Source organism: Marmota monax, unplaced genomic scaffold (genome assembly GCF_021218885.2).
Source record: "Marmota monax isolate L192 unplaced genomic scaffold, Marmota_monax_Labrador192_F-V1.1 WCK01_AAM20220418_F8-fsc00019, whole genome shotgun sequence".
NCBI lineage: Eukaryota > Metazoa > Chordata > Mammalia > Rodentia > Sciuridae > Marmota > Marmota monax.
The window spans coordinates 8,278,457-8,543,874 of record NW_026695242.1 but is presented as its reverse complement, the minus strand read 5'-3'; the positions used below and the strand labels follow the sequence as shown (position 1 = coordinate 8,543,874).

The window sequence follows — 265,418 nt, the reverse complement described above, 5'->3', positions numbered from 1 at the left end:
GAAAAGCAAAACACACAAGGTTTCTGCTTTCATGGAAGCGATAACCTAGGGAAAGGCTAATGATAAACATCACCCCCCAAAACAATTTCTTGTACCACCATTTGCAGTCAAGACTGCAGGCAAACAGGTGTCCATCAACAGATGAATGGATTAAGAAAATGTGATAGAGGGCTGGGGCTGGGGCTCCGAGGCAGAGTGCTTGCCTCACACATGTGAGGCACTGGGTTCGATCCTCAGCTACATACGTACATACATACATACATACATACATAAATGTATTGTGTCCATCTACAACTAGAAAAAGAATATTTAAAAATAGAAGGGTTGGGGATGTGGCTCAAGCGGTAGCGCGCTCACCTGGCATGCGTGCGGCTCGGGTTCGATCCTCAGCACCACATACAAACAAAGATGTTGTGTCCGCCAAAAACTGGAAAATAAATATTAAAATTGTCTCTCTCTCTCTCTCTCTCTCTAAAAAATTAAAAAAATATATTTAAAAAAATAAAAATAGAAAATGTGATATATATGTGTGTGTGTATATATATATATATATATATATATATAGAGAGAGAGAGAGAGAGAGAGAGAGAGAGAGAGAGAGTTTTATTCAGCCATAAATAAAAATGAAAGTATGTAATTTACAGGAAAATGGGTGGAACTAGAGACCATCATGTTAAGGGAAAATAAGTCAAACAGAAGGTCCAAGGGTCATATGCTTTCTCTCCTATGCTGGAGCTAGAGAGGAAAAAAAGGAAAGGAAAGGTGGGGGCAGATCTCATGAAAATCAAAGGGACATCAGCAGAGGAAAGGGAGCAAGAGGTGGGAGGCAGGGAGGGAGGGGGACATGCTGGAGAATGGTATTGGCCAAATTCTCTTGTTACGCGGTGTGCATATATATATAACAACCAATCCCATCATTATGTACAGCTATAAGGCACCAATAAAAATGGGGAGAACAACGACTGGAAGCAAAAAAATGGTGCAGAGATCTCTCTTGTAAAATGGGGAGTTAGTTCTGGGCAAAGAGTAGGGAAGTGGGGGATCTCAGAGAAAGAGACAGACCCTTATTAGATGGAGACCCCAACTTATCAGCGTAACTAGTCATGCTTATTTCTTTGGTTAAGTGAACAAAACTTCCCATGGCGGCTTGTATCAGAACATGAACATAATCAACGTAAATGTCACCAGACTCAAAGACCTATGCAATGTGCCCACTTAGGACTTAGGACTGCTTAACCCCCAAAAGACTTAGGACTTAGGACTGCTTAACCCCCAAAAGACTTTCCAAATCCCAAATATCAAATGATTGACATGGGATTTGATTTTCACAACAACTTGCCTGGAATCCAGCACTTTTCTTCCAAGAAAAATCCCATTTATAGTGAGAATTCAATCCTATGTGCTTCACTCTTCTCCGAGAGGCCAGGGTCCTCTGCACCCTGCCTGTGGGGTATGTATACTTTGTTGTCCTTTAACAAATCTTTGCTTGTGCCTTGCTTTTGATGCATCCTGAAATTCTTTTCAGCCATGTGAGTCAAGAACCTGCTTGGGGGGCTGGGGTTGTGGCTCAGTGGTAGAGCACTTGCCTTTCAAGTGTGAGGTGCTGGGTTCGATCCTCAGCACCACATAAAAATAAAGAAATAAAAATAGTGTGACCATCTACAACTAAAAAAATATTTTTAAAAAAATTAAAAAAAAAATTTAAAAAGAACCTGCTTGGGCCAAGTTGAGGTCCTATTGCCCCCAAGAGGGACCACTTCAGACCCCGGTCTGGTGACACGATCACTAATGTGAAGTGTTTTAGGGTGATACCAGGCACAGGGCAACTGGTTACAGTATTATACATGTTTTATATGTCAGATGAGCTCGTCTAAGGCCACACAATTTTTTTTCACTTTTTTTGGATATATGTGACAGTAGAGTTTTAATTGTTGGTTTTGGATATACATGAGAAGTAGAGTGTGTTTGACATATTAAACATACATGGAGTATAACTTATTCTAATTTGGCTCCCATTCTTGTGGTTGTACATGATGTGAAGTTTCACTGGTTGTGTATCCATATATGAACATAAGAAAATTATGTCTAATTCATTCTACTGTCTTTCTTATTCCCATTCCCCTTCCCTTCCTCTGATTCCCCTTTGTCTAATCCAATAAACTTCTATTCTCCCCTCCCCGCTTTATTGTGTGTTAGCATCCGCATATCAGAGAGAACAATCTGCCTTGTTTTTTGGGGAGTGGCTTATTTCACTTACCATGATAACCTGCAGATCCACCCATTGATTGGCAAATGTCATAATTTCATTCTTCAGTATGGCTGAGTAATATTCCAATGTGTATATATACTACAATTTCTTTATCCATTCATCTGTTGAAGGGCATCTAGGTTGGTTCCATAGCTTAGCTAATGTGAATTAAGCTGCTATAAACATTGATGTGGCTGGGTCACTGTAGTATACAGATTTTAAGTCCTTTGTGTATATATCAAGGAATGGGATAGCTGGGTCAAATGGTGGTTCCATTCCAAATTTTCTGAGGAAACTCCATACTGCTTTCCAGAGTGGTTGTACCAATTTACAGTCCCACCAGCAATGTAAGAGTGTACCTTTTCCTCCACATCCTCAAGGCCACACAATTCTTTGGCAACCTCCTCAATGCTCAATGATAGCCCAACACTCACACACACACACACACACACACACACACACACAGTCTTTCTGCCTGTCCTCTCTCTCTCTCTCTCTCTCTCTCTCTCTCTCTCTGGCACTGGAGATTGAACCCACAGATGCTTTACCACTGAGCTACATCCCCAGCCCTTTTAAAAATTTTATTTTGAGACAGGTTCTTTCTAAATTATCGAGACTAGCCTTAAACATATGATCTGTCTGCTTCAGCCTTGCGAATTTCTGGGATAACAGGTGTGCAACACTGTGCCTGCTCTAACGGTCTTTTGAATACTACCCTCACCTTCCCAGTTTTCACTGACAGTCACACAGAGGTAACCATTCCTGTATCTTTACTACAAACAGTGGTCCAAGACCTTCATATCCTGTACTCCTGATATAGGGAGTGAAGTGTTTAATTCCCTCTAGGAGATGCTGGTGCCTGGAATCATCTCTGTTTGGGAAGGAGGTTGGTCATCCCACCAGCAACGGGTTCTCACAGGCCCAGCCTGCATCCTCCAGTTCTCTGGAATCCTGCCTCTCTTCCTTTACTGGTTATACCTGCCTTCTTCTCTAAGCCCCTGGAGCTACACAGAAACCAACAGCAAAGTATGAGTGTGGAGAGCCATAGGCCCTGCCTGTTCTAACGCTGTCCAGTGGTCCAGTGGGGAGTTATCAGGAAGCCACTGGCTGGACATGGGGGTCCACTGGGTACAGTGAATTTTGCCTTTGTCCTGGGCTTTGCTAATTTTCAAAAAGTTTTTTGTTTGTTTGTTTGGTACTGGGGATTGAACTCAGGGGTGCTTTGCCACTGAGCCACATCCCCAGCATCCCCGGCCTTTTTTATTTTCAGACAGGGTCTCCCAAATTGCTGAGGCTGGTCTTAAACTTGCAATCCTCCTGCTCCAGCCTCCCAAGTCGCTGGGAGGACAGGCTGCACCATCATACCCAGTCCAAAGATTTTTCATCTCCTTTTTCTTTCCTTAAACTCTGAGGAAAATAGTGTTACAAACTGTGGTCAAAGTGCAGGTTTTTAACTGTGACACTAAGACAACAAGGACATCTCAGGCCAACTTTTTAGGGAAGAGACCTCACTTGGCTGACTGTGTGTTACCAGTGTCTGGCACTGACCCCAGCATCTGGTTCCCTGGGCAATCACTAATGTTTGCTAAATGAATGATTTTTTTAAATTAATATTTTAATTTAATTTTGATTTACATGTCATGAAATTTACCCTTTCAATATACAGTCATGAGCTGGGTGCAGTGGCTCATGCCTATAATCCCAATGGCTCTGGAGGCTGAGGCAAGAGGATTGAGAGCTCAAAGTTAGCCTCAGCAACTTAGAGAGGCCCTACACAACTCAGTGAGACCCTGTCTCTAAATAAAATATAAAAAGGGCTGGGGGTGCATGTATTCAATCCCAGGTACTAAAAAACAAAACACAACAAAAAACAGCATACATAATCATGGTGGTAAGGTTGCACAACCATCATCACTATTTAATCCCAGAGCATTTTCATCATCCCCAAAGAAATCCCATATCCATTAGCAGGCACCCCCATCCTCCCTGGCCTCAGCCCCTGACAACCAGAATGATTCATTTCTATTGAAACAGTCTATCCTGCACTCTTAGAAAAATAATAGCTAATATTTATTGACACAAATGAAGTACTTTGAATTCCTTTTCAAGTTCATCTTTCACATGGTTCTTGCAAGACATGTCTTATTAATTTCTATTTTACACATAAGGAAATAGAGGCCCCCACAGGCTAAGAAACATAGACAAAGTCACTCAGCTAGTAAAGCAGAGCAGCTGAGATTTGAACAATATAGGTGGCAACTGTGACCCGAAAGCCAGGAAATCCTCTGGCAGGGTAGCACCCTAAGAGAGCTGGAGGTCACTGAGCGGGCAAAACAGTCTCAATTGTGGCATAAGGTGAGCATGGGAAATTTCCTGAGTACAGCCCAATAACATGTGACACAGAGAATAGAGACTCTCAGGCCTTCCCTGGGTCTGGCTAGGTTACACAGGAAGCACTCAAAAGCACAGCAGGAAGGTAAAGACAGAAGAGAGCAGAGGGAGGTGGAAGGGGGAAGAAGTTGCACTTGGGCATGGCACGTCGGAGCTGGTATGGCCCGTCCCTAAGGATCTGCTCAAACCATGAAAATCAACAAGTTGTCCTCTTTGCCACCCAACATCTTATTGGCATACAAAAGACACCCTCTCCAGGAGAGGGGACAGGGTCTCATGCAATCCCTTTTGTGCCCTTTCCGAGGCAGTTCATGACACACCTCTCTGCCCATCAAGTAATGCCCAAAGCTTTGGAATTGAAAATCAGGGGTTGGGCCTAACCAAGGACCTGTGTCTTTGAATTTCTTGGTGCTAGGGGTTTTAGGAAGGCTTGGTGGTTTGGATACCGAAACACTGGCAATTCCAGTCCACAGAACTTTGATGACTGGTGGGGACAGCAGGCAAATTATCTGACATCAACAGAATCTAAAAGGAGGAAGAGGTGTTTATCTAACCCCCAGGAAGCCTGGGCCTGAGGACCTTTCTGACAGACAAGGGGCTGTATTGTTCTTCCCCAGGTCACAGGACCAGGATCAACTCAGGAGCCTGGGAAGAAGCAGTAACCCTACTTAGGAAAGAGGCAACCATCAATTCTGAAGAGCTTGGTAAACATTCTCCTTTTCTGTCTGAAGTTCCAACCGAATTGGTAAGACTCAAAGGATAGAGAGGCCCCATTTCTGCTCCCCCCAACATTTAGTTGGGTATAATGCTCCCAGCTGGGAAAAGACTGTATTAGAGTAGATTCTGCTGCTATGACAAATAGACCCCAAAATGGTACAGGAGTGCATTTCCTGCTGGAGCATCAGTTCTTGGCCAGTAGACTGGTGAATGAGGCTGCTTCCTATACAGTCATCCAGGGACCAGACTAAAAGAGGTTCTATTCACTGCAATATGTAGCTTCCAAGTCTCTTTCAGGTGTTTCCTTCATTCCCACCAAGAGGAGGGGGTCATTGCTTAGAGAAGTCCAGGCAGAAGTTTCTTGTAGGCCAGACTATAATGCTTCACTACCTGCTCCCTAGATCCAGGAGTTGGAATTCAGAGACATGCCTATCTGTGAAGGTGGCCATGAAATGCAGGCTAGTATACTCCCGAGGAGAAAAGAAAATGGACTTTGCTAACATCTATGTCTGTCTCTGTGGCCTGGGTCTTAGGCCTCTCTAGGCTTCTTCCTATGACTCTGCTTGTCACTTCTCAGCCCATTGGAGGCTCCCACTTTGCCCCTGTCTCTTAACCACTGTTGACCCTGGCCCTTTGTGGCACCTACTCCTGCAGTATCACCTCCACTCCCCAGCTTCATCTGTAGTCCAGTCAGGCCTATCCTAAATGGACCCACCCTGCCACAGCTCCATCAGAAGGCACAGCCCCAGATGCAGCAAGGTGTGGGCCCAATTAGCTCTTTGTTCCACTGGGCATTTGTGTGGGAAATTTGAGAGGCTTCCTGCCCTCTTCCTATTGAAGTAAAAATGTCACTGGGCAAGCATCAGGCATGGCAGCCCAGGCCTGAGATCTCAGTGACTTCAGAGGCTGAGGCAGAAAGTTTAAGGCCAACCTGGGCAACTTAGCAAAAATAAAAAGGGCCAGGGCTGCAGCTCAGTGGTAGAGTGCCCCTGGGTTCATCCCCAGTGCCAGAAAGAAAGAAAAATCACTGGGCAGGCTTGGGTGGAGCAGCTAGGGTGGCCCCTGCAAGGACAGAATTAAAACAGGGAGCCTGGGACAGCACGGAGAGGTCAGGTAAGGAGATGGCCATGTGCTGGTAGTGGAGCAAACAAGTCAACATAGTGAGAACAAGTGAGAACTGAAGCTATTTGTGTGAGCTCATGGCGTACCACAGAGAGAAAGCAATAGAGATAAACAGATGTCAAGAGGGCCCAGGAGCAGCAATGTTTCTAAGTGCCATTTTCCACTAGAAGAATCCTGGAGAAATGGCTGATTCTAAGAAAAGGACAAAGAGGCCTAGACCATTTTGTCATGAAGGACGTTCTGGAATAATGATGGGGAGATGCCACTTGAAGGCAGGCCCGCTAGCCAGATCCAGAGCAATATGGACACCAAAATAAATGACATTTTAACCCACCCAATAAAATATGAATCCATAAGTCCACACAGATACAGAGAGAAGGGAAAACTCTGACAACAGAATGCCACCTCCTGTGTGTAGGAGGAATGACAATACAAAGTTACCACTTGGCAACCAGTTCAGTTACTCAACCAGCAAACAGAATAGGTACAACACCTAACAGGTAAAGGTGGAATAAGGAACAGTAGATTTACATAGTCCCAAAGTACCTCTGCACAAATTTTGGGGTAGGTACTAGGAATTGAACACAGGACTTCATGCATGCTAGGCAAGTGCTCTACCCCTGAGCTCATCACCTGCTCTTTTCATATTATTTTGAGACAGAGTCTCACTAAGTCACCCAGACTGGCCTTGAGCTTGTGATCCTCCTGCTTCAGCCTCCCGAGTTGCTGGGATAACCGGCCTGCACCTCTGTGTCTGGCTCAAATTATTATTCTTTATTACCCAGGAGAAATGAGAACTTTACAAAGGAGAAAGTTGTAGTCAACATTAGTATCATCTGTAATCGGATAAATAAACATTGTGTGCTACTCCAGAGGACACGCAATGAGAAGACGTCACTTCTGTGACTACCCTGCCAAAGATGCTTGGACAAACCTAAGTGAGGAGACAGTCCATGAAATGACAGTCCTGTTGTCTTCAGAAAGTCAAGGGCATGAAGTTCAAGTAGAGCCTGAGGAGCTGTTCCGATTCAAGAGAGAACAGAAAAGTGGCATGTGGGTGCAATCCGTGACCCCAAGTTAGATCTTTTTGTTACAAAGAACACCACTGGGGCACGTTTGAAATCGAGTGGGGTCTCTGGGGGAAGGATATTTAGGAATTCTTGTGAATTTTCTGTGTGCTTAAAATTATTTCAAAAAATATGTGTGTATATATGTATGTATGTATATATATGTATATAAATGTTACATATATTATATATACATATGTTTGGGGGGTACTGGGAATTGAACCTGGAATCATTTTTCCCAGTAAAATCTCTTTATTCTTACAGATCAATGACTGTTGGCAGAGATACATTGAAACACAGAATGTCTATATGATTAAAATATTCTTTCTTCCCATTGACACAGTTGGCAGTTTTGAAAGAATGACAGGATACATATTTTTATCAACATAAAAAAATCAACTTTTAACAATAAATATTCAGAGATGGCTTGGAGTTGACTGTCATGGGTTTGCAGTTGGGTGTATTTCATGAAGCAGGGATCCTTTCTCTTCTCTTCCCCCAACCAACAGGCAGGTAGAGGACCTGATGGAGAACTCTAGGACCCCAAGACCCAACATCAGAGCCACAGGAGGGAAGGAAGCAGAGCCCCTCCATCTTACTGCACAGGAGCCAAGCTTCCCTTCTTGGTCAGACACTACTTTGATCTTGACTTGAACAATAAACTCTTAAGCCCTGAGATGGAGGGCACTTCCTCCTCACTATCTAACTCATCTGCTCCTCAGCACCCTGCATTCTCAGACCTCTACTTGAGGTCTCAGAACCCTGAACTTGTCATCACCTCATTGTTGTCCCAGCCAGAAATCCAGGCACCACTGGACCTTCCTCCCTCTGGGACTCAGCCCTCCATCTGGCCATTTCAGCCTCTTGTGGAACTCAATCCTCCCATGCCCACCGTCCTGCCTGTCAACTTCTCTCTCACCAAGGCCATCATAACTGGTCCTGGGGCCTCAGCCTTTCTCCTTTCCAATTTGGGAGCACTCCCAGAACAAGGGCGTGGTTGCACATTTCCTTCTCCCACTTCCCGCTGTTCTTGGCTAGAACACTGTCCCCATTTCTAGTCCACTTGGTACACTCTGAACTCTCGTTTCACAGAACAGCACCTGAGTCACCTTGATGAAGCCCCTCTCTGGTCCCCGGACATATTCTCGCACGGCCAGCTGCTCTGCGCATTGCACTCTGGGCCAACACACCAGTCTCCCAGGAACAGACTGAGTGCCTTGGCCCCATATGCTCTGGAATAGATCCTCCCTCCCACCCCCAGGAAGGCCAGACCTCAGACCCAGCTTCCTGCTTCCCCTGACCTACTGTAGGACTTCTCATGCTGACCTCACCCCCTGGGCTCGTTCCCACTCTGTAAAGGCAAGAACCACCATGACGGTAGTCTTCTGCAGTTGCCCAGAGTCCACTAAATATTAGAAGCAAGATACTCCCAAGGCACTCTTCCTGCCTAGATAAGCCCCCTAGCCATCTCCAAAATGGCACTCAACCTGCAAATGAAAATCATTTTTTGCAGAGGTGCAGGGGTTTACTGGATATTGAACCCAGAGGCACTTTACCACTATGCTACATCTCTCGTCCTGTTGAGACAGGGTCTCCTAAAGTTGCTTAGGGCCTCACTAAGTTGCTAAAGCTAGCTTTGAACTTGCAGTCCTCCTGCCTCACCCTCCCAACAAAAATTATTTCTTGAGAGCCCTGGGCACACAGTGCACAGTGTCAACTCACAGTTGGTCTTAGCTCCTGCAAGTTGCTGTGGCTTCCTTGGAACTCCTACCCAGCCTGGAGCCCAGCCCAGACCTCTGCATAACCCAGGAATTTTCTAAATAGCTGCTGCCAGGGGCTGGGGATGTGGCTCAAGCGGTAATGTGCTTGCCTGGCATGCGCGGGGCGCTGGATTCGATCCTCAGCACCACATAAAAATAAAGATGCTGTGTCCACCAAAAACTAAAAAATAAATATTAAAAAATTCTTTCTTAAAAAAAAAAAAAAAAATAGCTGCTGCCAGGCCAAGACCACTACCCTCTAGGACCCACAAGCCCCAGACAGCACTGACTGGGACATGACTAGTAACCAGAGACAGTCTGGCAGGAGACTCCTGTGAGATGAAACCCTGCCAAGAAAACAGCATAGAGAGGGGGCATTCTTTACCGGGTGCTTGTCTACTTCTGATTGAACTCTTAGGAAAAAGAGTCGGCTATAGAGAAGTAGTAGATTGTGTTTATTCCCAAGTCCCAGCCACATATTCAACCCCCAAGATCCCTGAGACCCAGGATGTGGGCTGGAAAATGAAGGCACTGCATGAGTGAAGACCCAGGTGTCCTGGCCAGGGACCTGACTGCCCATAGGTGTGGCAGAGCAGGGACACACTGTACCCCAACCCTTTGTCTCTGGCCTTCAGAGTAGGCCCTGTGTGCTAAGGTCTTTTGAGCAAGCCCAGAGTCCTTTGCCAGCCCCGACATGGGGAGACCAGGAGTCAGCAGGACTTCCGAGCAGCACCCGACTACCAGGACCGGAGTTCTGTGTAGCTGGCTCGAATCCCCAGGAGGGAAAAAACATGATTGAGTCTAGTGCTGGAGAAGTAGGGGGGTCAAGAAAGCACCCCAAAACAGGCTGCCAACTCTGAGGCCCATGGGACTGGAGTCCTGGAGCTGGGTGGGCCTTGGATCCTAAGGTGGCCACAACCTCAACATCACTTCTATGGCATAAAACAGTCACTCTTCTTCTGCGGGGAGAGGGGATGACACAGCCTCAGAGCTTGCTCCTAGGGGTCTCGGGCAGGGGCCGCTGCAGCCTCCACACCACGCTGACTGACTCAGCAGCGCGGTTCAGGTCATGGAAGCCCCCCAGGTCGCCAGTCTGAATGTACCGCTGCAGGGCTGGCTGAAGCACCGTGATGGGAATGCTGAAGTTCAGGTGGGGGTAGGTGGCCCCTGTGTTATTGTCCCGGGTGTTGCTAGCGACAATGCCTGTTGAGGAGTCAGAAAACAAAGAGGATATGAGCTAGGGGTAGCCCAACCAGACGTGGGAGGAGGATCATCTCTATTCTGGAACCTCCAGGTCCTGGGGGAGCTCAAAACTTCCATCATAACAGATGCCACCGAGTTTCCTGTAATAAGGCAGCTGTACCTCACACCCCACCGCTAACCACAACCCTGCTCTAACACACTGTGTATTTCACTTATCCGGTCCTCCCTCTCTCCCAGTGGCCATGAAGGTGGCTCTTGAGTGCTTCATTCATGAAGTCTCCTCAGGGCCGAGAAGAGTTCCTGGCAGAGCAGGCCCTCAACAAACACTTGCTGAATGATGAATAGACAAGTCAGACCCACAGACACATTTTGGTTGGCCTGCTGTGTATTTTTTTTTTAACCTTTATTTTTTATTTTTATGTGGTGCTGAGGATCGAACCCAGCCCCCCACATGTGCCAGTCAAGCGCGCTACCGCAGAGCCACAACCCTAGCCCTGTATTTTTTTTTAAAAGACAATTTCACACAGAGAAGCCTTGTCCAAATAGTTCCTGTATGCCTCTTACCCAGCTTTCCCCTATGTGATAACTTACTTTATCATAAAATGTTTATGGAAATTAGGAGATTAACTTTGCTAGACAGGCACAGTGGTGCATGCCCATAATCCCAGCAACTCAGGAGGTTGAGGCAGGAGGATTACAAATTCAAATTCAACCTCGGCAATATAGTGAGGCCTTGTCTCAAAAAAGAAAAAAAAAAAACTGGGGATATGGCGCAGTGGTTAAGTCCCTCTGGGTTTAATCCCAGATACAAAAAAAAAAAAAAAAGAAAAAAAATTAACTTTGCTTCTATACTAAAATGAAGAACTCCTTTGGATTTCACTCATTTTCTACTAATGGTCCTCCTTCTGTTCCAGGATCTCACATTGCTTTAGTTGTTACATCTTCCAAAATCTCTGACAATTTGGGCTGATTCCTCAGCTTTTCCTTCTTTCATGGCCTTGACACTTTGAAGAGTATAAGACAGTTATTTTGTACAATGGGCCTAAATTTATCCCAGGGTCAATGGGATTTACATTATTGGGAAGAATCCCAAAGAAGTGACCTGTCTGTGTTATTAGGAGGTGGCTGATGTCTATTATAGTACTGTTTGTCCTTTGTATGACCATGAACCCACACAAGGCAGCGCTCTACCATTGAGCTACTTCCCCAGCCTGTATAGTGGTACTTTTGGTGTTGACCTTGACCACTGGCTAAGCTAGTATCTGCCAGGCCTCTCCACTGAAGAGAGGATTCCACCTTTATAAATTCTAAATATTTGAGGAGCTATTCTGAGGCTATGCAAATACTCTGCCCACTACTTTCGACATCTGTCCATTTAGCTCTTGTCTGCAACTGCTGCTGTGGTGTCTTCTGAATCCCTGTTTTCCTCATTTCGTCTCTACATTAATTAATTAGAATTCTGTAGGGAAGAGCTGCTGCTTGTCTCCATTTCTAACTTCTGTGGTTCTCTTTGTGTCAATGTGGACTCACAGATGTTCAGTCTTTTCTTTGGGTTATAATGTGACACTACAGATATTTGTTGGCTGTTTGAGTTGTTCAATGGGAGCTCCAGGGTTGGTCCTGTCCTGTCAGCACTTGACATGCCCCATCATTCTTCTTATTAGGACTTCCTTTTTTGGGATAAGACACTCCTATCTTGGTTTTTCCCTGCTCCCGCCCTGGGATCATCCAGTTCTTGGTTCCTTTTGTTAAGGAATAGTATTTAGAAACCAAGGTCTGGGTTCCAAAAGCGCAAATGGAGTGAAAGTGTCCCTGTCCCTCTTGGTGGACAGAGTAGGAGATACAGACTGTGCAAGGGGAGTGGAGGGGACTAACTTATGCACACAAATCTGAATTTTATTTCTTCATTCACCTATTTGTATATATGGCTTAAAAAAGCAACCAGGATGTGAGGAAACATGGAGAAAAGTTGTGACTCTTATTACAAATAAATGACCACAATGAAGGAGAGAAACTGAGCTAAGTACCTTTGGAAAGCACTGTTCTGACTGACACTGTAAGGTCAAAGACAAAAACAATTGCACATGAACACACAACACTGTACTAGCTGAAACTGGTGCTCACCCCTGTGAGGTTTTTAGGAATTCTAAAGCTGTTTATACACGAGAGTTGAACAAACAAGTAAAAATACTGTAGATAGAAAAAGTAAGGTTACTCACTATAAGAGAAAAAAGTTAGAAATAATGAAAAGCAGTGCTGGGCGCTGTGGGGCACGCCTGTAATCCCAGCAGCTCAGGAGGCTGAGACACGGGGACCACAAGTTCAAAGCCAGCCTCAGCAATTTAGCAAGGACCTAAGCAACTTAGTGAGACCCTGTCTCTAAATTAAAAAAAATAAAAAGGGCTGAGGGTGTGGCTCAGTGACAAGTGCACCTGGGGCCAATTCCAGGTACCAAAAAAGAAAAAAAAAAAAAAAGTAGAACTAATAAAGGCTAGTAATAAACAAGTAGTGCTATACACAGAATCCTAGCAGTTTCTGACTTACAGTGCTTCTCTCTCCCTCTTTTTAAATAGCTAAATGGATTTTAAAAAACAACAACAACCTGATATTACCAAAATTTTAAAAACAGAAGATTAAACAATCCAAATTTTTAAAAAAGTTCAGATGGGCATGGTGGCTTATACCTGTAATCCCAGCAGCTTGGGAGGCTGAGACAGGAGGATTGCAAGTTGAAAGCCAGCGTCAGCAAATTAGTGAGGCCCTAAGCAACTTAGCAACACTCTGTCTCAAAAATAAAATTAAAACTAAAAAGGGCTGGAGAAGTGGCTCCATGGTTAAGTGTCCCTGGGTTCGATCCCTGGTACTAAAAAAAAAAAAAAAAAAAAAAATTCCCAGCTTCTTGTTAAATACTATCAGGCCACAATCTGCTGCAGCTGAGCAGAGTTAATCCTAATTGACCCCTGACCTCACCCCTCCATTTCCTCTAGTCACTCATTTATTCACTTTACCTGCCTAGGAACCATAGGCTTGAGACTGACTTACCTAAGGTCACACAGCAGAGTAGTGGCAGAGAACGGATCAAGGTCCAGATCTCTTCCCTTCCAGCTCAGCCTACCTCCCTCTCCACCTTCAAAGGCAGAATAGCCTGAAAACTCGGTTGAACTAACTGTGGGCATAACGCCCACCATCTTCCCAGGCAGAGGGTCCTCCCAGGGCTGGACACAGAACATTCACAGGGCAGGACTGAGGCTCTGGCAAGGGGAAGGGTGAGAGGGGGCCAAGGAGCTGGTTACCCAGGAGGTCCCCTGAATGGGTGGAAAACAGGGGTCCCCCACTAGAGCCACCGTGCACAGCACACGTGGTCTGCAGCATCACTGGTGTGTCGTCCACCTGCACCACAGCTGACAGGATGCCTGAGGTCATCGAGGGTCCACAGGTTTGGCCAAAGACACCGAAGCCCACCACACTGACAGCATCCCCTGCAAGGGAGGGAAGGAGGGATGAAGCAGGGGAGGACTCACTCCCAACACATCCCCACCCTCTCCAAAGGTCCTGACTGTCTCTGCCCCTTGAGTTTCTGCTCAGATACTCCCATGCCAAGGAGCCTTCTTTCCCAGGTCCCCACTGCAGGAAGAACAGCCAGTCACATTTGGGGTTCTTTTTTTTCCTTTGGACCAGGGATTGAACTCAGGGGCACTCGACCACTGAGCCACATCCCCAGTCCTATTTTGTATTTTATTTAGAGACAGGGTCTCACTGAGTTGCTTAGTGCCTGGCAGTTCCTGAGGCTGGCTTTGAACTCAGAATCTTCTGTCTCAGCCTCCCAAGCCTCTGGGATTACAGACGTGCACCACGGAACCGGCTTTGCGGTTCTTTTCATGTATCTAGGTGCTCAATAAATGTCTGTGGAATTAATATTCATCATCTCCTGGGATTAAAAAGTCTCCTGGGAAAAGAAATAGTGATGAGGGCTATAAAGTAGCCACCACCTTCCTCCCCAAGTGTTTTGAAGGTACAGGGCAGAGCCTAGGGTTAGATGCTTTATAGGCACATCTCAAACAGTCTTCACCACACCCAAGATAAGGTGCATGGATCCCATTCTGCAGATGTGGTGACCCAGGCAGAGGACAGTTTAGCAGTCTGTCCAAGGACAGCAGTGGCAGAGGAGAAGATGATCCAGAGCATCTGTCCTCTTCATCACTATATCACACGGTCTCCATGAAATGGGACATCTCCCACCATGTGGCAGCATCTCGGAGCCATTTACCTAATCATGCCATGGGAGCCCTCCTCTGACCAGCCTGAATGCATTAGGAGCCCCCAAAACCCAGCCCCCCAACACTACACTGCTGCAGAGCCTGGGGGTAGGGCCACGCCTTACCCTTCACAGGGTACACCAGCTGCCCCCAGCACCTGGGGCATTCTGGAACAGCCTCCAACAAGAACCTCACAGTGCCACCCTGACTCATTACCTCTGCAGGCAGGGGAAGGGAGCTGCCACCTGGTGTGGCATGGCTAGTCAACCCTGACTCTCCTACCTGAGGTCCAGCCCAGACCAGAGGGCCTGCCTTCAGGTACCCTTTGTCCTTTACCTTCGTGGAAGTGCTCAGTTGGCACAGGCATAGGGACACCTTCTAGGTCCTCCTCCAGGTTCAACACTGCTATGTCATAGGGAGATGTCTCCTGGGTGGCAAACACCACATGTCCCCAGATGGCCACACTCCTGGGAGCAAGGGAAACAAGTGACAGGCTAGTTTTGCACTGGGGAGAAAGCAAGATGAGAGTGACAGCAAAATTCATGGACTTGGGAGTCAGAAGATCTGGGTCAGTCCTGAACTTAACCAGCCAGGCAGCTCTGGGTATGTCACTTAACCAAACATGCTTTACAAACAATAGAACACTTGTATGCAAAGTTTCCTGTTCCTTGCCATGATAATGAACACCTGATACCTGCTGAGCACCACATGCCAGGCCTGGTACTGATGTCCTGTGGACATCATTTCACTTAGTCCTCTGTGACCCTGTGAATTAGGCACTGATACAATCTCCATTCTTATTTTTCATTTTTGGTACTGGGGCTTGACATTGTCTATTTTATATGGTATAACTGAAACCCAGAGGTTGAGTGACATTCCCAGGGTCACATGACAAGTAGTAGGAGTTGGGCAAACAAATGGGAACAGTTCTTCATTGCCTCCTTATGGGTTCATATATTATTGGGTGGCATGATAGATGGCATGATGGGCTTCTAGCCCGCTTAGTGCTTGTTTATATACATGCTAGTGCTTCCAGAGCACACTGAGTGCCAGTCTCTGGCCCAAGAATTTACATGTAAGCTCACTTAGAGGGGGCAGGGTGAAGCTTACACACATTTAGTGACTTGCCCAACACCGCACAGGGACATCCTGCTACGTACTGAAGGGGTATTTTCCTACAAACCCCGTGGTTTTCTTAGGAACAAGAATAGAGGGGTGAGGAGTTGGGGGTCATCACCAGGAAAACCTCACCATCAGCTTTCCCTGTAAAATCATGGTTGTCTAAAATCATGGCTGTCTGGTCAGCCACCCATGGGGCCCTCTGTGGCAAAGCTGGGCTGGGTTAGCCACACTGGGCTAACCTTGGGAATTCAAAAGATATTTAAAAAGGCTTGCAAGGTAAGGCCAGGCATTAACATCAAGGTGCTATACTGCTTAACTTTGGCCTGGATTAAGCACCTGGGGCTACAACAGAAACAGAAAAACCAAGCCTGGAAGCCAAGGCTCTGGCCCAGGGAGGACAAGGCTACTTTTGGCTACACAAGGAACTAGTGACTATCTGAAGTCAGCCCAGCTGCCCACCAGGATCATCTAAAAATTGTTCACAAAGTTATCCATCTGCCTGGGCCTCAACCCTTCATTTACTTAGGTAGAACTATACATTTGTAACTTTCACCCAGAGAGGCAGCCACTGCTAAATGGCAAGAGATAATTAAGATTAGAAGGTCTATCTCATCACCCCTAGAGGGCAATGTTCTGGGTCCCTGAAATGTCAACAATAGGGAATGGGATCAAAGGGCTTAGTGAGAGGTGTGAGGTCCAGGGCTAGGAGACAAGAAATTCAGACTGTGAAAAGGAGCTCAAAAATGTCCAGTTCTGTATGTAGGGAACGGCCCCACAGCTCCCAATTCCAAATCTGCTTGTATCTTGGCATCCTGACCAAGTTCTAATCAGGCCCTGCCTATCAAGAATGAGGGGGAGTCACAGGCATCTACTCCCACTACATCCCCAAAGCACCAACATAAGACCAGCAGAAAGGCCCCCACAATCCTCCATGTGGAAGGTCTGGGTCCACACCTGAAACCTGGTGAGGAGCAAAGAAGGACAGTCCTGAGGCCCTTACTTGGGGGTGACAGAATGCACCAGGACTCTGGCCGCCTCCCGAGGGGCCACGTGCCGGCAGGTCACCACGAGGCGAGACGCCACAGCCACTCCTGAGCCCCACACGGTGCCGCACTCCACCAGCACGGCTGCGGCTGCCCACGGGGGTCCCGGGTCTCGAAGGGACAGGCCCCGCGGGACGCCCACCTCGGGCGGCAGGAGATCTGCCAGGGCAGCGACGTCGGGCTGGAGGTGGGCGAGCGCTGCGCGGGCGACGCGAAGAAGCGGAGCTGCGGCGCAGAGCAGAGTGAGGCCTACCCACTCGCGGGCCTTCCAGCAGAGTGGCGCCGCCACCAGTGCCACCAGCGATCCTCCGGGTCGCGCAGCGAAAACGCCACCGCCCTCAGTGCCTGGCAGACAGCGAGCGTCGGTAAGCAGCAGCGGGCCGGCCACGTTGCTGAGCACACCGCGGCTCAGCGTGTTGAGGAAGATGTCTGGGCAAAAAGCCCCGAACGGGGAGCCGCAAGCCAGCAGCTGTGCGCCCTTGGGCACAATCCCGAGAGGCGCTACGGTCACCGCGGGCCCGACCTCCTCCTCCGCCTCCTGGCCGGGCTGCACCCGCAGCAGCGCGAACCAGCCCAACGCTCGCAGCTGATCCTCCTCCTCTTCCTCTGACACCTCATCGTCTGGCGCGGCGCTCGCGAAGCGCCACTGCTCTGCCGCCTCGCCTCCGAAGAGGCGCACGAAGTGGGCCCGAAAGGCTGGGCAGCTTAGCAGCAGCAGTAACTCGGCCCTGCGCGGCGGTTGCAGGGGTCGTCCGCGGGGCCGCGCGGCCAGGCCGGGTTCGAGGCCCGAGCATTGCGGCGTGCACAGTCCGGGACGACCCGGCTCGGCGCGGCCGGCGGGACTCGTGGCCGTTGGTCCCCATTGTACGTGAAGGCGCAGGTCGTCACTACAACTGTCGCCGGGCAGGGTGGTGGTGCCGGCCGCGGTCAGGACCCCGCTACCAGCCCGCAGGAAGGGGGTGAAGATTCCCCCGTGGCACAACACCAGGCCCGGGTTGCAGCTCAGGATTACCCCGCTGCAGCTCCAAGAGCCCGCTTCCGGCTGTCCGGCCCTGGAAGCGCTCACCACGCAGCCCGCCTGCTCGGCCGCCTTCATGGAGGGCCCCCACTGCCGCCCCATGGTTCCTTGGACTGGACTTCCAAGGTTTCCCCAAGAACAAGCCAAAATGCAAGATAGGACCCGGACCCGCCAAGCCAGGGGAATTCGACTCAGCGCTACACACAACTGTGAGCTAGAGGCGAAAGCACTGACTCAGGTCTTCCTCGTCAAGCCCGATTGGCTAAGCCCCAACTGGCCCGACCCGATTGGCTGGGCATGGGGCCGAAGTCTGATTGGCTGTGTATCTCCTTTCCCCGCCCTCTTTGGATTATCCAATTTGTGGGATTTCTAAACAGCCATCCCACTAGACCAGCCCCAGGAAAGAGTGACAGGCGTGCGTCACCGGGATTTGTGGTGAGATGGCTTGAGGGATCCGCCCTCCGACCCTAATTTTTGGTAAATAGAAATGAGCACTTAAGTAGCTACACATGCCTATGCCTTTAGAGGCCAGATGCAGATGATCCTTAGTCTCTGACCCGGGATAATGCGCCCAATTTACTAGGTATTTTGAAAATGCTGTTATTTTTGTATTTTGAAATTTTTAAAGTAAACCTTAAACCGGGAGCGGTGGCACAAGCCTGTAATCCCAACGACTCGGGAGGCTAAGCAGGGGTATGTAAGTTCGAGGACAGCCTCAGCGATTTAGCAAGACCCCTGCCTCAAAATTAAAAAATAAAAATAACAAGGAATGTAGATCAGTGCTAAAATTCTCTGGGTTCAATCCTCAGTACAAAAAAAAAAAAAAAAAGTAAACCCTAAGCAATCCACCAGGGGGCACAGAATTCACAAAATTACTCCTAGGACCTTTTGTTGCTAAAGTGCCAACTTGACAAATCTCATGGAAACTGGATTTGCTCTAAATTAAATTGTCCTTTAAACTATGATAATAGTTTATAATATTAGCTAAAAGTCAAAATTTTTCATCATGCAATTCTATATTTTGCAGTATGCACATTTGACATAATAACATAACCACCACTCAGGATTTATGTAGGCCAGCTAATCTTTTTTTTCCTGAAAAAAAGCAAAAATGGAAATAGTTCAAGTTTTGCTGGCCATATCTTTGTCACAAATACTCAACTCTGCAATTGTATCACACAAAAGCCAAAGGAACCATGGTGGCTGTGTTCTAATAAAACTTTATAAATTTTGCAGTGTATAGTATAGCACACCTGTAATCCAGCTGCTAAGGAGACTGAGGTGGGAGGATTGCAAATTCCAGGTCAGCCTCCCCAGTTTACAAAGACTCTGTCTCAAAAAAAATAAAAAGGGCTAGGGATACAGCTCAGTGGTAAAGTACCCCTGAGTTTAATCCCCAGAACTATATACACACCAAAAAACAAAAATTACAAAATTTGAATTTCATTATTTTCATGTTTCACAAAATAGCATTCTTAATTTTTTTCAACCATAAAGTGTAAAAGTCTTTATTAGCCCAGAGGCCATACAAACACAGCCAGCAGGACAGATTTGTCCCTCAAACAGTAGTTTGCCATTTCTAATCTAGGTTAACATAAAACTTCCCTACTTTTCCAAAGAAGTATCTTGAGAATAGGCAGCCCTGGGAGGACTTCGTGATACTCCAAAGCAGTCACCACAAGCTACACATTTTATGAAGTCTTCTTTATCACTGTGTCACTAAAATGTTAATCTTTAGCAAGATTACTAGTACACATCTAAGTCAGCAATAATGAAAAAAGTTACTATATAAATTACATAAACTTTTTGCATAACTTCTTTGAATAAAATTAATGCTGCTTGGTGTATTCGCAGCACAACACATAATAATGCTTTCAATGTTCCTGGTGACACAAATCAGTTTGAAGAAAGGATTGACCGTGGTATATGAGGCAGATCTGAAATTAAGCAGCCTTCCCACACCAGGCACAGTCTTCTTTTGGTTTTATGACACAGAAGATAGCTTGTTCACAGCAAAATCTCCCCTAATTCAACTTCTGAGCAATTAAGACTTTCTCTCTAGAGTCCAGTGATTCTCCCCTAATGACGCTCAAGCCTCTGGCATGAACTGTTATGCGTCAGGATTTTTTGTTTCTGTGTACAGAAGTCCCAAGTCACAGCCAGCAGTAGCCAAGGTGAGACCCACTGAGTGCTAGGCTCATCTTTGATCTTCATGCTGTACTCTGCCTCAAACAAAACAATCCCATTTCCCCATAGAACCCATGTCATCCTTTCATATCAGTAGGAACGAAAGGACATTTCCAGTGGTTTAAGTCTCAGTTGTAAAGAACCTGTTTCATTTTATTTCCCATTCTATTTGTCCTGATTTTATTTTGGAATCTCTTTTGTAGTTTTCTAAAAGCAAGGCTTCTGACAAAGTCCACTAAATGCCCAAGGAGTCCTTCCCCTTATTTGACAAGGGTATCATTCAACTGATTCTCTTCAAGTCGTATAAAATGAGTTAAATAGAGCTAAAATGGATGCTTCCCTGCCAGCTTGTAAGTAAGATTTTGCTTACACATCTACCATCCCTCTCCTGTTGCAGAAATGACAACAACCCTGGGTCTACAAGACACTTCAAGGTTCCCAAACAGTACTAAAGTTCTTCTACCAGCCCAGCCTTGTTTATTTCTTTCTGAAAACAAAATTCAAGATTCTTACACCCACCCTAAATGTTTCTTCCTCTATGAAGGGAAGAACTCTGCTTTTCCTCCCCCAAACAGATGATTATATGCTCAAACAGAATAAATCAATGAAAAAAAAAAAAAAAAAAAAAGAGAATAAAAAAAGAAAGAAAAAGAAATAGCAAGGTTGTTTTAACTTTTTATTAAAATGCTTAGGATACAGATTGACTTTCTTTTGTAAATGAATGTTTTACTTTTCCTGAAGTAGGACATATATGCACTCTGATAAAACAGAATGAAAGGTCTCAGCTTGTGGGAGTTCCTGTACAAGGCTCTGCTCATCTGTCTGGAGCTGAGCTCCTCCAGTAGCTTTCTCAGCTATTGTATGATAAGAACAGTGTTCTGTGGGGCAAGAAATCAATGGGTGCTGCTTGACTTTTCAACGCCCTCTTCCTCCAGTGGCCAAAATAAACCACTTTCACAAAGAACTGTCTTATGTAGAGACCACAGTTTTCTAGCTTACTACAAACTGATTAGGGACAAACGAGGTGAGAATGGAGAAACAGAAAAGAAAACTAACACTGAAGCCTCATGTCTTTGATAGAAAATTATGGACAACCTTTAAGCCAAAGGAAATAAAAAGTATGCAAGTTATCTATCTATAACTAGTTCATTTGCTGTTAGCTAGATTTGTTCACTTAAGGCTTTGACCCCTTTCCAAACCAACAATTTTGTCTTAATCCAGCTATGCTTGCTATAAACACAACGTATGAACCTCCCAGACATACTTTATGGAGCCTCTGCATTTGGGACCTGGCAGTGGAAAAGAATGCTTTCCCAACAATAAGGTACTGAAGACCCAAGAATGAGAAAGCAACTAAAGAATGATCCTGTCCCACCCCAGGAGTGTATTATCCATAGTCTCCCTACCCTCCCATTAAAGTCAGAATCTAGTGAACTGAGTTCAATCTTTTGCAAAAAAGTATCATCATCACAATTTTCAATTTTGAAGAAACTATCTTCAATCTTTTATTAAAGAAATGAATATAGATACCTCCCACCTTAAGATGATTTCCTATCATCTTTCACCACACTAGAATATAGGTTAAGATCATGAAAATCCAATTTTACACGTGGCACTATGAAAATGGAATGCTATAAAAACAATGCCCATTGCCCTCATGGGGATGCTGATGCTTTCATACTGATGTCAGCCACAGGAAGAGCTCTGTAGGATGTTCCTGGGTTGGTGTTTTTCCCCAGCTTATTTTTGGAACAACAAAAAGCAATTTCATACCAAAAAGACTGGAAAAGCTGCAGATAATAACCTTTACTTTAAACACCAACAAAATAGGTAACTGATGAGAAGATGTAAGAAAGAGAATTCATGAACAAGAGAAATCAAATTCTGCAACTGTTTTTTAAAAATTTTAAAGCCCACTGAGAAATCTTTCCTAGATTCACACAAGTGCTGTAATACCAGATGTCTAAGTCCTCAACTCACAGAATTAAGAGCCCTTAAGCTGTTAATTTTGTCCTGTGTCCTTCTATTCAGAATAATTCCCCCCTTAGAATCTCTGCAAAAGTAACTCAGACACCCCTGCAGTATGTGACTATATGAGAGATGTTTCGACTCTTTCTTGAAGCGAAATTCAGTTTTTTTTAACTGAAAATAAGAAAAGATACTACAGAGAGCAATGAAATTTCACAATAGTATTAAAGCAAAGATTGGCTGAAATTCGTAACTTTATAAGTAAAAATAATATAATAATAACCCACTCTATAATTAACTCCTCCACAGTGAACAATCTGTTACCCACTCTGTGATGAGGAATGACTCCAGCTGACCACAGTGGAAACCTGCCACAACCATAAGGCCAAGTTTCTGACCTTTTTTTAATTCTCCATGGACAAGCTGATGCCACCTCCTACAAGGCAGCTACAGAGACAAGGGAGCTTAGGGGAGCTTCTCTCACCAACCTGCCACCTCAGCAGGAGTAAGTTCACTCTCCTGAACTCTGGCCTCCAATGTGTAACTGTTCATAATTTTATGAAGTATCTAAATGTCATTCACTAATTAAAAAAAAAAAGAATAGAAAACTCTGGACCAAGGAAATTGTGAACTCAAAAAGTCAAGAGGGATACCAATTACATTAACAACACTTTCTTTAAAAAATAGAATCACTTTCTTTTGAAATCAACCACAGTGGTGAGACGTGTTTTTCTTCTCAGGTGTCCTGTGATGGCACACAGCCTTACCCGGCAAATCCTGCCAGCTTCCAAGTCCGGGGATACTGACCTGCACCAGCACATGGGGCAGCGTTACCTCACAACAGTATGGAGAAGAGCACATGTCACCACTGGGCATAAGAGTTGACAAAGACTCTTGGCTTCTCAACGCCAGACATGGTTGGAGAGCTTTCCTTGTTCTATTAGAAAAGTTCATGAGGAAGCTGTGAATAGGATCAGTCCAGAGGAGTAAAACTCTTTTATTTTCACTGTCCAAACATCAGTCAATATACTGGGAGAGCCAGCGGAAACCCTCGCCGTAGCCTTGCCTCTTGAGCACACTGCACATAAACACTTCCATGGGGCGGGCATTCAGTTCCTTCAGAGTCACATTTCCCTAAGGGAGGCAAAGCCAAGAAAGGGCAGTTAGCATCTCTGTGGTGGAAAAGCTTGAAAGGGTGATCACTAAAGTCTGTTACTCAGTTCTTTAAATGCATATCTAAGTGGGTATTAATTACAGAAATGTGGTTGAGGCCATCTAGATGACTTCCCTAGGGCCTCTTGCTTTCAGGATATAATAAGTAGCATAGTTCTATTGCCAGCCATTCTCTCTCTCTCTCTGTCAAGAGCATTTGCTTTGAACACTTAACATTCATCTAGAAAGTCATGGCAGCAACCAAGAAACAGCCACTGGGAGTCATGGAACCAGCATGTATTCTGATGGACAAGAGAGGTCCGGGACTGATTAGAAGTCCCACTGAGAATAATCAAGTGCTTTGATTCCAATGCTTGGAATGTGATATAAACGACTGCTTCTCTTCAAAACCTGAAATCTCCAGCCCTGAAAACAACAATAAAAAAAAACCCAAAACCCCACTTTCTGGCTAAGAAGTGTTCTTTTAAAAGATTGCTTTTCTACTAATTCTCCAAATTCCTAAGGAATAAAGTATCAGAAGGTTTAAAAAGGGGCTGCGGACACAACTCAGTGGTATAGTGCTTGCCTAGCATGTGTGAGGCCCTGGGTTTGATTGCAAGCACCACACATAAAAAGAGAGGTTTAATAACATGCCTCTGCCTTTAGTGAGCTTACACAATTACTTACACTAAAAGAAATCCTAAGCCTTTAAACTTTTGAAAGGAGACTCCAGAGTGCCAAACATCAGTGTTTCAGATGTCGTGAATGTCCTTTCTAGGCCTCCTAAAGACTTTTTTCTCTTACCTTTCCTGTGGTCTGTCCATAAAGCCCAAATATCTCGCGAAGTTTTTCTTCACTGATTGCATCTGTTCTGTCAATTTTGTTTCCCAAGATAAGGATTGGCACATTGGATATTGTTTCATCAGTCATTAAAGCCTAAAGACAGGGTTAAAAAAAAAAAAAAAAAAAGCTAAGTGAGGGACCAGATAGTGAAAACTTTGGGACTTCTACTGATCTTATAAGGCATTATATGCAAAGTGAAAAATCTGAACATCTCTATATCTGAATAAAGACTCATCATAACAGTTGGTAAAAAATCCTCTAACTACCTCAAAACAATTCCAACTTAAAGTTGTCTATTTATGAGACAGAAGAACCGCCCCAACCTTAACTTTTAGCTAGTTGGCTTAGCCACAAACCATCTTCAGATGGTCCTGCCTATTTGCATAGTCCAGAAGAATGAATGCTGTGGCTACATAGCCTCAGAGATGACCACAGGAACTACCCAAGTTATGAGTATCCAGTATGTGCAAAGCCCCATCTTGAACACAGCAAGAGATGCAGAATGAAGGATTAGAGAAGACACCCCAGTCCATATTCTATGTCCATATTTATGTTAAGAAAACTAAATAGTAACACAATGTAGTAGACTGTCACAATGAATGGGGACAAACTAGTAACAGTAAAACAAGTTCACGGAAATAAACAATTTGGGCCTAGCAAAACTGGGCTCTAAAGGAAAGGCAGGACTAACACAAGTGCAAAGAAGGAAAAACATAAGCAACCGCTTTGGAGTAGGATAAGAACTGAGGAAGCTACATGAAGTATTGCCTGGTGCAATTAAAGCATTTATACTGATATGCAGCAACAAAGTAAGGATAACCCACGTTATGGTGCCATTCTGAAAAGTTAGCTGCACTAGATCTACAGACCACAGACCAAAAATGTATACACATAGGACAGTGAATTTACAAATAGTATCTATCTGTGGTGCTCATGTAAGAGATGATAATATCTGCAAAGTAGCAAATTTAACGAATTGTGCAGGAGACATTTTAGAGAAGTTAAGTGAATTCTAAATGACAGAACAGACAAAAAAGGAGTTAAAGTCTGTGGAACAGATTTCAAGACTGGGCATCTAAGTGTTAATTGATGGGAAAGCTTGGAAAGAAAGAAAGAGTTGAAGCAATAGGGGAATATGCTCTGACCATTTTGAATTCCAGGAAGTGTTAAGACAAAATCAGAGTAAGGATGCTACTTTATCATGTAAATACTGATAAAGTGCTTAAAATGTGTCCAGTGCTGGGCTGGGGATGTGGCTCAAGCGGTAACGCGCTCGCCTGGCATGCGCGGGGGGCTGGGTTCAATCCTCAGCACCACATAAGAAAAATAATAAAATAAAGATGTTGTGTTCACTGAAAACTAAAAAATAAATATTAAAAAATAAAAAATGTGTCCAGTGCTTTGCTGGGGCAAAACAATAAGAAATAAGACAAAGTCTGTTTTAGTTAGTTTTTGCATCATTGTGACCAAAATACCAGAAAGAACAAATTAGAGGAGAAAAAGTTTATTTGGGACTCATGGTTTGAGGTCTCAATCGACAGATGCAGTCACTACTCTGGACCAGGGGTGAGGCAGCACACTGTGGGGGAAGGGCCCAGTGGAGGAAAGCTGTTCATGAGTAGGGTCAGGAAGCAGAGAGAGGGAAGAAGGGAAGGAGCCAAAGGGGAGATGTACCCTTCCAGACCCACCTCCTCTAGCCACACACCACCTGCCTAGTTACCACCCAGTCAGTCCACTCAAAATAGGTTGGACTGATGAGGTTACAGCTCTTACTATCCAATCATTTCACCTCTGAACATTCCTACACTAATACAGGAGCTTTGGGAGGTGCACCTAATAGCCAAATCATAACAAAATCCCCACATATAAGTTTATAGTCTTGGGGGACAATAGACATGCAGCTACGGAGAGACAATTTGGTCTGAGAAGTCAGTGATGGCTTCTCAGAAGTGGTCATACCTGAAATATGAGATCTCTCAAAGGACATTTTAAAATTTAATAGCAAAAGGGAGGCAGGCTGGATACTACAGTGACACAGCCACATCAATGTTCATAGCAGTACAATTCACAATAGCCAAACTGTGGAACCAACCTAGTTGCCCTTCAATAGATAAATGGATGAAGAAACTGTGGAGGGCTGGAGTTGTGGCTCAATGGTAGAGTGCTCGTCTAGCACGTGTGAGGCCCTGGGTTCGATCCTCAGCACCACATAAAAATAAAGATATTATGTCCAACTACAACTAAAAAAAAAAAAGCAAAATATTTTAAAAAAAAAAGAAACTGTGATACACACACACACACACACACGAATATTACTCAGCAAAAAAAGAATAAAATTATGGCATTTGCAGGTAAATGGATATAGTCAGAGAATATCATGCTAAGTGAAGTAAGTCAATCCCCCAAAACCAAAGGCCAAATGTTTTCTCTGATAAGTGGATGCTAATCCATAATGTGGTGGGAGGTGGATGGGATGAGTGGAGGAACTTTGGATGCGGCAAAGGGGGAGGAGGAGAGGGGACATGGGGATAGGAAAGATGGTGGAATGAGACAGACATCATTACCCTAGGTACATGTATGATTGCACAAATGTTGTGACTATTCTTTGGGTACAACCAGAGAAGAAAAAATTGTGCTCTATTTGTATACACTCAATCAAAGAGCATTCTGCTATCATGTATAACTGATTAGAACAAATAAATATATCATTTTAAAAAAGGAAGGCAGGCTGGGAATAGGGAGGGAGGAGGGATAGGTGAGGAAGCTAAGTGGGGAATGGCTACTTATGCATATCCAAGGAAGGACAAGTTGTTCTCTGTTTGGAATGTAGTTTAAGGTAGGCAGTAGGAAAAAAAGGAAGATAAAGAAGAAAAATAAAAACAGAGTGAGAATCATGAAAGATCATATGTTATGCAAAAGATTTATAGATTTTATCATGAAAGTGATACAAAAACCAAGCAGGGCAATGCCAAATCCAAGATAGTTTCCTCTAGCAATATAGTGCCTGGCAGAACGATGGAAGAATCTACAATAATTCAAAGGTTTCTGGACTGCTTATCTAGGAAACAGGAGGGGAAGATGAATAGCTTCCTCCTTTGAGAAAGCAGGATCAGTAGGTGGAATTATCCAGCAGGAAGCAATTATGCATGAGGCTGGGGTTCAGAAGAGGTCTGGATGAGAGAAGTCCATCTGGAGGTCATTGACATGTGGATGGGAGATGAAGGAATGGGGAATAGATGAAAGTAGCCTGAGAGAAAGTAGAGACTCTGGGGAACACCCACATTCAAAGGCTAAGCAAAGGAACAAGTACTTATGCAAAAACTGAGAAGTATAAGCTAGAGAGACAGCATCAAAATCAAGAGTGTAAAGGGGAGTTTAGAGAAATAAAAAATGGCCAATGCCAACAAGTTAAGTAAGGTGAAGACTGTCCTGTAGGCAATTCCACAAGACCAGAGCTGGGAATTATCAAGCCAAGAAAATGCAATGTTAGCCAGGCCCAGTGGCACACGTCTATAATCCCAGCAACTCAGGAGGTTAAGTGAAGTCAATCCCCCAAAACCAAAGGCCAAATGTTTTCTCTGATAAGTGGATGATAATCCATAATGGGGTGGGAGGTGGATGAGATGAGTGGAGGAACTTTGGAGTGGAGGCATGACAACTGCAAGACTGAGGCCAGCCTCAGCAACTTATGGAGACCCTGTGTCAAAATAAAAAAGGGTTGGGAATATAGCTCAGTGGTTAAGTGTTCCTGGGTTTAATCCCCAGTACCAAAAATAAAATAAAATAAAAACAATGGACAAAGGAGAAAACCTGCAGTGAGTCCTTGATAGTACTGAAGGATGCATGTGACCAAAAGACTGAAGATTGAGAACAGACTATTAAGATCTAGCAAGTCATTCAGTGGGAGGGCACATAGGCACAACCTGAGAAGGCAGATTTAAAAATATAGCTGGGTACAGTGGTGCACACCTGTAATCCCAGTGGCTCAGGAGGCTGACGCAGGAGAATAACAAGTTCAAAGCCAGCCTCAGCAAGTTAGCAAGGCACGAAGCAACTTAGCAAGATCCTATCTCTAAATAAAATAGAAAAAAGGGTTGGGGATGTGGCTCAGTGGTTAAGTGCCCTTGGGTTCAATCCTCAGTATCATAGATAGATAGATAGATAGATAGATAGATAGATAGCTGGTGTCTTTTTTGGGGTTTCAAGATACCAATATTACATAAAGACTGATACATGAAATGTAAGGCTATTAACTATGCTGGGACAACAGGCATAAACTGAGCAGTACCCTGAGCAAATTGGGCCAAAAAGTCACTGTATAATATAAAGCAGAAAAATCATTTAACTTGAAGCTGAGGTTCCCCAAGACATTGAAAAACAATACCTTGGGATTTTTTTTTTTTATACCAGAGACTGAACCTAGGGGTGCTTTACTACTAAGCTACATCCCCAGCTCTTTTTATTTTTTATTTTGAGACAGAGTCTCACTAAGTTGCAAGTAGCTAAGGCTAGCTTTGAACTTGCAATCCTCCTGGTCTCATTCTCCTGGCCACTGGGATGGCTTCCACCACTACACTGGCACATCTTCGTTTTTGAAACATATTTTTTTGTGTGTGGTGCTAGAATTGAATCCAGTGCCTCACGCATGCTCGGCAAGCCCTCGATCACTGAGCCACAACCCCAGCCCATTATGACTTGGACTTTCATTGTGTAAACTGGAATGATTAAATATTGGCACTATTGAGCTATATTCTTTAGAACATAGGCCAAAAAAGGAGGGGGGGGGGGAAACATACATTAAGCTCAATTTTGGATTCCATGAGGCGAGAATGATCTGCACAGTCCACCAGAAAGACAATCCCATTAATTGCTGGAAGATAATTTTTCCAAACCCGACGAGCTAGAAGACAAAATTTGTAGTTGCATCAAAAAACATATACTTTGATAAGGAATAACCTAAATGATCTATAAAATGAGCAAATCTTAGGCAGTTTCAGTAACATTAGACTTCTCCCTGTGGATTCTCTAAGTCCTGGGCTGTATTAAGTCAGAACAGAGGATGCAAACTGATGGTCTGTAAGCTGAACCTGTTTTTCTAAATTTGCAAATCAGAGCTTCTGTCTTCCTTGAAAAACAGTAATATCTGGCAAACCATGTCTATTTACCTAAATGCCCATCATCAGCTAGAACTAAACAAATGATGGCTTTCTTAAACTTTGAATGAGGCTTGATTTCTTCAGTTTGCCAAAGTCTCCATTGTTCCTATTGTCTTATGCTCAATTAATTTGACTCACTTAAATGACCTGTCTTGTCTATGGAGTCAATTTTGTTTGCAACCTCTGAGTTAAAACATGAGTGTAGGGGCTGAGGTTGTGGCTCAGTGGTAGAGTGCTTACCTAGCACGTTAAAGGACCTGGGTTCGATCCTTAGCACCACATAAAAATAAATAAAAGTATTGTGTCCAACTGCAACTAAAAAATAAATATAAAAAAAATAAAATAAAAATATGAGTGTAGTACCTGTCCATGTAACTATTTATTTTGGTACCAGGAATGGAACTCAGGGGTACTTTACCACTGAGCCACATCCCCAGCACTTTTTATCTTTTATTTTGAAACAGAGTCTGGCTAAGTTGCTTAGGGCCCCATTAAGTTGCTAAGGCTGACCTCAAACTTGCAATCCTCTTGTCTCAGCCTCTCAAGTAGCTGGGATTACTGGAATGCACCACCATGCCCAGCTTGTCCATGTAACTTTTTCTAATGCCTTACTAACTAGAATGTGGGTCTGCTGACATCTACTCAGGTCTCAGGGGCACTCACTCAGTCTCCCAAGTCAGTCCTTATAAGTGTTTTTTGATTGTTGTTTTATAAAAAGAAGTGAGAAAGGCTGGGAAGAAGGCCTTTAATTACATTATATTTCTCAGCCATTCATGTCTAGTCCTTGAATGGCATGAACAACAAAGTGTCTCTATATCAAAGGATTAATAACAATTACTTGGATACCTCTGAATGTGGGGCAGGGAGAGACTGGAACTGTCACTTTGACTTTCTATATTGCTATACTATTTTGTTACATTGAGTCTGCACTACTTTTAGAAGTTAAAAGTTTTGTTTTTCTTATAATTTTATGTATATTTTTTGTCATTGTTTTTTAATTCTAGGATTGAACCTAGGGCCTTATACATGCTATATAAATAATCTACCACTAAGCCACACCCCCAGCTCAAAAGTTGAAATCTATGCAAATAAAAAAAGGAAACTCCAGATGTGTAATGTTTTAGTAACTTCTATAAAATGGTGGCTTCGACTATGAAAAGGTGCCTCCATTAAACTTTCCTCATTCTGTTAAACAAAACGATGTACACCAACAAGTTTCCCTTCCCTTCTTACTTTAACAAAACATGAAAGTGAAATTTATCACACCAAATAATCTACTATTCCCAGTTCAAGTATCTAAAGACATCTGGTGTCTATTTCTTCAGCACTCTCCAGATGGTCTAGGTTGTCTTATCTGGCTCTGAATTTAAATATATAAAGCGTTACAAAGTCTTTTTGGAAGGAGAAAAGATACCAAATGCCCAGTGTTTTATGTGATTGTGACCATAATATATGTAGGATTATTCAAGATATAAATATTAAATGAGTAAAATTAATATAATATTCTAATGAACCCACCAATTATAAAATTATTAGGCTAGATAATTAAAAACTACCAATATTCTATTTTAACTGTTTTTTAAACTATATTAGATTTTCTTAATTATTTATTATTATTATTTTTTAGTTGTAGATGGACACAATACCTTTATTTGATTTGATTTATTTTTATGTGGTGCAGGGGATTGAACCCAGTGCCTCATGCATGCCAGGCAAGCGCTTTACCTCTCAGCCACAATCCTGGCCCCGCTAAATTAGATTTAACCTAATAAAATGCTCCCAAAACAGATTTCTCAACTCAATAACGATTGAGTAAATCTTACAGAATGTCAGTGGTTTCTTTTCCCTACCTTCTCAGAATATTTATTCCCTCACTTAAATGTTTTACTCCTATGCCTAGAGTCTTGCCAAATGTAAACTCACTACCCAAGAGATAAAGATGCCCATTTTGTAGATCTCAAAAATACATGAGACACCTGATGGGAAACTGTGAACCAAAAAGACATAGCCTGAATAAGGAAAAAAGACTCAAAAGAGAAAAGCAAAAAAATTGGAAAAAACAGTTCCAACTGTCCCAAATGGGTAGAGCATATGAAATATCAGTTTAAATCAGAATGGTCACAAGTAGTCACTGTATTATGTTGACAACTTTTGACAAGTTTAAAATTACTTATGAATAAAAGAGACTTGACAACTGAATACAATCTGTGATATTGTACTGGTCTATTCAAGAGGAACAAATGCTAAAAATGGAGATTACTGGGACAACATACAAAAAAGGAATATATGAGACAGATTAAAAAAATTAAAATCTTACATTTTACAACTACAATGATTATGTAAAGGAATATTCTTTTTCTTTAGTAAAAGGCATGAAAGTGCTAGGGAGTAAAGGAGCATGATGTATTCACAAACTGTTTAGAAAAATATAAATTTTTTTTTGAGAGAATTTTAATATTTATTTTTTAGTTTTCGGCAGACACAACATCTTTGTTTTGTATGTGGTGCTAAGGATTGAACCCAGGCCGCACGCATGCCAGGCGAGCGCGCTACCGCTTGAGCCACATCCCCAGCCCGAAAAATATAAATTTTAATGTTACTAGAGAGACTAATAAATCTGGACAAAAGTTATAAATGTATAGAATGTCCTGTATCATTTATGCAATTTTTGACAAGTTTGAAATTACTTAAAAATAGTAAGTAGATAAAAAAAAGTCAATGAAGTAGTAAGACTGCAATCCTAAAAATGGGCACAGTGGTACCTGCCTGTAATCCCAGAGACTCAGGAGGGTGAGGCAGCAGGACTGCAAATTTAAGGCCAGCCTCAGCAACTTAGCAAGACCTCATCTCAAAAAATAAAAACTGATTGGGGATGTAGATAAGTGGTAGAGCACCCTGGGTTCAATCCCCAGTACCACACATAAAAAATAAAGTAAATAAATGAATATAAAATAAAAGTCATTCCAATCATAAATGCAAGCAATTTAAAAGGTAAAAATGACACACTATTTGGGGAGCGTGGGGTGAGTACACAATGAACCATAAGTTAATGCCATGCCTTCATTAAGTCTCTTACCTTGCTCATGCCCACCAAGATCAAAAGTTGTAAAAGTCATTCCAGCAATTGTCAGCTCTTCTGATGCTGAAAAATTGTCAAGAGGAAATAAATAAACTTTTCCATCCAAAGGTCCAACTATTAATACTGTAAGCCAATACTAATGCAAAAACCTAATAAAGCTTTCACCTTGTGAAGAAAAAGATACAAAAATGAAAACTTTCTTAAAGAGAGTCAAAAGTTTACTTTCTAAAGGTCAAAAGTTTACTTTTCTCCAAGATGTGTTGTTTCATAGGAGATACGGGAGATGTGTCCCATTTTAGAACAAGAGAGAAGAGACAGTGACAATGTTCCAGAAGTTTAGATCTATGATTATTTGACCTTTTGTATGTACTAAAGGTTACTTCAAAGTAAGCTGGCTTCTGGGGCCTCATTTAATAAAAGAATAACATTAATTGGAGATTCACCCCTCCAATCTTGACATTGACCTTCTAAGGTCAAAAGAGCACCTGGTATTTTCAAACATACTTGGATGTAGTGTTGGAACATGTTGGCCCAATCTGTCATCTTTGAGCATGTGAAGAAGAGTGGTTTTGCCTGCATTGTCCAAACCCAAGAATACAAGTTTTCCAGATTTCTTGTAGAGTCCTAAAAGAGAACATAAATTTTTAATGTAAATTCTCTCCCTATATACCAAAGGCTGCTTATATTTAAATTGCTGGAGGAAATGCAGTGTGAAACCTGTAATATATTTAATATTTAAAGAAAATGGCTTTACCTAGGAACTGGAGCACACTGCTGAAGCCATTGTAGATCCACTCAAAGATGAAAGACATTATTAACGCTTACTACCTGTATAAAATATGAAAGTAGCAAACATTAACTTTTTAAATACCAGTATAGTTCTGGAGAAGTTAACTCTTATTCCCTGGCTCAGATGCATGTTCAGAGTCTCATGTTTTCTGGCCTAAGAAAGAAGATTAACTAATCTCCTTTACCCTTAAGACAAGGATTTTGAACATTGAAGGGAAGCTTCTAGGATCCTTGCATCTGCACGAATTCATTGTTTCCTAATAGCTATCAACCTAGGATACTCAGAATTATTAGTTAATGACATACGTTCCTCTTTTATTGTGTGACTCACTCCTCCAGGCAGCCGCAGCTCATTCACATTCCTTAGATACCACCAAGGTCTACCACTTAACAACACCTGTAGGAAATCAGTCTCATTAATAACCTGGATCAAATGGACACATAGATATGTGGAAAATCAGAAGAAAAGCATATTAACCTGTCTGTGCACAGCTCTAAAAAACAAAGCCAAAATTGTACTGGCTAACTTAATTTGTCCTGGTCCATTTACAACCTCTTTATCCCTACTGGGGATCGAAACCAGGGCCTTAAGCAAGCTAGGCCCTGTGCTCTAACACCAAGCTATATCTCCAGGCCTTTCTTAAATTTTAAGACAAGGGTCTCATTAAGTTGCTCAGGCCTGCTTAAGCCTACTGTGGATTACAGGTATACACCACTGAACCTAGCTAAATATTATCTCTTCTTTAATAAAATTTGTCTAATCCCTTTTGCAAATGTTTCAACTTATAAAAAGAAAAGACATACTATTTTATAGAAACAAAAAGGAATAGCATAATACTTTCAAATATAAATAATCAAGTTCAAACCCATTTTATAAATTCTTATTTTCTTTAAGTAAGAAAATTCACTCATAAGCAAGGTGAAGCGGCACACCCCTGTAATCCTAGTACTGGAGAGACTGAGGCAAGAGAATCGAAAATTCAAGGCCAGCTGCAGCAATTTAGCAAAACCCTGTCTCAAAATAAAAAGGATTGGAGGCCGGGTGCAATGGTGCATACCTGTAATCCCAGCAGTTGGGAGACTGAGGCAGTTGGATCACAAGTTCAAAGCCAGCTTCAGCAAAAACAAGGCACTAAGCAACTCAGTGAGCTATGAAGCTATATATCATTGACCAAATTTTGAGTGAGACCCTGTCTCTAAATAAAATAAAATAAAGGGCTGGGGATGTGGCTCAGTGGTAAAGTACCCCTAGATTCAATCCCCAGTGCCAGAAACAAACAAACAAGCAACAACAACAACAACAAAAAAAAACCCAACAACTCATTCAGAATACAGTAGTAGCTTTCTAAGCAAGTACATATATTAATTAGCACTAATTAATATAATGAGCAAGTATATATTTTAATTAAACAAGTACAAATATTAACTAAGCAAGTACATATATTAATTAGTAATTAATTAACTTAGTTTCCCACAGGCCTAGACAAAACAATGACCCTAAGCTACTAACAGGTCTAAACACATTGGTAACAGGATCTCTGAGTGAAGTTAACATGGAAGGGATCTAGAGACATTGGTGAGTGTAAGGTGTGTGAGAGCATTTTCTGGTTACAGTAAGTATTTGCCTCAATATCTCAGATTTAGGGCAGGAAAAAAAAAAAAGACCCTCATCCATCAACAAAAATATCTGTACACAAGACTTTACATGGGATCAACTATAATCAAACAAAAAACTTTCATGAATAGTAATGGGTAAGAAGGTTACACACAAAATATTCTTTTCTGTTGCCCAAGCTGGCTTTGAACTCCTGGGCTCAAGCCATCCTCGTGCCTCAGCCTCTCTAGCAGCTGGGACGGCAGGTGCACTCCACACATAGGCTGCACCTATATGCTTCAAAGAATGCTAGACGGAGAGGAAGCTGAAAAATGCAGACGGTATGTTTTTTCTTTTTCATTCAATTACTGGATTTCTGTCAGGGTTGGGTATTGACCTATAAACTTTAGAGCTTCCTTAACACTTTTCACAGCTCTTACCACAGAGGGACAAATAAAGCATGGAAATTTGGGTGGAGGTACAGATTGAGGGGAAAGGTTTTATGAAAATAAATTAAATGAAAGCTTTTTTCCTCCCTTTTCTGTAACATTCAATTTTATTTTGGTAGAAAGACCATATTTGGCATGTTAAATAACACTTTTGTTTAGAAACTTAGTCTACACTTTAAGTCCAATAACTTAAATGCACTTACAGGCTGGGCATGATGGCACACTTGTAATCCCAGTGACTCGGGAGGCTGAGGCAGGAGGATTGCAATTTTGAGAGCAGCCTCATGAACTTAGGGAGGCCTGAGCAACTTAGTGAGACCCTGTCTCAAAAAATAAAAAGGGCTGGGGAGTAACTCAGTGGTTAAGTGCCCCTGGGTTCAATCCCCAGTACCAAAAATAAAACAATGCATATACAAAACTCCCATGCTAAGTTTCTTTTACTACAGGCAAGCAAAAGGACAATGTGCCTTTCTGTATAGTCTCCTCAAAGCAGATACCCTTCCCTATTTTTCCTCAATCTATTGCTTGGAGAAGCACAATTCACATTTATTTATTATTTATTTCGCTGGGATTACAGTAGTGTGCCATCATGCCTGGCACAACTCATCTTTAGAGAGTGCCCTTCAATAAGTTACTCCCTGACCATCACTCCTTTACAACACATCTCTATTAATTTGTACTACACTGGTTTGCAGTCAATACTTTATAGATTCTCCCCCACTGCTCCCCCCTCCAAGTACTGGGGATTGAACTCAAGAGCTTTGTGCACACTAAGCAAGTGCTCTCCAACTGAGCTACATCCCAAACCCCTAGATTCTTTTACCACAACATTTTCAAAGTACTCCCAACCGGGCTGAGTAGTTATAGCTCATTGGTAGAGCGCTTGCCTACCATGTGTGAAGCACTGGGTTCAATCCTCAACACCATGTAAAAATAAATAAGTAAAGGTATTGTGTCCATCTATTTAAAAAAAAAAAAAGTAGTAGTACCCCCAACCAGTGAATTCTGCAAAGGTGATGAGGGGAAAACCTCACACTTCAAGGAATTTTTCACAGTACTTGAACTACTATGATTTTCCAATTTATTTTCCTTTGACATCACTGCTTAATGGGCGCAGTATGGCATGCCTATAATTCCTGCTACCCACAAGTCTGATACAGGAGGATGGCAAGTTTGAAGTCAGCCTAGGCTTAGTGAGACCCCGTCTTAAAATAAAAAATCAAAAGGGCCGAGGATGTAGTTCAGTGGTACTGTGCTAGCCTGGCATGTGCAAGGCCCTGGGGTCTACTTCCAGCACTGCAAACACTAAACAAAATTATCTATGGAGAGTGAAGAAACTTCAGGTGATGTTTAAAAAAACAAACAAACAAACAACAACAACCAAAAAAACCCTCCAATTTTTTACTGGACCCTAAGGATTGGGTTCCACTGCTACCCAAAGTTAAACAAATGGCCTTGATGTCTCCTCCATCCTTGAATTCTCAGAATTTATACCAACTCAGTCATTTTAGAGATTAGAGAGACACCTCATTTCATCCCTACACCAACTCACAAGCAGGGCTTATTAGCCTCATTTAACAAGATGAAGATGCTGACACTCCTAAATTAGCTGCCTTGTTCAAGACTACTTAGCTGAAAATCTCACAGTTCCAGGACCTCACACACATTAGGCAAGCACTCTACCACTGAGCTACATTCCCAGCCCTTTTTATTTTTTATTTTGAGACAGAGTCTCCCTAAGTTGCCAAAGCTGGCCTTGAACTTGCAATCCTCCTGTCAGTCTCCTGCATAGCTGGGATTACAGGCATGGCCACCATGTTTGGTTTTATTATTTCTGAGACAGGATCCTGCTAACTTTCCCAGGCTAGGCTTGAACTTCTGATCCTCTTGCCTCAGCCTCTGGAGTAGCTGGAATTAGAGCCACCCAGCTTAAACCCTCCTTTCATAACACCAAAGCCAAAGCCCTTTCTGTTAATATTACATAAAATTCAGATCCAAATCACAAAATTTATTTAAAAACTTCCTTAACCCATCTACTACATAGATCATAATCTTTTAAGTCTTCTTTATAATTCATCACACTTTTTGGATGGTATTTTAATAATTAGTATTTATTTCCTTTACTATCACATTATGGCAAGTAAGAGTATTCTAAAATTTAAGGGTTCTAAAGACATCAAAAATACTGCTGCACCTAAAACAAAGACTTGCAAAGTTAAGTTCTGATTCAAATAAGTACCGAAAGGAGAAACACCAAACAGATTATAACTCATTTTTTAAAATTCTGCATCATTTCCTATACACACTCAGAACAACTTTGAGAGACTATTCCAAACAGATCTGGGGTTTTAGCTAGGAAACCACTTGGCTGAAGGAGTAAATGTCAGCCCATGGCAAATCTCCCTAAACCTTCTGTCTACACCTAAGCAAAAGGACTCAGGGTAAAGACAAAGAAGAGGACCAAGAGAGAATATTTATAGAGGCAATTTGGTGCGACCCTTACGATTCTGACCCCCTCAGCTAGAATCGTAAAGAAAATAGAAATCTGTGCCGAACGCACATGAAGAAATTTTTCCGTGCACCAAAGAGGGGGAAAGAGGGAGGCGGAAGGAGAAAACACGGGGTTTGACACACGACATCAGATGACAACAGAGAGCTGACGTGGGGAGGAGCCCTGAACTAGGAGCCTGTAGACCTGGTTCAAGCGCTCACAGTTGCCAGCTGCGGGGACTTGCCAGGCCTCAGTCCCCGAGTCCGTACAAAATAAGGATGATCAAAAGCTCCCAACCGCCTCACCGAGGACTGAGGCACCTCCAAGATAGGAGACACGGAGCCGTTTCCTAAATTGGGGAGCACAGTACACACTAGGAAACTGTTATCCAGCCCGGCAACTGCAAGACCCCGAGAAGAATGCAAGTGAACTCAAGAGCCCGGAGGTCGGCAAGGGACAGAGCAGACCCGACCGAGTCGGCCCGTCCCCGCCCAGAAGCAGCCCGGTGGCCCCAAAGAACCGCCTGCGTGTCACTTCCCCCCCCCCCAACCCTGCCGAGGCCGGCCTCCGCCCCGACCCCCTTCGCGGCCCACCCCAGCTCTCTGGGCCCCGACTGCCTTCTCCGTTACCACCCCCTGACTTACAGCCCGAGGGGCTCCTCCGAAGGCGGCAAGCGGCTGGGACCCTCCCTCAGAACACACAGACCAGCACCACCCGGGACCGCCAGCTACTCACCGGATACACGTCATACCCCTCCCCCGGAGTTTCCGGGAGCGGCCTTGCCCCCGCCCCTAGCGTCACGCTCTCTTCCCAGGTACCGCCCTACCAGCGACTCTCGCAGCTGAGGGGCGGGCCTAAGGCGTGACGTGCGCGGTCGAGGGCGGTCCCCACCTAGGCTCCACCTACTCTTGTGTAGCCAGCAGGCTGCGCGAGACGTGGCAGCACCTGGCTTCGCAGGCTGTGGTGGGATCCTCGAGTCCAGCGGCTGTCTTGCTCGTTCTGCTCCCCGGTTTCCTTTTCTTCGGTGCTCCTAGATGCACCGATAAGATCAAAAAGGGCAGACGACGGGTGGGTAGACAGGTTCTGCAAACAAAAGTTGACCTTAGGACCGGCGACCTCAGGTGGTTGCCATCAGTCTTTTGCTTTTGTGTTATCCAGCCCCCAAACTGATCTCCCAGGAAGGAAGTGATCCACACACGGTTAGCGGTATTCCAATAGGGAGCCTTTATTACCGGGGCTCGCTCCACAGCGAAGGAGAGTGACCCCCTACCGGAGTTAGGGTCGGGTTTAAAAAGGAAAAAAAATCGCAAAGCTCAGTATGGATGGCATCTCTCTTTTGTCCTATCAGCTCTCGCCAAGCAAGCAAGCAACCTACTCACAGAAACAGAATTTGCGGTTAGTCAGGAATTTTTGCAGGTGCGCAAAGGGTCCTAGTTTCCCCTTTTTAAGGGTCCTAATTCCTCCTTAGGTGGAAATTCCCTTCTGGTGGTTATTCTAGGAATTAATGCCATCTTTCTCTCTTTGGTGCTGGGGATCGAATCCAGGGCCTTTTGCATGCAAGCCAAGCACTCTACCAACTGAGCTATATTGCCAGCCCCATCTTGTCTCTTTATACAAACTGGAGCTAGGTTTGCTATCACACTTTAAGTTACATTTTCCCTGTCGTGGCAAAGCCTGTTGAGTGAAAGAGCTAGTATCTGTTCAACACTTACGCTCCCAGCAGTCCGCTGGGTACTTGGAGGCTTCATCTCATTTTACCCTCCTTACGATTTTCTGAGGCAGATACCATTATCAGCCCCATTGTACAAATGAGAACCGAAATTCAGATTAGCCAAGTAACCAAACTTAAATTCAAATGATAAAAAATAGCAAAGGAACATGTTGCCCCACTATACTTTGCTTCACATACATTTTCCTCATTTGATTCTGATGACAACCCTGTGAGATTGGTATTAGTACCCATTTTGCAGATAAAACTAGAATGGAAAGATGATACTCTGGGATAGGAAGATTTCGGTATCATAAAGATGTTAATTCTTAAGTAAAATTATAAATTTTATATATATTATGCCAAAGTCTGGCTGGGCACAATTCAGGAGCCACTTGTCAAGCAGAAACGAACTTTATTTTTAGAACACACATGCCACACCACACAAGCTCTTCAGAAATTCCCTCAGAGCCCAACTGCCACCACCAGGTTCCCACAAGCCTCTCAACCTCCCCCACTCCTCCTGCTCTTGAGGCCGATTGGCTGGGTCATGTGGGCGGAGCCAAAAAAAAGTCCCCCAATGAGCAGCTCCATGGTCTGAAAGGGCAGGGAAACAGCCCAATGATCATCACTGCAGAGGAGCCAATCAGTTGGCAGCTAGAAGTTTGCTGCGGCCGCTGTTAGCCAATCATCAGCTGGCAGCTGGAAGTTTGCTGGGGCCCCTTAGGCTGTGGCTCTCAACAATATTATAAATTTAACATAATCCCAGTAAAAGTACTAGTAGAATTAATAGGTGTGTGTGTGTGTGTGTGTGTGTGTCTAAACTACCCTGTTTCTAAAGTTCATATGGGAAAATAAATAAGGCTCTGGAAAACAGCTAGGAAGAAGCAGCTACCACTATCAGATATTACAGCATTATAGATCTAAGTGTGGTGGTACACTCCTTTAATCCCAGCAACTCTGAAGGCTAAGACAGGAGAATTAGTATTTCAAGACCAGCCTCAGCAACTTAGCGAGACCCTCTTTAAAAATAAAAAATAAAAGGGAGTGTAGCTCAGTGGTAGAGGGCCTGTGGATTCAATCCTTAGTACCAAAACAAACAACAACAACAGGAAAAAAAACATAGCCAGGCTTGGTGGTTCACGCTTGTAATCCCAGCAACTCAGAAGGCCAAGTCAAATTCCAGGCCAGCCTCAGCAATTTAGAGAGGCCCTAAGCTGGGGATATGACTCAGTGGTTAAGCACCCCTGGGCTCCATCCTCAGTACCAAGAAGACGACGACGAAGAAAAATATGTGATATATATACATATATATCTCCTCCATAATTATTTAAAACAGGTACAAGCCAGTTGAAGTGGCACATGCCTGCAATTCAGCCACTTGGAGAACTGAGACAGGAGGATCACAAGTTCTAGGCCAGCCTGGGCAACTTAGTGAGATCCTGTCTCAAAAATAAAAAAGGGGCTGGGGAAGCAGTTCAGTGGTAGAATGCTTGCCTAGCATCAGCAAGGCCCTGGGGTCAGTCCCCAGAACAACAAAACAAAGGAACTGATGCCAAAGCAATGAGACAGAACAAAGTACAGAAATAGATCCAAATGTACTTGGAGAAATAAAGTGGCCGATGGCACTCTAGCAACCACATCTCCAACCCTAGTGCACCACTTCTCCCCTCCCTTCATCCTGTGGGTCTTGGGTATTGAGTTTAAATCTTGCCCAGACAACAAAAAGGTCCAGGCCATGTTTTGTCCAAACCAGAGGACTGTGCCCATGGGGCTTACAATTGCAACGTGCACAACCTGGATGCATAGGTATATAGCCCTGGATTAAATCCCCAGTGTGCAAAAAAAGAACAAAAATAAAAAAACTTGAGTAGTCAAAAATCCAAGTTGCATCCATAAATGACATAATACACCAAGTAAGTTCCAGGTGATTTACATATGTTTGGGTAATAGAGTATGTACTTAGTATGCCCAAGGCACTAGATAAAATCATCATCACCAGAAAAGGTTTGTATATTTTAAATGACACTAGAAAAGTACTTGCAAAATAGAAGAAAGCATGGATTCCTTATTATCTTGAAATGAGGATGACCTTTCCAACTGTGATTGAAAATTCTGAAGCAATTAAAGGAAAGATTGACAAATTCAGCTGCATAAAAATAAAAGGCTGAAAATGACCAAAAATAATAAGGGCACTCTAAGGGCAAATAAGTTGAGAAAAATATTTACAAGTGAAAAATATGCATGAAAAAGACTAACAATATAAGCTCCAACTAATGGTCTCACCAAAATATGACCTGATTACTGGGGGGATTGGGGAGACAGAAAGTACATATACATGGAGAGAAGGGATGCATATCATTGAGTTACATTTTCATATTCTAAAGTTGTTAGAAAATAGGTATTTTCCAAATCTGAAAAAGCCAATTAGTAACTAAATAAGCATGCTATGCAAAGATATATAGGTAAGTTTAAAAAAATTCATTAAGAGAGTTAATGCGATTGTCTCCAGGGAACATAAAATTAGGCAGGAGTGTTGGGGTGGGCTTGGATATTTTTATATCAAGATTTGGAGTACCATTTGCCTCTTTATGTGTTTGTGTAACTTAACTAAATTAAAATAATAAGTAACAAAAAACAAAGACTAATAATGGAAAAATAGGAAAAGAATAGGAAAGGAAATACAAATGGCTCTTACACTTAGTAAAATAATAACATACTGTAAGCTGAGCACAAAGTGGTGCATGCCTATAATCCCGGCCACCTGGGAGACTGAGGCTGGAGGATCACAAGCTAAAGGCCAGCCTCAGCAATTTAGAGAGACCCTGTGTTTCAAAAAATGAAAAGGGTTTGGGGACTTGCTCAGTGGTAGAGCCCCCTAGGTTCTATTCCCAGTACTGCCAAAAACAACAACAACAAACTATAGAATATAGATAAACACTTTATATAGAGGACATATACGTATATAGGTAAAAGAGCTATTATAGAATATATGTCTTGAAAAATGTGTATCTCTGTATCTGTTTATATATGGATATAGATATAGTTGTTCCCTCAGTGTCCATGGAGGATTGGTTCCAGGACACCTCTCAGATACCAAAATCCAGAGATGCTTAATCCTTTATATAAAATGGCATAGCATTTGTTTATAACTTCTGTATGCCTGTTTTGAAAAAAAAAGGGGAAGGATCAAATCCAGACCCTTGTGCATGATGGGCAAGTGCTCTAGCACTGAACTCTTTGCTGCCTCCTGTATGCTTGAAATCACCTCTACAAATACAAAATAAACGCTGTGCATACAATTATTTTGTTTTGCTTTCATGGTGCTGGAGATTGAACCAAAGGCCTCCCGCACGTCAGGCATGTGCTCTACCACTAAACTTGTGTCTCCAGCCCTGTGTATATAATTGTTTAGGGAATGACAGGAAAAAAAATCTCTGAATGCCCCATAAAGATGCAATTTCCCCCCAATTGTTTTCCATCCACTGCTGTTGAATTCTTCTGACAGCTATTTGCATAGGGGAAGACACTAAGTAAGGTTTGTTTACAGATTCCTCTGGTACCATCTTTGAGTTGATAAGCGTTATTTGCTTATATTGGTATGATGGAAAGCACATTTCTCAAAGGAATTTTAGGGCTTGCTGCAAGTGGGAGCTGTTAAAGGGCAGTTCAGATGGTCATTTCTGTAACTCCTATTTCTCAAGTGTCTTCAGCTCTGATTGGTATGCCAAAATGACCTATCTTGGGGTGGCATGTTCTGATTTCTTTCATTACTGTTTATAGGGATGTATAGGTAATGCCATTTTTTGGAAAAATAGTTCTAGAGACAAGCTGGGTTTGAATCCCAGCTCTTCCACTTACTAGCATAACAAGGACTTAGAAGCTGCTTTTGCTAACAACACTGACTCTTTACTTGGGCCTGCAGATAGGGGTAACTAACTGCAGATGGTGGTTACCCCCAGTGAGGTAACTAAAAACAGGATAAAGCTTGGCATTTCTGCCTTCATTTTGTATCTGTCTTCTTTATTACCTTAAACTTTGGGTCAGATTCTTGCTTAGCTTTGCACACAGACATGTTAATCATTTAAGAAGTGTTAATCTAAAGCTGGCAATCCTACCCCAAGGTAGAGTAACTAAAGCATTTGCCGGATTTTCAGGGACATCATAGTCAACTAATTGTCAACTGTCAGCTTTTACAAAATCTTGTTCCAGACCACCAAATGGTGCCTAAATGACCACGTGTCATTGCCCCACACCTGAAGGACTAACACCATCTTGCTTTTCTAACTGGTAATGTTCTCTTGAGTCACTCTCTCCTGCAGTCACTAGGATTCCAGGAACAACAGGCCTTATCAATAAACATTTTGTGATGAGTCCAAACTACCCCGGGGGCAACAGCAACTTTCTTATAGCTACTGACAAAGCTCTAAGTGGCCAATCCTGAGATAATGATCAACCAGACCAGTTTGACCAAACCTGCTTGACTATGCATGCTTGTGGCTCCCCTTTCCTATATTATCTGGAAGTTCATATCAGTATCCCTAAAGAAAGGGCTGAAGACACCTGATCCCCTTTGTCTTTTCTACAGCTATATTGAATAAATTCTTTTCCTGCCTTTCACCATTATTTCTTCCATTTAATTTCTGGGGTGAGTGGCTGGACCTGAGTGTTGGACTCCTGGAAGTCAGGCCTCATCTAGCTAGGACTCTGGTCATCTGACATTAGCTGTCAAATTTGCAGTAATTTATTGAACTTTATAATACATAGAAAGGATAATAAGACATTGACTTTTTGATAGTGTCCCCTGACTGGCTCTATTGTATAGTAGGTACTCAGTGAAGTTTAATTATTAATCAAGTGAATGTTTTGTTTTTCTTTCCTTCTTTCTTTCTTTCTTTGGAACTGGGGATTGAACCCAGTGGTGCTTTACCACTGAGCTGGGCTACATCCTCAGTCCTTTATACATAGACACACACACACACACACACACACATGGACTGGGGATTTTATTTATTTATTTTTTGCCAGTGCTGGAGATTGAACCCAAGGCCTTGTGCATGAGAAGCAAGCACTCTACCAACTGAGCTATATACCCAGCCCCCAGTCCTTTATATTTTATTGGTACTAAGGATTGAACCTAGGGGCACTACATCCCCAACCCTAGTCTCAAACTTGCCATCCTCCTTCCTTAGCCTTCTAGGTCGATGGGACTTACCACTGTGCACCAGTGCATCCAGTGTGGATTTTTTTTTTTTTTTTTTTTTTTTGCATCAGGGATTGAACCCAGGGGCACTGAACCACTGAGCCATATTATTTTTATTATTTAATTTTGAGACAGAATCTCACTAAATTGCTTAGAGCCTCTCTAAATTGCTGAGGCAGCCTTTGAGCTTGTGATCCTCCTGCCTCAACCTCCTAAATTGCAGGGATTACAGGTATGCACCAACAAATCTGGCACTGAATGGTTTTTATGGAGATTAAGATTACATAATTTGGGCTGGGGTTGTAGCTCAGTGGCAGAGCCCACTTGCCTGGCACCTATGAGGCACTGGGTTTGATCCTCAACACCACATAAAAATAAATTAATAAAGTTATATAAAAAATTACATAATTTTAGGGGCTGGGGATGTATCTCAGTTGGTGGAGTACTTGCCTCAAATGCACAAAGCCCTGGGTTCAATCCCCAGAACCACACACACACAAAAAAAAAAGATTACATAATTTTAGTTTCTAGAACACATTCAATAAATATCAAGTGTTACCATCAATATCTTTTTCAGCCTGAGATTCCTTCCTTCTTGTATATATTTGTGTGGGCTCTTCAGCTTCTTTATGTTATTGTTCAAGACCCAGGTCAAGCAAAACCTCTATAAACAGCCTTTTCCAGGTGGTTCTTCCCCACATTTGCAGGTCTGATTCCTTTCTCCCATTACAACACTTCTAAAGTTCATGGTAATAATTTTTTTTTATAATAGCTTTATTGAGATATTATTCATATACTATAAAACTCACCCATTTAAAATATATAATCCAGTGATTTTTAGTATATTCACAAGATTGTGCAACTGCAACTACAATTGGTTAAGAATATTTTCACCGTCCTCTCAAAACACCCATTAGAACTTGGTATAGTATAATCCCAGATACTCAAGAGGCTGAGGCAAGAGGATCACAAGTTTCAGGCCAGCTTCTGCAACTTAGTGAGACCCTGACTATCTAGAAATTAAAAAAATAAAAGGGGTTGGGGATGTAGCTCAATGGTTGAGTGCCCCTGGGTTCAACTCCTGGTACTAGAAGAAAGAAAAAAACAGTCACTCCAAATCTATAGAGACAAAAAGTAGCAAGTAGTGTTTGCCAAAAGCTTAGTCAGGAGGCCATGTCAGAGCTTTCCAGAAGGCAGTTCAGCACATATCATAATCTTTGTAAAGGTACATACTCATCCACCTGCAGTCCACCCCTAGGGATTTATCCTCAGGGAAAAGGGTTAGATATATATTCTGATTTTTTTTTAAAGTTGTTCATTTATTTCAGCATTATTTAAAGTCAGAGAAAACTAGAAATAAACCAAAAGGCAAATCATAGGAGATTGGTTAAATAAACTGTTACATATCTTCATTATATGACTGAGTCATTTTATTTAGTATTAAATATTTTTATAAAAGAATAAAAGTTCCCATGTTAAGTTAAAATACCAGGTTACAGGTCGGGGGTTGTGGCTCAGAGGTAAGGCGCTCACCTAGCATGTGTGAGGCGCTGGGTTTGGACCTCAGCACCACATAAAAATAAATAAATAAATAAAGGTACTGTGTCCAACTTTAAAAAAAAAAAAAAACAGGTTACAAAGCTGCAACTGAGTTTCTCACTTTTGTTTCATAACTTTACATACCCAAGCGCGCACGTGTATGGACACCTGTCGATTCTCGTTATCTGCAGTCGTTGTGTTCAATCTAGTCACCCCAAATGCTGGATCTGCTTCCTTTCTCTGTTGCTTTGGAAAGGAAATCTGCTCAAAAAGAAGGCAGCTCTCTCTGGTTCTGCGCTTCCCCACTCGTATCTTCTCAGGAGATCTCTTCATGGGTGCTTCTTGAAGAGACTGGCAGGTATCCTGCAGTTGAGGACAAGACCTGAGCACTAGACTTGACTCTGAGGTGCCCTCCAAAACCTGAGGGCTCTGTCCACTTCCAATACCTTCCAACCACTGCCTTTAGCATTCTGTCACTGCAGACACTCCTGAGGAAGGGAAGAGGCAAAGCCAAGTGACCATAGCACACCATCATATGGAGGTTACACCTCAGGCCCCAACTTGCTAGGACACATCCTCTGGGAGAAGCTATGAACATATCCTGACACAGCAAAGAGTCACACCAGTCTTTGTGTTCTGCAATTCAAAATTCATGCAAATGTGGCTGGGCGTGATGGCTCAGGCCTGTAATCCCAGGAACTCTGGAGGCTGAAGCCGGAGGATCACAAGTCTGAGGCTAGCCTCACCAACTTAGTGTGAGACTCTGTCTCAAAATCAAAAATACATGTATGAAGATACAAAGGATGTGACTGTACTTCATGTACAATGTACAGATACGAAAAATTGTTCTCTATATGTGTAATATGAATTGTAATGCATTCTATTGTCATATATATAAAACAAATTAAAATTAAAAGTAAAAAATGATATTTAAAAAAAAAAAGATCTAATGGAAAACAAAAGGGATAGGAAGCATCTAAAACCACTTGTGATGGTGATGTGGATATACCAATATGGTTTAAGTTTATGTCTTCCCCAAGGCAATGAGCCTCTGCAGATGTTGTGGGAACCAACTGCCTACAGTATTTGAAACACAAATCATTAACTTGTTACCAGTTTACATTGGAAGTCAGAATATAAAACAGTTTAAATATGTTAACTCAGATGCAGTCAAGCTTTTTCTATGTTCATTTGAACTACTGATGTCAGTACAAAATTCACAAATTTCTTATGCCTTGGAGGGTTGCTTTGTTCTCTTAAGAATACACCACTATGTCTGAATATGTTCTCCAGATATTTCTACAATTCAACAATTTGATAGACATGTTCACAGTGAGAAAAAATATAAATTCAATCTAAAAAACAAGGAATGAGGAATCTTATTGATAGAACCTGATATGATTTCATTGTTCAACTAATTACTTTTTTATTATAAACAATGTGCTAAACATCTTTTTTAAATATTTATTATTTTTTAGTTTAGTTAGACACATTATCTTTATTTCATTATTATGTGGTGCTGAGGATTGAACCCAGGGCCTCACATGTGCTAGGTGAGTGCTCTACCACTGAGCCACAATCCCAGCCCCTGTGCTAAACATTTCTAATGCTCCACTAAGGTTGAAGCGATTCAGCTCATTCAGGCCTAAAAAAAAAATCAAAAATATAGAGGGCTGGGATATGGCTTAGGGGTAAAGTGCTCCTGGGTTCAATCCTCTGAATTAGAAAAAAAAAAAAAGTCGTGCAAATGTGGTGCTGGGGATTAAACCCAGGGCCTTGTGCATTCGTGGCAGGCACTCTACCAGCCATGGAACATGGGTCAAGTCTTAATTATCAGTCTCCCAACCTTGTCCACTTGTCCCTTTCAGATCCTGTTCCCTGGACTATATAAAAATCAGACATGACATCTTTCTTGTTAAAATATATGATCAAGGAGCCAACTACCTCAGTATACACAATGAGGAAACTCAAGCCCAGAGAGGTGAGAGGATCTGCTCAATGTCACAAGGGGCCGAGCCTGGACAGAACTCTTCCAACTCTTCCAACTCCAATAGTCTAGTGGCACAGCCATGAGACAGCAGCCACAAACAGCAATTTGCCCAGAAATGGCACATCTTCCCCTTTAAAATTCATGAAAACTGGCATTCAGAGCCATAATACATGTGTGTCATATAGCCTTTGCAGAACCTTGTAATTATTCCCTTCCTGGTGAAGTTGAAGCCCCAGGGCTTTGTCTGTGTCTGCTCTGTGGTTTTAGTATCCCTTGGCACAGGCTGTGTCCCACATAGAAAGCCACACATCACTCCATGTTGACACCCATGTAGAACTGCTAAATGCTACCAGCTCTGCCATCCTAAGGAGCACAATGAAGTCCTGTTTGAAAAGCCATTCCAGAGCAATCAAAAGGCACTCACTGAACTCCTACCATGGACGGTACTGTGCAGGACAACAGGGGTCAAAAGGTCACAGTGACATAGCCTCAGCATGTGAAGAGCTGAGTCGACTAGGTGGAGCCTAGAGGAGAGACAAGGGGTACCAGGACAGTAGGATGGCCTTGAGGACATGGGTGCAGCAGCAAGGAGCCACATGTCACAATGGAATGTGCATGCTATGAAAAAGAACGACAAAGCTGCTTTGGGACAGAGGCATGGCAGGCTGGGGATGGGGAGGCCTTCCGGGTCACCTAGGCCAAGCCTCACAGGGTAGGTGTGGAAATGGTGGGGGTTTTTCCAGTACCCAGAATTGGACTTTTCCCCAGCACTTTACCACTGAGCTTCATCCCCAGCCCTTTTCAGTTTTTGAGACAGGGCTTGCTAAATTGCTCTCAGTGACCTAGAGTTTGCAAACCTCTTGCCTCAGCCTCCTGAGTAGCTGGGATTACAGGTGTGCATCACTGCCAGGCAAGGTGTGAAAACTATGACGAAGATGACCCAGCTAGTAAGCCTCTTTAGATGACCTCCGGAAACTAAACCAGTGCCATGGGGCTTGCCAGGTAAACAGAGAGAGGCAGACTGATGTGTCACCAAGGCAGTGCTGTAGGGCTGGGTTGTTGTCACTCTCATTTGCATTCCCAGCTGGTAGGCCAGGGCCAGGCCCAAACTAGGTGCTTAGAGACCTCAGCAGGCCACTTGGGCTTCTGCCCCCCATCCAAGGCCATAGAACATGTGGCACCATGTAGCCGAGTAAAATCAGATAAGTGAAGCCCATAAAGCCTATAGTACGAAGCCTGACACCCAAGAAGTGCTCGATAATGAGAGCTGTTCTTGCTGTTGCTGTGAGCAGGCCATTGCTGATTTATCTCATGCTGATTAGAGGAAAACCTGACAAGAAATCTTTGGCCCATTTCTGGCATTTCTGACTAGATCAGAAACTTGAAACTCCAGGGCATGTATTAGAACTTTGGGGAACTGGCTGAAAAGTAGACTTCAGGGCCAGGCACAGTGATGCATGGCTGTAATTCCAGATACTGGGGAGGTCGAGGCAGAAGGATAGCAAGTTCAAGGCCAGCTTTAGCAAAGTGGCAAGACCCTGTCTCTAAATTAGAAATTATAAAGGTTGAAGTTGAAGTTCAGTGATAAGGCACTTCTGGGTTCACCCCTCCAGGACCAAAAAATAAAATAGGTTTCAGAACCTGGCCCCTCCCAGTTTTAATCAGACCTAATTGTTGTTTTTAAACAAATCTCTTAAAGTTGTTCAGGGACCACTTGGAGAGAAGCTGCCATGAGCTGGGAACCTGCTATATTAGTATTCTCTAATTTTGATTTTCTTTAATGAATTTTACAAACAAAATATGCATGTTTTTAGAAAAACAATTCAAAGTAAAAGGAAACTCCCTGGCGCCCATCTCTTTCCCTAATTCTACAACCCCATTCCCAAGAAATAATCATTGTTAACTATGGTCTTAGGATTTGTCCCCAGAAATTGTCTGTGTCCTCACAAGCATATGCACTGATGTAGCTCTTTTCCCTAGTGCTCCCTTGGTGTAAAAAACAACAACAAAAACAAGATTATATGAAAGCGAAGATTGGCAAACATTGTTTTCTTCTTTTATGTGCCTCAGACAGGGGGTGGAGGTATTGGGGATTGAACCCAGGGCCACGCACATGCTAGGCAAATGCTCTACAACTGAGCTTTGAATAGATATCTAGGGAGTAGAGATCTCTCGCTAAATTGTCCAGGCTGCCCTCGAACTTGCCATCCTCTTGTGCAGCCGAATTAAAGGCATATGTCACCATGGCTGATGGCAAATATTTTCTGTAAAGGATCAAATAGCAAATATTCTCAGCTTTTGGGCCATATGGTTTCTATGCCACAGTTAGGAAATGAATGGACGTGGCAATGCTCCAGTAAAATTTTATTTATAAAACAAAACAAAGGGCTGGGGATGTGGCTCAAGTGGTAGCGCGCTCACCTGGCATGTGTGCGGCCTGGGTTCGATCCACAGCACCACATACAAGCAAAGATGTTGTGTCCGCCAAGAACTAAAAAAAAATAATAATAATAAATATTAAAAAAATTCTCTCCCAAAAAAAAAAGTTTCGGGTGTTTTTTTTTTTTTTTTTTGGCAGTAATGGGGGTTGAACCCTAGGACTCATGAGCACTAGGCAAATGCTCTGCCACTGAGATGCATCTCTAGTGCTTTGATTTTGAGATAGGGTCTCGCTAAGTTGCCCAGGCCGGCCTTGAACTTGCCATCCTTCTGCCTCAGTCACCCAGGTAGCTGGATTACAGATATGGACCATGGTACCTAGATTGAATTTAAAATTTTGATAGATGGTGCCAAATGGTTCAAGCTTTTTGTCATTCTCATTACTTAATATTGTTTCTAGTGAGCATTTTCTGTTAAAGTTTTAGAAATAACTAAAGGAAAGATCATAAAGACCAACAGGCAGCAATGAATCACAGTAATGGATTCTGTAAGCACAAAATTCCCTGACCTTAACAAATTCAGGGAAGCCATTTATTGTTCTTCGAAGATTTGGGCGCCATGGGGACTCATTTTCTGGATGCGAAAATGGCCATCGGGGCTGGAGATGTGGCTCAAGTGGTAGCTGGCTCGCCTGGCATGGGCGGGGCACCACATAAAAATCCTCAGCACCACATAAAAATAAAATAAAGATATTGTGTCCACCTAAAACTAAAAAATAAATATTAAAAAAAAAAAGGAAAGAAAATGGCCATCGGTTACAGAGGGGATTTTGGTTTTATAGGGTACTGATAGGGTGGTTTCATCATTGGAACTTGTGGGTATGCCGTTCAGATAGTAATGTAGGTTACGACTTTTAACTAGGGAGGGCAGCTGTAAAAAGGTTGAAACTCATTGTTATTTGGAGAGATAGGAGTCCAGATTGTGAGGGATGGGCATTTCTTTTTCTGGAATTTATCCTCTCCCAGAATTTCCAAATTCGCCTCCTTCCTTCAGGGCCCATTGTTATCAGGAAAGGATTTACTTATTGGAAGGTCAGTGCTTGGCTAGTTTCTCTTCCCTCCTCCCGAGCTGCACTGTCTCTCAGCTTATCTTTGAGGGCTGTTTTGTAGGATTATTATTTTCCATAACTCTTCAGATTCAACTCTGAAATATGCTTCCAACATGAAACAATCTGCACTGTATTTTTTTTTTTTTTAAACTGGGGGTTGAACCTAGGGGTGCTTAATACCAGCCACATCCCCAGCCCTTTTTTGTATTTTATTTAGAGTGAAAGACCCACGGATTCCCTGTCCAAGAAAGACGCACGAGGCACTGGCTGCAAACGCAAGAGGTTTATTCAGACACAGACGCCTGTGGGTGCTCAGCGAAACCTCAGCCGGAGCTTTGGTGAACTGGCACACCGGGCGTTGGAGTACAGGTTTTTTATAGGGTCAAGGGGCAGGTTTCGCGCGCGCGGTGAGCAACAGGTTTCTTATTGGTGATTTTGAACCCAACATACAGGTTACCTAAAGGGTAAAGTTATTTTTCATTTTATGTTCCTGGAATTACACCATATGACAGTTACATATGAGCACTCTGATTTTTCTATTCCTGCTTATTAGCCCCTGTTTAGTCAGGCATGCCCTGGAATCTATTCTTCTGCTCTTTCCCAACCATCCTGTTTTTTTTTTTTTTTTCCTTTTAATCGGTTACACTTAACTGATTTCAAAAACACTTCTGGTGCCTGCGCAGGTTTGTGACATGGCCTGGTTATTCTGTAACTAAGCCTCGGGGTTACTGGGCTAGGGTCTTTCAAGAGACAGGGTCCAAGTTGCTCAAGGCCTCACTAAATTGCTGAGGCTGGCTTTGGATCCTCCTGCCTCAGCCTCCCCAACTGCTAGGATTACAGGTGTGTACCAAGGCGCCCAGCTGTACTACATTCTTGTCAATGTAAATTCCATTCTGCCCAGAGAATCCCAGAACGCAGCAGGATCAGCTTTTTCTAAATGTAAAGAAGGATGTGCAAAAGCAGTTTAGGCCCTTACAGAGCCAGTGTGCTTAAAGACAGGACATTGTTGCAAATTGAGCTGGAGCCTTTGCAGGCCTGAGCTCAGTGATGATGGAATAAATATTCAATTTTCCATTTAGAGTTCCTAATAAATCCTTTACACACTGGGCCAATGCTTTGGGTTTCCTAATCTGAAAAAAATGCACTGATCACATTTGGTGTTGTTGAAATTACAACTAGCTCTTGCTGAGCATCTATTAGGACACAGGCAGTGAGGGAGGTCCTTCATACATTCCCTCCAGCACTGGGATGGTGGCATCATTGTTGTACAGATGAGAAAACTAAGGCTCAGATAGGTTGTCTGGTCTGCTAAATACAGTCATGCTGCACCAAAATTGCAAATCCCTGGCAGAAAACCATTACAGTAATGAAATCTCTATTTCCCGTGATGTGGCAATCTACTTTTTCCTAAGAAATAATTCCAAAGGAACCAGAATATTAGAAATAGAAATAACATAAAAGGAATGACAGCAGGATAGGCAGTGGCACATAACTGTAATCCTAGTGGCTCAGGAGGCTTAGGCAGGAGGATCATTGAGTTGAAAGCCAGCCTGAGCAACTTAGCAAGGTCCTAAGCAACTTAGTGAGAACTTGTTTCAAAATTAAAAGGGGAAAAAGGTCTGTGGAATGTGGCTCAGTGGTCAAGTGCCCCTGGGTTCAATCCCTGGTACAAAAAAAAAAAAAAAAAATGGGTGAGGGTTGGGGAATGAGAGAGACCAAGCTTGATGGTGCATACCCCAGTGACTTAGGAGGCTGAGGCAGGAGGATTGCAAGTTCCAGATCAGGCTGGACAATTCAGCAGACCCTGTATAAAAATAAAAAAGACTAGTGATGTAGCTCAGTGGTAAAGCACATCTGGGTTCAATCCCCAGTACCTAAACAAATAACCGAGCCTATAGACCTGTGGAACAAAAGAGCCAACATTCCTATCATGGAGTCCCAGATAGAGAAGAGAGTTGGGCAGAAAAAAAAATGATCAAGAAATGGCAAAAAAAAAAAAAAATAAAAAAATAAAAAAGCTTGGTGGAAGACACAAATCTACAAGATCCCAGATGAAATGTACTAACATTTCAATAATTACTTCAATGTAAATGCTGCATATACACCAAAAGACAGATTGGTCAGACGCAGTGCACACTCCTGAAACCCTAGCTACTCATGAGGATAAGGCAGGATTCCAAGGTCCAACCAGCCTCAGCAAGTTAGTGAGACCCTGTCTCAAGATACAAAAAAATAAAAAGGGCCACAATTTAGTTCAGTAAAAGTGCTCCAGGCTCAATCCCCAGAACCTACCCCCATACATGCCTATTACTGAATAATATGCTGCTCATAAAAAACTTACTTCAAATTCAACATAGGTAGGTTGAAAGTAAAAGAACAGACTATATACCTTGCAAACATTCATTTTCTAAAAAGAACTACATTAATAGCTGATCAAGTAGCCTGTGGAGTGAAAAAAAGGACTAGAGATAAGAGACATTATGTAAGGATAGCTCGGTCGGTCAGTCCACCAGAAAGATGTCAAAAACCAGAGACCAGAAACAAAAACTGGTAGGAGTAATAAACAAATTCAGTTACAATTTGGGACTTCCATACCTCCCATTCAGCAACCGATGAAACTAGAGATCTAAATAGCAGTAGAAAACACTTTTTTTTTTGCTATGCTAGTAATCAAATGCCAGGGCCTCACACATACTAGCCAAGTGCTCTGCCACTGAGTTACACTCCCAGTTTCTCAATACACTTTTATTTTAAACCACTGGGAGTTGAATCCAGGGGTGCTTTACCACTGAACCAAATCCCCAGCACTTTTTTTTTTTTGGTGTGCATGGAGAGGGGAAGAGATTGAACTCAGGGGCACTCAACTATTTTGCATTTTATTAGAGACAGGGTCTGAGTTACTTAGCACCTTGCTATTGCTAAGGCTGGCTTTGAACTCGCAATCCTCCTGCCTAAGCCCCCCCTAAGTGCTGGGATTACAGGCATTTGCCACTGTGCCTGGCTTTTATTTTTTATTTTGAGACTTGTCTCACTTAGGGCCTCATTAAACTGCTGAGGCTTGCTTTGAACTTGCAATCCTCCTGCCTCAGCTTCCAAAGTTGCTGGCATTACAGGGGTGTGGTACACGGTGCCAGACTTCAATAAATATTTTTAAAGTGCCCATGGAACATTTCCCAAGATGACTAAAACAACCTCAATAAACTGCATGCAGTGAGTAGGACATACCTATAATCCTAGTCTGGTAGGCTGGGGCATAAAAATTGCAGGTCTGGGGCCAGCCTCAGCAAGTTAGAAAGACCCTGTCTCAATATAAAAAACAAAAACGGCTGGTAGAGCACTGGGGGTTCATTCAATCCCCCACACCACACATGCACACTGAAGATAACAAATTTAAAAGACGAAGTCAGAATGTTCTTTGACCATTATAGAACCAAGCCAGAAATTAGTAATAGAAATGCATTAGATACTCAAATATAAAAACTAAAATTGATTTAAAGGCTTAATGCAATGCCTACTTAAAATTTCAGTGAAGGCAGGCATAATGGCACATGCCTGTAATTCCAGTGACGCTAGAAGCTGAGGCACGAGGATTCCAAGTTTAAGGCCAGCCTCAGTAATTTAGCAAGAGTCTAAGCAGTTCAGTGAGACCCTGTCTCAAAATAAGACAGGTGTGGTGGTGTATACCTCTAATCCCAGCAACTCAGAAGGCTGAGGCAGGAGGATCACTAGTTCAAAGCCAGCCTCAGTAACTTAGCAAGACCCTGTCTCCAAATAAAATATAAAATGGCTGGGGATGTGGCTCAGTGGTTAAGCGCCCCTGGGTTCAATCTCTGGTACCAAAAAAAAATTTTTTTAAATTTATTCTGATTAGTTATATATGACAGCAGAATGAATTACAATTCATATTACACATATAGAGCACAATTTATTATATCTCTGTACACATAGTAGTTAACACCATTCGTGTCTTCATACATATACTTAGGACTGGTACCAAAAATCTTAAAGTCCAAGTGAAGCTGGGCATGGTGGTGCATGCCTGTAACCTCAGCAACTTGGAGGCTGAAGCAGGATTCAAAGTTTCATGGTCACCCTCAGCAACTTTTCGAGACACTCTGCAATACCCTGTCTCCAAATAAAAAATAAAAAGACTGGGGGTGTAGTTCAGTGGTTAAGTGCTCTGGGTTCAATCTCCAATACCAAATTTAAAAAAAAAAAAAATCCCAGCATTTTTTTTTAATAGGCACAGACAATAGACATAGCAAAATTTACTCTGAAAAGCCATAGCCCTTGAATAAATAATCTTCATAAGAAATTCAGTTAAGTGGAAAGAATTTAATACTACTTCAATATTAAAAGCTTGTCAACTAATCAAGAGAATGTGATATTGGCAAAGGGAAAGACATAGATCGGTGGAAGAAAAGACTCGGAAACAGGTCCATGCAAATATGTTCAACTGCTATTTGATAAAAGTGCCAACCAATTCAACAAAAACACCTTTGAACACATGGTGCTGGAGCAACTGGACTTCCGTAGGAATAGACTCAAAATGGACTGTAGACTCAAATGTAAAACTTCAGAAACAAACATAGGAGCTCGGCAAAAAGTTCTTAGACTTGATGCCCAAATCGCAATCAGTAAAAGGAAAATTTGTTAAGTTGGGCTTTATCAAAATCAAAAGATTGGGCTGGGGTTGCGGTTACTCAGTGGTAGAGTGTTTGCCTAGCATGCACGAGGCACTGGGTTGGATCCTCAGCACCACATAAATATAAAGATATTGTGTCCACCTAAAACTTAAGAATATTTTTTAAAAAAGATTTTGGCTTGTGAAAACTTGTGTGACGAGAATGAATAAACAAGATATAGAAAATATTTGCAAACCACACATCAAAACTGAACAGAAAGAATATACAATCTAACTAAAAAGTGGATAGAAGATAGGAACAGACTTTTCACTGAAGATATACAGATAGCCTAAAATAAGCACATGAAAGATCGTCAACATCATTAGTCAGAGAAATGCAAATTAAAATTAGTGACACATCATTATACACCCAATAGAATGGCTAAGATAAATAGTGACAAATCAAATGTTGGCAAGGATGTGCAGAAACCAAATTACTCATACAGTGCTACTGGGAATGTAAAATGGTATAGCTACCCTGAAAAACAATTTCATAGCTTCTTATAAGACTAAACATGAGCCAGGCGTGGCAGCACATGCCTATAACTCCAGTGACTCAGGAGGTTGAAGCAGGAGGATCATAGTTTCAGGCTAACCACAGCAACTTAGCAAGACCCTGTCTCAAAATAAAAAAAAATAAAAGGGCTGGGAATGTAGCTTAGAGGTAAAGCATTCCTGGGTTCAATCCCCAGTACTCGGGGGCATGGGAAGCCAGGAATTAGGTAACAGAGTACAGCATCAAGACCAACATAAGCACAAGGAATTTCATTGTCAGGTTCCCAAAAATGAGCACTCACTCATTATCTAATAATCACAAATCACAAAATTTCAGGGCTGGGGTTGTGGCTCAGAGGAACAGTGCTCACCTAGCATGCATGAGGAACGGGGTTTGATCCTCAGTACCACATAAAAATAAAACAAAGATTAAAAAAAAAAAAAAAGTCACACAATTCAATTATAAGGTCATTGACAGAAAACAAACACCAAAAAGTAACCACGCCTGTTTGTGACAACATTGACTTCAGAATAAAATGAAAACATCTTGAACCAAGTTTCAGCAAAATAATTTTATTTTCTAACACATGGTAAACATACACATCCAATATGTGTTCATCTTGCCCATCTCTTCACAAATGACTTCCAACCACAACTGCTTTGACATTTATGCATGTACTAAAGTTATCTTACTTGAAATACGAAAAATGCTTTTGGATAGGTAACATTCTGATAGGTAACATTCTGAATATATTAGACTGGTCACAGAAGAATTTGCTTTAATTAGATGAGTTCTATAAATTTAAAGCTTTGAAAAGCTACTACTTTTGCATCTAATAGTTCCAGATGAGTAGGATGCAGCAGTATCAGCTTATATTCCAGAGAAATCCCATCAGTTTTTCTGGTGATGGAACCACTTATCCACTGTATTCAGAGAAAAGAAAAACAGATCAGAATTGCTACTGAGAATCAAAATTACACACAATATACAACAATACTATACTTGCTTTAATGGATCCCACTACAGATTATCTCAACATAAATATAGTGATCTTCCTGTCTCAGCCTCCTCAGCCACTGGGATTATAGGAGTGCGCTACCATACCAAACCTAGGCTTCCTTACTTTTTTTTTTTTGAAGTTTTTTTTTGTTGTTGTTGTTGTAAATGGACACAACACAATGCCTTTATTTTTATGTGATGCTGAGGATCGAACTCGGGTCCCGCCCGAGCTAGGCGAGTGCTCTACCACTAAGCCACAATCCCAGCCGCAGGCTTCCTTACTCTTGATGTTAATTGTACAATGTGATTCTCAAATTTGTTTTGAAGTGGCAGAACCATTTTCTTAACAGAAAAAATAGGTTCCTAAGAGCTAAACAGGGAGAGAACCATTTTCTAGACGAAGCAGCCCGTGACCAGATGGGAACGTGGAGCCCAACCAACTCAAGGTCCCTCCCACATTGCCCATGAGGCATCTACATGGATCTCAGAGGAACACTGGGTCACATAATGCCAAGTGAAGTAAACAAGGCACAGAAAACACAAATACAGCATGATCTCATTTATGTGTAGGATCTAAAAAAAGTTGAGTTCATAGAAGCTCAGAGTAGAATGGTGGTTGCCAAGGGCCAGAGAGTGGGAGAGGGAGGATAGGGAAAGGGAGATGTTGATCCAAGGGTACAAAGTCGCAGCTAGACAGGAGGAATAAGGTAGGGATGTGCTGCACAGAATGGCAGCTGTACTACATAATGGCCCTTCCTTCCTTACATGCTAGGGATTAAACTCAGGGCCTTGAGCAGGTTAAGATCTACACTAAGCTACAGCCCCAACCCCACTGTACACTAAAAATAGATCAAACAGTATATTTTAAATGTTTTCACCCTATGAAAAAAAGTATAAGGTGACAGACTTAAGCATGATCTAATCATCCTATATTATAACATCAAAACATCATTCTGTGCTCCATATATACATGTCAGTGAAAAATAAAATATATAATTTTACATACATATACCCAATTTTTAATGATTCTACTGAAATGTAGAGCTTACCATCTGTTGGTATTGTGCAGGCAGATTCACATGGTGGTGGTAACTAAAATAAATATTAAAATGCATTAACGGGGGGAAACAACTAAAAGTATACTGCAAAATTTGAAAGAATCTTGATAAAAGGTTACCCTAATTTTTAGGTTCTAAAAATAGTTGATAATATACAGGAATAGTGCAAGTTTTACTCTTCTGCTAAGAGATACTAACATATTCAAGACTCTTGACTTTTAAAATAAAGAATAAAATATTTTATGCATATAGAATAATTTTATATATACACACACATATAAAACGTAAGCAGTGTTGGAAAAGTCAAGTTATAATAATTGATCAATGGGTTTTCCATTCCAGTTTTTCTTATTTATCTCAATGTTGTCAGGATTCATAGTAAACATGTAACAGGCTCATATTGTTGTCCCTTTTCCCTATGCTGCAAGTCAGCTAAGTCAGAGTTCCATTACTTATTGACCATGTGAGGAAAGTGCTCTACCCCCGAGCTATATCTCCAGCCCTTTTTATTTTTATTTTGAGGAAAAGTCCAACAAATTGCCTAGATTGGCCTGGAACTTGCCATCCTCCTGCCTCATATGCTACTATACCTGGCGGTTTGCCTTTTTATTAAATACTGTGATAATAATTGAAGAATTTTTTAAGTCTAAACCACAAAATTAAAAATAATACAAAAACAAAATGACTGTTTTGATGGTTGGTTTATTATCTCCCATGACATTCTTTTCTAGTATTACAATCTGCAGTGGTACCTAAAATTAAGTAACTTCCTCAGTCCTTGCCAAAATGAAGACAAGTAAATCCATATTGGTTCTCTTGTGAAAAACGGCTTATGACAGGTAACAGGCACTTGGGTTACCGGGCACATTCTGCAGTCATTTTGATTTTTATGAATTATACTACTTTGCTGCCTGTCCAACTTACAGTTCAGTAGGATCATTCCTCAGCTTCTCCCCTTGGTCAAATATTTACCTGTGTTTATTTCTCATTTCAAGACTTCACACAATATAGGAGGTACTCAAATTATCTGTGAAAGAAGCACTTTTTTCCCCCTATTTGGCAACATATCCTTTATCACTCATCTTTTTTTAATTTTTTTTTTTTTTTTTTTTTTGTAATTGTAGATGGACAGCATGCTTTTATTTTATTTATTTTATCTATTTTTATGTGGTGCTGAGGATTGAACCCAGGGCCTTGCACCTGCTAGGTGAGCACTCTACCACTGAGCAACAACCCAGCTCCCATCCTCTTTTTAAAGAGGACTTTTACATACAGCATCCACAATGGCTTTGGCAGCATCAGGATCACACTTGAAGGGGCTCTCAGACACTGTTGTATTCATGCTATGAATAAAACAAAAGTAGTCAGAAGACAAAATAACAACAACAAAAAATCCTCTTAAAAGAGTTAAAAAATAAAAGTTGAAGATTTAGACCTTATGACATTCAAGTTTGGTTGGTTGAAAGCTCTCACCTATATTAAACACTCTAATTATTTTGTCAAGGTGAATTTTTCTTGTGGTTAATTTTACTCAAATATCTATAGTTCAGATTTAACAATCTGAGACTGGATACTTTCAGTTCTCACTGAAATAGCTGAGAAATACCAACTGAAACGAGAAACTTCTTTCCTAGTTGAAGAAAATGAAACAAAAATGTACCCCTGTTCCTATAAGGGCTTATGGGACATCTGAAACAAGACACTCCTGGTAAGAGTAATACCTGAACTCTACATTTCTGAAAAATAACTCATTAAAAATCTTTATAAAGTTCATAAGCTTTGATAGAGAAATTTCCACTCTGAGGGCCCAATACAAGACTGAATCTCTAAAGATGTTCCCATACTGTGAATGGTGAACCAGTGAAAAACTGGAAGTAACCAAAATGTCCACCAATAAGGGATAATGAAAAATGGTTTAACCACAAGATAGAATATTATACAGAAACAGAATGTTACACCATATTATAATGGGAAAATGCTTATAGTATGGTGTTAAATTTAAAAAGCATAAAATTAATTGTGCATGCAATATAATTATAACTATTTTTAAAAGTATTATGTACTTATATAAAGGACTAGGGGAAAACCCCTCCAAATATTAAAAGAGGTATCTGGAAAGTGTGATTCTGGGTGATTTAAAAAACAAAACAAAACAAAAAAATAAACCCCAAAAAACCACGGTCTTTTTGCTTATCTATAAATTCTTTTTATAGCATTAATACAACATAATGTGTGCATAACAAAAAATATTAAAATGAGAAATGAAATATCTGCAATTACCTGTTACCACTGATCTAAATTCCCAGTCCTTTTTATTTTGAGACAGGGTCTCACTAAGTTGCTTAGGGCCTTAATAACTGAGGCTGGCCCTGAACTTGTAATCCTCCTGCCTCAGCCTCCAGAGGTGCTGAAATTACAGGCGTGCACCACCAAACCCTGACTGTTCATTTTCACATAAATGTGTTAACTTTTCTCGGATTTTCCTCTGTTTGTGGAATTATAATATTTTCAGTTTATAGGATATTATCCTGATATAGAAGATTCTTAGGAGAATTATTTTTATACAGTAGGATTTTCTTATCCTGATATAGAAGATTCTTAGGAGAATTATTTTTATACAGTAGGATTTTCTTACACTTAAAGAAAAATCTAAGGCCACATCTATAAGATACATTCACTGTGGTACTACAAAAAAAAAAAAAAAAAATCATGCATTTAACTACATTTTAAACAATGAATAAGACTATATCCTCTTATAAACAAACTATTCCTCTACCTTTTCCCCTTCATCTTTTTTCCTATAAATAGCTTATTATTGAAGTTAATAAGTTAAGGAATCAGGCCTTTGTTATGTATTGTTTAAAAAGATAAGAAAGTGGTAAACGTCTTCTGATACATAAAAAATAATACCATTTGTAAAACTTTTTCTTTTTTTAAGAATTTCTTTAATATTTATTTTTTGGTTGTAGCTGGACCCAATACCTTTATTTGTTTATTTTTATGTGGTGCTGAGGATTGAACCCAGGGCCTTGCACGTGCTAGGCAGGTGCTCTACTGCTGAGCCACAACCCCAGCCCAGAAATTTTTAATAATAAATTTTTTCTTTTTTTTTTAAATATTTATTGTTTTAGTTTTAAGTGAACACAATATCTTTATTTTATTTTTACATGGTGCTGAGAATCGAACCCAGTGCCTCATGCATGCTAGGCGAGCATGCTACCACTTGAGCCACATCCCCAGCCCTAATAATAAATTTTTCTATCTGGAATTAAATACTGATGGTAAGACAGGGGTTGTAAATTCAAATGCTGGCAGACAGAATCCAATTAAGAGTATAAAATAGGCTGGATGTAAGAAAATTGGTGCTGGGATGTTGTCCACAGAACATACACCAAGCACCTGCCTAGTTATAGCATATTTTAAAAATAAAACACCTGGATCACGATGGTGGTTGCCAGTATGCATGCTTGATTTAAGGATTATAAGGAGATAGAAATCTAGTCTTCTTTTCTTCCTTAATAGCCAGTTGGTTCAAAATCATTAATTCAAAAAATATATTTAACATATTTTTTAATCTTTATTTATTTTTATATGGTGCTGAGGATTGAACCCAGTGCTTCACACATGCAAGGCAAGTGCTCTTCCACTCAGTCATAACCACAGCCTTCAAAATATATTCTGTATTATGAACTGTAAACAACATGAACCTACTATTATAATTAACACTCCTTTACACCTCTACTACCTTTGTTTTTTCTTTTTCCTGAATTTTCCTGGTTATTCTCACATGTAAATTGTTTCTAGATGAAATTGAATGTCATTCTTTTTCCCCGCTTTGGGTACCAGGGATTGAACTCAGGGGCACTCAACCACTGAGCCCCATCCCCAGCCCTATTTTTGTATTTTATTTAGAGACAGGGGCTCACTGAGTTGCTTAGTGCCTTGCCATTGCTGAGGCTGGCTTTGAACACACGATCATCCTGTCTCAGCCTCCTAAGCCGTGGGGATTACAGGTGTGTGACACTGTGCCCAGCTCAAACAGTTTATCTTTCTATTTAACATCTTGTATGTTCCTCAACAGAATCTTAAAGTTTCCCTTTCTTGGGTCTTAAAGATTTACTATTTAATCTTGGTATTTTTTTAAATTTGTGCATGGAGTGGGGTGGCGGTAGGGAGTGGGTATTAAGGATTAAATCCAGGGGTACTCTTACCACTGAGCGACTACATACATCTCTAGTTCTTTTTAGTTTTTATTTTGAGACAGCGTCTCACCAAGTAAATTGTTAAGGCTGCCCTTGAACTTAGGTTCCTCTTGCCTTTGCCTCCCAAGTACCTGGGATTACTAGTGTGCCCAACCATGTCTGGCCATTCCTCCCCCCACCCAAAGGTTTTCTGGATATACAATATCATCTGCAACACTTGCTCTGCCCTTTCCAATATTCCTACACCTCATTCCATTATCTATTTCATTGATTAGTATTTTCAGAACAATAGGTAAGTGATCACAGTGGGTAGCCTCTTGAGGAAGTCCACTGTACTGTTAAGAACGCAGGTTTGGGGGACAGACAAGAGTATGAATTCTTGCTCTGACACTTATTCTGAAGTGACTGTGATTATATTATATTTAATTACCCCACACCCGGTACAGGCTCAGCAGATATTAACTGCTTCATAAACATTAGCTACTATTAGTGTTGATAAATTTGGTGTACACGGTAGACGCTGGTGTAGTTGTGATGCACCTTAAGTTTTTATATCAGAGGATATTAACCCTGCACTCATCTTTATCTTTTATATTCTGAATGCCCTGATGCCAGCAGCCTTTCCCATATACCCTCACACAGCTCTGACCTCACTGTCCTCTTTATGTTTTAGATTGTACTTGTTCAGAGTGTCCGAATTCACTTGAGCACTGACAAAACTAGTTCTTTACCAAGTGAATGTAATAGCACAGTGTCTTACGGTTACTGAAACCTTGGGCACAAACTGGCTTGCTCTGTATTGAACATGCAGAAGAGGGGAACACTTACCAACTGATTCCTTTTCCATCCGTTTTCTTAGTCACTAATGCTTTCCAATAGTCATGAGTACTTTTAATAATATCAACTGCAAAGTCCTATAATTTAAAGAGAGATGTATTAGTTACAGTGTAGAAGTGGTTTTTTTTTTTTTTTCCGTTACCATATGTCCATGCATAATTGTCACGGATTTTGTCAAATTCAGTAAAGAAGTGGGGTGCGACCATTATAAGATGAAGTTTTTTTTTTTTTCCATAATTAGGGATTTAAGCCAGGATTGCTTAACCATTGAGCCACATCCCCAGTCCCTTTTACTTTTTATTTTGAGACAGGATCTCACTAAGCTGCTGAGGGCCTGCTAGGTTACCAAGGCTGGCCTTGAAGTTGTAATCCTCCTATCTTAGTCTCTCAAGTCACTGGGATTAGAGGCGTATGCCATCACGCCCAGCATGATGTGAAGTTTTTATTTTAAAAAATCATGCTGACACTATTTAAAAATTGTTTATTACTAAGAAATATGATAGACATTTCCCAAACCCTGATACTTTATTTTGAATCAGTTCTTGTGTTAAAAAATAAAGAGAACATTTAAACAAAGGTTAATAAGACACAAAGACTGTCTAAGTCTTTAGTCTTTTAATTTTTAAATGAGAATTATATGATTAAATTATAAGTCTCAATACAAACAGGCCTAAAACTACAGTTATGAATGACATATCACCTTATCTTTAAATTCAGCATTGAAAGCAAATTCATTTTCTGGTTTTCCATCAGGAACCTTGTACCTTCTAAACCAGTCCACAGTAGCTTCTAGGTAGCCGGGTTTCAGCCGTTTGACATCATTTATATCTATAGAGTATAAGGAATTTGCAAGATGCATTATTATTTATGCATTCAACAAAAACATCAAATATTTACATTGACAGACCTCCCATTATGTTTTAGAGGGCAGTTCTTTACTTCGTCACACTATAAGATACTTGGGGCTCATCTTTTCATTTCCTGCTGTAGTCATAGAATCTGCCATTTCTCCCAGGATCTTAGATCCTCTTCATTGTAGAATCTGGGTGCCAGTGGAGCTCATCATCACTGAAAAGTTCTCCTAAGCCCTCCCAGCTGATAAAGAAACAGATATGTGTATACAAAGTCATGTACATACATATATTTAAAAACGTTTCTTTTGGTACTGGGGATTGAACCCAGGGGTGCTTTACCACTGAGCTACATCCCCAGACCTTTTTATTTTTTGAGACGGGGTCTCACCAAGTTGCTGAGATTGGCCTTGACCTTGCAAACTTCCTGCCTCAGTCACTAGAGTCACTGCAACTGCAGGTGTGCACCACTGCACTATGCTCTAAAAGTTATTTCTCTATGTCTCCATCTGTTTTTACATTGGGATAAATTTGGGTTCATACTGGTATCTCCAACTCTAGCCACATCTCCTTGCTTATCTATAACCTCCCACTGCAACAGGGAGAAGCCTGGCTCACCATCTTCCATCCATTTATTTAATTGCTCAGATCCAGTATTTGTTTAGTGTCTAGGCCTGTGAAGCAGCGATCCAACAGAAACAACTTTACCAACTGCAGTCCGATGCTATGTGCAGTTCTTTCTGCCTTTGGTCTTACTAATTTCACTCATCCCTAAAGCAACTAAGGTCAGGGAGGTTCTTTCATACATTTGTAATACAGTAAGATTCTTTCGATATAATCTACATTTCATCCTGGAATTGACCTTGTAAATGATTCTTTTATACTGTATATTAGATAATCTATTCTGTAAAACAAACAATAAAATCACAAGCTTGGTAGCTTAAAATAACGTTTATTATCTAACAGTCCTGTGGGTCGGAAGTTCCACAGTGCCACTAGGTGTCAGCAAGGCTGTGTGACTTTTTTTAATATCTTTATTTTATTTGTTTATTGTATGTGGTAATGCCTCACACATGCTAGGCAAGCACTCTACCACTAAGCCACAACTCGGCCCAGCTGTGCACCCTTCTAAGGACTCTGGGAGAGAATCTGTTTCCTTGCATTTATCAGCTGTCATAGACTGCCCCCTCCTCACCTCCAGCATTTTCAAGCCAGCAATGTGGCACCTCCCTGAGCTTTCTCTTGCTATCACATTGCTCTGTCAACACAGCTGGGAAAGGACGTGTGTGATGGATTAGGCCCACTTGGATACTTACTCCAGGATACATCCCCCATCCCAGGTCCTTAATGTTAATCGTGTCAGAAAGCCCACTGGCCACAGGTGACATCTTCCCAGGTTTCAGGGTTAAGAGTTGGGCATTTCTAGAGGGGGCGTTATTCTGCCACTATGAAAATCTACGGGTTAGGCAAATGCACATTATCATGTATCCACCATACAGGGCCATACAAAATAATTTTACTGCTGTGGTAGACAGACACCCATCTCTCAATTCCCAGTCTGTGAAAGTGCTGTTTCATAGCAAGGGGGGAAAATGGAGCAGATGGAATTAAGGTTGTTCATCATCTGACCTTAACACTGGGGTATTATCCCTGGTCATCTGGGTGGGTCTGACGTAATCACAGAGGTCCTTACACATAAAGAAGGAAGATGAGTCAGAGGAGCTGTGACAAGGAACTCAAGTTTGCAGTGAGAAAAAAATGGATCTTCCTCAAGGGTCCGCAGAGGAACACAGCCCTGCTGACACTTCTCCAGTGAGACCCATTTTATAAGACTAATTAAATAACCAGATAAACGGTTAGAAGTAGAAGCAAGGTTAATTACTGATACATACTACACACGTGAATGAGCTAGAAAATGGACAGTGAGTGAAAGCAGCTAGACACAAAAGGCTGCATGTTATACAAGTCTGTTTTTCCACGCCTATGGAAAAATTAACTCAAAATAAATCAAAGACTACAATGTAAAAGCTAAATTTATAAACTCATGGAAGAAAATATAAGCTCAAACCTTTATGACCTTGGATCAGGCAATGGTTTCTTAGACACAACATCAAAAACACAAGAAAAGGGCTGGGGTTGTGGCTCTGTGATAGAGTACTCGCCTAACACATACGAGGCACTGGGTTCGATCCTCAGCACCACATAAAAATAAACAGATGATTAAAAGGAAAAACTGGACTTCCATCAAAATTTAAAACTCGAGTACCTCAAAGTATACTGTTAAGAAAATGAAAGGACCAGCCACAGAACGAGAAACAGTACCACTGTTTTGATTAAAAACATGATCACACAAAAACACATATAGGATCATGGCATTGTTTATAATCACTAGAACCCAAATGTCTACACCTGGTGGACACAAACAAAATGTTAATATCCACACAATGGAACAAAATTCAGCCATAAAAAGGAGTGAGTACTGATTCAGGCAACATGAAAGAACCTAGAAAACATGAAGTGAAAGCAGCCAGACGAGAATGCGTGCCATACAGGCCCATGTGCATGAAACCTCTAGAGACAAAAGTAGACCTAGTGGTTGTTAGGACCTGGGAGAAGGAGGGGAAAGGAAGTAAACTGACCTCGTGGTGGTGGTTGCACAACCTAGTGAATGTGTTAAATACCAATGAATTGTACACTTAAAAATGTTAAGATCAGGGGATGAGGTTGTGGCTCAGTGGTAGAGCACTCGCCTAGCATGAGTGAGGTGCTGGGTTCAATCCTCAGCACCACATAAAAATAAAAACAAATAAAAATAAAGGTATTGTGTCCAACTACAACTAAGAAAATATTAAAAAAAAAAAAAAAAACGATAAAATCAGTCAGGTATGTAGTCAATGCTTGTAATCCCAGCAACTCCAAAAGCTGAAGCAGGAGGATGGCAAATTTGAGGCCAGTCTCAGCAATTCAGCAAAATCCTATCTCAAAAAAAAATGAGGTTGGAAATGTAGCTCAGAGGTAGAGCACTGTTGGGTTCAATCTCCAATACTCACCTCCTAACACACAAAAAGATAATGTCAACAATACAGAATGTCATTTTAGGGCAAAGGAAATTATCTGGAATTAGACAGTGGTGATGATCACACAACTTACTAAATACATTAAAAGAAAATCCAATAAACCCAAACAGATTTTTTTTCTTTCACAGAACAAAAGAGAAGCTTACTTTTTAGTTAATTGTCCCAAGTTCAGTTGTACAAATAACAATGCTTTGTTCCTCCATTCTTTAACAATGTGGAGTCAGGGGTTTACAATTCCAATTATAATTATGGGTAAAGTTTGGTCTTGCCTAAGAAAGTTAGAAAGACTTAATTTTCTTACCATTATAATTCGCTGCATCAGGATCATCCACGTTAATGGCAATGACTTTCCAGTCAGTTTCTCCTTCATCAATCATAGCCAATATGCCCAGAACTTTCACCCTGATTATTTCACCTCTTGCACATACCTGAGGGGCAATAATCACGGTCAGGACAGAATTACAGAATGGAAGTTTGAACAAAGTTTTACTTGGGAGTAATAGGAAATAAGAAAGGTGTCAAATTTCTGCAAATTTACTTGAAGATTGTTCCTTGAAGTAAACTTTTAGAATTATTTATTTAAGTACTAGGAATTAAAGCCAGAGGTACTTTACCACAGAACTACATCCCTAGCCATCTTAATTTTTACTTTGAGACAGGGTCTTGCTAAGTTGTTAAGGCTGGTCTTGAACTTGTGATCCTCCTGTCTCAGCCTCCCGAGTTGCTGGGATTATAGGTGTGCACCACCTTCTCCAGCTTGAAGCAAGTTTTTAAAAGACATAAATGCTTTATCAGTCTTATTAAGGTTGAAAACAAGACCTATAAGTCCTGTTCTCTTATAGGTCAGAAGAAAATCAGTAACATAATTCAGGATAATTAATAATACTTTTCATATTGTCTTTGTGCTGAAGAATAAGTTCACCATAATTTGTTTCAGAAACAATTTTCCTTTTTTTGAGACAGGGTCTTGCTATGTGTTTCCAGGCTGGCCTTGAATTTGTGATCCTCCTGCCTCAGCCTCCTTTGTAGCTAGGATTACATGCATGTATCATTGCAGCAGACTTAGACTTTTTGAAGTAGTGGGGTTTGAACCAAGGGCCTCTTACATGCTAGGCAAGTCTCTACCACCGAGCTATTTCCCCTTTTGAAAAAAATTTTGAGATAGGGTCTTGCTAAGTTGCCAAGGCTGGTCTTGAACCTGTGATTTTTCCTGCCTTTGCCTTCAGAATTGCTGGGATTACAGGCATGTAACACTACATTTAGCTTCAGATACATCTCTTAATGTGCTTTACTAAGACTGAGGCAGGAGGATCACAAGTCCGAGGTCAGCCTCAGCAATTTAGCAAGGCCCTAGGCAACTTGGCAAGCCCATCTCAAAACACAAAATAAAAGGCAGGGAATGTAGCTCAGTGGTGAAGGACCCCATTTTCAATCTCCAGTACCAATTTAAAAAAAGAAAGAAAGAAGTAACTTTATCAGAATTTTAGAGCAACCCTACTTAATAGAAGAATCACTATCATAAGCTTATGTGGTCCATTTGGCTGGAGTCATTTCACCGATTTCTTCAAATCATTAGGTTCAGTTTGCTTCTGAGATAAAATGTGCCTCTTGGTGCCCTTCACCTATTGGCTAGCTGTCCATCTCCCAGGACACTGCAGAATATCCCCTTCTTCTACATGTACGTTCAGTCATATACACATAAATACACATTTTTTTCCAGATTAGGTTTAAATGTACAAATGGCAATGTATAAATGCTTGGAAGGAAAGAGAAACCAAGCCAAAGAGACATCACTATTTCACTAATAGTCATATACTGTATTCACAATATTTTTTAAAGCATGAATTTTGATATATTTCATTAATTTCATCTTAACACAGTAGAATAAAATGTCCAATTTCATTACCTTGCTTCCAATTTCACAAACATCAATTGGGTCATTGTCACCACAACAGCCAGTATGTTTATCACTGTGTCCTGGGTCTTCCCAAGTCTAAAAAACAAGGATTAGGGCATATCATTCTTGTATATGTTGCTGACAAAGTGGATTCCGTTGACATTAACACATAACACCCCATAACTCTTTCTGCAAAAACACGCATCTTCAACTATTTTTTGCTCATTTTTAAAATTCTTTATTCACTTTAAGCATCTAAATAAGACACTAAGACACTAAAACAGATGTGGGTAGGCAGCAATATGAAAATAGAAATGATACTTTCTTATGTTAAAAGCATCATTGCTGACCAGGAACCACAACTAAAAAGTTTCATCAGGATTTTCTGAAGCTTAAATTCCTGGCTTGCTTTCCTTGCTAAAAGGCAAGCCAGGACCCTTGCAGAGCACCACACAAAAGAACTGAAACCTGTGCTTGTCAGGAAGTTAGGTTTGAAATGCAACTGCTGTTTTTCTTTTCTTCCTCTATCAGAGCATATTTATGACTTGGATTTGTTTGCCTATTCAGCTGACGTGAAAGCAAAAAGATAAAAATGAAGAGGGATAAATAAAGAAGACCATATCCAACAAAGCATTTCAGCAATGTTTTCCTAAAGGCACCACACTTAAATGCTAACACTAAATAAACTGAAGTACAAGGTAAGGCACTCTAGTTAGGGCAGACAAATTTGTGATTACCCAATAAGCTAGATGAGTTTGACTTATGTTCTTCCTAGTAACTTAAAATTGTTTTACAGTAGATTTCATTTAATAGACTTAATGGTGAATAGAAACAAATCACTTATCAAGAGGAAAAACTAAACTGAACAGTTAGTAAGTGCCACAGCATTAGCCTAGCTAACCAGAATTAAATAAATGTTGTTTACTCATAACAGACTCATAATAGTGATTCTTCATTCAAATATCAAATAAGAATCTGCTGCGTACTGGCATTTTGGTAGAGATAAATTAGTAAACGATGCAAAATATACCCTTCTAGAAGGGCTAACTGCTTAAGAAAACAGGACTCCCATCATTACTTTACCACAAAGAGCTTGACCCAAAGGAGGAATTGGGACCCTAAACCTAAAAGTCAATGGCTATGAGAACTGCATGTGAGGTACTATATGCTTTATCTCTGCCAATAACTTCAGGAACTGAATATTATTAATGTCTCAGGGAGAAAGAAAAGGAAATAAGTCCAGAACCAAAAATCAGTGCTTTTAACCACCATCTTATGTTCTCTCTTTACTAGTTGTAGACTTGGGCTGGGGATACAGCTCAGTGGTAGAGTGTCTGCCTTGTACGCGTGAGGCCTCGAGTTTGATCCTCAGCAACATTCCCCTCAAAAAAGAAGTCTCTATTAGTAGACATGCCACTTAATCTGGAAAGAAAGAATGCATATACCTTATAACCAGTCCATTAAAAAAAAACAAGATATTTTGGAAAAGAATAAACTTTCAAATCTGAGTTTAAATGTTGTATTTAAATTTCAGCTAATTATGAAAAAAGGGCTTTTAAGGAAGTATTAAAATGTATTAATTACCCCTAAGTTTTTTAAGTCTACATTTTCTGAAGGTGTTTAATATATATAACTAACCACTTAAGTTAATTTTTAGTAAGTTAAAAGAGTATATTTTCAGGAAGTACATGCAAACATACCTGAGGGATGGCACCATAGTTCCAGATATACCCCTTGTAGGGGAACAAATTCGCAACATAACGGAGTTTCCCTTTTTTCACATCTTGCTTAATTGGGTTTAAAGGGTCCTTTGTAGCAATCTGAAAGATTCAAATAGATATCTGAGGAAATGAATTATGGCATGTTGTCTCCTAATTCCACTTTTAACAATTAATTTTATCCCTAACATTTTTATAATTTGGACTAACATGTTTTCGCAATTAGCCCTTAAGTGGAAAGCTTAATTAGGCAATTATCAATTACTAATTCTAGACAGAAACAACTAAAATTAGCTGGAAACACTTGAAAAAAATACCAAGATTTTTATTAAAAGGGCAAAACAAATGTAATCCAATTTCATCTTTCCTTTAAAGCATTTTAAATTATTAAAATATCTGAGTGTGCTGGGAGCAGTGCACATGCCTGGAATCCCCATGGCTCAGGAGGCTGAGTCAGGAGGATCTCAAGTTCAAAGTAAGTCTCAGCAACTTAGCAAGACCCTGTATTAAATACAAAAAATAAAAAGGGCTGGATACATGGCTCAGTGGTTAAGTGCCCTTGAGTTCAATACACACTGGTACCAAAAAAAAAAAAAGGTATGAATGTATATTACATGCAAAACATGTTCAAAAAATTCAACAATAACAAAAAGGCAACCATGTTAGGAGTCATCAGAAGAAATTAACAAAATGCAACAGAAATTCCAGTGAGATTACTTGTAGCTGGGATGGCTAAAGAGGAGTCAAGGAAGAATTTAAGAGTAAGAGGAGGAAGTTGGTGTGGAGGCACATATCTGTAATTCTACCAATTGGAAGGCTGAGGCAGAAGACTATGGATTCAAGACCAGCCTGGGCAACTCGGTGAGACCCTGTCTCAAAATGAAAAAGAAAAAGTGCTGAGGGTACAGCTTCATGGAGAGTACCCCAGGTTCATTCCTTAGTACCAGAAAAAAGAATATAAGAAAAAAGAAAGTTTGAGAACATCAGAAGCAAAGGTGTGGGGAAGGAAAGTCTGGAGCATATTTACAAATAGTAAATGGCTAAGTTTAGTGTGAGCACAGAGAAGAGTACAGATGTTTCACTCTTAATAATACCTAATATCCTAATAATATCTAATATCTAATATCCTAAGTCTGATATTGAAGGTGAAACGTTACCTCCATTTTTGCATTAGACCAGCGTGGAACTTCAACAACCATGTGAAAGATATCCTGGAAAAACAAAGCAAAGATAAGATGACCACAGGAGCTACTTTGTCTCTTATTACCGGAAGCATGTGTGTTTCTTCCAAAGTTAAATTGTTAGTCTGAGGTCAATTTTAGCAACTTAGTAAGACCCTATCTTTAAAAAAAAAAAAAAGATGGGGGATGAGAGAACATCCCTGGACTTAATCCCCAGTACAGGGTGGGAGAGAGAAACCCCTAAATCAGCCTAATTACTTGATCATACTTTAACAAAATTATACGGCTAGATTACCTACATTATTCTCCAAATTTGACTGCTTTTCAAAATCAAGGTTTGGCATTGAAGAAAAACATATTCCAAAAATGTCAGGCAAACACAGTAGTATTGTAATTAGCTAAGAGCCTTAAGTTGTGTGTGTATGTATTTACTGCCCCCCCCCCCGCTTAAATTGTTTACTGTAAAGTAGATGATTTTGGGGAGCATGCATACTTTTTCATCTCATTTTGCATACCAAGTTAAATATGGACTTGGCAGAGGCTGGGGTTGTAACTCAGTGGTAGAGCGTTTGCCTAGCCCATGTGAGGCACTGGGTTCGATTCTTAGCACCACATATAAATAAATAAAATAAAGGTCCATTGATAACTAAAAAAAGATATTATTTAGAAAACCAATGGCAAGTCCATATTTTTTGTTTAACTAAAACCGAGCTTTAAACAGACTATTTACTTTATTACAGGTGGACACAATATCTTTATTTCATTTTTATGTGGTGTGAGTGCCTCAAGTATGCTAGGCAAACACTCTACCACTTAGCCAGAACCCCAGCCCCAGACTATGATTTATAAAATTTGCAATTTTTTTTTTAGTTGTAGAGGGACATATAATATTTTTATTATTTTTTTATGTGATGTTGAGGATCAAACTAGTGCCTCACATATGCTAGGCAAGCTCTGCCACTGAGCTATAGCCCCGGCCTCCAGACAATGATTTTTACCAAGGAATAAAACTTGTAGTGAGTTTTTCTGTTTGCAGCCCCTAGAAGGACACAGATGAAGCTTAATCTGCAATCATTCTTTTATCAAAATTGTATCTTTAAACTGGGTGTGGTGGTGCACACCTGTAATCCCGGCAACTTGGGAGGCTGAGCAGGAGAACCATGAGTTCAAGATCACCTCTGCAATTTTGTGTAGACTATCTCAAGATCAAAAATGAAATAGGCTGGAGATGTAGCTCAATGGTAGAGCACCCCTGGGTTCAATTCCGAGTACTCCCCAACCCCCCACAAACATCTACCTTTAAGGGACTGGGGATGTAGCTCAGCAGTATAACACTTGCCTAGCATGTGGAAGGCCCTGGGTTCAATTCCCAGCCCCACCAAAGGGAAAAAGAAAATGAAAATTAGAGCTGAGTGATAGACCTAGCTATTCATATAAGAGTGAGCTAAGAGGATCTCATTTGTACCCCAGAGTTTGAGACCAATTTGGGCAACATGGTGATATTCCACTAAAAATAAATAAATAGGGCTGGCACTGTAGCTCAGTGGTAGCCCAACGTCTTGCATGCATGAGAACCTGGGCTCAACCTATGAATGAATAAAATGAAATGAAAATTACTTACACAACTTTTTAGAAATACCCCTCTGCTATTTTGCATGAAAAGACAAGGCTGATAAACTTTCAGGGAATAAGTCAAAGGTATCAAGTCAGAAATCACTTTGCTGTTGTTTTTAAACAAGCAGAAAAGCTACACATTGTGTACATTCTGCCAAGCCTCCTGATGCCTATGGAATACCATATAAAGCCAGTAAAATAGAGATTTCACTTAAATCTGGGACTGAATGAACCACTCTTTTCCTATATCCCTATTAAGTAATAACTAGATGGTTTAGAAAATGTAACAATTGTTCATGGGTAGGAAGCCTCAGGACCAACCTCTGGTTAAATTTCACTTTGTCCACTGTAAGTTTTCAAGAACTATATTTATCTAGTATCACGTCTTAGCTATGAAAAGGAAAGATCTGTAAACTATGTCAGGGATTTAAAAGTTTTCATGAGCAATATCTTAAAGATTCACAAGGGGGAGCTATTACCACATGAAAGTTCAACTAAGTAGCGGTTATTTTTTTATTTTTGTTTTTTGATACTGAGTATTGAACCCAGGAGTGCTGCATCCCTCATGACTTGTGATCTGTTTACAACACTAGATCTAAAGCCTAGTGAACATGACACACTATATCATAGATTTATACAAGTAGCTGAAATAAGCATTTTCAAGTTGACTCATGATTTATTTCTCTAGAAAACTTCAAACAGAAATCAAGTAAAGGCCAGACCTGAAAAGAAACACAAATATCACCCTCTGATCCCACCACTCTCATTTTTTTTAAGTACTTTTTTACTTGTCAATGTACCTTTATTTTACTTATTTATATGTGGTGCTGAGACTTGAACCCAGTGCCTCACACATGCTGGGCAAGCACTCTATCACTGAGTGACAACCCCCAGCCCCCCACCACTCATTTTTTAATGTTTTCAGTAAAAGTAAGACAGTGGTGGTTGTAGAAAGAATATTTTTCTAAAACCATCTAGAGATTCGATATAAAGAAGCTAATACCAAATGAGTAGCTTTATACTTTTTTTGAATTTCAGATGTACAAAATCCCTATCAGAGAGCTCACATAGGGGCTGGGCCTGTAGATAAGTGGTAGAGTGCTTGCCTAGTATGTGTGAGGCACTGGGTTCAAATCTCCATACGGGATATAAATAAATAAAACAAAGGTTCATCAACAATTAAAAAAGAGTTCACATAGGTAATAAGGAAATGATCCAGCCCCATAATGGTTTTGAAAAGGTGCATCAGGTTTTGCATCATTTCAAGAATATTTTACCTTATTCAGTGATCACTGAGCAACAATGGCTCTTAACAGTGACTTTTCAGTTTAGGCATCAAAGTTGGTTTTATGATTATAGAAGGATATTCTCTCCAGTTGTTAAAAATAAATGGATTCCTAAATTATTTAATTGACAAATGACAGTCTATTTTAGAAGCTAATGGAAAGAAATATGATGAACAAAGTTTATACTATTGTGCCCTATTTAGAATTGTAACAGCAACTGAAAACATGTCAACCCCCGCCCCCCCCACACACACACACACAAATTTTTTGCTCAAAGATCGTGTTAACAGGGCTGGGATTGTGGCTCAACGGTAGAGCGCTCACCTAGCTCGTGCGAGGCCCTGGGTTCGATCCTCAGCACCACATAAAAATATATAAAATAAAGATAATGTGTCCAACTAGAAAACAAAAAGATCGTGTCAACAGTCCAGAGGAAGATGATTTAACCTATTGAAAAAAAAAAAAAACCCCACATACATACACAAGACTTTCAGTAATACTGGCCAAGTACCCTTATCCAAAATGCTTGGGACCAAAAGCATTTGATTTCAGGTTTTGGGATTCTGGAACAGTTACATAGACTCTACTAGTTGAGTATCCCTAATCCAATTCCATTGCTCTGAACATGAAACATTTTGAGCATTCAAAGTTTCAGATTCTGGGCTGGGATTGTGGCTCAGTGGCAGAGCTTTTGCCTCTCATGTGTGAGACACTGGGTTTGATTCTCAGCACCACATAAAAATAAAATCAATAAATAAAGGTCCATCAACAACTAAAAAAAAAAAAAAAGTTTCAGATGCTCAACCTGAACTTTGTTATTGTGCAATTACAAAGATTTCTTGCTTATGGCAGTCAAACAACCCTGATAGTTAGAAATACACCCTGCCATGTGTACCAACACAGAGTGGTAACTTAATCCTCCAAGTCTTAACTAAGAATAAACACCTACTTTTCCCCTTCAGATAACTTCAGAATTACTAAATTTTGAAAACAGATATTCTAACGGTAATTTATTTTCTCCCTCTTGCTTGATTTTTTTTTAATAAAAAGAGCCTACATTTCTAGTTATCAACATTTTTATCATTTGCAATGACTAACTAGAACCTTTCCCAAGAAAAATGCACAACTGCCCCAAAACTGCAGAAAATAAAAGTTTCTAAAACATCAACCTATTTGATTAGAAGCTTGACCTTTTTGGAGGGGAATAAGAGACAGTTCCATATTTACATAAACTACTGTATGTTCCCAACAAGTTTAGGAAAAACAAAGATGCTACATAGTCAGAACTAGTTTTTAACATGAACATTTAAGGTCCATGGACTAGGAAAACACCACACTTCTAAAATTATAATATCAAGTCATGATATATGAGCACTTTGTATCTTTATCTACTCAGTGTTCATATTATTTACCATGTCCTGGGATTTTTAAATTCCTGGTATCTTAGAAGTTCTTAGAAGATATTCCTGAGCCACAGGTACATGTGTATGTGTGTGTATGTATATATATGTGTATATATATATATATATATTTTTTTTTTTTAATTTTTTAGTTGTCAATGAACCTTTATTTTATTTATGTATATGAGGTGCTGAGAATTGAACCAGTGCCTTCCATATGCTAGGCAAGCGCTCTACCACTGAGCCACAACCCCCGTCTCAGGTACTTTTATATATGATCCCCAAACAAAGGTAGAGCAAAGGGAGTTCGTACAAAAAATATATATATATCCAGCGACTCCTTGCCTTCACCTACTCTACCCACTACATTTGGACATAAAACACCTGAGTCATAACAACTTCCAGGCCTGGCTAACTTGACAACCTAATGGCATAACCAAACTGGATGTTACCCACATTGAAAGATCCTGATATGCAGTACAATATACAAGCCTTTGGACATTTTTCTTTAGTGGAGTTATGTTAAAGGTACATCTTACTGTTAGTGACATTCCCTCATTACCTCAAAGACTTACCATACTAGAGATAAAGATTATGACCATACACGCAAAAATATATCACATAAACTTAATCACATTGGAATTGGAGAGGAAAGAAAGAAAAAGGAAAGGAGAAAGGAAACTTTTGGGGGTAGGTAATAATCCAAAATTAACCCATATTGCCCACACCTATGTTTGTGTTTTCAACAACTTCCCTGAAAACAAAAGAGCTTCGTCCAGCTTCTCAAGGAGGAATCAGAAGCAACAAGGTCCTTAGGTTCTGGACAACTGCAGAAATCCAGAGCTCACACGTCTGAGCCAGCACAGGGTGGCAGAGGGTAGAGACTTCCTGAGTAACCATACCACAGATACAAGCCACCCCATTCAAGACTTCAGTGTCACAGGGTAACTGAGTAAAGATGTTTTGTACAACACCAAAAGGTCATCTCAGTTTCCTATCTTGGAATATTTGAAGCAGCAATAAGAGCAGGTACTATGACTTCTATGATCATTCTGTTCTTGGCTAGAACACTGTCTAATTATTTATGAACACCAAAAATCAATTATGTGTAAAGTGGTTTCCTTTCTGAGCTCACCTGCATGCAAAGGTACCTCTTCATTATTCACAATGGTCGGAGTCGTTACCATGAAGTTCTTTACGTAGGATGTAAATACTATTATTCAACAAATGGATAGGTCAAACCAACCAAATGAGACCAATTCAAGAGGTGGGGAGGAATCAGTAATTCATCAGCTCTCAGGAAATCAGATGCAACAAACCGAGTTTCTGAATAGATAAAATTTTGAGTCTTCTACAGGAAAACACATGCCAATTAGAGGTCCCTCCTGTATAACTATGGCACATAACTGTCTTGGGGCTCTGTGCTCTATTGTTTCCAACTGGGGCCTAGTTCAGGCAGGCTCCTCTGAAGCAACACACGAAATGGATTTTCTGCCAGTGCCTAAGTGTCAACAGGGAACTTAGGCAAACTTCCTGCCAGAAGAACAGTACAATATATTTGTCTATTCCTAAGAGTCAAGCCCAGAAAACAGTAAGACTGAGCATACACAGGGAAAAAATTTCATCTATTATTCTACACATGCATCACAATGTGACATTCACATGTAGTATGGATCAACACTAAGCCAAGGAAGGTCAGTAGCCTATGTGGCTTTTATAACTCAAACTCCTTCTTGAAGAAAAAAAGGAAATATGAAATGTATAAAACCAGATATATGTCCTGTGTCAAGTTCCTGGACACAGTACAAACTCCTCCGGCTGCAAAGGAGGCTAAAAACAAAAAAAAACCTGGGTTTTTTGGTGTGTGTGTGTGTGTGTGTGTGTGTGTTGCTGGGGATTGAACCCAGTGCCTTAAGCATACAAGGCAAGCACTCTACAAACTGAGCTATATCCCCAGCACTCCCCGCTTTTTAACATAACTAAAATTGTGAAAATATGCACTGAGGATACAGCTCAGTGGTAATCACTTGCCTAGAATGTGTAAGTAAGGCCCTGGGTTCTATCCCTAACCCCACAAAAACAAAAAAGTCACTGGTTAATCCTACTACCCAAGGATTATAAACTTTTTTTTTTAATATTTATTTTTTAGTTGTACACAACACCTTTATTTTGTTCATTTTTATGTGGTGCTGAGGATCGAACCCAGGGCCTCACACGTGCTAGATGAGCGCTCTACCACTGAGCCACAACCCCAGCCCTAAAGTTTTTAATATATATCTAGTTGTAAATATTTTTCCTAGAAAAGTAAAGATTCTTATTAATTTATGGTAAACATACCAATCTACTAAATCTCCAGCTCATTGGGTACATATAAGAACAGATCACTAGTGAGGCATGGTGGTGCACACCTATAATCCCAGAGACTCACGAGGCCGAGGCAGGAGGATTTTTAGTTCAAAGCCAGCCTCTGCAACTTAGTGAGGTGTTAAACTCAGTGAGACCCTGTCTCTAAAATAAAATATATAAAAAAGGGCTGGGGATGTGGCTCAGTGGTTAAGTGCTTCTGGGTTCAATTCCTGGTACCAAAATAAAAAAACAAACATTATAGTCAAGATTTTGTGCTAGAGTAATGAAGTACTAAGATTTTAGTTCTAAACACACAAAGACCAATGCGATTTTTTTATTTAATAAAGCACCCTAAAAAATTCTGCCTCTATTCCGCTAACCTTTCCCAACATGTAGTTGCTTCTTTAACTGAATAATCTGGTTTTAAGTCTGATTTCTTGCCAGGCACGGTGGCACACACTTGTGATCCCAGATATTTGGAAGGCTGAAACCTCAGGAGGCTCAGAAGTTCAAGGTCAACCTGAACAAGTTAGTGAAACTTTGTGTCAAAAATGAAATCAGAGCTGGGGCTGTAGCTTACTGGTAGAGTGCTTGCCTAGAGTGTGTAAGGCACCAGGTTTGATCCTCAGAACCACTTACAAATAAATAAATTAATTAAATAAAGGCACTCTACCCATCTACAACTACAAAAAAGATTTTAAAAAAGAAAAAGAGTTGGGGATAGTACAGTGGTAGGACAGACAATAAACTTAATTTTTTATTTAGTCAATAAACTTAATTTTATTTAGTCAATAAACTTAATTTTTTTTTTTTTTTTTTTAGTTGTAGATGGACACAATATCTTTATTTATTTTTATGTGGTTACGAGGATCAAACCCAGTGCCTCACAAGTGTGAGGCAGGCACTCTTAACACTGAGCTACAGCCCCAGCTCCTAGTCAATAAACTTTTAACTAAGCACAACAAGACATTTTAAACATTTGTTAGAAACAATCCATATGTAGAAATAGCTGATCTGAGTAAAAGACCATGTTCAAATGACAGGGATACCTTACCTTATCTGCATAAATTGGAATATCATGAAATGGAGATATATATTGTCCTTTTTCATTTTCTGCAAAATAAATTTAAAAGGTTATTACTGTGGTTATATTGCCAAATGCATGAAGTACACATTTTTGTTTTTATTTTATTTTCTGGTACTGGAGATTAAACCCAGCCCTTTTTTTATTTTGAGACAATGTCTCAATACGTAGTTGAGGCTGGCCTGGAAGTGATCTTCCTGTCTCAGCCTCTGGAGTTGCTTATATTAAGGACTGAAGTACATATTTTTGAATATCAAAATTTTATTCCCACATCCAAACAAAATAATCTGGTTGTATATTTCATTTTTCTTGAGCTTCCTCCCAGACTATTTTTACCCAATGCACTCTGTAGGCATGTAACAGGCAGGAACACCTATTACAAGAACAGGAACTGCCTTGCATCCCCTAAATCTAGCACTGCTTAGTATACAAAAGATGATCAATTTTTTTTTTTTTACTCATCTTGTATCACATGTATACATAACTTTTATAAAAAAAAAAAAACCTGGAGAAGGGCGCTTAGATGCTAAATTATAAATCATGTTGCTTTAAGTGATGTTTTAAGATGGCTATCTTAAATAATGGCTTTTAAGACTAATCAAGTTGCAACAACTCTTTACAGGTAATTTCTAAACTCTAGAGACTCAACTATCTAAAAGTCATTTTTTAAAATGTCCCCAGGACTGAGGATGTATCTCAATGGTAGAGGACTTGCCTAGCCTAGCTGTGTGTAAGGACCTTCAAGCACCACAAGCAAACAAATAACCACACATACACCCTTTTCACTATTCGGTTCTTAGAAGATCTAACAGTCCATCCACATTGAATCTCATCAAGTTTAAAAAACAAAGTGGAACAGAAAAACTTGTGACTGTCCAGAATCCTGTAGGGGTCTCTTCAGAGTCAATTGTGACTTCACAGCCTTTCAGACCCTTAACAGTGTTGTGTTTTGTTTTTTGTACTGGGGATTGAACAAGGGGCACTTTACCACTGAGCTATAACCCATTTCCCGTCCTGTTTTTTGTTGTTGTGTTTTTTTTGTTTGTTTGTTTTGAGATAGGGTCTAACTAAGTTGCTTAGGTCTTGCTAAATTGCTGAGGTTAGGGCTGGGGATACGGCTCAAGCGGTAGCGCGCTCGCCTGGCATGCGTGCGGCCCGGGTTCGATCCTCAGCACCACATACCAACAAAGATGTTGTGTCCGCTGAGAACTAACTAACTAAATAAATAAATAAAAGGAAAAAATAAATAAATAAAAAAAATAAATTGCTGAGGTTCACCTCAAACTTGCAATCTTCCTGCCTCAGCCTCCCAATTCACTGAGATTACTGGCAGGCACCACAATACCCAGAACACTTAGAAGTTTTAACAAATGTAACATAAAGGTAAAAAACTTTACTTTCCATATTAAGAAAAGAAGCTAAGAAATCTAACTTACAAAAAGCACGTGAAATTAATTACATAGTTCTAGCCAGGCATGGTGGAACACACCTATAAATACCAGCAGCTCAGGAGGCTGAAGCAGGAGGATTGCCAGTTCAAAGCCAGCATCAGCAACTCACAGGCCCTAAGGAATTCAGTGTTATACCCTGTCTCTAAATAAAACACCAAAAGCGCTGGGATGTGGCTCAGTGGTTAAGTGCCTCTGGGTTCAATCCCTGGTACAAAAAAAAAAAAAAAAAATTATATAATTATTTCTTAAATTCTAGAGAGCTCCATTTTATAGTTTACTTTAGTCAGGGTGAACTACCTTAACAACCACTCACTCACTGTCAATACACAACCTAAGTAAAAACACTGTTGTCTGTTCTGCCTATGTAGTCTGAAGATAATTCTCAGTTGATCCCCTCACCTCGAAACCAGTCACTTCTCTAAGCCTATTCTATAGGGAAATTCTGAAGCCAACACTTCTCAGTGAACTATTAGCCAAAAATTCCAGCACTGTCCTGGCTGCTTAACTCTGACATTGAATAAAATGAGGAGTCCCACCCTTCCGGGATTTTATCTGATGGTTTAATCTTCAACTAGACATGTAAGCTTTAGGGCTCACTTTCCTTTTCCTTTCAAACCAGGCTACGTTTTGCCAGGTGCTTTGTTCATTCTTTCAGTACTCCCTTCCCTGCCCTTCATGCACTAACTCAAGAGCTCTCTGCACCTGCCCATTTCCTTTACATAAAACTGAAAAGAGGTTAAAATAGAAGCGACTTTGGTGACAGTTTTCTGACGCCTCCGTTAAAGCCATTTATCTATTCCTAGTATCTGAGGGTGGGAGGGTAAGATCAAGATAAATCCGGGTAGCTTTCCAGTACCAGCAAGGAATAAGGTGGTGCGCCCTGGCAACCTGCTCGCTTCTCAGTGCAGGACTTGGGATGGGTATCCTAGGATGCCGACCCCGCACCCGAGTATAAACTTGGCACTTGCTCACCCGTGTTCCCCAGATTGACGTCACCTGTCTAGCTGGAGCTGCACTCTTTCTGTTTCAGAAGGAGCATTCCTAGCATCAGCGCTACGGGAAAACAAGCGGTGCGAGAGCCAGGAGCGCGACCTCCGAGGATGGGTCGTGCGTGACCCGGGTCTCAGTTTCCTAGTCCGTAAACGAGGACGACTACTTGACCCGGCTCAGCGCCTACAATCTGGGCTAGGGCTGAGGAATAAAGGTCTTCGGGCGGTCACCGCCCTCGGTCTCCGCAATCCTCTTACGGGGATTGTTTTACCTCCAGGCACCTTTCTAGGGTGACTCATGGATTCTTTCCCATCTGACCCTGCCGGAGCCCGAACCTGCAAAACTAGCCGGGCCCGGATGTGGGTCCCGCCGAGCAGGTAAAATGGGAAGCCTCCTCCGTCAAGAGGGGGATGGCCAGAAGGCGAATCTTGTCCCTCCCGCCAAGACGTGGGGACGCGCCCGAGGAGCCCGGCCCGCGCCGCAGACCAGGGGCCGAGAGCGGGCCGCAGCGAGGCCGGGAATGAATGGGCGGCCTGGGGGAGGGAGGCGGCGCAGGCCGCGAACACTCACTGAGGAAGACTCGGTACTCGAGGGTAAAAGGCGCCGCGCGCTCCTCGCTGCTGAAACCGCTCATGGTGCCGGAGACAATTGACCGCCACCACCACAGTCAACCGCCTGCACGCGGCGCCGAATGACAAGGAGAGAGCTAGCGCCTGCGCACCGCGAAGGCTGGACCGCGAGCCGGTGGGGGCCGCCTTTAATGCGGCTCGGGTGGAGCTATCACCGCGCCCCCGCCCCGCCCATCCGCGCAGGCGCATTCCGCCCGCCGCGCGTCCGCACGCCCAGGCCACGCCCCCAGCCCCGCCTCCTAGGACCGCCTCCTGGCTCCGAGCCTAGGCCACGTGGCTGGTGCCTGCTGTGGCTCGGTTTGTCTCTAGTCGCCCGGCCCCTTCGCTCGTCTTTCCCAGCTGGGGCTTGGTAGAGAGTAAGAGCGCTAGCTCTCAGCCGAGGCCAGCTAGCAGTTGACCACTGACCTCTCCACCACGCTCGCAGGGAGCTCACCTTTGACTCTCACGCCCCCCTGCAGAGCAATTTCTTATCTCAGAAGGCGATAAGTCACTTGCTTCCCAGACCTGCCCTGCTTGCTGTCTCTCTCTTTCTCTCACCCTTCTTTCCTCTTTATCTTCATTCCTTTCCTCCTTTTCTTTCCTGAGAATTGAACCCAGGGACGCTTGACTACTTAGCTACATCCCCAGTGTTTTTTATTGTTTGAGATAAGGTCTCGCGAAGTTGCTGAGGGTCTCACTTAATTGAGAGGCAGGCTTTAATTTGAGATCTTCCTGCCTGAGCCTCACGAGTGGCTGAGATTACAGGCGTGTGCCACTGTGCCAGGCTCTGCTTGCAGTCTTGCTTTTTTCTCCATATTTTAATAAAGTTGAAGGATATTATTGACATCTCTTAAAATGGCTACCAGGAAGGTACCCACTCCTCCACCTTCTAGGATATGATATTGCTCAAATTGCTTTTAACCTCCCTGTCTTCAGTTTCTCATCTGGCAAGTGGAGATAATAATAGTAATTATTTTATGGGTTGTTAGGAATGATTATCTGAGTGCTTGAAGCAGAGCCTGGCTCCTTGTAAGCACGCAGGAAATGTAACATCATTCCTGCCCTCCGCAGTGAGGACAAATTTAGTGTGTCCTCCCAACCCCCCACCCTGAGTCTCCTTTCCCAACCCACCCTAGGTCCACAGAGACTTAAGATGGAAGCATTGGGAAGTTCCCTGCATGAGCTCTAAGTCTCTGGAGTACATTTATCTCAGGAATAGGCTCATCGGAGCTTGTTTTCCACGTTCTAGTCCATCGTGTCAGGCCAGACCCCCAAACTAAAGTCTATTGAGGCCATAAGCAGATCTTTTGTTATCACTTTCCTAAACTTACATGGTAAAAAAAAAAAAATCCTACTTATAATTTGAGAAATAATTTTTCATATTTCAAAGATTGCCTAGTTTTTTTTGTTTGTTTGTTTTGTGATCCTGGGGATGGAACCCAGGCTCTTGCACATGCCGTTAAAGCACTCCACCTCTGAGCTGCATTTCCTGAGCTGCATTTCCAGCTCCATGCATAGTTTTATTTTAAAAATTGATAGACAGCATTTCTTTTTGTTGTTGTTTGGTTGGTACCAAGGATTGAATCAGGGGCATTTAACCACTGAGCCATGTCTCCAGCCCTTATATTTTATTTCGAGACAGGGTCTTGTCAAATTGCAGAGGCTGGCTTTGAAATTGTGATCCTCCTGCCTCAGCTTGCCACGCTGCTGGGATTACAGGTTTACACCACCATGACCGCCTCTCTTTAAATAATATTGTTCTTCTAGGACATTAATTACCTTAAAACAATTTAATTTTTTTTCAAAACAATGTCTCATATAAAAGTTAGAAAACAAGTAATAAATGAAAATGAGATAAAATTCTAATTAGTGTCCCTGCATATTTGTCTTCAACTGCCAGCCCCTTTGACATCCATTAATTTTCAGAAGGCTGACCTCCCTGACCTTTTGAACACAACACCACACTGTTTTAGAACAAAAGGGCAAAGAAAAAAAAATAGTAGTGCAATACTTGAGTCAGTAACATAAGGAAGGTCTGAAAGTTAGAGAAATCTCCGCAGAGTGAGTAGTTAAGGAGGATCAAGTCTGAAGAATATTTGAAGAGGAGGTACCTTTGAACCGCTCTATTATTTTTCTTCCTTTGAACAGATGGTACCAATTATCTCAGAAAAACCCGGAATCTCATCTCCAACTGACTTATGAACAGACAGAAATGATGCAATAATAATGTGCTGCACACACTTTCCCTTTTGCTTCCTGCCAGCTCAGAGCAAGATAATAAAGTCTCACCGACCTCTGGACTTGCCCATTGGCTCTGGTTTTATTGAATATGCTCTGAGAGCCAATCAGTACCAACTCAATGAAACACCTAGCCCTGGTTCATGTCTCTTTCCCTAGCAGGCAAGGGTAGTGAGCCACACTAGCCAAGAGGTACTTGTTCTATTTCCCATGCCTCCCTTAGGGCTGAGCACAGTACCTGCCCCAGAGTAGATGTGTAATGAATGTTTGCCAGACCAGCAGATAGAAAATTCATAAAAAGAAGTATAAGAGAGACTGGGACCGTAGCTCAGCGGCAGAGCATGTGCCTAGCATGTTCAAGGCATTGGGTTCAATCCTTAGCACTATATACAAATAAAACAAAGGCATTCTGTCCACCAATAACTACAAAAAAAATTTTTTTTAGTTAAAAAGAAGTATAAGAATATCAGTTTTCCAGGCACAGTGGCTCATGCCTGTAGTCCCAGCAGCTCAGGAGGCAGAGGCAGGAGGGTCATGAGTTCAAAGCCAGCGGAGGCACTAAGCAACTCAATGAGACCCTGTCTCTAAATAAAATACAAAATAGGGCTGGGGATGTGGCTCAGTGGTCAAGTGCCCCTGAGTTCAATCCCCAGTACCCCCCCCTCCACACACATACAAAGAACATCAGTTTGACCAAAGAAGAGTCCACCATTCTCAAACATTGTCTTTCTTGTTCTGTAACCAAATCCATTGTCACTTTTCAGTCCATGTCCTGTCATCTTTGCTGAGGGTGACTCTGTTGAGTACCTCCAATTTCCTGGCTTGTGACTGCATTCTCTTCTAATGTTTTGTTGTTGTGGTGGTGGTTTGACCAGGGATTGAACTCAGGGGCACTTAATCACTGAGTCACATCCCCAACCCTATTTTGTATGTTATCTAGAGACAGGGTCTCACTGAGTTGCTTAGAGCCTCTCTAAGTTGCTGAAGTTGGCTTTGAACTCTCGATCCTCTTGCCTCAGCCTCCCGAGCTGCTGGGATTACAGGCGTGTGCCACATGCCTGAGTAGCTTTTCTCATGTTCTTTCTCCTTCTCTGGCCACTCATTCCTCATTCTCCCCTTAGCCTTCTCTTCATCTTACTCATTGTCTTTCTTACTTCTCTCTGTTTCTAGAGACGCCCTCTTTCTAGATTATCTCATGTACATCTTTGGCACCCACTACCCCCTGTAGGTCCAATAACATGAAAACTTTCAGGTCTGTAAGTTTTATTTAATACATGGCCATGTTCTGTGCCAGGTGGTAGGGATATAGCACTTAGAAAAACATGGTCCTAGCCCTTCCAGAACTTAAAATCTAGGGGAACACAGACTACAACTATAATTGCAATAAATCTGGGTGAGTTCAGTGATAGAGGAAGTACAAGGCATTGCATTATGGAAACAGAGAGCCTCTTGGAAGAAGCGACCCTTAATCTATGACTTGAATTATAAGTAAGGATTAATAAGGTGAAGGGGGCAAGGCAGAAGCCAGAAATGGATTAGTAAGAGGTAAAGCTGGTGAAGTAATCTGGGATCAAATGGCAGCAGGCCTTGGAAGGCATGGCAGACTGTGGTCTGTAAAGGGACATCTAAGATGGATTTTTAATGGGAAAATGACAATCTGAATTGCTTTTAAAAGTCAGCATCTCAGAACCTGTTTTGATACTTAGCAAGACCCCGAGGCATAGAGACCAACAAGAAATCTGCTGCAGTGGCCCAAGGCAGAAAAGAACTACCCAAGAGCTGTGTTCTAAATGGAATTGATTGCTGATTGATGGAGGAGGTGACAAGAGAGATGGAAGTTTGAGGATGATTTCCAGGTTTCTGGCTACAACACCTGATGGAATGGTGTACTGAGATGATTGATCTGAGATGAAGCATGACGCTGCTAGTTGCCTGCCCCGAGGTTTTATCGCCCCCTCCTTCCTGATAGAATCCTGGTTTCATTCAGGAGTGTTCTCCTCTGGGCACATCTTTGCTTCAGGGTAGCCAACCCCTGTTCCATCCTCAAGGAATGAGTTTTAAATAAGCTAAGAGAATCATGGTTCCCAGTGGTTTGTGTTCTGGCATGTTAAAGATACAGTTCTGTCTGGTGGGATGAAGGGAAAACTGCTAAAAGGGTTTCTGAAAAAGTACTTCCTTATCTTCAAAAGGGAATTCTTGGGCCAGGGTTGTAGCTCACTGGTAGTGCACTTGTACTGCATATGTGAAACACTGGGTTCCATCCTAAGCACCACATAAAAATAAATAAATAAAAGTATTGTGTCCAACTACAACTAAAAAATAAATATTAAAAAAGAAAGGTATTGTGTCCTTCTACAATTAAAAAAAAAAGAGGGGGGCTGTGGCTCAGTGGTAAAGCACTTGCCTAGCACGTGTGACTGGGTTCGATCTTCAGCACCACATAAATAAATAAAACAAAGGTATTGTGTCCATCTACCACTAAAACAATATATATTTTAAAAAAAAAAAGAGGGCTGGGGTTGTAGCTGAGTGGTAGAATGCTTGCCTAGCAGGAGCGAGGAACTGGGTTCTATTCTCAGCACTGCATATAAATAAATAAATAAAGGTCCATTGACAACTAAAACATTGAAACTGTTAAACTGAGGTTTCTGTCACTTGAAACCCAAACACCTTGGCTCAAACAGACTAATAGCCTGAAAAAGGAGTGGAATTATGATACATGCTATCGTGCAGGTGAAGCTTGAAGACCTTATGTTAAATGAAATAAGCCAGGTACATACTGTGGGATGTCCTGACCGGCAGGACACATCAACGAGGGCCTCGAACCTAGGTGGGGAGGAATGAAGGGACAAGAGACACGAGGGATGACAGCAAGACAGGAGTTCTGATCAAGCTGCAAATGTTTATTGTTTACACAGGGGTATTTATATGCTGGGGATAGGGAAGCTCTCTAATCAGCAATTGCTGGATGTGGGTGGTAAAACTTCCAGCTGCAAGATGTCTGATGATCCTGATAACCGCAGGATGTTCCAGGGAGATAGGTAGCTGCAGGATGTCTCCCAGGGGGCTGTTTTTTGTAAATGTCAGGCTATTCTTTGAAGGAGAATTTCCTTCTAGCCCCTGACAGTGGGATTCCACTTACATGAGGAACAGTCAAAGTTACAGATGAAGAAAGTAGACTGGTGGTAGTCAGGGCCTGGGGAGTGGGGTGGGGAGGAATTGGGAGTTTTCAATTAATACTATGTGGTTTCAGTTTGGGAAAATGAAAAAGTTGTGGAGATGATCAGTGTTAATGGTTGTATGACAGTGCGATTGTACAAAAGGCCAATGAAGTTGACACCTAAAAATGGTTAAAATGGTATAATCAAATAATACATCTTTATTTAAAAAAAGAAGTGATCAATGGTTACTTCAAAATGTATATATTGGGGCTGGTATTGTGGCTCAGCGGTAGAGCGCCTGCCTAGCACGGATGGGACCCAGGTTCGATTCTCAGCACCACATAAAAAAATAAATAAATAAAAGGCTTGTGTTGTGTCCATCTGTTGAGGGCCACAATCAAGTCAAGATGGCGCCAGGCACTTTGCCAGGAGGAGTGGTTTGTGAAGTAACCCAGCGAGTCATTAAGATGATGAGGATTCCTTAATGATTGACTGCTGTATCTAGATGATGTTAATTAAGTTAAGCTGTGTGTAATTAGTTAAGTATATATACCTCTGCTGTCCTGTAATAAAGCGACTCCTGCTGTTTCAACCTTCACAAGTTGCTTGTCACCTCCCGGTTATTTTGCCCAGCCAGACTGCAGCATCCATCTACAAAAAAAGATTCTCTCTCTCTCTCTCTCTCTCTCTCTCCCTCTCCTTTAGTATATTGGGTCGTGTATGTATCAGAGCCACAATGTGCAGATTAAAAACTGCACAAAGTATTTCAGGCAGAGGGACATTAATATAGGGTCAGTAGGCAACAGAAGAGCAGAGTAGCCAAACAGAGATTAGACTGATGGGACAGGAGGAAGAGGCAGGGTGCCCAAAGGAAGGAGCTCAGGGGCCTGTCCATCTGGAGATGGAGTTGCTGCTGGGACAAAAAGGGAGGGAAGACTGTTCTTTCCCTTCATCACATCTCCTGCCAGGGTCTCCCATGAGCTGGGCCCAAGTGGAAGCCAACTATGTTAGCCAGCTTTTACTAGTTTATGCTGCTATAACAAATAATACAAAAGATCTCAGTTACTGCCATGACAGTGGTACATCTGTAAATCCCAGCTATTGGGGAGACTGAAGCAGAGGATCACAGATTCAAGGCCACTCTTGGCAACTTAGCAAGACCCTATCTCAAAATTTTTAAAAGGACTGGGGATATAGCTCAGTGATAAAGCACCGCTGGGTTCAGATCCCAGTACTGCAAAAATAATAAATCAATATCTCAGTTACTTATCAGAATGAATATTTCTTTCTTTTTCAGGTTATATGTTGGTGCCATGGGCCAGCTGTGGCTCTGCCCCATATGTTCTCCATGCTCATACCCAGACTGAAGTTGCATCCACCATGTTGGTTTTAGTACAGAGTATGGAAAATGGCAAACCATTTTCTCAGGCTCTCAAGCTTTTGCTCAAAAATAGAGTATGTGTCACTTCTACTGTATCAACAAGGTCATGTGACTTTGCCTGATGTCATTGGGGCATGTACCTCCTCTGGAGGGTTCTGTGGGGCATAACCATGTATATAGCTGTTTTAGTCAGCCATGACCAAAGGACCTGACAAGAACAATTAGAGGAGAAAAAAGTTTCCTTGGGGGCTCTTGGTTTCAGAGGTCTCAGAAGGCCAACTCCATCCCGCAGAGCTCTAGGTGAGGCAGAACATCATGGTGGAAGAGTGTGGCGGAAGAAAGCCACTGGGAGCATGGCACCCAGGAAGCAGAGAGGGCCTAAGCTCAGCCCACCAAATATATACCCCAAAGGCATGCCCCAGTGACCCATCTCTTCCAGCCACACCCTGCCAACCTGCAGTTACCACTTTGTTGATCCCTGTTTTGATCAGCTTGTTCACCGCTGCGGGTAAAAGATCTGACCAGAAAAACTTTAGGAGGCAAAGTTTATTTAATGGCTCATGGTTTCTGAGGTCTCAGTCCATAGACAGCAGGTTCCATTCCTCAGGGCTCCAGCTGAGGCAGGAACAAGATGACGAAAGAGTGTGGCAGAGCTCACATGGCAATCAGAAACAGAGAGAGAGGAGGTCTCCTCTTCCTAGATACAAATACATACCCCAAAGCCAAGCCTCCAATTCCCTCCTCCTCCAGCCACACCCTACAACTTCAGTTACCCCTCAGTTAATCCCTATCATGGAGTTAATCACTGATTGGTTTAAGACTCTTACAACCCAGTCATTTCTCCTCTGAACTTCATGTATTGTCTCACATGTGAGCTTTTGGGGGACACCTCATATCCAAAATGCAATTAATCCCCTGTCAAGGGATTAATTCACTGATTTGGTCAAGGCTATCAGAACCCAGTCATTTCACCTCTAAACCTTCTTGCATTGTCTCACACATGAGCTTTGGGGTGGGGGACACCTCATATCTACACCATAACAATAACCATGTATAATTCTCTTACAGGGAGAAAAACAAATAACTGGAAACAATATTACCCTCTACCGTTGTCTAATTTCTTAGTCACCAATGTTCATCTCTCTGAAAAATGATCTCTCCCCAAAGAGTGACACTCAAAAGTCTCAACCAATTATACTAGCAGAGTCAAAGTTCAGTTTTTTTTTTTTTTTTTTTAGTTGTAGTTGGACACAACACCTTTAATTCACTTATTTATTTTTATGTGGTGCTGAGGATGGAACCCAGGGTCTCACACTCGTACGAGGTGAGCGCTCTACCGCTGAGCCACAACCCCAGCCCAAAGTTCAGTATCTTATGATAGTTTCTGCATTGTGTCCAGATATGGCTTCTCTTAAACCAGGGACTTAAGAACTTAAAAGCAAACAAATGTCATCTACCCTTCCATCTATACTTAATATGCAGTGGTTGTCACCAAGAAAGAGTAAACACAAAAATTAATACTGCCATTCATAAACAGAGGGGGAGGCACCCACCATCGCTCATTCTTTGAATTCCAAAATCTTGCTGGGGGTTTTAGAAAACACTCCTTTTTTTCAGCTTCAGCTGCCTGAAAGTAGCTCTCTGGTATCTTGGCTTTATCTTCTGGAAAGATCCATTCTTTTCCATTATCCTTCTTGGCTCTATCTAGAAAATATATATACTCCCTGGGACCTGAGTAGCTTTTCAGCTTTCTTCCTGTCCCCTGAAACTTGGGAACACAAGATTGTTCTCCAACAGTCCAGGTCTCAGGTCCTTGCCCAGGTAGGGGCATTTTGACTTAACACAGCTCTTAAGAACACACCACACCTGTGATTCTTTTCTCTCTAGGCCTAATTACTAAGGTAACTTGCATTTATCAGGCCTCTTTGGGAGGCCCTGAATTTATTTTCTCTGAGCCATTTTATTCAATGGAGAATTTAGTGGGGGTTGCTACTTATGCCCTTTATCTGTCCCAAAGCTAAATTTTGAGACTTTGTCATCTTTGTTACTCAAAGCATTTTCTCAATTTCTATCCTTTCTTGTTAGAGATAAACAATAATTGGCATCTCTCAACAATGGAACTTCTGGGTTCTCTCTTTTCCCTTCCAACCTTGCTTAGAAAACAGCCTTCCGGGTTTCTGTTCTCATGACTAAAAGGCTCAGGAGTCACTCCAGTTGAACTGGGCTAACTGGGCTGCACGAAATAAAGAGACACAAATACCTTTTTATTTGGGGTCGATGTGACAGCTCCTCTGACCTTAAAGGTCCGCAGGAAGAGAGAGCCAGAGCACACGCTGACCCCTTTTATTGAGGAGAAGTTATTCAAATGAGGCACGGGGTCAGGTTTCAGGGGGCTGAGTCTATCTTCATGATGTCCACTGTCAGCAGGTTGACTGACACCTGGGTAGGCCACACCCAAGGGCACAGTAAGAGAAGGGGACACACACAAGGCACTTCCGTGGAAGATTCTATCCTAAACAGGGCAAGGGGTTATATTACAAAGGAACAGGTGAGCACAGCTTCACCCATGGGACTGTAGCAAGACACACCCATGCACGAGACACCGACCCTCGGACCCAAGAAGGGTGGGGAAAGCTCTGCCACATTTCTGCCACTGAGTGCCTCAGCACCCAGCTGGGGAGTGTGACCCACTCATGTGCAAGGATGGTCTCCCACAACAGCCATTTCTTTTCAGAGCTCATTTCTGTCTTGTAGAATCCTGTGAAATGCAGCCAAGAGCAATCAAAGCACACTTGTAACAATCTCTTCCCCAACTTCTTTGCCTAAACTAGGAAGCTACGTGGTACCTTACCTACCTTCCAAGTGACTGAAGGCTACAGTTTCCTTGCTACTCACCATTAGGCCCTGGAGCAAAAGACATACCATATTTTAGGACTGCATTCTGGTCCTGGTACCAGTTACTCCCTTAGTGCATTTTTCTAGATAATGTTGTAACAGACGACCTTCCTCCCACCAAAATGTTACAACATGCATTTCTTCCTCAGAGCACATGTCAGCTCCAGGTTGACTTGGCTCAGCTTTACATATCTGTTAGTCTGGGGACCTGACTGAAGGGAGCATGTATTTCTTGGTCTCATGGTAGAAGGAGGAGAGAAATGGCTGAACCATAGAATGGTTCCTAATGCTTCTGGTCATGGTTGGTATAAACAACTTCCATTCACTTTAGGAGGTAAGTATACTCATCTGCAGGAGGTCCTCTAAGGTACCCTTGCACTAAGCAAGGAGTTGACGTATACTCCTTTTACAGGGAGGAGAGAAGAATCGGTAATAGGAACCCAGTCTTACACACCTCTGACAGAGGAGCTTGAGAAACTTAGTCTGCAGGGGTTAGCCTGCAGACAGACAGACACACACACACACATACACACACACACACATGCAAGTGATCAGGGAAAGAGAGTAAAGAATGGAAGTGACAACAGGGGCTCAGAACAGCAATAGAGCTGGGTAAGAAGGCAGCTTGACATTACTTTGTACAGCACATTTTTCTATAAAACAAACAAACAAAAAACCAATTAGCCAAAATTGTCAATTGACAAATAAAGGAAAAGACCTTGTAGAGATAATAGGGAGTGTGGGGGGACTAAAGTTCAAGGTGAGGGACTAGAGGTCAGGTTGAGATGCCCAGTGGTGGTTAGATATGAGGCCTAGAAGGTTGACTGGGGCCATTGGTTTGGGCACCTAAAGCCACAGAAGACGAGCTCCCCCAGAGGAAATGTGCAGAGGGAAAAATACGCAGGAGGCCTACAGCCGAACCCCAGAGAGTCCCAATATTCCAGGGTTGGAAGGCCATAGAAGAGGTACCAACCAAAGGACCTGAAAAGGAATGGCAGAGGTGGACGATAAACTGGGACGGTGTGCGTTTTGGAAGCCAGGACAAAGGGGTTTGAGAACACAGTGGTCAACCCTGGTTTATATACAGAGCCTCTGGACTGGTCTGCTTGCCTAGGAGTCCAAGAGCGAGCGTACCATCTCTGCCTTGGGTCCTTCATGTGTCTGCCCAGGCAGCCAACCTGGAGGTCCCCCTGAGCTTGTCCTGGTTGACCGCTACAGCAGCACCTCTTCACTCTCCTCCCTTCTTCCTGATAGGACTCTGTTGTTCTTCAGAGAAGCATCCACCTGCCCCCGTCTATCTGTACGCTTCAGGGAATGTGAGGCCTTCCCAAGCCTCAGGGAAGCGTTGGATTAGTCTAATGACAGGTTTGGCTCTAGGAATGTGACATGATTCTGACCAAGGTAAGGGTAGTTGTGATGGAGGCTTCTGGGAAGGGTTCTGTGCTGTCAGAGAGACACTAGAAGAGGCTGTCCTTTATTCCATTGGGCACTGTCATGGAATTTGCCAACCTGGAGGAAGTGTGGTCTGTAGGTAACATTGATACACTTAAAATGAAGACACGAAGTGAAAAAACCTTACCTCTTTTTGTATTTGAGGTGGGGGGACTGGTACTGGGGATTGAACCCAGTGATGCTCTACCACTGGCCACATCCCCAGTCCTTTTTGTACTGAGACAGAGTTTCCCCCTAAGTTGTTGAGTCTGGCCTTGAACTTGTGATCCTCCTGCCTCAGCCTCTCAAGTCACTGGGATTACAGGTGTGGGCTGCCACACCCGGAAAACCCTTGATGCTGTTGAACTACTGCATAAACTGACCCATGGAGCTTCCCTGCCTCTGGTTTTCTTGTTTTCTGATATAATAAATTGGCTTTGTAGCTATTACTGTATTCCAGCCAGTTTGATTCAGAGTATTCTATTTCTTGTGCCTAAGAACGGTTCTAATGGATGCAGCTTCTCCACATTCTTTCCCTCCTGCCCCAGACTAGCTTAAACATTCACTCTGATCCAGGATTCCAGGATGGGCTTTGATCATCAAACTCAGCCATTGTTGTCCTGTCCTTGTTAACTGATGGGAACCCCATCCCAGAACATGGGGTTCAGAATGTGGCATTCCCTGGCCACAGGGATTGGCTCAGGAACAGGTACCTGACCCATTTTGAGCCAGTAACCGGCTCCTTCTGTTCTTTGGAAAAGTCATGACAAGAGAGATCATCTGTCTGTCTGTCTGTTCTCCCTCTCTCTTTTTCTGTCTGCAAGAGGCCTCACTCTGTAGAGGAATGGACACAGCCTGGGTCCTTGATGACACTGTGAGCCCCTGGATGCACCAGTTCTCTGCACTTGTACGAGCCACATTATCCCTTTTAACTTGGTCACTCTGTGCCAGGTTTCTGTTAGGACAACTGAAAGCATGGGGGGCGGGTGATGTCTGCAGCAGCTCTTGAGCCTGTTGCCTCTTCTCCATCCCTCCTGCCTCAGCCAGTCCCATGATTTCTCACCCTGATTCCTGCAGATACCTCCTTACCTTACTGGGATCCAGCTCCATCTCCCTCCAGCTCGCTCTGGACATACTGCCAGTGTGAGCTTTCATAGGTGAGCGGCTGGGCATGATGGCACACACCTGTAACCCCAGCTGCTCAGGAGCCTGAGGCAGGAGGATCTCAAGTCCAAGGCTAGCCAGGGAACTTAATGAGACCCTGTCTCAAAATAAATCAAAAGGCCTGGGGTAGAGCGCTAACCTAGCACAGGTGAGGCACTGGGTTCAATCCTCAGCACCACATAAAAAAATAAATAGAATAAAGTGATTGTGTCCATCTACAACTACAAATATTTTAAATAAAAAAAAGGACCAGGGATGTGGCTCAGTGGGTTCAATTCCCACTACCAAAACAAACAAGCAAAAAAGATGAAGAGCTGAGAGTTCCTCTCTCTTACAGACCCTCCTTTCCACCAAGTTGCCTGTAATTCAGTCCTTACTACTTATAGCAAACTGCTTCTGGGAGCCCTTTTCTGACACCCCTCAAGCTGTCCCGTAACCTCGTGGGACCCCACTCTAGCAAGTATCACAGCACATTATGATTTTTCTCTTTCCTGTCTCTGTTCACTGGATGGTAGGGAGCTTCACATTCCCAGACTCAACAGATTGTAAATTTGTCGAGCAAACACAGAATTCAGTTGCATCTAAATTGTCCCCTATAATTACAAATGGCGAGTCCTCTAAACAGGTAATTCAGTATAGTGTTGCGAACACTTCACTGCAGCCCACGAAGCCTGAGGTTTGGTTTTGATTTCAATACTTAGGAGCTCTGAGACCTCAAGGAAGTAAGTGCCTTGGCCTCCATGCTACTCAACTTACCATCTACAAAATGGGGGCGCTGTGGTTGGGTTAGAGGGTCCGTAGCCTGGGGTCCACTTTTTTTTTTTTAAAGGGATGGCTATTTTGCCTCAAAACAAAACAACCACCACAAAGAACGTTCATGGTGAAGACACAAAAGGGGAAAACTGCTGATGTTGAACAGCACATAAGAAACAGCAAATTCTTTCACAATGAGTTTATTTTCCACAATTTATATCACAGGTAACAGGATCATTGTGGAGAAGAGGAGAAAGGAGGCGATTATGATATTAGAGATGGAGTCCAAGGGCCACCAGACCACACTATGGACAAAAATAACGCCCACCCTGGGGGCACTCCAACCAGAAATATGGGCTGCTCCGTCTCTGAAATAGCCGGACTTGGAGACAGAGGGTACTGGTGGGGGAGAGTGATCACTCCTCAAACAAAGAGTGATTGAATACCACCTCTGGCTGGGTGACAGATAAACTCATTTCTCCAAATCACTAAGCTTGGGTTTTTCCACCCACATTTATTTGGTTGTTTGCACATGACTACAGCAGCATTTGTAGGTGACCGGATTCAAAGACCGGGGCATTGCAGCCAGCGAGAGAACATAAACAACAGGACTACAGTCAGTTTAGCAGCTTCGGCTCCTTCGGTGACCACAAGCGCAGGGGAGCCTGTGGCTGATGAGGGCTCGGTGTGGTGTTGGATCAAACTAAGTATCTTTTACTCAAACTGCTGGTATCCCTTCCATCTCAAACCCTTGGAAGCCTTTGAATGTGATGGAAATATGGCCCCGTGGCCAAAACAGCAGTCTGGAGCCTGTGGCTGGCTGGTTTTATTTTTAGGATACCTCCATCAAGCCTCTTGCTTTTATGCTGAACCTCAGCTCCCATTGCAGGAAGGAGAGGCTGAGGCAGCTTCAGGGAGTAGCCAAAACCTGAGCTTTAAGATCAAAGGAACCAAGACATAAGTCTCATGATCAGCACCTCCCAGTTATATGATCTATACGTAATTTGACCTAGCTTTTCCCATCTGTAATGTGGGAATAATAAACACCTACTTATTTCATTGCTTCGCTCATCCAATAGACATTTGTTGAGTGCCTCTTAAGCACCAGGCAACATCCTAGATTTTTAAGTCCACAAGATGAGGGAAGTAGACACAGCTGCTGTCCACATGAAGCTTCTGTTCCATCACGAGAAAGAAAACGACACACAAAGCCCTAGTACCATGTCTGGCGCTGAATATTTTTTTTTTGTTTGGCTTTGGTTTTGCCTTTTTGTGGTTGCTGGGGACCCAACCCAGGGCCTGGCACATTTGAGGCCAGTGCCTACTACTGAGGCCCAACCCCAGCCCCAATAAATGTTTTGAGTTCACCAGAAACTTAATTATCATCTATTAGTGATAGGTGCCTCAGATTTAGGGAGAATTTTTGTGCACAAGTCTCTGCAATATAATCATGTTTTAAAAGACGGATTTGAAAACCCTTTATAATAAAAGATAAATGGCCAGCAAACACACAAAAGGATGCCCAGCATCACTAGTTACCAGGGAAACTGATGCTACTCAGTGTTGGCAAGAGTGAGGGACAACTGGATCTGCCGATGAGAGTACAGAATGGTGGAGCACTTGGAAAATGCTTTGGCAGTTTATTATCCAGACGGCATACTTGCCATCCACCTAGCAGCCTCGCTCCTGGGTATTTACCTAAGGGAATTGAAAGCATGCATACATAGAAGGACTGGTACATGAATGCTTACAGCAGCATCCTTCATGAGAGTCAAAAACTAAACAGGTAATTCAGTATAGTGTTCGCAACACTATACTGAATTACCTGTTTAGAGGACTCGCCATTTGTAATTATAGGGGACAATTTAGATGCAACTGAATTCTGTGTTTGCTCGACAAATTTACAATCTGTTGAGTCTGGGAATGTGAAGCTCCCTACCATCCAGTGAACAGAGACAGGAAAGAGAAAAATCATAATGTGCTGTGATACTTGCTAGAGTGGGGTCCCACGAGGTTACGGGACAGCTTGAGGGGTGTCAGAAAAGGGCTCCCAGAAGCAGTTTGCTATAAGTAGTAAGGACTGAATTACAGGCAACTTGGTGGAAAGGAGGGTCTGTAAGAGAGAGGAACTCTCAGCTCTTCATCTTTTTGCTTGTTTGTTTTGGTAGTGGGAATTGAACCCACTGAGCCACATCCCTGGTCCTTTTTTTATTTAAAATATTTGTAGTTGTAGATGGACACAATCACTTTATTCTATTTATTTTTTTATGTGGTGCTGAGGATTGAACCCAGTGCCTCACCTGTGCTAGGTTAGCGCTCTACCCCAGGCCTTTTGATGGTCCTTCATGACCATCAATTGACCAATGGATAAACAAAACATCTTCACACTCATACATAGAATGGGATACTGCTTAGCAATAGAAAGCAATGAACTACATGGTACCACATCAGTGAATTTCAGAAACATCCTGCTTAGTGAAAGAAGCCAGACCCAAGAGGCTATCTATAGACATTGATTCCAGGTACAGGACATTCTGAAGTCAGATGGGTGGTTTTCTGGGATCAAGAGTGAGGGGAGAGGATTGACTATAAATTGACACCAGGAAACTCTTTGGGATGATGGATATATCTGAGCGTAGTGGTGGCTACACACATGTAAATAATTGCTAAAACTCTCTGGACATATATTTAAGATGGGTGAATGCAAATGATGCCTCAATGAAGCTGTTACAGAAATTGAAAATATATAGATATAGGTGCATAGAAAACAACTATGCTTATCTTGTGGGATTTAAATGTTTTCAATTTTCTTTTCTGTACTTATCGAAATTCTGTAAAATTTCCACGATGATTATGCAATGCGTTTGTAAATAAATAAGTAAATAACCCGCACCAACAATAATTGGGTTATTCAACAAGGAAACTATTTTGACTCAACATTGTTTGCTTGTAAGGAAGCCCATGTGGGTCACCTCTCATCTGTCTTTCCTCGGTGGCATTTCTGAGGGGTGAGCTGAGGAGACGGATGCAGAAAGGTACAGAGCTTAATAGCAATGCCTTGTCCACGCAGCCCTCGTTTTGGCTTTCACCTTGATTTGGGGATGAATACACAGTAGGTTGGTGATGGGGGGCTCCGGTGCTCCTTTGCCAACTCCACCCTCCATTCCAACCCAAACCAACGCAAGTGTTCTCCAGGCCCCAAGAGAAGATCCACAGCCCAGGGCTGGGCAGACTGTGGTTTGTGGGGCTGGGGCGGGCCACTCTTGTTACACCATGGTACCACAGGACACGGAGTCCCTCCAAAAGCCCCTCTGGGGTGGGGGCACTCAGTGTCAACAGGCCTCTGGCCCTGTTCCCCCCTCACATGCTCAGTTCACCCTTGAGCTTTCCTCCGTGAATGGACAGTCACCTCAGGAGACCCGACCAAGCCGAACGTGGAGAGTGGCACGTCAGGGAACCACACGGCCTGCCCTTGAGTGCCTTGGTTATACACGTCTCCTGACAGGGCCTAGGTGTCGGGACACAGGAATCCAGTGAGAATTAAAAAGCTGTGATTATAAAAAGAGCTTCGTGAAAACATCCTGTGGGGGTCTGGGCTTGTGGCTCAGTGGTAGAGTGCTTGCCTAGCATGTGTGGGGCACTGGGTTCATTTCTCAGCACCCCATGTAAATAAATGAATAAAACCAACATCAACATCTAAAAAAAATATTTTTAAAAATCCCATGGGCAGAACATACAAATCTTTAGCCACTCTAATCAAGAAGCAAAGCCCCATGGGAGCACAGAGCTGTTGGGAAGCTTCTCTCTGTCACACATAAATTCAAAGTTGAGAAAGATCTTGGGGGTCTCTGTCCTTAGGGTTCACACAGACACTATTTTTAGGAAGTACTTGCATTCTCTTAAAGCTCCATACATTCACCAAAGCCAAAAGGTGGAAACAGCCAGCGGTCATTGTTGGGTGAATGGACCCACAAAATGTAGAATATAGATTATGAAGCCCTAGGAAGGAAGGAAGGGTAGGAGGTGGCTCAGTGGTAGAGCACTTGCCTCGCATGAGTGAGGCCCTAGGTTCAATCCCCAGCACTGCAAAATAAGAAGAAAAATTTAAAAAGGAGGGAAATTCCAACACATGCTACAACATGGATGAACCTTAGAATAACATGTTGAGTGAAATAAATCAGTCAAAAAAGGATCAATACTGGAGGAGTCCACTGGTATGAGGTACCTGGAATAATCAAATTCAGAGACAGTGGAATGGGGGTTTTTAGGGGCTGGAGGAAGGGGAGTGGGGAGTTGCTTCATGGGTACTGAGGAGGGAGGCTGAATTTTGGACATGGTAGTGGTATAGTTATATGGCAGCGGGGATGTACCTAAGGCTGCTGAACTGTACCCTTAAAAATGGCTAAACTGGCAAGATTTATGTGGTGTATATTTCACCACATTCACAAAGAAACAAACCAGTTCCCCATCACTCACAAGGCCCCAGGGCTTCACCAAAGCGTCAGGTTGTGTCATCCTTCAGATCCAGTCTCTGGATGGGCAGCCTCTGATAGTTTTAAATAAAAAATACAACAAAATATATGGATTGTGAACGCTCTGTGCAGGAATTTTGTTTTCTTTTGCTGGCAGTCACCACCTCTCAAAACATGGCATCTTTAGGGGAAATAAAGAGAAGGGACCATGGTAGGATGGTTGGTTTTTGTGAGTGCCTTGGTTTCTGTCTCCCTCTTCCTCTCTCTCTCTCTCTCTCTCTCTCTCTCTCCCCTTCCATCTCTTCCTCTGTCCCTGTCTCTCTCATACACACATCTGAGAGAGAAATACACATAATGGCTATGTTTTTGCACTGGAGGAGGCCGTACTAAAGGAAGCACACCCTGGAGCAGTGTCTGCAAACAGCTCCCAGAAAGCCACAGGCACAGCCAATTGGGGTTTGAGATGGCCCTTTGTTTAGTCTATTTTTAGAGCCTGGCGTCAGAATTCTTCACATAAACAGCCACCAACTCCCAGGTGTATGTGTTTCAGGACACAGATATGGCACAAAAAGTGAAGATCATGCAAGGCACCAGCTAAGGCCACTGAGGGGCAAGACCCCCTTCCATCATTCCCAGACTTTTGGAACGGGACAGGGTCATAAGGGATCTCAGCAGCTTGCTCAACACATGGGTCATAGATCTTATACACAGAACAAGTCAGGCCGGAAATTACAAGAGCAAACACAATAGATTCATTTCCCAGCCCAAGATCTTGGGCACCAGGATTCTACTCCGTGGGCTTTCTGTTTCACTATTAGACAGGAAGTCTTTGGGGGAATTTCCAGCTCTCCTTCCTGCCATGCCCATGACCTTCCCTAAAAGGCAGGAGACTGTATAGGAAGAACAGTCAGAAGACGTGTCCTCACACAAACCCTGCTCCTTGGTCCTTAAGGGCTCACTTTAAAAATGTCAATACCAGTATCACCAACCTTGTTTGTGTGAATGAAATAACACAGTCAGTGTTTGGGGACCTGTTTAGAAAAGTACAACTACTTGGCATTTTCTTCTGTCCCTGTTCCCAGTGCTTAGAATGGAATAAACAGGGTTAAGTCATTGTGTGTTATTAAGGAAACAATCAGAGAGAGCCCTGACCTCGGGAAATGTTTCCTTTTCATTCACTCAGTTTTTAGCAAAAGCAGTAATGGATTGAGGGGGAAAAATGTCCGGTCAACTGCAGATTTTTTGCAGGTGCGCCTGAGGCAACCTAGTTCCTCCCACCTGCTGGAGAGAAGGCGCACTCTTGAAGTGGCGCAGGCGCACTGGTTGAGAGCTGAAGAGAACAGAGGATCTCCTGGTTCCCACTGTTTGAGGTACATGGGTCATCCATGTAGGGAGGGGTTCAGGAGTCCCCCAGGAGAGCCCAGCTGCAGTCAGCTGGCCAGCGTCTATATCCCAGGATGAGTGAGGAAAGGCCTCCACATGGGTTTCCAAAGGTGGACAGCAGGAACAGTGCTCTCCCTTCCCCTTTGTCCAGTAGTAAATAAACACACCTCCACCTGGCTTCCCAGCCCCTGCACTGGGGTCTGCCGGGCTCTGGGAGATGGGGGTGGGAGATGGACTCTTCCTCCCTTCTGTAGGCTCAGGTCTCAAATGCCCTGTAACAAGCAGGCTCCCCAGGGCGACATCCTGAAAGACAATGGCCCTGGACACTTCTTGGAACAAGACAAAACAACACATTGGAGCTGGCAGGTGAGGCACACCATGGTCTCCCAGCAAAAGACCCAAAGAAGCAGCCTGAGCAACAGAACATACAGACTGAATGACAGGGTTCTGAGCATCAAAGCTCTGCTGGCTTGCTTCCTGTCTCTTCCCAGCTGCCTAGTTGGTTAGGATTTACAGTTTCCCTGTGCTTCCCTTATGGAGACAGCTGGAGACGGCAAAACCATTCAGGCACTGGAGCCTGGCAGGTCCAAGTGAGATTTCCAGTTGAGCGACCTTGGGCTAGACACCTCTACTCTCTGGGCCTCTGTTTCTTCATCTGTTGAAGAGAAGGTGCTTAAGAAAGCCCACTTCCAAAGCGTTGTGGGAATTCAATGAGATGATGGTTGTCAAATCTACCCCATAGGAAGCGTTTGGGGAGAGTAGGTTTCTCCCTCCTCCGTGCCATCTGAGGGGAGAGGACATCGCCAGCAGCGAGCAGCAGGCATTTTGGCATCTTCTAACTCCACCCCAAGCTGCCAAGTAAGTGTCCAGGTATCGCAGGTGCAGTTGGGGCCACAGGCAGGGGCCTGCCCTTTCTGGACCATCTCAGATGTTCCATGCTGGTACGGTGAGGGGCAGGTGGGAGCAGCCAGGCCCCTCCTCGGGTAAGCCCTGGTGGGCGACCCGCCCATTCCGCAGCGGTGGGCGGCCAGGCCTGGGGGCCCCACTGCTGGCGCCCGACTCCGACGGCAGGCCCGAGTCGCTGGGCTGCACCTCCATCAAGACCCTCCTGCGCAGGAGCCAGCCGGGCCGCTCCGAATAGGTGCCGTGGTGGCTGCCCCACTGCAGAGGGCAGAGCCGGGCGCGGAAGGCGGCCTGGAAGCCGCGGCGGAAGTTCTCGTTGAAGTAGCCGTAGATGATGGGGTTGGCGCTGCTGTTGAAGAAGGCCAGCCAGTGCGCGAAGGGGAAGGCGTAGACCGACAGCAGGTGCAGCTGCGGCTCGCTGAGCTGCCCGTAGTCGATGAGCAGCAGCAGCGCCCAGAGCGGCAGCCAGGACAGCGTGAAGAACAGCGCCACCATGACCAGCATGTGCACCACCCGGGCCTTGCGCCGTGACGCGCGCCCGCCCTCGGCCGCCACCTCCGCGTTGTCCCGGGCCGGGCCCGACGCCTTGCAGAGCTTGCGGGCGATGCGGGCGTACATGACCACGATGAGCGCCAGCGGCGCCAGGTAGATGTGCGCGAAGAGCACCGCGGTGTAGACCTTGCGCATGCCCTTCTCCGGCCAGGCCTCCCAGCACGAGTAGAGCGGGTAGGAGCGGTTGCGGGCGTCCACCATGAAGTGGTGCTCCTCGCGCGTGACGGTGAGCGTGACGGCCGAGGGACACATGATGAGCAACGCCAGGGCCCAGATGACCACGATGGTCACCAGCGCCTTCCGCAGGGTCAGCTTCTCGCGGAAAGGATGCACGATGCAGCGGAACCTGTGGCGGGAGTGGGGGAGAGAGGCAGGGATCTGGGAGGGTCCCCGGGGCCCCCATGGCACCTAAGGCAGCTCAGACCACAGCCCAGAAGTTAATTAGGTGAGTTTGCAAGCAAATTGGCTTCTCACCTGGGAGGGAGGCTGCCTGGGGAACAAAGGCAGCGACAAGATTTACGGAGAGCGGGGAGAAGGGAACCGCAGCCTGGGAACAATGAATTAAACCTTCCCTGCGCTTCTGGGGTACACTGATTGGCTGGCAGCCCGCAGAGCTATCAGTCTGAGGTGCACATCCTGCCCTGGAGAAGGCTCACTGGGGGTGTCAACAAATACAATTTTTAGCTGTTATGGATTTCCCAGAAAACCCTGGGAGGTCAGATGTGGAGCCTGTGTGGCAGACTGTCCCTCTGTCCTCTCAGCCAGTGCCCCTTCATCACTGCCTTCACCACACGAGGGCAAGTCTGCACCATTTATTTCCTCATTAGACTCTTTCAGCAGCAATTGTTAATACACCCTTAATTTATAGATAAGGAAACTGAGAGGGATCAAGCAATTGGCTCAGGGTCACACAGCCAGCAAGTACTGGTGACCACCTTTGAACCCAATTTGTCTTGCTTCACTAGGCCACATCACCAGTAGCTGTAGGCCCTTGTTGTGAGTTAGAATTTCCTGAAGCATTTAAAAGGTATGCACCGAATCCCACACCCAAAACTCAATTTCTCTAGTCAAAGATCCCAATGTAATTAGTCTGGGAAGCTGGAAGGGGTTTTAGCTTGCTTTGTTTGTTTGTTTGTTTGTTTGTTTTTGCCTGGAGGCTCCTGGATGGTTCCAGTTTGCAGCCAGGGTTGAGATCTGCTGCTGGAGGTGGAAGAGGTGCCAATGTGTCCTCTGTAGTGTGTTCAGATAAATGCATGGAACTACCCAAAGGGCCAACTACTGAAAAATCTTTCTGGGCCTCAGTTTCTTTATCTGCTAAATGGGGTTCTACTCCGCCAGGCTGTTGTGAAGCTGAAGTGAGGTCACCACCCTTCTGGAGACATTCTGAATGCTTAATAGTGAGATAAAGGAGGGGCTCCAACTTCCCAGGAAGTCTTCCAAGGGCAGAAAACAGACTCTGAGGAATGTCCAGCTTGCCTCTTTCCTGGAGGGGAACCTGGTCCAGATAGGGGAAGAGACTTTCTCAGAAGGTCCCTGTTTCCTTGGGGACAGAGCCTGAGCTTGAATACAGGGTGGAGCTGATTTCCAGCCAAGTGCCCTTTCCACTTCACTCACCTGTATCCTGTCCTGCTGCCTATCCCTCTGTCCCGGCCTCAACACCTTTGTCCTCTCCCATGGCCTGACTCAGCCTGGGTGACCTTGACCCACTGGCTTTTCAGTATCATATCCCAAAACTCTCCAGAGAACAAAGGATTCTTAAAGTATATACTTAAGAGGTGGAGGAGAATCCTGGGATAAAAATCCAGGAAGGCTTCCTGGAGGAGGTGGCACTTGAAGAATATTGCAAACACCACTGGGAGACATTGCACATACTCATATCAATAAAGGCTGGTGGAGGGGAGGGACTTCCCACACTCACCCAACTAGTTAGTGGCTTTGTGGAAAGAGGAACCATCTCCATCACACCAGCTACCTACTTTTTTTTTTTTTTTTTGAACTGTGGATTGAACCTAGGGGTGTTTAACCACTGAGCCACACCCCCAGCCTCCCAAGCTGCTGGGATTACAGGCGTGTGCCACTGCACCCGGCCCAGCTGCCTACTTGACTGGGTTATAAAAAGTAGGTTGAGGCCGGGGTTGTGGCTCAGTGATAGAGCACTTGCCCTGCACGCATGAGGCACTGGGTTTAATTCCCAGCACCACATAAAAATAAACAAATAAAATAAAAGTTTTGTGGGAAGAGTAAAGTAGGCTTGGTGGTGGGGGGGCGGGTAGAAATAGAAAAAAGATGAGATCACTGGAGTCTAGAAAGGGAGGCCTGAGTATTAGCACTGAGGAGAGGACAAAGAGGAGTGTGACGGTGTACTAAAGAAGTAATGGTCACAGCTGACCTTTGGACCTTGAGCTGGGAACTGTGCCTAAGGTTTTCAGGCAGAAAAGCTTAGTTGTCTGAAAATGGTGGTTGCCATTGTACGGATGAGCCTACACTGTACGGATGAGGCTCAGATTAGCTGAGTGACCCACCCAACATCACACAGCGAGGCACTGATGAGCGTAAAAACTTCCTCCAGCTCATCTGCTTTCCCTGGGGAAAGCACCCTGAGGAGCTCTCAGAGCACCAAGATGCTGAGCAGGAAGACAAGCGCCCTGGAATAGGGAAGACTTAGGGCTCAGAGCTGTTTCCAGCCTCCCTGACCCCGGGTTCCATTGCACGCCTCCGCCACATTCACAGAACCATGCTTATCAGAGAATCTGCTAGAATCTGTGGCTGAAAGACCGGAGGTGGTGGGGATAGGCTGGGGTTGGGGACTGCCAGGGACCGGCAAGCAGACACTGGGGTAGGCTGAGGGGGCGGGGAGAACCCCAACCACACCCCAGGCCCACAGTGCCCACCCTGAGCTGCTCCCTTAGCGCTGGCTGTCCTGGTTCCCACTGTGGCAGGCAGGACCCCCGGGCTCCTCACAGACCCAGGAACTCCTATCAAGCCTCCCCAGGGCTCTCTCCAAGCCTTCCAGAGGGGTGGAGGTGTCCTCAGAGCAGGTACCCCAGTCTAGAGGGCAACTGGGCCTCCAACTGTTCTCTTTAGAGCTCAGGATTCAGCCCCCCTCCAGCCGAGAGGCCCCGCCATCCAGCCAGCCCAGTGGTGCATGGAGACACCTCCTCAGGCCAGCCCCTCGGGCCAGGGTTGACTCTCACCTTTCCACAGCGATGGCCACCAGCGTGAAAACGGAAGCCGACACAGACATGCCCTGCACCAAGCCGCTCATCTTGCATGTGGCGTTGTCGAAGGGCCATCCTGCAACGACAGAGGCCCCCCTGGCATGAAAGAAGCCCCCCCACCAGGAGTCCAGACTCTGGCGCTCTCAGCCAGGACCCTCTGAAGCTTGGGTCTTCCCTCCTTGTCCTGCCTGGGCTTGCACACTTCCAGGACAGAGGCACCAGGCAGCCCATGTCAACATGCACAGCTCTGACAGGTGGCCTTATGCTGGCCAGTGATTTCTCTCCACCAGCCCTGCCTGGCTTTCTGCTCCATGTTTCTGCCCCAGGTTCTAGGCCATTTCCACCTTCATAACTACCCTATTATCATCCCCTGTTTACAGAAGCTGGGAACAGTGGCACATCCCTGTTATCCTGGAATCCCAGTGACTCTGGAGGCTGAGGCAGGAGGATTGCAAGTTCAAGGCCAACCTCAGCAACTTAGTGAGACCCTATCTCAAAATAAAAAGTAAAAAGGACTGTCAATGTAGCTTAGTGGTAAAGTGCCCCTGGGTTTGATCCTCAGTACCAAAAATGTGTGTGTGCATGTGTGTGTGTGTGTGTGTGTGTGTGTACTATGTAACTCTGTGTTCATATACATATATTTCCTAGCTCTGTCCCTTGAGAGGGCCTAGAAGCAGTGACAGCCCAGAAGCAATAAGCACTCCTGCCTCCCTTGTCTTGGTTTCTAAATACTATTTTCCAATTAATGGAAAAATGCTCCTCAGGCAAAGGGTTAATTCCAGGGCTGATGGTAGATAAATACCAGATGACCCTGGAACATTTTGTGGTGTCAGAAAATAAATGGCAGCAGGTTGGGAGGACACAGAAGTCAACTGCAAATGCTTCTAATAGCCCAAACTGGCACGATTTAAGTAACAAAATACATAATGGTAGTATTGGATTAAAACCCAGAATAGAATTCCAATTAGTAGATTTAGGAGTGTTCTAAGTGGAAAATCATTGCTAAAGAAACATAACAGCAATAATTGTTGCAGGCAGGCACCACCAATGATGCCAAAAATCAGTGGATAAATGAATCATGAGAAATAGGACCTTTGCATAGTCTCAAAGTACACCCCTATGAAAGTAATTATTCTGGGAAAAATAATTGCTTTACAGTTGAAAAACCTGAGACACCACTTTAACCAAGTAATCAAAGAAAACACCACCTCTAATAAACATGTGGCTTCTCAGCGTGTTTTCTGTGATATTCTTGCCAAAAATGCATAAACTGGATCCAATTATGAGAAAACATCAGGCCAACCCAAACTGCACAACATCCTGCAAAATAACAGATCAGGCCAGGTACAGAATAGGTGCATGCATGTAATCCACCAACTCAGGAGACTGAGTCAGGAAGATTGCAAGTTCAAGGACAGCCTCAGCAACTTAGTGAGGCTCTAAGCAACTTAGTGAGACCCTGTCTCAAAAAAAAAAAATTGCCAGAGATGTAGCTCTGTGGTAGAGTGCTTCAATCCACAGGGCCACACACACACAAAAGGCTGATCAGTACTATTCCAATGGTCAAGTTTATGACAATGAAGGCCAAGGAAGGACCTTTAACAAGTTGGTCTGCAGTGTTTTTATGTTTCTCAAATGCACTGTGCAATCCCAGCTTGGATCCTGGGCTAGAAAAGTGATGCTGATTATATTCCTGAGTAACCTAACACCCATAAGGGCCAAAATCCTGAAAATCGGTTTTATGAAAGATTAAAATCTGTGTTGAAATCCTGAAAGCCCAAAATTTCCAGCAAAGAAAGGGCTCTAGAAGAGGTAGAAAGTGGAATTCTGGAGAAGGGGTGAGAGCGTGGGCAGCTGTCTGCAGGATCCTTGTGTCATGTCAGGCACATGAGTACCCAGACACCTGGTCAAACATTATTTGGGGTATGTCTGTGAGTGTGTTTCCACAGAAGATGAGTGTGGATGGGGAGAATCCATCTCACAGGAAATGAATGAATGCAAATGTGTTCTCTGAGGAGAGCCATGGCCTCAAACAACAACAACAAAACCAAGCAGTGATTCATTGTGATACAGGACTTCAAAATATAGTAATGTAGTTAATGACCATGAAGGGACTACTTCCATCCCGTAACCCATAATTGCCCATAACCTATCTCTACAATACACTTTTTCATCTGTTGATTTTTATTTTATTATTATCATCATTATTAGCAGTAATGGGAACTAAACCCAGGGATGCTTTACCACTGTACATCTCCAGAACTTTTTATTTTTTATTTTAAGACAGAGTCTTGCTAAGTTGCTCAGGCTGGCCTTCAACTTGAGATTCTCTTGCCTCAACCTCCTAAGTCTCTGGGATTACAAGCATGCACCACCACACCCAGCTATATTGAATTTTCTTTTTTTCTTTAAATTTCTCCCACTATTTAATATTGTCTGCAGTATTCTTTTTTGCGGGCGGGGGGGCAGGTACTGGGGATTGAACTCACGGGCACTCAACCACTGAGCCACATCCCAGTCCAATTTGGTATTTTATGTAGAGAAAGAGTCTCCCTGAGTTGCTTAGCACCTTGCTGTTGCTGAGACTGGCTTTGAACTCGCAATCCTCCTGCCTCAGGCCCCCCGCCCTACCAGCTGCTGGGATTACAGGCGTGCACCACCATACCCAGCTGTCAGCAGTATTCTTTAAAATTCACTGTGCTACGTATTTCTTCTTCTCTTCATTTGCAATACTAGAGGTACACATCATATAGAGAGGGGCTGGGGATGTAGCTCAGTTGATAGAGTATTTGCCTTGCATGCACAAGGCCCTGGATTCAATCCCCAGCACACACACACACGCACACACGCACACACGCACACACACACACACACAAAAAAAAAAACCTTAGAGAGTTCTGCTTTGTCTTGTGCATTTTTTTTTGCAAAATTGACTCCAAAAAAGCACACCACCACTGTACTGGCTTTATGTCTAAGCATTACATGTGTACATAAAAACTTTGCAATATCCTCAATAGATGACAAGATGTCCTGTTTGTACACGTGCATTTGTGAAAGATAAATTTCTCAAGATTTCTTTGGGCAGCGGCATGTATTCTGGTGATGCATCATGATTGCAGTTATACAGCTGGGTGCACATAATTACCAATCTTAGTGGTATGTGTTTATATAATTTCTCTTTTTGACTGATTTCTTTATGAATATGATTCATGTGCTCAAAACTGTTATACCCTGTGACTGCCATTAGTGTACCTTAGTTTTTGTGTGCCTATTATTATTGCCTATTTATTGTGTAAAGTGCCTTTGATGTGGTCTGCAGTGTTTTTATGTGTTTCTCAAATAAATTTGCCTTTAAAATTGCAAACAAAATATATATTAAAGAAATTTTTAAATTAATTTTTTCAAAATTCGATTTTCTAGATTTTGCTCTTGGGGGATTTCAGGCTTTAGAAATCTTTTGGGATTCCAACATTCCGGGTTATGGGTTCAGGACTGTGGCTCAAATCCCTAGAAAAGGACATATGTGGGAAAACTAGTGAAATTCAAATAAAGTTTAAAGATCAGTTAATAGTATATAAATGCTTATTTCCTAGTTTGGATTATTATATTATGGTTATTTAGGAATATTAAATATCCTAAATAAAAGGTAGATAAAGGGTACTTGGGACCTTTCTGTATTAGTTTTGCAAATTTTCTTTAAGTCTAAAGATATTTCAAAATAAAAGGAAAAGAGCCAGATGGCATACACCTATAATCCTAGCAGCTCTGAAGTTTGAGGCAGAAGGATTGCAAGTTCAAAGCCAGCCTCAGCAACTTAGCAAGGCCCAAAGCAACGCAGTGAGATCCTGTCTTTAAATGAAAAACTAAAAAGGGGGCTGGGGTTGTAGCTCAGTGGTAGAGCATTTGCCTTGCATGCATGAGGCACTGGGTTCAATCCTCAGCACCACATAAAAATAAAAATAAATAATTAAAATAAAGATATTGTGTTCAGCTACAGCATATATATATATATATATATATATATATATATATATATATATAAAAATACAAAAAAAAGGTTGGCTCAGTGGTTTCACATCCCTGGGTTCAATCCCTGGTACCAAAAAGTAAACAAATAAATAAATAAAAATAAAAGGAAAACAAAACAAAAGCCCACTAGGTTCAAAAGCTTATGTACTGTATGAGTCTATTTATATGACCTCCTTGCAAAAGCCAAAACGGAATTTTCTGTCCCTACAAAAACTGATTGCAGATTCCAGGGAATAGGGGGAGGGGCCAAATACAAAGGAACATGGGTGCTTCTTGGGCTGACAAAATTTTTCCATATATTGATTGTGATGGTAACTATGACTGTTTTCATCAAAACTTGTGGAACTCTTCCCCAAAGGGTAGATTTTGTCGTATGTTAAATTATATCTTTAAAAATAATTTAAATGTGAATACTTTGGGGGGGGTACCAGGGATTGAACTAGGGGCACTCAACCCCTGAGCCACATCCCCAGCCCTATTTTTGTAATTTATTTAGCGACAGGGTCTCGCTGAGTTTCTTAGGGCCTCACTAAGTTGCTGAGACTGACTTTGAACTCATGATCCTCCTGCCTCAGCCTCCCAAGCGGCTGAAATTATAGGAGTGCACCATGGAGCCCTGATAAGAATGTATAAAAATAAAGACAAATTAAAGATAATAGGATGACATTCCATGGATCAGAGAAGGGAGATGTAGTGGTACAGGAATAATGAAGGGAACAAATAAATAAACAAAATATAAATGAGGAACTTCACAACAAAGTGAAGTCACACAGTGCTATGAACTGTGGCACCCATGTCAGCCCTCTGCATGGAAAGGAAGGAAAGAGGGAAGAGAGGGTGGGAGGGAGGGAGGGAAAGGGAAGGAAAAACTGAAGTTTTACTTAATTGTAAAAGATTCTACTAGAATCAACCTAAATACCATCAAAAATAAATTTGTACTACATCCATGCCATGCAATTCGTAGCAGTTGTAAAAAAGAATGAGAAACTCTTTTATTTATTAGTATGAAATATTAACATGTAAATTGGTTTAATGGTTCTTATTTACAACAAACATGATCCAGTTTTAAGTAGGGGTGGGGAAAAAGGCATAAAACTGAACGGAAATGTAGCCTTTCTTTTTTTCTTTTCTTCAGTACTGGGGATTGAACCCATCTCTTCTTATTTTTTGAGACAGGGTGTCACAAAGTTGCCCAGGCTGTGTTGAATTTGGGATCCTCTTGCCTTGGCCTCCTGAGTAACTGGGATGATAGGTGTGCACCACCATGCCCGCCTTCATTTCTTTAATTTACTCGTATTTACTTAAAAAAAATACTTTTGTAAAGAAACCCAGAAACTGGACACTTCCTCCCCAGGAGAGGAGGCCTGGCTGGAGGACAGGGGTGGAAAGGAGATTTTTCGCTGGTCACCTTTGGTAGCTTCTGATTTAATGAATCATGTGAATGTTTGGCTTATTCTAGCAATTTTTTTAATGTAGTTGTGTGAAAAGGACTGGAAGACACCAGCTTCACCAACTGGTAGCCTCACTATGTTGCTGTCCACCAGTGTGTGTGTGTTTATGGTGCGCGCACCTGTGCGCAAAAGCGCACGTGTATGTTTGTAGGGGCCGGATGCAGAGTTTATGGTCAGCATCCCTGAAGGAATCTGGGACTCAGCAGTGAATCAAGGTTCCACCAGGAAGAACCAGGACTCTGCCCTGGCTCCACTTCCTGGGGCTCAGAAGCCACAGAAACTCAAGCTGCGGCTCCCTCTGTGCATCACTCCAAGCAGGGGGATCTGCAACTGGAGCTCCTGGGAGCGCTGGCTCAAGCAACTGTAGGCTCTGACCTGCAGGGGTCGCCACAGCTCTGGAAAGCAATTCCTCCCCATCTGGAGTCCCAAGGAACCGATTCTAAAACAAGACGAGCCAATCACAAGAGAGTACGTGCTGGTGGAGGCTTTCAGACATCTGCCGGATGCACAGGCAAGAATTTAGAAGCCAGAGTTCTGCTTATTGCCTTCTACAGATCCCTCCGTAGTGCCTAGCCAGTCCCTAGACACTCCCAGAAACAAGGAGTTCATTACCTACACGACAGGACCCTCTTTTGGGGAGAATCACTCAAATAAGCAGAATTTTAGGTCCTTGTTCAAAGGAAACCTGCTCTCTACCATTTCTTCTCATTAGTTCTATTTCTGCCCGTGGGAGCTTCTTAGGGGTGTGAGGAGGTGGGCTGTGACACTTATTAGTTTTGTAACTACAAACCAATCTCTTAACCATTCGGGGAATGCTTCCCCCATCCATAAAATGAGGATAATCACAAAGCACGCTTGGTTGAATTGCTGTGGGGATTAATTAAGATAATGCATGAAGCATATGTAACATAATGCCTGGCACAAAGAAAAATGATTAATCCATTGTATCTATTATTTCTAGTCTAATCCCTCAGCCACAAAACCATCTTGAGAATTTGAGACAATGGCATCTTAGCCAAGAGGCCAGCCCAGCAGAGATCTGTCTTCCATGCGTTTGTTTCAGGCTTTAGCTGAAGTTGGGGGGGGGGCAGGGGACACTCCCGCGGCCCCTTGTCCACACTCACCCGTGATGAGGTTGTCCACAAGGGTGGTGGGCATGCAGAAGATGCCCACCAGCAGGTCGCTGACGGCCAGGTTGAGGATGAACATGTTGGTGACGGTGCGCATGTGCCTGTTCTTGAGCACAATGAAGCAGACCAGGGCGTTGCCCACCATGCAGAGGAGGAAGATGAGCACGTAGGCCACGATGAACATGGCGGCCACCGGTGAAGAGTGCTGGTAGTAGGAGGAGAAGGTGAGGATGGCAGCCGGGGTGACCTCAGCTTCACTCCCATTCTGACTTTGGGGCCAGCTGCCATTGGGAGGTTGGGAGGGCTCCCCTAGGACCAAAGGAGCAGAGGAGTCAGGCTGAAGAGATGAACCTCACTTTATGGATGAGTACCCACCTGTGTGCCTCACCCTGGGTAGGCCCTGGTGCCCTGGTCACATGCTCAACACCAATGGCGACTGGACAGCACCAATGCCCAGCTTCCAACACACTGATCTCATACTGTCTTGCCCAAGACTTACTCCCCAATATTGGTTATCCTCCATCAAAACTCCTCCCCACCTCTCTGGAGGCTCCGTCCTCTGGGCTTTGCTCTGTGCTTTAAGCCTCAAGTTAAGGACTGCTTCACCTGGGTTCTCTTGCCCTCTGGCTCCTAGCTGGGTTCAGCCAGTGGCAAGTGCTGAAGGAGATGGAAGGGCAGGAGGAGAGATAGGTCCGAGTATTAGTCTTCTGGCTCCCTCCTGCCCGCCCCAATTCTGCCAGCAACTGTTTTTTATTTGTGTCGTTTTTCTCCTAAGAGGGACAACTCGATCCTGTTGGTTGACTCCTTGATGTCGTCTGAATGTTTCTTTTCAAAGTCCATGTGTTGGAATCTAAATCCCCCACATCATATATTCGGGGTGTTTGGAGGTGGGGCCTGTGGGAGGTAAATTGGGATTAGATGAGGTCACAGGTGGGGCCCCCATGATGGAATTCATGCTATAGGGGAAGAGAAAGAGAGAGCCGAGCTAGTAAACTTGCTCTATCATATGATTCCTCACCCTATAATGATGCAGCAAGAAGGCTTTACCAGATGCTGGTCCGATGCTCTTGGACTTCCCAGCCTCCAGAACCGTGAGCTAAAAACCTCTAATTTTTTATAAATTACTTCATCTTGGGCATTTTGTTATTGCAACAGAAAATGGACTTAGACGTCCTCTTCTGTGGCTTTAGCACTTGCCGGTGGCATTGTTCCCTCTCCTTGTACCAACAGGCGTGCAGGTGGGAACCGTACATATCCTGTGTTCCTGGTCCCACAGTGACATGCAGCCCAGGTGGTGGTCCTGCTCTGTGTTTCTGACTGCGGACCAGGCTTGAGCTGGTGTCTCCCCGGCCATGTTTTGAAGGGAGCGGCTCAGTGTCCAACCACAGATCTTCTGGGAAGTCATTAGCTGTGGTGACTCATGATGTTGTTTCACAGACTCTCCTCCTGCCTTCCTCTGGGACTGAATGTAGCCCATTCTAGGGGACGGAGCGTCTCTGAGGAGTCTTTTCCTGTCACACCCAGAGCTTAGCCACTGGCTGGCAGGCCCATTGGAGGTTTGGGACCTGGGAGCTAGAGATACCTGGGAGAGCAGGGACAATGAGCTGGCACCATCAGGGCTACAGGGACCAGAGGGGATCACAGGGGATCCTCTGGTGGGGTTGGAGGAGGAAAAGCCAGAAAGTTCCAGCTCATGGTGAGAGGGGATCACACTGCCCTGGGTAGGCCTTGTAGGATTTTCAGTTGCACCGAAACATCTTTATTATAGAAAATATTAAATAGGTACAAGAGAAACTATTACAATGAACTAACTCTGCAGTATAAACTTTAATGAGCCATTACAAGAGAGGATAGTGTAAAGAATTCTCATGTGTACATCATCTACTTTCAACAATGATCAAGGCCAACCTTGTTTTATCCATATTCCCACTTTTGGATGATTTTGAAGTACGTACCAGACATCATTCCTTTTTATCCACAAACATTTCCATTTCTGAAAAATAAGGCCCCTAAAAAATTCTTTGAAAGCCATGATCACACCATTATCAAACCTGACAAAATTAACAATCACATTATGATATTATCAAATACCTAGCATCCAACATTAAAAACTCCCTGATTGATTCATAATTTTTTTTAAATAGTTTGAGTGAGGATTCAAACAAGATTTCTGTTTCTATTACCTATTATTATGTGGCAAAGCACCCTCATATTTAGTGGCATGGCACCTTGGCTTGACATCAGGAGGGTTCTTCTGCAGGTCTCTGTCGGGATCCCTCATGTAAGCTGCAGCCATCGGATAGCTTAACTGGGGCTGGAGGGTCCAGGATGACCTCCCTCATGGGTTGGCAGTTAGTGCTGGCTATGGGCTGGGGAGTCTCAGCCCTCCAATGGCCTCTTCTCCTCCAAGAGGTTAGACAGGGCTCCTTCAGAGAAGGGTGCTCTCAGGAGTCCAAGAAAGCAAACAAAGAAGCTCTAGGCTGGAATTTTCATATCACTTGTGCCATATTCAATTGGCCAAAGCAAATTTCAAGGGCAGCCCAGATTCAAGCCAGTGGAGAAACCGTTTCTACGCTCTTGATAGGAAGAACAGCAACATTAGGTTGTAAAAGGGTTTAGACCTGACAGGGTGATTCATGAAGGTCCATTATTATAAAATCTGCCAACATCCTCACATTGTACTTGGTTGCTGTCCTCCTAAATCTCTTTTGATTGACAGATACCCCCCTTTTCCCTCCTGCTATTTATTGGTCATAAAGATTAGATCTGTAGAGTTTCTTGCAGACTGGCTTTTGCTGATTGTTCCCTCATGATGACATTTTACATGCTGTGCTTTCTGCACCTGTATTTTCTGTAATCAGGAGTTAGATCTAGAGGCTTGAACGGATTGTGTCTGCTGGTCTCTCACTTGGTGATGCTAAGCTTCAGTGGGTTCAGATGATGTCAGCCTAATCCTCCATTGTCAAATTCCCCATAAGCTTTTTACTTAACATGTTCAGCAGTCACTAATGAGCATCATCTAGATCCCTGGTTGCATTTTAAATAGGACCTACACTCTTCACCACGACCTCCAACACACTGCGTGGTCTAATCCCTGTTGACATCTCAGGCGTGGCCATACTCCCCTTGCCCATTCGCTCTGCCACTCCAACCTCCTCTAGGTTCCGGCACACTCTTGCTTTTCCTAACCCCAGGACCTTTGTTCTTCCTCTCCTTTAGCTTTCAGCTTAAACACTGTCTTCCTGGAGAAGTCCCACCTGATCAGTCTACTCAAAGCAGGTGCCTCACTATTAACTCTTACAGTGTTCGGTTTATGTTCTTCAATATTTTTTGTCTTTGTTTTCAGGACGGTTGTCTTTTTGCCTGCACTTAAAAGTCAGCTTCCTGTCTTGGTGGCAGCATTCCTGGTATTTTGTGAGTGCCCCACCACAGTCAAGAGTTCAATAAACAATCGACAATAATGGAATGAATAAATATTTATAGGAAGCAGAAAGGGAAGAGGGGGTAGGTCCTGACATCAGGCGACAGGGTCCTGCCTGCAGCAGGCAATGCTGCATTGGAAGGCCTTCTCCAGGCCCCTCCAGAAAGAACCCTAGGAGAGGCCTTTTGGGACCCTTCCGAGGCAGCTCACCCGGCTGAGCCTCAACCCTGAATCAGTCCCTATGACTAGGGAACGTCTGTGGGTGTGGATAAGCAGAGAACATTGCCAAAACCTCTCAGTCTAGACCCCAGCCTGTCCGGCCCCCCACCACCCTGCTTCCTTTGGCCCTCAAATGAGCTCATTTTCCAAAGTCTGTCCCTGGGAAGTGTCTGGGAGCAACCCTGGCCATCTCCAGTGCCTCTGCTGAGCTTGGACATCTGTCTCTAGACCGAGCCCAGCTCCCAGCACTGCACACTGATCCATTCTCAAGGAGGAAAATCTCCCTATTCCTGGCAAAGCCCTGCCTGCCTCCACCCCACTTGAGCTCCGTGCCAGTAGCCAGAAGCTCATTAACACCCTGGACTTATCCTTCTGGAGATCTGACAGGTGCCCTTGTGGTTACATACTGTGAAATTTTCATCCCCTGAACCCAATTAAGCGGTTCCCCTACAGGTGGAGCTTCCTGGAGGTCTCAGGATGTTATGATGGTTGTCTCCAGGGCACTCTGATGACCTTAGAGAGCAAGCTCTAGGCCACTGAAGGCTGGTCTGGTGAGGTCAGGTCACAGAGGTTCTCAAAGCATGGCCCCCCCAACCAGCAGCATCAGTACCACGTGAGTCTTGTTAGAAACAGACGTCTTGGCTTCATCCTTGACCTAGGGAACCGAAAACCCAGAGTGCTGGAGCTCAGTTGTCTGTGTTTTAAATTTTAAAGCTTTGGCTGGAGGTGCGGCTCGGTGGTAGTGTGGTTGCCTAGCAGGCACAAGGCCCTGGGGCCCAGCACTATATAAAAAAAAAAAAAAGGTATTTTTAAAAAAGCATCCTCCAGGTGATTCAGATCCCCTCACCAGCTTTGAGAACCACAGAAGGACTTGGAAAAACACCTGGCAGTGAATCCTACACACGTGGGGATATCCCAGTCCTCCTTTCTGTTTCCTCACCTCTGGGGGAACTCAGTGTCTCATCTTTAAAATAGAAATACAAACATTACCTGGCTATGACCTAGGGTAGGTCGGGCCGCCTCTCTGAAATCCAGATTCCTCATGTTAAAACAAAAGTAGGTTAACCCTGACCAAAGGGGTAAGAGCACGACCCTCGGGCACTCACTACAGATCCGCCTAGCAGCAGCAGTCCTGAGAACGTTCCATTACACAATGGATGTGGGTGTAGTATTTTTATAAACCTAGTTTGCCCCCCCCCCCCAGAAGCCTGAAGGATGCGTGTGAGAGAAAGCAACTCCCCATAAAGAAGCTTAGTCCAGAACAGGTTTCGGTGTGTCCCTGGGCGCTCAGCCCTATCGCTCAGAACGTCATCGTTGCTGCCACCTGCTGGTTTGTCTTGGTAACGCATCAGAGCTCAGCTACAGACCCAAGACAGGTTCACCCATTCCGGCCAGGCCACCTCCTGAGAGCCTGCAGCTAAACCCAGGCACTGGATCCATTGAAGAATGCCACACTAGGGCTGCCAAGGGCCCAAAGCACAAAATAGGACACATGGATAAGAATCACATGAAACAAAAAGTTCATTGGTAACGTAAGACGTGCCATTTAGAAAAGAACATCAGGGTAACCTTTTCATCAATCAGATTGGCAAAGATGAAAAGCGCTGAGGGAGGGCTGGCATGTGTCTCTGCACAGCAGGAGGAACACCAACCAGCTGAGCCTCCACTGCAGAGGCACATCCATCCAGCACCCTGGCAAGGGACCTGCTCCCAGACCGCGTCATTCCACGTCTAGAGATTTATCCTAAGGACGTCTAGAGACACGGGGAAAATGTTGACGGTGGGTTGTAATGGTCACAGAATAGTGTATACATGCACTGTGAGTCTTTATTCCGTATAAAAGTGTGCATGTGTTCGTGTGAACTGTAGATGAATTTTTAAAAATTAACAGTGTTTGTTCGGAGGATGCTTCATCAAGTGATTTTTATTTTCCTTTTTCCTAGCTTGCATTTGAATTACCTCATCCAAAAGAAACTCATATATGGGATCAAACACTAAGTCAGTGGTTCTCAGCCTTGATTCAAATCATAATCACCTGGAATTTCACAATGCAGATTCCCTCCCCGCCCCACACCCACCGTGAATGAATCAGAATTTCTTGGAGTGGTATTTAGGCATTAGTATTTTTAAAAATTCTCCCCAGGTAATATCCATGTACAGTCAGATATGAAAACCACTGAATTGTATGGTCTCTCCCCACCCAAGGCCCAAGGTTTGGGGGGGTTAACATTTTAGAGGTCACCAAACTCTCGGAGATCGATGCCTTTTCATTCACGTCGCAGAGACTTTGCTAGGGCTTTCTCTTCATACACTGTGGAATGGTCCCTGTCCAGAGGACAGCGCTGGATCCTCTCCCAAAAAGAGTATTCAGCGTCTGACACACTCTTTCAGGCAGCAGTGAGCACTGGAGACCTGGCTCACTGTAGCCATTGCTGTTCTTTCTAGCATTGTGACTTTTCCCTTGGGAAGCCAGTCCTCCTTGCATGCTGCTCTTGTCAATCAGGAGTTTGGACCTACGCTTGGCTAAAGGATGCCCAATTGGACTTCTTTTGCTTTGAACTTCTTTTTTTATTGGGGGGGATACCTGGGATTGAACCAGAGGTGCTTAACCACTGACCCACCATCCCCTACCCTTTTAAAATTTTGGGGGGGGATGGGTACCAGGGATTGAACTTGGGGCATTCGACCACTGAGCCACATCCCCAGCCCTATTTTGTATTTTATTTAGAGACAGAGTCTCACTGAGCTATTTAGGTCCTAATCAAGTTGCCCAGGCCAGCCTTGAACTTGCGCTCCTTCTGCCTCAGCCTTCTGAGCCACTGGGATTACAGGTGTGCGCCACTGTGCCCAGCCCTCTTTTGCTTTGAATTTGAATCTGGGTCCTGGCAACCCATCTTTTCCTCTCATTGGACAGCCTACCTGATCCCTTCCAATAAATTTCCATTGTTGCTGAAACTACCCAGCCCCAATTTTTGTTGCTTGTAACCCCTGTGTCTTGGCTAGTACAAAGTGATTGAATCAATCATCCTTGGCCCTCCTAGGGATTTGCACAGTTCAGGGTCAGAATCCCAAGGTTGGTGGAAGAGCCAGGCAGGGTGGTACACACTGTAATCCTAGCAGCTTGGGAGCCTGAGGCAGGAGGATGGCAAGATCAAAGCCAGCTTCAGCAACTTGGTGGGGCCCTAAGCAACTTAGCGAGAACTTGTCTCTAAATAAAATATAGAAAAGGGTTAGGGATGTGGCTCAGTGGTTAAGCGCCTCTGAGTTTAATCCTGGTACTTCTGTCCACCCCCCCCCCATAAAAAAAATGACAGTGGAAGAAGGGTTAGGCAGAAATTGTGCCATAGGCCCCTAAGGCTTCTGCTCCCCAACTCTTAACAAGTCCTGTGGGCTTCTGTGGACACAGGGCTGTGCAGAGAGGCAAGCACACTGACCTAGGAATCAGAAAGCGTGGCCAGAAGGGCCGCCTAATGATTGCCACTGGCAAGGCCAGGAATTCAGTTTGAAGGAGAAGCTTGGGACTCTTGTCTTGAAGCTGCTTTTGTACAGTTTTGACAGAGAGACTTTGTGTGTGAGTGTGGTGTGTACACACATCCCTGGGATTGGTGATGGGGGCTCTAACCCCTCTTCGTACTCGTGTGTGAAGTGGGGAGATCCATTTCATCCCTGTGTCCTCCTTAGCTCTCAAATGTAGATGCCCTGAGCGTCTCACCTGCCCCCCCCCCCCACTGTGGGCTCAGAGAGACATCAAACTCTAAAGGGCCTCACAGAACAGGGGCTCTTTCTTGACGGCATTAACTATCTGCCAGGCAGCCGTGGGGGAACTGGGGGGCCTTGGTGCTGTGTCAGTTCATTTGGGTCAGTTCCCAAGGTAGCAAGCTGGGCTGGGCCTGTGTGGGGGCTGCTCGGGAGAGTGAAAGGCGCAGGGGGACGCACAAGGAAGGAGGCCTCTTGAGGCCACAGCCTCCTCCTGTCCTGACGGAGCCCAGACACTCACACAGCAGCATGGATTTTGCAGACCTGGTCCCTTCTTGGTAAGTAGGAGCAAGTGGGGCTTCCAAGAATCGTCTAGGTCAGCAAAGGCCAAAGAGTTGAGGGTCAAGTTGCTGGGGCAGCTGACAGGAGCCCCAAACAAGCCGTGTGTGTGTGTGTGTGTGTGTGTGTGTGGTGTGTGTGTGTGTGGGTGTGTGTGGTGTGTGTGTGTGTGGTGTGTGGTGTGTGTGTAGTGTGTGGTGTGTGTGGTGTGTGTGTGGTGTGTGTGTAGTGTGTGGTGTGTGTGTAGTGTGTGGTATGTGTGTGTGGTGTGTGTGGTGTGTGTAGTGTGTGGTGTGTGTGTGTGTAGTGTGTGGTGTGTGTGTGTGGTGTGTGTGTGTGTTGTGTGTGTAGTGTGTGGTGTGTGTGTGTGTGTGGTGTGTGTGTGTAGTGTGTGGTGTGTGTGTGTGGTGTGCGTGTGTGGTGTGTGTGTGTGTGGTGTGTGTGTGTAGTGCGTGGTGTGTGTGTGTGGTGTGTGTGTGTAGTGCGTGGTGTGTGTGTGTGTGGTGTGTGTGTGTAGTGCGTGGTGTGTGTGTGGTGTGTGTGTGGGTGGGTGTGTGTGGTGTGTGTGTGTGTGTAGTGTGTGGTGTGAGAGTGTGGTGTGTGTGTGGTGTGCGTGTGTGGTGTGTGTGTGTGGTGTGTGTGTGTGTGGTGTGTGTGGTGTGTGTGTGTGGTGTGTGTGGTGTGTGTGTAGTGTGTGGTGTGTGTGGTGTGTGTGTGGTGTGTGTGGTGTGTGTAGTGTGTGGTGTGTGTGTAGTGAGTGGTGTGTGTGTAGTGTGTGGTATGTGTGTGTGGTGTGTGTGTGTGGTGTGTGTAGTGTGTGGTGTGTGTGTGTAGTGTGTGGTGTGTGTGTAGTGTGTGGTGTGTGTGTGTAGTGTGTGGTGTGTGTGTGGTGTGTGTGTAGTGTGTGGTGTGTGTGTGTGTGATGTGGTGTGTGTGTGTGGTGTGTGTGTGTGTGTGGTGTGTGTGTGTGGTGTGGTGTGTGTGTGGTGTGTGTGTAGTGTGTGGTGTGTGTGTGTGTGATGTGTGGTGTGTGTGTGTGTGGTGTGTGTGTGTAGTGCATGATGTGAGTGTGTGGTGTGTGTGTGGTGTGCGTGTGTGTGGTGTGTGTGTGTGTAGTGTGTAGTGTGTGGTGTGTGTGTGATGTGTGGTGTGTGGTGTGTGTGTGTGGTATGTGTGTGTAGTGTGTGGTGTGAGAGTGTGGTGTGTGTGTGGTGTGCGTGTGTGTGGTGTGTGTGTGTGGTGTGTGTGTAGTGTGTGGTGTGTGTGTGTGGTGTGTGTAGTGTGTGGTGTGTGTGTAGTGTGTGGTGTGTGTGTAGTGTGTGGTGTGTGTGTGGTGTGTGTGTGGTGTGTGTGTAGTGTGTGGTGTGTGTGTGTGGTGTGCGTGTGTGTGGTGTGTGTGTGTGTAGTGTGTAGTGTGTGGTGTGTGTGTGTGATGTGTGTGTAGTGTGTGTGTGTGTAGTGTGTGTGGGGTGTGTGTGTGGTGTGTACACACATCACACATGTGCTTTCCCTTGTCTTCTCTGAAGCCTTTTTATTTTTCTTCACTTCCTCCAAGAGTTCTGTGATTTTCTCCATGTTACCCATGAAAACCTATATTCAGTAAAGGTTCTGGTTCAAGTCCTTTACCTCTCAGGGAAAATTGAATTGCCTTTATCACATATTAATTAAGTCTATACTCTCAGTCCATTGAAGGAATTCTGAACCTTAGAAAGTGGGGAGAGGGGTACAAGAGATTTAAGGGGCCACAGGCAGGGGTGCATGCCTGTAATCTCATTCACTGGAGAGGCTGAGAAAGGAGGATTGCAAGTTTGAGGCCACCCTCATCAACTCAGTGAGACCCTGTCTCAAAATTTTAAAAAATTAAAGGGCTGGGGATGTAGGTCAGTGGTAAAGTACCCACGGATTCAATGCCCAGTACAAGGAGGAGGAAGAGGAGGAGAAGGAAGGGAGAAGGAGAAAAAGAAGGAGAAGAGGAAGAGGGAGAGGAAGAAGGCGGCAGCAGAGGAGGAGGAAAAGGAGAAGATGACATAAAGGAGGAGGGGAAGGGAAAGAAAAGGGGATGAAGGACACAGGATTACCCTCTTTCTTGCTCTTGGTAAAGCCAAGTACATCCCCAGAGCTCCCTGTCTGTGTTCTATGACTGTCTGCTAAATCTACCTGTAGAGCTACTCACATTTCACTTCTCCCCCCCACCACCATTTCTTCCCCCAGGGCCAACATCTGAACTCAGGGCCTTGTGTATGCCAGGCAAGAGCTCTGCCACTGAGCCAAATCCCTAACCCCAGACTTCACTTCTTACTTCAGCTGGGCATAGAGGGTTTTTCCCTCTCACTAAGTTATACATGCCTTAGGGACAGAAGCCATACTTCATTCAGCACAGAATTGACCCACAGACACATGGCCTAGAACAGAGATTATCAATGAGTGTTGATAATTACCACAGGTTCTGAAGGCTATGAATTTTCCTCCAAGAACTGCTTTAGCTGTATCACACAGGCTCTGCTTCATTACTTCATTGTTTTCATTACTACTGAAATACATTTTATACAGCACCAAGCTATCTCTGACAAGACAGGAGAAATATTGTCATTTCACAGAAAATCAAAGCACAAAGACAAAACAAACATATAAACAACAACAAAAAAAAACTTGTCAAAATGCAGGGTGTGCAGCAGTGGTGGAGTCCAAGGTTTTGCTTGACTCCAGATTTCAGGGTCCTCAAATAACTCTGCATTTGCCATATCCTACCATTTTTACATCCTCTCTGAGTGCCATTAGTCACCTCTAAAGCCTTCCAGTGCCCATTAGCAGCCACAAGGGAACCTTGATTTGGAGAGGACCTTGTCTCCCTGAGCATCCTGCTACAAAGGAAATACCATGAATGCTATATGTATCATTTTAAACTTTGCCTGCAGAAGAAGGAATACAGTGGCCACAGGGAGAACCAGAGCTACTCTGGGCTTATTTGAGGAGTAATCAAAGAGGACACCTAAGCCCTTTGAGATCCATTCTTCCTCCAACAAGTACTTCCCAATAGGCATCACTGCCCAAAATCTCAGCATCCCTATCCTGAGTTCCTTATGTTTTCTCTATCTCTCCCCATCCTTACTAGGATCTTGTTTAGGAAAGACTTTGATAAATTTGTTCACATGGATGGGGAAATGACTCACAGGGCTGTGTATCTTTTGGCCATTTGCATTTCAAAAGGAGCAAAAACTTAAATCAGAAAATGCAAAGCTCTTGATGCAATTTCAGTTATTAATGAGAGAGCAGCAAAAAGCTTTTGAGGAGACTGAATTTCTGTCTCTTATGTTTGTATCTTAAGCAGAACTGGTCCAAATGAGCCATATTTTAAGTTCCAGTTATTGTGCCTCAGTTTCCTCACGTATAAAATCAGGGATGAGCAGCCGTTTACACGGGCCTGTCCTGGTTGTAAGTGCCTGGAGTCAGTTGAATGAGCCACACGATGATTCAATGATTGAGCTGAAATACTCAACATCTCCTCAACTCACTGCTAGAAGCAGGACATGGTCATCCCATAGCCCATGGCCCCAGTGAGAAACCAAACTACACACACCCGGCCTCTGCTTCCCCAGCTGCAGACGATGCGATTCCTCACACCCAGCCAGACAGGAAGGTGCAGGTCTTTAGGACAGAGCTGCATGGATGGACTCTGTGGAGGCTGTGGTCCTGCAGTGTCTCCAGAATCTGGGTCATTTGAGCAGAAAGAGTCAGCAGAGCAAGGCAAGCTGTATGTGCTGGGCCTCTGTTTTATCATCTGCTAAAGAGGGTCAGTGCTGTCTCCATGCCCACCTCCCAGACTTGATAGTCAGCTCCAGGGTGATCAAGTGCTTTGTGGAAAAGGGGAGGGCACAGTAACTCCAGTAGCAGCATTTCCAAGGGATGTGGACAAGCAGATGTCACCTGGACCTCCAAGATGCTACTGTGTGCTCAGCTGGAGGGAGACCAGCTGGCTTGCTCCTCTCTCCAGGGGCCCCCTTCCCATGCATGGTCTGCCTCCCTGCAGGTATGGCCTGGGGCCAGTGTGGGTGGGTATACATCTCTCAGACGCAGAGCTCCCAGGTTGGGTAGGCAGCTGTGGGGGCCACCAGGATCTCCTAGGAAGCCACTACATTGGGGTCAGGATGGGATGGGACTGGGGAGCGGATCTGATTTGCTGTCCTGCTGCCTTACCCCATTGCATACACCACAGTCAGGGGCCAGCAGAGAAGGTGGAGGTGGGTGGCAGACTCACTGGCCCCAGCTACTCTTCGGGGACCTCAGCAAACTGCAGTGTCTGTCTCCAAGCATTGGGAGAAGGCTTCTGGGCCCTCAGGCATCCGTCTAGGCCACACTTCTGGTACAGCCACCCCAGAGTTTCCCCTCTCCCCACTCAGTCATCAGACCTCTTTCACACTGGATAATGAGAGTTGGTGAGGAGACAGCTTCTAGGCCAGCTCTGAGTGATGGAAATATCTTCCTGGGGTTGACGTGAATTGTCTTACTGTACCCCCAGTTCTTGTTCTGCTCCCTGGAGCTACGCAGAACAAGGGGGAGCCCCTGTCCCCAGCACCATTTCCTGAAGCTTACCTTCCCACCCTCACATTCCAGGATCTCCAGCTCCAGAAAGAAGGGCCCCAGACTCTTGTCATCATCCACCTTTTTATTTATTTATTTATTTATTTATTTATTTATTTATTTATTTATTTATTTATTGGTACCAGGGATTGAGCCCAGGGGCACTTAACCACTGAGCCACACCCCAGCCCTTTTATATTTTATTTAGAGACAGGGTCTCACTGAGTTGCTCAGGGCTTTGCTAAGTTGCTGAGGCTGGCTTTGAAGTCGCGATCCTCCTGCCTCAGCCTCCCAAGGCCATCATCAACTCATTTTGATCCCCTCCCTCAGAAATTTTTCTCAAGGGCACAAGCCAGAGATCCCTCATGGTAACTGCATGCCATTGGCTTTATGGATCTACACTCAGGACTCCACATTTTCATGTATGTTTTGTACATTTATAGTTCATTTCCTTGCTTTCAACCCAGCATTCCAATATATCGTGACTAACTTACATCTTGAATCTGTTGCACTGGGGGAGTTGCGTCTCCTAGCTGCAGATTTGATAAAACATACCTCTTATTTTCCCTCTAAGGGACCCAGGGACTGCTACCAAGCCTTTAATGAAACCCCCATTGTCAGTCCTCCATCGTCCTTGTCTATCAGTTCACAGGGTTTTCTTGACAGATCTTTGCAGCATCCTGTTAAACTGCTGTAATTCATCTTTTTACCTCTCGGAAACACAGTCTGAAAGAGGAGACTTGGCAGGTTTTGCCTAATTTGTTCTTAGTGATCTCTGATATAGGCTACTATTGAGCACTATATTATCATCTTTCTTTTTGAAAAGAAGTTGTTTTCTTTTTCTTTGGTGCCGGGCATAGAACCCAGGTCTCACGCATGCTAGACAAGTGCTCTCTCTACCACTGAGTTACAGCCCAAGCTCCGAAAATGTTGGGTTTTGTTTCCTTTTTATTTAAAATGATGAGCTTGTTATAAAACAGTGCTGAGCACAATAAAAGAGAGAGGAAACACCCCTGAGACCTCGAACCCAGAGGTAACCTTGGTGGCTGCTGCGTTTGTGATACTTGGTGTCACCTCTTCTTGGCCCAAAGATTTCAGCTGGGGTGGACACTTCCTTGCTCTGCCAATATCCCATCAAGCCTGCACCCTGGGGGCTCTCTGCTTTACTTTTTCTAAAGCCACAAACAGGAATGACGCAGAACTGTAGGAGCAGGGCGACCCTCAACCAACAGGGAGGGACTAATGGCAGGTGACATCTCATTTCACGTGGGGCAAATTACCAGTGCATTCTGTACTTTGCTCAGGGAGTCCCTAGCAAGATGGAGGCCCCAACTGCCACGGCTAAAATTAGTTCATGACTGCACCCATTTCTTTCTTTCCTCCATTTATTTATTTATTTATTTATTTATTTATTTATTTATTTATTTTTTCTGTACTTGGGATTGAACCCAGGGGCTTCCATGCACTAGGTAAGTGCTCATCCCCAGCCCTCATACACCTATCCCCTGATGTTCTCCTTTCCTTTCTCACTCTTTTCATTCCTTCACTTCTGCTTCCCCACATCAGCTCCCAAAGGAACCCCCTATAGCCACATTCTCTTCTTAGGATATTTTTAAAATAACTTTATTTTACCTATTTTTTTAAAATGTGGTGCTGAGGATCAAATCCAGTGCTTCACACATGCTAGGCAAGTGCCCTACCACTGAGCCCCCAGCCCCAGCCCAAGGGTCTGTTGTTAGAAGCAGGAGCATCCAAATGCAGATGTTAGTAACTATCTCTTTGCATGTAAATTCATATTCAGTATAAATTATTCTCTCCAATATAAATTATTCTCTCCAGTAATAAGCCTGTGTAATTTCACATAAAAGGGATCATACATGTGTTCTAAAACCTACTTTTTTAGGACTCTTATTATTTGTATGTCATACAAACTCACATGACATAATCTGTTCCCAGTGGGCAGTGAACATATTTCCATGTCAATAAATAAAATCCGAAGCACATTTAATGTAAGCCATTGTGGATGTGCCTCCTCTTTTATTTAATTTATTTAATTTATAGGCATCTAAATGGCTTCCAATTTTGCACTGTGGTGAACATGCTGAGGCATACGTATTTGCAAGCATACAGGGCGGCTCCCTTTGAAAAAAATTCTGAGATGTTCGATTGCTTTATTGTCTCCTAACACTTAGTTCACTCTGTGTCCAATCATTTCCTCTGGAAATTTAATAGAGGTCAATATTAATCTTAGCGCTTTATAGGTTTTTAAAAATACATTATCTTTCCCTCTTTTTTGAAAATCAGGCACTTGCCCGTCTTCTGTTTTCAGGCACTTTTTTCATTCTCTGTAATTTCCTCTAAGGCAATGATTACATCTGCAAACACCTCTGGCTCTCTGGGATGTCATGTTTCTGGGTTTTAAGGGGTGAACTTATTGTAAGTGGCTCAGGGCCCTCTTCCCATCATTCACCGATCTTAGGTTTCAGTTTTCTCCTTATGCTCTTCATTTCCCAATGTGAAGGAAAATGGCCTGAGCACTACTCTGCCTGCCCTTTAGCCCCAAGCCCTGAGCAGAGCAGATTCCTTCTTGTCCTTGCTTAGACTGGCAAAGCTCTTTGCTCTGTCCTTTCCAATTTCCCCCGGTTTCTGTTCACTGGGGCTTCACTGCTTTGCTGACATTATTCTTTACAGACCCTGCCGGTCTTCCAAATCCATCCCTGTATCTATGGTGCGTGCTTTTCAAACCCTAGCTCAATGGAAAGCTACAAGTGCAGCCTTACAGCCTCTTCCATAAAGCCCTCTTCTCACTCTTGACAGCAGCATTTCCAATTACTTATTGGAATGTCAGAATTTTCTTCCTCTTGCAGAGCCTTCTCTTACTGGCATGAATTTGTACAACACATCTTGTCTTATTTTATCCTCACCGCCAACCTGGGAAGCCAGCTGAATGTAAGTTCCTCCATGCAACAGATGGCTCACCGGTGGCACAGAAAGGTTTAGGCACCATCTCAGAGACACCCTGCAAGCTAGTGGACAGTGCTCAGTCCTCCAGTTTCTCAGCCTAAATGCAGTTCCCGTCATCCACATGGGCTGAGGGGTCTAGACCCCACCTGATAAGTTGGAGCCAGCTGCCTGTGCCTTGGGCCACTATCTCCTAAAGTCTGGAGGTTAGGTCCTTACCTTCCCTTCCCCCAGGGAGAGAAATTCTCTCTGCATGGAGGCAATCTCTTCTAGAAAGCCATCTCTCCTGCTACCCCCACCCTGCAACAGGCAAAGTTGGTGACAATTCCCTAAAGCCAATAGCCAAGCTGTCCTCACTTGGTCTCAAATGAACCTTTGCTCAGGTATGGAACATTGTGCCCAAGCACGCACACGCGCACACACACACACACACCATAAACACAGAGACACCCCCAGATATCTCTTTCTCACACACGCATACACATCATGGACACAGAGGCACCCCCAGATCTTTCTCTCTCCCTCTCTATCACTGTCACACAGTGTCACAGTGTCTGGTTCTGAACAGCCACAGGTGATGAGCTCCCTCATTCCCTTGCCCCCTACTCTTGAGTCAATACACCTCCCCACCCTCGCCTCCAGCCCCGGGGTCACTTACCCTCCATGCTTCCCACTCTTGCCTGTTCCAGGACAGTCTCTGATGGAGCCAGGCAGCCGGCAGGGGCAGAGGGTCTCTGCAGGGGCTCGGTTGTCCAGCCCTGCGCGCAGCCTCTGCGCTCCGCGGGTCTGGTCTGGTCCGAGGCGGGTGGAGGCGCGCAGGGGGCGCTCGCAGGCCCAGGCCGGTGCCCGCGTCTCGCTCCCCTGGGGCCGGAGCTGACGCTCCCGCGCAGCGCTGCGCTGCTGTCCGCTGGACTCTGCCGCCTGCCGCCCCACGCCTCCCGGGCCAGACGCAAGTGGGGCCAGAGTGGGGCGGGGGGGGGGGCGTGCGGGAGGGGTTCGCGCGGCGCAGTCGCCATGGCACCCGGCACACCTGTGCCGGCCGAGTGAGGGCGCCCCGGTCCCGCTTCCCCCAGGGAACTCTCACCGCAAGGACCAAGCACAACTCCAAAGTACGGGACACACTGCCTACTGCAGCCCTGGCAACCATGCCCAATAACTCCCTCTCAGTCCCGCGCATCCCAGCCTCGCTCCACTCTTCTTCGTCCGTGCCCCTTTCAGCCTGGCCCAGCCATCTACTCTGGTGTCCAGGATCCTGGGTCCTCCTGAGAAGGTGATGCACCAGAGGTAACTGTGGATACAAGGAGGACCTCAGAGGGGAGATGGCTGGAGCTCCATCTGCTCTGATCACTCCCAGGACAATAGGGATGTCTAGATATGACCCATGGCTTTGGAATTAATCAGCCCAATTAAACAATTAAACACTTGCCAGATGTTTACCCCTGGGCAAGTGTCTCACCTGTACCTGAGTCTCGGTTTCTGCATTTTAAAGATGGTTTTGAGGAGAGTAAATGTGACATTGTAAAAATTTCTGCCCAGCGCTCAGTAGATGCTCAGCAAATGTCTCTATAATTGTCCATCATCACCCTCCCTCCATCTCAAGTCCTTGTCAGGCACCCAGCAGATGCCACCAATAGATTTTTCTCATGTGAATGAAGATCCCAGGTTCTAGGCAGATGAAATAAAGTGAATGGTCCACTCCTTTCTCTAATTAGGGGTCAGGAGTCTGTTCCCTTTCAAAACTTCTTTCATCTCTAGAGACCTGTGGTTCCCAAACCTGGCTCATACATTAGAATCACATAAGGCCAGTTTAAAAAAACAAAATTACCAGTGCGGGGGCTGTGGCTATGGCTCAGTGGTAGAGCGCTCGCCTAGCAGTGCGAGGCCCTGGGTTTGATCCTCAGTACCACATATAAATAAAGTTATTGTGTGCAACTACAACTAAAAAAAAATAAATAAACATCTTTAAAAAAAAATTACCAGTGCTGAGACTCTTGTGTAGACAAATCGAATCTCACTTGACAATGGGTTCAGACCAATCAAATTGTATCCCTGTGAATAGGGCTTGTGTGTTTGTGAGCTTTCAAATTTCCCCAGATGGTTCTAATGTGTGGGCAAGGGAGAGAATCACTAGCAGGACATTTCTTGGCTTCTTCCCTTCCACGAGGGCCCTGCCCTCATAGAGCTCATGGTCAAGTGTGGGAGACATGAAGAAAGAGTGAGTGAATGAAGGTTGGCCTTTCCTGTGGCCTGTGCACCATACCATCCCCAGGAATCTTCCCAAATGTCGTTGTGTCCCTCCCCTGCTTACGGTCCTCTGTGGGCTTCCAGGCGTTTCCTGCTTTAACCCTGACCTCCTCCACACGCCACCCAAGCCACTCAGGACCAGGCCCTGTGCACCTGCAAATCCTACTGCTTCCCCCTCCATCACCAGACACAGACTCCTCCATGAGCATCTCTCTGTCCTGTCTTTTCTTGTGCCCTCTGCCTGAGTACTCCTGTCCACTCCTCTCACCTGCCCATCCATTTGTCCCCTCTCCCATGTTCTTCTCTCTGCTCCCATGTTTTTGGAATAGCTCTTAGGCTGGTGGTTCCCAGACTTTGCTGCACTTTAGAATCATCAGGGAGATTTATATATATACCAGGCAAGCGCCCTACCAGTGAGCCACAACCCGGCCCCTCATCAGGGAGATTTTAACACTCACATTCCCCATGCTCAAGTCACAGCCTGGCACAATTCAACCTACAATTCCGGGGTGGGGTCCAGTTCAGAAAGGGTGTGCAGATCTCCAGTTGCTTCCAGTGTGTGGCAGGGCACGAGAACAGCTGCCTGCAATGATGCAGTAGTCATTCCTCTTCCTGCGCCTGCCTCCCAGCTAGTGGAGGGCCTTCTCCCTTTGTATTCCTCTCATGCGGCTGCTATAACAAATAGCCCAGGCTGGGTGGCTTCTTAATTGAAATGTATTCCATACAGTTCTGGAAGATGGTGAGTCCAAGATAAAGCCCTTTTCTGACAAGGGCTCTTATCCTGATTTGCAGATACTGTCTGTTGCTGTGTCCTCCCGTGGCCTGTCCTTGCTGTGTGTGCATGAGGGAGACACTTTCTGGTATCTTTTATAAGGATGCTAATCCCAGGGAATCAAGGCCCCCACCCTTAAAACCTCATTTATCCTTCATTACTTCCTTCAGGCCCTATCGCCAAATACAGTCACATGGAGGGTAGGTAGGACTTCAACTATCAACTTTGGAAGGACATAAACATTGAGTTTGAAAGGAAAGTGACCACAACACTCAGAGTAACCAAGAGATCTTTATTGCAGCAGTGCAACAGAGGAGAAAAGAAAGAGAGAGAGAGAGAGAGAGAGAGAGAGAGAGAGAGAGAGAGAGAGAGAGGAAGCGCGTGCAAGAGAGAGAGAGAGAAGGCAAGAGAGAGCAAAAGAGATAGATAAAGCAAGAGAGAGAGGGGCCCGGCAGGAGGGAGTTTTTATAGCCCAAATCTAATGAGGTCTCTGGGTCTGCAAGCGGCCTTGTTGGCACAAGGGGGGTAACGTGTTCGGCCTTGAGCAGGGGGGAGAAGCGCTCAGCCTTGAGCGGGGGCTTGGGCGTTTGGGCTTGAAGCAAACAGGTGATAAAGAGCCAGACAGAGGGTTTCAGTGACCAGGTCACCCTGCAGCTAATTTTGTTTGGCATGCCCTGCAGACAACTTACTCACCTTGTCCTGCACCTAACAGAGTTCATAGCACCTCCAAGAGCAGAGACCTCTCTCACTGCAGTGTGCCCCATCCCAGCATTCTTCCTGGTGTTGACTGAATGTATAGGCCTGTGCCGGCCCCACGCTCTTCTCTGAGGAGAGCTGGAGGCGTGTTCTGAGGTACCTGAGAAAGTTGGTAGGTGGCCAGAATAAGGGTTGGCATGAAGCCAAAGAGTGCCCTGTGGGATAGCTCCCCTGTGGTGGGGATGCCAGGCATCTCCCGTGGGAGACTCAGCCTCCTCCTACTCTGGCTGGAAGTGCACACAGGTCTTTGGGGTAAGGAAAGCTATTGGGGTAGCCGCCACTTGGAAATGGCTTAGAATCCCTGGGGAAGGGGAAAGGGGTCTTGGGGTGGTAGTCTCTGGGAATCAGATTCACAGCACACTGCCCACAGCATCTCTTTATTGCAGCCCAGACAGGAGTTGGGTCCCTTTCCTGGGAGCAACGAGGTACCTACCCATCACTCTTCTGAAGGAGGCTCTGAGAAGCATTTCCTTCAAAATGTCTTAAAACGCGTACTAGTGAGCTGACCTCGAGAAAGTAGGTTAGAGTCATTATCTGCATTTTTAAATGACAAGGGCACTAATGGCTGACTCACTTCCATGGCACAGCCAGGGGGGGCAGTAGCCATGGAGGAGAGGCCAAGAATGCCAAGTAGGGAGCTCCCAAACGCCTGGAACCAGGGAGAGCCAGAGAAAGGCCCGGGGCAGGGAGCCAGGAAACCTGGACCATCGTCTGGGCTCTACCATCAACTCCCAGCGTGCTTGGGCAAGTCACTCCATTTCCCTCTGGAACGTTCTGGAATACTCCCTCAGGAACTCGGTGGGAAGAGTGCTCTCTCAGTCTGCCTCATCCTCTGAAGAGTTCAGCTGTAAGGAGTCTTCCTGAGGAGGGGAGGGAGAGACCCTGGAGGACTGGGGGATGCCTGAGGAAGCCCACCTCTCGGCTGGGGTTCACACTCTGGTTGGTTACAGAGCTTCTTGGATGGGCACTAGAAAGACCCAGGCCACTGTGTCAGGAAATACACATCTCTAGGGGGTGATAGAGGAGCCCCTAGGGACAAGGTAGCAGCTCTCTGGGATGGCCGGTCACAGCTCAATGACCTCCTCCAGCTTAGGTGGGGCCTTCTGTAAGCCCCTGCCTGGGCCTAGCACACTGATTCTGAGAGACCAGGACTGTGGTCCAAGCAGTCTTGGGCTTGACATTCAGTCAACACCCAGTGAGGGCCTGTGACCAGGAAGAATGCTGGGATGGGGCACCCTGCAGTGAGAGGGGTCTCTGCTCTTGGAGGTGCTATGAACTCAACGTTTATGTCCCTTGTTAAAGGGCAGATTGCCACCCCGCTAATATCTGACTGTAGCCGGGCCCTCTACCTTCTCTAAGACTGTCTCTTCATCTGTGCAAAGGAAACAAAAAATGGCAGGGACCTACCCTTCACTGTGGGGATGAAATGAGCTTGTCACAGGAGAGCACTTAGCCCAAGCACAGACACACCATGTCCTGCTAGTGGGTATTTTTGTGTTGGCGGCTTTCCACCTCTTCTGACCCTTCTTGTACTTCTGGTTCTTTCCCTTCCCATCAACCTTTGGGTGTCTCCAGTCCTTTCTCTAACAGAAACACTGAGCAGCTGATCAACTTGGTCCTAGGAATGTTAACACTCAAAAGCCACCCTCCTGGGGAAATCTGTTGTCATATGTTTCCCCAAACCTAGAAAAAGAGGCCCAGATGGTGACAGCATGCAGGAAGCACCGTTTAAAAGGCCTACCCGTGACAACGTACCGTTGCAATTTCGTTTGTTACGATTAATTAAGGGCACAGACTCTGTGAAGTTTCATGTCAACTTGTGATTTGTGTCCAGTAGAAACAATAAGCCCAAAGTTGACTGTGCCTAGTAGGACGTTCATGTCCATTAATAATATGTAGGTCTTGTTAAAGGACAGATTCTTAGATTCTATTTTTTTCTTTTTTATTGGTACTAGGGACTGAATTCAGGGCCCCCTGCCCTGCTTGCTCAGTGTCCACTCTACCATTGAGCTGCACTCCCAGCCAAGATTCTCCATCTCAAACATACCCCCAGATGCTATTGATGCTGATGGTCTAAGGACCACTTTGAGTAGCAAGGGTCTGGACCAAACTCTTTTTTTTTTTTTAATTTTTTAGTTGTATATGGACACCATAACTTTATTTAATTTACTTATTTTTATGTGGTGCTGAGGATCAAACCCAGTGCTTCACATGTACCAGGCATATGCTCTACTACTGAGCCACAGCTCCAGCCCCTGGTCCAGCCTCTTAACCTTGTCTCTAGAATCCTTGTGACAATCTTGACAGGGGCCGAGATGAGATCACAGGGAGAGGGCAATGCCTGACAACCTCATAATGGTGGGGTTTCAGGCTACAAGGCCAGAGGGCAGGGTTGGGGACTGCCTGTCCTCTCTCAGGCCATACCTACTGGATCCTGGCCACTCAGGAAAAGCCATGACTTGCAAGGACCTGGGAAGACCAAAGTGAGGAGGATTTTTCCCCTAGTTTTTTGCCCTTGGTGGAAAGTTCAGGTATTTAATGTGGGATCAGAACTTGAGCTGATAGTTCCCATCAGATAGCAATTCTCTCCGAAGCAGAGGTCTTCAAACACCAGTGGCATTGCATTCATTCAGCCAACCAGTAAGTAGACATTGTGTACCTACTATGTGTCACATTGCTCAAGAATTGGAGACACAGCAGAGACCAAGACAAAGATTAAACAGACACGAAGCCACAGAAAAAATTAAGTATGGAGTCTATTAGATAATAAGCACTATGGGTGAAGACAGAGGTGAGCAGTTAAGGGAGATGGAGAGGTGCTGGGGATGGAATGGAGGGTGGCTATGGTAGGTCTTAATTTGAGCAAAACTTGAAGAGAATAAGGGAGTCGGCCATGGGACTGTGGGCAAGGAATTTAACGCACAGCCCCTGAGACATGAGTGCTCCTGGGATGTCAGGGAACTGGCTGGGAGCTGGTGTATTTTGCATGCAGGGAAAGAAACCAGAGGGGCAACAGGGGGTAGGTAACAGCAATCCTGGAAAACCATTGTGATGCTTCGGCATTGAAGGAGAGTCATTTGGGACTTGCAGCAGATGATCTGGAATGATCCTCTGCATACTTTGTGAAGGTGCAGAGGTATGGGCCTTGCAGCAGCAAAGCCATGGAGTCTAACCCAGCCAGAGCTCTGCTCCTTCCCGGTGCCTACCTCAGCCCCCAGGGCGATGCAGCTGTTTACTGAGGGCAGAGGTAGCTTGGGAATCTGCCTGCAGCTGATCAATCCTCTTATAAATAAATGATCCAGAGGCAGTACTACCCCTTGCACAGCTTCAGGGGGTCTGTTCTTGTAAATGGTGCCCATTTTGGAGATGGCATTGTGAATGACAACCCCCGAGCTGAACACTGAGGCAGACTCACAAGCCCATCCTGGAAGGAACCTTAACTTAGGTGCTTTCCATCTACAGGAAGTGAATAAGGTGTGCAGCTGCCTCTGCTGATTTGAGTTTGGATGACTCATGCACCTGGCCTCATCCATTGTCCTGGGAGGTCCAACGTGGGCTGCTGCGTAGCTATGAGGATGGGACAAGTGGACAACTGTAATCTCTTATTCCCTGTGGGTTTAAATCTCCCCTCAGCCCCCAGGGCGATGCAGCATCAGCTCTGCATGGCCACGAGAGGGGCGAGGCTCTTGGCAGATGCTGAAGGCTGTGCCCACCGAGGGCAGGTGTGAGTGGCTGTGAAGGAGGCTGTCCATGTGTGAAGTAGGCGGGCAGTTGACGTCCTTACCTTCCGTATGTGCTGGTTAACTGGCAGGAGGTGCTGGCATTAGGCATGAGGCACTGTTAGCACCCATTTATAGAGTAGGTTAGGAGAGGCTCAGAGACCTAATCACAGACCCACAATAGAAGAAAGAGGGTGTCAGCTGGAGAAAACGATCAGTCACTTATTCTATTCTGGTCGGGCTCTCAGAGGCTGGGCTCACGGCAAAGGCCCTGGACTTGCAGCAGCGAAGCCATGGAGTCTAACCCAGCCAGAGCTCTGCTGCTTCCTGGTGCCTTGCCAAGCCCCTCAGCCTGGCTCCTAGTCTATACTGTAGCCATCAAGATGGGCGTTGCTAAAAGTAAGTGAGCGAGATACAAGTGTCTGCCTAGGCCAGGAAACACTAGGCCCTCCATGAGGGCTCTCCTCTCCCAGGGTTGGGTGGGGCCAGGCTGCCAGGCCCTAAGACACCAGTCGGAGCACAGTCTGGCTACTTGTGGGCTGGAGGGTTTTCCTGCCCAGCAGCCCACAGCCCCGCTCTTCTCCCAGGCTGCCCTTCCTGGTGTTGGCAACTCTCCCAGAACCCTGCTGAGGTTCTCTGGGACGGCTGCCAACTCACCCTCCAAGAAGTGCACCCCGCCCCTTGGCTAGCTTTCTGAGAAGGGACAGGCACATTTCAGGTAGGGCAGTTTCAAATCCTGGTTCCAGTGTCCAGCATGGTATTTTGGGGAAACTCACAATCTCCTTTGGCCCCACACAGCTTTCTGTCCACATTAACTTCATTATTCCACCATCTTTTTCAACCTAAGTGCACTCTTCCAGGAAACTCTTGCAAGGGAAGTGAAAGTGGTAAATAACTTTGTTTGTTCCCAGAGCTTTCTGAAAGAGTCATTTTAAAGGAACACCAAGTTGCTGAATTCTCAACAGCACCAAAAGAGAGTTTATTCCTCAAGACTCTTCCAGCTCTCAGCCTCCAAATCCCCCCTTGCCGTGTCCACTCACCCTAAGCCATGTCATGTTTAGCCAATCCCAATCCAGGTTTCCTCCCTGTGTGGAAAGGCCTGTCTAGAACCAGACTCTGAAGTCTCATCCCCACTTGGACACCCTGGGAAAAACTATGCCATTGGAAATTATCCTAAGGCAGGGAGAGGACAGCAGGACTAGCCCTGTTAGATGGAGAGCTTGACCCAGCGATCTTTGTGAACCAGGATTGGACAGGAAACAGCACGTAGGAGTCCTCTCTTTGATCTTTGGGGTAGAGAAGGGCTAATCCACAGGGGACAGTTGTAAATGATAGCAAGGCCTTCAGAATCTAACAAACAGCGGCCAAAAAGTGGCCACGAGATCCTTGGGGATGTCCTAGGGCAGCCATTTCATTTTATAGATGGGGAACAAGGCCTGAGGCAAAGGGATTTGTCCAGATTACAAAGCTGGCGGGACTGTTACAGGAACCAGATGAGTTACCATCTGCAATGCACCAGACTCTGCCTGGTACTTGTCTAGCCTCAAATTCAAGGCAGACTCAAGTTGGTCTCAGATTTAAAACACAAAACCTGGCTGGGCACAGTGTCACATGCTTATAATTCCAGCAACTCAGGAGGCTGAGGCAGGAGGATCACAAGTTCGAGGCCAGCTTCAGCAACGTAGCAAGACCCTTAGTCACTTAGCAAGACCCTGTCTCAAAATAAAAAAAAATGAAAAGGGCTAGGGATGTGGCTCAATGGTAAAGCATCTGTGGGTTCAAACCCCAATACCCAAAACAAAACAAAACAAAAAGACAAAAATACTAACAAAACCCCCTGACTCAAAGCCTTGAGCCCTAGAACAATGGTTCTCTAACTGACTACATCAGAACCACCTGGGGGCTTGTTCAAACAGGGTGCTTAACCCTCCAATACCCCACCCCTGTGTTTCTGACTACAGGCCTGGGGTGGGGCTGCACATTTGTATTCCTTTCTTCTTTTAAAAATTATTTTTTGGGGGCTGGGGCTGTAGCTCAGTGGTAGAGCGCTTGCCTTGCAGGGTGCAAGGCCCTGGGTTCCATCCTTAGCACCACATAAAATAAAAAAACAAAGATATTGTGTCCATCTATAACAAAAAAATATATATATATATATATTTTTAAATTAGTTGTTGTACTAGGGATTGAACCTGGGGTGCTAAGCTACATCCCCAGTCTGCCCCACCCTCCTCTTTTATGAAACGGTTTCATTACAGTCTCCAACCTGTGATCCTCCTTCCCCAGCCTCCCTAGTCACTGGGATTACAGGCCTGCACCCCCGAACCTGGCCTGAGGATTTCTATTTCTAAATAGCTCCTTTGTGAGCTCCTGCTGCCTCCCCAGAGACCCTTCTTTGAGAACCATGGACCAGAGGAATGAGTTACTATGGACAAAATGTTTGGCACCACTAAGGGCGTCATGGGGAGAGTAGGTCCCTTCATCCTTCCTCAGGCGAGGCATCCACTCCGCTTGACTGTGCCTCCACCCACACGGGGCTATTCTGAGTGCCCCCATCGAGCTTCCTTTCCCTTGTGTTTTCACCAGAGGAACAGCCCCTCTTGGCATGTGGGCTGGTGACATTGGGCTCCTGGTGGTCTGTGTGAGGAGAACCAATCAAACACCACCTGGAGGCAGAGGGAACCAACACATTCTTTATTGCAGACTGAAGCTAAGGGCTCGCTCACACTGTGAGCCTGGATTTGGGAGCTCCTCCGACTGCCCACGCTTTCCCAGAGAGGCAAGGGCCTGCTGTCTAAGCAGAGTAGAAGGAACTTCCAGAAGCAGCCTATCACAGGGCCAGGGATAGGACCTGGAGCAGGCCGCCTGGCATGCAGGGGTGAACCAGAGGTAGGATCCAGATGGCCACGCACACCCAACCCTCATCTCCTGGTGATGCGATCACCCCCTTCAAAGGGAGTGTCATGCAGACTCTGGAGAGATCCAAGAGGCTACGGGTCTCCCAGGGCTGGGTTGGAAGGAGGCTGAGCCCAGACTCACATCCCTGGGGGTGGCAGGGGAGAACCGAGAAAGCCTTTGCCCTCCAACCCGAGGACATGCCCAGGGTCACCCCTAGGCCCTCATTTCTCAAACTATAACATACTTGTAGGAATCAGCTGGGAATCTTATTAAAATGCGGATTCTGCTGCAGGAAGACTGCGGTGGGCCCAGGATCCTGCGTTGCAAACAAGCTCCCAGGTGATGCAGCCGTTGCTGGCCCTCAGATCATGCTTCGGGGTGCAAGGCTCTGGCCACGAGATGGCCTCTTCCACCAGGAGAGACCCGGCTCCAGAGCACGGGTGGTGGGGGGCAGCCCAGCCCGGACTGCACTGTAGCCCCCACCTGCCCAGTGTCCACAGCTGAACTCAGCAGCCCTGGAAACCCTCTTTCAGAAGGACAGGAAGGCCTTGAGATATGAGCAGAATGGACAAGGTCTCTCTCTTGGGACACTAAGTATTCAGTGACCAACAATGTCAGCTCCTTGCCAAGACATAGGAGACCTGGAAGGGGGAAGCACATGGGGCGCCTCTGAGACAGGCTACTGCTCTGACTGGTGGTCAGACCTCTGGAGAGCCGGACTGTAGGTGTGGTAAGTGGCCCAGCTCTGCCCAAGGCCTCAGGGGTCTGCACAGATCCACACCTAGGTGCAGAGCAGGTGGGCTCTGGGGAAGCCCTTGTTCCTCCCATGAGAAAGTGAGATGTAGTCACCTGGGGCATCAGAAAGTCGGGGTTCTCCAAAGCACTGTTTACCAGAAAGCAAGAGCCAGGTGGGGGGCCTGCCATCTCGACTTGCCCCAGTTTTATCACTGAAAGCCCCACATCCCAGGAAACCTTCAGTCCCTGACAAGCCAGGATGGCTGGTCACCATACTCCCTGGCCAAACCCTAGACTCCAGGTGAGGACCTCACAATGGCTAGGTCAGCAGGGTGGTAGCTCTGGAGCCAACGATCCGCAGTGTCTTCTGCCCCCAAGGGGCCATGACAAGGGAGAGAGACCGTGGGGGGGGGCAGCTAATTACTCGGACCATAGCCACAGACACAAATGGCATTGTTGTCCCTGGGCCACCTCTCCTGCAGCTCAGGGGTGAGGACCAGGCACAGCTGGACAGTCCTTCCCCGGGGAGGTGTGGAGTGCTCAGAACTTCCTACCCACTCAGTCTTCATCAAAAGGAAGGACAGAGCTGCCCTGATTTCTCCCCAGGGTCCATCCTCAGGGTGCATGGCGTCTGCAGAACGTCTTGCCCTGTTCGAGGCCACGGCCTTCTCGGGTCTCCCGCTCAGGCTCCTGCCGGCCCAGGGAGCCAGGTGGTGAAGGAGGGGCATGGCGAAAGGCTTCATCCTCAGTTCTCAGGAAGCAGCAGGTGGAGGGTTGTCTTCCACTCCTCTCAGGGAAGCCATTGGCTCTCAGCACTAGAAACAAGGCCTCCAGCCCACGGAGGCCCAGAAGATGCTCAGCTGCACTCATCTGTGGGCTCAGAGGGTGCCTGGTGATTTGAAGCTAAAACCTCCAAGGATTCTAAAGGAGGCCAAAGCCCTCTGCCAGGATCCCTCCTCCCAAGCAACAAGGCTCAGAGAGGGTAGGGGATCTGCCCAAGTTTGCACAGCAGCTGTGTGCCCACTATCCAGGCTCCAGCCCCCACTCAGCCTCCTCCTTCTCAATGCTCCAGGGCCTCTACTGCTCTAAACTAGCTATCCTGGACTCGCTGCACCCTACTCCCGCCACACTCTGTTTGGCCTACCCACCCTCAGCCCCCCAGCTTAGCCTCCCATGGGCCTCCCTCCTTTCAGGTGACAGGCCAATGGCCTCTGTCCCTGGGATGGTAATGAGGAGGGTGGTCTAAGGTGGAGGGGCCCGTGCACCCTCTGGAGACATGAGCATATCAAACTTGATGAGTGGTGGGGCGATCACGCGCACCTCGGCATTCAGAGGGTTGGAGCGGAGGTTGATGCTGCGTAGGGCGGGCATGGCGGCCAGCTTCTCCACGGGCACATCTGCTGGGGAGAAAGGGACAGGTCAGAGGGGGTGGGGGCAGGTAGGCAGGGCAGAGGACAGTGCAGCAGCAAGACTTGGACCACATGGCGGTGAAGGGCGGCTCTCCCTGCCCCTTGCCCTTGGGGCTCAGCACCTGGTGCCCGAGGGCCATGGAGGGAAGCATCCTTCCAAATAAGAACTGGCTTTCTCAAAGGTTAAACATAGGATTGCTACATAAACCAGCAATCTGACTTCTAGGTGGAACTGAAAGAGTTAAAGACAGGGTCCTCGAAAGCTATTTCGTGACTGTTCATAGCAGCACAATCCACAACAGCCTCATGGAGAAACAAAAATGTGGTATGTGCACGTAATGGAATATACTCAACCATAAAAAGGGGAAAATTCTGATACATGTTTTATCAAGGATGAAACTTGAAAATGTTGTGCTAATGTGTGCTCACGCACACAAAGTGTTAAGTTTTGCTGTGCTTAGCAAAACAAGGAGTTCTGTGAGAAAGTATGAACTCTTCGAACTGTGTCCTTGTTGCTGTCTTAAGAAGATAAAAGAATGATCTGCCAAGTGTAAAATTTTGTGTGTGTGTGTGTGTGTGTGTGTTTGCCTGGGAATAACTAACCACAAGTTAATTGATAAGAAACATGGACCACTGTGACCATATACAAAGTTTTCCTGAGAATGTTTATCCATGCTTGTAAGGATTAAGCTGCCGAAAGGATGTTTTTTCTTTCCCCGTGTTTTAATTAACAATGCTGTATAAAAGAAGGAGAGAAAAAAGTACAGACGGTGCTCATTTTCTACTGAATGCGTGTGTGTGCATGTGTCTTTCTTAAGCATCTCTGCTGTACCAGGAATTACAGATTGTCAGCGGGTCTGACATGCTAATGAAAGAAGACAAGTGCAGAAGGGCAAATACTGTGTGAATCCATTTATAAGGAATCTAGAATAGTCCAACTCATGAACTCAGAAAGTACAGTCAAGGTGACCAGTGGTCGGGAGAAGGAGCAATGGGGAGTGGTTACAATTTCTGTTAAGGTGACAGAAACAGTTTGGAAATGGACAGTGATAATAAGTACATGGCACCATCAAGGTAATTAATGCCACTGAGTGACAGGCTTAAAAATGTAAAATGGCAAATTTGGGGCTGGGGTCATAGCTCAGTGGTAGAGCGCTTGCCTAGCATGTGTGAAGCACAGGGTTTGATTCTCAGCACCACACATAAATAAAGATCTATTGACAACTAAAAAAATATTTTTTTAAGAAAATGGCAAACTTTGTTCTTTATAGTGTCAAAATTTTAAAAATTAACACTGTGCTATGCTATGCCCACTGAATTGTACAATTCAAATGTGTGAAATGTATAGCATGTGAATTACATCTTAGCAGGGCGCAGTGGTGCATGCCAGTAATCCCAGTCATTTGGAGGCTGAGGCAAGAGGATCTCAAATTCAGGGGCTAGTCTCTTGCATCTTAGCAAGTCCATCAGCAACTTAGCAAAACCTTGTCTCAAGATAAAAAACAAAAAGGGGGTGCTGGGGATGTGGCTCAAGCGGTAGCGCGCTCGCCTGGCATGCCTGCGGCCCGGGTTCGATCCTCAGCACCACATACAAACAAAGATGTTGTGTCCGCCGAGAACTAAAAATTAATAAATAAATAAAAAGGGGGGCTGGGGCTGGGGCTCAGGGGCAGAGCGCTTGCCTAGCATGTGTGAGGCACTGGGATCATCCTCAGCACCGCATGAAAAATAAGTTAATAAACAAAGATATCGTGTGTCCCTCTACAACTAAAAAAACATTTTAAAAAATAAATAAAATAAAATAAAAAGCACTGGGGATGTAGTTCAGTGATTAAGCACCTCAGTACCAAACAAAAAAGTGAATCATATCTTAACATCTCCAAGAATATTATACGCATGAAGTTAAGAACACTTCTACTGAGAGAAAAGAGGGTGCCTGTGGAAAAAATAATTTTTTTAGATCTTTTTTGTTATAGATAACATTAGAATTCATTTTGACATGGTTATAAAAGCATAGGATATCATTTGCTTTATGCAAGTGGAGATTCTTATTAACCATGGGAACACCATTCTCTATCACATAATCAGGTCCATTATGCCCCTGAGGAGTCCCCACAGGAGGAGCAAGAATTAACGTGGCTTCACCGAAGGAAGTCAGTTAAAACTTGGCTTTGCCAGGACTCTGGACCCTGGACACCGCGCCGGTCCTATGTCACTGCCCTGTCCAAGCTCTGTGGAAGTTCCCAGCTGGGCCTGGGGTCAACATCCAAGGGTGAAATGTTCTCTGGAATCAAAACAAACCGATCTCCTGTTACTGCTCTAGTGGAAATCAAGCTTCAAATTGTCAGCCACTCAATTTATGTAAAGATACTAGGGCATTTCTCAGGACTCATCCAAAATGCCACTTGGTAACAAATATAATGATCTGATTAATTCAAGGTCCAACAGACAGATTTCTAAATGAAGAGGCAGCGTAGCATAGGACAGACTCGGAAATTAATAAACCCAACTGGGGCCCCGGCTTCACCAACTCTACCACCTGCCCTGGGTCTTACTTTCCTAATCTGAAAGATGAAGGTTCTTTGATTTGGTGTTTGTCATGATGAGATGGGGGCAGGGGGGAGGCATCCTCAGCCTGAAGGACTGCACAGCGGGTGTCCTCCTTGGGACATCACGCTGAGGGGCACATGGAGTCCATCTTTAATTTGTGTTCTGATCACTTGTCAGAGTGGTGCGCGATTTCTCCATTTCTCCACTGCACAATTACTGCTGTGTCGTCCCCCCCATCAAGAAGTCTGTGGGAATACTCTCAAGAGCATGTAAATATGTAAATATCCTGCTGCTCACCAACATTTAGCCTCCATTGCCCTGGATTTAGCATCCACTGCTGATTCTTGCCAATCTGATCTTTATGGTGTTTGCAAAATTATGATCTTTCCCTCACGAACAGAACCTTGACACTCTAAGGAAAGCCAGCCTTCCCTCTTCTATTTATTATCAATATGGAATCCTGCGCATCTAGTGATTTACAATTTAACTAGCATTTATTTGGTGCTGAAATTGTCCCAGGGTTGTCCAGTGGGAACCCTGTCAACCTGGGTCCTGTGTCTGTTTTTCCTTCAGTGCTAGGCACTGAACCCAGGCCCTGTACGTGCCAGGAATACGGTCTACCACTGGCCCTTCCTGTGATTTTGACATGCTTCCAGCATTTGGGGGATATACTTCCTTCCTTCCTTGGTTGATTGATTGTATACTGGGGATTTAACCCAGGGACAATCTATCACTGAGCTATATCCCCAGCCCTTATTATTTTTCATTTTGAGACAGAGTCTCACCAAGTTGCCTAGGGCCTCGGTAATTTGCTGAGGTTGGCCATGAACTTGTGATCCTTCTGTCTCAGCCTCCAGAGCCACTGGGATTACAGGTGTGCACCAGCGTGCCTGGCTACTTCATTACTTTCTAGTAGTCTCACTGTGAGCCTTCCCCTGCGGCAGCCCCAGGGCCAGCCATCTCTCCAATAAGTCTGGGTCCCCTCAGGGGAAGGGTATTCATGCCTGGTATAACAGTGCTGCGTGGTGTCCCACCCAGCCCCAAGGCCCCATGCACACACACCGCTGCCTTTGAATGTCCAATGCAGTGTGTCCCCCTTGCTTCCTCTCTACTGTGCCAGCACGGACACTCAGGGGGCCCCCATCTGTTCCTAAGGAGAATGTCTTCACACGGATGTCCAGGGGCAGAATGGACTGCTCCATCAAAGGATGTGTGTGTACTCTGCCTAACTGGTCTCTAGAATGCCCGCCAAGTCTACTGGGAACCCCAGCCACGCTTCCTCTCCAGGGGCTTCCAACAGAGACCGCCTAGACCTGCCCACCCCCCTCCAGGCCGACGCACACCGAGACCCTGACCTTCAGCATGTTTCTGCAATCTCCTCCCCTCCCCGTGCCTTGTGCACCACAGGAAGGGGTGGTAGTGCCTGGGGCTCCACCACCCAGGAACAGGGTGGGCTCTGCCTTCTACCCTCTGGACAGAGCCCACCTGAAGACAGACACCGTCCTCCTCGCTGGGCTTGGTAACTGGTTGGATGTAGCTACTTGCTACCTCTCTTGGGGGGTGAGGGCAAGGGGAAGCCACGCGCTCAGGACAGTTTCTCATATCTGCACCCACACTCAGGTTTACGAAGCACTTCCAGGCTTGATCCTCCGCAGCCGTGGGGACAGCCCCACAGGTGTTCTTCTACCCACTTTACAGACGAGGAGACTGAGGCTGGAAAAATCTGTCTCAATGACGCACGGCCGTTAAGAAGCAGGGCTGGGCTGTGCTGCCACCTAGCTCAGAGGATGCTCCATAATGTTCATGATGGACCAGGCGAGGTGAGTGTGGAGGGGAGAGAGCAACCCAAAGGCTTAACCCTGAATGGGCAGGCGGCTCCTTGCCGATGGGGCTTCCCATACAGTGGGAGCCTACAGGGCTCTGGGCCTTGGATCTCCGCGCTGGGTCAAGTTTTGTTGTTGGTGGTGGTTTTATAAGTAACGTATGAGTGCCTGAGTGCGCTCTTTGTGTCAATGAACTTACTGACTCCTCACAACGGCAGAATGAGGAGCACTGTCATTATCTCCATCTGACAAGTAAGAATGAAGGACAGAGAGGTTAAGTGACTTACCCAAGGGAACACTGCCAGGGGCTAGTGCTGGAAGAGAATGTAGCCAGCCAGGCTGGGCCAGACCCAGGCCCAGTACGCCATCATCCACGGGTACCCAGCCTGGCATGTGCCACCCTCCTGCAGCCTGAGAACCCTCCAAGGAGTCCCCTAAGTTAAGGGAGACAGAAAACAGTCTATGGGTCACATGGCATGTCAAAAACTTAAAAAACAAACAAACAACAATAATAAAAACCCAAACTGAAACAGAAAAGAAAGAAAGGAAGGAAGGAAGGAAGAAACCAGTCTGTGTCTACAGGGTTTCTTGGGCCCTACAAGAGTGTTTGGCTTCCCCAGGCACAGTGGCTCACACCTGTAATCCCAGGGACAGAATGGATAGCTCCATCAAAGGAGCAATGAGTCAGGAGGCTGAGGCAGGAGGATCCTAAGTTTGAGGTCAGCCTCAGCAACTTAGCAAAACTCTGTCTCCAAATAAAAAATAAAAAAGACTAGAGATGTGGCTCAGGGTAAAGCACCCCTGGGTTCAATCAAAGCTCTTGGTTCCTTGGGCCACCTAGCTAGGAACGACCCCCTCCACAGCCCAAGGACATTTTCTCCAAGAGAAGCGAGGACAGCATTACAGGGTTTCAGTTCCCTGTAAGTTCCCAGTTATAGGCATCTTCTGATTTTCCTGGAAATGTACTCAAATTGATTCCAGAATCTTCTGTGCCTCCTTGTTCTGCTCTGGATCCCAGGATAGAACAAATCTGTGCCTTTTTGTCCTGGATACTTTTGCAGCCTGCAGCCCAATAATACCACTACCTTCTTTGGGCGAGGTGGGGACTGGGTGGTGGTGAAGATGCACGAGCTGATCTTTGGAGTCCTACAGACTGACTTTTCCTGACTTTTCTAGGACTGAACTGCTTTAAGCAGGGTCTCTGAGCCTGAGGTGTCTCACCTGTAAAATGAGGTCATACTGCCCACTTTGCAGGGAGGCCACCGGAAATCAACAAGATGCCCGCGTGCAGTCGGCCAGCAATAGACATTCAACAAGGGTCAGTTCCTTGCTCCCTGTTACTAGTCTAGGGCCAGCAGAGCAGCACCACCCAAGACCCAAGGGACAAGTCCACAGAGCTGGTCCAGCAACTAGTCTGAGCTGACCGCTAATGTGAGAAAGAGGAGGGCTAGCCTTGGTTTTCTCCTGGAAGTGCCACAGCTCCCTCACCACCGCCCACAGGAGGTCAGAGCCCCCGACTGGCCTTGCTGGAATCTGAGAGACCCAGCCAAAGAGTTCCTTGAAGCCCTCATGCTCATGGGCTGTTGCCCGGGGTGCAGAGATCACGAGAGAGACCATCAGAGTTGGGAGGACCCTCAAAGTTGAGGACACTGAGGCATGGTGGGAGGAAGCAACTTCTAAAAAATATTAAAAAAAAAAGAGGAACCCCTGGGAACCGATATTTGAGGTCCTATTCTAGGTGGTTCCTCACAGGGATCCACCTTGCAGATAAGGAAACTGAACCTCAGATTCTTGGTGGCCAAGGCCACCAAGCCAGTGAGGAATGGGGGCAGGAGTTCCCGATCCTAAAGCCCATGTGCTCAGCATGCACTGGGGGTGGGGGGGGTGGGGGGGGGCAAGCCAAGGCCAAAGTCTGCTCCTTTCACTGACCTGCAGTCCCCAGAAGTGATCAGGACAGGCAGGTCGCACCAAGCCACTCAACTTGGGCTGGAGCCTGGCTGAGGGCCTCCTGACCTTGACTTTCAAGACACCCGAACTCAGAGATGGGGGCTTAGACCTGCTTCTCCACTCGGTCTCCTCTTCTGACACTGGGGACTACTTGTCCTGGCTCAGTTTCTCCAGAGGGGGCTGAACCGGGGAGTTGGTGAGGACTCCTCCCCTGTTGGACTCTGACTCCTCTGTCCCTCAGCCAGGGAGGCCAGCAGCCTGCAGAGTGGCTGGGCTCCTGAGGGCAGGAAAGTTTCCCTGGAGTGCTGGTGTTGCAGAGCATGGCGCACAGACAGGGGACAGCCCAGCCTTGGAGCACGCACCACCTGGGTCTCAGCCTCTCTTTCCACATCTACACGGAACTAGCCTCTCCAGGTCAGTGGCCTCTTCTGACCCACGCTGCTAAAGGACAATGGAGGCTCTCATAGGTGCAAAGCAGGCAGTAGCTGCATCTCTTTCCCATTTCTTTCCCGTTTGAACCGCTGAAGTCACTCAGGCAATTTAAATCAGATGCGTCAAAGCTGGCAGAGCGAAACAGCAAGGGGTAAGCCCAGGAGGCCAAGAGGGAGTTTCCAGATGAGGTTTAAAGACCACTTATCTTCACAGCATCTCGACAAGAGGGGGCCATGGCTAGAGAGTGGGGGAGGGGAAGGAGAATTGAAGGGGAATTGAATTTGGCAGATGGGAAAAGCGAAGTTTGGAGGGGTTAAACACCCTCCCCTGGCCACAGAGCACACACAGCAGCCCCATGGTCACGAAGCAGGTCTTTGGTCCACCTGGAGAGGAATCTCCACTCTCCCCTCAGTAAGTGGGCCACTCCCAGCCCCAAACACTCATGTCCTGCTGCTCCTCAAATCCCTGCTCAAAGGCCCCTTGGTCCACCTCCAAACTTCCTAGCACTTTATACCACACTCCAGCGCGGGGCACATGGCAACTCGTGCATGTTTGTTCCCTCTGTGAATGTGATACCTAGGACAGTGCCCTGGGGTGCTCAGTGCTTACTGGGTGAATGAATGAATGGTCGTAGCCCCCAAACTAGACCATGAGTCTCTTCATGCTGGAGACCACCCAGCGCTAGGTGCACAGAGGCCCGACCATCACTGCTGCTTCCTCAACTCTGACCACAGCTACGTTCAAGAGTTGGAACCCATCCCCAGTCAGACCCATTCTGTGCACATTTTCCAGACAGGGGCCAGGTCTCAAGGGGCCAAAGTTGTGACAGGACATGGGCCTTTTAGCATTAGTGATCCAACTCAGAGAGTGAGAAAATACTGACGAGCAAAAATAAGTCATTATGTTCTATTATCTGGAATTAATCGCTGCGAATGTGCTGGTAGGTGGCCTGCCCAAATTTTTTGTGGGGGGGCGAGTAGGTACTGGGGATTGAACTCAGGGGCACCCTGAACCACATCCCCAGCCTTATTTTGTATTTGATTTAGAGCCAGGGTCTTGCTGAGTTGTTTAATGCCTTGCTTTTGCTGAGGCTGGCTTTGAACTTGTGATCCTCCTGTCTCAGCCTCCCAAGCTGCTGGGATTACAGGTGTGCGCCACTATGCCGGCTCCAACTGTTTAATGTGTTTATGAGAATCTATGCACACACATGCGTACACACACACACACACACTCACACACTTCTAAAACGGCCTCGTGGATACCATGCCATAACATGCTTGTCTTCATAACATGTTGTAATTATCTTTTCAACTTATAAATTGGTGACATTTTTATGGTCCCATCAGATTCATGCTATGGGTTGTGCCACCTGCTTCCATTGTTGGGCAGTGGGCTTGTTTTCAACTTTTCACTAATCCGGATTATGAGAGGCTAGGAGTCCACAAGGCTTCTGGGGTTTGCTCCATCTCTTTCAGCCAATGACTGCAGAATGTAGAATGTGAGGGTCTAGAATCTTTTTATGAAGCCAGAGGAAGATTCCCTAACTTTCCTGTGGTCCCCAAGTATATGGAGAGGGTGGGTAACAGGCTTCCACTCAAAGCCTTGGGTCCTGGGTGAGGAGTAAGGCTGAAGACTCACTGTCCCATGGCAGAGAAGAAGGACTGTAACCAGGATAGATGGCACACCTCATTTGACCCTCCTCCCAGTGCAGCCAGCCACCCTGGGCTCCTGTATCTGCGGGAAGCTTAGAGTAATCGACAGGAGCAGAATCGCATGGGCAGTATTTACAGAACACTACTTCACTGGGGAAAGCCTGACTCCTCTCACTGATCATTAGCAATATTGACTGGTAAACTCGTTTCATGCCAGTGGGACCAGCCAAGAAGCAAGACAAAAATGCTCAGGATGCTGTACTTCATCTGTGGATCCCCAAGGTCCAAGGGGCACTAAGTCTGAGTCTGAGCCCAGGAGTGTGGCAAGAGGTGGTGATCTCCCAGCACAGAGGCCACCTAGCAGAGGTCAGCCAGCCTCTGATTCCAACCAGGGCTGACCCGCACCTCAGCCTCAGTGTAGTTCTTGGTCCTGGAGACCAAAACCACTAAGATCAAGGTTGTCCTGCTGAGCTGAATGACATGGGAAAATGACAAAATGCCACAGGAGTCAAGCAGGCAAACTATGGAACCTGGCAGGGACACTTCTGGGCCACACTCATACCACGCATTCCTGGCTGGCCGGGAGCCAGGTAGGGGCAGTGACTAAGCCTCCCCCACCTTCACAAGTCCCTGGACCGAGCAGCCCAGTGGGGGTGGGGCAGGAAGTCAACAGAAATAGAATAGCCGCTGCCCTTAGGGACCACAGAAGATGTGCTGGGCCCCTGATGATCCTGCAAGCTGAGTTCCAGTCTCCAGGGAAAGCTGGGGGTGGGGGGGAGGCCTAAGTCTACTGCTGAACAGGCCAGAGCTAGAGACCCAGGCCCCAGTTTGGGTTTGTCATTTAAAGCTTTGCAACCTCAGGCAAGGTTCTGAACCTCTCCTCTCATCTTTAGGATGGCCCTTCTGCTCATGGGCTGTGGGGACGTGAAGGGGACCCTAGGGTGCTCTCTAAGGAGGATGCGGTTACCTAGATGCTGAGAGTGTGGTGGGCGGCCTTGCTGAAAGGACAGAAGAGCCCGTGTGTTCCAAGGATCCACTAATGACTCAGAAACACTCTTGTCCCCTGAAGGGCAAGAGGCAGGGCAAGAAAAATGAAGGAGAAAAGCCCTGGCTTGTGCTTCAAAGTTGGGCAGTGGAGCATGGAGTGGGCCTGTCGGCCACGGCCTTCCTTCCGGAGACTCCTCATTTCAGATGTGACATGCAATCAAGGCCCAATCACAACTGTTCCTTTCAGAGGCAACAGGGTCTTCTCAGCCTCTCTGGAGACAGCCAAATGAGTAACTCAAATTGCCGGGCCCAGGCCTGGCCCTTATCTAACCTCCCATCCTGCACACTCCCCTCCTCCGCTGCAGCCACTCTGCCCTCCCGCTGCTGGGAGGCTGGGAGGACTGTGCCCCTCCCAACCCCCCCAGGCTCTGGCTGACAGGCTCTGGGGAGGACCTCAGAAAGAATGAGAATTTTCCTGTCTCCTCTCAAGTGTTTGCCATTCCCCCTCTCATGGCTGATGGTGTGTGTGTGTGTGTGTGTGTGCGCGCGCGCGCATGTGCGTGCACACACATCTCACCTCAGGATGAGAACCGCCTAATCTGCTGGCGGATGCCAAGTGCCTGGGTCTGCAGGAGAACAGGGACGCAGGGTGGAGAGGTAACGGCCTCTCCTGGGATGTGGCTGGCTCCTTCCTAAATCCTCCGTGCTCGGGAATTAAAGTTGCTGATTCAATTGTACCAGTCTCTCAGAGAAATAAGGCCTCCCTCACAATTGGAAAAAGAAGAAAAGGGCCGGGGTTAACCAGCAGGTGGGATGAGTGCAGGCACCACCCAGGGACCTGCTCCCAGAAAATAAGATGAGCTGAAGGGGAGATGGGCTGGGGATGGGGGTGCAGACTGAGGGAAGTGGCCAGGACACCAATGACGCCAAGGCTCAGAACCCAGGGCAGGTGGTGAGGAGGACTAGCCATTGGCACGCTGGCTAATACGTAACAGTCCACTCCTGGGGAAAAACAAATCAACCCTGATTTGAAGCATTGGTCCATTTTCAATTTCCACAGCCTCACTGTCACTGTAGCTGATTTCAAGCAAGTACCACGAGGACCTCTGCACTCCAACGGCTGGGCCAGCTTGTGTAGCCCACCCAGGTAGGGTCTCGGGCCAAAGCTAAGGCTGCTTCCCCTCCACGTATGCTGAGATTCTTTGGCATAAACTTACCTACTTGGGGATTGGCCCACGGTTTTGCTATCTGTATTCTTAGCTGTCTTATGTTTAATAATAATCATTCTTCTAGAAATTCCAAGTGAGCAGGCTATGCTAAGGGGAACTAGGGAAGGGGGTTCTGGGGCCTGGGGCAGCAGAGCACCATGCTTAGGATCTGGGGACAAACAGGTGAAGGAAATAAGAGGCATGTCCCCAGAGCTCAGCTCTGTCACACTTCAGTCAACTGTCAGCTCCCATGGCTGGGCTTGTCACTCTTCTCCAGAGGTAGCTACATGCACGCCCCCAAAGACACAGGGGGGCTGGTTTTACAGCGTCTGTGGGGGCTGGAATGAGGTCTGAGCAGTGTATGTTTATGGTACTCCCTCTGGGTAGGTACGCCTCCAAGTAAGAAAGAGAGACCCTCTGGCTGGGGCAGAAGGTGCTTGTTGATGGAAGATTCTAGTCTAGCTCAGTGGCTGTCTTCCCTGCTCATTGGAATCATGTGGAGGGTTTTAAAGAATCATGAACCCTGAATCCCACCATTAAAGATTCTGATTGAATTAGCATGGGATACGGTCTGGGACATGGTGCTTAAAAGCTTGCCAGATAATTTGAATGTCAGCAATTTGAGCACCACTGATATTCTCGGTGAAGATTATGAGAGAATCTGGTGAAAATCCTTGCAGAGCCAAAAGTTAATTCAAAATGGATCAAGGAGCTTGATATCAAATCAGAGACACGCCGTCTGATAGAAGAAAAAGTTGGCTACGATCTACAGTCGGTGGGGTCGGGCTCCAAATTCCTCAATAGGACACCCATAGCACAAAAGTTAATAACTAGAATCAACAAATGGGACTTACTCAAACTAAAAAGTTTTTTCTCAGCAAAAGAAACAATAAGAGAGGTAAATAGGGAGCCTACACCCTGGGAACAAATCTTTACTCCTCACACTTCAGATAGAGCCCTAATATCCAGAGTATACAAAGAACTCAAAAAATTAGACAATAAGAGAACAAACAACCCAATCAACAAATGGGCCAAGGACCTGAACAGACACTTCTCAGAGGAGGACATACAGTCAATCAACAAGTACATGAAAAAATGCTCACCATCTCTAGCTGTCAGAGAAATGCAAATCAAAACCACCCTAAGATACCATCTCACTCCAGTAAGATTGGCAGCCATTATGAAGTCAAACAACAACAAGTGCTGGCGAGGATGTGGGGAAAAGGGTACACTTGTTCATTGCTGGTGGGACTGCAAATTGGTGCAGCCAATTTGGAAAGCAGTATGGAGATTTCTTGGAAAGCTGGGAATGGAGCCACCATTTGACCCAGCTATTCCCCTTCTTGGTCTATTCCCTAAAGACCTAAAAAGAGCATGCTACAGGGACACTGCTACATCGATGTTCATAGCAGCACAATTCACAATAGCTAGACTGTGCAACCAACCTAGATGCCCTTCAATAGACAAATGGATAAAAAAAAAGTGGCATTTATACACAATGGAGTATTACTCTGCATTAAAAAATGACAAAATCATAGAATTTGCAGGGAAATGGATGGCATTAGAGCAGATTATGCTAAGTGAAGCTAGCCAATCCCTAGAAAACAAATGCCAAATGTCTTCTTTGATATAAGGAGAGTAACTAAGAACAGAGTAGGGACGAAGAGCATGAGAAGAAGATTAACATTTAACAGGGATGAGAGGTGGGAGGGAAGGGGAGAGAGAAGGGAAATTGCATGGAAATGGAAGGAGACCCTCAGGGTTATACAGTGGAGGGGGTAGAGAGAGAGGAGGGGAGGGGAGGGGAGAGGAGGGGAGGGGGGATGGTGGAGGATGGAAAAGGCAGCGGAGCACAACAGACACTAGTATGGCAATATGTAAATCAATGGATGTGTAACTGATGTGATTCTGCAATCTGTGTATGGGGTGAATGTGGGAGTTCATAACCCACTTGAATCAAAGTGTGGAATATGATATGTCAAGAAATTTGTAATGTTTTGAACAACCAACAATAAAAAATTAAAAAAAAAAAAAGAAAAGAAAATCCTTGCAGAGCATTTTCACCCTGGGATGCTCTACCCCACTGGCTCTCTGTGCACGACTGCGTCCCTATGGGGCCTTGGGAAACCTGCCTCATTACCCTCCACCATTCCCTCCACCCCAAGGGAGCCTCCTTCCGACTAGTCACATGCTTCCTCCATAACCTCCCTGTGGCTTTCAATCTTCCTGCAGTTAATGTGTGAAACCCTCCTTTCCCTGCTCAAAGCGCTTGCTGAATAGCTGGGGATCTAGAGTGAGATTGCTTGCGTTGGAATCCTGGCTCTGCCCACACGATATGACCTCGACCAAGTTCTTTTTTTTTTTTTTTAAGGAGAGAGAGAGAATTTTAATATTTATTTTTTAGTTTTCAGTGAACACAACATCTTTGTTTGTATGTGGTGCTGAGGATCGAATCCGGGCCACACGCATGCCAGGCGAGCACGCTACCACTTGAGCCACATCCCCAGCCCTTGACCAAGTTCTTTAACCTCCCTGTGCCTCAAGGTGGTAGGGAAGGTTAAATAAGAGCATCCTTGAAGAGAGCTTATAGAGAAAAGCTGAGCAGAAACTGGACGGTCACCAAACACCAGCTATCGTGGCCCCCCTGGTGCCAGGAGCCCTGCAAGAGCAGAGCATGTGCCTTGTTTATCTTTGTGTCTCAGCTCAGTGCCTGGCACCAAGTAGGACCTTCAGCCTGAAGCCACGTCCGTGCCTCCGCCAGCCTCTCACATCTGATGAAGGCATCCCTGCCAGGCTGGGCTCAAAGACCCAGAGCGCGAGGCTGCTCTCCAGCAGTCTAGACAGAGCCGGGGCGGGGGTGTGGGAGACTGGCAGGTGAACAGAGCTTGGAAGTGTTTTGTTGTATTTTAAACAAGTGTCAAAGAATTTCTTACTGTTTGCTGGTGGACTTCCAGCAGACTGCCAACAGGATCCCGGAGAATTGGAAGTTCTGGTTTATCAAGGCTTCACCTCACCACAGTGGTTGGCACACAGAGTGCCATTTAGGCAGAGACAAAGTATATGAAATGTCTTTTGCCCGGACTAGGATTGCTAGTTCCCCGTGGGTGGACGCATGACGGGCAGGGGCTGCAAACAGGAGCTGCTCTTGGCCTCAAGCAGGGGGGCTCCGTCTTATTTGTACTCATGGCTGTTGAAGCCTGTCTGCTCTCCCCCAGGCCCCCCTGTGGGCAAGGCTGCACAACCAGCAGGTGCTCCCAGCACTAATGACCGCCTCCGCCTGAAGGACACCCCCACCAATTGTGCATCACCTGTGGGCACAATCCAGCGCTCTGTGGGTGCTGGGCCAGGGATTGCAGTGCAGAGGGGCTGCGTCTGCTGTGACGAAGGAGGCCACCAGCTGGGAGGGCAAGTCATCCTTCCCTGGGAAGTGGGCTGTGCTCAGGGGGAAATGCCAATCCCATGCCCAGGGAGGCGGAGCTGCCTTTTCCCCTCCAAGACAGGAGACCCAGATCCAGGGACAGGAGAGAAGTGCTGTGGTTTGGTTTTGTCTTCCAGATGTACCCGCCCAGAGGGTCCCTGTCTAGTCACATCCTTGCCAGGCTTGGAGGATGCACCATGGCCACCACCTCTTCTCAGATACCAAGTGACCATCTCAAATCCCTTTTACAGATGATGCATGAAAGACCGAGAGGGAAGGAAGAAGGACCCCCACTGAAGGATATGGAAATATCCTTTTAAACACATGTCCCAGGCCCCAGGAAGAAAAGGAGGACAATGGGTTCCAGGGACAGAAGGAAAACATGGGCTCTGGACTCCCTCAGTATCCTGCATCTACAACTGTCCCCCCGACTGCCCAACACATTCTGCTGTGAATCAGTCTCACTAAACCCTATAAAGCTCAGATCCCTCTTGTACCACTTGCCATTTTTTCTCTTGAAAATGTGCTTAATAAAGCATGGCTGATCCGTCGAGGTCTGTCTCTCTCTCTCTTCATTTTCCACTAACTGCCAGGTCCTGGCGGCAGACTGCCATTCTGTTTTTCTTTTTGCTGTTGTTTTGTTTTTCTGTGGTGCCGGGGATCAAACCCAGGGCCTCACACATGCTAGGTAAGTACTCTACCACTGCGCGGCACCCAGCCTGCCATTCTGTACTGCCCCAGCTGCTAGCTTTAATCTTTTACACTACATCAGGGTCACTGTGGGACCATGGGCAACTCCCCAAGGTCTTGCCCAAGTCTAACAGTCCATGATTCGATTCGGCAGGCCCTGCTCCGACCTGCCCTCCGTGTCTCCCCTGTGGTCTGTTATTCTCCCCATTTTCCAGAGGAGGACTGGAGACTCTGAGAGACTGAACACCTTGCTGGAAAGATAAGCCCACACTCCCTTGAGCCTTTGCAGTTAGGATCAGTCAGTCAAAGCTGGAGTGGTAGCAGGTGTGGGTTTCTGCCTCAGTGTCCCAGAGCCACGCCCAGCTGCAGCAGCCTCCAGACTCCCCCACGCAGCTCTGCCAAACGTCTCGGCCTCCAATGTTGCCCTATGGCCTCCCGTTCTCTGCCTTCCTGATGATGGGAGTCACTCCCTCCACTGAAGCTTTCCAGTGGCGGCTTTCTGAGTAACTGGTGGTCGAGGCTGCAACCCCTGCGATGGCATCGATGCTCTTGTAAGCACCTAAGTCCCCGCATATCCCTTTCACTTAAAACGCCACGTGGCTTCTGTTCCCTGGTCTTCCTGAGCAGGTGCCTGGGGGATCAGGCGCAGCACATGGGGAAGGAGCTTTGTAACCAGAAGGCATCACGTGTGCCTGTGGGGGGTCCTCATAATTATCTATGCAGCCATGACTTAAGGGGCTCCTTTAAACACACACTCACATGGGAAAGAGTTGACCATCTTCTAGAAGTTCACAGAAGGACCTGCCACTTTATAACAGTGCACTGCCACCACTGGATCCTCTGACGAGGGTGGGGAGGATACAGATGAGGACTATTCTCACTTCTCAGCTGAGGAGGCATTTCCAGTGTCAGGACCACATGCAGATACTAAGTGGCAAAGCTGGAATCTGAACATAGATCTTCAGGTCCCCAAGCAGTACCTTTCCCACCATCCCTAAAGTGCCAAGTGGGAAGTCCCTCACCTGTCGATTACCTCCTCAGCAGAGATGATTTGTGAGCCAAATGGGACCCAAGAGCAGGGGCAGAAGTGACAGATCAGCATGCTTCAAGTTGTGTGTATGGCGAGGGGGAGGGGCTGGTGCACAGTTGCACTGGGGCCAGTCACTCACAATCCTTCAGAAGGACAATGGTGGCAAGCTCTCCCTGGCCAGCTCACCCCTGCCCTGCACCCTGTGGCCCACTGGTCAACCTCCCTGAGCAGCATCTTCTGACGCCTGGGCACGAGCAAGAAGTGGTCCAGCAGGCTGGAGGGCAAGGGGTGAGGGAGGCAGCGTGCAGCCAGGATTGGAGTGGACCAAGTGGCAGGAGGACGGGCACCTGGCGGGAGGTGACCACAGCAAACCCTGAATCCAGGGGAGAAACTGCTGTCCCTGCCTGCAGATGAGGCAAGGCAGGCTGGCAGAGATGGGCTGGCCTGTTTGTGCTCATGAATGTGCCCCCTGGGCCCTTCCTGCTATCGAAGTCCAGGCAGGGAAGGCGCCCGGCAAGCGCTGGCTGTGAAGAGTGGTCAGGGGTGAGTGAAGATGGACTGGACGCAGAGGCTTTCGCCCAGCAAGGGCCACAGCCTGTCAGGAGAGGAGCAGAAGGCAGAGGGGAGGGGCCCAGATGTCTGCTTTTGTATCACCATGGGGGGCTGTGTCCCTTTCTGTGCCACCCAGAGAGAAGACAGGCAGGCAGGCCCCGGGGAAACACTGACAAGCCTTTTTTACCCATGGTGTAGCTGCCTCGTGGGCCCAGGGGACGTTCTGAGAGCAGCTGGTGCCAACAGATCTTAAGCTACATCCACAGGGTGGCAGATCTGAGGACTCCCGCTCTGCCATCCGGCCTGGGAGGAGGCAGGACTTTGGGCCTGAGATGATTTGTTTTAGCCAAGATCCCTACTTCCTGCTGCCCCATGCTGCTGAGGGCTGCTGGGTCTACAAGGTGGGCAGCCAGCTGGACCTCTCAGCGGAGCTGAGGCCATGGCGCGGTCTACTTTAACATGACACCAGGGAGGTGGTCTCTCCCACAACACCTTTGACGGAGTAGGACCAGGACTTGGCTAACCCTCAAGCAGTACGAGGTAGAAAATGGTGCAGCTCAAAAGAGGCGATGAGTGAGACTTCACATGCAGTTTGTTTCACAGTCTGAGCAGAGGCTGCGGACAGAGGAGCTGTAGGTGCCAGAGGCCACAAAGAGTGCCATGTGCTAATCCACACTGACCGGACCCAGATGTCTGCTTTTGTATCACCATGGGGGGCTGTCTCCCTTTCTATGCCTGGGGTGTGGGGGGAGGCAGAGGAGGGCAAGAGAGCAGCGACTCTGCTTTGGCCTTCTTAAGAGCTGACAGCCTGACATGGCAGGCAGGAAGCTGCAGGAAGAAGTGTTTGCTTTTGCCAGCAACCCCTCCCCAGCTACCAAGGCCTTGCAGTGTGACCCCTGCCAGGGAGCGCAGCTGTCCCTGCACCTGCAGGACTCTGGCCATCCCTAGATAGAGTCCATCCCTGTGCACCTGCCAATTTTATGGGGCAAACAGTTGTGGGGAGTCTAGCAGGCATGTGGCTTCACTCATTCTTCCTTATAGCCACAGAGATTATGATTCAGAAAGTAGAAAGTGCGAGAAAGAACCTAAGGATATGCTTTTTTTTTTCCCCCCCATATGGGGGATTGAACTCAGGGGCACTTGACCACTGAGGCACATTCCCAGCCCTATTTTGTATTTTATGTAGAGACAGGGTCTCACTGAGTTGCTTAGTGTCTCACCATTGCTGAGGCTGGCTTTGAACTTGTGATCCTCCTGCCTCAGCCTCCTGAGCTGCTGGGATCCCAGGCGAGGATATGCATTTTAATAGACACTTGGGATCATGGGGTCATGGGCTCTGAGGAACATACAGCCGCAAATCTGCACTTAGGAGGAGCAGTTGCGCTTGGGAGGATGATGAGGCCGTGAACAGTGAGCTGCCTCCAGATGCTGATGTTTTAGGAAAATGCCCTGAAGGAGCTCTTCTGAGTGTCACGCACACAAACGGCCTGCAGATCTTGTTCAGGTGCAGACTCTGATTCAGGAGGCAGAGCCTGAGGTTCTGAATGTCTATCAAACTCCCAAGGGATACCTGGGCTGCTGGATGATACTTTGAAAAGCAAGACCCAAGCAGGGTTTCTCAAACTTCATGCCTCCAAATCACCACAAGGGAGACGTGGCTTGTTGACAGTCTGCTGCTACACCGCCCCTCCCCCCAAGTTTTGGATTGATAGGTTTGGTTTGGGGCCTAAGAATATGCATTTCTAACCTGTTCTCAGCTGCACTTTGAGAAATACAGGCAGGGACAATGAGAAGTGAAAAAGTACAAGAGCCAAATGAAGCAAATGCAGCCCAAAACACCCCTTCGCAACACAGAGGCTCTTTCTTTATGTGCTATTGCTCCAGTGATGGTTTTTTTGTACCAGGGATTGAACCAGGGGCATTTAACTGTTGAGTCACATCCCCACCCATTTTATTTTTTATTTAGAGACAGGCTCTCACTGTGTTGCTGAGGACCTGGATAAGTGGCTGAGGCTGACTTTGAACTCGCGATCCTCCTGCCTCAGCCTCCTGAGCCACTGGGATTAGAGGGTGTACCACTGTGCTCAGCTCTGGTAATTAAATTCTTAACTAGAACTTGTTTTCCTATGCTCTTTTGCTCTCTCTGGAACAGGGAGCGTGCACAGAGGAAAGAAAAACAGGGTATCAAGGGCTATGGAAAGTAAAATTCTCATTTAGTCGAAATAGTCTCCTGCTTAGCAAAATGAAGTCTCCCTAATATGTGATTTTCTCTTCACTCCCACTTGTTCCAGGACTGAGTTGCTATGAAGCAGCCAAGTACTTATGAGCAAGTGGGGAGAACTAATGACTCTCCTGTGCCCACCTTGAAGCATATGTGTCAGCTACTGTGGTGAAAAGGCTGATTTCCCAGTCTTCACAGGTTGGGTGACCCATTATGACCCCATGTCATCACTCACAGACTAAATGCCTCACCTCACCTCCTCCCTCATGCTCTGGGGAGCTGCCTCCCACAAGGTCACATAGTCAGCCACCCCCTGGCAGGGGCATCCTCATTCTGGCAGGCCATGGCACATCTCGCCTCCCTGCAGCTATGACCAGGTCCTCTCTGGTAGCCTCGTATTGCTCACAGTAATGCTGTAAGCACCCTGATGTCAGGACCTGTCACTCATTGGTCTTTATACCCCTACTTGGACAGAGATTGCCTTTCACCATGTAGTCTTGTTCATAAATACTTAAAACCTTCCATATATAGTTGGCTCTCAGTCTCTGTGTTCTGCATCCAAGATTGAGCCAACCAGAGATGGAAAATATTCAGAGAAAAATTGCATCAGTACTGACAGGTACAGCTATTTTCCTTGTCATTATTCCCTAGACAGCGCAGTAGGAGAACCACATATACAGCACTTACGTTGTATGTGCTCCAGAGAGTATTTGAAGGGCACCAGAGGGTATGCTTAGGTTATATGTAAATACTTGCATTTTATATAAGGAAATTGAGTATCTGCAAATGTTGGTAACTTTGGGGGTCCTGAAACCAAACCTGTGGATACCAAGGAATGATTGCATCCTTCTGGTTTGGAAAGTAAAAGAACCATCCACATCTCAGAAACTTGTAAGTGGCTATTGTCTGCACTACACTACAAACCTGCTAAGCTACAAACCCTTTTCTCCCTCTTAAGAATGTCCAAACCAGCCAGGTGCAGTGGCCCATGTCTGTAATCCCAGCAGCTCAGGAAGCTGAGGCAGAAGGATCACAAGTTCAAAGCCAGCCTCAGGAACTTAGCAAGGCCCTAAGCAATTCAGAAAGACTCTGTCACTAAATAAAACAAAAAAGGGCTGGGGTGTGGCTCAGTGGTCAAGTGCCCCTGAGTTCAATATTCCCCCCCAAAATGTCCAAAGCAAATAGCCATGTCCTGACATCCCAGTCTCCAAGATCCCAGGAAGCTGCTCATTCCCATGGGAGGCATCTGCTGCTGGGTGTGTGTCAGGGTGCCAGCTGCAGGAGGTAAGATGCCCCCTGACCTGCTCCATTTCCTGTCCAACTGAACAGCCCCAGACCTTCAGACCAAGAGGATTTGGCCAAAGGTAGAGGGAATGGTAAGACATGAGGAAGGACTTCCAGACAGAGAACACAGGCTATGCAGGGGGCGGGGGACAGGGATGAGAGGAAGACTGCATGAGTGGTTGGGAGCATGGGCAGGGGAGGACAGGTGGCTTGGTTGGCCAAGAACAGACCCCCACATCTCCGTGAGACAACATGTAGGAGTACCTTTTGATACTTTTCCGCCATGACCTATAATAAGAAGTACAATTTTTCATCATGACTCAGAATACATACCTGTGAATGCACATAGTAAAACTGAAATTAAAAGGCACAAAATAGTAATTATTATGCTCCGTGTGATGTACCCTGGCATTTTCTATTCTACTCCATTTAGAAATTGATGGTCTCAACCCACTAATTTGACATTACAATTCACTCGTGGATCACAACTTGCAACTTGAAATAATCCACCCTTTTGTGTCCCCACTATTTTAGAGGAGCTTCAGGGCTTTCAACTTCCTGCTCTACGCCATGCTCCCAACCCGCTGAGCACCTGCTGTATGCCAGAGGCTCACTGCCGCGGGAACGGGGAACAGGTAGCTCCCAAGAGGAGAGGACACGACCACCCTCACACAGAGAAGGGTCCCACATACAGACCAGAGGGCTGACTGCACGGGTGGCAGCAGCAAAGGCAGCCACATGTCACAAGACAAGAGACGTGAGGGCACTCAGCCACCCTGAACACCAAGGACACAAGAGAAGTCTGTTCCTTGCACCCTGCGGAGGACCCAGCCTTGTCCCCTCCAGGGAATGAAGCCCTTGATCCTCCTCTTCCCCCAAAATGGCCCAAAGATGGAGGAAGATCAGAAGCAGCACTATTCAGGAACAGGGGGTGACCGGGGCAGGCCGGAAGCTCCTTCAGGAGGTCCCTCGGGTGGAGTCCTTCTGATGGACCTGAGGGCTTGCTTCAGAGCCCCCCATCTCTTCTCTACTCATTGTTCTAAAGCTTTATGACAACTCATATGTCTCAAAGTTCTCTCTCATAAAAATCTGGTCTTATTTTTCCAATGCCCTGAGGACTCAGAAAAGAGAAGCCACTGAAGGCGCCCAGGCTGCTGCTGATCATCCCAACGAGATCCTGCAGGAGATGGGGACAACCTGGAAAAGTCCAAAGGGCTTGGCACAGTCCTCACCACCGCTGTGGCTCTAGGCCCCCACCCAGCTGCCCTGCGCTGCTTGCCCCCGTCCACGGGGCTGTGAAGGGTGGAGCGTGGCCCTCTTACTGGTGTGGGAAGAGAGAAGCCACCCAACGAACCAGAACGGATCAGGGAGAGGGGACAGTGGGGAGAGTCCAACCAGGGGACAATGACTGCCTCCATATCCCTCTGGGGGCCGAGGGAAAACAACCATGGCCTCCTGCCATGGAGTGGCCTCCCTGGGGTCTGCTGAGCATCTGTTGGACAGGCGCAGCTCCCCCAGCCCTGCCCCTGTTCTGGCATCTCCATAGACCCCAGAGCTGGCCCAGACTGGGCTGCAGGAGGCTCGATTACCTGACCAGGTGTGCACAGGCACTTGGCCATGAAGGCTGGTGAATCATCTGTCAAATGGGGGTGATCGCCCTGTACGTGCCCAAGTATGCACAAGTGTCGTGGGTAACCTACAAGACGCTTCTATGAGTAGTCATTACTGTCACTGCAGAAGGCAAGGAGCCAAAGCAGCCTCTCTCTGCTGAGGGGCTGTTGCTCTGTCCTGGGAAGGGAAGCAGTAGGAAGTCTGCCCCCGAACCCCACTGCACACTTTGTGAAAGTCACTTCATGAACTGCAGGAGGCACAGATGCCCACCCCACCTGCTCCCCTGCTGGGGGGACAGTCCCCTTCTCATCTCTGTCCTTCTTGGGGTGGTCTTATCTTTCAAGAGGAAAGATGAGAAGAAACCAAGGTACAGAGAGCTGACGTGAGTCTTCCAAGGCCACAGTCGGGAAGTGGGGATGCCCCAGGCCAGGTCCTGTCCCACCCTCCTGCTCAGCTCTGGCCTTGGCATGGCTACTAAGGCCCTTGCTGGGTTCCTGTCCTACTGAGATAAGCAGTGGAAGGAGGCAGAGGCGCAGGAAGGGCCTTCGTGACAGAGAGGCATGGGAGGGAGGACCCGGCAAGGAGGGCCTGGCCAGAGTGCAGGGGCCAAAGGGCCCAGCAGCCAGAGCCTAGAGGCCAGGGCAGCTCAGGAGGGAGCACTTCTGGGCATGCTCCTTCTGCTGTGCAGAGGCCCAAGTGACTGGTGAGCTGGCCCAGGCACAGGCTGCTCAGGGACCCTGGCCTTGGAGCTCAACACTGAACCACAAGTCCCTCCCCAGAGGCTTCCCAGAGGTCAGGCAACAGCCCCGGAACCTCACAGGTCAGCAAGGCCTATGGCCCTGCCCGCAGCATCCCTGACAGATGGGCACTCACCTCCGGCATGAGGCACAGGCCACTCCCCACCGGAGGGCCCAGACCACTTAAAAGGCTTTGCTTTTAATCAAATGGCATAATGACTGTAAAAGGACTTAGGAAAACAGGAGCAAAACTGAAGAGGATTAGAATTAACACTGGTGACACGAGAACAGCATTAAAATTAGAGGCAAAATGGGAGGGTGAAAGGGGTCAGGGCAGCTGAAGGAAGGGCCGAGGAGGAGAGGACGCGAGGAGACCCTGCGACCCAGCGGGCGCCCGCTTCTCTCTGGGGAGATTAGGCTGCTAGGCAAGAGGACGCGCAGCTCTGCAAGGTCCTGATGAGGCAGCAAGGTGTATAATTGCTGCCAGAGGAGGGAGGCCGCTCCCCCCCACACTCCCCGCTCAGCAGAACCTAGCCCCCCGGGGCTGCTGTTTGCAGAAGGCACACATCAGACACCATGGGTGCCCAATGGTGAGGGCCCTGGGAGGCTGGGCTCAAAGAGGACCCTGGTGTACCCTGGAAGGCTGTTCTGTCCAGTGGTCCCTGTTTTGCAACAGGGAGGAGCTCACTGTGAAGGCGGGAAGGCAGAGGGGGTAAGCGTACAGAGGGCACTAGCTGAAGGTCTTGGAGACATCTGGAGACTCAGAGAGGGACCGCCTGTGGTCCACAGGGGCCCAGCTGGTTCAGGGACACACTGTAGGAAGCTCTGGCTATCTACCCCCCAGTGAAAGCCAATGCCCAAGTCATCACCTGGCAGGTGGCAGGACCACACACTGGTCACCCTCCCAGGTCCACTACTCTATGCTCAGGTTTCTTGGACCAGTAAGCCCATGCTTCCCCTCAGGCCTGTGACAGCCCAACTCCAGAGCCTTGTGCCCTGCAGGGGCTAACGTGGCAACTCACCCACGATCTCATTCTCCTCCAGATTGATGGTCTCCAGCGAGGGCAGGGTGGTGAGCTGCTCAGGGAAATCTTGAAACTGATTCCGAGACAGGTCAATGACCTTGAGGTGCTGCAGGCTGCCCACCTCAGTGGGCAGGCGGTGCAGGAAGTTCCCCTCCAGGTGGAGCTCTACATGGGGGAAAGGAGAGGAGGTGAGAAGGGAGCTGCCCAGACACCGCGGTGACTGCTGCCTGGTGGTGGCCTAGGCTCAGCAAGGAAGCCCCAGGCCCCAGAGGAAGTCCACTAATTGGCCCACTCCACGTCTGCTGACCCTGCGGAAAGACTGATGTTCCCACCACTGCCCAGAATCTGCCATCATTCCAGAGGAAGCTACCTGCTTCTGGCTTTAGAATGAAGGCTCTCAGCAGAAGCCTGGGCCTGGACAAAGAGCCAGGATGTGCTGGTTCCCATCAGACAAGGCCTGGATGGGGTGGGTCAGGATGGGAAGCTCCCCTAAGCAATCCCACTCATCAAGACCCTCTTTGCTCCAGGGGCCACCAAGGGCAGCCAGTGTTTCCATGTCATGTGTCCTTGCTCCCTGCCCAGTCACAGGCAATGAGCCTTGGCTGTATTCCTGCCCCAGAGCCTCTGCTACGAAAGCTGGCAGCAGCCCATAGTGGAACCTGCGGGAGAGGGGCTGGGCCAGCGGGAGTCCTCCACTGGGAACCTGGCCCGGGCAGTGCTGAGGTGGACCCCGGTGGAGGCTGAAGCGGAAATGCCTGATAGAGGCTGGGGAGGCCACAGAGACCCTGTGCAGTGAGCGAGCAGGGTGAGGGGCAAAACCAGGGTCAGTGACACAAAGGGAGGATGATGCAGGGCTACAAGAGGAGGATCAGGAGTCCCCACTGCCTGGTGCAGACCCCAACTGCGCACATACAGCCGTTCATGCAGAACGTCACTCGGCCTCAGTTTCCTCATCTGAACAAGAGAGCTGATGCTCATCTCTGCCTGGTAGGGCTGCTGGGCAGGAGTCACAGAGCAGGGGTGACGAAGCCTCGGGGTGGGGTGTCCTGTGCGCCATCTTGAAAGACTTCATCATTTTGCCCTTGTAATTTTGTAAGGAGTGCTAGGGTCACGGTGCTGAGCTCAGACCTGGCCTGCCTTCCTGCAACAGGCCCTTGGCAGCTGCTCCCCTGTTCCCTGGGGCCCCAGGACCTGCCTGGCCTCCCCCTTCCCCTCCCTGCTCTGTGACTCTTGCAACCCACCACTCCCAGCAGGGAAGGTCCAAGTCAGGCCTCTAGGTCTGGTGCTATATCTGGGTGGAGCATGGTGACAACTGGTAGCCCCTCCTGTCTAGGGCTCAAGGATAGCAGCACCACGGTAAGCTTGGTGGGTGACCTGCTGGAGGATGAGTCTTGGACGGAGTGAGCCTCTCACCCACACCTGACCAGGTCCTAGCAGGTCCTGATTCCCAGGTTTAAAGATCCTTGGAGTTGCCCATCTGCTATGGCTTAGGGTGGGGGGAACTTAGGAAGGGGAGACACCTGGCTCAACTTCCCCAACCACCCCTGGCCAGGGAACAGAACAGTAATCTAACATCTGGTAGGAGCAAACACCTAGCCACCGTCAGACCTGAGCGCAAGTGTGCGTGCGGGGAAGGGAGCTAGGCACTTGTGAGTCTGCACCAACTCTCTTCCTCCTTCCACCCTCCTAGGTCAGTGTCAGTCCCCTTGTTCAGATGACGAAACTGAGGCCCAAATGGGTCGTGAACAGCTGAGGACGGCACTGCTGGGGTTTGCCCTCAGGCAGCGGGGACTCCCGATCCCCCTCTTGGCTCGAGTTGCTCCTTCTGGCCCACTCAAGGCACCCCTGGAAATGAGCCACACAGCACAAACCGTATAATTTCTTGATTTTGCACGATGGTTAAATGCTCTGATAATTGCACTTAAAGCCAGCATTCTAAAACACAAAGACGAATGGCAAAAACTCATGCTAAGTTTTTATTTTTCCTTGCTTTGAATGACATGAGATAGCAAATGGAAAACACCCCAACATTCTAAGGACAGACAGCAGAAGAAAGGGAAAAGCTTCCTATGGATTTTTAAGGCACTTTTCCCGGAACAAGAATCCCCTGTCTAAGCTCATGCTCACGCTGAGCTCCATGATTAAAGCCTGGCTTGCAGAGTCACTCTGAGGGTTCCCCACGGTGAGCAGAACCCCTGCCTCCTCCCCAGGGCCTACACACACACACACACACACACACACACACACACACATACACGTGTACAGAGGGCAGGCAGGAAGTGCATCTGATTCATCTTGTCCCTACAACCAGCCTCCTGCAGGGTACCTTGAGGTCACTCAGCAAATGTTTAATGAGTCACAACTCTTCTCCCCTCAGGAGGCAAACATAAGGCAGGGGAGACATGGAGTGCCTCCTGCCGTCCCATCCTTGGGGACATCCTGAACTCAAGTTCCATCTGATCACCTAGGTTGCCTTCAGCAGTCAGGTTCTGAGATAACACCACCCTAATCAGAAAGCACCCCATCCAGGCCACCATTAGAAGGTCCCAGGGGTGGAGGTGACCCTGGACAATATCTAGTCTGGTGTTTCCCAAGTGTGCCTTTGCCAACAGCATTTCCTTGAGCACTCCGTGCAGGCTGCTGCCTCAGAGCCTTGAACTTGAGGTTCCCTCTTTTAAATGCTCAGGACCCATTTACATACAAGGCTATCTATTGTGTCTTTACTGATTAAAGACAAGTCGCATCATCTGTGTCTTTACTTAAATGTCTCCCTGCTAAATCCCCTCCCCCTGATTGCTGTCCCCTTCCCCTGCAGAACTGACCTCAGCAGTGTCCACTGCTTCCTCTCATATTGACCTGTTTGGACATATTGACCTGTTTTCTCCTCCTGGGAACTCAGGCTGCACACACACACACACACCAGGCTTTGCCCCAGTTGTAGAAAAACACAACCCCCGCCCAGTCCACAGAGGGCTCTCCATAAATATTTGATGAGCACACAAATGAACACATCGATGAATTTCAGTACTAAAATTTCTGCCTCACATATACCATCATTTTTCCTTAAATTGATTTGTTCTTTTTTATTTATACAAAAAGAAAAAAATTGTTATTGCTTTCTCAAAAAATAATGTTGTTCAGTTCTCACTGGACACTGCTGCTGCAGAAAGCATCTGGGCTCCAGGAGATGATCCAGGTGGAAGGGGGTGAGGAGAGCACATTCCAGGCAGGGGCAGCTGCTCTGCGGAGGCTCTCAGAAACCACTTCCCCCTGAAATGGGCTCTCCATGAGAACAAATCCCGATTTCCTGGCTGGTTGGTGTTTCTTGAAGCTTTCATGTTCTAGGAACATGTGGCCACCATCTGTGTGGTTTGGCTGCCCACGACACCTCCAATCCCCAGTCCACAACCTGTCTGCCATCGAAGCCTAAAACAGGCCATTTAGGGAGCCAGGCTGGCCCGGCCCGGGTGGCGGTCCTGGGAACTGAACCCAGGGGTACTCAACCACTGAGCTCAACCCCATCCCCAGCCCTTTTTATACTTCATTTAGAGACAGGGTCTCACTGAGTTGCTGAGGGCCTCGCCAAGTTGCTGAGGCTGGCTTTGAACTCGTGATCCTCCTGCCTCAGCCTCTTGAGCCTCTGGAATTCCAGGTGAGCGCCACCGCGCCTGGCTCACAGGGCATTTTTGAAGACAGGATAGAGCTCTGCTTGCAGGTGTTCAGTGCTGCAGACCAGGCAGTAGCCAGTGTCCCTGAATGACCAGGCTTATTTTCATTTCCATATTTGGGAATATCAGCGTGCTTATGTCCCCACACCCTAGCCCTCTCTCCTCCCTCCCCAGAACCTGCTGTGCTCTGCTTGATCTCATCTACTGGCTTCGCAGATGTCCAGGGCACAGGGCCCATGTCCACAAGTGAGGGTGTGACCCCAGGCCCAGGGAGAGAGGCCCCCTGCACCTTCTTCCCAGGGCTCACGGAGAGGGGCTGGACAGCATGGGGGTGACATACAGGCTCTGGAGCCAGATGTCCTGGGGTTCAAAATCAGACTCTGCCACCTCCTGACTGTGCAGCCTCAGGCGAGTTGTTCATTTATCTTTGCCTCAGTTTCTTCAACTGTAAAAGGAGAATGGTAATAGACACGGGGTTGCAGTGCTGTTTAAATGAATTAAGACACAAAAACAGGCTTTCAGAAGGGCTGGCTCATAGTAAAGCAGTAAGCACGCAGAACAGAAAGACAGACGGACAGGCAGGTAGATATGGCCCCTGAGAGAATGAGTAATCTGGTTAGTACTAAGTTACCTACTAGACTCGAATCACTAACTGCCTGAGCTTAGGCTCAGAAGAGAAGAACGTGCTCTTTGCTTGAAGCTTTAGTAAACACAAGGCCACCCTCAGCTGGGTGGGAAAGCCCCTGCAGGGGCCAAGGCACTGGGGAGCCAGGGTTTGCAGTGAGCAGATAAATGTGGCCACACCATTAGCTTGAGGGGTCTCAGAACCTTCTGGCCCAGTCCCCTCAAGAGAAGAGGCCAGACCCCACAGCTCAGGAGGTGGCCAGGAGAACTGGTGGTGGGGAGTTTGTTACCTATAATTTTCTGACATGTTCAGAATTCTTATTAAAAAAAAAAAAAAAAAAAAAAGATCAGGGTGGCGCATGCCAGTAATCCCAGCTACTCAGGAGACTGAGGCAGGAGGGTCACAAGTTTAAGGCCAGTTTAGCAATTTAGCAAGAATTTGCTTCAGAATTAAAAAAAAATAATAAAAAATTAAAAGGGCTGGGGATGTAGTGGTAAAGCGCCCTTGGATTCAATCCCCAGCACCAAGAGATAAAGAAGGAAAACAAAACAAAACAAAAAGGTAGCCTTTATCACACGATTCAGGGTTGAGTCTGATCGTAACCCCTAAGTGACTCAGAACACAAGCACCTCCTCCTGAAGGTGGACTCCCAGGGCATTACGGGAGCTGCCCGCGGGCCTGGCCTGGACTGTGGTGTTCCCGAGTACGCGGTGTCTGTTTCCATCGAGGGTTTACCTCCATTGGTTCTGTCTCTCTGGAGAATCCCAGGGGTGCTCTCTGGAGGTCTCAGCGGCCTGACCACAAGGTCCAGCAGCGCAGCCTGACCACAAGGACCTGAAGCAGCATCCAGGCTGGGTGGAGCCTCTCTTCCCTCCCAGGGCCTGGGGCCGGAACTTCCTGCCACGGGTCAGCACAGGGATGACAGAGGCAGGGCCACCTCATCAGGAAGCTTAGAGCCACGAGGCTTTGCTCAGTGCTCTGGAGATGAGAGCCCGGTCACAGCCAGACTAGGAAGGTCCTGGTGTCCCTCAGCTGCTCAGGGGAGCACGTCTGGTCTTCCTTACAACTGTGTTAAAGTCAACGACACCCTCGAGAGGTCTCAGAGAGGCTTTCCTGCCTGCAGCTCCAGTGGGTCTGCCTCCTGGGCTGTTCACGTCCAGCTTCAGGGAGGGTGTGAGGCAGGGGACAGGTGTGTGTGGCCCTCTGCCGGGCTCCAAAGACCCTAGACAGAAGCCAAGCGAAAGGATCTTTGCCTGTTCCTGCTTGCTACCCACGTCGCCCTCACCTGGGACAGTCTGCTCGCCCCTGGTGTCCCTGAAGGCTCACTGGAGCCCCCACGTGAGAGGCCTCAGGAGCTGGATACGGTGGAGCATCGGGGGCTCCTTGTTCCCTAGAGCTGCCTTACGCTGACCATCGATGAGGCCACTGCCCCTCCACCATGGAGACCAGGGAACTGCTGGTTAGCAAGTATCACCCAGAGAGAGCAAGGCAGCTCCCCACCGAGGACAGAGGGCAAAGGACCAGCAGTGGGCAGTGAGGGACAGCGGCCATGTGCTGGGCAGGCAGGGCTGACATGGTCCAGCAAAGAGGATAACGGTGCCCCAGGAGGCCCCTGGGCTGGGTTCAGGAAAAGTACGGAAAGATGTCAGGCTTTGGCTCCAAGAAGAAAGACTGAAGCTGCTGTGGATCTAGGACCTGGGCCGGATCAGGAGCCCGGGGAGGGGGTTCATCCCGGACCCTCCATAGCGAGCCCAGGGCCTGAGGCAGAGCGGGCACTCGGGAGACGTGTGCTGCACAAATGAACAAGTAAACGGGGGGACGAACGAAGGTGACTGACCTTGAACTCCCCAGCTCTCCCTGCTGCTCCCGGCCCAGCACACAGGCTGTTGTCCTTCCCCAGCAGGTGGCCAGGCCTTCACCTCCAGGAGAGCTGCCCACCCCAGCCTTTGAACGTCATCATTTTTAGTACAAGGACACCCCAAATACGTCGCGGGACATATTCACATCACCAATCATTCCCTGCTCGTCTGAAATTCCCGTCTAGTAGGTGTCCTGTACTTTCTTTTGTCCCACCTAGGAAGGTGATTCTAGTGGCCCCGCCTTCACGGGCCAGTCTGGGGTCTGCCATGCCCTGCTCTCCAGCCCCCCAACAATCACTGCCGTTACCGTGCTCCCAGTGAGAACCCAGACTGCGTCGCTGCTTTCCCCCTGCCATCTCCACCGACCCCACACATGGCCCCCTGGTCTCCAGGACCACTCTGCAAGGCCACCCGCCAACATCACCCACCCTCTCACAGACAAGAGGACGGAGATGTGGGAGGTTCAGTGCTTACAGCCAAATCCTGCCTCTGCCACCAAAGATCATCACGTGCAGCCCACTTCTCCTTGTGCCATCCCCCAAGACCCCCTCGGCATTAGCCAAACTTCTGGCGACCAGATGGCCCGCTTCCCTGGCGAAGAGTTCGAGCCGAGGCCCTGCCTCATGTCTGCCCGGAGGCGGGTTGGAGGCCACTTCTCCCTTCTGAGTTTCAGGGTGTCCACTCCTGAAGGCTTGGCCTGGGATCTCCGATTCCCTGGGTGGAGACAGGTCTCTGTGGCTGGCCCTCCTGCTGACGGTCTGGTCAGACTTCTAAACCCCACAGCATCCCCATCATCTCAGCATCGGAACCACCATCACAAGAACCTTCCGCCTGGCACCTTGTGTCCATCAATCCAACCTCACAAGACCCTGGGTGGAATAGGGAGGTGTCTTCCCACACTACGGGTTAGAACGTGGTTTGACTGTGTCCCCAGAGCTTCCTGTGCTAGAAGGCTAGTCCCTAGTGTGGTGATGTTGAGGTGGTGGGACTTTTAAGAGCTGGGTCATGTGCGAGGTAAAGAGGTCATGGGGACACCACCCTTAGGAAGGATTGATGCTGGTCTTAAGGAATGGATCAGTCTTCAAGAGAGTGGGTTATTATAGACTGAGACCACCCCACACATTTGCCTCCTTCCACACGCGGTCCATTTCCTTTTGCTTTTCAGCCATGTTGTGACGGGGCTGCAGGCCCTCATCAGGACACCAGCACCATTCTGTTGGATCCTCCAGGTACCAGAATTCTGAGTCAAAAGAACCTCTTTACTTTATAAATTCGTCAGCCTCGGGTATTTCGTTATAGCAACACAAAACAAACTAATATACTCCACTTCTCAGGGAAACTGAGACCTGGTGAGGTCAGTCAGATCAACAAGGAGGATGCTGATGAATTTACTTTCTTTTTATCTCCTATGTGGCCTGCCCTTTCTCTGCTATTTCCACTTCAGAGGAAGAACAACAGTGAGGCCCACAGCCTCAGTCACCTGATCATCTCCTGTGCCAACTTCCCAACTGAACACAGGCATAGCAAGGCCTGGTGTTGCTCCTTACCCTGGGGTCATGGCACCCCACCTCCTGCACAGGGTCTCCCAGCCCTTCTCTTGGGCAGAGAGGGCCAAGGGCCTCAGGTCCCTGGGGCCACATTATGGGCTCCCAAGGTTCCTTCCTGCTCTCTTCTTACAAGGTTCAGTTGAACCAACTGGGCTCTGGGGATGGACCCATGCCATCCCACTGCCACAGTGTCTTGGCCTGAGCCCCAGTCATGGCACTTCTTCATGTCCTATTCCTGCAGGACTGACTTCTCCTTCCCCAAGCCCCTGATTACTCTGCACGTAGGCCTCACTTGGACAACTGCCAGGCTGGCTCCGAGTGCTGAGGTCCACCTGGACAGAGCGGGGACACCTGCTGACTCCATTAGGTACGGCGAGGCTGGCCCGCGGTGATTACACAGCCGGTCCTCAGGGACAATGCAGCTCCAAACACACCTGCCATCAAGGGCCAATCAGTCCCTCGGCTCTGACCCCGTGTCACCGAGCAATCACGCCCCCACCTCCTGGATCCCCCAAAGGGCAGCGTCAGACGTGGAGTCTGGCAGTGAAGTGTCCTTCAAATGGCCCGTGCTTAGTGCAAGAGGACTTCACCCAGAGACACTACTGCCCGCAGGGTCAGCGGGTAACGAGGCAGGAGAGAAGTTCCCGAAAGCCACTCTCTCCACAGTAGGCCTGAAAACACTCCTTTAACTGGGTCAAGGGCGAAAATGAGGTACTGAACATTCTATGTCCAAGAAAACACTACGGCAGCTCTCGCTGTACCAGCGTGAGCCAAGATCTAACACATACCACCAAGTGCAAGAAGCAAGACATAAAGCAGTGCAGTACCCTACTCCCATGCCCAGCCTATCAAAGAGCTCTGGGTCTGCAGCCATAGTCCCAACACCATCTTCGCTTGCTGTGTGACCTTGGGCAAGTTACTCACACTCTCTGTTTCAGTTTCTTTCCTCATGTAAGGAGAGATACTAAGAGAATCTACCTGACAGAAGCAAGAAGATTTGAATAATTTTATACTTGTAACGTGACTTCAACGATGCCTGCCCATAGAGTGGCAGGCTACAAATGCTAACAGCAAATGCTCGCAGAGGCAGAGGCTATCTCTAGAACTGGCAATGAAGGGTGCCTGGACAGAGAACTGGACATCTGGGGACAGGACTGAGAGAGCCTTATTTTTCCCAAGTGTCCTTTTCAGCTCTTGGCCTGAATGCGTCTAGTGCCTGTTCAAAACATAAACAAGTACACAGGACACACTTATACAAATGAAGCTGTGGAGCCGGGTGGGTATGGCAGGGACGGGAAGGACGGTCCAAAACTGAATGGGCAGTGGGGGGAGGGGCAGCCAAACCACAGCCCGCAGCAGGGGAGGCGGCACTTAGAGCTGGAAGCGGGGGCGGGGGGAACGGACGGATGACGACTGCAGAACCCTGTGTCACACAGGATTACGTGAGCTTGGGCCCCCGGAGGACAGAGGCATCAGAGTTATTCAGAGTCATGATGTCCCAGTGTCCCAGGGCGTGTCCCCTCCCCATGTGCACTGCATGAACCCCCTGCGGGGTGGGCAGCGAGGCTGCCAGGGCCTGTGAGTGTGGCAGGAGTTCCTCTCCAGGCCGCGGCAGCTCCCTCCCAGGGGGACTGAACGTACTCCTCCGGCTCTGCAGCTGGCCGGCCTCTGCCCAGCGGTTCTTCAGTTCTCCGCAGCACAGCCTTCTGGCGCTCGTGCCCTCTGACCTCGGTGATCCCACCTCTGGGTTCCATCCTAAAGGTGGGGAGGCCCGTGGACTTGGGTCCCTCTAACTCTGCCGGGAGGGCTGACCCCCGGCCTGGAAGCATGCAGGGGCCACGGCTGGGCCTCTGCTGAGGTCATCTAAGTAACCCCAGGGGCCAGGCCCCCTTGAGAAGGGATGGTAAAAACTGATGGAGGAGATGGCCCTGTGGCCTTTCCCAAGAGGACTCCTCGCTCCCCGGCTCTGGAGACTTATCTTGTACAGGGGACACCTGCTCCTTATCCTCCCTCCCAGAACACCAGGGAAGATGCCCTTCCAGGCCCCTGGTAAGTACTTCCCCACAGTCTACTGTCCCTCTCGGCCCCCTGACACCTCCTAAGATTCCTGACCCGTGTGGACAGTGGCAGCTTGGACAGAACAACACAAGGAAGAGAGGGACCCGCCTGTCCCACTCACCCTTGCCTCAGTGACCCCAGCTGCGTCACACTAGCCCCTCCATGCCCTCTGCCCACACCCACCCGGGACACCAGCCATGGAGCGAGGCTGGAGCAGAAATGACCTGCAGCCCTCGGATCCAGGCAGCTGGCTGAGGCAAAGAGGAAAATTGCAGTTTTCTCTGGCAACATTCAAAGGAGCCGCTGTGGGAAGAGCCCTGTGGCGAGGCGGGCGGGCTGCTTGGGGAGCAGCAGGGGCCCTCTGCAGACAGGCCTGCCAGGGTGCCCGCCTGCTGCAGGCCCAGAGCCTGGGGAGGATCCTGCGCGTCCTACCCGGACGCTGATGGCTGGCTGGCATCTCCTGCCACACACCGAAGGAAACATTGAAAAGGGACCAGAAGCCCGTCACTGCCACAGAATCACAGAGAAGGTGCCACAAGCCCAGGAGAACATCTCAGCTCCACCTGGCCAGAGGTCAGAGTGACTGCGGCCCCCACCCTCTGGGGCCAGCTCTGACCGCTGGGCCTCTGCTGGGCCGGGTTTCCTCCAGCTCCGGGACCCTGGGGTGGGCTGGTCTCCACAGGGGCGCCCAGCCCCACGGCCCAGAACAGCCGGGGCTTCGTGCCCACCTGGACCAGCCAGAGCCCTAGCAGTGCCCACAGCAGCTCCTCCCGCTGTGAAGGGCAGAGGGGCCTCAGGATCTGGAGGAGGATAAAGCCTGGGGCTAGGCCTCTGAGGCCAGCCATCTCCCCAGCCTTCCTGACTTCGTGCCTTGCTGCCCAAGGCTCCTCCTGTCCTCATGTCTCTCTCAGCTTCTTGGCTACCCCAACCGTCCCTCCAGGACCCTTCCTGAATGTTCCCCAGGTGGACAGCTCCCAGGGCCAGGCCCTGACAACCCTGTATCCTGCTGGTCTGCAACATTCAGTCTGGTACCATTTTTTCCAGCTGTTTCCCAAACACATGCTTTGAAAACTCCCCCTTATTTATTCGGCAAACACCTACCCATCTGTCAACCCCGAGGGAGGCTTTCTGGCTCCCCACTCGCCCCAAACAGAGCCCACTTCCCCTCCTCCGCGCCCACTGTGGCCTCAGCTCCGCCCCTCACACCTGCCTCCCTGCCAAGAGAGGCCCCTCTGGGACCGCAGGCAGCTCTTAGCTGTTTTATCATCTCCAAAGGGTGTGGGTGTTACAAGGATCTAACACCAAGTGTGGGGCTGGGAGGGCCTGGGTATCCTGTCCTCCCAGGAAGGACAACGGCCTGAGGAGTCAGACTGAAGGAATCCAAGGCAGCAAGCCACTGAGGTCCCTGTGAGGATCAGCCTGGCTCCACTAATGACTGACAGCTCCCTGATTTCTGTCTCCACTTCCAACCACGCAGCAACCAGAGAACCAACGGGCCCCCCAACAGACATTCAGGATGGCCCACTTCTGGGGAGCCGCTACCCTCCCCCACACCAGCAGCCACCACTCAGACCCGCAGCCTTCCCTCTCCTCTGCCCGCCTTTGCGTCTCTGCCAAGTGCAGGTGAGAGGGGCCGAGCCCAGTGCAGAACAAGAGGCCTCTGCGTTTCCCACTCGGGGGTCTCGGTTCGCCTCCACAGCTGTTGTCTCGTATCCTCATGGCCTGGCAGGCCCAGGACCACTCACTCTAAAGAGCTGAGTTACCAGCGAGGAAGTGGGGAGACAGGAAGAGACAGCAGAGCCACAGCTGCACCCCGGGGCCACTCTGCACAGGGCCCACCTGCCATTCCAGCCAACCTGTCTGGGCCCGGGGCCTCCTTGGTCTTGCTTCTTCCTTCCCTACGGTGGGTCCATCAAGGGGAAGGAATCACTTAACAATGACCCAGTCCTGGTGGGGGGACATGAACCTCACAGAGGAGAGTCCCCAGTGAAGCCCTGGGAGCAGGCAGATGGTTCTCTCCTGTGGGGCTGGCGTGGCCTCCCAGGGCCTCCTCTTTACACATAAAAGAAGAGGGTTTTTCTGATCAAAGAGAAACCACAACGAAGACTCAGGCCAGAGCCATCTCGCTGAGAGCAAGTAAGGCCCTCGGCTCCATCCCCGCCTGGCCAGGACGTCCCGCCACCCACCGTGTGGAATCCAATCGGCAGCTGCTCCGGCCGCCCTTCATATCCCGGTGATGTGGGGGCGTCAGGAGGAAGGAGCTCAGTACCCTCCAACAGACTGGAGGCAAGGGGGTCAGGAGACACGTCTCCACAGCGGGTTCTGAGAGGCGTTCCCAAGGCCCTGCTGACCAGGCTGCTGGCCTGGCCCCACTGACTGATCCCAGGAGCCACCACCTCAGCATCGAGTCCCTGGAAAGCTCTTGCCCCACACCCGCCCAGCCACGCCACTCTTAGGGATCGATCCTCTTCCCGCAGTGGCCTCCCGCACTCTGTCCCCACCCGCATCCCAGGCCTCAGAGTCTGTCCTGCCAACCTGGGCTCCTTCGGGGTGACACCCTGGCGTACTGGCCTTTGTTTCCCTGCTGTAGACCCAGGTGTGGAAGGTGGCAGGTGCTCGAGGGACGGGTAATGGAAGAAAGCACGGAGGCCCTCTCGTCCAGCCCAAAGGAAGCTCCTACCTGGCTGTGCTCTTCCTGGGCCCCAAGCACCCCCACCGATCATTTTCAACTCTCTGTTCTCCTCTGGAGAGCAAAGGTCCAACCCTGCCTTGGCAGATACAGCACTAGAGGACCCTCGAGCTGACCCAGGTGGCCCTGAAAGGCAGCCCTGGCCAACAAGGTGAGCAACTGCTCCGAGGCCCTGGACAGGTCCTTTCTCCCTGACTCCTTCCTCCATCCATGAAGTGCAACGAGAGAGGCCACGCTGATATAGTACAGGAAATCTTTCAACTGGTGGCCTGTGGGATAAATCTAACTTGCAAATATGTTTTATTGGATTTTATTTTATGCAAAACTTAGGAAAATTCACATAAAATCCTCATTTCCTGCTTCATTAAATAAGCAGAAGTGTGGGCAATGCCAGCCCCTTTCCTCTCATGACGCCCCTGGCTGAGGCTGAATAGAGCATGGACTAGTTTGCCATAGTCCCCACCATTCCCTATTGCCACATGCCCAATCCAAGTCACTCAATAAATGCTAACCTCTTAGGTATTTGTGTTTATAACCCTTAACTGTGACTGACAGCACTTTAGAATGGCCAATGCAGGTACTAATGAATGCCTAGGCCCAGGCCCACACAGATATTCTGATTCATCTGATCAAGAAAACAGTGTGCCAGGTTTGGTGGCTCACATCTGTAATCCCAGTGGCTCAGGAGGCTGAGGCAGGAGTACCAAAAGCTTGAGGCTAGCCTTAGCAAGTAAGCAAGACCCTGTCTCAAAATATAAAATAAAAAGGGCTGAGGATGTGGCTCAGTGATAAAGCAAACCTGGGTTCAATCCTCAGTACAAAAAAAGAGGAAAAAAGATGACAGTATTAACAGAAAGGCTCCTCATGAGATTCTAATGCCACCAGGAACGTGAACTACCGGTTTGGGGAGCTGGCTGGCTCTGCAGCCCCATCTTCTATGTAAAGCATCAGCTACAGGAAAAGAAAGGAGGGAGGCCAGGCCAGGCGACAGCACCAGTGGGCATCTCTGGGCAGCAAGCCTTGCCAGGGGCCCCACCCCTCCCCAGTCACTGAGCTCTGTGAGCGTCCCTCAGAAGTGAGGACCCAGACAAGGCCCTCCTCCTGGCCCCTCTGTGTGCACCTGGGCAGTGGCCTCTCCAGGTCCTGCCTGGTTCCTGCTGGAGACCTTGCATAAGCCCCTTCCCTTGCTGAGCCATGTCTGCTGATCCGTGCCTCCCTCTCCCTTCTGGGCTCTGCCCCGTGCCCACGCCTCCTCAGGAAGCTGGGCCAGCTCAGCTGGCTGAGACCTGCTTGCTCAAGCGGTTAAGGCAGCACCAGCATTTTTGTTACTCATTTCTCTCAACAGGTCTCAGACCCTCTCCGTACCCCTCAGATGGGAACTCCAGGACCACCTCTGGCATTTCTCCCACCCATCAGTTCACAACACACAAGCACCCAGGCTGCGGCTCCACTCCACAGGTGACAGAGGAGGGAGGGACTGTCGTCTAGAGACGGGAGTAGGGCCACAGTAGCTGGTGCTCACTGCTCATCCATCCAGAGGAGCCGTTTCAAAAGAAATCACAATGCCCGTCCTGCTAATCTCCCGCCTAGGTGCCTGGCCAACTGTTCTGCATGTTCAGAGAAAATGCTCAGAGACATGTGCCAGCTCGCCTGGCCCTCGTCACTCCTGAACTCAGGAAGCAGCTCAGGAGAGCAAGGAGCTCGTTTGAGCCTACGGAGGATTAACGCTTCCTGTGCCTCAGAGCAAATGTCCCGTTGGTCTGCTCAGAACAGGAGACCTGGCCAGCAAGACACAGAAGCCGCCCTGCAGATTTCCAGGCTGCAGGGAGGACGCAGGCCCCTCCGAAAGCCTTCTCCGGAAATGACTTCATGGGTGATTCATGACTGGGGACTGGCTCTAGTGACACCACTCACACAGGGTCAGTCTAAAGGAAGATGGCTGGCCACGCCCTCCTGCTGGGCTGACTGCGGCCTACCTCGGAGCTGACTGAACGTGGTCATGAACTTGCTGGTGAGGGACTTGAGCTCGTTGTTAGCCAGGGTGATGAGGTGGATCTGGTCGGAGACATTCCGCAGGACCTTGTAGATGCCGACGGGGAAGGAAACCAGCTTGCACTCGGCCAGGTCTGCAGCCAGAGGAGAAAGACGACAGTTACCCACCTGGCTGCCCAGGAACGTGCCCCAGACCCACACGGACCCAAGCCCATCTTCCTGCCCAGCCTCCGCACCTCCAGCCTGTCTCCCCAGGGACAGGCTCCAGACCCCGCCCTCCCTCTCCAGGAGTCCCCTCGGCAGCATTAACTCACACCTGTCCCTCCTTCGCAGACTGACCTCAGGATTTAGCCACACACCTTCTCTACCACACAGCCTACTAGCTGCAACACACTGAAGGCCGGACCTGCTGGCACAATGACAATCGGCATTCATAGCCGCATCCTTCAAACTCTGAAGGACCGAGTCCTTTTGGAATCATCAGACTCAGCAGCGTCTTAAGGCGACTTCATGTCAGCTGCTTGACAACATGAAATGCACATAGGCTCCGTGGCCTGACTTTCCAGTCCCATCCCGCTGCATGCAAGCCTCGGATAAGTCACAAGAGGGAAGCTGCCCCCCAGGACAGCCCGGCAGCTCCCTGGTGTTAAACACGCTCCTACATATCAAGAGAAACGAGGACACATTGCCACACCGCACTACACGCAGGTGCTCACACCAGCACCATGCACAGGAGCCTGGAAGTAAAAACGACCCAAGGACCATCAACTGCAGAACAGACCAACAAAACGGGATGGAGCCTCGTTAAGGAATAGTATTCAGCAACGAAAAGACATGAAGCACCAAGGCATGCTGTAATGTGACCAGACCACGGGAAACACACCACGCCCCAGAAGTCCATCACAAAGCCCATATGCTATATGCTTCCATTCACACGGGATGTCCAGAGCAGGCAAATCTGTGGACAGAAAGTAGGTTAGGGGGCTGGGGCTAGGGCTCAGTGGTGGAGCACTTGCCTAGCATGTGTGAGGCGCTGGGTTCGATCCTCAGGACCACATAAAAAATAAAGTTACTGTGTCCATCTACAACTAAAAATATTTTTAAAAATTGGTACCCTTTAAAGGCAGGAATTATATAGTACATGAATTACATGTCAATAATGCCAATAAATATATACATGTACACATATATATGCATACATATATATAGCAGTAGGGGGACCCCAAAAGCATAGAGGCTCACAAATTAGGCTGTCCAGTTCCTACAAGTCACTTCAATTCCCTGAGCCTCGGTTTCCTCATCTGTAAAATGGGGATATCATCATCTGCCTGGCAAGGCTACTGGGAAGAGTAAATGTAATCAAATGATAAAGTGCCTAGCAGGTACATTGCCATGTCGTCCCTCTCCTCCCAGCCCTCCCCCTCTATCCAAATCCTCTCTATGCTTCCAGGTCAGCTCTCACCCCACCTCTTTCAGAAGCCCTCCAGGGCCACCCATGTTGCTCCCTAGCCCTGGGCCCCAGACCCCTCACCCACTGACGGCACTGTCCCTCTAACTCGGCAATTCTTGACTTTCCCCCCAAAGATGCCAGACTCTCCCAGGCCTCTGGGCCTTTGCAGATTATTCCAAAGCAAATATGCAAAATTCAGTAATATTCTCATTGATAGCAATTAAATACAATTTTAAAGGTCCTACTTCTAATAGCCACAATAAATAAGTATGTGGTTGGGCTGGGGATGTGGCTCAAGCGGTAGCGCACTCGCCTGGCATGCGTGCGGCCCGGGTTCGATCCTCAGGACCACATACAAACAAAGACGTTGTGTCTGCCGAGAACTAAAAAAAAATAAATAAATATTAAAATTCTCTTTAAAAAAAAAAAAAATAATAAGTATGTGGAAATCCCAGTTGAAGCCCTCACCCTCCTGCCCCAAGAACTTCTCCTCTGGCTCCAAGTCCCTGTTCAAGGTCAGCTCCTCCGGGAGCCTTCTCTGCCCCCTCAGCACGCCTGCTCCAGCCCCTGAGCCTCAAGGCAAATGAGACCTCCTCACCTTGCACGGCACTAAACTTGATCTTTAAAAAAAAAAAAATATATATATATATATATATATATATATATATATATATATATATATATATTTTTTTTTTTTTAGTTTTGGTGGACACAACATCTTCATTTTATTTTTTTATGTGGTGCTGAGGATCGAACCCAGTGCCCCCCACATGCCAGGTGAGCACGCTACTGCTTGAGCCACATCCCCAGCCCCTATACTTGATCTTGCGTCTGCTTTCCCCCTGGTCTGTGAGGACGCCAGTGCGAGGTGCCAGAAGCCCTGCAGGTTGGAGCAGAGCAGGGGCACTAGTGACCTCGGTGACACAGTGTGAGAAGGAAAGAGGACAGCTGGCACAGCTGGGAAAGGGCGACAGTTCAAATGGCCGAGGATCCCTGCCTCCCCTTCTGGACACACGTTGAGAAGCCTCCTCGGGTCCAGGGCACCTCAGCCCGCAGCTGTCCAGCGCCAGTCACCAGCTCTTATGTCAGGAAGTGGGGCGGGCAGAAAAGAGCACCACGTCCTCCCAGGGAAGGGCACGTCTCTAAAGGTCACACTTCAGAAAAGGGATCAGAGCTGGGCTGGCAGCAGACCAGCACCACAGGCCCAGAGTTTGGGGCAGGCTGGGGATTCTAGAGAGGGACACCCTCAAACAATAAACCCGCTTGTGCTTGGTGTCAGGCGTACAAAGGGCCAGAAAGGAGTTTTTATTGTGCTTTTGGGTGGGAGCAGCGGGTGTCATCACACACACCAGAAGCAACAGCAAGGGAAGGCAGAAGCTTCCCTATAAAAATAAGGAGGCTGTCCTGTTGAGAGCCACAGCCAAAGGAGCCCCAGCAAACTTCCAGCTGCCAGCAAACTTCCAGCTGCCGGCTGATGATTGGCTCACAGTGGCCCCAGCAACATCTAGCTGATTGGCTCCTCTGCGGTGATGCTCATTGGGCTGTTTCCCTGCCCTTTCAGACCACGGAGCTGCTCATTGGGGGACTTTTTTGGCTCTGCCCACGTGACCCAGCCAATCGGCCTCAAGAGCAGGAGGATTGTGGGAGGTGGACAGAAGCTTGTGTGGGAGAGAGAGGCTTGTGGAAAGCCGGTGGTGGCAGTTGAGGCTCTGAGGGTTTTTCCTGAGAGGCTGTTTTGTTTGGTGTGTGTGGTTCTAAAAATAAAGTTAGTTTCTTTTGACAAGTGGCTCCTGATTGTGCCCAGCCAGACTGCGGCACTGTCCATCACCAGTATCCCTGAACACGGCCTCAAACGTTCTGGCCCATGAGCGGAAGGCACAGCTGCTAGAGCAGACAAGATGGTCATGATGTGCCAATGAAGTGACCACAGGACCGTATCAGAAGTGCCAAGCCGTCACTTGAAAAACTACCTGAATTAAAGAGAGCCCAGTAAAGCTGCCAATCAAAATAAACAGGAAAGACAATAATACTCCTATATGTTGGCAATAAAGTCTTAAAAGATCCAATTTCAGACAACAACAGCAGAAAGTACAGAGAGACGATCATCGTGGGAAATACAACCAACCAATATGAAGAAAAAGAGAAAAAGCCACAAAGATACTTTTAAAAATGCATTTGTACACCAGACACGGCACACACCTGTAATCCCAGCAGCTCAGGTGCTGAGGCAGGAGGATTGCAAGTTCAAAGCCAGCCTCAGCAACTCAGTGAGGCTCTAAGCAACTTAACAAGACCCTGTCTCAAAATACAAAGGAAAAAATGTTAAAAGAAGTCTCACAAATAACTTGGGGAAGGTAAGGATTCATTAAACTATGTCAGAAAAAACACTTAACAGTTTTTGGAGAACAAAAAAAAAAAAGAGAGAGAAACTCAGTCTAACAACCAAAAGAAATCCTAGGTAGAGCTCAGTGGTAGAGCGCTCGCCTAGTGTGTGTGAGGCCCTGGGTTCGATTCTCAGCACCACATATAAATAAATAAATAAAGGTCCATTGACAACTAAAAAGTATTAAAGAAAAGAAAAGAAAGAAAGAAAGAAATCCGACGTAGAGTTACACTGTGAAGTATTTTAAAAAATCCAACCAAAAATAATCAGAAGTGGGCTGGGGTTGTGGCTCAGTGTAAAGCACTTGCCTAGCATGTGTGAGGCACTGGGTTCGATCCTTAGCACCACATATCAATAAATAATACAAAGGTCCAATGATAACTAAATAATATATATTTTTAAATAATCAGAAGTACACAGACTCAAATATGTGACAATGACTTTCCAAACTCAGGAGCCATAAAAGAACTGCAAAGGAACTAAGAAACAAACTGCATTAAAAAATAAATAAATAAAACCCTCGGACACCTAAAAACGTAAGGTAAGCCAGGTACAGAGGTGCATACCTAGAGTCCTAGCTACTCTAGAGGCCAAGGCAGGGAGATCTCTGGAGCCCAAGAGTTTGAGGCCAGCCATGACAACAGAGTAAGACCACTTCAAACAAAAAAGTGAGCAACAGATGGTGAAAAAGGATCTGTAAATAGGGTATATGAGTTCCTTTTATTGTTGAAAATGCTTGAAGTATTTGAATAAAGAAAACTGATCAAGATATAAAAAGGACATAAGATATTCACAAGGGAAAAACACAATTAGTAAACAAATATATAGCCTCTGATAGGTACTGCCAAACAGCTTCTTATAATATTTATGCCAATTTACATACAACCTGCTCAACATGTAATAGGATCATTAGGGAGGAAAAAAAATAAAAAAAAAAAACTCTGCTATTATAATCAGGAAAATGACATCCCTTTAATTCGCAATGATTTCAGTAATGAGACTAATTATATGTAATAGTTAATTAATCATCCTGCTGGTGTCTCTATTTTTCCTCCTTATTTATTTATTTTGTTACCAGGGATTGAACCCAGGGATGCTTAACCACTGAGCCACATCCCCAGCTCTTTTTTATATTTCATATAGAGACAGGGTCTCACTGAGTTGTTTAGGGTCTCGCTAAGTTTCTGAGGCGGGCTTTGAACTTGCGATCTACTGCTTCAGCCTCCCAAGCCGCTGGGATTACAGGTGCACACCTTTGCACCAGGCTCTCACTATTTTCTATTTAGAGTTCTGATATTTCCTTCTCCCAAAGGCTGGTAAAACTTCCACTGGAATCACTGACCCAGGTCTGTTGATTGTTTTCTTTGTTTACAGTTCACAATTATTATGGAGTGTAAGAATTTTTTAAAGCAAACTGTAAAAATCACATGCACACTGTACTTCCAACTAGGTAAAAAAGCAAACCTGCCTGGGAAAGACAACAGAAATGAAAATGACCACCGCTTCAAGAGTGATTAATTCAGAGGATTTGAACACCTTGTTACTATTTGTAGTCCTGTTTACTTAAATAGACTACATATTTATGTAAACCACTGGTCAAGTTCACGTAGAGGGAGCTTCTTTTAAAATAGAAAAATATAGCACTGGGCACCGTGGCGCACACCTGTAATCCCAGCAGCTCAGGAGGCTGAGGCAGGAGGATCTCAAGTTCAAAGCCAGCCTCAGCAATGGTGAGGCGCTAAACAACTCAGTGAGACTCTGTCTCTAAATAAAATGCAAAATAGGGCTGGGGATGGGGCTCAGTGATTGAGTGCCCCTAAGTTCAATCTCAGGTACCCTCCCCCAAATAGAAAATATATCCACCATAAAAGGAACTTGCGGGGAGTCATCTATGAACCGTGTGTGTGAACTAAAGCGATGAAAAGGCAGGAAAGCCTGGTATCGGGATCTCCCAGTAGGAACCTGCTGGTGTGAGGATGCCCAGTTCTTGGGGCACCCTGTCCTAAGCTCACCACTCAGGTGCTAGCACAGTTCCAGGGATAGGAATGACCTGCTGGAGCCACACAGCTACCAGAGAAAGACGTTTTGGCAGGTCACACCCCATCAACCTGTTTACTGCAAGCACCAAACAAGACTCCTCCCGCTGAGCCCTTATCCCTGCCTTTGATGTGCTCCCCCTTAAATTGGGGAATGGGGTCCTGTTTGGGTTGTTTAGTTCCAGCTCCTATCAGGACTGGGAGGCCCATCAGGCGCTCCTCTTTTTATATTTGGTCTCTGGCTCTGACTGTATTTCTTACTGATTATTTCAGACTTTTTATTTTTCCAGGTGGCTCAACCTCCTGGGCAGGAACCTGCCTTATTGGGGTGCTGGTCACCTCGACAGGAACTTTCATTGGAAAAAAGCAATCTGGCAAATTCAAGGAAAATTGAGGGTGCCCAGTTCCATATCAACAAGAGAAACAGAAAAGGAGCTCGTGAGAGAAAGCCAGGGACCCTGACTGGACGGGGATAAAAACTGCGAAATGACACCTGCTGGCCTCAGACACCACTGAAGAGTCACAAAGTGGGCCCTGTCTCCAGAGTGGGGAGAGGAAGTGCTCCTGATGAAGGGGAAAGAGTAGTAAGGACTCAAACACAGCCAACAGCACTATTTACAAGGCGCCAGGCACTGCTTATGTAGTAACTCATTTAATTCCCCCAACCTGCGAGTTAACCTCACGGAAGGAAATGAAGCCCCCATTGACAGGCGAACTGTCCATTTTGCTAGGAGGACACCAAAGAAAAAAATCCAAATGCAAAGATTCCAGACCAAAGGGTCAAGTCGGGTGACCAGCAGGGTAGCTTGCTCAGGGCTCCCCTAATTTAAACACTGAGAGTCCCACCTCCTGGGGAAGCCCTCCCCTGGCCTAGGCAAATAGGGATGTTGGGTCACCCTAAATTCAGACTGACGGAGGACAGATTTCGACAGAGGAGAGAGGTGGCAACCTGGAGGCTCCCAGGACTTTCTCCTGGGGGCTTCTTACCTTCCTGCAGCCCCTGCCTTCCACGATCTCCCAGAGCCCTGGTCTTACCCCGAGCACAGGGAGGAAGGCCCCTGGCACCAGAACCGCAGGGTGCTACCTGGGGTGCAGGTCCATAGACCCCTGCAGGGGCTGGAGAGTGGGGAGCAGAACAACACAGGGCCTGCCACCAACACCAGCTGGCAGCTGGACTCCAGCACCTGTCCCCAGCACCTCCAGCTGCTGGTGCCGGGCTGCAGCCCAGAGCGGAGAGACCCCTGGAGAAGGCACAGGACATCATTACCCCGTAATTACCATCACTGCAAGAGGGCCACACGGCATGCCCCAACCGCTCATTACAACAGTCCTCTGTGTTCCTGAAGATGCCTTTTATTCAAAACGCAGGGGTCTTTTATGAATGGCTACCTCATTAATCCTAATGAATGCCTGATGAAAAGGATCAGGCAGAACCCAGCCAGAGCGAGCAGGACTTGGGCAGCGAGCACCACTGGGGCCGAGCTTGCACCTGACTCAGACAAACTCCAACCCCTGCCAGTCCCTGCTGGGAGGTGGGCCTGGTGGCAGGGTTCAACACAGAGGCAGACAGGGTCACGGGGCCCCAGCCAACAAGACACGGGGCTCAGATGTGGCATGGTCAAGAAAAAAAAGCTGTCAGGGTTACAGGAAGAAACTGGCCAGCGTGACCACATCCATAAGAAATCTTTCCGCATGTAATCTTAGGATTAGGAGGAGACTAGAGAGCATTTAGCCCAAGTTTCCCAAACTCCCAGTAAAAACCCTATGGAGCCAGGCACAGTGGTGCACACCTGTAATCCCAGCAGCTTGAGAAGCTGAGGCAGGAGGATCACGAGTTCAAAGGCAGCCTCAGGAACTTAGCAAAGCACTAAGCAACTCAGGGAGACCCTGTCTCCAAATAAAATATAAAAAAGGGCTGGGGATGTGGCTCCACGGTACAGTGCCCTGGGTTCAATCTCCAATACCAAAAAAACAACAAAAAAATTCCTCCGGAGAGGCTGGTTCTTGCCTTTTCCCCCAGAGATTCAGTGGGTGCTTTGGGGACGTGCCAAGGAATTTGTTAACATGTATCCCCAGATGATTCTCATCAATAAGCAAAACTGAGAAATACTGAATGATGAAGCCTGCAGTCTGAGACCTGAGATTCCCCGTCTCCACTGGAGGGCAAAGAGCCCCCCTCCAACACTGCAGACAGGGCGCCACGGCCCTCCACAGAATGGCTCGCGCTGTCAGAGACTCTTTATAACTACGTTGATAACCGCCCCAGTCTGCGTCGAGTTGCTGTTATTGTAATGAACTCTCTAATGCTGGTCCTTGGTATAAAACAAACAGGTTCATCGGCCTGCAGGCAGAGACTGAGGGCTCTGGTGCTAGGGAGGCCCTCACGGTGGAGGCATGAGGACAGCAGGAGTGCGCGTGGGGCTGGTAACGCAGCAAGGCCGGAAGCCAGGGCGCGGGGAGAGGAACCACCCTCCTGCTGGAACTAGTCCAGGGACCCAGGAGAACGCAACCCCTTCCCAGGCTCGCCACCAGTGACCCAACGACCTCCCACTGACCCAGCTCTTAAGGGTCCCACCACCTCCCACTGCCACCCTGGGGCTCAAGCCTTCGACACACGAACCTTTGGGAGAGACACTTAAACCATATTGAAACCAGAGCAGCCACCCTGCCACCATCACCATCTTGCCACCCTCCCCGATCCCACACGGTGTATCTGCCCCCCCCAACGGCAATCCTTTACACCCATGAGCATGGAGGATTGTCAACTTAATTTTTATCTTTGTTTTTTTTTTTTTTTTTTTGTATCAGGAATTGATCCCAGGAGTGCTTAACCACTGATCCCCATCTTCAGCCCTTTTTACTTTTTATTTTGAGACAGGATCTCACTAAGTTGCTGAGGCTGGCCTCAAACTTTCGATCCTCCTCCCTAAGCCTCCCCAGTTGCTGGGATTACAGGCTTGAGCCACCACACCCAGCCAAACTTTCTTTTCAACTGTGATAAAATACACATAACAAAGATTTAGAATCCTATTAGGCTTTCCAGGCTGGGGGACAGAGGGATGAATAGGCAGAGCACAGAGTTTGGGGGGGCAGTGAAAATACTCTATGATACTAACATGGTGGACACGTGTCATTACACATTCTCCCAAACCTACGGAATGTACAACAGCACAGTGATCCTGGATGTAAACCACGGCCTCTGGGTGGCAAGGATGTGTCCGGGCAGGCTCATCACAGCCAGCGTTGATGGCAGGGAAGCTGTGACGTGGGGGTGGGCGTATGGGAACTCAGCACCTTCAGTTTTGCTAGGAACCTGAAACTGCTCTAAAGAAATTACATCTCCATCTCTTTAAAAAATTACTTCCTTACCATTTTTAAGCATCCTTGTAATATCAATCTCCAAAACTTTTGCATCTGGCAAAAATGAACCTCTACCCTTATTAAAAAACCCCGTCTCCCCAGCCCCAGCTGCTGGAGCCCACACAACACATAAACTTCTATAGGCAAAAACATTCCAGAGCAGGGCACGGGGGTGCACACCTGACATCCCAGTGGCTCAGGAGGTTGAGGCAGGAGGATCGAAGGTTCAAAGCCAGCCTCAGCCACTTATCCAGGCCCTAAGCAACTCAGAGAGACCCTGTCTCTAAATAAAATATAAAAGGACTGGGGAGGGGGCTCAGGGGTTAAGCACCCCTGGGTTCAATCCCTGGTACAAAAAATAATAATAATAATAATCCCAGAACCTTCAATTGGATCCTTCCAGATGCTCCACTTGAGAAGCAGGACCTGCCCAGCTCGGCCAGCAGATGCTCCTCCTGCGCCCACCTCAGCTCAACATTAACTGCAGCCCCTGCCCACGGATGCCAGCTGGGGGCCAGGGGCCGGAAACCACACTGCTTCAGACTTCTTATTTCCTTGACTCCCTGAAATCTCTCTATGAGATCACCACCAGGCTCGTCCCTATTTAACAGACAATGAAACTGAGTTACAGAAAAATGACACAACTTGCTTAACGTCACCTGACTTATCCAAGGTCACCCAGTCATGAAATAATAAAGAACGTTCCAAGGGGCTTCCTGTCTGCAAGTCCGTGCACTCAGCGCCATCTGCATTAACTCATCGACTCCTTATCACCCCAGGAGATGGATCGTCACCATTCCTGTTTTCTATAGTGACAGACACAGAGCGGCTGGCCTTGGCTAGTGTGAGGCAGAGCTGGGCCTCAGGGTGTGCCCCTAACCACTGTCTACCCGGCTTCCTGGGGTATGTAACTCTCCTGGGATGGTTTGCTGCTTGGCAAAAGAACAAGGGCTCGTGCGTTTCCAACGAGCAGACCGGTCCTCATGCTTCAGGGTGGGGTCCTATGAGCACTGGCACCCCGCGGTCACCGCGGAGCTGAGCCAAAGACAGACTGAGATTTGAAAGAGTTGGTGAGGACTGTTGGGGTCCTGGCTTTGTCACCCATGGCCCTCGGCCCACAGCTCCATCACAGGCCGGGCTGTAGCCCACCGTCTCAAGATCCCGGCGGCTGCCATTGTGACACGGCCAGGCACTGGAAGAACTGCGGCAGCTGGATCCTGATGTCACAGTGTCCCTCCCACAGCGGGGGACTCAGTTAGCAGGGTCTGGATCTTGGGAATCACGGGTTTTCAAAGCTCCCCCAGGTGACTCTGATGTGCAGCCGGGGTGATCGCCACCCTCCGTCGGCACCTCTGGAACCGTTTCGTGGGTATCCTGCTAAGGTGCAGATTCAGGCGCCGTAAAGGGAGTGAACCCAGGGGCGCTTAGCCGCGGAGCCACGTCCCCAGCTCTTTTATACACTTGATTTACAGACAGGATCTCACCCATTGGCTTAGGGCCTTGCTAAATTACTGAGGCTGGCTTTGAACTTGCGATCCTCCTGCCTCAGCCTCCCAAGCCACCAGGATGACAGGCACCACCACGCCGGGCTGAAACCCAGTTCTTTTCTCTTGCCCAATGCAGGAACCTTCATGGGGCACATCTCATATCCAAACCCTAACACCTTCAGTGGCATACCGCTTCCCCAGAACAGGAGTGCCATCCTCACACAGGTGACAAAATCAAAACACGATCAAGTGAGAGAAGCAGGTCACAAAAGGTCCAATACCGGCTGATTCCATTTCCGTGAAACGTCCAGGAGAGGAGAGGAGACAGGAAGAGTGGCCAGGGCCGAGGGGGATGGGGAACGACGGCCAACGGGGAAAGGGTTTCCTTAGGGGGCACGGAAACAGGTCAGAAGGAGACAGTGGTGATGCTCAGCAATCTTGTGAATATTCTAAAACAGACTTTAAAATGGGAGTTTTATGTTACACAAGCTGGGCTAAAACAAAAACGAGGACAAGATGATCCCACCAACAAGGTCGTTGTGAGCATGAAATGAAACGTCTGCGCGGTGCTTGGCAAGGTGCCCGCAGACAGTCCACAGGAAACACCACTGCAAGGCGCGAAGATCCGGCCTCGGCTTGGGAATTCACGGCAGAGGTGTCTTGGGCCCGTCCTGCCCTGGGGACGAGGCCACCTGGCAGGGCACTTAGTCTCGCCATCTCAGGACAAGGGGACAACCACAGGTGTGAGCATGGGATCCGGAACTTTCCAAAAATATCCTGTCCTTCCTGGCAAGCCAGATGACAATTTGAAGACAAAACCACCCAACATTTAATTTAAAACAAAAGTTAATTCCACGCACAGTGCAAGATCAAACGACGCACCAATTTGACATTAGATTATTTTAATTTAATCAACGACTCACGGCAGACACAAAAGGGAATCAAAACAGCAGCCACCCTCATGCCAACAGCGTGGCCACCAACAGCTCTGAAGGGACCTCAGCTGGCCCAAGTAGAGGCCATGTGGTCAACCCAGACCTTGGAGTGGCCCTGAGGTCATCTTTAAGAATAAAAGCAGGCAACACTGTCACTTTATGTAGTCCTGGCAACCACTTCTGAGGAAGAGAGTTATACTCAATCCCCTTCTGCAGATAAGGAAATTAAGGCTCAGAGAGGTTAAGAGTTTGCTCAAAGCCACACAGCAAGTAAAAAGGTGGAGCTTGCTTTCCTCATGAGGAATCCAGATTCGAATCTGCTGTTACCCTTCATTCATCAAGTCACTGGACAGGTCACTGTCAGGGCCTCACACTCCCTATCTGTGAAATGCCTGGTGAAGGTAACTGAACCTCTATAGTGGCATTTTCACTGGCTCTGTGAGGGCCCTGTCCTGTTGTCGCTTATGTGAGGGTTTTTGCTTTGTTTTGTTTTTTTCCTCCACCGAATGAACATGACAGTTATGAATGCATTTGTCTTGCTTTTCCTGGCAGGACAGAGAACTCTTCAAGGGCAGAAGTTGGGTCCCACTGAGATGGATTGCATATTTAAGAGAGCGTGAAACTCAAGTTCAAATTCCAGCACAAGATTTGCCGGCCGTGAGAGTTTAGGCAAACCCCTGCAGATCACAGAGGCTCAAGTTCCCCTTCTCTGAATGATGCCAAAATCCCACCTCTCCAGGGCTGCTGGGAAAATCAGGTAGAATCTTTCGCCTGACGAATATAGGCACTGTCCAAGGAAGGACGGTGAGCAAGTCAGAGCCCGGCCCACCAGGAGCACCAGGAGCGCACGCCCAGCAACGAAGAAGAGCAGTGAACAGGGACGGGTACCCGGGAGAAGGCTGTGCGGTGACCACTGCCCCCGGGAAACCAAATGGTATCATGGGACAGCAGGTCACAGGGGTGGAGAAGGGACAAACCTTACCAGGGAGGCCAGGGAGGGCTTTTGGAGAGGGAGCGACATTTAGCGCAGGGCATGGCAAGATGCGAGGAGAGGATGATTCAGACGAAGTAACAGCAAGCACCACAGCCTAACGGGACACCTGCCCGCGCCCTAGTTAGCTCCCTCCCTCCTCGCTCACTCGCCCATCCTGTCCTCATCCTGGTGGCAGGGCGGTGCAGACAGGCACAGCGGTGGCCCTCAGTGAATGAATGTTTGCCTGAAACAACTTGACAAAACAAGAGACCTTGGAGATGAATCGGAACACGACAAAATGCGCATCCTAGCAAAACGCAGTCATCCAAGACCAAGCAGCTGCCAATTAAAAGGATCTTAACTTCCCCCTCATCAGGAGGCTACTGATCCTGGGCTGCACCTGTCCCTGAGAAGCAATCGAAATCCTCTAACCTCTGCAGCAGATGACAGATTGCTCATTGTGTATGTGTGACCACACCCGCAGCTCAGGGTTTGCTGGGGGCCCGATGCCAGAATGACTGGCTTTGCTAGTCCGCCCCCAGCATGCACTTCTGTCCCCCGCCACCTCATCAGAGCCATGTTTACAATTCTGTCAGTATTTTGGTTTTAATAAACTCTTTGGCCTTGTTAAATCACCTCCCCAAGGCGAGAACCTTCACACTTGAGCAATGCAAGCTTTTAATGCGACAGAATTATCTACTTGGCGGTCTCCCTGTGGGCTGCTGGGAGCCATTAGCCAAGTAGGTATGACAATTTCCTTGCCAGCGTACCCCATGTTGCTGACATGTTGCAGTGACATTGAATGTAAGTGACCTTGCTCAAGGACCAAGGCAGATTAGGGTGTTCCCGGTTTTAAGATAATCTTGTTTAGGGCGTTCCCAGTTTAGGTTCCAGGTTTAAGGTTTAAGATTATTCCTGCTGGGAATAGGGCGTATCCTGCTGCCTGAGTTCCCCTTGAGTTCTCACGGGATTCAGACAGTATATTTTTGGAGAGAGAAGCCCAGTGGAGGTGAATTTGGGAGAGAAGGTGGATTTGGGAAGAGAACGTGGATTTCCCCAGAACGTGATTGTAGACGGCTGGTGTGAGTTCTGGAATAAAGAGTTGCTGTTTGAATCTACAAGCTGTGTGGTGGCTCGTGATTGTGTGCCCAGCCAGACTGCGGCATTTGTGCCCAGCCAGACTGTGGCAGTGGGCGTGCATTTTTATTCTGCCAACACACACTTTTTCAAGATGCATAATTACCCATGCAATTTCAAACAATATTGTTGTGCTTCCCCCCTCAAACATGCTGCTCCAAGTGCCAGAGACACCTGGGGCAGGCCACTGTGGGCAGGGGCTCTTCTGCAGAATCTCCGGCTCCAGCAGACGGTGCCATCTGTCCAGTCCCCTGCTATGTGCTTCACTGGTGTCCCTTGGGGGCCCCAGCTCATTGGAATGCACCTATCCACCCGAGATGGCCCAGAGGTCTCTATTCCGGTGAAACATGACCAGGTTTCAGACTGCATGAGCAGACAGCCACCCAGCTGCCCCCGGCCACGGGCAGCCACTGTCCTGGGTCTCCACCCACAGCCCCAGCCCAGCAAGGCACCAGATCATTTGTTCCCTGGATTCCCCGAAGCTGCTTCACGTCTGTGTCATGTCCTGCAGTGACCTTCCTAAATCCGCCCTGATTCCGTCACTGTCCTCAGAAACCACCAGAGACTCCCACCACCACCCAGATCAGGGACAGCAGAGGTGGCTCACGCACTCATTTAACTTCCTGAACTCAGACAGTGTGTGTGACTCCAGGCTTGAAGACACATATTTCCCTACAACATGGGTTTGCTAGTCACAAACCAGCCACGTCACCTGGCTCCCAGCCAGCAAAACAGTGGCCTCCGTTGCCCTTGAGGGCCTCAGTTTAACCCCCTCCCCGCCGGTACTTGGTAGATGTGGCCTTGGGGAAGTCGCTTAGACCTTCTGTGCCTTGGTTTCCTCATCTGTAAAATGGGAAGGACCATTTTACAGCTGGTGGATGATTAAATCGCAAGGCTGCTGTGGGGATGGAGGAGATGCACAGTGAGCATCGGGACAGCCTGGCCCCCCGGGGGGTATTAAATAAATGTGAGCTCATAGTGTTACTCAGAGGTCATTTAAACTCTGTGAGTTTTCAGTCCTCAGAGCCTCTTTGTTTTGTTTTACTTTGCTTTTGGAACTGGAGATTGAACCCAGGGGCACTCAACCACGGAGCCACATTCCCAGACCTTTTTATATTTTTTTAATAGTTGCTGATAGACCTTTATTTTATTTATTTATATGGGGTGCTGAGAATCAAACTCAGTGCCTACACACATGCCAGGCAAGTGTGCTACCAATGAGCCACAGCCACAGCACCCCTCCTTTTTATATTTTATTTAGAGACAGGGTCTCACTGAGCTGCTTGGGGTCTCACTAAGTTGCCAAGTTCAAAGTTGACTTTGAACTCTAGGTCCTCCTGCCTCAGCCTCCAGAGCCACTGGGATTACAGGCGTGTGCCACTGTGCCCAGCCAGACCCTCTTTAGATCCCAAACCTTGTGCACTACACCAACCAGCAACATCACAAACCAGCAACTGAGGGTCTGGCCCTGTGGTAGTCGGGGTGACACTGCGGGCCCACCTTTACCCTCCTGTGTCACAGCCCTGCCCCTCCCCACAGAAGCCTTCCACTCAAGGCCGCCCAGCCTCTGCCCACACAGACCCTTCACCTAGACTGCCCCCACTCCTGTCCCCTGCTGCCAGCCTACCCCCCAATTCTTCCTTTAAGGTTTGACACCAATGTCACCTTTTCCGTGCAAACCCGTCAGTGTGGCTGCTTAACTGATGTCGCGTGTGCACACCGTTCAAGACAGCGAGGGCAGGACTCAGTCCTCCCCAGCTCACACTCCGTTCTGCAAGTGTCACACAACCAAAGCGACTGTCCAACCATCCAGTGACCTGTCTCCAGGTTCCACCCTCTGGGTCTCAACCTCCTCACTGTGAAGAGAGTGTCACCGTCCGTGGGGCTCCCCGGGAGACCGCTCAGGTCAGGCTGGTTCTCGCACCTGGGGCAATTTCCGCAGACAGAAGAGTGAGGCAGGGAGAACTGAGGGTCGGGCCCATGGGACCAGGAATTCCTTCACCCAGTCAGTAAGGGCACCACAGGTCACCTGCACCAGCGGCCTGGCAGGAGACAGACACCCAAGGAACAGGCCAGCCGTGCTGGGGCTCAGCCACTCACCCCACTCCGGCTTTGTGCTTTTGAGTTGGCTGGGACGGAACCGGGTGCTCCACCGCCGAGCCACCCTCTCTCCATATCCCTGGATACATCTGCTCTTCCTGCCTCCCAGGAGCCACAGGCTGTCATCAAGCTGATCCCCTTCCCGCCATGGCTCCTCCTGTCCCTGAGGCTACAGGGTCCAGACAGGCTCCCACCGAGTCCTACAGTGACCAGGGAACAAGGAGGTAAGACTCGACCCAGGCCTGGGGGGCAGGGTTTGCCAGAAGCCCCACCCGGCCCTCTCCTCGCTCCTGAACAGTGCGCTCTGTACCCGCAACACGGGGACATGGCACTTGGCACCAGCTGCTCTGGCATCCAGTCCAGAAGCAATCAGAGCGCCCCAGGTGCCCAGGGGAGAGCTGGCACTAATCGCACATCCCAGGCCAGGCCCTGCCCCTCTGCCTCACCGGCTGCCACACGGGGCCGATCTCTGTCAGTGAAGCTGTCCGACTCCCTGAAAGCTCGCCTGATTTTCCTTTCCAAGCTGGCTCTTTGCCTCTGAATAACGCCTACACCCACACCAGGTGCCCCCTACGTCCCTTTCTCTGCATTGGCTCATCCTGTCAGGCTCACACCCCCTGGTCCCCCCAAGAGTTTACTGACTGCCTCTGCAGCCACGGACAGAACCCGCAGGCCACTCTCTGCAGACCCACTGGGCATCGACCGCACCAGCTCTCCCTGTCCCCCCCGTGCCACCCATGTAGCCAGAGCCCAGGCAAGCCTGAATGATGCCTTCCCTAGGGGCACTCACCACCCAGAGCCTGGGTGCACACTGCACACGTGTTCCAGGGATGCGCGAGGAACAGTCACAGCAACATGGCGCGTCCACAAACAGTGGCATGGGATGAATTACTGGGGTTTGTGCACACTGTAGAATATTATACAACCGTGAACAAAAGAACAGACTACGGCTACAAGTACCCTCATGGAGGCTTCTCAAAATCACAAGGCTGAGCGGTAAACAGACAAAGCTATATGCCTTACAAATCCATGCGCATGGAGCATAAAAACAAGGCAAACTCAACTATACAGAGGCACAGACACACATGGCAAAACTAAAGCAAAGACAGGGGAAGGTTCATCACACAGGACACTGGCGACCTCTGGGGGTGGGAGGAGCTTCTGCTCATGGTCTATGTCTACACCTGGGTGGTGGTGGTGCTGAGTGCTGCATTGTTCTATTGAACAATGAACTGCTCTATTGTTTTATGGACTTTCCTGTAAGTACATAAATTTTTATAGCTTTATAAAGAAACATGATTGGATGAAGCACACTTAGAGGGGAAGGTCTGGGAGACCTGGCCAAAAAACAAGCATTCAGGCTGGGCCTCAGAACTTGAGAAGGGCTCAGCCACAGGGGGCCCAGGGAGGGAAGGCCTCCACAAAGGGAGCAGCATCGCAAAGGCCTGAGGCTTTTTTTGGTACTGGGGATTGAACCCAGGGGTGCTTAACCACTGAACCACATCCCCAGACCTTTTTTTTAAAATATTTTTTAGTCATACATGGACACAATATCTTTATTTTGTTTGTTTTATGTGGTGCTGAGGATCAAACCCAGTGCATCACATGTGCAAGGCAAGCACTCTGCCACACTGAGCCACAACCCCAGCCCACATCCCCATCCCTTTTTAAGTTTATATTTTGAGACAGAGTCTCGCTAGGGTGCTTACAGTTTCACTAAGTTGCTGAGGCTGGCTTTGAACCTACAGTCCTCCTGCCTCAGCCTCCTGAGCCGCTGGGATTACAGGCCTGCGCCACCCCGCCCAATGGGCCTGAGGCTCTGTGGTACAAGTTTGGGCTTTACTCTGTAAGGGGAAGCCATCGAGGGTTAACAGAGAGACAGCTGCAGCCAGCCAGGGCTGGGTCCCATGCTTTACAGTAGGGAACCTGGCCCATCAGCTGGGAGTCAGCCCACGGTCTGGGACCCCAACTCCTAACCTCTAGGTGGAAGCCCTTCCTACGAGAGAGCAGCTGTCTTCCTGCAGCTCACCAAACTCCACGTGGCGAGAAGCCTGCCCTGCAGAGTTGCCAGCACCAGGCCCATGCTAACAGCTTACAGGGTGGCCTCCTAGAGAGGGGTCTCAGTCAGGGCCATTTTGCCCCCTGGGGACATTTAGTACTGTCTGGAGACAACTCTGGTAGTCACAACTAGGGGAGGGGGTACTACTAGAGCTACAGACCGAATGGTGCTCCCCCCAAATTCATTGGTTGGAACCTAATTCATAAAAGGATGGCCTTTGGAGGTGGGCCTTGGGGACGTGAGTAGGTTGTGAAGGGACCCTCGCACACACAACTAGCAGCCTCAGAAGACAGACCCCAGAGAGGTCCCTCCCCCATTGCACTGTGAGATTAACCTGCAAGAAGACAGCTGGAACAGAACCTCTCCAAGACACCAAATCTGCTGGCACCACGGTCTCAGACTTCCCAGCCTCCAGAACCACAGGAAGTACATTTCTGTTGTGCATAAGCTGCTCAATCCATGGTGCTGTGTTAGGCAGCCTGGACAGACGGACAAAGACAACCAGCAATGGGGGGCAGTGGCTGCGGAGGTTGCTGAACCCCCCCACAGGACAGCCCCCACCACCAGCAATCCAGCCCAAGGCTCAATAGTGTCAGGACACAGAAAGGCCCACCCAGAGACTCAAAGCCTGCCTTTCAAATAAATACTGAGCCCTCAAGACAGAAAAGCCCTCACAGGGGAGATGACGTAGAGGGTCATTCTTGGCCTCCCAGGACCCTCAATCCAGAGACCGTGTCTAAAGATGGCATTTTAGGAAGAAGGTTTCTGGTGACCCCTGACATCGTACCACATGGAGCAGGGCTGGGAGAGGGCTCTCCCCTTGGGAAAGCAGCAGGGGGCTCTGCAGTGGATACCTCCGTCCCCCTTCCCTACCTGGCCAACTCGCAGCCTACAGCCCCAGGAGAGGCAGGGAGCAAGATGGCAGAGCCAAGAATTCAGCCCTAATGGGGAGCAGAGAGAGGAGCCCATCCCTCCCCTGTGCCCACAAAACACCTACAGGTAAGGGACATTCAGGTGGCTAAGCGGCCTACTCCACCTGGTCGACCTTGAGGACTCCCCAGGTCCACACCCTCTACCCCCATAGGTGACAGCTTCCTTCCTTTGCCCTAGAACTGCAGGCCAACAAGCCTCGACCAAGGCCAAGGCCACCACTCAACAAGGCAGACAAACTGCTCCTGCTGTAGCCCTGGCTACTCGCCCTCCTCAGTGTATGTGTGAGAGAGAGACAGACAGAGTAGTCTGCTTCCCCCTCCAGACTGGACACTCTACAAGCAGGTGCCCTGGGCAGAGCAAACACAGCAGGTACTCAATGTGTGTTTGATTAAGGTTTTTTGTTTATTTATTTATTTTGGGGGGTACCAAGGATTGAACCCAGGGGCACTTTACCACTGAGCCACATCACCAGCCGTATTTTGTATTTTTATCTAGAGACGGGTTCTCACTGAGTTGCTTAAGGTCTCACTGTGTTGCTGAGGCTGGCTTTGAACTCACAATCCTCCTACCTCAGCCTCCTGAGCTGCTGGGATAACACGTGTGCACCATGGTGCCCAGCAAGAAGTGGATTTTTTAATTAAGAAGGCAGTTATGATCCAGTTATCGGGTATTAAACTGCTTCCTGAATGCCCTCTTTCTGAGTACCCTTGTTCCAAAAAGCAGGTTGTAAGATCACATCCCTGCAGGGTCATCTTGAAGTGTAAATATAGGAAGTGAGCTGGCAGGAGGGGATGCCCTTGTGAGGACCTGGCACTCCCCCACCAACAACCTGGTCAGGGCTCAGGTTCCCGTGGCCTGCTGGGCTGGTGAAAGGGTGCCACCTGCTGGCGGGTCTAGGACAACAGCACTTTGGCTGAAGTGCAGGTGAGCCTGGGAGAGAGCAAAGGCAGGTGTGGAGGGGGATACAACCACACATCACCTTACCCCTCACTAGCCCTGGTCTCCCTACTCAGAGATTTCATGGCTCCCAGACTAGCTGCTGATTCTCAGGAACATGTCATATTCATATTCTCTCTCACATACACTCACACACACCCAGAGCCCTGCCCAGAAATCTCCAAACTGTAAGTAGTAAGCCAGGAATTCTCAAAATTCAAGGTCGGGAAAACTCATGCAATGTTCATCAAATGTACATCTCCAGGCGCTCCCTCAGAGAATGTACCTTCCAGAGCTCTAGAGAAGGACACATGATCCACACAATCACCCTGGGGCCGGGGCTGCAGCTCAGTGGTAGAGCGCTTGCCTAGCACATGAGAGGGACTGGGTTTGACCCTCAGCACCACATAAATAAATAAAATAAAGGTATTGTGTTAATCTACAACTTAAAAATTAAAAATGAAATTTAAAAAAAAATGTTTACCCAATAGCCAAATACCCAGATGATCTGATAGGAAGAAATCTCTGTGACCTTGAGCTAGCCAAAGATTCCCTGGTTATAACAACAGAAGTGCTGTATTATTAAAAAGAAAAAAAATTAAAAGAAATGTATTTAAAATGTACTTAAGGGCTGGGGCTGGGGCTCAGTGGTAGAGTGCTCACTTGGCATGCATGAGGCACTGGGTTCGATTCTCAGCACCGCATAAACATAAAATAAAGGTATTGTGTCCACCTACAACTAAAAAATAATACATGAAAAAAATGTTTAAATAAATGTATTTAAAAGAAAAAAATGAGGACCAGGTACAGTGGCCCATGCCTATAATCCCAGCATCTTGGGAGGCTGAGACAGGAGGATCGAAAGTTCAAAGCCAGCCGCAGAAACTTAGCAAGGCCCTAAGCAACTCAGTGAGACCCTATCTCTAAATAAAATATAAAATAGGGCTGGGAATGTGGATCAGTGGTCAAGTGCCCTTGAATTCAATCCCTGGTATCCCCCTCCCAAAAAAGAAAAAAAAAATGATAAACTGGACTTTACCACCAAATTAAAAATATCTGCTTTTCAAAAGACACTGTTAAGAGAACAAAAGACAAGGCAGAGGCTGGAAACTGTACTATCAAAACACGTACCTGATAATGAATTTGCCTCTAGAATATATAAAGAACTTTGCAACTTAATGAGAAAACCCATTCTTTGAAATGGCCAAAAGATTAGAATAGACATTTTATCAAAGACAGCTAGATGGCCAGGAGGCACATGAAAAGACGTTCAACATCATTTTTCATCAAAGAACCGTAAATTAAAGTCACAAGGAGATGCCATTATGCAACTAAAAGAATATATAAAATTAAAAACCACACAGAGTGTTGAAGAGAGCTGGGTGTTGGTGACACACGCCTGTAATCCTGGCGGCTCAGGAGGCTGAGGCAGGAGGATGGCAAGTTCAAGACCAGCCTCAGCAACTCAGCAATTCCCTGTCTCTAAATAAAAATTAAAAAGAGCTGGGAGTGTGGCTCAGTGGTAAAGCGCCCCTGGGTTCAATTCTCAGTACAAAAAAAAAAAAAAAAAAAAAAAAACCAACAGTGTTGAAGAGGACAAGAAGGAATTGGAACTCTGGCTGTGAGTGGGGCTGGTTCTAATAGCCAAACACACTCTCACACAGGCAATCTAGCAATCCTACCCCCCTGGGCCCAAGAGAAATGAAACCTGCCTTCACCTGTATGTGAACATTTACAGGCTTTAACTTATGATGGAAAAAACTGGAAATGATCCAAATGTCCTCCAACAGATGAATGAATAAAGAGAAGATGGTAATCTATGCAGCATAATACTACTCAGACCAAAAGGACCCTCTAAGCCAGGTGTGCAGGCATGGCCCATAATCCCAGTCACCCAAGGCTAGCCTGGGCAACTTAGTGAGACCCTGACTCAAAATAAAATAAAAGGGGTTGGAGATGTAGCTTGATGGTAAAGTGACTCTGGGTTCCATCCCCAGTATGGGAAAGGGGCTCAAGTCTCTCAATTAAAATGGCATGGCAGTTGCATATAACCCCACATCCCCTCCTGTAGACTGTAATCTCTAGATTGCTTTCGGTACCTAAATGATATAAATGCTACATAAATTGTCAGTCACACTGCCTTGTTTAGAAAATAATAACAAGAACAAAGTCTGTACGTGTTCAGAACAGGCCCAGTTTTTTTCTAAGCAGTTTCTATCCTTAGTTGATTGACTCCAAGGATACAGAACCTGTGGACAGGAGGGCACTCAAGGCCCAGGAGAGTTACCTGGGAGGCTGGCTAAATGGCAGACCACCCCCTTCCTACCCACAGAGATTCTATCTCAAAGCTCTGGAGCAGAGCTCATAAATAGGCATTTTTAACCAGAACTGATTCAGTCCTCAGGCCACGTGCCCAGGACCTGCCCTCTGGAAGACCCTGCAGGAGTGGAGGAACTGACCAAGGGACATCTGTCCTGGGGAAGCGGCCCAAGGGGTGTCCCCACTGCCTCATCACCACCTGGGTCATCCTAACAACTCTGTTGACATCAGGCACAACAGTAGATATTAGCCTCTGGGTTTTTTTGACTTGAAAAAAGTCAAAACTGGAAAGGTGTTTACAATGATGCCTGGAATTTCCTAAGGCCCCGCAGAGGAGTCTGGGAGGCAGAGGGTGGGCGGGTGCAGGTGCTCCAAGGCCCTGGACTGGTAGGTCAGTCTGGGTCACCCAGGGGCCTAGGTTTCAAAGCCCAAAGGGGCCCAGAAATGTCATTTTGAGCCTGGCTTGAGGTGGGGAGCCAAGACCCCTGCGAAAAGCTGGGGTTTGAAGGACCACCTTCTCAGAAAAAGAATAAACCAGGGGAAATCTCCTTTTTGATTATTGGAGAGCTGTCCTGTCTTGGCCTGGGCACTGAATTGAACAAAACACCTCCCCCAAATATTTTGAAATCACAGGCCTATCCTTAAGGTTTGAGGAGTCACTACCCCTAAGGCCCAGAAACCCTGAGGGCTAAGAAGTCAAGAGAAGATAGGCTCCTAGGCTGTCACTCGCACAGTCACAAACACACCTCCTCGAGGACAGCCCTTCAACCTAGGACTACACAGAAGAGGCACCGCAAGACCTGAGCCCAGTGCCTATCTCTAGCAATCAGAGAAATGCAAATTAAAACTACTCTAAGATACCATCTCACTCCAATAATAATGGCAGCCATTATGAAGTCAAACAACAATAAGTGCTGGCGAGGATGTGGGGAAAAAGGTACACTCATACATTGCTGATGGGACTGCAAATTGGTGTAGCCAATTTGGAAAGCAGTATGGAGATTCCTTGGAAAGCTGGGAATGGAACCACCATTTGACCCAGCTATTCCCCTTCTCGGACTATACCCAAAAGACCTAAAAAGAGCATACTACAGGGACACAGCCACATCAATGTTTATAGCCTCACAATTCACATTAATGATAGCTAGAATGTGGAACCAACCTAGATGCCCTTCAGTAGATGAATGGATTAAAAAATGTGGCATTTATACACAATGGAATATTACTCAGCACTAAAAAATAATAAGATCATGGCATTTGCAGGTAAATGGATGGCATTAGAGCAGATTATGCTAAGTGAAGTCAGCCAATCCCTAAAAAACAAATGCCAAATGTCTTCTCTGATATAAGGGGGGTGACTCAAAATGGGATAGGGAGGAAGAGCAAGAGAAGAAGACTACCACTAAATAGGGAAGAAAGGTGGGAGGGAAAAAGAGGGAGAAGGGGAGTTACACGGAAGATGGAAGGAGAAGCTCACTGTTATACAGAATACGTATATGATGTTGTAATGAGAAAAAGAAAAAAAAAGTATGTCACATTAGTTTGGATAGAGAGAAAGGATGGGAGAGGAGGGAAGGAGTAGGGAGGATAGGAAGGGCAGCAGAATAGAATAGACAACATGATTGATGTATGTACATTCCATGTATGTATTTTATGTCAAAATACATTCTGCTGTCATGTATGACTAAAAAAAATATAAATAAATAAATAAATAAATAAATAAATAAATAAAGACATGAGCCCAGGGCCCAAAACTACCTAAGGTTCACCCAGAACAACCCACTGTGACTAGAGTCGGCGGGACAGCAGACCTGCACCTTAAGAACACCCTTTTACAGAAGAAGTAAAGTTCCAAAAGATAAGTACAAAGAAGTCATAGTTAGAGAAATAAGAGTTGAACACTTAATAAAGAAATGATATTATTCCTTTAAATCAAATTCCTTTTTACTAAGAGGCATAAAATTCATTGGATCTGAAGAGAATCCAGAGCATATTCAATCAGATTATTAAGAGAACCAAATAGAACTTTTGAAAACATGGAATTAAAAATTTTAAATGTAATGGAAGGCTCAGTGGGTTAAACACAAAGAAGCAAAGAGTGAAATGGAGGGCAGACTGAAGAAATCCCTCAGCTGTGGCCCAAAGAAAGCAAGAAGATACAGAAGGAGGCCGGGTGCCTCGGCACATGCCTGGAATCCCACAGCTCAGGAGGCTGAGGCAGGAGGATGGCAAGTTCAAAGCCAGCCTCAGCAACTCAGTGAGGCCCTAAGCAACTCAGTGAGACCCTGCTTCTAAAAATAAAACACAAAATAGGGCTGGGGAATTGGGGCTGGGGCTGTAGCTAGTGGTACAGCGTCTGCCTGGCACATGTGAGGCACTGAGTTCAACCCTCAGCACCACATAAAAATAAATAAATGAAGATATTGTGTCCATCTATAACTAAAAAAAAAAATCAAAAAGGAAAAGAAAAGGGCTGGGGAATGTGGCTCCGTGGTCAAGTGTCCCTGAGTTCAAGCCCTGTACCTCAAAAAATAAGGAGATACAGAGGAGGGCCTGCAGGGATTCCTGACAAAAGAGACTCAAGGGATGGGTAAGAGCAACACACCAACAGCCAGTAACCAGGAGTTCTCTATAAATGAACAGACAGGAATCCTCAGAGTCAGAAAACACAAGACTCTTGAAAGGATTAAAAGGTACCAAAGGTGCCATCCAACACCGCGGCCCAAGTGAGCTTGGTTCCTCTCTTCCCGGCCCACGGCAATGCCTCCACGCAAGGCAGCCATGCCTCCTGGTCCAGTTCCTAGGCCTTTCCACCTCCTGCTTTTCTGCTGTAATGATCCCTCTTTAAAGTCACCCCAAGTCAGGGTTGGTGGCGCTCACCTGTAATGCCAGCGGCTCCAAAAGCAGAGGCAGGAGGATGGCAAGTTCAAAGCCAGCCTCAGCAACTTAGCAAGACCCTAAGCAACTACCTTGTCCAATCCTCCCCTGTCTCACAATAAATATAAAATAGGGCTGCGGGGTGGCTCAGTGGTTGAGTGCCCGTGCGTTCAATCCCTGGTACAAAAAAAAAAAAAGATGAGCACCCCTGACTTGTGTTTTTTCCATAGTACCAGGTGGTCCTTCTTAAAACTCTATTCTCCTCTAGTTTTAAGAGAAATACGAGGAACTGGGCACCATGGTGCCCATCTGTAATTCCAGTCACTCAGGAGCTGAGGCAGAAGGATTTCAAATTCAAGCCTAGCTTGGCAACAGAGCAAGATCTTGTTTCAAAAATTAATTTTAAAAAATGCATTATCACAGAACATTTATAAAATACAAACTATCGTTTTCTAATTTTCATTTGTATCTTGTTTTGTTTCCTTTCATTTTCTCTTCTACATAAATACGCATGTTTAATATATTTGGTATATTATCATATACACAGTTTGGGATCCTTGTTGTTGTTTTTTTTCCCAAGCACATCATATATAAGAATGTGCTGGTCCTTATTTAAGCACACGTTGGAAGGTTACGCACCGTTGTTAATGGCTACACAACTGACACTGTACAGCTGTGACAAAATTGATCTAAGCCATCATCTGGAGCGGGATGCTGAGGCTGCTTAGACTGTTTGCTGGTTCACACAGGAACCATACTGAGTCACCCAGTTCCATTTCCACCTCCTCCAGAAAACCTTCCTGGCTATATGAACTCCCAGCCGCACTCCTCCTCTGAATTATAACCTGGGCTCCATCTGATGGCCGAGCTTGGAGGCTATGCATCGCTGCTCTCTATCTCATGGGTGGTGGGCTGGGATCAGGCCCAGAGCACTACTGTACACATCCCGTGAGCTCTCCAGCACCTTGCACACAGCAGGTGCTTAATACCCACTGACTGCTTAGATCCCAGACCTCCCAGGCTGCATGAGCCTGGCCAGCCCCCCTTCCCAAGGGTCAGGACTTTAGGCACCCACAGTGGCCTGTGCTGATATTTTGCTTCTTCTCTGACCACTACAGAGGTAAAAAGGCCCCCCTACTGTCCAATCCTACATTTAAAGGCCTGGTCCCCACCGCCTGGGCATCTCCACCTTCAGCCAGGGCCACCATGGCTCATAGCTCGCCCAGGTTGGTAAGGGCTTTGCCACACTCACTGAACTTCCACACCCACTGAGGGCTGCGTGGTAGGGCAAAGGCCTGGCTCTGGTGCCGTTCAGTTAGTGGCCTGGCAGGGAGCCAGAGGCCTGGCTTGAGTTCCTTGGTGGGCATGGACCATGGACGGTACAGAGGAGGTGCTGTGGCATTCCCTCCCCAAAGCGCCCCCCACACCTCACCCAAGGCAGCTGCCAACTTGCCAGTTCACAGAAACTCCCAAGGGGCCCATGGGGACATCTGAGTTCACAATCTCTGGTCCACAGAAGCTGAAGCCCAAACTCCCTAGCAAAGCCAAACCGTCTACTTACTGGGAACCATCCCTCACCCCCTGCCCCATGCAGCAGTGACACCTCGGCAGGGGCCTCTCCCTCCCTCCCACTGCCTGGGATACCTGTGTCCTCATAACTGTCCCCAGGAAGCCTCCCCCCCCCCCGCCCTGCAGCCCCTGTACCCTTGCCACATCTGAATGAGATAGAGCTTCATGTGTCCCTCTAACCTGTGACATTTTAACATAGGTATAGGTGATTCGACCCAGAGATTTATCAATTTATACTTAAGTCACCAATAGAAACTGGCCCAGCAGAGAGAGACCTGGTTGGCTGACACCTGGAGGTAGTGTTTGTGTCACGCAGGATTTAGGCCCCACCTCTAGCTTTCAGGGATGAGAAAAAATTAAAAATAATCGCTGCCATCTACTGAGCTGCCTACATACCAAGCACCTTACAGGCATTATAATTGCTCCTAACCACCCTGATGAGGTAGACACTATTACCAAGCTCATTTTACAGATGAAGAAACTGAGGCTCAGACGGGTTAAACAATCTGCAAAGGTACTAAGCTAGTAGGTGACAGAGTGGGGATTCACCTCCAGGCCCCCAAGAGCCAAAGTCTGGCTGTCAGCTACAGTATCAGTGGTGGTCAGCCTCAAATACTGGGCCAAGCACAACCATGTCAGAGAGTAGTGCAGAATCCAGGACTCCTTGACTCAGGGCCCACAGCCAATGGCTCCCCACCATGCGGCTCCCCAGAGCTCCCTCCAGAGCCGGCAGTCATCGTCAAGTCAGTCTGCTGATAGAGGAGACGCCTCGCCCTCCTCGGCTCAGCTCAGCCAGTACCTCCCTATGCCAACACAGCACCTGACCCTGTGCTGGGCTCCAGCTGGGGCAGGGAGACAGGAGCAAAAGATCACAGGGTCCCTGACCTCTAGGGATGCTGGCTAGGTGCTAGAGAGCAGGAAGCCAGCAGGGGTGAACGGGGTCAGGGTGAGGGCTTCCTGGAAGAGGCCCTGACCAAACCCATCCAAAAGACTAAGTGTCCTTCCACTTCCTGAGCCATCACCCCCTGCCTCGGGAGCTGCATTCAGACACACCTGGCTGCTCACAGAAATGCCAGGGTCTGGGTCTTTGCTCGGGCAGTAACCAGTATAGAAATGCTCCTTTGCCAGATGGACAGAAAAACATAGACAGACAGATGCGCGCGCGAGTACACACACACACACACCTGCCTATGGAATTCCTTTCTTTATGTCAAAGACTTAACTCAAAGCCACCTGACTATTTGCACGATCATCCCCAAGAAAAGACTGCCCTAGTCCTCTGTCCTCTGGGTTCCCAGAGTACAGCTGTGGCTCTGCAGTGGTGCTTACACTCCAAGGATCGATCTCTCTCTCTCTCTCTCTCTCTCTCTCACACACACACACACACACACACACACACACACACATCATTCATGTACACACACCTAGGTAGATGCACAGCATCCCCTGCTGACCCTTGACATAAGTATCTGTTGATTAATCGGGATGGTCTGTCCTGGGGTACCTGAGCAGCTACCAGGCTAAGAGCAGTTCAAAGCGAAAGACCCCTGCGGCAGGCCGGGCGTGGTGGTGTGTAACTGTAATCCCAGCTATTTGAGAGGCTGAGCAGGAGGACTGCAAAAACAATTAAAAAATAAAATGTAAAATGGGCTGGGGATGTAGCTCAGTGGTAGAGTGCCTCTGGGTTAAAAAGAAAGGCACAGACGACACAGTTCAAGCAGTGTAAAGGGAGTGCAAAGGGGCCTCCCGGCTGAGCGATCTCAAAAGAGCCCACTCTGCCTGTGCAACTGCACCTTCTCCTCATCTGCAGAGGGGGGCTGGCCACACCCGGCAAGTATGATTCATCACAGGGAAGTTCAACAAGAGAACACTCGGAGGCACCCAGCACAGGGCCATGCACAAGGGCTACTCAGCCAGCGCTGGCCCGGTATCTTCGGCTGGTCCAGGGGCACACACACTCAGAATCATTGCAGTCCAAGGATAAGCACACACTCTCCATTTTCTTTTTCTTTCTTCTTTTTTTTTTTTTTTTTTTGTACTGGGGATTGAACCCAGGGGCACTTTACCACTGAGCCACATCCCCGGCCCTTTTTATTTTTTATTTTGAGACAGGTCTAAGTTGCTGAGGGCCTCACTAATTTGCTGAAGCTGGCCTCAAACCTGCAATCCTCCTGCCTCAGCCTCCTGAGTTCCTGGGATTGATTACAGATGTGTGCTACCGCACCCAGCCTCAGGCTCCATTTTCTAGCACTATTTTTTTTTTTTTTTTAGTTGTAGTTGGCAACAATACCTTTATTTTATTTATTTATTTTTATGTGGTACTGAGGATCAAACCCAGCGCCTCGAATGTACTAGGCAAGCGCTCTACCGCTGAGCCACAACCACAGTCCAGACCCATTTTCTAGCATTTTTCAAACCTCTTTGGCCATGACCCATGGTAAGAAATGTGTCGTATGCTGGGACCTAGCATGAACAGACTAACACGGTTCCACCACTACAGGGAAAGATCCATGACTCCCTCCTGACAAGGCGCACCTGAGACTGACCCCTTCAGCTCTTCCTAGACCATCTCTACACTGAACTCCACAGGTCAGTTGGAAAAGCCCTGTCCCCACTCACCCAGAGTGTCAGAGCCGCTCTCCACCGTTTCGTTCACCTTCCGTGCAACTCTGGCCACGGCCTCACCCATCTTCTTCAGCATGCAGACTGGGGTGTCCCGCTGCCAGCCCCCAGGCCGGTCTGCTGCTCACAAAGGGGCCTGTGCCTAGAGGAAATGCAGGGCCATGAAGCACCATCCAGCTGGGGCTCGCCCCATGCACCTCCTCCCCAGGAACCCAGGCTGCCGGGAAGCCTACAGGGGGCCTCAGGCCACTTACCTCCTCTCTGGAACTCAGAACCTAGGCCACAGGCAGCTCAGCCTTTGGAAGAGCTGATGGGCCTGTCAGAGGGTGAGGGCAGCTGGGCCCTGCTGCTTCTCTGGGAGGATCAACATGTGTGACCTCATCAGACGCAGGGCCAGGGCCTGCATCAGTAGCCAGGTGGGTGTAAGGACTCAGATGTGCACTGGCCTGTGACTCAACAGGTGGGGCACCAAGGAGGAGGCAGGACACAGCCAAGTGCAGGGGAAAGACACCTGTCCCTCCATACTGCGACCTCTGAGTCAGGGCTCTATCTGCACAATTGCTCCAGCTCCCCTGTTCACCCCACCCACATCTGCCAGGCTCCCTGTGCACGGCAGGAGGTGGAGACACCAAGGCAAATTGGAGCTCAGTGTGACAGGTGGATGGGTCTCTAGAAATTGCCTCCCCAAGTGCCAACAGGAAGGGAAGGTTACAGCATCAGCCTGCAGACCTGATTATCAGACTGATGCTGGGTTGATCTCCAAGAAAAGGGGGAGGTGCTAGAAACGAGAGAAGGGGACCTGATCGCCAGGGAGGACGCCTTTGAGAAGGGTAAGGGAGATAAAATAATAAGGGGCTAAAATAAAATTATGTGGTATTAAGACATAAAAATGTCCTCAACCCTCTGTTTATTACTGAGAAGGAAACTAAGGCATAGGAAGTGGCTAAGTGGCCTGAACAAGGTCAAAGGGAGTGAGTGACAATGATCAGGCCTGCTCCATATCCAATGTTCACAGAAGTCACCCATATTGATAACAGCCGCACCCCACAAAGAGAGAAGGAACTTGAGGTCAAGGTCTTTGTCCCTAGGCTCCAATCCCAGCTTCCCAGATAACTCAGGGATTCCAGGGAGCTTGTTCCGAGGGCAGATGGGAAAGGGAGGGAGACAGTGCTCAGAGCTGCTGGCAGACCAAGAACAGTGCCCACGGGCTCAGCTAGACAAGCAGAGCAAAGCCAAGCCCATCTACCTGCCCAGCAGAGTCAACGGTATTCCACATGTGTGTGTTTCACCAGGGAGGCTGACACTGAAGGCCAGAGACACAGGGGTGCAGGGGGAAAGGCTGTTTGATAGACAGAATGTCCAACTCCACCATTAGTAGCTAAGACAGCTTGGGAGAGTTTTTTAACTACTCTGAGCCCGTTTCTTCTAGTAGGTCTAGTAATACCCACCTTGCTGAGTTAAACACGATTGAACAAAATCTATAGATCTACCTGAATACTCCATAATTCCAGTTGAGAGGATAAAGCAGCACATGGGCAGGCATGGCAGCAGCTTCTAATCCCAGCTCATTGTCCACGCGAAATTGAGCAAGTCATCTCTGAGGAATGAGAATTCCCATCTCTCCACCTCCAGGAAGTCTTCCCTGATTGCCCCAGCCCTCAGTGTTCTCTCTTCCCTGTGAGTTTCCACAGCACTTAATGACTTAGCACAAGTCCATCTGGGTTGCTTTTGAGCTTTTAAAAACCAACAGACACACACACAAACATACACATACAACTGGGCATTGTGGCACATGCCTATAATCCCAGCTACTTGGGAGGCTGAAGCAGAGGAAGTCCCAGTAATGGCAAGCTCTGAGGCCCAATGTTGCGAGTCAGAGGGAACAAAAAAGCCTAAACAGGATCAACATGTAAAGTCTAAGTGTCAGAATAGTTCACTAGGAAGAAGCGTTTCTAATATTCCAAACCATTCTCTGAGCACAGCACAAAGGTGCCCTAGATTTCCAAAGGGGATCTAAAATCATCACTTAAAATATTAAGTGCTTAAAATCACCACCCTCACTACTTGGCTAGGAATCACCCTTCCTTCACCTAAAACTTCCTCGTCCCCCGACAAGGGAGAATTAAGTCCATGGGCAGTCCCTCTCCAAAGCCGGAGGACAGAGAGAGGCAAGGCTGCGAGATGGAAGGGCGGCAGGATCCCATGTTATTCAGGGCCTAGTACAGGGTCAGAGGGGTCCAAACTAACAAACTTGGGATAATGAGGAGCTGGACTGGGCCTCTGGGATTCCAAAAGGGCATGGACAAGATCAGCCAAACACAGAAAATTGTCCAAGTCATGCAAGTGGCAGAGAGCTGCGGGCCTCTTCTAGACTGAGGGCAAAGCCCCTAGGCAAGGCTGCCCCTAGGTTGTGGGGGCTCCTGTGTAGATAAATAATCTGAGTCCACAACCTACAATCTGAATGTCAGCACCATCTGAACAACTGGCAAATAAGGCAGCCCCTCCTGGAACCAGAACCCAACCACAGGACTCCAGGACACCCCACAGGCCCAAGTGTGGAGCTCCCTGAAGCATCTGGTCATCCCCACGTGCAGGAGTGGTGATAGCAAGGAGTCAGAGAACATCCCAAAGGACAGAAACAGGAATCATCAGCACACATGGGTTTAGCCTAGGCATGGAATGTTCCAGATAGATGGTACTACCAATCCCAATCAGTTCCAGGCACTGGAAGGGGCTTTGGACAATGTCAAGAAAGCACTCCAAACCCCAGAGACCCTTGGACATAGGGTCTTAGCCCACACTCACACTGCTCCTGTCCCCATATGGTCCTCTCCACACAGCCCAACTCCCCTTTCCTATGAGTGGGCACCATGGTCCCAGGATATGTTTAAATCCAATGAACATCTCGTGGGGACCTTCTTTAAGGCACACACTGAGAAGTAATTTAACAGGACAGGGACAGGGTATGGGCCAGAACAAGCTTCCCACCAGGAGGCAGGATGAGCCAGATGCCACTGCAGCTATGATGCCAGGCCCAAGGGACCTCAATGAAGGCATAAGGCAATATTTGAGCACCAGCTACACAAAGAGATGCAGGAGAGAGGGAGCAGGCCACCCGTCTGTTACCAGAATAAAGGAGGCCATCCTACAAGGCTGTCCTCTGAGGAGGGTAACTAATTCATGCACAGTTTCCAGGACTGTGAAGCAGCCCCATCTGCAAAATGAAAATACCACCTTCCTTAACTGGTTATGAAAAATACCTGATACAGCACTTTTGAGAAAGGACTTTACAAACCATGAAGTACTTCCCACGTGAAGGCATTTCCAAAGATCAAACAGGTGTAGACAGGAAGTTTGAATATAATAAATTGAATGCCAGGAAAAAAAAATCGTTGATTTTGTGGGAGCTGGCAATACTGGCTATTAGTCTACATCGGAACCTGGGTTCATCTCAATTCAAAGCTGGGGGTGGGGTGGGGTGTACTTAAACCCTGACAGTGGTTCTCTGACTCAGCCCTTACCAGCAAAAACTCTACCTTTTCTGCAGTCCCAGGAACTCTGCAAAGGAACCATTGCGACACCCCCATCTGCACCAGCTGCTCCTATATTTAGTTACTGGTGTGGTCAATTGGGAATTTTATAGCCTGGCAGCCACTCCGAATGACAACCTGAGCCTCCCCAGCCATGTGTTTCGAGCTGCTCCCACCCATGGCTCTAGCCAGTTCTCTCGATGGTGCCAAGCGAGTTGAAGGGCAGAGGACTTGCTTGGACCCCACTAGTTCCAAAGGCCCACGCAGGCCAGTACAGAGTTGACCCACTTTCACACCCGGGGGGAAAGAGCCTGTTGGGCTGGGAACGGGACGCCTTGTTTTTTGTGCCACGGGGTTTGAGGAGACCTGTGCGAGCTCCCTTATGGACTTCTTGACATCCTCGGACTGCACCTTCCAGGACTGCACTGTTGGCCAGGCAGGGGCCCGCCTAAGCCGGATGCCCTCGGTGACTCCTGGTCCCGGGCCCACCGCTTGCCCGGCAGGCGGGGACTGGAGAAAATAAAGCAAAGCACTGAGGCATCCCCACAGCGGCTGTGGGGCCAAGAGGCAGCTCCAGAGCAGGCATCTGCAGCTCTCCAGGGCGGAAGCAAACCCCGAAATTGTCACTTGGGGACGAGATACACAGTAACCTCTCCCAGCTCAGGCGCCTCCCCAGGGGAACGGAAGCCCGTCCGGGAGCGCGTCCCCAGGTTCCCTTTTCCCTGGTAGCGTTGCACCCACTCCCCAAGAGCTACTGCGATGCAGTCGCTTTGTGCAAACAAGAGCCGGCGCCTCCTGGCCGGTTGGCACCGCAGGAGCCGCTGCCGGTGCGCCGCTGCTCTATTCCACCGGGTGACCTGGGGGAGGGGCGGGGAGGGGACGAAACATAAACGGGGGTATTTCTCTCCCTCTCTCCCCCAGCCCCTTCAACGCTTGGCCTCAATACTACGTTTCCTTTGCGGGGCACGAAGCGTGTGGCCCGATTCCGGACCGCTTTCGGCTCCACTTACGGCGACAATGCCTCCTAGCGCCCTGCGCAGCGCAGTCACGCTCCCGCGGCCACCGGCGGCGCCCCATGCAAGTTCCGAGCCCGCAGGGCGCGGCGCGCGGGGCGGCAGGCTCCGCGGTACCTCGGATCAGCCAATCAGCGCGCCGGGACAGGCGCCGGGGCGGGAGCGGGGGCCGCGCGCACCCAATCATCTTGCCCTCCTCACGCCGCGCGCGCCCGAACGCAGAAAGGAACCGCTTTGTGTGCGGCTTCTGGAGAAAAGAGCGCTGGCGGCCCCCGCGTGTGGACTCCAATGTGCACCGCGTCCCAGAATCAATAGAATTGAGGTTCCAGATTTGGTTTTCTTGAGAGATGGACTGAATTAGCCAGATCCCGGGTACTTCGGAAAACGTGAAGACGAAGAATGGGGAACTTTTCGTCTAGGGCTTTCTGCCGCCCATTCAGGTTTTTAGAAATAATAATTCTGGCAGTTATTTAGCCTCTTGAAAGCCCAATGTGTTCATCTATAAAATAGGAATTAAATATATAAATACCTACTTAACAGGGTTATCGAAAGGATTGATACATCGAATGCTTAACACAGCGTCCAAACCAAGCCATGACCCCTCGCTCAAAGGTCGCTGCCTCACTGACCTTCACTTAGAGAGGACACCCCATGTCCGCTAAAGGCTTTGTGGGAAGACGAGAGGGTGCCCTGCCTGGACAGTAAAAATTGGAAAGGCTAAGCCTGTCAAATGCTCCAATAAGCAAAAGCATGTCTTGAGTTGCTGAGTCCTGAAGAAGCAATAATTCGGCCTCCAGAAGCTTCAGCAGTCTGACAAGGAACACATATTCCCTTGGAGATTAGTGAATGCTATGGGTTGAATTGTGTCCCCCAGAAAAGACTTGTTAAGAGCCTGATCTCCAAATATGACCTTCTTGGGAAATAGGGTGATTGCAGATGTAATTAGTTAAGAAGAGCTCATACTGGAGTGGAGCACACCAATAATCCAAAACCACCCTTGTTCATAGAAGAGAAGGGACACATTTCTCAGTGGAGCTGCAGCTGCCTCCCAAGGCTGCAGCCCTGGCCCACCTGGATAGAGGGAGGCCCCCACAACTGCAGGGAAGGCACTGGCCATCATCTTGGGGGACAACCCCAGCCCAGTGAGTGAACTGGTGGTGGGGCTACTGCCATGCCCCTCCTACAAACAGACAGATGTGAGGGTGGAGCATCATGGTGGTCAACAGACTATCCAACAGGTTTTCTGCCTTGGTCACAACTATGCAGGCTTGAGCCAATTGGAATGTAAATTTAAAGCTGATCCCTACAAGTGGTTAGAGTGCCTATACACACACCAAATGGGCCTTCATCCCTGAAGTCCCGAATCACCCTGGACCCTCTTCCTCTCTTCACTTCTCACCCCAGGATTCTCAGTACAGTGTACAAGGGAAGTTGATGTTGTCCTCCCTCTGGACCCACCTGGAGTATTTAGTAGTATAAGGATTTTTGATGTTGGGTTCAAAGGGTGAGCAAGTGGCCTATGAAGTCAGTGTCCAGGATGTCTGTCTGTCTGTCTGTGGTACAGATTCACCCAAGACAATGATAGCCCAATATTTGGATAACAACTAAGGACTTGGCCATAACAGCCAAGGATTGGTGCAGGGTGCAGACCGCCCCTATCCAGCCACAATGGTGAACATCCATATATTAACAGACAAAGGGAGAGCTCAGCTGCTCTCAGGGGCAGCATATTATTTGAGGAGATTCAGGGACTACCCCTTCAAAGGCACCACAATTACTTTGAGAGTCATTTCTATGGCCAGCTAAAAAAAAGAAGACAAGAGACACGGCACTTATGATGAGGGAAGCAGAGACTGGAATTTTGTGTCAGGCCAAGGAATGCAAAGAATCCTTTACAAGGACTAGAAACAAGAACAGACAAGGAACAGATTGTCCCTCAGATCCTCCAAAAAGGAACCAGACCTATCAACAATTTGATTTCAGACTTCTAGCTTCCAGAAATGTGGGAGAATAAATTTCTCTTCTTTTCAACTACCCAGTTTTTGGCAATTTGTTATAGTAACCCTAGAAACACAGTTGAAGCATCCCTAATCCAAAAATTCAAAATCTGAAATTCTACAAAATCTGAAACTTTTTGAATACCAATAGGATGCCACAAGTGGGATATTCCACATCTGACCTCATGTGTTGGGTCACAGTGAAAATATAGATGCACAAAAAAATCAGCTCAAAATGGATCAAAGGCCTAGGAATTAGAACAGAACTATGCAACTCCTAGAAGAAAAGGTAGGGTCAACACTCCAATATATAGGTACAGGCAAAGACTTTCTCAATAGGACCTCTAAAGCTCAGGAAATGACACCAAGAGTTAATAAATGGGATGGCATCAAGTGAAAAAGCTTCTGCAAAGCAAAGGAAACAGGACTGGGAAGAAATCCAGAATGGGAAAAAATAATCTCTGTTACCTACTCTTCTGATAGAGGAGTAATATCTAGAATATATAAAGAACTCAAAAAACTTTCAAAATAATCAAGTAATCCAATTAATAAATGGACAAATGAATTAGATACTTCTCAAAAGAAGAAATACAAATGACCAACAAATAAAAAATGTTAAACAGGGCTGGGGATGTGGCTCAAGTGGTAGCACGCTCACCTAGCATGCGTGAGGCACTGGGTTCAATTCTCAGCACCACATAAAAATAAAAAAATAAAGATAATATTAAAAAAGTAAAAGTTTAAAAAATGTTAAACATCATTTGCAATTAGGGAAGTGCAAATCAAAAATATATTGAGATTTCACCTTACCCCAGTCAGAATGGCAGGCATCAAGAATACAAATAATAATAACTGCTGGAAAGGATATGGAGGAAAAGGAACACTTTTACCACTTTTACACTGTTGGTGGAATTGTAAATTAGTACAACCACTACAGAAGTCTGTTTGAAGGTGCCTCAAAGACTAGATATGGAACCACCATATGACTTAGCTCTACCACGCCTCAGTATTTAGCCTAAAGAATTAAAGTTATACTACAGTGATACAGGCATACCCATGCAGCACAATTCGCAATAGCCAAACTATGAAATCAATGGATGAGTGGATTAAGAAAATGTGAGATATCTCTCTCTCTCTCTCTCTCTCTCTCTCTCTCACACACACACACACACACACACACACCACACACACACACACACACACACACACAATGGAGTTTTATTCAGCCATAAATAAAAATGAAATTATGTCATTTACAGGAAAATGAATGGAACAAAGGAACATCATGTTAAGTGAAATAAGTCAAACCCAGAAGGTCAAGGGTCATATGTTTTCTCTCATATGTAAAAGCTAGAGAGGAAAAAGAAAAGAAAGGTATGTGTGGGGAGGGAATCTCATTAAAATCAAAAGGAGAGGGGCTGGGGTTATGGCTCAGTGGTGGAGCGCTCGCCTAGCATGCACAAGGCACCGGGTTTGATCCTCAGCACCACATAAATGTAAAATAAAGATATTGTGTCCATCTAAAGCTTAAGAATAAATATTTTTTAAAAATCAAAAGGAGATCAGTAGAGGAAAGGGTCCAAGGGGTAAGATGCGAGGAGGAAGAAGGGAAGTACCAGGAAGTGATATTGACCAAATTATATATTGTTATATTGTGTGCATGAATGAACATGTAACAACAGATCCCATCATTATGTACATATATAATGCACCAATAAGAAGTGGGGAACAGAACAAAAAATGCAGGTGCACTAAATAGATTGTGTAAGGTACATAGGAAATATAAGTGAATTTTATGTTTAGACTTGGGTCCCATCCTCAAGATAGCTCATTAAGTATGTGCAGATATTAAAAAGAAATCCAAAATCTAAGACTTCTGGTCCCCAGCATTTCAGATAAGGGATACCCAAATTGTATAATGGGTTTATAGGAAAAGGAAGAGAATGGAAATTACCTCTACAATAAATCTTTCAAAACTAATGCCCAGGATATGCAAGATCCCTGTGCCTCCAGATACACTGAGATAACTCAGACACAGACCCTGCCCTCAAGGAGTTTCTAATTGAGCGGAAGCCTGAGCAGCTATGGTTTTTTTGATCCCTTGAACCTCCCCAGCAAGACTTATGAAGGCCTCCCTCTCTCAATCTTCTCTCCACTCCTCCCACCCCCACCAGATATATACCAAGCACCAAATATAAATAACAAATTGGTAGAGTCAATTTTGCTGAAGCCAAGAGACTTGTTACTCTGGACAAAGCAGACACTGATATTTTTATTTCACTTAAAATCAGCCTTAGAGCACTGGGTATAGCCCAGTGGTAGAGCAGTTGTGCCACAGTCTGGCTGGGCACAAATCACGAGCCACTCAAGCAGGAACAAACTTTATTTCCTAACTCCCACAGCACTCCACGCACACTCCCTCCCGAACGCCACCCATGCGCTCCTCCAGGAACACCACACGCCAACCAGAACTCCCTCTCCCTGAACTTCCCCAACCAACGGAGAACTCCCCAGGCAATCCTCGAGAGAACTCCAAAGTAGCGGGTGCCCAGGTGGACAATAAAGGTCTAATATACAATTGAATCAATCCAGCATCATCTTAATGGCTCGCCTCTCAACCAATACTACTGGCAAAATGCCAGGGACCATTCCAACTCGGCTGTGGCTCTCAACACACTTGCTTAATGTGCCTGAGGCCCTGGGTTCACTACCCAGCACTGCAAAAACAAACAAACAAAAATTAGCCTTACATTTCTGGCCAATTTACACATCTGGATGTCTTCCTCTGTGTGTGCCAGGCCAGATAGAGAGAGCCAGTGCAGGGCTTGTGTGGCCATAGTTAGGGCTCCACACTGTGACTCCTGATCTCAACTTAGGTTTCTCACACTCATTCCTTACCTGGCTCAGTCCCCTCTCCCAGGAAGTCCATCTTAATCCTTTCAACTCCAAAGGGACAGTACTCCTTCCCAGCTCAAAGGCCACCTCTTCTAATGCCTACCATGTCCACTTCTCCAGAGCATTACATCTTACTGCATTACACCCACGAGTGAACTACTTGTACAAGCCCTTTTTCTAGCAAGACTCTGATTTTAAACACCAGAGCTTGGTGTTTCATAAGTGCTTGTATCAGTCAGCTTTTGCTGCATAATAAAACATTACAAAACTTAGAAGTAGCTTAAAACAACAAACACTGCTTTAGTTCCTGGTATCATGTGTCAGCATTTTATTTTATTGATTTTTTAAAAAAATAAATGACAGCAGAATGCATTTGGGTCAGCATTTTAGGCTGGGATTAGCTGGGTGGTTCTAGTCACAGCTGGACTCCCATATGCATCTGTGACCAGTTGCCAGGCAGCCAGCAGCCTCTGTTTCTGGGGGTGGTTAGCTGTCAGCTGAGGCAAGTGGACCACCTGTCTCTCATCTATCAGCAGGCCAGCCCAGGATTGCTCAAATGGAACTGCAAGGTCCCAGGAACGAGAGTGGACTTGGGCACATCCTCTCAAGCTGTACGCTCAAGACGGACACTTCTTCACTTTCACAGTTATGTCAACTACACAGATGTAAGTCAGGTTCAAGTTGAGGAAAGAGACTTCCATCTCCTGATAGGAAGAGAGGAGAGTCACATTGCAAACATTGTGAGTACACAGATGAGGGGAGAATTGATCTGATTTTTCAATCTACACCAGGGCTCAATAAATACCTCTGCAATGCCTAGATCACAATGCGTACTTGGTAAGTATTTATCAATAGTGCTAAGATTTTTAATCACATCAGTTACTGACTCTGTTTAATGCAGTCAATTAATGAGATTTTTATCTCTCACTGCCAGGGAGGGACTAGAAATTGCAAGCCATTCATTTCCATCTTCAGTTTCAGAATAGCAAAAACAAGGGGGTCACAAAGGTAGATTGTGCAAGGGAAGCCCCACCCAGACTTCTCAGTGAAAAAAAAAAAAAAACAACTCAACAGGCTTCAAGCAGGTTCCTCTGAAGAGATCCAGAACATCTTTGAAGGTCCGGAATCCTTAGAGACCTTGTCCAAGATTGGCCACCTGAGTCAGAAACCATACACTTTCACCTGTAAACAGAAAGGGACTCAAATGCTTATTAGGCCTTGGACATAGCCCTGATTGGTACTGGAAAGCCTTGTGAATTTTCCAATTGCACAAAGAAACCTCTTGTGCAATTACAAAGTTGTTATATAACTGCTCCCTGAAGGGTCTGCCCTGCACTTAACAGCATAAATTTTCAATCCTAGGGGCTGGGATTGTGGTTCAATGGTAGAGCGCTCGCCTAGCATGGGCAGGACCCGGGTTCCATCCTCAGCAAAATAAAGGCATTGTGTTGTGTCCATCTACACCTAAAAAAATAAATATTTTTAAAAAATTTCAATTCTAGGGTACTTATGAAAGGGGCACCACTCTGCAGACTAAGCTCAACTTCTGTGACTGAAGACCCTGATGGGGACCACTTCCCATTAGACAGTTTCTAGAAGCAATCTCAAGGCCTATTATGGGTTGATTAGTATCTCTCTCTCTCTCTCTCTCTCTCTCTCTCTCACACACACACACACACACACACACACACACACACAGCTATGTTGGAGTCTTAAAGCCCAGTATCTTGGGATGTAACTTCATTTGAAGATACACTCTTTAAAGATATAATCAAGGGCTGGGGATGGGGCTCAGTGGCAGAACGCTTGCCTTGCACAGGTGAGGCACGGGGTTCGATCCTCAGCACCACATAAAAATAAATAAACAAAATAAAGATACTGTGTCCATGTATAACTAAAGAAAAAAATATTTTTTAAAAAGATATAATCAAGTTAAAATTGAGGTCATTGGTATGGGCTCTAATCCAATATGACTGGGGTTCTTATAAAAAGGGAAAATCTGTATGCAGACACACACACAGGGGGACGACAAAGTGAACAGACACAGAGAGAAGATGGCCACACCTAAGCCAAGAAGAGAGGTCCAGAAATATTCTTCCTTCACAGCCCTCAGAAGAAATCAACCCTGCTGACCCCTTGATTTTGGATTTCTAGCCTCCAGAAATGTGAGACAATGTATTCCTGTTGCTCAGCCACCCAATTTATAAAAGCCCTAGTAGACAAATACAAAGCTTTACATTTCCCCTTCTATTCCTTCTCCACATGTAGGCCCTCATCTATCAACTTTTTTTTTTTTTTTTTTGTACTGGAGATTGAACCCAGAGGTGCTTTACCACTAAGCTACATGTCCATTCTTTTTTCTTTTTTTTTTTTTTTTTTGGTACTGGGAATTGAACCCAGAGGTGCTTGAACTCTGAGCCACATCCCCAACACTTTTTTTGGGGGGTGGGGGGGTGGGTTCTGGAGATTGGGCACTCTACCACTGAGCCACATCCCCAGCCCTATTTTATACTTTATTTAGAGACAGGGTCTCACTGAGTTGCTTAGGGCCTCACTAAGTTTCTGAGGCTGACTTTGAACTCGGGATTCTTCTGTCTCAGCCTCCTGAGCCGCTGGGATTACAGGCATGCACCACTGCACCAGGCTCATCTCTCAACTCTTAAGGGAAAAGATGGAAGCAAAATATGAAGACATGTGCGAGTCAGACCCTCCATGTATCAGCAGGAACTCAGGTCATTTCAAGTTTCTGCCATTCTGTGACTGAAAAGCAGTTCACCCAGTCACTCTTCTACAGGATTCACCCTGATGAGTGGGACCCAGCAGAAGCCAGGTACTGCAGGGTTTGCAGAAGCAGGCAGTGCCCTCAAGGTGCTTGCATGCTACTGTGGGAAGCAAGAGTCACACAGAAGTGACTGTGAACAAGCATCTCTCAGGCTTTAGCCCTGCCACCTTCCTGAGTTTTGCTATATCTGAGCCCCACCCGGTGGTGAACTTGAGTCACTCACTCAGGCTCCAGGATCTTGCTCATTCTGCACATCTTCTCCCAGCTCTGTGTTCATGTTCAGTGCCCTGTTGGGTACTACTTCCCAGATTTGGGTCTTCATGAACCAGTAGAATTTTTTTTTTTGGGGGGGGGGGGTTTACCAGGAATTGAACTCAGGGACACTCAAACACTGAGCCACATCCCCAGTCCTATTTTGTATTTTATTTAGAGACAGGGTCTCACTGAGTTGCTTAGCACCTCACTTTTGCTGAGGCTGGCTTTGAACTTGCAATCCTCCTATCTCAGCTCCAGGAGGGTAGGATTCAGGCATGCAACACTGCGCCTGGTGTTGATTTTTTTTTTAATAAGTATTTTTTAGTTGTAGTTGAACACAATAGTTTTATTTTATTTATTTTTATATGGTGCTGAGGATCAAACCCAGTGCCTCACGCATGCTAGGTGAGCGCTCTACCTCTTGAGCCACAACCCCAGCCCCCTGAGTGTGCATTTTTTTCCAGCCACTATGTTAGGTGTTACAGAGTTTAGGAAAAAAATTGCTGCTTTCCTGAAAGTTTTGTTTGTTTGTTTAGTACCAAGGATTGTTGAACCAGGGGCACTTTACTACTGAGTTACATCCCCAGCCCTTTAGTTTTTTATCTTGAGGCAGGGTCTCACTGAATTGCAGAGGTTGGCCTTGAAGTTTCAATCCTCCTGCTTCAACCTCCTGAATGGCTAGAAATACAGAACTTCACCACCAGGCCTGGCCTGAAGCTTTTAATTTGAAAGTAGAGACAGATGTTAAAGGAACATACAAATACATGTTCATTATTACAGTTTGTGAAAAGTGTCTTGCAGGAAAGTACAGGAAGAGAAAATAAAAGGGAGGGCTGATTTAGATTGTGTGGTTGGGGAGGCCTCTTTATGGAAAGTGCATCCAGCAGAGGCCTAAAGAGAGAGCCTGAGGGCTGGGGCTGGGGCTCAGTGGCAGAGCGCTTGCCTAGCACATGTGAGGCACTGGGTTCAATCCTTAGCATAACATAAAATAAAGGCATGCTGTCCATCTACAGCTACAAAAAATTTAAAAAGAGAGCGCGAGCCTGAGTGAACCAGAATAAGAGAAGAAGAAGAGGGTCCCAAGCAGAGGAAGGAGCAGATCAGAGCCCCAGAGCTGCAAAGCGCTGGTCTTTGCGAGGAACCGACAGAACCTTAGGCTGGTGGTCAGAGAAGGAGAGGGAACGCTAGAGACAGAGGGGTGACCAGGGGTCAGGCTGTGCTGGTCCTGGTCATCTGGTATGTCTTAATGCAACTGGAAATCAGAGAGGCTTTTGAACAGAGCCATGAAGAGATCAGGTTTGTATTTGAAGTTTCCTCTATCTGCAATGAGGAGAAGAGTTAGTGGGGTCCAGGAAGAACAATGAGGAGACCCCGTCTTCCAAGGAAGAGGTGATAGCAACAGCACACAGAAGATGCAGGAGAGCAGGAGGAAGAATCACCAGAGCTGGGCAATGGTTTGGATTTGGGGAAACCACCTGGCTTCTGGCTTAAGACATTATGGGATGGTGCCACAGAAAGGAACAGGTTTGGAGAATGGAGTGATCAGGCGTGGAGACATTCATGATGTGTTTGAGGTCAGACTGACACATCCAGGTGGGGGTGTCCATAACAATGTCAATGCCCACCTCCCGAGTCACCCTGAGTGAGCCAGGCTGTGTCCACACTTTATACACATTTTCTTACTCCAGCCACAACACCACCCAAGGAAGGCATCATTTGTGCTGTCTCCATTGTAGGGATGTGAAAACTTGAGCACAGAGGCTAAAGGCCTTGCCTGAAATCCTGAGGCTAGTACATGGCAGAGTTGAGGTTCAAGTCCATGGACTATACTCCAGCCACAGTGGTGCCAGGTAGGCTGAGCTTCCCCAGGGAGCAACTCAGTACCATGCAGTGCCCCCAAATTACCACATCTCCTCCCACAAAGCCCTCAGGAAGGCCCAGGCCAGCATGCTTGTCCCAGCCTGTCTATAATGGACCTGTCACATTAGTCCCAGCCTGATGAGTCACATTTGGAAAAAAAAAAAAAAAAAAGGACAATTTAAAATTATGTTAAATAATATCCCCACCATCAACAACTACAAAAATGCTATTTGCAGTGTGCAGAAAGTGGCAAAACATTAAAAAAGGCAATGGGGAAACTCACTTGTGATCCTACCTTCCAAAGGTAACTACCAGCCCATTATCATTTAGATGACTGTCGTTTTGGTTATATATTTCTATACTTTTTCATGAAAACTATCATTATATACATATGCCTTAAAAACCTGTTGGTTTATTTCCACAGGAAGAATTCCTAGCAGTGGAATCAGAGTTCAGTAGCAGTTAGGTCAAAGAACAAGCCTTTAGGGAGGTACCAGTGTCACCCTTGTTACAAAATTTAAGGAGGCACTCCCTTTTCAGTGCCAACCCTATTCCTTGAAGAAGCCTGAAAGTCAGTTCCTCCTTAAGTTTTTGTTTGCCTAACTCTAACCCCACCCCCAGCTTCTGGGTCCTAGTGAGAAACTAAGATCCAGAGGTGGGTCTGCCACGTGACTTGGAAATGAAGCTCTTGTGAAATGTGCCTGGTTGGGGCTGGGGTTGTAGCTCAATGGCTGAGTACTGGCCTCACATGAGGCACTGGGTAGGATCCTCAGCGCCACATACAAAAATATATAAATAAAACAAAAATATTGTATCCATCTACAACTAAAAAAATAAAAAGATGTGTCTGGGTGGAGAGGACAACTATGTCTGCAAGTACTCATGGGATACCTGCTTTGTATATCACTTTGTATACCGATTAGTACAGTTAAGCTGCTATAACAAAGACCCCCACAACACTGGGCAGTTTAAATGGAATAGTTTATTTTTTTTTCCCTCAGGAAACAAGTGATCCAGGGGAGGTTGACAGCACTGCTCTGAAATGGAGACAGTTATTCTGTCATTTTTTAAAAATGTTTATTTATTTTTTTTAGTTGTAGTTGCATACAATACCTTTATTTATATGTGGTGCTGAGGATTGAACCCAGGGCCCCGCACATGCCAGGCGAGTGCTCTACCACTGAGGCACGACTTCAGCCCCTATTCTGTCATTTTTAACATGGCCCTGCCTCTCTGGGTCCAAGGAGGCAGGTGAGTTATTACACCAGTTCTGAGCTGGCAGGACCAGAGGAAGCCACTTTGCCTTGAAGGAGATGACCCAGATGCTGCACACATTACTTTATTATATCTCCAAGTCTGAATTTAGCCATATGACCACACCTAGCCACAAGTGAGGCTGAGAAATTAGTCTATGGCTGGGTGGTCAAGTACCCAGCTAAAACCTATAGATTTTATTACTGAAATGAAGAAGGTGAAATGGATACTAAGAGGAAATTAGCAGTCTCTACAAAAGGAGGGATTTGAGATAGAGGTTCCTGCAATTCAGCAGGTGAGGACCAAGCCAAAGAAATAAACATTAGTTTTCATATTCGGGCTACTGAGACCCGTGGGTATATAGATATAAATACAGACCATGTGTCCCCTCTCTAATTATGAGCTACTTGAGAGAAAAGCTGAGACTGACACTGACGTATCTGCTACAAAGCACAGGGATGCAGATCCCCTACATGCTTAGGAAGTGTTTATTGATCAACTGTTTAGTCACCAACAAGCTAGGAAATCATAAATTCATTCATCTTCTTCAGTCTTTTTTGTAGACCAGTCTTTCTGTCCCCAACTTACCAGGATATCAGCAGGTGCTCTTGGTTGCTAGTCCAATATCCACCCTTCTCTTTTTCCTTACCACTACATCCTCTTTTTTTTTTTTTGGTACCAGAGATTGGACCCAGGGGTGCTTAACCACTGAGCCACATCCCCACCCCTTTTTTATTTTTATTTAGAGACAGCTCTCACTAAGTTGCTTAGGGCCTCACTAAGTTGCTGAGTCTGGCTTTGAACAGGTGATCCTCCTGCCTCAGCCTCCTGAGATGCTGGGATTACAGGCGCACACCATCACACCCGACTGCTCCTCATCTTCGTAGGGCAGCAGTATGCCAGCCAAGCACTCACTTTCCCTGCCTCTCTTCTGTGTCATGATCTGTTAACTTGTGCTAGTTTGCTACAGCTGCCAAAACAAAGGACTCCAAACAGCATAGGTTAAGCAATAGAAATGTACTGTTTCACAGTTTGGGAGGCCAGAAACCTGAAATCAAAGTATTAGCTGGATGAGATCCTTCTGAGTATGTGAGGGAAGTACCTGTTCTGGGTGTCTGTCCTTGGTTTGTGCATGGCCATCTTCTCCTAGTGCCTGTGGACGCCACCTTCCTGCTGTGCAGGCTGCTAGTGTCTGGATTTCCACGTTTTATAAAGACCACTCATGTTGGGTTAGAACCCACCCTAATGCCCTCTTTTTAACTCGATTGCCACTGTTAAGAACTGTCTCCAAATAAAGTCACGTTCTGAGTTGGGACTCCAACATATCTTTTGTAGGGTAGAGGACAGGGAGGGGGAGGAGCAGGATATAACTCCACCTGTAACGCCACTGAAATAAAACCAGAAATCAGTTGGGGATTTCTGGGCAAGTGTTTACATTGCTGATAAAACAGATGACTCTCCTCCTGCCTTTTGATAGTACAACGTCTGCCACCATCCCCTGGTCACGAGAGAGGAGTCCCTACCAGCTGCAGTAGCCAGACATTTTGTTCTGTGGCTTTTTTTTCCAGACATTGAAGGGGAGTTTGCTATCACCTGTAACTGAGGGCCTTCCTAACTGTCCCAGCAGCTCCTTAGACTGTCTTTAGTTCTTCTATGTGTGTTAGAGGATGTTCGGAACCTTATATAACCTTAAGAATTTTCTACAGGGGGCTGGGGTTGTGGCTCAGCAGCAGAGCGCTTGCCTAGCACGTGAGAAGCCCTGGGTTCAATCCTCTGCACCACATGAAAATAAATAAATACAATAAAGGTATTGTGTCCAACTAAAAAATAAATATTTTTTTAAAAAGAATTTTCTACTGTGTGTGTGTGTGTGTGTGTGTGTGTGACACACACACTAGGGATTGAACCCAAGGATGCTCTACCACTGAGCTACACTCCCAGCCATTTAATTTTTTTTTTTTAATTTTGAGACAGGTTTTGCTAAGTTGCCTAGGGTAGCCTTGAATCTGTGATCCTCCTGCCTCAGCATCTCCATCTATTCCTCTATCTTCTAATATCTTATTCTAAAAGGCAGAGGCCAGAGCAGTAGCTCATGCCTGCAACTCCAGCAGCTCAGGTGGCTGAGGCAGGAGGATGGAGAGTTTGATGTCAGCCTTGGCAATTCAGTGAGACCCTGTCTCAAAATAAGAAATAAGAAATAAAAAGGCTGGGGATGTGGCTCAGCAGTAAGCCACCCCTGAGTTCAATCCCCAGTACTACTAATACTAATAGTAATAATAATAAAGGTCAGAAAAACAGAATTGTAATCCCAGAAACTAGGAAGATTGAAGCAAGAGGATAACAAGTTTGAGGCCAACCTCAGCAATTTAGTGAGATCCTATCTCAAAATAAAAAACAGAGGGCTGGGGTTGTGGCTCAGTGAAAGAGCACTTGCCTAGCACATGCAAGGCCCTGGGTTCAATCCTCAGCACCACATAAAAACAAATAAATAAAATAAAGGTATTGTGTCCAACTACAATTTTATATATATATGAAGCAGGGTTTATTTAAAAGGGGGTAATATAGGCTTCTCCCACAAGGGAGAAGGGGGCCATAGCTGGTAACATGGTATTCCCCCAAAATAAATATTTTTTTTTAAAAATAGACAGGGCTGGGGATGTAGATCAGTGGTAGAATGCTTCTGTGTTCAATCCCCAGTACCACCAAATAGTAAATAAAAGTGCAAATAAATATCAGGCAAACTGACAGAGTATTGGAAAGACAAAGGCACACATGCTTTTTACCTAAATGCCTGCAAAGGCTGGGCTTTGAAGAGACAGAGGATGCTGGGCACGGTGGCGCACACCTGTAATCCCAGCAACTCGGGAGGCTGAGGCAGGAGGCTCAGGAGTTCAAAGCCAGCCTCAGCAATTTATCAAAGCCCTGAACAACTCAGTGAGACCCTGTCTCAAATAAAAAATAAAAAAATAAAAAGGGTTAGGGAAGGGGCTCAGTGGTCAAGCACCCTGGGTTCAATCTCCTGGTACTAAAAAAAAAAAAAAAAAAAAAAGACACAGAATGGAGATGGAATGAGCCTCAGACAGAGCTCAAGACCTGAACCGGGGAAGTATAGGAACAGGACAAGGGAGTGGAGAGAGAGCCAGACAGCAGGTAGTCAGAGCATTTTCACCGAAGGATGAGTCATATGGGGGAAGCTCAAGAAAGTCCCAAGGAAAATTTCTCTGCTACCTAAATATGATAATTAAAAAAAAAATCACAGGGTAAATGAAAACTGGAGAATATCTAGGTCAGGTATAACAAATTCATATGTTTTCAGGACCCAGGTGGTTACATAGAGTAAAGCAGGCAGGTGAAGACTGGAGAATGGTCCCTCTGATGGGGCAGCTGTAAACCAGCTCCAAATATTGCTGCTGTGCTGTGGCCTAGAATGGCTAAACCTGACTTTTTAAAATGCTAGAAATATATCTTTTATATTAGAATATCCAGGGCCACCCCCCCTTTTTTTGGTACTGGGGATTGAACACAGGGGTGCTTTACCACTGAGTTATATCCTTAATCTTTGAGACAGGATCTTACTTAGGGCTTAGTTGTTTAGTAAGTTGCTGAGGCTAAGTCTGAGGGCTGAGGCTGGTCTTGAACTTGCAATTCTCCTGCCTCAGCCTCAGGAGTTTCTGGGATTACAGCTATGCACCACTGCGCCCGGCTGGAATACCCAGTTGTTGTTGTTGTTGTTGTTTTAATGTTGGCAACCCATCAATCAATTTTGAACAATTCAGATGGGCCAAACAAAATGCATCTGTGAGCTGGATGTGGTCACCAAAGTGCCATCTCTGGTCCAGCCCCATCTCATAACAAAGCAGTGTTCCATACTTCAGTGTCTCACACAAGCCTGCCCCAGCCCTTCCCAAAAACCGTCCATAACAGAGACATCACTAGAAATCTGCTATACCCTGCTCTCCTAGACAAGAGTCCACTTCTCTGCCGCAGCTTTAGAAAGGGCGCTGGGCATCCATTGATCTTTTCTCTTTTATAGAAATAATAAATACTCATAGTTCTAAGGGCTGTCCATATGAGAGTAAGAAGCAGAAATGAGAGCAGAGCAGGAGACAGCAGGCTCCATTTAATGGACACACCACGCGATGTGCTTGAGAGACACCCTGTCAGGGGTTCAGCAAGGAATCTGGGCTGTACCCACAGATTTCAGAGGCAGCCAGCAAGGAAGAGGACAAAGAGGCAAGACCTGGCTAACAGCAACACTCTGTGTGGGGCAGCTGGGTGGCAGATGGTGGCTAAAGACTGAAAAAGAGATGCCAGGAAGGAATGAAGAGAAACAGAAGGGACCAGGGTCCAGAAATGCAAGGGAGGAGAAAGAATTTTTTAAAAAATAATTGCCGGGCATGATGGCGCACATCTGCAATCCCAACTACTCAGGAGCCTGAGGCAGGAGGATTGCCAGTTCCAGCCCAGCAGGGGCAACTTAGCAAGACTCTGTCTTCAATTTTTCTTTTTTATCTTACAAAATGTTGGGTGTGTAGCTCAGTTGGAGAGCACTTAGTTAGCATGCACAGGGCCCTGGGTTCCATCCCTAGCATTGAAAAAGAAAAAAGTCAGACAGGGACTAAAAAGTGTCTATTGAATGTGACATCAAAGTAGTTTGTGTGCAATGAATGGCTGAGTAGAGGCCCAGGACAACAGTGGTAGCTAGAAGGGCCTGAGGGCCTGGAGAGGGCCTGGAGAGGGCCTGGACATGGGCCAGTTCAAACTGACGGCAGCAAACCAGGGGGAACAAAGTTCATTGGAGAAACGCAGAACAGGGGCCCAGGAACACTGGAGCCCCTCGGGTTTCTTTTTTATAGAACAAAATAGAGCTTTTTGAATAATTCCCTGCCTTAGATCTCCTCAGACTGCCTTAGCAAAATCAGACTGCGCCAGGCACAGTGGCGCAGGCCTATAATCCCAGCTACTTGGGAGGCTAAGGCAGGAGGATTGCAAATTCAAGGTCCACCTGGGTAGTATAGGGGAAAGCTATATCAAAAAAAAAAAAAAAAAAAAAAAGAAGAAGAAGAAAAGAAAGAAGAAGAAGAAGAAAGAAAGAAAAAGAGAAAAAAATCCCACATACTGAGTGGCATCGACAACAGAAGTTTATTTTCTCACTGTTCTGGAGGCTAGAAGGCCAACCTCAAGGTGCTGTCTGACTGGGTTCCTGGCAAGGGCCATCATCCCAGTTGCAGATGGCTGCCTTCTGGCTGTGTCCTCACATGGAGGGGAGAACTCTAACATCCCCATGTTCTTATTAAGGCAGTGGCCCTATCAGAAGAGGCTCCACCCTATGAATGCTGTTTTAACTGCAGTCATCTCCCTGTAGGCCCCACCTACAAACTCAACCACCTTGGGGGCGGGTGAGGACTTCACCATAATAATTTTTTTTATATATCTTTGTTTATTCATTTATTTTTATGTGGTGCTGAGGATCGAACCCAGTGCCTCACACATACGAGGCAAGCGCTCTACCACTGAGCTACAACCCCAGCCCACCATAAGAATTTTGAGGAACTGGGTTCAATCCTCAGCACCACATAAAAATAAATTAATAACAAAATAAGTGCTGGTGAGGATGTGGGAGAAAAGGCATAGTCTTACACTGCTGGTGGGACTGCAAATTGGTGCAACCAATCTGGAAAGCAGTATGGAGATTCCTTAGAAAACTTGGAATGGAACCACCATTTGACCCAGCTGTCCCACTCCTTGGTCTATAAAATCAGCATATGACAGGGACACAGGTACATCAATGTTTACAGAAGCACAATTCACAATAGCTAAACTGTGGAGCCAACCTAGATGTCCTTCAATAGATGAATGGATAAAGAAACTATGGTATATATACACAATGGACTATTACTGGGCATTAAAAGAGAATAAAATCATGGCATTTGCAGGTAAATGGATGCAGTTGGAGAATATCATACTAAGTGAAGTAAGTCAATCCCAAAAAACAAAGGCCGAATGTTTTCTTTGATAAGTGGATGCTGATCCATAATGGGGATGGGGGGAGCAGAGGAGGAATGGAAGAACTCTAGATAGGGCAAAGGGGAGGGAGGGGATGGGAGGGGGCATGGGGGTAGGTAAGACGGTGGAATGAGATGGATATCATCACCCTAAGTACATGTATGAGGACACGAATGGTGTGACTGTAATTTGTGTAGAACCAGAGACATGAAAAATTGTGCTCTATATGTGTACTATGAATTGAAATGCATTCTGCTGTCATGTTTAACTAATTAGAATGAATGAATGAATAAATAAATAATAAATTTTAAAAATATAGGTATTGTATTCATCTACAAATAAAAATATTTTTTAAAAAAATTTTTTTGAAGAATTTTGAGGGAACACCATTCAGTGTCCAGCACTCCACGTGTTCACCTCTATGTCTGTGTGTCACCAGACCGTGCTGGTCCTTATTCAAGATTCAAAGAGGACCAGGATGCCCTGGAAGAGGGGCTGGCGACATGGCCCAACTTCACAGCCAGTCATCACTACCCCAGGGCTCAGCAGCGTGGAGGGATGAATAGCCCCACCCAAATCCTGCGGAGGCCGTAGTGCAAGGAGTTGTCCCAGGCAGGCGGACCGGATGGCTAGGTGGGAGCTCCTCCAGGTCTGCTCTGGTCCCTGCCCACACTGGGAGCTAGGGCCACACTCAGAGCTGAGCACATGGTTTGGAATAAATTAGTTGATGGACAGATGGAAGCCAGGCAGCTTGTCCAATAACAGATTCAATCTTCCTCTCTGATCCCAACTGTGCCTACCCAATCACCACAAAAGGATTCCCACTGGAAGCCCTGGACTCTGCCCAAGAGAGGCCAGGGCTCCCGGGGCAGAGCACCTCTTGCCTCAACTTGGCCAGCAAGGCCTTTGGCTCACGGGCTCTGTACACAGTGTCCCCTGCCTTGGGGCTGGGCGGTGCAGGGCGTGGCTCACCACTCACTGTTTGGATGACTGCATTTCCATTTCAAAAGTGCTCTCTGGAGTTGGATCTCAAACTCTCAAGTTCAGCACATTCCACCAGACGTGGTGTGACCTTAAGAGTACTGCCCACGATGAAGTTCCTGTTCCTTCCACCCTGCAGCCAGGAGCAACAGAGGGGGAGTTGTACCCACGGAGAATCTTCCGCTAAATACCAAGATGGAGAGGAAGAAAGACAGGAAGGATAGGTGTTGAAGTGTAGTAAGCAGGCAGATAATAAACTGGTTTCAACAGAGCACCTTGTTATGCCCAAGTAGCTTGAAGCAAGCTATCCTTAATTTTATTTTTTATTTTGGTACCAGGGGTTGAACTCAGGGGCACTCAACCACTGAGCCAGCCCTATTTTGTATTTTATTTAGAGACAGCGTCTCACTGAGTTGTTTAGTGCCTCGCTATTGCTGAGGCTAGCTTTGAACTCCTGATCCTCCTGTCTCAGCCTCCCCAGCCACTGGGATTACAGGTGTGCCCACGGCGCCCAACCGGCCTTAATTGTCTGAAGTCTAAAATGACAGACAAGAGACCCCTCCAACAAGGCCTCCAAAGGAGTAAATACTGAGACCAAAGCATGGCCCTCTCATGAAATAGCTGGACAGACAGCCATCCCCACTGTCCCCTCCAGCCCTGATGGACTCTGGCACCTTCTTGGATTCCGTATGATGCCTGATCACCGTCCCCATCAGCCAAATCTTGGCTGGGCCTGACATTTAATCCTCAGAAAAGCACTCTTAAATAAAGGATTGCTCCTCCTACTTTTCAGGCAACAGGCCCAGAGTTCCTGATCATAGAGCAAGCTGGCGGTACAGCCAGCATTTGAACCAAAGCATGTCAAAACCTGTGCATGGTGAACTGTTCCCAGCAACCACGAAAGACTGGAGAAACTTCTGGAGGACACTTTGGACAAGCTAGCTTCTCTGAGGCGGTTTCCTCATCTGTGTAATAGGCATGATAATTCTTACCATGTGTGGGCTGTTGAGGTATTAAAGATCTCTAACAGGCATCTAGCATAGCACCTGACCCAGCCTTGATGCTTACAAATGTTATCTATTATTATGTATTATTATCACTTTCTCAACAGTCTGTTTCTTATATTTCAAGAGCTCAGGAAATGATACTGCTGAACTCATTGGACTTCAGCAGATGTGATGATAAAGGGTGGGCACCTGAGGGATAGCTGGTACTCTTTAGGAATGCCAGAGAACGGTGCTTGCAGGAGAGAGTCCACAGGACCAACCAGAGCTCTTGGCCCAGCTCCCCCAGCTCCTGGCTGCATGATCCAGGAGAAGTGGGTGACCTCCTTTGAGCCTCAGTTTCTCATCTGCAAATTGTAGATAAGGATAACAAGCACCCTGCTCCCATCACAGGCTGTGGCTCAGCTGAGATAATGGTTGTGAAAGTGCTTTGTAAAGTGGAAAAATGTTATCCGGATGTAAGGAACCATTATCCTCATGGTGATACAGATCTCATGTGGGTGGTTGCATTGCCAAGGGTGGGGACAAGCCTCCCTCGGACCCTGGGAAAGACAGCACCAGAGGGAACAGGCAGCAGGCGAATGTAGGTGAATTACAAGAATGAGCTTGGGGAAACTAAGGTGGCAAAATACCAGGATGGATGACTACAGGCAGGGTACCCCTGGTTAGGACAGCAGGTCACTTCAAATTTTTGAAACTTTAGGTATATTGATAAATTTAAAAAATTCCAAGACAGGGTTGCCCGTATGCAGTATATTTTGCATTTTCCACACTGGCAATACATCAGGTATGGCTCCAGAGGGTCCTCTGGTTGTGGGGTCATAATTACTCAGCAGTTCCCAGTCGCCAACTATTTAGATAACCTCATTTAGAGAGAATATCTAACCTGAGATCACTAGAGGCTCTGTTAGTCTCCCATGGTAGGCTATAGGGGAGATGACAAAAGTATGTCTTTCCTCTAAATTCTCATCTGATAAGCAGTCTTTGGTATATCCATAAATGGAATACTACCCAGCCATAAAAAAACCACACTACTGATAGAAGCTGCGTATATGTGAGTGAAGAAGCCAGACATAAAATAACATATGCAATATGGTTCCATTTCTATAAAGTTTTAGGACAAATAAAACTAATCAAAAATGAGAGAAAAGCTGGGTGCAGTGGTGCATGCCTATAATCCCAGTGGCTCAGGAGACTGAGTCAGGAGAATGGCGAGTTCAAAGCCAGCCTCAGCAACTTTGTGAGGCCCTAAGTTACCCAGTGAGTCCTGTCTCTAAATACAATATAAAAGTAAAAGGGTTGGGGATGGGGTTCAGTGGTTAAGTGCCCCTGGGTTCAATCCCTCCTAACAAAACAAAACAAATGAGAGAAAGCAGATCATTGATTACCTGAGGCTGGAGCTTGGGGTTGGGGTTGGGGGTTGCTGACTGTAGAGGAGCACAAACAATTTTGGGGTATGATGAAAATGTTCCGTATCTTGGTTGTGGCAGTGTTCCCAAGGGTGTAAACTTTATCAAAATGCATCCACGCATACACTTGAAAGGCGTAGTGCATGTGAAGTACACCACGAGCCAGATGATCCACACAAATTCACGTCTGAATGGGAAACCTGAAAAGCTACGGCCCTTCCCCACGCCCCCAACACTCTGCTTGGGACTGAGTCTAGTTTCTCTTTCTCAGCTTCCAAAGAGGTTTTTGTTTTGTTTTTGCAGTGCTGAGGATTAAAACGGGGGCCTTGGGCTGGGGATGTGGCTCAAGCGGTAGCGCGCTCGCCTGGCATGCGTGCGGCCCGTGTTCGATCCTCAGCACCACATACAAAGATGTTGTGTCCGCCAAAAACTAAAAAATAAATATTAAAAAAAAAATTCTTTAAAAAACGGGGGCCTTGCAAATGCTAGGCAAGCCCTCCACCCCTGAGCCACACCCCCAGCTCCCAAACTGACTATTAAATAGGGGTGGTGTTGAAACATATTTCCCAAAGTTCCTCCAGCTAAGGACAGTCACCAAGAAAGTTAAAACATATTCTCTGGCTAGTACAGCCTAGCGAAATCTACACACGTAGTCACCTGGCCTTTGTTTCTGTGAATTGTAACTACTCCTGAAGGGACACAGGAGACACAATCTAGTAGCTGCTCCTCTCCAGTTTGATCAAAGTGCATAAAATTCACTTTTCTTTTTTACATTGATCCCTTATTTCTTATGTGGGTGAGTGGATGGGTGGGCATATAATCCTGCCAGTGGGGACCCAGGCAGCTCCCTGGTTGGGCTGCCAGTACCAGTGTGAGTTAGGCAGAAAAGTTGGGGCGTAGGGGTGATCAGCAGGGCCTGGCACACAGTAGATGCTCATTAAGTACTTGCTGAGTTCATGGGCAGTAAAAGCAAAGACAGAGGACAGCTGCAGGCCAAATCCGGCCACGGCCACTTGTTTTTGTAAATGAAGTATGACTGGACTCACCTCATTTGTTTGTATATTTTCTATGGCCGATTTTGCCCTGCAACGACAAAATGAATAGCTGTGACAGAGACCATGTGACTCGGAAAGCCTAAAACAATTACCCTGTGACCATTTATACAAAATGTTTGCTGACCTCTGAGGTGAGGCAAGGAGGGGATGCTTTTAGGAATTAATTCCAGAGCCAGGCATGGTAGTTACACATCTGTAATACTAGCGGGTCAGGAGGCTGAGGCAGGAGGGTCGCAAGTTGGGAGGCCAGCCTCAGCAACTTAGTGAGGCCCTAAGCAACTCAGCGAGACCCTGTTTCTAAATGAAAAATACAAAGAAAAAAAAAGGCTGGAGATGTGGCTTAATGGTTAAGGGCTCCTGGGTTCAATCCCCGGTACCAAAAAATTATAAAAGTAAAAAATTAATCATGGAGGCTAGGAGGAAGGAAAGTAGAAGAGGTGAGAAAGATGGTGGAGTGAATTCCATTGTCCAGCTTAAAGAAAAAAAAAATTCCTAGATTTTTTTTTTTTCCTCCAGTGCTGGGGCTTGAACCCAGAGGCTTATGCTTGCTGGTCAGGCGCTCATTCAGCCACTGAGCTACCCCTACCTTTCCTGGTGGATACACAGGTCAGTGGACTCGATACCGCTCTTACTGCCTTCTGGTTCCCTCTTTCTTCCTCACAAGGTGCAGGCTGGGAAGCTCAACAATATTTTCCCATGATCCCTTATAGCCAGTGCTTTGAGTTACACCAATGAGATGTCCTCCTACAGGACTTGCATTCAGAACTGAGTTGAGTGGCTGAGAGGTAGTGTTGCTCCAGGCATCCGCCTGCTGATGAGGATGCAGCAGGCTTTGTGAGGCTTTGATCCCCATCTCTGAGTTTAGGCTGTGTTGGGGCAGAGCTGCTGTCTGTCCCCAGTCTCCTGATTGCGTATGGCTCAGACTCCAAACTTCCCAAGAAGTCTCTCTACAATGTTGTAAAGGTCACTCCTGGAGGCCCAGCCTGGAGCCCCTTTTCTCTAAGTTCTTTTAAGCACCTACTTTTGTCTTCTCTGAATGTCTTTTTTGCTATTGCAACTCACTCCTGCCTGCTCCACTATTTAAAAACATGGAATATGTTGTTTAAGTGAAACAAAGATTAAACAAAGTGTTTATGTCTTCTCTCCCATTAAACCTCTCTGAAATGAGAGTAGACAATTTTTTTAGGTACTGGGGACTGAATTCAGGGGCACTTAACCACTGAGCCACACTCCCAGCCCTTTTTTATACTTTATTTTAGAGACAGGGTCTCACTGAGTTGTTTAACACCTCACTAAGTTGCTGAGGCTGGCTTTGAACTAGCAATTCCCCTGCCTCAGCCTCCCAAGCCACTGGGATTACAGGTATGTGCTACCATGCCCAGTTTCCTCTTTTATTTTTTTTTTAACATTTATTTTTTAGTTGTAGTTGAACACAATACCTTTATTTTGTTTATTTATTTTTTTAATGTGGTGCTGAGGATTGAACCCAGGGCCTCGCACATGCTAGGCAAGTGCTCTACCCCTGAGCCACAACCCCAGCCCCCCAGCATCCTCTTTTAATCCTCTTTTTCTTTTTAAAATTTATTTACTACTACTAATTATTATTATTATTATTATTATTAGTAGTAGTAGTAGTAGTAGTAGTACCAGGGATTGAACCCAGGAGTGCTCAACCATTGAGCCACATCCCCAACCTTTTTATTTAGAAACAGGGTCTTGCTGAGTTGCCTAGAGCCTCTCTTAGTTGCTGAGGCTGGCTTCGAACTCACAATCCTCCTGCCTCTGCCTCCAGAGACACTGGGATGCACCACTGCGCCCATCTTTAGTTTATTTTTATTGGTGCATTAAAAATTATACGTAATAGCCAGGCACAGTGGCACACACCTGTAATCCTAGCAGCTTGGGAGGCTGAGACAGGAGAATCATGAGTTCAAAGCCAGCCTCAGCAACTGCAAGGCACTAAGCAACTCAGTGAGACCCTGTCTCTAAATAAAATACAAAGTAGGGCTGGGGATGTGGCTCAGTGGTCGAGTGCCCCTGAGTTCAATCTCTGGTACCCCCCCAAAAAAAATCATACATAACATTTGAACTCATTATACCATATTTGTAGGTGAGCATAACATAATTTGATCAATCTCATTCCCCAGTGATGATCTTTTAAAAGGTAAAAACCCTTAAGGACTAAGAAGACAGGAAAGGGTATGGCAGTGCCTGAGGAGGGCAACACAATTTTGGAAGCTAGAAAGTGGAGACAAATGACAAGAGACGAAGCTGACTGGAAAATGTGAAGAAGCAGTTAATAAGAAAAAGGCCACTTGGTATCCAGGACTCCAGGAAGGCGGAGAGTCCTGGTACTTCTGTTATGGGGGGAGCAGGGTTTAGAGATGGAGCTGGGGAAAAAAAAAGAACCGATTTGATATCACTGAAAGGAGCATCTCGACCGCCCCCCCCACCCACACCCCTCCACCATTCTATATGGATGAGGACCTCCTCTGTGCCCCTGGGGGATGAGGGGCTTGTCGTCTCTAGAGGCTGAACAACAGACACAGTCCAGCAGGACTCTGAGACACATCCCAGCTGTGACCTGAGGAAGTTGTACTGAAAACAGAGTCATGAGAAGTCTGCATTGGGAAGCCCATATTCGGAATGGAGAGAGGGGTCCCTGCTCCCTCTCAGCTCCAGCTTGGCCCTTAGATACCTGGTACTCAGACTTACATGCCCTGGCAGGAAATCAAGGATGCTCTGGGGAACAATGACAATCAAAAGACAAAACATCTACAGATACTGGCATTGGGGGCTCCCCTAGTTAAATGGCTGGCCAAGACCCAACTAACCTACAGAGGACCCTACCCTGAGACAAACCTTCTTTTTTTGAGGGGGTGGGGTACCAGGGATTGAACCAATGGGCATTTAATCACATCCTCAGCCCTTTTTTGTATTTTATTTAGAGACAGGGTCTCACTGAGTTGCTTAGGGCCTCACTAAGTTACTGAGACTGGCTTTAATCCTTCTGTCTCAGCTTCCCAAGCCATTGGGAATACAGGCATGCGACACCGTGCCCAGTGAGAAAAGCCTTCTTATCCTGTGCCCACTCAGATCCCCACGGAATGGGAGGAGAATTTGCAACTCATATATTTGATGAAGTTCTGGTGTTCTGAATACATAAATTGCTCTTAAAATTTAATAATAAGTCCAATAACCAATTTTAAAATGGGCAAATGATTTGAATAGACATTTCTCCAAAGAAGATAAACCTTGGGATGGCTTCATGGCATCATGAAGATGCTCAGCATTATTAATCATTAGAGAATTCGAATCAAAAGCACAATGAGGATCCACTCCACATCACCTAGGATGGCTAAAATAAAACACACAGGCATTGACAAGTGTCGGTCAAGGACATGAAGAAACTGGAACTTCACATACTGCTAGAGGGACTGTAAGATAGATAAAAGGCGGGTGATACTTCACTCTCCCCCAAACCTGAGGACTGTATTCTAATTCAGCCTTCATTGGTTTTACTTCATCCCATCTGAGTCTCGCCCTCTAACTTCTTCTACTATCTTCACCCTTTGCTGTAGCCAGAAAGCCAGCCCACAGCCACCGATGTCCCTAGAACACAAGAACTCTGTAATTAAAGACAGATCAAAGACGGATACATTTTGTAAACCACACACTTTGTAAGCTCTCCACAAATGTAAACTGCTATCTTTTGCCTTTTCCTTCCACTTGAAAATGCCTCTTTCTCTTGCCACATCCAAAGTGGTAGAGCTTTCAAAGTTAAGTTCGGCCTTCTCCTCCCACTGGGGGCTCCAGACTGCGGGGCAGGTAGAGACTTTTCGCTTTAAATTCTGGGGGTCTCACTACAAAATCAGTACCACATTATGATCTGGCCCAAACTTCTCTGTGCACATTCTTTTTTCTGCATCCCTGTCAAACACCTGCTGGGCTTTCTAAATAGTGAAATAGTGTTTTAATAGTGTTTTACTTATGTTAAACCCTTAATCTTTTTTGGCTTTACTCATTAAAGCAATATTCATCCTTGTGATGTGGGTGGCTATTGGTCTTTTCCTTTTCCTAATGGTCATATGTTGTTTTATGTGTGTGTGTGCAGAGACTGTCTCTGGAAGCATACACAATAAATTGATACCAATGGTTGTGCCTGAAAAGAGGAATTGAGAATCTGGGAGAAAATGGCACCATAAATCTTTCTGCTGTGCTTGATTTTTTTTAATGCATCATGCATGCATTGCTTGTATTTAATAATAAACAATTTAAAGTACGAATTCACTTTTTTGTGGTGTTACTGATTGAACTCAAGGGCATTTGACCGTTGAGCCACATCCCCAGTCTATTTTGTATTTTATTTAGAGACAGATAGTCTCACTGAGTTGTTGAGCAACTCACTTTTCACTGAGGCTGGCTTTGAACTTGTGATCCTCCTGTCTCAGTCTCCTGAGCCACTGGGATTACAGGCACAGTTTCGCTTTACTTATTTTATGCACACACACACACACACACACATATATATATATTTTTCAGTTGTTGACAGATACCTTTATTTTATTTATTTTATGTGGTGCTGAGGATTGAACCTAGCGCCTCTCACATGCTAGGCAAATGCTCTGCCAACGGAGCTACAACTCCAGCCCACAATTGCACTTTTGGGGGCTATAAATGGATAGGAAGCGGAAGTTGGCTTAATGAAAGTAGTGTTGATTGACAACCCCCCCACACACACGTTGATTGACAAATAAACATACACATTGATTGACACACACACACACGCACGCACGCACACGAAAGTCCTCCTCGTCTTCCTTCGCCAGGCTCAGTAACGCTTCACACAGACTCCCTCAACCCACTTCCCTCAGGCCCAAGTTAAGCCCCGCCCTCTAACCCCGCCCCGCAGGTCCCTCCCTGCATCTACGTCACCTCCGGCCGACAAGCTTTCCCCGAACTCCCTCTGGCTCCCGCCTTCGCCCGCTTCCGGTCGTCGTCGTCGCCGCTGCTGCCGCTGCTGCTGCTGCTGAGGCTGCAGGCGGAGGCCAGAGGACCGGGCGGCGGCGGCGGCGGCGGCTGAGAGGGCGGCGGCGGGAGCGGAGCGGGACGAGAAAGCGAGAGAAAGCGACCGAGGAGCTAGCGCAGCGCGCCTTGCCGCCCGCCTGAGCAGCCGGAGCCTTCCGGGCCCGCCGCCGCCGCCGCCGCCGCCCGCTGCCCGCCCGCGGACAAAGCCTAGAGCCCGCGCCCAGAGCCATGTCCTCGTCCGCCGGCAGCGGCCACCAGCCCAGCCAGAGCCGCGCCATCCCTACCCGCACCGTGCCCATTAGCGACGCCGCGCAGCTACCTCATGACTATTGCACCACGCCCGGGGGGACGCTCTTCTCCACCACGCCGGGAGGTGAGACCGCGTCCCCTGCAGCTCCTCTGCGTGCCCGCGCCGCCCCGGGACCCCGCTCGCGGCTTCGGGACCCTGCACTTTGCCTTCTGGCTGGCGCGTGACTCGAGTCTGCGCGCGCCTGCTCACCCGCCCACCCGGGAACGTGGCTCGAGCGTCTCAGAGAATGCCCCGGTTCCCGCTTGGTGGCAGTTTGACGAACTCGACCCAGTTTCTCTCCCCTTCGCCTCCTTCCCAGGCGGATTCGGCCGCGCGTGGCACTCTGCGTTACCTTCTCCTCCTGCAGTTTGTGCTCGTTAATGCTTGACTTCCTCGGGTGTCCCCCTGGCCTTCCTAGAAAGGAAGTTAGAGAGCGGGATTCAGTTCTGGGTCCCTTCGGTGACGTTTTGCTGTTTTTAAGAACGTCAGGAGGAGGCTGGAATGCAGAGTCCCGAAGCCTCGCCCAGTGTTATCCTGCTTTGACAGCATTGTTTACCTTATTGGACGAGGCCCCACGGGTGGGGGAGTCCCCAGGCCGCGAGGAAAGTGTGATACAATAATGCTCAAGCCATAGCCAAGGGGAAGGAGGTGAGAATGGTGGAACGCTGGCAGCCTTAAGGGTAGAGTTTCTGAGTCTCCGCCTTTGGAGATGGATTGAAGGGGGGCTTTTTGTCAAGCAGGACACCCTGGTCAAGTGAGGTTGCCTGATCCTGGGGAATGGGCTTGTAGAAAGAGGCGATGCACAGGGAGGTTCCTGGCATTGCTTTTCAAAGGAGGACGAGGAACTGTTTACAAGCAACAGTGGGGTAGAGGTGAAGCTTGTTGAATTGGTCACGGGAGAAGGGAGCTCAAAGGTTGTCTGTCTCTTGCCAGGGCTGTTCTCCAAAGGCAAAAGACTGGAACCAGGCTTCCTTTTAAGTTTAGATCTTTGCCTTCTTTTAGTGACCAGGCAGTCATCCCCTTGTAGACAGAGGGTGGGGACTTCGCTGGCAGCCCCTGCGGTTTACAGGATCTCTGGCCTTCTTTTTGTGGGCAGGGATGGCAAGTTGTACTACAACCAATCCCTGAATCCGTTGCACAATGGCAAGCTTGCAGAGTAAGGGAACTGCCTTGCCAACACCAAGGAATTTAAATCTAGGAGAGAGAGTTACTGTGGATAGATCTATGGATAGGAAGTGGAAGTTGACTCAAGGAAAGTAGTGTTGATTGACAAATAAACACACATGCACATAAAAGTCTTCCTCATCCTCCCTCCCTTGGCTCAGTAATGCCTAGAGATCCGTGCTGTGCTTCCAGCAGTTCAGAACATGTGTTACTATAACAACACCACCAGCTATGATTTTTATTTGGAGAAGAGACTAAACTTTTAGCTATATATTAATTTTCCCTGAGGGAAGAGCCACAGAGGGAACCCCTTTTGCCATATTTCAAAAGCTAAACTGTTGTACTTTCAAAACAAGGGCTTTAAAGATAGAAGTCTGTGTCATAGTCTGGATTAGTTCCTAAAATGCTTGGGAAGATTTCTGCCAGAAATACTGATCCATTTACCCTCCCAACACACTATCACTATTGCTTGATCAAATATCACTTAACTTGCCTCCACACAGCTTATATGCATACTTTTGTTTTACATTTAAATACTTGTTATTGGCTCATCTGTAAAGCTGAGTTTGTATTTACTGGTAGATCCGCATGCACGAAGTGATCTTTTTTTGGATACACAAGCGCTCATTTAATACTTAACAGAATACAATATCACTGCAGTTGGGTTTAATCACTTTTTTAACAGTTAACTTAGTGCTGATTAGTTGTGCTTGTGTAGTACTTGAAGTTTTTCTCCTTTGGAGATTTTCTGACCTCTGATGATTTGTTTCCTCTCTCTTGCTACACCCTTCTTCTCCCTCTTACCATGTAATTTTATTTCCCAGAAGCAGAGTGAAGTTATTATTTGGTCACCTCTAGACTCCCAAACTAACGTGGATGCATATCTTCAGTGAGTTTTGTGTGCTTAGTGCAGTGTTTTGCACAAAACCGAACAATACTCAAAAGTAGGAAATGCAGTTGCTCTGAATGGACTTAAAATCCTGATTTGGAGAGATAGGAGGTGCAGATAAGATTTTTAGTCAAGTGCTGGTTTACATTTAGACAAATGAGAGTCAGTAGGCTTATATTAGAAATCTAGGCTAGGTATGGTGGCACATGCCTATAATCCCAGCCATTCAGGAGGCTGAGGCAGGAAGGTTGCAAGTTCAAGGCCAACCTCAGCAACTTAGTGAGGACCTAAGCAACTTAGCGAAACCCATTTTCAAAAAAAGGACTGGGGATGTAGCTCACTGGTCAAGTATCAGTAGGGTCAGTCTCCAGTAGAAAGAAAATAATGGGGGGAGTACTTTTCCTGTCTCAAACTTCTGGAAACCTGGAGTGGATAACAGTTGATGAGCTGTATGCCTTAGATGATCAGACTGGGCAGATGTGTTTACAACAATGCCAACTTTGTATTTCTCAATCCCTTTGAGAGTCCTTTATTCATTGGATATCACAGGATATCCTACTCTGGAAGTTTCTCAAAATTGCTTTCCTGTGGTTTGGGAAATGAGAGGAGGGTGAAAATACATTTGCCATAACATCTTGGATTTCTTGTGTTGCTAAAAGAGTGCCTGAAAAAATATTCATTATTAAAAAGGGGAAATTTTTTTTGTCCTATCTGCTGGATTCATGTGGTAGAGCGCATGCAGCAGGCCCTAGATCCAAGTGCCAACACCACAAATAAGTGAATAGATTGTAGATAATATTCAGTTCTTGCATTGGGAGGATGCTTCTATCTTTGATGGAAGGTAAGAGTTAGCTTCAGTTTGTATGTGTGTGTTGTTGAAGATTAAACACAGGGTGTTGAGCCTGCTAGGCAGTTGCTCTCGCACTGAGCTAACCCCAAGCCCTACCTAGCTTCACTTTTATAACATTGGTTAGCCAGAAGGAACTTAATGGCTTTGTTTTATATTTGAAAGAAACTGAAACCCAAAGAAACCCAAATTGGCTGTATCATACAGCCAATTAACCTAGGTGGGTAGTCTCAAATTTAGTACACTGGCTACTATTCCAATTTTTTCTTCCACTATATGTGGCGCTGAGGGTCGAACCCAGTGCCTCACACATGCTAGGCAAGTGCTCTGCCACTGTCCCACAACCCCAACCCCTCACAAACAATTTAAGAGACTATTCTGTCTCTGGAATACTAGCTAATGTGATTTTGCTACTGTATTATTCTTTTCCTAGGCATGGAACTGTGACTTGGGAGAGTTGTGCTCTGGGGAATGAACAGACACTAGACCTCTTTTAGCCTTTCTTCTTCATATATAGCATCCTCATCAGCTATAGAAAATAATGCTGTAATGAACAACCAAAGGTCACTGATGGTCTGAAATCTTGTTCGTGCTGTAACTCTTCCTTTCTTGCCTTCTGGTTCCTTTCTTCTGCCCTTGGTTCACTGGGGAAAAATTACCTGAAGGCCACTGGAAGAATTGGTAAAGGAGAAGCGGGAAGAAGGGGAAAATAATTCACTTGGAGCGAGCTATATAAAAAATTTGTATTTTGGGAGAGACCTCCTTAATCTGGTTTCTTTCTTGGGATGAATGAGTCATACTCTATAGATATGGGGAAGGAGGACCAATTTCTGATGTTGTCACAGCATTTCTTATTGGGTGACTTCAGGCTGAGTATATTCTAGGCCAATAACTTCGGAGCCAACAGAGTGTTTATTTAACTCTGTAACTTCAGTTCTTAACAAGAGGACTGCATTATTACCTGTGAGAAGTACATGGAAAACATAATGAAGAGTATTCATCTCACTTTGCCTTGTTGTTAAAGAAGATACCATTTACTCACCTCAGAATTATCACAGATTAATGTGTTGTCATTCTGTAGGAGATTCAGCTTTTGTCTCATACGTCAGCTGCCAAAGTATATATTGAAGATGTCCTTCAGCTTTTATGTTGGATGTGTTGTTGTTTTCTGGGGCAGGAGAACTAAATTACAGTCCCAGAGAAGGCAGCAGTCCTCATCCTCAGGGCAGTGTGCCATGTGGAAGAAGCACCTCTGCCTGACCGAAGTCAGATAATCTGAGTATGATGAGGGGAGACAGCTCCTATGGGTAGATAGATAATGCAGCATACATGGCAGACCTTCATGTACTTCCCTGCTGCTCCCCCAAAGACTCCTGTGCAAAATAGGAAGGAAAGTGATATATCTACACTGGCAACACCAAGGTTATTAAGGAGAGAGATTTTTGTTGTTGTTTTTAGTTGTAGATGGACACAATACCTTTGTTTTATTTTTTTGTGTGTGTGGTGCCAGGGATTGAACCCAGTGCCTCACACATGCTAGGCAAGCACTCTGGCACTGAGTCACAACCCTGCCCCAAGGAGAGAACTTTTTGAGAATTTGTCTTAAAAGTAGTTGCAGGGGTGGGTATTGGGGACCAAACCTAGGGGTGCTTTACCATTGAGTTGCATTGCATCTCCAGTCCTCTTTATTTATATATATTATTTATTTTTTTGTTTGTTTATTTATTTATATTTAAGATGGACACAATATCTTTTTTATTTTATTTGTTTATTTTTTATATGGTGCTGAGGATCGAACCCAGTACCTCACATGTGCAAGGCAAGTGCTCTACCGCTAAGCTATAACCTCAGCCCCTTTTTTTATTTATATTTTTAAGGTTTTTTTTTTTTTTTAAGCTTTATTGGCATATGATTTTTTTTTAACTTTATTTTTTTATGTGGTGCTGAGGATCAAACCCAGTGCCTCCAGCCCTATTTTTAAGTTTTGAGACAAGTTCTCACTAACTGGCTGAGGCTGGCCTTGAACTTGCAATCCTCCTGCCTCAGCCTCCAGAGTTGCTGGGATTACAGATGTGCACCACCTGGATGAGTTGTGGATGTCCATCCATTAAGAGAGGAAAGGATCCTGCACAGGGCAGTTTTTTGGTGAATAGCAGGACTTGTTCTTGGCTCCCAAGTTGTAAGGTGAGCAAATTAATGTTTAGAAGATTTTTGCTGTTCTATTTATAGTAGCTCTATTTATAGTTGAGACTGGCAGTAAGTAGGTAAGGCCTAGACTACTATTTCCAGATATATTCAATATTTTACTTTGCTTTTTGCAGGCCCCTTAAAATCTGTATGTTCTGTCAGGCAAGGAGGCTGAGGCAGGAAGATCACAAGTTCAAAGCCAGCCCCAGCAAAAAGTGAGGCGCTAAGCAACTCATTGAGACTCTAAATAAAATACAAAATAGGGCTGGGGATGTGGCTCAATGGGTAAGTGCCTCTTGAGTTTAATCCCTGGTACCACCATCACCACCCCACCCCGCAAAACAAAACAAAAAACCTGTATGTTTCTTAATATTCAGCAACTATCTACGCCTGGTGTGCCCAGTATTTAAAGATCCCCTTTACCTGGTTCTCAGACCACAGCTTGAAGCTAAAAGCTCAGAAATTTTGAGTATTTACATCTAAATAAGTAATTGTTTAGATCTCTAGGATAAACACCTTGACAAACAATTTGTTTCATTATGTAGTTTTAAAAAGAAAAACCTCACTAAGCAAGGATAAATTGGAAAAACAGTTCAGTTTTTGTTATTCCTTGAAATTTTCTAAATCCAAGATCATGTCATCTGTGAATAAATATAGTTTTTTCTTATTAATCTGGATGCCTTTTAATTGTCCTGGCTAGTATCTTCAGAATGTGTCACATCTAGTACCATAGTAGACACATATGAATAGATGTGACATGGAGTAAAACATAGAGAATGGGTTCTTTGCCTTATTCTTGATCTTAGGGGAAAGCAGCCAGCCTTTCATCATTAAGTAAGCTGTTACTGGGGGCTTTTTGTTTTTGCATGACTAGGAATTGAACTCAGGACCTTGTATATACTAGGCAAGTGCCCTACCACTTAGCTACATCCTCAATCCTTCGTGAAAATTGAGACAGGTCTTGCTAAATTGTGCAGGTTGATCTCAAACTTTCAATCCTCCTGTCTCAGCTTCCCAAGTAGCTGAGATTGCAGGTATATACTACCATACCCAATTTTACTGTGGTTTTTCATAAATCTACTTTATTGGGTTGAGGAAATTCTTTCTAGTCCTGTTTATTGGATGATTTTAATCATAAAAAGGTGTTGCAGTGCTGGGAAAAGAATCCTGGGCCTTGTGCCTGCTAAGTAAGCTCTTCACCATTGAGCTATACCCCAGCCTCCCAATTTTTTCTTCTTTTGAAATGATCATGTGTGTTTTGTGTCTTTTTCCATTGCTGTGTATTACATTAATTGATTCTCACATTTTGAATTGGTTGCATTCCTTAGATAAAATCTTAATTGGTTTTGGTATATAATACTTTTTATATGTTGCTAAATTCAGTTTGCTTAATTCTGGGGATTGTACCCAGAGATTTTCTACCACTGAGCTTCATCGCCAGCCATTATTTATTTTTTTATGCTTTTTTTTTTTTTTAATTTTTTGAGACAGAATCTCTCTCAAGTTGCTGTGACTAGCTTTGAACTTGGAATCCACTGCCTCAATATCTGGAGTAGCTGGGATTACAGGCAGTTGCCACCACTCCTGGTTTGGTTGTGGACTTTGGAGTCTGTATTCATAAAGCCTATTGGCCTGTACTTTTCTTTTGATATGTTTGGTGTTGGTATTAAGGTAATACCACACTTTATTTTTGTTGTTTTTCAAAATGCCCTTCTGTTAGGAACTTTAGATAGGGGGAGGAGAAGGGAGGAGGCATGGGGGGTAGGAAAGATGGTGGAGTGAGATGGACATCATAACCCCAAGTACATGTATGAGGACACAAATGGTGTGACTCTACTTTGTGTACAACCAGAGACATGAAAAATTGTGCTCTATATGTGTACTATGAATTGAAATGCATTCTGCTCTCATATATAACAAATTAGAATAAATACATAAATTTAAAAAAAAAACTGGAAAAAAATGCCCTCTGTTTATAGCAGAAGTACTGACTATTGTTTACTGGTGAAGATAGACGATTGGCTATAGATTCTCAACTACTTATCTGAAAGTGTGAGACTTGGGATTCTTCTTTAAATGTCCTGGTTAATCATTAGGGCCTCAGAGGAGCTGCTTTTAACACCAGAGATTGATTGTTAGTTGTTGGGCTGTTCCTACGTTGGAAAGAAATTGCTCTCTTATTTAGTAAATTCTTTTGGCACCAGGTAAAAACATTAACCTAGAACTGTGACATCTCTAGGATTAGTATAAGCTCCTTCTATGGGTAAAAGTGGAAGATACTTTTAAAAAAAAGAAGTAGTAGTAGTTTTGGAAAGGAAAGAAAGCAATAGTAGGAATGAAAGCCAGGTTTGAATCCTAAAGTGTTTTCTCCATACCATTAGCAGTGATTGTTAATTAATTACTAGCATTACAGTGACTTGAAAACATCTGTGAAATTGAATCCAAAGAATTGATCCGAGATGCAGTCTACATATTTAGCCTATTTTTTCTTGTAATCAGAGCCAGGCATTTCTGGAGAGAAAATTTATTTACAGGTGTACAAGCCCAAAGAGCAGTGGGGGTATTTGATATACTTCATTTTGACTCAGATTTCCTGATGGTTGAGATAGACTTAAAGTCGGTAGGCGTTTATTTAAGGGTGGATGGTGTCATATTACCATTTTGGACCTGGTACCTAGCCCTCAGCATCTGATTCAACTCATTTTGAAACCTAAATTCAAGTAAACCAGATTTGTCTAGAGTACCTGTGTTGTTTGTATTGTGTCATGATACCTTTGTCACTGTGTGACCTTTTGCAAATACTTTTAACTTCTCTGGATGTGTTTTTTCATCTGTAAAATGAGAGACTTCCCCCAGATCCTCTGTAAGTTCTTTTCTAACGCTGGACCTTTTGAATAGAAAATCATTTGATCAGCTTCTCTTTTAGCCTAGAGTGTGTTCTATTGTGGAGGTGGCCTAAGTGATTGGGCAGAGTCCATTCTTTTTTTTTAATTATTATTTTTTTAGTTGTAGTTGGACACAATACCTTTATTTATTTATTTTTATGTGGTGCTGAGGATCGAACCCAGGGCCTCGAACATGCTAGGCAAGCGCTCTACCGCTGAGCCACAATCCCAGCCCCAGAGTCCATTCTTAAACATTAATATCTTGGAAATCTTGCTCCCAAGTATTGAATCTTGAAATTAATCAAGGGATAATTGGATAGATATTTCACAAACCTTGGGTGCCTTCCATTTGCCATAGTGTTTAGCCATATTGTTAAAAGGCCCTGAGGCTTCTAGTTGGGTCTTTTGTTGATGTAAAAATTGTCTCTATTAATCTTACTAGTACTTTAGGGATTTGATGGTTTTGCATGCCTAATGTGGTTCAGCCACTACCAGTCTCCCTGGAGGATATTGAGACTCGCAGCTTTTAGTTTCCTTTGATAGAGCTTTTCAGGAGTCTATTCATCCAGAACCTTCACAAACAACAATGTTTAAGGCCTGGGGTTGTAGCTCAGTGATAGAGAGCTCGCCTTGCACATGAGAAGCACTGGGTTGGATCCTCAGCACCACATAAAAATAAAGTAAAGGTGTTATGTCTATCTGCAACTAAAAAAATGTTTTTTTAAAAAAGAACAATGTTTAAAATTGAAGTTTGGGGCTGGGATTGTGGCTCAGCAGTAGAGCACTCGCCTAGCAGGTAAGAGGCCCTGGGTTTGATCCTCAGCACCACATAAAAATAAATAAAGATATTGTGTCCAACTATAACTAAAAAATAAATATTTAAAAAAATTAAAATAAAATAAAATTGAAGTTTGATCATGGATATTCTCTAAACCAGTCAAACACAGACCTTGTTATCATCACCTTTCTAAATAGAAGGAGTAAAACTCTTCATAGTCCTTTCTGTATTTTTACTTCTTATTTTCCCTATTTATTATGGGGGTGGGTGGTACTTGCCAAGTGCTTTGTTGTTGTTGTTTTTAAATTCAGTTTTTCGTGGTCTCTGCTGCCCTAGCAGTATTGTTCTCTTGGTTTATAAAATAAGTGGCAAGCATTTTTGTTTCAATTCCTTATAATTCTTTTAGCATTGTCACTGATCTTTTAAAGTGTATTTTATGGTGGTAAATGTATGTAGCATAAAATTTACCTTTTTAAGTGTGTAGTTCATTGGCAGTAAGTGCATTCACAGTGCTCTTATAATCATTACCTACCATTATCCCTTTCCAGAACTTTTTTCATCCTAAGTGGTGTCTTACTATGGAAGATGAGGATTTTAGTTGACATATTTACTCTTTCCTTGGAGGTGGAAAAAATATACATATATGTACATACATACATATATACACATACGCACACTCTTCTGTGTACTTTTTACCTTCCATCCTCCCAATTTCTTAAACCCATTCTGGTTAATATTTATTAAATGTGGATAAATATTAAACATATGTGATTGGCATTGTTAGTTTTCTGTCCAACATCTATTTCCTCTTCCATGCTGTCATAAATTCCCTGATTTCCTAAGTGGCAGTTTGCCAAGAGCAGGGATATAACCATGACTTCTCTAAGCTAGTCATGGCTTCCACGGTGTTAGATCTGGTGGGCATCTGACCCAGTTCTGGCCAAATGGGATGTAGGGGGAAATCTGCTAGAGGTTTTATGAGATTTTGCTTTCTGCTGAAAAAAGTCCCATGAGGAAAGCCCATTCAACTCTACCATCCTCTATTATTATATGAAAACAGGACCATCTCAGCCTTAGAGGATTTTGTTACTGGCTTATTCAAGCTGTGCAATTTAGGCAAGTTACTTAACACCCGCTCCCACCCCCCAAAAGCTGTCTATTTGTATAAAAGGATGCTTCATTTTGGAAGCAGCCTTGGTTAAACAGAATTGGATGGTAGAGGACCCAGTGAAAGTCTAGTAACAACTACCCTGTAAGTTAATCAGGGTACTGTGGACTTTCTGTGCTTTTTTCCCAACATTTCTTAGATATATATAGCTTGATATATGGATTAATTATTATTTAATCTATGATGCTTGGTTTTGAAAGAGGCCCTTAGGCTTGAATGACCTGTTTCTGTATCAGCCATCTTGGCAAGTATCATTTCAGCTCTCATTGGCCTTGTTGTTTTCTACCATTTGAGAATCATTCGTTTTTAGATCAAAAGGGAGTGCATTTTTTTCTCCTCTCTATTCTCCATTAAAGGGACTCTATTTTGCTCCTGATTTTTCCTAGTAATATCAGCTCTAGAGAATGTGGTGGGATCAAGGTAGTATAGAGTTATCCTAAAATCTGGTCACTAGGGAATGAAAAAAATTATATCTATAAATGCTCATATTTGTTCTGAAATTTAAACATGAAGACTAAGTAATATATGCACATTTTATAAACAAAACAGCATAGAAGCACATAAAATGCCACCAGGTGGCTGGGGACGTAGCTCAGCAGTAGAGCAGTTGCACCAGCACCACCAAAAAAAAAAAAAAAATTGCCAGTGAACTACCATTTTCAACATTTTCTGTTTATAATGTTTGTTTAGTTACCACGGTTGCTATAAATAATATACCATAATTTCTAATACTAGACAATAGTACTGACTCCTTATTAGAAAAGACAAGGAATTTAGGGTATTTTATTGCTTTCTACCTTTCATTTCCTGTTTTCTTATCTATGCTGGAGATGGAACCCAGGACCTCATATATGCTAAGCCAGTGCTCTATCATTGAACTACATCCCCAGCCCCAACTACCAATTTTTGTAGTTGAATTTTGTTTTTTGTAGTTACCTCTAAAATTCCAAATAATAATAGGTTTGAGATAAAAATATAGTTAAACTCTGTCTCAATCTGTCAACCTTAGTCCTCCATTATCCTGGAACAGTTTGATTGTAAAAATTAAAAATCAGTAAATTGTGTTTTTTATGCCTTTCCAATTTAAGAACAAGGAGTATGATTGTTTTCATAGAAAAGGAAATGCATCCAGGTTGCACATGTAATCCCAGCTGCTTGGGAGGCTAAGGAAGGAGAATCACAAGTTTGAGGCTAGCCTGAGCAACTTATGTAGCTCAGTGGTAGAATACCTCTGAGTTCAATCCCCAGTAATGCAGAAAAGGAAAAAAGAAATTACAATAATGTATTATTGTATAATTACAATAATGTATTATGTATCATCATCCAGAAATAACAAATGATTAAAGTGATAGAGCTACTAATTATCTGGAGTTGATCACTACCCAGTATGTACACAAATCAAAGCAAAGCATCCCACTCTACCTCATGTATATGTACAAATATATGTCGGAGGGAAAAAGTACAGATTTTCCTCAATTAACAATGTGGTTACATCTTGATTAACATATTGTAAGTTGAAAATAATCACAGGTTGAAAATGTATATAATACACTAACCTACAAACCTCATAGCTTAGCAGTATAGTACAGAAAATCCAGTTACTTACCCTCTTGATTGTGTACCTGACTGAGAACTGTAGCTAGCTGCCACTGCCTAATATCATAGGTGTCATGCTAGATATTGCTAGACCAGGAAAAGATAAAAATTAGAAGTATGGGTTCTACTGAATTTTTATAGACTTTTTTTTTTCCTTTCTGTTTATATGCTTATTTATACTGGGGATTGAACCCAAGGGAACTCTCCCACTGAACTATACCCCAGCCCTTTTTTTTTGAGAGAGGGTCTCATTAAGTTGATGAATATGGCCTCACACTTGTGATCCTCCTTCCTCAGCCTCCTAAGTTCCTGGGATCACAGGTCTGTGCACCACTGTTTATGGATGAATTATATATGAATAGTATCTCTATAAAACTTTTTTTGGGGCTGGGCATGTGGCTCAAGCGGTAACGTGCTCGCCTGGCATGCGCGGGGCGCTGGGTTCAATCCTCAGCACCACATAAAAATAAAATAAAGATGTGTCCACTGAAAACTGAAAAATAAATATTAAAAAGTTCTCTCTCTCTTTAAAGTAATTTTTTTTTTTTTTTTTGGGTGGTGCTGCTGGGGATTGAACCCAGAGCTTTGTGCATGCAATTGAGCTATATCCCCAGCCCAGTAAAACTATTTTTTAAACCTTGTATTTTATCAGGTCTGCCTGGTTTTTCTTTTTTTTTTTTTTAATATTTTATTTTTTAGTTATAGTTGGACACAATACCTTTATTTTGTTTATTTTTATGTGGTGCTGAAGATCGAACCCAGGGCCTTGTACATGCTAGGCAAGCACTCTACTGCTGAGCCACAACCCTAGCCAGATCATGGTTTTTCAAACTTTCTCTCATAACTCACACATTAAGGCATAATTCCTACTACCTATGCCATAGTTGGTTCAGTTCTTTACTACATGTAATTTAGAAATATTGCTTCTGTCCTGTGCTTTTTTTTTTTTTAACCACCTCCTCACTGTATTTTCCAAACTGGGTAGCAGTATAAAAGTACTGCAGAAGTTAGAATGATCTTGTTTCAAATTGCAGGTTGAATGTGAAAGCTCACCTTTCTGAAATCTAGTCATGAACAAGAGTTAGTTGAGGGCTGGGGATGAAGCTCAGTTGGTAGAGTGCTTGCCCTGCGTGAAAAAGGCCCTGGGTTTGATTCCCAGCACTAAAAAAAAAAGAGAGAGAGAGAGAGAGTGTAGATGACACACAGGTGTGCAAGGTCCATCCACTAAAGCCCCTTCCCTGTTCTTGGAAATCTGTCAGGCCCTCTCTCATCATGTTTGCCATGATTTTGCATATCATTCTAATAAGCCAGTTGCTGATTTCCAAACCCTAATAGGTTAGAATCCATTTAGAATGGGTGTAAATGGTGTGCAATGGACTGAATCCTATCTCCCAAAATTTGCATGTTGAAGCCCTAACTCCCAATGTGATGATATTAAGGGATCTATGATGGTATTAGGGACCCTGGGAAAGGTAATCAGGTTTAGATATGATTATGATGGGTTTAGTGTCCTTACAAGTAGAAAAACCTGAGAGATTGCTCATCTGTCATGTGAGAACACCCTTCACCAGAAACTACCTATGCTGGTACCTTAATTTTGGACATCTAGACTCCAAAACTGTAAGATAATAAATTTTGGTTGTTTGAATCATTCAGTCTGATATTTTGGTATGGCAGCCTGAGCTGACTGAAACATGGGGGGAAGAACATCTCATAGTTTTATTCTTTTTATTATAATATGACAGGAGTATTCTTATTTTTCTGCTTGAGAATCTAAAGGTCTCTGTTAGGCGATAGTGTTTTTTTTTCTTTCTTTCTTTTTTTTTAATTGGTACATTATAATTCTACCTAATAGTGGAACCTTTTATTACATTTGATACATACACATAATATAACAATATAATTTGGTCAGCTTTATTTCCTAGTACCTTCCCTCCCCCTGGTCCCTTTCTGTTTACATGAGGTCCCACACACACGTGTGTGTGTGTGTGTGTGTGTGTGTGTGTGTGTGTGTGTTTTTTTCCTCTTTTCTCCCTAGCTTCTACATCTAAGAGAAAACATATGACCCTTGATTTTCTGAGCTTGTCTTATTTTGCTAACCTAATGCTCTCAATTTCCATCCATTTTCCTGCAAATGACATAATTTCATTCTTCTTGGTGGCTGAATAAAACTTCATTTTGTGTGTGTCTGTGGGTCATTTTTTTATCTATTCATCCATTGACAGACACCTAGGCTTTTCCATAATGTTGCCATTGTGAATCATGCTACTGTAAACGTGTATCACTGTTAAATGCTCACACTAGTTCTTTAGGGCAGATACCAAGGAATGATATAGCTGGGTCATATGGTGGCTTCATTCCCAATCTTTTAAGGAATCTCCATGCTGGTTTCCATAGTGATTGTATTATTTTTACAGTCCCACCAACAGTGTTAAAAATGTCCCTTTTTTCTTATATCCTCTTTAGCATTTATTATTACTTATATTCTTGATGGCTACCATTCTAACTGGAGCAAGATGAAATCTTGGTGTAGTTTTGGTTTGCATTTCCCTAATTGCTAAAAATGTTAATTTCTTTTGAGAAGAAATTGCTCATTTTTTGATAGGGTTATGTGGGGGGGGGTTGGTAAGTTTTTTGAGTTCTTTATATATTCTGGATATTAATCCTCTATCAGAAAAGTCACTAGCAAGGATTTTCTCCCATTCTGTAGGTTTTCTTTTCACACTCATTTCCTTTGCTGTGCAGAAGCTTTTTAATTTGATATCATTGCATTTGTTACTTCTTGGTATTATTTCCTGAGCTCTAGGAGTCCTTTTGAGGAAGTCATTGTGCCAGTAGTAATTTAGGTTCTGCTTCTTTAAACTGAATAGCTTTGTAAGGTAATTTTACTTCAACATATAATATTGCCTTTAATTTGGATGCCTAAACCCTGAAAGCATCACCCTCCACACTTACGCCTAATGTAAGCAGGGTAGCCACAGTCTATTACTTGCCTTTGTTACTTAGAGTTGAGAGAGATGCTGGGCTACCACTTCCTTTTTCCACTGTCAACCCCTTTAGCAGACGTCACTAAGGATCACCACATTCTTTCTTCCTGAGCCAGCTGAGGTCGTAGAATCAGCAACAGAGCTTCACACATCTACTTTGGGCCAACATCAGACATCTCTAATTGTTGCTTAGTTTTGTATCTTATTTATGGTCATTAGTAACTTGAGAAGACCATGACTAAAAGAATGGATAGTACTCTGAGGTATGATTTATGAAATTGTATAAATTTCAGGTGTACAGGTTCATGATTTTATGTGTATATATTGTGAAATGATAACCACAATCAAGTTTAACACATCTATTATCTCATATAATTACCTTTTTTAGTATATGGTAAGAACATTTAAGATCTACTCTCAGCAGAATTCAAGCTTTTAATACAGTATTGTTAAGTATAGTCACCATGCTGTACATTTAGATCCCCAGAACTTAAACTTGTAACTGAAAGTTTGTACCCTTTGACCATCTTTTCCCCATTTCCCCTGTCCTGGCATCTACGTCTACTCTTTTTTTTTTTTTTTTTTAATATTTTTTAGTTGTAGATGGACACAATACCTTTACTTATTTATCTTTATGTGGTACTGAGGATCAAACCCAGTGCCGCACCCATGCTAGGCGAGTGTTCTACCACTGAGCCACAACCCCAGCCCCGAGTCTACTCTTTATGAATTGTACTTTTTTTAGGTACTACATACAAGTGAGATTATAGAATATTTGTTTCTGTCTTATTTCACTCAGAAGATTCATCTGCCATCAAGGTTTATCCATGTAGTCACAAGTGGCAAGATTTCCTTTTTATGGCTGAATAATATTCCTCTGTATAAGCGTGTGTACGTGTACATTTCATTATTATTACTATTATTTGCAGTTCTAGGTATTGAACCCAGGTCCTCCTCATTGCCAGGCAAATGATCTACCACTGAGTCACACACCCAGCTACACCACATTTTCTTTATCCAGTCACTTAATTGACAGATATTTAAGTTGTGTCCATGTCTTGGCTAGGCTGTAATGAACATGGATGTATAGGCATCTCTGAGCTACTGATTTCATTTCCTTAGAATAGATATCCCAAAGTGATATTGGAGGATTATATGGAAGTTGTTTCTACTTTGGTGATAGCTCACTGGGATTTTTGATTTGTGTTTCCTGATGGTTAGTGATGTTGAGTTCCTTTTTAGGTACCTGATATTCGCTTGTAAACAGCAGGTTTTCATAACTATCGGGTAAAGTGTGCTTTTCAGAACTGTTGTTGTTTGTAAAACATTCAGGTACTTCTTACCAGCAAGCCAATTGTTTTGTGGAATAGAGTTCTACTGTGGGGAGGATGTCAGTCTTTGGAAAAAGCCTTTGACCTAAAGGTGGCTGTCTGTTTTTCCCACATATTTATTTATTCATTTAAAAACTTGTTTTGGACATTTTAATGTTAGGATGCAGATGAGATATTTATAAATAAGACATTGCTTTGTCATCAAGAATGTAAACTAAATAGAGAGGTCAATAGATGTACAGGAGTCTGTCCTAAGTGAAGTGTTTGTGCAAGCTAAGAGAAAGAATGGTTAAAAGAGGGGGAGAAAATATGGCTTAACAGAGGAAGTGGTGTTGAGCAGAAAAGAAGAAAAATATCTTCTTATTGTGTGGGTGTAGCAGTATGGTTTGTTTCCCACACAGACATCTTTATTAATAATGGGTCCTGTTTACCTCTGTTGAAGGATGTGCAGGAGTTTCCTGCCAGAAGAGGAAGAAAAGGCATTCCAGATGCCAGTGAAGCCTGTTCACAGGTTGGGAAGTTAGAATTTTGACTTGAATTATAAAACCCTTAAAGATTAGAATTAGGTGGAATTCAAACCAAATCCCTTAGTGTTATATGTTGGTAGCCCCTTAATTTATTTCAAATTCTTTTCAACCCTGTTTTCCAGGAACTCGAATCATTTACGATAGGAAGTTTCTTTTGGATCGTCGCAATTCTCCCATGGCTCAGACCCCACCCTGCCATCTGCCCAATATCCCAGGAGTCACTAGCCCTGGCACCTTAATTGAAGACTCCAAAGTAGAAGTAAACAATTTGAACAACTTGAACAATCATGACAGGAAGCATACAGTTGGTAAGGGATGCCAGTGTTGGGTACCAAGGGGGTGGCTCTAGGAATTTTTATGTCAGTTTTCTATAGGTTGAAAAATGTTGATACAACAGGTATAATGATATTTAATAGATATATGTCTCTGAAGTCGTCTCACCTCCCAAAGTTTATTGAACTGCTTCGGAAGCCCTGAGTTCCAAATTATGATCAAATCTCATTGGTGGGTGGAAAACAATCCAGAGTCAGGGCATGGTTAACCCAAAGTTGACTCTTGGAACCATACCTGAAGGACTGCCTGGCCGAGGCTTTATCGGGCCAGGGATGAACACCCCGCCCTCCCATACACACACACACACACACACACACACACACTCACATAAAGAGAGGATGTCAGAGCTCCCATTTCCATCGTCTTTAGAGAATAGACCTTTTTCTTTAGAACAAAGATATCTTCTAATTATGTGGGTGTAGCAGTATGGTTTGTTTCCCACACAGACAGACACCTTTATTAATAATGGGTCCTCTTTTTACCTCTGTAGAAGCAGAATAATGATGTAGAAATGGCCAGCTCTTGAGTAAACCTCAGGGGTTGCACTTTGATCCCCCCAGTACTGGGGATCAAACCAGGGCCTCACACATGCTAGGCATACTACAGTACCACTGAGCTACATCCCCACCCCTTATTAGTTTTGAGACAGGGTCTTGCTAAGTTGCCATGATTAACCTTCAACTTGCCTACTGCCTCTGTCTCCTGAGTCTCTGGGATTACAGGTGTGCAGGTGTGCGCCACTCTGCCTGGCCTTCACATGGGTGTTTTTGTTTTTGCTTTTTGGAGCGTGGGGGAGGGGGTACTGGGAATTGAGCTCAGGGTCACTTGGCCACTGAACCACATCGCCAACCCTATTTTGTATTTAATATTTAGAGACAGGGTCTCATTGAATTGCTTTAGCACCTTGCCTTTGCTGAGGCTGGCTTTGAACTCAAAATCCTCTTGTCTCAGCTCCCGAGTCCCTGGGATTATAGGCATGTGCCACTGTGCCCAGTTCGCTTTGGTTTTTAATGAACAAAGTCTCAATACATAGAAGGTCTCAAGTTCAAAGCTTCCAGAAGAGTGTGCTGACTTGATCTCTGGCAGAGAGCTCCTAGAAGCTGCTATGTTGTGAACTATGGACAAGGGTATTCTGGGAAAGTTCACTCGTGTTCTTTTTCCATTTTCTCTTCCCCACAAGTGATGTGATTTTTTTTTTTTTAATTCCATATAAAAAAGGCCAGCCAAGGGCTGAGGGTATAGCTCAGTGGTAGACCACTTGCATAGCATGTGCAAAGCCTTGAATTCGACCCCCAGCACCACAAAAACAAATGAACTGAAAATTAAAAATATTAGGCAAAGCAAAGTAAAACAGAATGAGTGCTTTAAAGTAGCAGAGAGTGGGATTGTTTGAATTATTTTCTTGACCCTTGTGTATAGGAAATGATATTTAAAAGTGTTTTGCTTTTCTTTTTGTGCTAAACTTTGTGTTTCTTCATCCTACCCAGGGGATGATGCTCAGTTTGAGATGGATATCTGACTTCCCTGTGAGGAGGAGAAGAAAAGCAGCAACATCAATGCCTATTGTGTACCTGATCTGGCTGTAGGATCAACAGTGAAGAGACACAGAGGCAGCACCAGCATCCCCAATGCATCTCCACCTCTCCCTCCTCCTCTGTGCCAAATGATGGGAAGATGAGATTCATCTGACCATTTCTCCTCCCTTTCCTATCCCTGCCCAGTTAGATTAGCTTGAAGGCTCTTGGGGTGTTTCCTTAGAACTAAGCGGTCCATAGAGGAAAACTAACTGTGGCTTCACTGGTCATTTCTCTATTGGAACCACTCTCCACTTCAGATTTATTCCAAATCAAGTCTCACTCTACCAGCTGGGATTTCTGGGATACAGAGATTTGGCTGGTTGATCATTATTTGTGTTCTTTTCTTTGTCTCTCTTCCTTGAATCCTACTTGTTTAGTGCTGGGTTTGGGGTCTTTAGATCCAGAATGGGGAAATTACAAAAAGAGGGCTGCTTTCTCTTTTGAGTTTGAGTTGTTTGTCCTTAGGGACAGTTTGTACAACTCTGGTAGCAGTACCCCGTGACGCTATTCTGAAGTCTACTTCCCCTCTTTCCTCTGGGAGGAGTATCTTCTGTCTTTGGTATTATAGTTTGTCTTCCCATTCCTTTACTTAGTGCAAATAAATTTGTGCAGATACTTTTAATCTTTACCACTGAAGGGAGTCCTTGGTAACCAGGTGTACTTTACCATTCTTCTGCCATTCCTCCCTGCTTGAATCTTGTTGCTGGCAGAGTTCTCTGAATTGTGAGATCTCCACGTGATGTTTTTTCTGCTCCCAGAGCAGGTTCATAAGAAGGAATTGAGGCGCTTTGGTCTCCACATGGTGGGTAAGGACTAATCCTAGTATTCTGCCAGATAATGCCTAAGAATGACCTCTGAAGACTGTTGAACCATTTCAGTACCCAGTTTTAGTAGTCAGCTGTTTAAAAATCCAATCAACATTGTGATATTTGTTGTCTCAGATTTCAGTTTCTTCTATTTTGAGTTTAAAGTTGACTTTCAGAATGTTCTTAGAAAAGAACTACATATTTTTCCTGTTTGGATCTGCTTTGTTTGGCTGCTGGGATAAATAAGCATGGGCTTAAAAATGTGTTCCTTTTTTTTTTTTTTTTTTTTTTAACCATTCCCATCATACTCTGAATTTTCACTTCCCTTCCTTCCCTCACTTCCCTCCCTCCCTCCCTCCCTCCTCCCTCCTCCCTCCCCCCTCCCTTCCTTCCCTTTCCTCTACCAGGCCATCTTTCAAATATACATCAAAGATACCTCAAGTGTTGGTATCTGATAATATCTGGCACTCCTCTTAAATGAGGAGTGACCTTTTATTTTTAAGAGGACTACAGACCTATTTTTAGATATGTTTTCAGTACAATTTTGAACAGCAACTTTTTAACTAAACATCTTCCAGTGTTAGGAAGGTAAGAAATGTCCATAGTCTGCTGTTCCATGTCACCATCCTTTGTTTCCCCAGTTTTTCTGAACTCTTTCCTTCCCCCTTAAGTTTTGGGTGTGTGTGTTTGGAGTTTGTTGTGAGTGGTTTATAAAACTGGACCATTCTGCCTTGCTGTGGCTTGTTCAGGAAAGCCTTGTTCTTTTCCTTACCCCTCCCCTGACTTGTTGTCACCCCCCCTTCCCCCCACCCCCACTCTCCTGGTACTATTGACTGGCACAGTAATCCTAGGGTGCCTCCCTCAAAAGATTGGTCCCTCCATCCCCTAAGAGGAAGGCAAGTAAAGTAGCCACTGGTATCCTGGGAATTTGTGGTTGGATTGGGCGCCCTGAGCTCTCTTAAGAGACCAGATCCCAGGGTGGAAGTAACGGTTCCATTGACTAGGAAAGAAAGCTGTTTTTCTTTTGAACTATGAAAAGACCCTACTTGTGAAGACCTTTTAGAAAGAAGAGAAGAAGTATATCTGCGGAACTTTGTTCTGTTTTCTGCTACAAAAATGTGAATAGTTCAAAGAGTAAAAATCTTTTTTAATGATTGATGTCTCAGGAATAAGCTGGATCTCCAGTGTTTTGGGGATGCTTTGAGTCAAATTGATAATCAGAAAAATATTTTTGTTTGTTTGTTTGTTTAATGTATCCCTGTTCTGATTTTAATTAAACTCCAAATTTCGCTTTACATAGTCTTAGAAAAACTTAAATTGCACTGTCATTTACGTAAGAAGCTTGCTCAGGACCTATTTGTACCTAGAGCTTGGTTCTTTGGGAGTGAAGCTTTTTATTCTTCATATGCTGGTGGTGGCATCCTGTGGAATCTGACTCCAGCTGGCAGTAAGCAGGTGTCAGTGAGCAGAAGAGTATGTTTTTCTTGATTTTATTGTTGCCTCCGAAAACTTGGGCTCCTCACTCGCCCACAACAGGAAATGGATTTAAAACATGACCATTTGAATAGTACCAAAATACCATTTGCCCCTTTCTCTCCATCTTGGGGAATCTCGGCACATGACCCTTAATCAGAGGATGTTTCTAGAATTTCTTGGTAGCGTCTCCTGTGTCATGCAGGAGCTGCCCAGTCCCTTGACCTTTTCCTACTAGAACCTCCTCACTGCTTGGAGTATTTCTTTCCTGGAGGCTACCATTACTAAACATACTCTGATCTCCATAAACCAGCATGGCAAAAATAATTGCACAAGACAACAGATAAACTTCCAGTAGATGGCATCTTTATATCATGCCTCATAGAATCACTTTCAGAGCAAGCCAGAATCTAATACATAGTTTAGCTCTGGGTGTTTAGTAGGAACCTCCCAGATGAAGCCCTAAGTGAATATTATTCCTGACTTTCTCTTGGGGAGGAAACACCATAAGTTACTATCTGAATGAGAGTTCTTTAAATCTTAGAACTATTTATACTTTTTATTTTATGAGGAAACCATGTTTATATACTTCTGGGACAATCAATCTTCATGACAAATGACCGAGACAGACATATACTGTTATGGTTTTACCTTCTTTGCAGAAGCAAAGGGTTCCCCAGCTCTCATATTCTGTATTATTTGGTGTATCATTCATGAGAGCACAGGAGTAGAAACTAGCTGGCTTCTAGGTGTTGGGCTTCCAGGCCAAGTTTTTTCCTATTTGTATTAGTTTTCTGGCTATATAAGAAATTGCCTCCAAATTTAATAATATAGCAAATGTTATCAGTTCTGTAGGGTAGGGGTTTGGGTGTAGCTTAGCGTAGTGGTTCTAGCACAGGTCTTATGGAGTTGCAGGCAAGATCTGCACAGGGCTTGCTGTCATCTGGAGCTAGGCAAACACTACCTACTGAGCTGCATCCTCAACCTGAGAATCCACTTTCAAATTCCATCTTTGTAACTGTTGGGCAGGCTGCCTCAGTTTTCTTCCCGCGTGGATCTCTGCAGAGCAGCACAAGTGTCTTCATACCATGATGCCTGGCTTCTCCCTGACATTAGAGGGAGGCAGGGAAAGAGAAAATTGTGGTACCCTTAAACCACACTCCCAACAGAAGATGAAACCAGGGCTGGGGATATGGCTCAGTTGGTAGTGTGCTCGCCTTGCATGCACAAGGCCCTGGGTTCGATCCCCAGCACCACAAAAAAACAAAAACAGGTCAACAGGGAGGTAGATTTAATCTAAGTGAACTATATTGCTACCAAAAACAATTCTCTAAAGTATGTATCACCAAGCTAGGGTAAGACAAACCTTCTTCTATTCGCCAAAGCTACCTGATGGCTTTGAGAGAGGTAGCAAGAAATGGCAGTTCCCAGGAGAACTGTAATATATGTACACCTGTCTGACTACTAGCTGCTCAAGGGTGCTTATGTGCAAAGCTTAGATTTGGTCTCTAAGACTCATTAACCACTTTACTTTCTTTTAGCCAGTAATTGATGGAAGGAATTGGGGCCTTCCAGCTAAACCACTAAAGCTGTCTTAATTAAAATGGGGATTGTCAAGCAAAGGGGTAAATCTGAATTAGATGTTAGGTTATAGAACCGAAGACAGGAAAGATTCAGGATGAAACAGATGATAGTGTCAGGAAGCCAGGTCCCTACATGAGTCAGTGTATGATACTTGTTATCTTCAGCTACACCAGCTTGCAGGCTTTGAGTTAGTTCTGTCACCCAAGAAGCACCTTCACTTTACCAGGGAACACCTGAGAATGACAGCCATCTTTCTGTGCTTGATTGCCCTGTTAAGCCTATGTGTAGGTAGCTCTGTATGCTCATTTTGTCCTGGGCTTCTTGATGTCATTGTGTTCTTAAAACGAAGCAGTTTTCTTTTTCACCCTCAAGAGAAACCTAGAGGCCATTTGTCAGTCAACACATTCCTGGTGAATGTCTACTGTGGGTTTCTGGCACTTGTTCCCAGCCAAGTCTTTAGCAATTTCAGACATCTTAAAAGATGCAAATTCTTGTTTGGATTTACACTGAGCTCCTGAGCATTTCCTTTTCTGTAGCTGTGCTTGCTTTAGCCTGTACTTGAATAAGAAGCCTTGTTGCTGAGGCAGCCATAAGCAAAGTACAGGGCTCATCTCTGAAGCACCTTCCATTGATTTTGGTTTTCCTGCTGATTTGGAGTGGAGTAAAAGTAAGTGGTCTTTTATTTATTTATTGGCTCTTTTGGAACTCTCAGGCTTTATCCCACATTCCATCAGAATTCAGCTAGGATTGTGGGGTTTTCCCCCTAGTCCTTCCTGAAGCCAGAGAAAAGAGAGTCCCTGCTTTGATCCAAGGTAACCGATGTAAAGGGCTCACATTGGTAGCAATGTCCCAGAGATGGGATCTCTTTCCCTGCTATTCATTGTGGATGCCAGCTTCTGGAAGCTGGGATATGGCCCTTTGCATTTTCCTCAAGAGAAGGCCTCACTCGCTGGTTCAAGACTGTCCCTCCTTGGCATGTTTTATGGACTATAGGTATGTAGAAGCAATTTAATAATCTGCGAAGCCCAATCACTTCCCAATCATTTAGCGTTTGTTATAAAGAATATTGTTTCTCTGGGAGCAATACCTGTCAGAAATTTGAAGGGGGAGTAGTTACCCCATTGTTCCTTTCCTCTCAGATTTTAATTAGAGATGAAATTGGGGTTTGGTTTGGTTTTGTCACTATACTGGGAATTGAATCCAGGGCTGTCCAGCATACTAGGCAAGTGCTCTGCCACTGAGCTACCTTCCTAGCTCTTGATATCAGGTCTTGAGGCAGGTGGGTCACAATTCAGAGTACTTATACTTTAGGGACATCCTGTGTTCTGGTTACTGTTTCCTGTTTTAGTAGTAGAGTTTCCTTGAGGCTAACTCACAGAAATTTCTAACTAAAGACTTTAAGGGTGATTGCTATGTACTTGTTTTTTCAGTTAATCATTCATAACACCTTTCCCACCTTCTGGAATTTACACTGATTTCTTTAGGCTAGTCCTGGAAGTTGATACCTTTTGACAAAGCTTAGATTGAGCAGAAAGTTGTTTGAGTCCCTGTTCAAATGGTCTTTGGTTTCTCTCTGCTTGTTCACCTTTGCCCGTGGCCCTGGCAGACCATGCTGAGCTGAAACCTTTGCCAGGGAATTTAAACTCTTCCTCTGCCACCTTTCCAAGGTGGGAGGCTGGCAGAGAGATTCTACAGTGCTTGATAATCACTTGACCATGCTGAAATTTCCAAAGGGAGCTCTTTCCGGTGCTTAAAACCAAATTCCAGGACATTAAACTTAAAGGGAATTCCAGGAATCCAGCACAGCATGTTCATTCTTGTTGCTGTGTTCCTCTTCAAAAGGCCCAGGCCAAGAGCAGTTCTTACTGGGAAGCGGGGGAGTGGGGGAGGAACACTAGTTTGAGCTAAGGGGCCAGTTGGGCCAACCATCCTACTCCTTCCTGGTGTCTGATCCAAATCACCAAGTCCCTTGCACCAGTGCCTTGCCTTTTACCTGCAGACGAGCCCCCTTTTTCCACCGGGGTGAGGAGACCTCCACAACCCCAGGGTAAACCTTAAAGAAAGTGTTTAGAAGAGCCGCGAGGATGCTCATGTATTCTGGTGTCCATTTTAAGCATCTTTTTAAAATATTTTGTATAAAAAGCTTCCCTGTCTAGTACCACCAGTTCCAACCACATCAAATGGAAAAGCAGAGACTGCCAGCACTTTTCTTGGTCTTCCTGTCCTCTCTCTTGATGTGTTTGTTGTCCCCTCACCCCTCCCATCCATTCACTGTCGGGATGGTTAACGGAGGGCACCATGCAGTTCTGAGGCAGTCCTGTGTGATTCCATGACCAGTTTTTGTTTTTAACTGTTCTTCCAAACCAGCAGGTGTTTGGAAATTAGCGGGGGGAAAATCAATTCTCACCAATGGTTACTGTTACAGTTAAATCAATAAAGATCTTGAGTATCAATGTGGAGTCTTGTGCTGAAGATTGAACCCAGGCCGTTGAACTTGCTAAGCATACACTTTACCCCTGAGCTACTCCCTGCACACACCCAGCCTCAATTTGGTGTTTTAGTTTTTTCAAAGTTTCAGGTGAACTATTGAGGGTTATTTCACATCTGTGGAGTCTTCGCTGATGGGGCAGAGAGTGGAAGTAGTTGGCAATTTTGTGTACATCATCCCTGAGGAGGCCCACATGCCTTTCCCTCTCTCTGAAGGGCTGTTTCTGGCCCTTGGGAGCCTTCATTAGACAAGTGCATGTCTGGTGTCTTAAACAAAGGTGTGCTGCATGAGCATCAGACTCCTGCTGTTAAACCAGCAAGTCCCCAAATTAATACTAAAAAAAGAATCGTCCTCTCATATTTTACAGTCTGTGAACAGAGCCCACATGACCTTAAGTTTTCCTGTAGGAAAATTATTATGTGGGCTCTGTTCACAGACTGTAAAAGGTCCAGTTTTATTTCCAGTGCAGAGGTTAAGGGCAGAGGCCTTGGAGTTGGGTAATTTCATTTCCAACGTTGCTGCTGGGAGCTGAGTCGCCTCCATACAGCAAGATTCAAGTCTCTTGTGCCTTGGTTTTCTCTGGAGTGAAGAAAGTTTTTCAAATGTGAAAGGGGGCGGGGGTTCTAGATTGTCATGAGGCTTGGGTAGGATCATGGAGCACACTTAACCTGGTTGCAGATACAGAAAGTTCAGGATAAACAGTTCTTGTTAAAGAACTCAAGCTCAGCTCTGTTGGCCTGCACACCCAGAAGCTAGCTGTTCAGCTGGGTCTCCATTCCCTCCATGCGCAGGTGTGGGAGTGGAGCAAGTTTGACCACTGAACAGGCACCCAGGCTGGGTGCAGTGGTGCACACCTGTAATCCCAGCCTGGCTCCTGTCTAAAGAAAGGAGAACAAAAAAACCTCTGTAAGGGAAGATGGGGACAAAATAACCTGGAAAGCGCTTCCAGACATCCTGTGCTCTGCCCTAAAGGCAATTAGGACAGAAGGATAGGGTCTTATTGATAAAAAGGGAGGTTTTTCAGGTGGAGATAGCTCTTGGTTATGGTGCCATCTAGAGGCAACAGCCACTTCCTTGCCTGTGATTCCATGTTTCTGCTGCCCTCTTAAAATTTGTCTGTTTTTACCCCCTGCCAGCTATGAATAGTAATGCATCCATTTTTTTCCCCTTAGAACTTGACTTGGTACTGCTGAAGGAACACTAAGTGGAACTTTGCCTTGAGAGCAAGTTAAAATTACTGTAAGCCCCAGTGCAGGCAGGACAGCGGTGCTCAGGCAGTACTTGCTCAAAGACAGAGTGACCAGCCAGCCCACAGCCTCAAGCTGAGAGCTGCTCCCCAGGTTAGGGCAGTAGGCTTTGCCCACAGACCTCTGGCTGGGCAGCAGAATGACCC

General features: G+C 46.0%; 6 protein-coding genes and 1 long non-coding RNA gene across 22 annotated transcripts; 2 read left to right on the top strand and 5 right to left on the bottom strand.

The window, feature by feature from the left end:
• Positions 1-9,739: 9,739 nt before the first annotated feature.
• On the bottom strand, positions 9,740-18,196 carry Tysnd1 (trypsin like peroxisomal matrix peptidase 1). 4 transcript variants are annotated; one of them, XM_046419810.2, is made up of 4 exons: positions 16,887-18,186; positions 15,101-15,231; positions 13,802-13,987; positions 9,740-10,508 (listed from the first exon to the last, which is right to left on the bottom strand). In XM_046419810.2, exons 1-4 carry the CDS (start codon positions 18,047-18,049, stop codon positions 10,291-10,293), a joined length of 1,698 nt encoding a protein of 565 aa, XP_046275766.1. In that variant the 5' UTR covers positions 18,050-18,186; the 3' UTR covers positions 9,740-10,290. The 4 variants fall into 4 exon arrangements, 3 of the variants coding, with proteins under 3 accessions (XP_046275766.1, XP_046275767.1, XP_046275768.1); XM_046419811.2 differs by having other exon boundaries at positions 10,311-10,508; positions 13,899-13,987; positions 16,887-18,191; XR_009226398.1 differs by having other exon boundaries at positions 10,375-10,508; positions 13,551-13,987; positions 16,887-18,189.
• A 2,601-nt stretch (positions 18,197-20,797) lies between these two features.
• On the bottom strand, positions 20,798-38,442 carry Sar1a (secretion associated Ras related GTPase 1A). Of its 2 annotated transcripts, none has more exons than XM_058577879.1 (7): positions 38,391-38,442; positions 33,087-33,160; positions 32,837-32,956; positions 32,330-32,395; positions 28,894-28,997; positions 24,059-24,190; positions 20,798-23,236 (listed from the first exon to the last, which is right to left on the bottom strand). In XM_058577879.1, the coding sequence occupies exons 2-7, from the start codon at positions 33,142-33,144 to the stop codon at positions 23,120-23,122; spliced, it is 597 nt and encodes a 198-aa protein (XP_058433862.1). In that variant the 5' UTR covers positions 33,145-33,160; positions 38,391-38,442; the 3' UTR covers positions 20,798-23,119. The 2 variants fall into 2 exon arrangements, with proteins under 2 accessions (XP_058433862.1, XP_046275733.1); XM_046419777.2 differs by having other exon boundaries at positions 38,300-38,412.
• A 13,408-nt stretch (positions 38,443-51,850) lies between these two features.
• Ppa1 (inorganic pyrophosphatase 1) lies at positions 51,851-85,567 on the bottom strand. Of its 5 annotated transcripts, XM_046419923.2 has the most exons (11): positions 83,324-83,530; positions 80,283-80,341; positions 72,559-72,612; positions 71,384-71,503; positions 69,693-69,779; positions 68,088-68,214; positions 64,559-64,686; positions 63,850-63,935; positions 60,093-60,162; positions 58,811-58,853; positions 57,315-57,685 (listed from the first exon to the last, which is right to left on the bottom strand). In XM_046419923.2, exons 1-11 carry the CDS (start codon positions 83,385-83,387, stop codon positions 57,654-57,656), a joined length of 870 nt encoding a protein of 289 aa, XP_046275879.1. In that variant the 5' UTR covers positions 83,388-83,530; the 3' UTR covers positions 57,315-57,653. The 5 variants fall into 5 exon arrangements, with proteins under 5 accessions (XP_058433915.1, XP_046275879.1, XP_058433914.1 ...); XM_058577931.1 differs by lacking the exons at positions 60,093-60,162; positions 83,324-83,530 and adding an exon at positions 85,473-85,567; XM_058577929.1 differs by lacking the exon at positions 60,093-60,162 and having other exon boundaries at positions 83,324-83,522.
• Positions 85,568-100,142: 14,575 nt separating this feature from the next.
• On the bottom strand, positions 100,143-115,818 carry Npffr1 (neuropeptide FF receptor 1). The gene is made up of 5 exons (XM_058577877.1): positions 115,751-115,818; positions 115,105-115,141; positions 113,517-113,859; positions 106,889-106,988; positions 100,143-104,040 (listed from the first exon to the last, which is right to left on the bottom strand). The coding sequence occupies exons 1-5, from the start codon at positions 115,816-115,818 to the stop codon at positions 103,164-103,166; spliced, it is 1,425 nt and encodes a 474-aa protein (XP_058433860.1). The 3' UTR covers positions 100,143-103,163.
• A 23,085-nt stretch (positions 115,819-138,903) lies between these two features.
• On the bottom strand, positions 138,904-240,287 carry Lrrc20 (leucine rich repeat containing 20). 8 transcript variants are annotated; one of them, XM_058577987.1, is made up of 7 exons: positions 239,962-240,271; positions 239,758-239,819; positions 208,045-208,189; positions 178,856-179,005; positions 164,431-164,598; positions 141,178-141,257; positions 138,904-140,727 (listed from the first exon to the last, which is right to left on the bottom strand). In XM_058577987.1, exons 3-7 carry the CDS (start codon positions 208,124-208,126, stop codon positions 140,473-140,475), a joined length of 735 nt encoding a protein of 244 aa, XP_058433970.1. In that variant the 5' UTR covers positions 208,127-208,189; positions 239,758-239,819; positions 239,962-240,271; the 3' UTR covers positions 138,904-140,472. The 8 variants fall into 8 exon arrangements, with proteins under 8 accessions (XP_058433970.1, XP_058433975.1, XP_058433969.1 ...); XM_058577992.1 differs by lacking the exon at positions 208,045-208,189 and having other exon boundaries at positions 239,962-240,287; XM_058577986.1 differs by lacking the exon at positions 239,962-240,271 and having other exon boundaries at positions 239,758-239,911.
• On the top strand, positions 147,588-155,836 carry LOC124076056 (uncharacterized). Its single transcript, XR_006846238.2, has 2 exons — positions 147,588-148,000; positions 155,535-155,836. It is a non-coding gene; the product is annotated as an uncharacterized LOC124076056 (long non-coding RNA).
• Eif4ebp2 (eukaryotic translation initiation factor 4E binding protein 2) lies at positions 239,093-263,990 on the top strand. The gene is made up of 3 exons (XM_046419807.2): positions 239,093-239,489; positions 255,887-256,072; positions 257,585-263,990. Exons 1-3 carry the CDS (start codon positions 239,345-239,347, stop codon positions 257,614-257,616), a joined length of 363 nt encoding a protein of 120 aa, XP_046275763.1. The 5' UTR covers positions 239,093-239,344; the 3' UTR covers positions 257,617-263,990.
• The last annotated feature ends 1,428 nt before the right edge of the window (positions 263,991-265,418 follow it).

Coding starts and splice junctions, on each gene's coding strand:
- Lrrc20 (XM_058577987.1), bottom strand. CDS start 208,126: ATGCTGAAGAAGATGGGTGAGGCCGTGGCCAGAGTTGCACGGAAGGTG. Junction 179,006..208,044: donor GAGCGGCTCTGACACTCTGG/GTGAGTGGGGAC, acceptor CTCTGGCTGCAG/ACCTGGCCGAGTGCAAGCTG. Junction 140,728..141,177: donor CCAACCCTCTGAATGCCGAG/GTGCGCGTGATC, acceptor CTGAGCCCACAG/ATGAGTGCAGCTGAGCATCT.
- Ppa1 (XM_058577929.1), bottom strand. CDS start 83,387: ATGAGCGGTTTCAGCAGCGAGGAGCGCGCGGCGCCTTTTACCCTCGAG. Junction 69,780..71,383: donor ACTATGGTGCCATCCCTCAG/GTATGTTTGCAT, acceptor CTTGTTTTTTAG/ACTTGGGAAGACCCAGGACA. Junction 68,215..69,692: donor TTTGTGAAATTGGAAGCAAG/GTAATGAAATTG, acceptor ATTGCCCCTCAG/GTATGTGCAAGAGGTGAAAT.
- Tysnd1 (XM_046419810.2), bottom strand. CDS start 18,049: ATGGGGCGGCAGTGGGGGCCCTCCATGAAGGCGGCCGAGCAGGCGGGC. Junction 15,232..16,886: donor GTGCATTCTGTCACCCCCAA/GTAAGGGCCTCA, acceptor CCTTGCTCCCAG/GAGTGTGGCCATCTGGGGAC. Junction 10,509..13,801: donor CCATTCAGGGGACCTCCTGG/GTAACCAGCTCC, acceptor ACTCCTCAACAG/GCATTGTCGCTAGCAACACC.
- Eif4ebp2 (XM_046419807.2), top strand. CDS start 239,345: ATGTCCTCGTCCGCCGGCAGCGGCCACCAGCCCAGCCAGAGCCGCGCC. Junction 239,490..255,886: donor CTTCTCCACCACGCCGGGAG/GTGAGACCGCGT, acceptor CCTGTTTTCCAG/GAACTCGAATCATTTACGAT. Junction 256,073..257,584: donor TGACAGGAAGCATACAGTTG/GTAAGGGATGCC, acceptor CATCCTACCCAG/GGGATGATGCTCAGTTTGAG.
- Sar1a (XM_058577879.1), bottom strand. CDS start 33,144: ATGTCTTTCATCTTTGAGTGGATCTACAATGGCTTCAGCAGTGTGCTC. Junction 28,998..32,329: donor TCTTGGTGGGCATGAGCAAG/GTAAGAGACTTA, acceptor TTTGTCTTCTAG/CTCGTCGGGTTTGGAAAAAT. Junction 24,191..28,893: donor AATCCAAAATTGAGCTTAAT/GTATGTTTCCCC, acceptor CCCTGTCTTTAG/GCTTTAATGACTGATGAAAC.
- Npffr1 (XM_058577877.1), bottom strand. CDS start 115,818: ATGGCTGCAGCTTACATGAGGGATCCCGACAGAGACCTGCAGAAGAAC. Junction 115,142..115,750: donor CCTCCTGATGTCAAGCCAAG/GTGCCATGCCAC, acceptor TGGTCCCTGTAG/CCCTGATGGTGCCAGCTCAT. Junction 106,989..113,516: donor TGTGGACAACCTCATCACGG/GTGAGTGTGGAC, acceptor CTGTCGTTGCAG/GATGGCCCTTCGACAACGCC.